Source organism: Oncorhynchus mykiss, chromosome 8, assembly GCF_013265735.2.
Source record: "Oncorhynchus mykiss isolate Arlee chromosome 8, USDA_OmykA_1.1, whole genome shotgun sequence".
NCBI classification, from domain to species: domain Eukaryota; kingdom Metazoa; phylum Chordata; class Actinopteri; order Salmoniformes; family Salmonidae; genus Oncorhynchus; species Oncorhynchus mykiss.
Genome location: NC_048572.1, coordinates 24,503,530 through 24,738,181, shown reverse-complemented (window position 1 = coordinate 24,738,181; position 234,652 = coordinate 24,503,530). Strand labels below are relative to the sequence as shown.

General features: G+C 44.1%; 3 protein-coding genes across 10 annotated transcripts; all 3 read right to left on the bottom strand.

The window, feature by feature from the left end:
- Nucleotides 1-105,931: 105,931 nt before the first annotated feature.
- Nucleotides 105,932-112,142, bottom strand: LOC110529661 (leucine-rich repeat-containing protein 15-like). 5 transcript variants are annotated; one of them, XM_021612073.2, is made up of 4 exons: nucleotides 111,935-112,142; nucleotides 108,010-108,198; nucleotides 107,134-107,832; nucleotides 105,932-106,951 (listed from the first exon to the last, which is right to left on the bottom strand). In XM_021612073.2, exons 1-4 carry the CDS (start codon nucleotides 112,002-112,004, stop codon nucleotides 106,761-106,763), a joined length of 1,149 nt encoding a protein of 382 aa, XP_021467748.2. In that variant the 5' UTR covers nucleotides 112,005-112,142; the 3' UTR covers nucleotides 105,932-106,760. The 5 variants fall into 5 exon arrangements, with proteins under 5 accessions (XP_021467748.2, XP_021467749.2, XP_036841002.1 ...); XM_021612074.2 differs by having other exon boundaries at nucleotides 108,010-108,195; XM_036985107.1 differs by having other exon boundaries at nucleotides 108,010-108,147.
- A 2,173-nt stretch (nucleotides 112,143-114,315) lies between these two features.
- Nucleotides 114,316-126,875, bottom strand: lbr (lamin B receptor). 4 transcript variants are annotated; one of them, XM_021612067.2, is made up of 14 exons: nucleotides 126,592-126,875; nucleotides 123,003-123,177; nucleotides 122,534-122,719; nucleotides 122,150-122,227; nucleotides 119,628-119,799; nucleotides 119,050-119,243; nucleotides 118,402-118,456; nucleotides 117,980-118,174; nucleotides 117,582-117,685; nucleotides 117,024-117,149; nucleotides 116,768-116,936; nucleotides 116,557-116,637; nucleotides 116,303-116,425; nucleotides 114,316-116,113 (listed from the first exon to the last, which is right to left on the bottom strand). In XM_021612067.2, exons 2-14 carry the CDS (start codon nucleotides 123,165-123,167, stop codon nucleotides 115,953-115,955), a joined length of 1,809 nt encoding a protein of 602 aa, XP_021467742.2. In that variant the 5' UTR covers nucleotides 123,168-123,177; nucleotides 126,592-126,875; the 3' UTR covers nucleotides 114,316-115,952. The 4 variants fall into 4 exon arrangements, with proteins under 4 accessions (XP_021467742.2, XP_021467747.2, XP_021467741.2 ...); XM_021612072.2 differs by lacking the exon at nucleotides 126,592-126,875 and adding an exon at nucleotides 125,302-125,470 and having other exon boundaries at nucleotides 119,628-119,796; XM_021612066.2 differs by lacking the exon at nucleotides 126,592-126,875 and adding an exon at nucleotides 125,302-125,469.
- Nucleotides 126,876-127,618: 743 nt separating this feature from the next.
- On the bottom strand, nucleotides 127,619-234,367 carry LOC110529212 (protein enabled homolog). The gene is given in 15 exon segments (XM_036985106.1): nucleotides 127,619-130,611; nucleotides 130,840-130,897; nucleotides 131,324-131,402; nucleotides 137,983-138,049; nucleotides 138,281-138,338; nucleotides 138,646-138,694; nucleotides 138,983-139,140; nucleotides 139,288-139,557; nucleotides 139,559-139,599; nucleotides 142,943-143,683; nucleotides 146,388-146,848; nucleotides 170,905-170,977; nucleotides 201,923-202,100; nucleotides 212,243-212,408; nucleotides 234,339-234,367. Coding segments are annotated over 15 exon segments (2,451 nt in total). The 5' UTR covers nucleotides 234,353-234,367; the 3' UTR covers nucleotides 127,619-130,573.
- Between the last annotated feature and the right edge of the window lie 285 nt (nucleotides 234,368-234,652).

Here is a 234,652-nt window from a genome sequence, read left to right as displayed (position 1 = left end):
GGTGACTGAGATGTTAATATGTCATGTCTTGCTACGCTGTAACGTCTCACCTCCTCCCTAAAAGTGAGTGACAGATTCCCGATCCCAGCTTTCTACCTACAGAGCCAGTCTGACCTGAAAATACCCCCTACGTCTAAAGCCACCTGCCTGTTCCTGCCTGTTCCTTCCACTCCCTCTAACCCTGGATCTGAACACATATGACACCCTGTGCTGTATCTCCCGTCATAACTCACCCCCGGTCCAGATCAGAGTCTGTCTCGTACTGTCCACTCCACTGGCTTTGGTTTACATGGGATACCAGACACAGTAGATGGGAGTCTGAAACAGTGTTATAAGTTATAACACTATGTATTTTTCAGAAGGAGTTTAAATAGATAAATAATTGAAATGCTAAAATAACTCTTGGCCTCAGCTGTAGATCAAAACGCAAATCTGAATGTGACATTAAAAGGGCATATAGAGTGCATTCGGAAAGTATTCAGACCCTTGACTTTTTCCATTTTGTTACATTACAGCCTCATTACAGACCCTTTTTTCATCATCAATCTACACACAATAACCCATAATGACGAAGCACGAATGACGAAGCAAAAACAGATTTTTTGTAAATGTTCCAGGTTTATTACAACAACAAAAAAAAGAAATATCACAAAAATATTCAGACCCTTTACTCGGTACTTTGTTGAAGCACCTTTGGCATCTATTACAGCCTTGAGTCTTCTTGGGTATGACGCTACAAACTTGGCACACCTCAAGCTCTGTCAGGTTGGATGGGGAGCGTCGCTGCACAGCTATTTTCAGGTCTCCTGTTTGTGTTGGTTGTTTGCTTCGGGTCGTTGTCCTGTTGGAAGGTGAACCTTCACCCCAGTCTGAGGTCCTGAGAGCTCTGGAGCAGGTTTTCACCTTTACTCAGTACTTTGTTGAAGAACCTTTGGCAGCGATTACAGCCTCGAGTCTTCTTGGGTATGACACTACAAGCTTGGCACACATGTATTTGGGGAGTTTCTCCCATTCTTTTCTGTAGATTCTCTCAAGCTCTGTCAGGTTGGATGGGGAGCATTGCTGCACAGCTATTTTCAGGTCACTCCCAAGATGTTAGATCGGGTTCAAGTCCAGGCTCTGGCTGGGCCACTCAAGGACATTCCGAGACTTGTCCAGAAGCCACTCCTGCGTTCTCTTCATTGTGTGCTTTGGGTCGTTGTCCTGTTGGAAGGTGAACCTTCACCCCAGTCTGAGGTCCTGAGCGTGCTGAAGAAGGTTTTCATCAATGATCTCTCTGTACTTTGCTCCGTTCATCTTTGCTTCGATCCTGACTAGTCTCCCAGTCCCTGCCGCTGAAAAACATCCCCACAGCAGGATGATGACACCACCATGCTTCACCCTAGGGATGGTGTCAGGTTTCCTCCAGACTTGACACTTGGCATTCAGGTCAAAGAGTTCAATCTTGGTTTCATCAGACCAGAGAATCTTGTTTTTCATGGTCTGAGAGTCTTTAGGTGCCTTTTGGCAAACTCCAAGCAGGATGTCATGTGCCTTTCACTGAGGAGTGGCTTCCGTCTGGCCACTCTACCATAAAGGCCTGATTGGTGGAGTGCTGCAGAGATGGTTGTCCTTCTGGAAGATTCTCCCATCTCCACAGAGGAACTCTGGAGCTCTGTCAGAGTGACCATCTGGTTCTTGGTCACCTCCCTGACCAAGGCCCATCTCCCCCGATTGCTCAGTTTGGCCTGGCGTCCAGCTCTAGGAAGAGTCTTGGTGGTTCCAAACTTTTAAGAATGATTGAGGCCAAGATTGATCAAATACAAATTGTTCTTGGGGACCTTCAATGCTGCAGACATTTTTTGGAACCCTTCCCCAGATCTGTGCCTCAACACAATCCTGTCTCGGAGCTCTACGGACAATTCCTTCGACCTCATGGCTTGGTTTTTGCTCTGACATGCACTGTCAACTGTGGGACCTTATATAGACAGGTATGTGCCTTTCCAAATCATGTCCAATCAATTGAATTTACCACAGGTGGACTACAATCAAGTTGTAGAAACATCTCAAGTATGATCAATGGAAACAGGATGCACCTGAACTCAATTTCGAGTCTCATAGCAAAGGGTCTGAATACTTATGTAAATAAGGTATTTCTGTTTTTTTATGTTTTATACATTTTCAAAAATGTCTAAACCTGATTTGCCTTGTCATTGTGGGGTATTGTGTGTAGATTGATGAGGAAAAACAATTATTTAATCAATTTTAGAATAAGGCTGTAAAGTAACAAAATGTGGAAAAAGTCAAGGGGTCTGAATGCTTTCCGAATGCACTGTAAATCAGCAGTAACCAGACATACAGTATACAGTATTTGCTATTTGGATAAACTTGACATTTTCAAGAAAGTTTCAGAAATTGTCTTGTCAGAGGTTATACAGTAAAGTGATTGTTAGTTTTAGGGAGGACTGTAAAAATCACATATAAAACCTGTCAGATTACAGAATCATCCCATAATAACAAGTAATTGTTTCGTTGCCTCTTTAAATGATCCTCATCACACCAAAGATTATATTCATATCCAGCTAAGACTCCTGATGCTTCAAATCAACCTCTGAATGTTCTGAGAGTTAGCATTCTAGTAACATCTTATTGCCTTCAGGTAAAATAGCCTACAGAGTTGGGATGCAGAGACAAAAAAACTGGATTAATAAAGAAATAATGAGAGACTTATCATTAATCACTTTACAACACTATCTGGCTCAGTGTTCAGGATTAGCTAAATGGCCAAAATGTTTTTCGCTCCTTGACTGAGATCTCTCTTTAGACAGTAGTTTCTGCCAGCATTAATGATGAAGTCAACTAGGTCAAGTTAAAGTACAGTCTCTCTTTTCAGTAATTAGCAGAGTGAGTGTTTGCCCGTGACACCCTGCAGGCCTGTCTCTAAGGGGTTTCCTGAAGCACACAGTGATGTATGGCTCATTAGTCAGTGGTGAAGTAAGCAGACTCTTAAAAATACTACTTGAAGGTACCTGACTGCTCCAGGCTTTCACTGTTGGGTTTGTCGGAGATACAAACACAGAGGTCATTAATATACTGTACGTTGAACCACATTAGTGCCTTTACTGTGTGTAGGTTGAGCATTTCATGAACCCAAAAAGGAGACACCTCTAGAATAATTATTGTTCTAATGGCGCTAGGCTAGACCTATATTAGAGTCATGGTCAGACAGTTAGACAGTTCGCTAAAGCCCATCCAGACAGATCTGGAACCAGGATAAGAGGGCAGTGAGTTTGGTTTCCTTCCACTGTGGATTGACTGGTGTGAATCAGATCCAGTCCACAGCCCACCAGGCCCAGTAAACGCACAGTGCAGAGAGCAGAGATCCTATTCAATGAATATGTAATTCTATGTCGCTGAGAGACAAACACGATGGCATCAGATTAAATACACAGCCTATGACTCTGTCTGCACCAAATATCTCCCCATTTACTTCCCACCACCTACATAGAACAAACTGCTGTCTAGAATATCCCACTGCCTTTCCCATTGTGCTCAGTGTGCTCAGTCATTGGCTGCTACGCTAACCTAACTAGAATAGATGACCCACTCCCTTTTGTCGGCCCGCGAATCAAAATCGTAGTCTCAATTTATTGTTGAGAGTTAGACTAGTAGAATACAGTTTTTCTCTTGTTATGTCAGTCACTCAATTAGCCCATATCAGCTAACATATAATTTTTGGGGTAAGTTAGTCTAGCGGCCAGCTTTCTAAACTTATAGTAATCATGGTTGAATTACCAACCGGGGGGCACCCACTCAGATATTTATGTTAAAAACAGAACATTTTTCTCTCCACCCCATGGCAAAATGTGTAAAATTGCATGAAATGAGTTATATAATTGCAAAATCTTCTCTCTGCCCCATGGCAAATGTGTAGAATGTCAGAAAACTTGCTTTAAAACTGCAACATGTTCTCTACGCCCATATGGCTCACCGCAGTCGAGAGAGGGCCCGTTCAAATAGGGTGCTCGCAAAAAGCACACCACTGATATCACACATCACACTCTCTCTCTGTCTCACACACACACACACACACACACACACACACACACACACACACACACAAGAAGATGCCAATTCTCATTGTTCCTGACCTTTCCTGATAACCTGTTCTGCTGAGGATCCTAATAACATATGAATTCTTCTAAAGAAAGCAGCAGCTCTAAAACAAGACACGGGCTCATAACTGTGGACCTCTGTCGGGTTGTTCTCGGCTTGTATTCAGATTGACTACAGCATGATACCACTTGTTCATTGTCTGCGGCATGGCTCACCATGTCTGTGTTCACTTGCTTTTCTATGTCCTTATCTCCCACCTGTTCTAACTCATGCTCTCTCTCTGTGTATGTGTGTGTGTGTGTGGGTATGGATGTGAGTACGCAGTCACTGCGGCTCCTCATGATGATTTCAAAGTTGCCCTTCCCTGATCTAGACAAAAGGTCAGAAGACAGGCAAGCTATGCCATAAACACACACACAGACAGACACAAACACACACAGACACACACACACGCAGAGGTGGGCTGTTTTTAGGAAAGACTAGATTCGTGACTGTCTGATGATTGCTGTATAGAACTATCTATAATCATTGGATATACTGGATATACTAATTTTAACAGAACTACTTTTAAATGTTCTGCTCTTCGCCAGAGCAGATATCCTCTATTGATCCTTATCATAGCAAGCTTTGGGCCGTGGATGATCAACACTATGTGATATTGCTGCTGATGTTTGATATAGATCTGAGTGGATATGCTGAAAAATAAGTTGTGGGAAAGGCACTTTCTTGCTCCTTACGCCTTTTGACTTCAATGGAAATTAGTGATGGTAACTGAGATGTTTGTATGGCCAGCAGAAGTCTAGATTTGCATCCATCAGAGCAGAGGCATATCTTGGTGACACGTAGGCTGATTCAGTGTGTGCGTGTGTGTGCGTCTGTGCGTGCCAGGGTGCTCGTGCGTGCGTGGGTGTGTGTCCACGTGTGTGTGTGTGTGCGTGTGTGTGCGCGTGCCAGTGTGCGCGTGCGTGCGTGGGTGCGCGTGTGTGTGTGTGTGTGTGTGTGTGTCCTGCGGCTTGCTGAGACACAGATGCTGGGCTCTCAGTCAGAGTGCTAATTAGCACCGATCTGTTTCTCCTCGGCACTGAAATGACCTTCATCACTGTTCCCTCAATCAGTGCTACTGTATACACTGGAGTTTACACAAACACACACACACACAAACACCATAATGCTGTGCATAGAAAGCACACCGCTAATATCACACTCACACACACACACACACACACACACACACACACACACACACACACACACACACACACACACACACACACACACACAGAGCTTCTCTCAGCAGGAGCACAGTGGGTCATACGCCACTCCTTTCCAAGAAGATGCCAATTCTCATTGTTCCTGACCTTTCCTGATAACCTGTTCTGGATCCTAATAAAATACTAAAACTTCTAAGAAAAGCAGCACCTCTGAAATAAGACACTGGCTCATAACTGTGGACCTCTGTCGGGTTGTTCTCGGCTTGTATTCATATTAACCACAGCATGATACCATTTGTTCACCGTCTGTGGAATGGCTCACCATGTCCGTGTTCGCTTGCTTTTCTATATCCTTATCTCCCACCTGTTCTAACTCATGCTCTCTCTCTCTCCCCCTCTCTCTCTCTCTCTTTCTATCTCTCGCTCTCTATCTCACACACACAATGTACTACTCAGCCCTACAAGTCCATGGACACAGAAATGTATGTTAGTGGTCTTTCCACACGCACCACGGCTCTCCGGTGTTATGTCATAACATGTATCAGTATCTCTACGTGGCCTATATGTGGGGTTCCCACAGTGATGATGAATGTGATAGCTGTCGTGTATCAGGCTGTATTTCTGTGGAACGGGGCTAGCCTGTGTCTGGTAGCCCATGGCTGTCCCTCTACATCAGGTATGTCAGCATGCCCACAGCCTGGACCCTACCAATGCCACTGAAGGCTGGCCAACACAGGGCTCCAGCACAGCCATGGAGCTACACACACATAGAGTAGAGAGGCACACACCCACATACACACCCACATACTGCACACATACTCGGCCCCCCTGATGTTAACCATACAATAACCTCACTCACACATACACACACACACACACACACATGTATCTGTTAAACACACACAAACACACTCAGACACCGTATACACATACTCAGTCTCTCATGTGTCACACACACACACACACACATACACTCACCATACAGAGAAACTAACACACACTTTCTGCACGCAACACACTCAAACACACCACACACTGTGTACTGGGGGAGCCAATGCGAGGGGGCTGTGTTTACTCGTAAACAAATCTATTAACAAAGAAGCCGCGGGCTGCCTCAGACGGAGGACCTCCTAAAATAGCCGAGCTCCTGTGTGACTACTGGGATGACTCCAGCTACTGCCTGCCTTCTGCATGCTACAGCTAGCTAGCTACATCCGGCCCACCGTCTGCAAATGGAGTGTGTTCAAATACTCATGGGAGTCCTGCTGTGGTCCTGAGAGAGGAGAGGAGAGGAGAGGAGAGGAGAGGAGAGGAGAGGAGAGGAGAGGAGAGGAGAGGAGAGGAGAGGAGAGGAGAGGAGAGGAGAGGAGAGGAGAGGAGAGTGGTATTCTCTCACAGGCTGTTGGTTTAACATTCTGGCAGCAGTTTGACTTATTTTTACATGTCTACAGATAGGAGCTGTTTAAATGTTGTTGCTATTTATATACAGTAGTTCTGTACTGTACAGTATGTCCCCCGTTCTTGCTTTGTGCTCTTTGGAAATGGAGGAACAAATAGGCAGTGACAGGGTATCTAACGTAACATAAGGTTATAGGCAGTGACAGGGTATCAAATGTAAAGATAAGGCTATAGGCAGGGACATGGTATATAATGTAAACATAAGGGTATAGGCAGCGACAGGTCGTTCAAATTTTATATTTTTTTATTTTTTATTTCACCTTTATTTAACCAGGTAGGCAAGTTGAGAACAAGTTCTCATTTACAATTGTGACCTGGCCAAGATAAAGCAAAGCAGTTCGACAGATACAACGACACAGAGTTACACATGGAGTAAAACAAACATACAGTCAATAATACAGTAGAAAAATAAGTCTATATACGATGTGAGCAAATGAGGTGAGATAAGAGAGGTAAAGGTAAAAAAAAAAGGCCATGGTGGCGAAGTAAATACAATATAGCAAGTAAAACACTGGAATGGTAGATTTGCAGTGAAGAATGTGCAAAGTAGAAATAAAAATAATGGGGTGCAAAGGAGCAAAATAAATAAATACAGTAGGGAAAGAGGTAGTTGTTTTGGCTAAATTATAGATGGGCTATGTACAGGTGCAGTAATCTGTGAGCTGCCCTGACAGTTGGTGCTTAAAGCTAGTGAGGGAGATAAGTGTTTCCAGTTTCAGAGATTTTTGTAGTTCGTTCCAGTCATTGGCAGCAGAGAACTGGAAGGAGAGGCGGCCAAAGGAAGAATTGGTTTTGGGGTGACCAGAGAGAACCTGCTGGTGCGCGTGCTACAGGTGGGTGCTGCTATGGTGTTCAGCGAGCTGAGATAAGGGGGGACTTTACCTAGCAGGGTCTTGTAGATGACCTGGAGCCAGTGGGTTGGGCGACGAGTATGAAGCGAGGGCCAGCCAACGAGAGTGTACAGGTCACAGTGGTGGGTGGTATGTGGGGCTTTGGTGACAAAACGGATGGCACTGTGAAAGACTGCATCCAATTTATTGAGTAGGGTATTGGAGGCTATTTTGCAAATGACATCGCCGAAGTCGAGGATCGGTAGGATGGCCAGTTTTACGAGGGTATGTTTGGCAGCATGAGTGAAGGATGCTTTGTTGCGAAATAGGAAGCCAATTCTAGATTTAACTTTGGATTGGAGATGTTTGATGTGAGTCTGGAAGGAGAGTTTACAGTCTAACCAGACACCTAGGTATTTGTAGTTGTCCACGTATTCTAAGTCAGAGCCGTCCAGAGTAGTGATGCTGGACGGGCGGGCAGGTGCAGGCAGCGATCGGTTGAAGAGCGTGCATTTGGTTTTACTTGCATTTAAGAGCAGTTGGAGGCCACGGAATGAGAGTTGTATGGCTTTGAAGCTCGTCTGGAGGGTTGTTAACACAGTGTCCAAAGAAGGGCCAAAAGTATACAGAATGGTGTCGTCTGCGTAGATGTGGATCAGAGACTCACCAGCAGCAAGAGCGACATCACTGATGTATACAGAGAAGAGAATCGGCCCAAGAATTGAACCCTGTGGCACCCCCATAGAGACTGCCAGAGGCCCGGACAACAGGCCCTCCGATTTGACACACTGAACTCTATCAGAGAAGTAGTTGGTGAACCAGGCGAGGCAATCATTTGAGAAACCAAGGCTATCGAGTCTACCGATGAGGATTTGGTGATTGACAGAGTCGAAAGCCTTGGCCAGGTCAATGAATAGGGCTGCACAGTATTGTTTCTTATCGATGGCGGTTAAGATATCATTTAGGACCTTGAGCGTGGCTGAGGTGCACCCATGACCAGCTCTGAAACCAGATTGCATAGTGGTGGGATTTGAAATGGTCGGTAATCTGTTTGTTGACTTGGCTTTCGAAGACCTTAGAAAGGCAGATATAGGTCTGTAGCAGTTTGGGTCAAGAGTGTCCCCCCCTTTGAAGAGGGGGATGACCGCAGCTGCTTTCCAATCTTTGGGAATCTCAGACGACACGAAGGAGAGGTTGAACAGGCTAGTAATAGGGGTTGCAACAATTTCTGCAGATAATTTTAGAAATAAAGGGTACAGATTGTCTAGCCCGGCTGATTTGTAGAGTTCCAGATTTTGCAGCTCCTTCAGAACATCAGCTGACTGGATTTGGGAGAAGGAGAAATGGGGAAGGCTTGGGCAAGTTGCTGTGGGGGGTACAGTGCTGTTGACCGGGGTAGGGGTAGCCAGGTGGAAAGTATGGCCAGCTGTAGAAAAATGCTTATTGAAAGTGACAGAGTTTCCTAACCTAACAATACAATCATAAGGACAGTCATGCAGGTATAATAGGGCATTCTGGACTAGGTTTGAACCCAGAAACATGATTTGGCTTATGACAGTGCTAATATTGCTCTCAAACACATAAAATGACACCCCATTCCCCTCTCTCATTATCCCCCCCATTGGCTGTTTCGTACCATGTTAACCTCTGCAGGACATGTCTGTTTACTGAGGCATAAAGCCACTAAAACAAAGAAAGATGGAGCCTGTAAAACCCTACAGCAGCTGTCGGCAACAGGCAACCCACGGGCCAAAACAGGGAATCAGAAAAAAAAAATTGTATTCCCACAAATAAGAAAAAAGACATACAGTGCATTCGGAAAGTATTCAGACTCCTTGACTTTTTCCACAGTTTGTTACATTACAGCCTTATTCTAAAATGTATAAAATTGTAGAACTCCGAGACAGGATGGTGTCGAGCACAGATCTGGGGAAGGGTACCAAAAGAATTCTGCATCATTGAAGGTCCCCAAGAACACAGTGGCATCATTCTTACATGGAAGAAGTTTGGAACCACCAAGAGCCTTCCTAGAACTGGCCGCCCGGCCAAACTGAGCAATCGGGGGAGAAGGGCCTTGGTCAGGGAGGTGACCAAGAATCCGATGGTCACTCTGACAGAGCTCCAGAGTTCCTCTGTGGAGATGGGAGAATATTCCCGAAGGACAACCATCTCTGCAGCATTTCACAAATCAGACCGTTATGGTAGAGTGGCCAGACGGAAGCCACATCTCAGTAAAAGGCACATGACATCCTGCTTGGAGTTTGCCAAAAGGCACCTAAAGACTCTCAAACCATAATAAACAATATTCTCTGGTCTGATGAAACCAAGATTGATCTATTTGGCCTGAATACCAAGTGTCACGTCTGGAGGAAACCTGGCACCATCCCTAGGGTGAATCATGGTGATGGCAGCAACATGCTGTGGGGATGTTTTTAAGCAGCAGAGACTGGGAGACTAGTCAGGAACGAGGGAATGATGAACGGAGCAAAGTACTGAGAGACCCATGATGAAAACATGCTCCAGAGCGCTCAGGACCTTTGACTGGGGTGAAGGTTCACCTTCCAATAGGACAACAACCCTAAGTATACAGCCAAGACAATGCAGGAGTGACAAGTCTTTAAATGTTCTGGAGTGGCCCAGCTAGAGCCCGGACTTGAACCCAATCGAACATCTCTGGAAACACCTGAAAATAGCTGTGCTGCGACGCTCCCCATCCAACCTGACAGAGCTTGAGAAGATCTGCAGAGAAGAATGGGAAAAACTCCCCAAATACAGTTGTGCCAAGCTTGTAGCATCATACTCAAGAAGCCTCGAGGCTGTAATCGCTGCCATAGGTGCTTCAACAAAGTGCTGAGTAAATGGTCTGAATAATTTTATTTTTTATTTTGCAAAGATGTATAAAAATCTGTTTTTGTTTTGTTATTATGGGATATTGTGTGTAGATTGATGAGGGAAGAACCTATTTAATCCATTTTCGAATAACAAAATGTGGAAAACGTCCAGGGGTCTGAAAACTTTCCGAATGCACAGTATGTTATCGTGTGATGTAATCAAGGAATGTCATCTTTCTGGACTTAATTGTGTTCAATTTGCAGTACACAAATTATTATAATTATGTTCTGTTATTATAAATGTGTCTGTGCGTCTGTATGTGTGTGCGTGCATGCCTGTGTGTGTGTAATGAGTCAATGGCAGTCAGAGACTGGCTCCTGCCTCTTTCCTTTCCGTGTTTCTATGTCTGAAGGGATTAAAGCCACAATATTTCCACAAGCACTCCTTATTCTCCAGCCTGTTTGCTGCACAACATCCAGCAGGAAGGAAGGGCTTAGCTTTCAATTAGGTCAAATGGTCTTCATGCAAACAATGGAAGACTTATGCACCAAGATGTTCACTTCACTGTCACTTTTTTACATTCAGAATTTTTCATGAATTCTGTTTTATGTGTTACTCCATTGACTAGAGACACTTTTTCCTAGATTCCTCAAATAGCTTCAATATGTGAAGGTCTTAATGCAGTTGAGCTGAATGCTGAATGTGTGTGTGTGTGTGTGTGTGTGTGTGTGTGTGTGTGTGTGTGTGTGTGTGTGTGTGTGTGTGTGTGTGTGTGTGTGTGTGTGTGTGTGTGTGTGTGTGTGTTGTCCTAGACTTCACACTTGACAGAGTGAGTGTAAAATGCAGCCTCTGGGGAGGCTAAAATAGCCTGGGTGAGAAGAGAACACAGGCTCTGCAGCCAGCTCAGCACTGATGCTGACTGCTTATGCATGGGGTTGTTTATTCTCCTTTATTCTTTATTCTCCCCATCCTCCCTCTGTCCTCCCTCGCTTCATCCTCTCTCCATCCTCCCTCCTTTCATCCTCCATCCTTTCATCCTCCCTCCTTTCATCCTCCCTCCCTCCAACCTTCCCTCTTTCCTCCATCCTCCCTTTATATTCCATCCTCCCTCCATCCTCTATCCTTCTCAGTCTGTTCCATCTTCCTCAGCATATCTGTCCACGGTGGAGGAAAAAGGAGTTCCCAAACCCCCACATCAGGAACTATAAATGGCTTCTTAGACCAAATGTGACCTACAGGCTCGATTCGGTTTTCTGTAGCAAAATTTGACATTTGTTTTTTACATTTGATAAAAGTAGAGACTCAGAGCTAGAAAATAGTATGATAGGCTACAACTAGCAATTACTACACCTAATGTTAGCTAGCGAGACAGACAGCTAACGTTAGCTAGCTAGCTAACAGTACACTTTAACTTGAAATGAAAAACGACTTTGTGACAAAATTAGAAACTTATAATATCTGAAAATGTGGACGGACACTTCCCCCTCTCTGTCACAGATGCCATGGTTGCCCTTAGTTTGAAAATGTAATCTGGAGACAGGTGTTTTATACAACAGCCTTCTGTGTGTTCTCTTTTCAACTCTGCATATATGCAATCAAACGCCAGAGATTTCTCCATCTCCTTAGCTATCATACTCTAATTCACGGAGCATTACACTGATTTCAAAACTCGGTCCTCCAGAAAGTGCAGAGCAACACTTTTTCAGTTCTGCTAAGTGATATCTTTCAAAACAGCAGCGTTATAAAGGATTATCTACACATACTGAACAGCTCATGTTATAGACAGAAGCATGCAGACCAATCCAAACTCATCTCTTGGCATGTCCAACCCATCCATTATCTCAGCCAATCGTGGTTAGCGGGAAGGTTCCTGTCTTTTTCCACGTCTAAACCAACTAGGCTCATAATTTAACAATTTTATTCGTATTTACAGATGGCATACAAATTTGTTATTGAGGCACATGAAAGTGCAAATGTTCCAGAAAGCATTTCTGCAAAAAAAAGCATTTTGATTTTTAAAAAGTTTACGTTTAAATGCCTCTCCTGTGATGTAGTGACACATGACATACGCCAAGTTTCCTGACAAATGTTATGACAGGGTGGAGAGGCATTACTGTAGTGATTCTAGTTCTTGAAAAGTATCTCAATTGGTCACCCTGGAGCCCTTTTCTTTGCTTGGTCCCCTAAAGGGAGAGGCGGTTTGAGCGTGGAGTTTTTACAGACAATAGCTGCTGACCTTGCATGGCCTATTGTTCTGAACCACGGCACTCTGAGAGCCAAAGCCTGTATTTTCACCGTGCTTTCTCATTCATGTATGCACCAAACAGCATTGCTGATGTGATGTTTGACTCTCCTGTTGAGCGTATAATGAGAGTGCTCTGTAGTCCTGTTATTACCTGTGACACCCACTGTAGTGGAAATAAAAAGCTGTCAGGGCTCAGTAGAAAGAGAATCCAGATGTCAACGCTCACAGAACCTTCTGATTCCCACCACAGGTCCTGTCTCATTAGATATCATCCAAAAGTTTTAGCATATCTGTCTGTATGGAATGTGTTCATTCTCATAGTCGGATTCTACTCTCTGTCAAGGCTCAGGAGAAGACACAGATGCAGACAGTTTTGAAGTAACAAAAGATCATTACAAAAACAGGGGGAAGGCAATGACAGGTCAAGGGCAGGCAGAGGTGAGTAGACCAGAGCAGTAATCCAGGGTGATGTGACAAGGTACAGAACGACAGGCAGGTTCAGGATCAGGGCAGACAGAATGGTAAAAAGCGGGAAAGCTAGAAAACAGGAATTAGAGACAAAGGAGCATGGGGAAAAATGCTGGTAGTCTTGATGAAACAAAACGAACTGGCAACAGACAAACAGAGAACACGGGTATAAATACACTGGGGATAATGAGGAAGATGGGCGACACCTGGAGGGGGGTGGAGACAAGAACAAAGACAGGTGAAACAGATCAGGACAGTATCCCCTCTAGGGGCACCACCTGGTGTCCTATCTGGGCGCATGTCTGGTTTACCGGGGTGCTCGCGTTGGAACTCAGCGAGTTCGGGGGAAAAGTTTGCGGGACTCCACCCGGGGGGGCAGGTCTCAAATGGACAGCCATAACCTCTGCCCGAGGCGTTACCGGGGTTCAAGGACGGTCTGCTTGTCATCAATACCTGCAGGTAGTCTTGAGAAGAGCCATCCGGGCTCTCTTCCAGGTACGGTGACAGAGGTGGACAAACATCTGGGCCGAGGGTATGCCGACCTCTTCCTCTTGCTCCAGGAAGAGTGGAGACTAATAACCCAGGGAACACTCGAAAGGTGAGAGCCCAGTGGCAGAGCAGGGGAGGGTTTTGCGGGCGTATTCTTGATTTGCTCGCTCTGACTGGCTGTTGGACTGAGGGTGGAACCCAGAGGACAGGCTGGCTGACGACCCAATGAGCGTGCAGAACGCCTTCCAGAACTGGGACAAGAACTGAGGACGCAGGTCGGGAGACCATGCCCACCGGGAGTCCATGGATCCGGAAGATGTGCTGCACCATGAACTGGGCCGTCTCTTTGGCAGAGGGTTGCTTGGGGAGGTGAATGATCTGGGCGGCTTTGGAAAACTGGTCCACTACTATCAGGATGGCGGTGTTGCCATCAGACAGAGGAAGACCTGTGACCAAGTCCAGGGATATGTGAAACCAGGAACGGTGAGGGGCAGGCAGTGGTTGAAGGAGACCAGCGGAGCTTGCCAAGGAGTCTTGTTTTGCGCACAGACCGTGCAGGCGGCAACAAACGTGGAGACATCCGGTACCATGGCCTGCCACCAAAAGCATTGCGACACAAAGGCCACGGTGCAGGGACGTAACTTGAGGTCCAGGGCAGAACGCTGGGACAGGACAGCCCCCACTCAGACATCCGAAGCATTAGCCTCCACCACGAACTGACGGAACGGGTCAGGTTGAACCAATATGGGAGCTCTGGTGAAGCGGTGCTTGAGGTTCCAGAAGCCCGGTCAGCAGCTGGGGATGATGTGAATGGAACCATGGGAGAGGTGTCCTGACAGTCCTGACAGGGGGAGCCAGGGTGCTCTATCCCCGGATAAAGCAGCGATAAAAGTTGGCAAATCTCAGGAAACGTTACAGCTGCACTCTGGACGTAGGCTGGGGCCAATCCACCACCACTCTCACCTTCCCGGGATTCATCTGTACATTCCCTGCAGCAATGCTGTAACCAAGGAAGGAGATGGTGGAGCGATGGAATATGCATTTCTCAGATTTCACAAAAAGCTGGTTCTTCAGGAGGAGCTGGAGAACCTGTCAGATGTGGAGCATGTGTTCTTGGGCTGAGTGGGAGAAAACAAGGATGTTGTTGAGGTAGACGAAGACGAACCAGTTCAACATATCGCAGAGAACGCCATTGACCAGGGCCTGGAGCATTGCTGGGCGTTGGTAAGGCCAAATGGCATGACCAGTTATTTGTAGTGACCGCTGGCCCGTGTTGAAGGCAGTCTTCCACTTGTCCCCCTCCCTTATCCGCACCAGGTGGTACGCATTCCACAGGTCCAACTTGGAGAAATGGTGGCCCCCTGGAGCGGATCGAAGGCCGAGGCGATGAGTGGTAGTGGGTAGCTGTTCTTCACCATGATGTTATTGAGGCCCCGGTAGTCGATGCACGGGAGCAGGGTTTTGTGCTTCTTCTCCACAAGGAAGGCGGGGGAGGCAGAAGGACTGATACACCCTGCAGCTAGGGAGTCCTCGATGTAGGTCTCCATAGCCTTGGGCTCCGGACCCAAGGCTACAGTCGTCCCAGGGGCGGTGTGGTGCTTGAGAGAATGTTGATCACGCTGTCATAGGGTCGGTGCGTATGAAGTGAAGTTGCCCAGGCCTTACTGAAAATGTCCCGGAGGTACTGGTACTCCGCGGGAATGGAGGATAGGTCCGGGGCAACTTCTGAGCCCACCGGAAGACATCCCGGGGAAGGCTGCACTGACTTCAGGCAATAGGCTTGGTAGGTCGGGCTCCAGCCCATGATGGCACCAGCAGTCCAGTCAATGAGGGCATTGTGTCGCTGGAGCCAAGAGAATCCGAATACTACGGGAACGGGAGGAGACTTAATTATCATGAATTGGATAGGTTCCCTGACACTGGTAGGTTGATGGGAGTGGTAGTGTGGGTGACCCGGCCTATAGAGTGCCCATCCAGCTCTCTAACGTCCACGGGAATGGATAGGGGCTGAGTGGGCATGCCCAGCTCAGACACCAGGTAGTGTCCATAAAACTCTCATCGGTCCAGAGTCGATGAGTAGCCGGAGAGATTTTGACAGATTCCCCCACAGCAGAATGGCATGGAAAGGGGTGTGAGTAAGGGGAGAGGAAAAGTTCTGCGTATTGCCACCAGAGTTCTTGCCCCTACTATTGAGCCTGGTCTTTTAGTGGACAGGAGTACACAAAATGACCAGTAGTCCCACAATACAGACAGCTCTTCGTGTGAAGCCGGTGTAGACGTTCGGCTGGGGACAGCTTAGCTCTCCCTAGTTGCATCAACTGAGGAAGAGGGCATTTCTTAATTGAATTGAGGAAAATAAGAACAATCCAAAATGTATTTTTGATACTGTTGCAAAGCTAACTAAAAAGCAGCATTCCACAAATGAGGATGGCTTTCACTTCAGCAATAATAAATTCATGAACTTCTTTGAGGAAAAGATCATGATCATTAGAAAGCAAATTACGGACTCCTCTTTAAATCTGCGTATTCCTCCAAAGCTCAGTTGTTCTGAGTCTGCACAACTCTGCCAGGACCTAGGATCAAGAGAGACACTCAAGTGTTTTAGTACTATATATCTTGACACAATGATGAAAATAATCATGGCCTCTAAACCTTCAAGCTACATACTGGACCCTATTCCAACTGAACTACTGAAAGAGCTGCTTCCTGTGCTTGGCCCTCCTATGTTGAACATAATAAACGGCTCTCTATCCACCGGATGTGAACCAAACTCACTAAAAGTGGCAGTAATAAAGCCTCTTGAAAAAGCTAAACCTTGACCCAGACAATATAAAAAAATATCGGCCTATATCGAATCTTCCATTCCTCTCAAAAAGTTTAGAAAAAGCTGTTGTGCAGCAACTCACTGCCTTCCTGAAGACAAGCAGTGTATACAAAATGCTTCAGTCTGGTTTTAGACCCCATAATAGCACTGAGACTGCACTTGTGAAGGTGGTAAATTACCTTTTAATGGTGTCAGACCGAGGCTCTGCATCTGTCCTCGTGCTCCTAGACCTTAGTGCTGCTTTTGATACCATCGATCACCACATTCTTTTGGAGAGATTGGAAACCCAAATTGGTCTACACGGACAAGTTCTGGCCTGGTTTAGATCTTATCTGTCGGAAAGATATCAGTTTGTCTCTGTGAATGGTTTGTCCTCTGACAAATCAACTGTAAATTTCGGTGTTCCTCAAGGTTCCGTTTTAGTACCACTATTGTTTTCACTATATATTTTACCTCTTGGGGATGTCATTCGAAAACATAATGTTAACTTTCACTGCTATGCGGATGACACACAGCTGTACATTTCAATGAAACATGGTGAAGCCCCAAAAATTGCCCTCGCTAGAAGCCTGTGTTTCAGACATAAGGAAGTGGATGGCTGCAAACTTTCTACTTTTAAACTCGGACAAAACAGAGATGCTTGTTTTTGTTACGGTGCGTGAATGAGGACCCAAAAGCGAATCAACTTAAACAGAGCTTCTTTAATTACCAAACATAGGTAGGCTCAGATGGACCGGCAGATTCCGACAGGACAGGACAAGGTTACAGCAAACATGACGGCAGTCTGGTTCAGGCATGAATGACACAAACAAACAAGAATCCGACAAGGACAGGAGCAGAAACAGAGAGAGATATAGGGACCTAATCAGAGGGAAAAAGGGAACAGGTGGGGAACGGGGTGAATGGGTAGTTAGAGGAGACAAGGGACAGCTGGGGGAAAGCGGGGGAGAAAAGGTAACCTAACACGACCAGCAGAGGGAGACAGGGTGAAGGGAAAGGACAGAGACAAGACAACATGACAGTACATGACAGTACCCCCCCACTCACCGAGCGCCTCCTGGCGCACTCGAGGAGGAAACCTGGCGGCAACGGAGGAAATCATCAATCAGCGCACGGTCCAGCACGTCCCGAGAGGGAACCCAACTCCTCTCCTCAGGACCGTACCCCTCCCAGTCAACTAGGTACTGATGACCACGGCCCCGAGGACGCATGTCCAAGATTTTACGGACCCTGTAGATAGGTGCGCCCTCGACAAGGATGGGGGGGGGGGGGGGGAAGACGAGCGGGGGCGCGAAGAACGGGCTTAACACAGGAGACATGGAAGACCGGGTGGACGCGACGAAGATATCGCGGAAGAAGAAGTCGCACTGCGACAGGATTAATGACCTGAGAGATACGGAATGGACCAATGAACCGCGGGGTCAACTTGCGAGAAGCCGTCTTAAGGGGAAGGTTCTGAGTGGAGAGCCAAACTCTCTGACCGCGACAATATCTAGGGCTCTTCGTTCTACGCTTATTAGCAGCTCTCACAGTCTGCGCCCTATAACGGCAAAGTGCAGACCTGACCCTCTTCCAGGTGCGCTCGCAACGTTGGACAAAAGCCTGAGCGGAGGGGACGCTGGACTCGGCGAACTGAGATGAGAACAACGGAGGCTGGTACCCGAGGCTACTCTGAAAAGGAGATAGCCCGGTCGCAGACGAAGGAAGCGAGTTGTGGGCGTATTCTGCCCAGGGGAGCTGTTCTGACCAAGACGCAGGGTTGCGAAAAGAAAGACTGCGTAAGATGCGACCAATAGTCTGATTGGCCCGTTCTGCTTGACCGTTAGACTGGGGGTGAAAGCCGGAAGAGAGACTGACGGAAGCCCCAATCAAACGGCAAAACTCCCTCCAAAATTGAGACGTGAATTGCGGACCTCTGTCCGAAACGACGTCTGACGGAAGGCCATGAATTCTGAAAACATTCTCGATGATGATTTGTGCCGTCTCTTTAGCAGAAGGAAGCTTAGCAAGGGGAATGAAATGAGCCGCCTTAGAGAACCTATCGACAACCGTAAGAATAACAGTCTTCCCCGCTGACGAAGGCAGTCCGGTGACAAAATCTAAGGCGATGTGAGACCACGGTCGAGAGGGAATAGGAAGCGGCCTGAGACGGCCGGCAGGAGGAGAGTTACCGGACTTAGTCTGCGCGCAGACCGAACAAGCAGCCACGAAACGACGCGTGTCATGCTCCCGGGTGGGCCACCAGAAACGCTGGCGAATGGAAGCAAGCGTACCCCGAACGCCAGGGTGGCCGGCTAACTTGGCAGAGTGAGCCCACTGAAGAACGGCCAGACGAGTAGGAACGGGAACGAAAAGAAGGTTCCTAGGACAAGCGCGCGGCGACGGAGTTTGAGTGAGTGCTTGCTTTACCTGCCTCTCAATTCCCCAGACAGTCAACCCGACAACACGCCCCTCAGGGAGAATCCCCTCGGGGTCAGTGGAGGCTACTGAAGAACTGAAGAGACGAGACAAAGCATCAGGCTTGGTGTTCTTAGAGCCCGGACGATAAGAAATCACGAACTCGAAACGAGCGAAAAACAGCGCCCAACGCGCCTGACGCGCATTAAGTCGTTTGGCAGAACGGATGTACTCAAGGTTCCTATGGTCAGTCCAAACGACAAAAGGAACGGTCGCCCCCTCCAACCACTGTCGCCATTCGCCTAGGGCTAACCGGATGGCGAGCAGTTCGCGGTTACCCACATCATAGTTACGTTCCGACGGCGACAGGCGATGAGAAAAATACGCGCATGGGTGGACCTTGTCGTCAGAGAGGGAGCGCTGAGAAAGGATGGCTCCCACTCCCACCTCTGACGCGTCAACCTCGACAACGAACTGTCTAGAGACGTCAGGTGTAATAAGGATAGGAGCGGATGTAAAACGATTCTTGAGGAGATCAAAAGCTCCCTGGGCGGAAACGGACCACTTAAAGCACGTCTTGACAGAAGTAAGGGCTGTGAGAGGAGCTGCCACCTGACCGAAATTACGGATGAAACGACGATAGAAGTTCGCGAAGCCGAGAAAGCGCTGCAGCTCGACGCGTGACTTAGGGACGGGCCAATCAATGACAGCGTGGACCTTAGCGGGATCCATCTTAATGCCTTCAGCGGAAATAACAGAACCGAGAAATGTGACGGAGGAGGCATGAAAAGTGCACTTCTCAGCCTTCACAAAAAGACAATTCTCTAAAAGGCGCTGGAGGACACGTCGAACGTGCTGAACATGAATCTGGAGTGACGGTGAAAAAATCAGGATATCGTCAAGGTAAACGAAAACAAAGATGTTCAGCATGTCTCTCAGGACATCATTGACTAATGCCTGAAAGACAGCTGGAGCGTTAGCGAGGCCGAAAGGAAGAACCCGGTATTCAAAGTGCCCTAACGGAGTGTTAAACGCCGTCTTCCACTCGTCCCCCTCCCTGATGCGCACGAGATGGTAAGCGTTACGAAGGTCCAACTTAGTGAAAAACCTGGCTCCCTGCAGGATCTCGAAGGCTGAAGACATAAGAGGAAGCGGATAACGATTCTTCACTGTTATGTCATTCAGCCCTCGATAATCTATGCAGGGGCGCAGAGACCCGTCCTTCTTCTTGACAAAAAAAACCCCCGCTCCGGCGGGAGAGGAGGAGGGGACTATGGTACCGGCGTCAAGAGCTACAGACAAATAATCTTCGAGAGCCTTACGTTCGGGAGCCGACAGAGAGTATAGTCTACCCCGGGGGGGGGTGGTTCCCGGAAGGAGATCAATACTACAATCATACGACCGGTGTGGAGGAAGAGAGGTGGCCCTGGACCGACTGAACACCGTGCGCAGATCGTGATATTCCTCCGGCACCCCTGTCAAATCACCAGGCTCCTCCTGTGAAGAAGAGACAGAGGAAACAGGAGGGATAGCAGACATTAAACATTTCACATGACAAGAGACGTTCCAGGAGAGGATAGAATTACTAGACCAATTAATGGAAGGATTATGACAAACTAGCCAGGGATGGCCCAAAACAACAGGTGTAAAAGGTGAACGAAAAATTAAAAAAGAAATGGTTTCACTATGATTACCAGAAACAGTGAGGGTTAAAGGTAGCGTCTCACGCTGAATCCTGGGGAGAGGACTACCATCCAGGGCGAACAAGGCCGTGGGCTCCTTTAACTGTCTGAGAGGAATGTCATGTTCCCGAGCCCAGGTCTCATCCATAAAACAGCCCTCCGCCCCAGAGTCTATTAAGGCACTGCAGGAAGCTGACGAACCGGTCCAGCGTAGATGGACCGACAAGGTAGTGCAGGATCTTGAAGGAGAGACAGGAGTAGTAGCGCTCACCAGTAGCCCTCCGCTTACTGACGAGCTCTGGCCTTTTACTGGACATGAAGTGACAAAATGACCAGCGGAACCGCAATAGAGACAGAGGCGGTTGGTGATTCTCCGTTCCCTCTCCTTAGTCGAGATGCGGATACCTCCCAGCTGCATGGGCTCAGCACCCGAGCCGGCAGAGGAAGATGGTAGTGATGCGGAGAGGGAGGCGACGGAGAGCGCGAGCTCCTTTCCACGAGCTCGGTGACGAAGATCAACCCGTCGCTCAATGCGAATAGCGAGTTCAATCAAGGAATCCACGCTGGAAGGAACCTCCCGGGAGAGAATCTCATCCTTTACCTCTGCGCGGAAACCCTCCAGAAGACGAGCGAGCAAGGCCGGCTCGTTCCAGCCACTGGAGACAGCAAGAGTGCGAAACTCAATAGAGTAGTCTGTTATGGATCGATTGCCTTGACATAGGGAAGACAGGGCCCTGGAAGCCTCCTCCCCAAAAACAGATCGATCAAAAACCCGTATCATCTCCTCCTTAAAGTCTTGATACTGGTTAGTACACTCAGCCCTTGCCTCCCAGATTGCCGTGCCCCACTCACGAGCCCGTCCAATAAGGAGAGATATGACGTAGGCGACACGAGCAGTGCTCCTGGAGTAAGTGTTGGGCTGGAGAGAAAACACAATATCACACTGGGTGAGGAACGAGCGGCATTCAGTGGGCTCCCCAGAGTAACACGGCGGGTTATTGATTCTGGGCTCCGGAGATTCGAAAGCCCTGGAAGTGGCCGGTGGATCGAGGCGGAGATGGTGAACCTGTTCTGTGAGGTTGGAGACTTGGGTGGCCAGGGTCTCAACGGCATGTCGAGCAGCAGACAATTCCTGCTTGTGTCTGCCTAGCATCGCTCCCTGGATCTCGACGGCTGAGTGGAGAGGATCCGAAGTCGCTGGGTCCATTCTTGGTCGGATTCTTCTGTTACGGTGCGTGAATGAGGACCCAAAAGCGAATCAACTTAAACAGAGCTTCTTTAATTACCAAACATAGGTAGGCTCAGATGGACCGGCAGATTCCGACAGGACAGGACAAGGTTACAGCAAACATGACGGCAGTCTGGTTCAGGCATGAATGACACAAACAAACAAGAATCCGACAAGGACAGGAGCAGAAACAGAGAGAGATATAGGGACCTAATCAGAGGGAAAAAGGGAACAGGTGGGGAACGGGGTGAATGGGTAGTTAGAGGAGACAAGGGACAGCTGGGGGAAAGCGGGGGAGAAAAGGTAACCTAACACGACCAGCAGAGGGAGACAGGGTGAAGGGAAAGGACAGAGACAAGACAACATGACAGTACATGACAGTTTTAGGTCCCAAGAAACAAAGAGATCTTCTCTTGAATCTGACAATTAGTCTTGATGTTGAACAGTTGTCAACTGTTCACAAAACTGTGAAGGACCTCGACGTTACTCTGGACCCTAATCTCTCTTTTGACGAACATATCAAGACTGTTTCAAGGACAGCTTTTTTCCATCTACGTAACATTGCAAAAATCAGAAACTTTCTGTCCAAAAATGATGCAGAAAAATGAATCCATGCTTTTGTTACTTCTAGGTTAGACTACTGCAATGCTTTACTTTCCGGCTACCCGGATAAAGCACTAAATAAACTTCAGTTAGTGCTAAATACGCCTGCTAGAATCCTGACTAGAACCAAAAGATTTGATCATATTACTCCAGTGCTAGCCTCCCTACACTGGCTTCCTGTTAAGGCAAGGGCTGATTTCAAGGTTTTACTGCTAACCTACAAAGCATTACATGGGCTTGCTCCTACCTATCTCTCTGATTTGGTCCTGCCGTACATACCTACACGTACGCTACGGTCACAAGACGCAGGCCTCCTAATTGTCCCTAGAATTTCTAAGCAAACAGCTGGAGGCAGGGCTTTCTCCTATAGAGCTCAATTTTTATGGAATGGTCTGCCTACCCATGTGAGAGACGCAGACTCGGTCTCAACCTTTAAGTCTTTACTGAAGACTCATCTCTTCAGTGGGTCCTATGATTGAGTGTAGTCTGGCCCAGGAGTGTGAAGGTGAACGGAAAGGCTCTGGAGCAATGAACCGCCCTTGCTGTCTCTGCCTGGCCGGTTCCCCTCTCTCCACTGGGATTCTCTGCCTCTAACCCTATTACAGGGGCTTAGTCACTGGCTTACGGGTGCTGTTTCATGCCGTCCCTAAGAGGGGTGCGTCACTTGAGTGTGTTGAGTCACTGACATGATCTTCCTGTCTGGGTTGGCGCCCCCCCTTGGGTTGTGACGTGGCGGAGATCTTTGTGGGCTATACTCGGCCTTGTCCCAGGATGGTAAGTTGGTGGTTGAAGATATCCCTCTAGTGGTGTGGGGGCTGTGCTTTGGCAAAGTGGGTGGGGTTATATTCTTCCTGTTTGGCCCTGTCCGGGGTTATTATCAGATGGGGCCACAGTGTCTCCTGACCCCTCCTGTCTCAGCCTCCAGTATTTATGCTGCAGTTTTTTATGTGTCGGGGGGCTATGGTCAGTTTGTTATATCTGGAGTACTTCTCCTGTCTTATCCGGTGTCCTGTGTGAATTTAAGTATGCTCTCTCTAATTCTCTCTTTCTCTCTTTCTTTCTCTCGGTGGACCTGAGCCCTAGGACCATGCCTCAGGACTACCTGGCATGACGACTCCTTGCTGTCCCTAGTCCACCTGGCTGTGCTGCTGCTCCAGTTTCAACTGTTCTGCCTGCGACTATGGAACCCTGACCTGTTCACCGAACGTGCTACCTGTCCCAGACCTGCTGTTTTCAACTCTCTAGAGACAGCAGGAGCGGTAGAGATACTCTTAATGATCGGCTATGAAAAGCCAACTGACATTTACTCCTGAGGTGCTGACTTGTTGCACCCTCAACAACTACTGTGATTATTATTATTTGACCATGCTGGTCATTTATGAACATTTGAACATCTTGGCCATGTTCTGTTATAATCTCCACCCGGCACAGCCAGAAGAGGACTGGCCACCCCTCATAGCCTGGTTCCTCTCTAGGTTTCTTCCTAGGTTTTGGCCTTTCTAGGGAGTTTTTCCTAGCCACCGTGCTTCTACACCTGCATTGCTTGCTGTTTGGGGTTTTAGGCTGGGTTTCTGTACAGCACTTTGAGATATCAGCTGATGTAAGAAGGGCTATATAAATCAATTTGATTTGATTTGATTTGATTTCGGAGACTCTCGGGGAAGCCTCAGAGGCAAATCAAATCGAATCAAATCAAATTGTATTTGTCACATACACATGGTTAGCAGATGTTAATGCGAGTGTAGCGAAATGCTTGTGCTTCTAGTTCCGACAATGCAGTAATAACCAACAAGTAATCTAACTAACAATTCCAAAACTACTGTCTTGTACACAGTGTGAGGGGATAAAGAATATGTACAGAAGGATATATGAATGAGTGATGGTACAGAGCAGCATAGGCAAGATACAGTAGATGGTATCGAGTACATTATATACATATGAGATGAGTATGTAAACAAAGTGGCATAGTTAAAGTGGCTAGTGATACATGTATTACATAAGGATACAGTCGATGATATAGAGTACAGTATATACGTATGCATATGAGATGAATAATGTAGGGTAAGTAACATTATATAAGGTAGCATTGTTTAAAGTGGCTAGTGATATATTTACATCATTTCCCATCAATTCCCATTATTAAAGTGGCTGGAGTTGAGTCAGTGTCAGTGTGTTGGCAGCAGCCACTCAATGTTAGTGGTGGCTGGTTAACAGTCTGATGGCCTTGAGATAGAAGCTGTTTTTCAGTCTCTCGGTCCCAGCTTTGATGCACCTGTACTGACCTCGCCTTCTGGATGATAGCGGGGTGAACAGGCAGTGGCTCGGGTGGTTGATGTCCTTGATGATCTTTATGGCCTTCCTGTGACATCGGGTGGTGTAGGTGTCCTGGAGGGCAGGTAGTTTGCCCCCGGTGATGCGTTGTGCAGACCTCACTACCCTCTGGAGAGCCTTACGGTTGAGGGCGGAGCAGTTGCCGTACCAGGCGGTGATACAGCCCGCCAGGATGCTCTCGATTGTGCATCTGTAGAAGTTTGTGAGTGCTTTTGGTGACAAGCCGAATTTCTTCAGCCTCCTGAGGTTGAAGAGGCGCTGCTGCGCCTTCTTCACAATGCTGTCTGTGTGAGTGGACCAATTCAGTTTGTCTGTGATGTGTATGCCGAGGAACTTAAAACTTGCTACCCTCTCCACTACTGTTCCATCGATGTGGATAGGAGGGTGTTCCCTCTGCTGTTTCCTGAAGTCCACAATCATCTCCTTAGTTTTGTTGACGTTGAGTGTGAGGTTATTTTCCTGACACCACACTCCGAGGGCCCTCACCTCCTCCCTGTAGGCCGTCTCGTCGTTGTTGGTAATCAAGCCTACCACTGTTGTGTCGTCCGCAAACTTGATGATTGAGTTGGAGGCGTGCGTGGCCACGCAGTCGTGGGTGAACAGGGAGTACAGGAGAGGGCTCAGAACGCACCCTTGTGGGGCCCCAGTGTTGAGGATCAGCGGGGAGGAGATGTTGTTGCCTACCCTCACCACCTGGGGGCGGCCCGTCAGGAAGTCCAGTACCCAGTTGCACAGGGCGGGGTCGAGACCCAGGGTCTCGAGCTTGATGACGAGCTTGGAGGGTACTATGGTGTTGAATGCCGAGCTGTAGTCGATGAACAGCATTCTCACATAGGTATTCCTCTTGTCCAGATGGGTTAGGGCAGTTTGCAGTGTGGTTGAGATTGCATCGTCTGTGGACCTATTTGGGCGGTAAGCAAATTGGAGTGGGTCTAGGGTGTCAGGTAGGGTGGAGGTGATATGGTCCTTGACTAGTCTTTCAAAGCACTTCATGATGACGGAAGTGAGTGCTACGGGGCGGTAGTCGTTTAGCTCAGTTACCTTAGCTTTCTTGGGAACAGGAACAATGGTGGCCCTCTTGAAGCATGTGGGAACATGTTTAAATGTCTTACTCACCTCGGCTGCAGTGAAGGAGAGACCGCAAGTTTTCGTTGCAGGCCGTGTCAGTGGCACTGTATTGTCCTCAAAGCGGTCAAAAAAGTTATTTAGTCTGCCTGGGAGCAGGACATCCTGGTCCGTGACTGGGCTGGATTTCTTCCTGTAGTCCGTGATTGACTGTAGACCCTGCCACATGCCTCTTGTGTCTGAGCCCGTTGAATTGAGATTCTACTTTGTCTCTGTACTGACGCTTAGCTTGTTTGATAGCCTTGCGGAGGGAATAGCTGCACTGTTTGTATGCGGTCATGTTACCAGACACCTTGCCCTGATTAAAAGCAGTGGTTTGCGCTTTCAGTTTCACGCGAATGCTGCCATTAATCCACGGTTTCTGGTTAGGGAATGTTTTAATCGTTGCTATCGGAACGACATCTTCAACACACGTTCTAATGAACTCGCACACCGAATCAGCGTATTCGTCAATGTTGTTGTCTGACGCAATACGAAACATGTCCCAGTCCACGTGATGGAAGCAGTCTTGGAGTGTGGAGTCAGCTTGGTCGGACCAGCGTTGGACAGACCTCAGCGTGGGAGCCTCTTGTTTTAGTTTCTGTCTGTAGGCAGGGATCAACAAAATGGAGTCGTGGTCAGCTTTTCCGAAAGGGGGGCGGGGCAGGGCCTTATATGCGTCGCGGAAGTTAGAGTAACAATGATCCAAGGTCTTTCCACCCCTGGTTGCGCAATCGATATGCTGATAAAATTTGGGGAGTCTTGTTTTCAGATTAGCCTTGTTAAAATCCCCAGCTACAATGAATGCAGCCTCCGGATAAATGGTTTCCAGTTTGCAAAGAGTCAAATAAAGTTCATTCAGAGCCAACGATGTGTCTGCTTGGGGGGGGATATATACGGCCGTGATTATAATCGAAGAGAATTCTCTTGGTAGATAATGCGGTCTACATTTGATTGTGAGGAATTCTAAATCAGGTGAACAGAAGGATTTGAGTTCCTGTATGTTTCTTTCATCACACCATGTCACGTTAGTCATAAGGCATACGCCCCTGCCCCTCTTCTTACCAGAAAGATGTTTGTTTCTGTCTGCGCGATGCGTGGAGAAACCTGTTGGCTGCACCGCCTCGGATAGCGTCTCTCCAGTAAGCCACGTTTCCGTGAAGCAAAGAACGTTAGGTGGAATCTTTGCGTTGGCGAGTGGAATTGTACCCCCTCTCCTTCCTGCGTTCCCTTAGCCACCCATCGATCCGGATGGTCAAGGCAATGAGCGAGTCGAGATCCGTCAGTAGTTCCCGGGCTGCTAGTTCATCCTTTACCTCCTCCGATACTCCATGCAGAAACATGTTGAACAGCGATTCCAGGTTCCAGGCACTCTTGCGGAAATCCACCGTATAGTCTGCCAAAGCTGGAGTAACTTCCAGCTTCGGCCTCTCGCTGACTATTGTTCTGACACGGCCGTAGCTCAGCCGAAAGCCCTCCCGGACATCAGCGTGATGAGGTACGCTATTTTCAAGCGGTCCGAGGGGAAAGAGAAGGGCTGCAGCTGGATGATGAGAGAACACTGCGTGAGAAACACCCGACAGGTTCCCAACTCTCCAGCGAAGCAACTTCTAAATGCTTTATAATATGTTGTTGTTTTTAGGTGTCATTAGGGGTTAATTGGGAATTCAGAGGTGACTGAGCCCTATTTGGAGGGACTATGGTTAAGCCAGAGTTGAACATAGAGTAAGGCTAGGGTTAGGGTTATGGCTATGATTAGGGTTGAGTCGGGTTGCGGAAATGAAGCTAGGGTTATGCCAAGATCAGGGTAAGGGTTAGGATTAGGGTTACCATAGAGAGCAATAGTAATGGCGTCTTTTCGTAGGTCCTAACAGATGCTAACTCCGCTATGGCTCGCTGGCCAAAGTCTACGGGGAACACTTCACTGTCAGTTGTTTGTATGTTTACATTCAGATTTCTTTTATCAATTCTGTTTTACGTGTTACTCTATCGACTAGAGACACTTTTTCCTAGATTCCTCAAATAACCTCAATTTGTGAATGTCTTAATGCAGTTGTGGGCTTGCATGTGTATGTGTGTGTCTCTGTGTGTGTTTGTGTGTGTGTGTGTGTGTGTGTGTGTGTGTGTGTGTGTGTGTGTGTGTTGTCCTGGACTTCACGCCTGACAGAGCTCCAGCGGGACTGGAGTGTAAAATGCTGCCTCTGGGGAGGCTAAAATAGCCTGGGTGAGAAGAGAACACAGGCTCTTCAGCCAGCTCAGCACTGATGCTTAATGCTTATGCATGGGAGTGTTTAATCTCCCTCCATTCCTCCCTCTCTCCTCCTTCCTTCTATCCTCCCTCTATCCTCCATCCTTCTTCCCTCCATCTTCCCTTCTTCCTCGCTCACTGTGCTTTCTCATTCATGTATGCACCAAACAGCATTGCTGATGTGATGTTTGACTCTCCTGTTGAGTGTATAATGAGAGGGCTCTGTTGTCCTGTTATTACCTGTGACACCCACTGTAGTGAAAGTATAAAGCTGTCAGGGCTCAGTAGAAAGATAATCCAGACGTCAAAACACACAGAACCTTTTGATTCCCACCACAGGTCCTGTCTCATTGGATATCAAATAAAAGTTTTAACATATCTGTCTGTATTTCCCTTCTCATAATCTGGTTATGCTCTCTGAATTATGTGAAATCTTTAAGGTAAAACTTCCAAATGCTTTTAATATGTTGGGTTCTTTAGGTGTCATTAGGGGTTAAATTGGGAATTCAGAGGTGGCTGAGCCCTATTTGGATGGGTTAAGGTGAGAGTTAAGCCAGGGTTGAACTAGGGCTAAGGTTAGGGTTATGCCAAGATTAGGGTTAGGGTTATGGTTAGGTTGAGCCGGGTTAGGTTGAGCCGGGGTGTGGACATGAAGCTAGGGTTATGCGAAGATCAGGGTAAGGGTTAGGGTTACCATAGAGAGCAACAGTAATGGCGTCTTTTCGTAGGCACTAATGGCTCGTTGGCCAAAGCCTATGGGGAAATGAATGTTTTTTTAAAGGGGTCTGTGATAAAAACAGGCTTAGGAGATATTATACATTTTGTTGTATAATAAAATATAATCTCATCAGCTAACATCAGTTTTTGTGAATTATGAAGCATTTATGTGATCAAATCAAGTAAAAAGCTAACTATGTGCTAACAATTAAAAAATTCAACTACAGCTCAGTTTGCATGCCTTTAAGTCTAGCTAACATGCTTAGCTTAGTTGGGGAACCGACAAAACGAGAACCTACCAGCAGGAGAGATATGGTTGCAGCCTGGAGCAAAACAATATACAATCCTTGCGTTTTTGTTCGAGCTGGTACGAAGAAAGCTAACCACAGTAACTAGCTTTTTGGCGGACTGTAGCTCAGACTAGTTTGCGTAGTTGGCGTAGTGACAAACATTTTTGCAACTGATGTTGTCATTCTCTGACCGTTAGCGACTGGTTAGCAACTGACATATTTTGAACACATAAAGGCTTCATAATTCATAAAGGTTATGTTAACTGACTGATATTATCTCACAGAACAAAACTAATAAAATCTCCTAAACCTGTGTTAACCTCAGAACTTATTTTCAGCATATCCCTAAACTCCATTCTTGCCCGGCCCCCATAAGAATGCCCAACAAACCAGAGGTAGAAAATGATAACTCATTTCATTTTTTTAGGACTACAAGCTGGCGAGCTCTATTACAGCGGTAGGTGCATTGTATTAATTTGTTATGGACTTGGTATTTTACCAAATAGGGCTATCTTCTGTATACCACCCCTACCTTGTCACAACACAACTGATTGGCTCAAACGCATTAAGAAGGAAAGAAATTCCACAAATTAACTTTTAACAAGGCACACCCGTTAATTGATATGCATTCCAGGTGACTACCTCATGAAGTTGGTTGAGCGAATGCCAAGAGTGTGCAAAGCTGTCATCAAGGCAAAGGGTGGCTACTTTGAAGAATCTCAAGTGTAAAATCTATTTGGATTTTTAAACTATTTTTTATGGTTACTACATTATTCCATATGTGTTATTTCATAGTTTTGATGTCTTCACTATTCTATACATTATTCTACAATGTAGAAAATGGTAAAAATAAAGAAAATCTCTGGAATTAGTAGGTGTGTCCAAACTTTTAACTGGTACTGTATATACAGTACAACTATCCTATATAGGCTACCTGAACCTGAGCTGTCCTTGCGCTCTCTCCCAGCTTGGGTAGAAAGTTGTGCTTAAAACCAGTCTATTAATGCCAAGTAATACAGTCAGTCCACCCTCAAAATATTAGATTACTAAGGATTGTTTCATTATGCAGTGTACTATCGATAGCTATATAACGTACTTAGCTGCTATTTATAAGCATTTTATAAAAATGTCCTCATTTTTTGTGTGCAAATGCACCACTGCCTGTAGGTCCAGGTTTCGGGTCAGACTGTTTTCTATACTGAGTATTGCCAAACCAGACATTGTGAATTATACTGCATGTCCATCACACTGCACACAATTTAAACGTAGACTTGAATGATTCATTCCAAGATATACCAGAGATAAGGGTCTATTGATATTGCAGCCACACAACTCAAATGCCGATTCACTAGTATGAACAAAATTGCAAAACAGCTTTTTTTGTTCAAGCCCTCAAGAAGTGTTTTCTGCTAAATATGATAATCTGTTTGCATCTGCCAATATCCAAACAACTTGTCCTCAGAGCTTCCTTTACAGTTTACACTGTCTACTTGACTTCCCAGAGTTGCTTTTTATGTGTTGTGAACATCCATTCCACAGATTTTACAGGTGAGTGGCTGTCTGAACTACACCGTTGCCTTGTCTGGTCAGTGCTGCTGCAGCCCAGTGGGCGGTGTACCAACCATGTTCACTGAGACACATACACTGGGCCAACCTCTTACTGTGCCCAGAGACAAACTACTGCGCTGTACCACTGACCTAACAACACCTGTTTCATGAAGCACAGTGTACACTGTTTATCCACAGAGAGTACACACACACACACCAAATCCAAAGTTAGTTTGGAAGAGGATGTACAGAGAGCACTACAGATAACGGACTCACCACAGGTGATTTTTGGAAGCAGTGGATATGGAGTTGGTTGGTTTTCCCAAAACTCTTTCCTTCCTCAAACTTTGCATGTCTGCTTGTACCCACAAGGCTTGTATCTACATGCCCTCAAACTGGGCATTGTAGAGCTAAAGCAGCCGCTACTAAAGTATTCCTGGCTTCTATTTCAAATGGTGCCTAAACCAGAGTCACCACATTCCTTCAGCTCTATTGTGCAGCATGGGACCGTTGCATGCTGAAACTGGCAGAGCATGCACACTAGTGCGAAGGTTCTCTCTCTATCGTTTTCTCTCTATCTCTCTATCTGCCTGGCTGTCTCACATATGCTCACTGTCTGCTGCTTCACTTCAATTATCAGGCAGCAGCAGGGAGAATGGAGCATGTGGCAACAGAGTTTTTTTCTCCTTCACTTCTCCCGCTCTTCTCCCCTCTTGTTTTCTTGGGCTGCTAATACAAGGGAGCCAGTAACAATGTCACGTCAAAGAATGTTCTGGATTGATTTTGTGGCATGCGTTATTGAATTGTGTCTTTCTGTTAGGCTAATGCCTCACTGTGAGGGTGCCATCTTCTCCCAGTCAGGGTTGAAAGGGTGTCAACAGCAATCTTTAGCATCCTCTTTCGACCTAACACGACAGACAATCCACATGAAAAAGTACTATAGTATACTATGATATGTATTTACTGTAGTATTTACAGTTAACTATAGTATAAATACTGTAGTAAAAGAACCCTTGACCTTTTCCACATTTTGTTACGTTACAGCTTTATTCTAAAATTGATTAAATTGTTTTTTTTCTTCCCCTCCTCAATCTACACACAATACCCCATAATGACAAAGCAAAAACAGGTTTTAATTGAAATATCTGAAAATATCACATTTTCAAAAGTATTCAGACCCTTTACTCAGCACCTTTGGCAGTAATTACAGCCTTGAGTCTTCTTGGGTATGCGCTACAAGCTTGGCATACCTATATTTGGGAAGTTTCTCCCATTGCTATCTGCAGATCCTCTCAAGCTCTGTCAGGTTGGACGGGGAGCGTTGCTGCACAGCTATTTTGAGGTCTGTCCAAAGATATTTGATCGGGTTCAAGTCCGGGCTCTGGCTTGGCCACTCAAGGACATTCAGAGACTTGTCCCGAAGCCACTCCTGCATTGTCTTGGCTGTGTGCTTAGGGTCCTTGTCCTGTTGGAAGGTGAACCTTCACCCCAGTCTGAGGTCCTGAGCATTCTGGAGTATGTTTTCATCAAGGGTCTCTCTGTACTTTGCTCTGTTCATCTTTCCCTCGATCCTGACTAGTCTCCCGGTCCCTGCAGCTGAAAAACAACCCTAAAGCATGATGCTGCCACCACCATGCTCCACCGTAGGGATGGTGCCAGGTTTCCTCCAGACATGACGCTTGGCATTCAGGCCAAAGAGTTCAATATTGGTTTCATCAGACCTGAGGATCTTGTTTCTCATGGTCTGAGAGTCCTTTTGGTGCCTTTTGGCAAACTCCAGCGAACTGTCATGTGCCTTTTACTGAGGAGTGGCTTCCGTTTGGCCACTCCCATAAAGGCCTGATTGGTGGAGTGCTGCAGAGATGGTTGTTCTTCTAGAAGGTTCTCCCAACTCCATAGAGTAACTGTGGAGCTCTGTCAGAGTGACCATCGGGTTCTTGGTCACCTCCCTGACCAAAGCCATTTCCCCCCGATGGCCAGCTCTAGAAAGAGTCTTGGTGGTTCCAAACTTCTTCCATTTAAGAATGATGGAAGCCACTTTGTTCTTTGTGACCTTCAGATCTGTGCCTCGACACAATCCTGTCTCAGAGCCCTACGGACAATTCCTTCAACCTCATGGCTTGGTTTTTGGTCTGACATGCACTGTCACCTGTGGGACCTTATATAGACAGGTGTGTGCCTTTTTTTGCTTTTCCCTTTTTCACTTTTCCATTGTGTGTAAATGGATGAAGAACATTTTTTATTTAATATATTTTAGAATAAGACTTATTTTAGAATAAGCACTACACAATCAAGGGATATTACAGTGTGCAGTATAGTATTCTACTGTATACTATAGTTTACTACAGAATTTGATAGTAAGTACTATAATATTCTATAGTAAACTTTAGTATATTTTCAAATGGGATGTTCACATTTTATACATCACAATAATAATGGGGGTCTTGCACACACTCAGATTAAGCTGACTCTTGGACTGTGAAGCTGTTTAAATGGAAGTACTCCAATCCACCCTAATGTGTTATTCTGTTATTCACAAAACGTGTCATTTCATTAGTCTTTCAGTATGGACACAATCATGAAGGTCCTTTGTTTACAAAGCCAAATATCACACGTGGATAGGATCTGTGAATCAATTTTGCATTTACGAAGTAGCAGAAATGCATCAGAGAAATTGCAGTCAGCTGAGTAAAGATAACACTAACAACACAATGATTCAGTAACATAAGTGTGCTCCTTCTGTTCCAGAGCTCCCAGCGAGCTTCAAAGGGGTTCACACACATAGCTTGTCAGATGATATGGAGGAGTTTCTAAGGCCCTTCTCGAGCTGAAAACAGGCTTCAACTCTCCTCAGAGCTGCTTGCTGGAAAATCTGTTTTCAACTCTACACATGAAGAAATCTCTCTAACTCGTTTAATAAATTACTCATAGCTCACTCCAGTCTGTTAATGACTCACAGAAGACCTATGTATCTGGTTGAAACACACAGTGCTGGGTTTTCTGAGCTGAGACAGTCTAACAGTGTCAATAACTCCATTCCTACTCATACTGTCTGTTTTTCTGCACTGCAGCTGCTGATGGCGGAATGGAGAATACTGTGCTGTCATGCAGTTCAAACAGACCTATTCTGTCAGATTCATCCATCATACCGAAGTTAAATATCTACAGCGCTGTGGTGGCTCTATTGATCCTCTTGTCGTGTGTCACATGCTGTGGGTCCTACAGGAGGGTTGGTTGCAGGCATTTTCAGTGACTTCATATACTGTAGAAGCACTATGCACACAATGAGAATGAGTGCAAAGATCCATATTGCTAGTAAAAGAAATTAGAACGTAGATTCACCAGCTTGAGTGTTTTTCAACTCCCGGTTCGAGGACCGGCACTAGTCCCTGGGATGTTGCTGACTAGTCCCTCAGATGGGCTAATGTGCTTAAAGTCTGGGTTGCAAGGAGATTGCCGATCAATGGTAGAAATGGACAAATCACAAATTACACCCTATTCCCAATGTGGGTCTGGTCAAAGTAGTGCACTATAAATGGAACAGGGTGTAATTTCAGACACAATTGAGAGACACTGCATGAGAAATGTATCATTCATCATTCACCCCAAATCATCATTATTAAGCCATCCTCCATGTTATCATTAAAATGTTGTTGCGATGGTGGAAGATTTAGTTTGACCAATCGAGAGTCTACGCACACAGTCTGTGTCTGTACAATCAAATGAGGGTTTCCAATGTTATACTATTGCAGGCATTTCAGCTTAATAATTGCATGCACTCCAGTGGCTATTAAAGTAAAGATGATTTTATGGAAAAAATACCCACTATTACATAATTGAGATGTACTGTGATAAAAACGAATAGATTTAGAAACAGACAAACAACTTATGCAATGGTAGACTTATTTCTGTCGTCTCCCTGTTTTTTGTGTGTTTTTTTGCATGATCTGCATTATGAGCTGTGGGGATGACTAGGAGAGATATAATCCAGTTAAGAGATGGAGATTAAGCTAGTGTAGCTCAATTCTCTGGCTGATATCCTGCTAATAGAATGTAATGCTGACACACATAAAGTGAGAGGAAATTTAACCAAACAATTTATTATCGCTCGTTTGTAGGTAGAAATTATTGTAGCAATATGGGTTTTTTTGTGTTGAAATGCCTATTTGCATTTGCCCCCTTATGGGGGCACCATAAGCCACTTTGGGTTCATCCTCTGGTCATCTACCTCCGGTGCTGTCTCCCAGATGCCAGGAAGATTAGGAATACTGAGGCCTTTGTTCTGTTCCTCCAGGCTATCTCTATCTCGGTGACACCTACCACATCTTATCTATGGAATGCCAGCTGTAGGTTTTTACCTAGCCATCACTTAATCAGTTGCCAGCCCCAGCTTCAAAAAAACTCCTCTTCGTTCACTCAGAATGAAGGAAAGAAATGTCTTACTACAGTATTAGTTAAGTCAATAATAACTAACTATTAATCTCAAACAAATAAGGTGAATACATCATTTTCCCCTCACAATAGTCCGTAGAACATCTGCAGATGGATTCTCCAAATAAAGTGTTGCCGTGTATTTTTGTACCTTTAGGCAAGAATATCTTGCCAACACCATCATTTGTGGGAACATTCATACAAGTACACAATGTTTTAATATTGAATAATAATACCTACCTTTGTGTGCCATCAGGAGATAACACATACTGACAGTCAGCTATGGGAATCGTTATGGTAAGATTGTCATGCTGCGTTTCAGCTGTGTGACTATCATGGGCCTCCTTACAATTTTCAGTTGACATCCTCATTTGCCTGTTTCAATAGTAAGCCTACTATTAGCCTGCTTGCACAGTACAGCTTGGGTAGGCCTGACGGTGAAAGACCAATGCAGGATTTATAATTTTAGGCCATTTAGGCCAACAGTATGTCACTGTTTCTCATATAATTTTTCACACAGGGTGCCTTATACAGCCACTTTTCCATTTACCACAACACCACCGAGTGTTTAATCTAGAAATACATGTTTCATATTGCAATACATGTTCATATGAAGTGATTGCCATTCACAATGCAATTCTCACATTACTTTTGATGCGATGCTCTTATTTATTTATTTTATAAGATGTTTTTACTATTACATAATCCGAATGATCTTCATTGATTGTCGCTTAAACGTTTGGTGAACCTAAAGATTTTACATGTGAACTGACATGTGAAACGGTATGACTGCAAATTAGAAACACAAAAAGTACGATAACATATAGTCAAATGTACTACGGTGATGATGATATTGACAAGATCAGGGATGTACTGTATGTGACATATCAAATCAACGTTTATTGGTCGCATACACAGATTAGAAAATGTTACAGCAGGTGCAGCGAAATGATTGTGTTTCAAACTCATACAGTGCAGAAATACAATATCAATACCATACCAATACGCAAATAATCCAAAACAAGAATGAAATGCATCCCCTATACAGTAAACATCCTAAATAAAGTTGCTGAGGTAGGCTTTACTACTGTTACTGTTTAACACTCACATGTACAGGGTTGCAGGTGTGATTGCAGGGTACAGTGAACATCTTAGGCTTCGAGCTCCAACACGCAGGACTAAGTGAGAAACAAAATATGAAAACGTTATAAAGACAACAATAGAAATAGAAATGGTGTTAAATGCGGAAGACACATTTCAGTTGAATGCATTCAGTTGTACAACTGACTAGGTATCCCCCTTTCCCTTCCCTTTCCTTTATATACATAATAACAACTGTGGCAGTGATGAATAAATATATGCCCTTCTAATACGTTGCATGGACTCACTCTGTGTGCAATAATAGCGTTTAACATGATTTTTAATGACTACCTCATCTCTGTACCCCACACATAAAATTATCTGTAAGGTCCCTCAGTCAAGCAGTGCATTTTAAACACAGATTCAACCACAAAGACCAGGGAGGTTTTTCAATGCCTTGCAAAGAAGAGCACCTATTGGTAGATATTTTTTTTTTTAAAGCAGACATTTGAGCATGGTGAAGTTATTAATTAAAGCTATTAAACTTTGGATGGTGTATCAATACACCAAGTAACTACAAAGATACATGCGTTCTCCCTAACTAAGTTCCGGCAGAGAAGGGAAACCGCTCAGGGATTTTACCATGAGGCCAATGGTGACTTTCAAACAGTTACAGCGATTAATGGCTTTGATAGGAGAAAACGGATAACCAACATTGTAAACTCAGCAAAAAAAGAAACGTCCTCTCACTGTCAACTGCGTTTATTTTCAGCAAACTTAACATGTGTAAATATTTATATGAACATGACAAGATTCAACAACTGAGAAATAAACTGAACAAAAATCAAACGTTTCTGTCAGTATCTGGTGTGACCACCAGCTGCATTAAGAACTGCAGTGCATCTCCTCCTCATGGACTGCACCACATTTGCCAGATCTTGCTGTGAGGTGTTAACCCACTCTTCCACCAAGGCACCTGCAAGATCCCAACATTTCTGGGGGGAATGGTCTTAGCCCTAACCCTCCGATCCAACATGTCCCAGATGTGCTCAATGGGATTGAGATCCGGGCTATTCGCGAATGAGCAGTATGGCTGGTGGCATTGTCATGCTGGAGGGTCATGTCAGGATGAGCCTGCAGGAAGGGTACCACATGAGGGAGGAGGATGTCTTCTCTGTAATGCACAGCGTTGAGATTGCATGCAATGATAACAAGCTCAGTCCGATGATGCTGTGACACACCGCCCCAGACCATGACGGACCCTCCACCTGGTGTAACTCGGGCAGTTGTTGTTGCCATCCTGTACCTGTCCCGCAGGTGTGATGTTCGGATGTACCGATCCTGTGCAGGTGTTGTTACATGTGGTCTGCCACTGCGAGGACCATCAGCTGTCCATCCTGTCTCCCTGTAGAACTGTCTTAGGCGTCTTACAGTACAGACATTGCAATTTATTGCCCTGGCCACATCTGCAGTCCTCATGCTTCCTTGCAGCATACCTAAGGCACGTTCAAGCAGATGAGCAGAGACCCTGGGCATCTTTCTTTAGGTGTTTTTCAGAGTCCGTAGAAAGGCCTCCTTAGTGTCCTAAATTTTCATAACTGTGACCTTAATTGCTTACCGTCTGTAAGCTGTTAGTGTCTTAACAACCGTTCCACGGGTGCATGTTCATTAATTGTTTATGGTTCATAGAACAAGCATGGGAAACAGTGTTTAAACCCTTAAACAATGAAGGGTTTAAACACTGAAGATCTGTGAAGTTATTTTGATTTTTACAAATTATCTTTGAAAGACAGGGTCCTGAAAAAAGGTGAATTTAGTTACTCCACAATACTAACATAATTGGCAGAGTGAAAAGAGAGAACCCTGTACCAAATACAAATATTCCAAAACATACATCCTGTTTGCAACAAGGCACTGAAGTAATACTGCAAAAAATGTGACAAAGCAATTCACTTTTTGTCCTGAATACAAGTGTTATGTTTGGGGAAAATCCAATACAGCACATTACTGTGTACCACTCTCCATATTTTCAAGCATAGTGGTGGCTGGATCATGTTATGGGTATGCTTGTATTTGTTAAGGACTCTTAAGAACTTAAGTTTTTCAGGATAAAAGATTAGTCATGTCACACCTACTCCTGCTCCCTCCCTCCAGTGCTCGACGTCAGCAGTCTACTAACCACCGGTCCTGGCAACCCACAATGTACACACCTGCCAAAAATCATTGCACACACCTGCTCCCCATCGTTAAGCACACCTGAACTTCATCACCACCCTGATTACTCTCCCTTCATTTAGCCCTCAGCAGCCTCAGTAATCAGGCAGTATTGTTTTCTCTCACTTCAGTATGCTTCTCATGTTTGTTCTTCTGTACCGTTTCATTATTAAACTCACCTTCTGCACCTGCTTCCTGACTCCCTGCGTATACTTTACAACTCATTGTATTTCACAGTAAACGTATATTTTGGACCAATGCTTGTATGGTGAATGATGTCTACAAGCAAAATGATAGGTTTTGAATGGCTGTGTTAAAAGTGTTATCAGTTTGGAGTTTTGTGCTGAGTTTAGAAAATTCACATATCAAAGTGATTTAAAGAAATACTGTAAATGGAAGGTCTACCATACGAATAACACCACACGGAACACATCTACACCCTCTCCCTGCTTCCTGTGTGTGCATGTTCAATTGCGCATGTGTGTGCATGAATCAGTGTTTGTAAATGTGCATGTTTATATGTCTCCTGGAGGGTCCCCGCCATCAGAGCTCTCAGAGGGGTGTACTTCATGTAGGGTTCATGACCTTATCATTGCCTTGAAGCCAAACCCTCAGGAGCCAACCATTCAATATTAATGATTGGGCCATGCCAGTGACCCAGCACTCCGCACAAGGTTGTGACTGACTACTTCATGAATACAGATACCTTTAAAAACAGTCTGTAAAATGATCTGAATTATTTGATCATTTTCCTTCTACACTGAAAGTAAACACATACGTACTGCATGTGAAATTATGCTTATTCAAGGCTTTTTCGGGAGGGCCGTGTGTAGGAATGTGTGAGAGGGCAGGGCCAAAGGCAGGGATGGTCAACTTTGATGGGGGAAGGGGCCGCAAATCTGAACTCATCATGAGGGGCCGCAGTTGCTCGCGGGTCTGCGTACCTGAGGGTGAATGGGCAAGACAAAACATTTAAGTGCCTTTGAATGGGGTATGGTAGTAGATACAGCGGTTGTGTCAAGAACTGCAACGCTGCTGGGATTTTCATGCTCAACAGTTTCCTTTGTGTCAAGAATGGTCCACCACCCAAAGGACATCCAACCAACTTAACACAACTGTGGGAAGCATTGCGTCAACATGGGCCAGAATCGCTGTGTAATGCTTTCGACACTTTGTAGAGTCCATGCCCTGACAAAAGAGGTTGTTCTGAGGGAAAAAAGGGAGGGGAGGTGGGGTGCAACTTAATATTAAGAAGGTGTTCTTAATGTTTAGTACACTCAATGTATATGTACAGTGCCTTGCAAAAGTAGTCATCCCCCTTGGCGTTTTTCCTATTTTGTTGCATTATAACCTGTAATTTAAATAGATTTTTATTTGGATTTCATGTAATGGACATACACAAAATAGTCCAAATTGGTGAAATAAAAAACGGAAAAGGGGTGTGTGCATAAGTATTCACCCCCTTTGCTATGAAGCCCCTCAATAACATCTGGTGCAACCAATTACCTTCAGAAGTCACATAATTAGTTAAATAAAGTCCACATGTGTGCAATCTAAGTGTCACATGATTTGTCACATGATCTCAGTATATATACACCTGTTCTGAAAGGCTCCAGAGTCTGCAAGCAAGTGGCAACATGAAGACCAAGGAGCTCTCCAAACAGGTCAGGGACAAAGTTGTGGAGAAGTGCAGATCAGGGTTGGGTTATAAAAAAATATCAGAAACTTTGAACATCCCACGGAACATCATTAAATACGTTCTTAAAAAATTGAAAGAATATGGCACCACAATAAACCTGCCAAGAGAGGGCCGCCCACCAAAACTCACAGACCAGGCAATGAGGACACTAATCAGAGAGGCAACAAAGAGACCAAAGATAACACTGAAGGAGCTGTAAAGCTCCACAGCGGAGATTGGAGTATCTGTCTATAGGACCACTTTAAGCCGTGTGGTACATTCCACAGAACTGGGCTTTATGGAAGAGTGGACAGAAAAAAAGCCATTGCTTAACCTCTCTGGTATAGTGTCCCACCTCGACAACAGCCAGTGAAATTGCAGGGCGCCAAATTCAAAACAACAGAAATCCCATAATTAAAATTCCTCAAACATACAAGTATTATCTGCCATTTTAAAGATAATCGTATTGTAAATCCAACCACAGTGTCCGATTTCAAAAAGGCTTTACTGTGAAAGCACACAATGTGATTATGTTAGGTCAGCACCTAGTCACAGAAAACCATACAGCCATTTTTCACGCCAAAGAGAGGAGATCAAATTAATCACTAACCTTTGATGATCTTCATCAGATGGCACTCATAAGACTTTATGTTACACAATACATGTATGTTTTGTTCGATAAAGTTCATATTTACAAAAATCGCAGTTTTCACTGGCACGTTATGGTCAGAAATGCATTGTCTCAAACAAACATCCGGTGAAAGTGCAGAGAGCCACATCAAATTACAGAAATACACATCATAAACATTGATAACCGATACAAGTGTTAAATATACGAATAAAGATAAACTTCTCCTTAATGCAACCGCTGTGTCAGATTTCAAAAAGGTTTTACGGAGAAAGCACACTTTGCGATTATGTTAGGTCTGCACCTAGCCAGAGAAACCCATACAGCCATTTTCCAGCCAAGGAGAGTGTGATAGAAGACAGAAATAGCATTAAAATTCATCACTTACCGTTGATGATCTTCATCTGGTGGCACTCCCAGGTCTCCATGTTAGACAATAAATGTTAACTTTGTTCGATAATGTCCCCTCTTTATGACCAAATACCTCATTTTTGTTCGCGCGTTTTGTCCAGTAATCCGAATGCTTAAGGCGCGTGCACTAATAAGTCCAGACAAAAAGTTTTTAAAAAGTACAATAAAAGTTAGTAGAAACATGTCAAACAATGTTTAAAATCAATCCTACGGTTGTTTTTGTCATAATCAATAATATTTCAACTGGACAAAAGCTTTGTCAATAGGAAAGGAGAAACAAGAAAGGCGCATTCCCGATTGGGAGCATGGCTGATGAATGGAAATTTCCACTGGCCACTGATTGAAAGTGATGTATCTCCCTCATTTTTCAGAGTAAAAGCCTGAAACAATGCCTAAAGACTGGCCACATGTAGAGGAAGTCACAGAGCTCGTGAACTGGGTCCTAAGTCTTTGTATGGTGGATAGGCTTTCAATAGAAAAACAACCTTTAAAAGTAATACTACTTCCTGGTTGGATTTTCCTCGGGCTTTCGCCTGCCATATCAGTTCTGTTATACCCACAGACATTATTTTAACAGTTTTGAAAACGTTATAGTGTTTTCTATCCAAATGTACTAATTACTGTAAATGCACATCCTATCTTCTGGGCCTGAGTAGCAGGCAGTTTAATTTGGGCACGCTTTTCATCCAAAACTCCGAATGCTGCCCCTACCCTAGTGAAGTTAAAGAAAATAATAAGCAAACATGTTTGGTGTTCGCCAAAAGTCATGTGGGAGACTCCTCAAACATATGGAAGAAGGTACTCTGGTCAGATGAGACTCAAAATTTGCTTTTTGGCGATCAAGGAAAATGTAATGTCTGGTGCAAACCCAACACCTCTCAATACCCTGAGAACACCATTCCCACAGTGAAGCATGGTGTTGTCAGTATCATGCTGTGGGGAAGTTTTTCATCAGCAGGGACTGGGAAACTGGTCAGAATTGAAGGAATAATGGATGACGCTAAATACAGGGAGATTCTTGAGGGAAACCTGTTTCAGTCTTCCTGAGATTTGAGACTGGGACAGAGGTTTACCTTCCAGCAGGACAATGACCCTAAGCATATTGCTAAAGCAACAGTTGAGTGGTTTAAGGGGAAACATTTAAATGTCTAGGAATGGCCTTGTCAAAGCCCAGACCTCAATCCAATTGAGAATCTGTGGTATGACTTAAGGATTGCTGGTCACGAGCGGAACCCATCCAACTTGAAGGAGCTGGAGCAGGTTTACCTTGAATAATGGGCAAAAATCCAAGTGGCTAGATGTGCCAAGCTTATAGAAACATACCCCAAGAGACTTCCAGCTGTAATTGCTGCAAAATGTGGCTCTACAAAGTTTTGACTTTGGGGGGTGAGTGCACGCTCAAGTTTTTTTGTCTTATTTCTTGTTTGTTTCACAAGACAAAATATTTTGCATCTTCCAAGAGGTAGGCATGTTGTGTACATCAAATGATACAAACCCCCCCCAAAAAATAAATTTTAATTCCAGGATGTAAGGCAACAAAATAGGAAAAATGCCAAAGGGGGTGAATACTTTCGCATATATTCAGTGGGGAGAACAAGTATTTGATACACTGCCGACTTTGCAGGTTTTCCTACTTACAAAGCATGTAGAGGTCTGTATTTTTATCATAGGTACACTTCAACTGTGAGAGACGGAATCTAAAACAAAAATGCAGAAAATCACATTGTATGATTTTTAAGTAATTGATTTGCATTTTATTGCATGTATTTGGTCACCTACCAACCAGTAAGAATCTCCGGCTCTCACAGACCTGTTAGTTTTTCTTTAAGAAGCCCTCCTGTTCTCCACTCATTACCTGTATTAACTGCACTTGTTTGAACTCGTTACCTGTATAAAAGACACCTGTCCACACACTCGATCAAACAGACTCCAACCTCTCCACAATGGCCAAGACCAGAGAGCTGTGTAAGTACATCAGGGATAGAATTGTAGACCTGCACAAGACTGGGATGGGCTACAGGACAATAGGCAAGCAGCTTGGTGAGAAGGCAACAACTGTTGGCGCAATTATTAGAAAATTGAAGAAGTTCAAGATGACGGTCAATCACCCTCAGTCTGGGGCTCCATGCAAGATCTCACCTCGTGGGGCATCAATGATCATGAGGAAGGTGAGGGATCAGCCCAGAACTACACGGCAGGACCTGGTCAATGACCTGAAGAGAGCTGGGACCACAGTCTCAAAGAAAACCATTAGCAACACACTACGCCGTCATGGATTAAAATCCTGCAGCGCATGCAAGGTCCCCCTGCCCAAGCCAGCGCATGTCCAGGCCCGTCTGAAGTTTGCCAATGACGATCTGGATGATCCAGAAGAGGAATGGGAGAAGGTCATGTGGTCTGATGAGACAAAAATAGAGATTTTTGGTCTTAACTCCACTCACCGTGTTTGGAGGAAGAAGAAGGATGAGTACAACCCCAAGAACACCATCCCAACCGTGAAACATGGAGGTGGAAACATCATTCTTTGGGGATGCTTTCCTGCAAAGGGGACAGGACGACTGCATCGTATTGAGGGGAGGATGGATGGGGCCATGTATCGCAAGATCTTGGCCAACAACCTCCTTCCCTCAGTAAGAGCATTGAAGATGGGTCGTGCCTGGGTCTTCCAGCATGACAACGACCCGAAACACACAGCCAGGGCAACTAAGGAGTGACTCCGTTAGAAGCATCTCAAGGTCCTGGAGTGGCCTAGCCAGTCTTCAGACCTGAACCCAATAGAAAATCTTTGGAGGGAGCTGAAAGTCCGTATTGCCCAGCGACAGCCCCAAAACCTGAAGGATCTGGAGATGGTCTGTATGGAGGAGTTGGCCAAAATCCCTGCTGCAGTGTGTGCAAACCTGGTCAAGAACTACAGCATACGTATGATCTCTGTAATTGCAAACAGATTGCTTGATCTGTAGAGCTGTTGGGGCGCTTTGCAAACTGAAGTGGGTCTAGGGTGGCCGGGTAAGGTGTTGGCGATATGGTCCTTGACTAGTCTCTCAAAACACTTTATGATGACAGAAGTAAGTGTCATTTCGTTCAGTTATCTTTGCCTTCTTGGGTACAGGAACAATGGTAGTCATCTTGAAGCATGTGTGGACAACAGACTGGGATAGGGAGTCAATTGAATATGTCTGTAAACACACCAGCCAGCTGGTCTGCGCATGCTCTGAGGACATGGCTAGGGATGCCGTCTGGGCCAGCAGTCTTGCGAGAGTTAACAAGTTTAAATGTTTTACTCACATCAGCCACGGAGAAGGAGATGGGGGGACGCAGTCCTTATTAGCGAGCTGCAATGGTGGCACTGTACTATCCTCAAAGCGGGCAAAGAAGGTGTTTAGTCGGTGTCCGTGATGTGACTGTTTTTGTTTTTGTAGTCCGTGATTTCCTGTAGACCCTGCCACATACGTTTGTGTCTGAGCCGTTGAATTGCGACTCCACCTTGTCCACCTTGTACCGGAATTTTGCTTGTATGATTGCCTTGCGGAGGGAATAACTACAATGTTTAAATTCAGCGAATGCCGCCATCCATCCACGGTTTCTGGTTAGGGTAGGTTTTAATAGTAACAGTGAGTACAACATCTACAATGCACTTCTTAATAAACACACTCACCGAGTCAGTGTATAGGTCAATGTTGTTTTCAGAGGCTGACCGGAACATATTCCAGTCCGCATGATCAAAACAATCTTGAAGCATGGCTTCTGATTGGTCTGACCAGCATTGAATGGTTCTCATCACTGGAACATCCTGTTTGAGTTTCTGCCTATAAGACAGAACAAGCAAGATGGCGTCGTGGTCGGATTGGCTGAAGGGAGGGCGGGAGAGAGCTGCATCAGGAAGTTAGAGTAGCAGTGATCGAGAGTATTAGCCCTGTGAGTCGTGCAAACAATATGCTGATAGAATTTAGGAAGCCTTGTTCTCAAATTTGCTTTGTTAAAATCCCCAGCTACAACAAATGCAGCCTCTGGATATATGGTTTCCAGTTTACATAGTCCAGTGAAGTTCCATTAGGGCCTTATTGGTGTTCGCTTGAGGGGGAATGTACACAGCTGTGACTGTAACTGACGAGAATTCCCTTGGTCGGTAAAATGGCCGGCATTTGATTGTAAGGAATTCTAGGTCGGGTGAGCAGAAGGACAAGAGTTCCTGTATGTTGTTATGATTGCCCTATGAGTCGTTAATCATAAAGCATAGACCCCTGCCCTTCCTCTTCCCAGAGAGGTGCTTATCTCTGTTGGCGCGATGCATGGAGAAGCCCGGTGGCTGAACCGATTCCGACAACATATCCAGAGAGAGCCATGTTTCCATGGAACAGAGAATGTTGCAATCTCTAATGTCTCTCTGGAAGGCAACCCTTGCTCGAATTGTGTCTACCTTGTTGTCAAGAGACTGGAAAAGATTGTTGGAAAATAATTCCTCATGAAGTTGGTTGAGAGAAGCCAAAGAGTGTGCAAAGCTGTCATCAAGGCAAATGGTGGCTACTTTGAAGAAAATACGTTTTGATTCATTTAACACTTTTTTGGTTACTACATTATTCCATATGTGTTATTTCATAGTTGTGATGTCATCACTATTATTCTACAATGTAGAAAACAGTAAAAATAAAGAAAAACCCTTGAATGAGTAGGTTTGGCCAAACCTTTGACTGGTATTTTGTATACACTACACTACCGTCCAAAAGTTTGGGGTCACTTAGAAATGTCCTTGTTTTTGAAAAAAAAGCACTTTTTCCGTTAAAATAACAGAACATTCATCAGAAATACAGTGTAGACATTGATAATGTTGTAAATGATGCAGAGCTGCACCAGAATAAAAACATGTTTTACCTTTTTGCAGTTAATTCATTCAACGTGAAACATCCTAACTAGGCATCTATTATCCTCAACTAGTATTGATAAAGTTAATCCATTCTTCTATAACTAATTAAAAAATTGCTCTCCCTATCTTCTGAATCACGCTTGTAAAGTCAGTACAATAGCCAATGCTTCAGAGGGGGGAGTGGCAAGTAGCCTAACCACGCACACACACTGGCAAAGATTTTCAGACACTGGAATCCATTTCTGAGTGACAGAGTGAGGGCTTTGCAAAGGCTCTGTGTTGTGTTTTTTCGTGAGACTAGAAAATTACCTGGAAAGTAAAATACCGCTATGAACCGGTTCCCATGCTTTAAAATCAAGGTTCTGTTCAGAACATTACGGGTCACTTTCGTTCCCGGTTTTCAGTTCTGTTCCCTGGACCGGTTCCAACCCCTGTTTTGCCCTTAGAACAGCCTCAATTCGTTGGGGCATGGACTCTACAAGGTGTCGAAAGCGTTCCACCGGGATGCTGGCCCATGTTGACTCTAATGCTTCCAACAGTTGTGTCAAGTTGGCTAGATGTCCTTTGGGTGGTGGACCATGCACACAGGAAACCGCTGAGTGTGAAAAACCCTGCAGCATTGCACTTCATGACACAAACCAGTGCGCTTAGCACCTACTACCATACCCCATTCAAAGGCACTTCAATCTTTTGTCTTGCCCATTCACCCTCTGAATGGCACACATACACAATCCATGTCTCAATTGTTTCAAGGCTTACGAATCCTTCTTTAACCTGTCTCTTCCTCGTCATCTACACAGGTTGAAGAGGATTTAACAGCTGACATCAAAAAGGGATCATAGCTTTCACCTGGATTGACCTGGTCAGTCTATGTCATGGAAAGAGCAGGAGTTCTTCAAGTTTTGTACACTCAGTGTATGTTCTTTACTATACTCATTGATAGAAAGAATGAAGCATAGCATAAGGTAACCAGTCCATCCAGTATGCATAGTAATACAGTCCGCAATCAAAGGTGATCACCAGAATAAGTTTAATTATATAGGCTAGACCAATTATGTACCAAAGACACCTTAAATCAATTTTTCTGCCATGCATAATATGCAGTAGGTTATGTATTGTATAATGGCATAATCATTATTTTAATTCAGGTAATTTTTTCGAGCTTGGGCTCATATATAGGCCTATGAGTATGCATAAGCATATGGGTGTTTTGAATTAATCATCACCTTAGAAAGTGCTCTCCATTTCGTGGTGTTAGGCTCTGAAACAACAACCATGTTTTCCACTCAGATTCAACGTGTATTCTGAACTTTCTTCAAATTTATCAATCACCGTGAGGTGAGTTTTAAAAGCACAAATTGTTTTGATGATAAGTGTTTGATGTGATTTTTGATTGTATTTGCATTGCTGCCATAGTGGTTAGAGGGACAATAGAGCCCTGAGTACCAAGCCATTAGAACCTGATGGAGGTACAATAGAGCCCTGAGTACCAGGCCATTAGGTCCGATGGTCATTAGCAAGTTGGGTATTACGAAAGCATCGGAAGTTTACATACGCTTAGGTTGGAGTCATTAAAACTAGTTTTTCAACCACTCCACAAATTTGTTGGTAACAAACTATAGTTTTGGCAAGTCGGTTAGGACATCTACTTTGTGCTCAATACATCTCAATACATCAGTCAGGAAGTTAAAGCTTGGTCACAAATGGGTCTTCCAAATGGACAATGACCCCAAGCATACTTCCAAAGTTGTGGCAAAGTGGCTTAAGGACAACAATGTCAAGGAATTGGAGTGGCCAGCACAAAGCCCTGCCCTCAATCCTATAGAAAATACTGAAAAAGTGTGTGCGAGCAAGGAGGCCTAAAACCTGACTCAGTTACACCAGCGCTGTCAGGAGGAATGGGCCAAAATTCACCCAACTTATTGTGGGAAGCTTGTGGAAGGCTGCCCGAAACGTTTGACCCAAGTTAAACAATTTAAAGGCCATGCTACCAAGTACTAATTGAGTGTATGTAAACTACTGACCCACTGGGAATGTGATGAAAGAAATAAAAGCTGAACTAAATCATTCTCTCTACTATTATTCTGAAATTTCACATTCTTAAAATAAAGTGGTGATCCTAACTGACCTCAGACAGGGATTTTTTACTATGATTAAATGTCAGGAACTGTGAAAAACTGAGTTTAAATGTATTTGGCTAAGGTGTATGTAAACTTACGACTTCAACTGTACGTAGGGCAGCAGTCTCTAAGGTGCAGGGTAGAGTACTGGGGGGTAGCCGTCTAGTAACAGTGACTAAGGTTTAGGAAAGGGGACTGGGCAAAGGCCAGCTAAGGGTCACTATTTAACAGTCTGATGGCCTGGAGATAGAAGCTGTTTTTCAGTTTCTTCATCGCAGCTTTGATGCACCTGTCTCTCTCCGCCTTCTAGATTGTTGCGGGGTTGAGGTCCTTGATGATCTTCTTGGCCTTCCAGTGACACCGGGTTCTGTAGATGTCCTGGAGGGCAGGCAGCGTGACCCTGTGATGCGTGAGGCTGACCGCACCACCCTCTGGAGAGCCCTGTGATTGTGGACGGTGCAATTGCCATATCAGGCGATGATATAGCCCGACAGGATGCTCTCAATGGTGCATCTGTAGAAGTTTGTGAAGATATTAGTGGCCAAGCCAAATTTCTTCATCCTACTGAGGTTAAAGAGGCGCTATTGCGCCTTCTTCACCGCACTGTCTGTGTGAATGTACCATTTCAAGTCCTCAAGGATGTGCACGCTGAGGAACTTGAAGCTCTCTCCAAGCCTTGTGAATAACACAGCCGCAGTGTCCTTATCTGACTAGGAGAAGTGGGAATTGCTTCTGAAATTAATCACAACTCAGTGAGGTGAGAAATTCGAATGAATCAAAATAGGATGCAGTTTAATCATCTTTAAAATATGCATTTGAATATTTCATGTTTATAATCTGGAATGGCATCTGCTTCTCTCTAAAGGAAAATGTATTAGGTGGTAGCCATTGAAATACTGTTCTATTCTATAGCAACGCACATTGATACTTTCCTGTTGTACAATAATAACAACTATTGCAAAAACCTTTGGCTAAAAGAGAAAACTTAGCAAATGAAATGTCACATTGTTTCGTCAACATCAAAGGTATTTTCCTCTTCCCCTGCCAAGAATGAATTCCATTACTCAAGGACTTGTCTCTATTTTGGAGACCATTACACAGTAACTGTGTCTATGTCTACCCCTACAGCTACTGTAAGAGGTTAATGAACATTCATTTGCATCGAGCAGTTGGTTTAATGATCTTATTCCTAATGATAATGACTGTTGTTATGATCCATTATTTCACCATCCTACAGTAACTGTTGTCATTTGGCAACAAAGTCATGATGGGATTCAGCAAAGAGGACAAATCAGACAAAATCACTGTTCTCAACATAGACAATGCTGTGGTTGTATTTAGTGATACTAAAAATTATGTTTGATGATGTGGTGATTGTGTGGGGTGTCTCGCTTTGCAGTGGGGTAGTGATGTTTTAGGATGCTCTTTTCCGCAAGACTAGGGAGGTTGGGGAAGCTGTGTGTGCTTGTGCATGCTTGCGTTTGTCTCGTTCTCCCCAAGACTGTGAGTGTGTGAGTCACAGGTCTAATGGCAGTCTATTCAGGCAGAGTCTAACAGTCAAAGAGGATAGCCTCTCTCTGTCCTTTATATACACCGGGAGAGGTGTATATATTTTAGAATTAGAAATAAGATCATGTATTACTCTAACATATTACTGAGACTGGAGTATAGCCCCAAAGCACTTACTAAGCTGGCATAAGGAAATTGTATTTTTATGCACTTCATTTGTTTCCTATGAACGTCTCGTATCTTCTTCAACAAATCACATGTTCATACACATGTTCATACACATGTTCATACACACTAGGCCAAGCAGTCAGTAGCGCCTGTAACAGGAACACCGTGGACAGAAAAAAAAACTGCAAATGTTTTCCTTCAAGCATGACACATTCATCTGACATCTCCCCATGAAAGAAACTGCTAATACAGTTGCTATGTACCCCCCCTCACCCACCTTGCCCTAATTTCATAGACAACACAGAAAACAGAAAAAGATACCTCTTCACGGTTTGCGTCTAAATGAGAGGCAATGTTTTAACATTTATCCACAGACTAAAGGAGACCTTTTTATCTGTGCAGCCGACCGTGTTCAATCCAGAGGATATATTTTTTGTGTATTTAAAATGGCTGGGATTATTGAAGCATAATGCCACTGCCTAGTCAAGGGTAGCAACATGACAGCATAACTCACAAGGCATGAATGACTGAGTTAGTAACACAGGGGGCATCATGTACTATACAGCTGTTTAAAGCACTGAGCGCAGCTGAAATGGTGTAGAAACAATGTGTAGAAATCAGTCCAGAGTGACGCAATCTGCTCTTCTATACTAGTAATACTCCATTGACTCAGGGTGTGATACTGTAGTAATTGTCTGCTGTGCTGCAGGGAATTAAACAAGGTCTGAATAGCACGGACCCTCTTTTGAATTTCATAAAGTTATCGCAGACTTAATTAACGGGTGCTGAGAGTTTAACAAGGAACCATGGCGGTGGTATGATTCATAGAGACAATGATAGACGTCGGACAAATGTGGCGTATCTTTGAGACAGACCCTGGTGTGGTGGAGCCGGTGTGGGGTTTTTGCTGTGGAGGTATAGGCTTACAGCATAGTAACCAGGGGCGTCATGCACCTATTATTTTAGAAGGGGGCACAAAGACATGAGGATAGGGGGGGGGGGGGGGGGGGGAGAATTTTGCCTTTTACATTTTTCAAACACCTGAATCAAGAAATCTAGAGCCATAACCATTATGGCTACTGTCAAGACTATGTATATTTTACTGCATAGGATATCTAAGCATACTGCTTTACCTGTTCAATTGTACATTTAATGAGGGTGTCATCCTGACTGTTGGAAATTACACATCTCAATATAATGCACTAACATGCCTGGGATATTACATCCAAATTACAACACGGCACATGGGATCATAACACACATCACTGGTGTACCGGACACCACCGCAGGCCCCACAAGGCAGGGGGGGGCCCACTAGATCTGGGAGCCCATGCGCCTGTCATCGAAGTCTATTTTTTTGTATTTAATAAATCATTTTGACAGTAACCCTCCAAAAATGTATTCATAAACCTTTTTAATTTCCATATGCACTAGGAAGCTAAGTGTTTGTTTCTTGTGGTTCAGGAATGTGACAGAAAAAGTGAAAAAGAAAAAAGAAACTGATTGAAAGTATGAGGGATATCAGTGAACAAATGTTGTGGTCAAGGCTATGACGGCGCAAATGCAATGAGTGACGCTTACTCAGGTGTTCAAAAGAAGCGACAGTTATAGGGATGGTAAAAACAGCTTGATTGCCGTAGCAACATCAGGGAAACTGGGTATAAGGGAGTGCTGCTTCAAATGCAGCAGTTCTATAACATCTTTAATTGAGCCTCTCCTCCTTGGTTGCCTGGCTCAACACGTTATGGAAAGAGAGAGACTGTATAGGAAGCTCTGGGGACAGGTCGTCTGGATACTGGACAGCTAATATATTGGCAGATTCAAACAGATTAGCATCTTTAGCAGACAACAGTTCTTTAGGGCTTGAACAAGAAAAGCTGTTTGTGATTTTGTTCATACTGGTGAACCGGCATTTGAGTTGTGTTGTTGCAATATCAACAGACCCTTATCTCTGGTATATCTTGACATGCATCATTCAAGAGTAAGTTTAAATTGTGTGCAGCACAATGGACATACACTATATACTCAAAAGTATGCTGACAGGTGTATAAAATTGAGCGCACAGCCATGCAATCTTCATAGACAAACATTGGCAGTAGAATGTCCTTATTGAAGAGTTCAGTGACTTTCAACGTGGCACTGTCATAGAATGCTACCTTTCTATCAAGTCAGTTTGTTGAATTTTCTGTTATTGTGAAGTGGAAATGTATAGGAGCAATAACGGCTCAGCCGCGAAGTGGTAGGCCGCACAGAACGAGACCACCGAGTGCTGAAGCATATAGTGTGTAAACATCGTCTGTTCTCGGTTGCAACATTCACTACCGAGTTCCAAACTGCCTTTGGAAGCAACATCAGCACAATAACTGTTCGTCGACAGACTCATGAAATGGGTTTCCATGGATCACCATGCGCAATGCCAAGTGTCGGCTGGAGTGGTGTAATGCTCGCCGCCATTGGACTCTGGAGCAGAGGAAACATGTTCTCTGGAGTGATGAATCACGCTTCACCATCTGGTAGTCCGACAGATGAATCTGGGTTGGTGGAGAAAGCATAGCGCCAAATGTACATTTTGGTGGAGGAGGAATAGATGTCTGGGGCTGTTTTTCATGGTCCGAGCTAAAACCGTTAGTTCCAGTGAAGGGAAATCTTAACGTTACAATATATAATGACATTCTCGATGATTGTAGGCTACTGTCAGCTACTGTTATTTGTCACTGTCGTTTTTACTGTTGTTTTCATTTCTTTACTTATCTATTGTTCACCTTATACCTTTTTTTTACTTAAAAATTGCCCTGTTGGTTAAAGCATGTAAGTAAGCATTTCACTGTAAGGTTGTTGTATTAGGCGCATGTGACAAATAAATGTTGATTTGATTTGATTTTGTGCTTTCAACTTTGTGGCAACAATTTGGGGAAGGCCCTTTTCTCTTTCAGTATAACAATTCCTCTGTGCACAAAGCGAGGTCCATACAGAAATGGTTTGTCGAGATCAGTGTGGAAGAACTTGACAGGCCTGCACAGAGCCCTGACCTCAACCCCATCGAACACCTTTGGGATGAATTAGAATGCCGAATGCGAGCCAGGCCTAATCGCCCAACATTAGTGCTTTGTTTGTTTGCGCATGCTGTATACACTTCATCTGCCTCTCATTCACAATTTGACAAGCACTTGATAATGCCTCAAATTTCCTGGCTGCATTCCCCTTGTGTGGCAGTAATGCCCCCTAAAAGAAAGTCATGCCTTTTACGGCCAGTGGCTATTGTGCCCTTGGGCTGAATATAATAATTTTAATTCCCTTCTCTTGCTGCTTACTCCGAAGCACCTCTCACTGACATGGCTCTCTTAGATATCTAGCCTATCAGGCACTAGCCTGTCAATCAACTATCCCCTAGGGTACAAAAGTTGACTTATTCTATTGGTCAACTTGTCCTTCTGTGCAAGAAATAAATATTCCAAACATAGTCTGGGACAGTTGTGGGATGCGATAGATCCCCCCCAAAAAAATGTAAAAGTAATGAGGCTAATTCAACAGATCAGAACATTTAGCTTAAAATTTGATAAACTATTAGGCAATTTTTTCACATTATAAGCATAGAAATACGGACATGGTAGTAGGTTATAAGAGAGAATGTTCCAAAATGCAATCAATTAGCTGGAAAACACCATTCTCAAAAGTAACCGCAAATGAGATTATGAATGTAATTCTTTATTATAAAGGTGCATTTTTATGGTGAAAATTATCTTCCCCTTATTCTAACTCACGCACTGCCTATGTATGCCAGTTAGGCTCTACACCGGTTGTAAAGCGGTTTAATGTGCTTAATTTTAAGAAATGATTTGGTCACTTTTATACAAACCTTATCAAGACATATAGGCCTATGGGCTAGGCGACTATGATTTGAAAAAGTTGCAAAAAAAAGGTTGCCTTACTGCACACAAGCTGGGCATCTAACAAGTGATAATATATAATTCACAAGTGATAATATACTCACCCATCAGACTATTCTTAATTTAATGTTGTCTTTACATATACTAAATAATATATGTGTGAAATTTGCAAATCGAGACAAGGCCCAAATCCTGTCATCAGCGTGAAGAAAAGACAGAGAAAAAGGGAGAGGAGGGCGGGGTGCCTTGTAAGAATTTGCCGACGAGTAAGTAAACCACCACTACCCTCTGTATTATTGGCCAAGGTGCAATCATTGGAAAACAAACTGGACAATCTACGATTAAGGCTATTCTACCAAAGGTACATTAACAACTGTAATATCTTATGTTTCACCGAGACTTGGCTGAACGACGACACGGATAATATAGTGCTGGCTGGCTTCTCCGTGTTTTGGCAGGACAGAGTGTGTGTCTATTTGTCAATAACTGCTGGTGTGCGATGTCTAATATTAAGTAAGTCTCAAGGTTTTGCTCGCCTGAGGTAGAATACCTCATGATAAGCTGTAGACCACACTATCTACCAAGAGAGTTCTCATCTATATTATTCGTAGCCGTCTATTTATCACCACACGCCGATGCTGGTACTAAGACTGCACTCAATGAGCTGTATAAGGCCATAAGCAAACAAAAAAATGCTCATCCAGAAGCGGCACTCCTAGTGGCCGGGGACATTAATGCAGGCAAACTTAAATCCATTTTACCTAATTTCTACCAGCATGTCACATGTGCAACCAAAGGAAAACAAACTCTAGACCACCATCTACTCCACACACAGAGACAAAGCTCTCCCTGACCCTCCATTTGTCAAATCTGACCATAATTCTATCCCACTGATTCCTGCTTACAAGCAAAAACAAAAGCAGGAAGTACCAGTGACTTGCTCAACAGGGAAGTGGTCAGATGACACGGATGCTACACTTAAGGACTGTTTTGCTAGCACAGACTGGAATATGTTCTGGGATTCATTCAATGGCATTGAGGAGTATACCACCTCAGTCACCGGCTAACCTTCTAGGCCTAGGCGTCCCGCTAGCGGGACAACTTCCAGTGAAACTGGAGGGTGCGCAATTCTAAATGAATAATCCTAAAAATTATGGATATTAACATTTAGGTACATATCAGTGTCTTATACTGAAAGCTTAAATTCTTGTTAATCTAACTGCTCTGTCCGATTTACTGTAGCTATTTCAGCGAAAGCATGCCATTCGATTGTTTAGCGATTAAATATTCACTTACTTTTTAAAAATCCTCCTCTGATTTGCAATCCAAAGGGTCCCAGCTATAACATCTAGTGTTGTTTTTTTAGATAAAATATTTTTTTATATCCCAAAAAGTCAGTTTAGTTGGCGCCATCGATTTGAGTAATCCACTCATTCTACATGCAGATAAAGGAATCTGAAAATCTACCCCTAAACTTTGTTTCAACAAGTTAAAATAGGTTTCTATTTACTCCTCAGAAACAAAATGTAAACAAACTATAATATCTTACGTAAATAAGTATGTTCAATAGGAAACCGATTTTAGCAAGTGCATCCTTTCTTCATGGAGCGCGCAAACACGAATTTCCAAGACTGTGTCCCTGTACTAAAACTGATATTTCTTATTCGTTTTGGAAGTTATCAGCCTGAAACCTTGAACATAGACTGTTGACACCCTGTAGAAGCCTTAGGAATTGCATCCTGGGAGGTCATTTTCAGAATGCCCTTATACCTCCCATTGTAAAAATTCTGGTTGTTTTTTCTCCTACCACCTCAGTCACCGGCTTCATAACAAATTGCATCGACGACGTCGTCCCCACAGTTACCGTACGTACATTTCCCAACCAGAATTCATGGATTACAGACAACAGCTATAGACTAGAGCTGCCGCTTTCAAGGAGAGGGACACTGGAGAAATAAGAAATCCCGCTATGCCCTCAGACGAACCATCAAACAGGCAAAGCGTCAATACAGGACTAAGATTGAATACTACTACACTGGCTCGTCGGATGTGGCAGGGCTTGAAAACTACTACGGACTACAAAGGGAAACCCAGCCATGAGCTGCCCAGAGACATGAGCCTACCAGACGAGCTAAATGCAATTTTATGCTCGCTTCGAGGAAAGCAACACTGAAGCATACATGAGAGCACCAGTTGTTCCGGACGACTGTGTGATCTCGCTCTCCGTAGCCGATGTAAGCAAAACCTTTAAACAGGTCAACGTTCACAAAGTTGCAGGGCCAGACGGATTACCAGGACATGTATTCAAAGAATACACGGACCAACTGGCAAGTGTCTTCACTGACGTTTTTCAACCTCTCCCTGGACGAGTCTGTAATATCTCAAATGTTTCAAACAGACCACCATAGGTAACCTGTCGAAGGTAACCTGACAAAATTATTACCGCCCTGTAGCACTCACGTTGGTAGCCATGAAGTGATTTGAAAGGCAGGTCATGTCTTTTTTTAAACAAATCTTTTTCATTTCATTTCACCAATTTGGACTACTTTGGGTATGTCCATTACATGAAATCCAAATAAAAATCCATTTAAATAACAGGTTGTAATGCAACAAAATAGGAAAAACGACAAGGGGGATGAATATTTTTGCAAGGCGCTGTTGAAGCAACATGAGCTCATGGGCTCTCATTAAGCGCCGGACAGGAGGGAGGATCCGGCAGTGCTGGAGAGGAGGAAGGTTCCGGTAACGCTGGACAGGCGGGAGACTCCGGCAGCGCTGGAGAGGAGGGAGACTCCGGCAGCGCTGGACAGGTGGGAGACTCCGGCAGCGCTGGACAGGTGGGAGTCTCAGGCAGCGCTGGACAGGTGGGAGACTCCGACAGCGCTGGACAGGCGAGGCGCACTGTAGGCCTGGTGCGTGGTGCCGGCACTGGTGGTACTGGGCCGAGGACACGCACCTCAGGGCGAGTGCGGGGAGCTGCCACTGGAGGGCTGATGCGTGGAGGTGGTACCGGATAGACCGGACCGTGCAGGCGCACTGGAGCTCTTGAGCACAGAGCCTGCCCAACCTTACCTGGTTGAATGCTCCCGGTCACCCTGACAGTGCGGCGAGGTGGAATAGCCCGCACTGGGCTATGCAGGTGAACCGGGGACACCGTGCGCAAGGCTGGTGCCATGTAAGCCGGCCCAAGGAGACGCACTGGAGACCAGATGCGTAGAGCCGGCTTCATGGCACTTGGCTCGATGCTCACTCTAGCCCAGCCGATACGCGGAGTATGTACCGCACCGTTCCCACCCCCCAAGACATTTTTGGGGCTGCCTCTCTGGCTTCCTTGCCAGCCGTGTTCCCTCATATCGCCGGCTCCTCTCTCCGGCTGCCTCTGCTCTCCTAGCAGCCTCCACCTGTTCCCATGGAAGGCGATCCTTTCCCGCCAGGATCTCCTCCCATGTGTAGCAACCCTTGCCGTCCAATACATCATCCCATGTCCATTCCTCCTTGCGCTGCTCCTGCTTCCGCTGCATGTCACCACGCCGCTTGGTCCTGTTGTGGTGGGTGATTCTGTCACGGCTTTCTTCTGTTGAAGGAGAGGCGGACCAAAACGCAGCGTGGTTATTTTGATACATCTTTAATAAAGATGAAAATAGAACAATATACAACAACAAGTTACGTGAAAAACTGAAAACAGCCCTATCTGGTGTAACAAACACAAAGACAGGAACAATCACCCACAAAACCCAACCCAAAACAGGCTACCTAAATATGGCTCCCAATCAGAGACAATGACTAACACCTGGCTCTGATTGAGAACCATATCAGGCCCAAACACAGAAACAGACAAACAAGACATCCAACATAGAATGCCCACTCAGATCACACCCTGACCAAACAAAACATAGAACATACAAAGCAAACTATGGTCAGGGTGTGACATACGCAGTATGGGATGAGCTACGCAAAAATTTTGGAAATATCAGTGCTGCTTCATATCCACAGTCAGTTATGTCACAATCGATGACAGTCCATTTTAAATCCTTCTACCAGACCAAAGACATCAGAGTTACCCTAGACTGTCCTTATAGAAGGTAGATAATACACTCATCTATCACTGCTCTAGTAGCCTCAACACCTACAGTCATTGCTCTAGTCCAGTCTACACCGAGACAGCTGAATTTTTAATATCCCTCACCTCTAACAATGACTAATAACCCCACTCAGGCACAGGTAGCTCTCTCACAGAGTGAGTCTCACCAGGGGTCCATAGCCTTTAAAAACAAACCAGAGCTTTCCCGCACATTGATTAGCCCTTTTATTCTGGGGTCACCAGTGACACCGTGATCCCCAGGCACCCTCTGACCATCTCTTTTCAAAAAGGACCTTTCTTCTAAGTGGCCATCGATTGTAGAAGAGGCTTGGTTCTTGTTTAAGAGTAGTCCCCTGGGTACAGGGAAACACAATCGCAGTAGAATGCCTTCCTCCTCACTTCATTTGTTCTCTCTCAGTCAATGCTCAGGAAATCTCCATAGAGCCTCTCACTCACTCACTCTCTCACTCAACCCTGGTTTAAATGTCATTAGTGTGATCTGTTTGGAGAGAGGGTGGTGGGATTGGTTATGTAAAGGTAGGGTCATTAATTTGTGTCTAGAAGTGAATTGAGAGAGAGATGACTGGTGGATGTTGGAATGCTTTAATGGGGAGGGAATGTATGAGGTGGATCGATATAGAAGACACCACAAACCTTTTTTCCACACCATTTATCATTGTTGAACAGTCTCACTGTGCACAGAGAAATGGAGGGAAAGTCGAAGAACACATGGCAATTGAGGTCAATTAATGTCCTGAATACAAATTGTGTTTAAAGCCTGCATAATCACAGTTTCACCAGCGAGCCCCCCCCCCCTCACCACTCCTCTCAGACTGACAACCTTCCACGGGGACATTGGCGCATCGTGCCTCCACCTCCCTCTTGAATAGCTGTCAAACTCACTATGCAACCGGAAGACTTTGGAAAGTTCAGAGGGGTGGAGTAGAAGGGGGAGGGAGGGGGACAAGGATTTAAGTTTAATGCAAAGTTTGATCACAGACGTCTCGTCGTCGTGGTTATCTGTGGGGATGAATTGTGACGGTAGCTGAGCCTCAGGGTTTTCAAGTCGGTCCAGTAACTCCCTCCATTTTCTTTTTGACTTCACACCCCTTAGGCACGAAGCAGCAGCTGTAGAATTGTTAGGATTCATTAGCAGACTCTCTCTTGTTAGCTCCCTCTCGAACCCTTCTGTCTTCACAAGTAGCATTAGTTCTTTATTAGGCAGAATATTTTTATGAGGAGAGGATGAGGGATTAAGTCCAAGGCAAGCAGCTGGTCTGGTCAGGCCTGTTTGTGGTGTCAATCTCCCTCAACTCTGGATGTGTACAGAATGTAGCTTTATGTATTATTAGGTTAAGAAAGATAAGTCCTCCCTGTGTTATTTATCTCACAGGTTTGAGGCCAAATAATGGAAGCAATTATGGGGTATTTGTTCCACTTTCTACGCAAGAAGTGTGAAAATGGGTGTGAGTAATACATACCTGAGAGTAGATGTGATGTTAAAGCTAAGATACTTAATGACTTGGATTCATTGATGTCATGGATGAGTAAGAAATTCAACAACAACAGTACATGCGCTACCCACCTGTGGAATATGAATGATTTTGATGATGATGCTCGTCAAACAGCCAAAAGTGCCTCCTCTAAAATATCTATACATCTATACCACAACAGCTGTATTCATCTCAGCAAGCTGAATGTGTGTGTGTGTGTGTGTGTGTGTGTGTGTGTGTGTGTGTGTGTGTGTGTGTGTGTGTGTGTGTGTGTGTGTGCGTGTGTGTGTGTGTGTGTGTGTTCTGTTTTGTGTCTCTGCAGCTGTATTTCCTTGGCTACATCTTGTCTTTGTCATGCTACAATAGACTGAGCATGTAGCTTGCAGCCCTTCCCCTTCCTCCCTGTGTTGTGCATGCATGCTTTGTGGGCTGTTAGGGCAAACACTCTGCAGCTGGCCAGACCTTTGACAGAAGTGACAAGTTAAAGTAAGTGAGCTTGCAAAACAAACAAAGATCCCAGGTGCTATTTTTGCCATAAGAAATTCTGTCTTTGCTTGGGTTATGATAGTGTAATGCAATCGTCAGCATGTGTGGGTGTATGGAGCAGTCATGTCAAAAGGGGTTTGATTTACGACAGTTCATAACTGCATGTTATGTTTGTTGACAGATATGTTGGGATTGTTCGCTCGTGTCATGGACCAAAACTATTCTAGTTTCTTTGATGGCTAGATATAATGCACTTAGCAGAGATTTTTATACAAACGTATGTTCAGTGAAGGAATGAAACCCACCCCACTGGGCAAAAGTTGGTTGAATCAACCTTGTTTCAACGTTATTTCAACAAAGTAAGTAAATGTGATGGTGTTGAATCAATGGGGAGCAAATGTCTTTTTTTTCCTAAATCCAATGACATGGTGATTTTTTGTTGTTGATTTTTACATTGAATTCCCTTTAGTTGACAAGTCATCCAAATGCTTTTAAAAAATAGACGTTGAGGCGGCATCTGTGTCCAATGGGACATCCCTGGTGTTGCCAGCACCTTAACCAAACCTACATTAGTGGTGTTGCCAAGACCATGATCAAACCCCCTGAGCCATCAGATAACTTGCTGAATTGCATTCTGGCTGCTTGTTGTTCCAACACTGCTGAGAGATTTACTTAGCCTAGAGAGTCAGGGCCCTGCTGACTGTGTAGAGAGTTTGACCTATCAAAATGGCGTACTGGTCTGCAGGGGGTGTCTCTATACCCTCGCTCTGAGGTGGTCTACCTACCTGTTAACTCACACGTACTGGAAAATACAAGTCCTATTCAAATGTTTACCTGGAGCTAACTCTGCAAATAGCACTGCTGGGTGAATTAAATAGTCATAGTCAATTGATTAATAATATAACAATATGTTTATCTTTAATTTACAATATGTAGAATCTATGAGAATAGAAAGGTTCAGAACGTTAAGGAAACATCACAGTACATTTGAAAAATAAATGGCAAATAGAAATCAAAACTGGATGGTGTTCAGAGCTAGATAGGAGGGGTTGAGTGGAGCTGAAGGATGGGACTAAAAACAAACAAAGATAACTACTGTAAACTATACGTGTCCGTAAAATTTATATAGCACGTATAATCTGGAAGTAGAAGCCTAAGAGTTGTTATCCATTAGTTACTCCAATTATGGGAGGGATGGTAGGGTTAGGGGAAAATAATAAAGGAAAACATATTAAAATATATATATATACATATAATATATATATATATATATATATATATATATATATATATATATATATATACAGTGCCTACGGACAATATTCAGACCCCTTGACTTTTTCCACATATTGTTCCGTTACAGCCTTATTCTAAAATGGATGAAAAAATAGAAAACAATAATCAAAATTCAATACTCCATAATGACAAAGCAAAAACAGGTATTATGGAAATTAAAAACAGAAATACTTTATTTACGTAAGTATTCAGACCCTTTGCTATGAGACTCGAAATTGAGCTCAGTTGCATCCTGTTTATGTTGATCATCCTTGAGATGTTTCTCAAAACTTAATTGGTGTCCACCTGTGGTAAATGTAATTGATTGGACATGATTTGGAAAGGCACAGACCTGTCTATAAAAGGTCAGAACAAAAACCAAGCCATGAGGTCAAAGTGATTGTCCGTAGAGCTCCGAGACAGGATTGTGTCACGGCACAGATCTGGGGAAGGGTAACAAAACAGTTCTGCAGCACTGAAGGTCCCTAAGAACACAGTGGCCTCCATCATTCTTAAATGGAAACAGTTTGGAACCACCAAGAGTCTTCCTAGAGCTGGCCGCCTGGCCAAACTGAGCAATCAGAGGAGAAGGGCCTTGTTCAGGGAGGTGACCAAGAACCCGATGGTAACTCTGACAGAGCTCTAGAGTTCCTCTGTGGAGATGTGTTGGGAAAGTTATGATTAAATGACTGAACAAATCATTTTAAATGGAACTGTAACTAAGTAAACTTATACTCTGTTTTATTATATCTGATTAACAATATGAGTTCATACGATGGGATTGTGTGACACAGACAAGGAGTAATTAAAGTTAATGAACACCATTCCAACTAGGAAGAAACGAATGGGTTGTGGACTGTGTAAACAGATAAGGTAGTTAACCTATGGTTGAACCTACGGAACTGAGCTCTGGGGTTTTTAGATAAGACAGTGAGTGCATTCCAAAGTTTTCTGTTAATTAGAACTGTCAGCTCAGGGGTGATCGATAATGTTGAGGGGTCAAAAGTTACCTGGGAGTGTGTTAGTAAGTTAGAATGAACTTTTCACCTCACTTTGTCCCGGTCGAGAGGAGGGGATTCTGTTAAAACAATGAAATGACGTCACGATTTGTATATAAACTGTTGCTCGTGGTGAAGTGGCAGCGCGCTCCGAGAATAAATTCTGTTACCTATTATTGAAAAGACTGGTCTCCGTCTATTTTATGCAAACAAGAATCTTACAAATTCTCATAAAATAGATTAAGGGTTTTCAATTAATGAAAACACATTGGCATCATTAAATTACAGTAACAAGATGGGATAACCTTCCAGAAGGACAACCATCTCTGCAGCACTCCACCAATCAGGCCTTTATGGTAGTGGCCAGACGGAAGCTACTCCTCAGTAAAAGGCACATGACAGCCCACTTGGAGTTTGCCAAAAGGCACCTAAAGACTCTCAGACCATGAGAAACAAGATTCTCTGGTCTGATGAAAACAAGATTGAACTCTTTTACCTGAATGCCAAGCGTCACTTCTGGAAGAAACCTGACACCATCCCTACGGTGAAGCATGCTGGTGGCAGCATCATGCTCTGAGGATGTTTTTCAGCGGCAGGGACAGGGAGACTAGTCACGATCGAGGCAAAGATGAACGGAGCAAAGTACAGAGAGATCCTTGATGAAAACCTTCTTCAGCACGCTCAGGACCTCAGACTGGGGTGACGGTTTACCTTCCAACAGGACAACGATCCTAAGCACACAACCAAGACAACGCAGGAGTGGCTTCTGGACAAGTCTCGGAATGTCATTGAGTGGCCCAGCCAGAGCCCGGACTTGAACCCGATCTAACGTCTCTGGAGTGACCTGAAAATGGCTGTGCAGCAATGCTCCCCATCCAACCTGACAGAGCTTAAGATAATCTACAGAAAAGAATGGGAGAAACTCCCCAAATACATGTGCCAAGCTTGTGTCATACCCAAGAAGTCTTGAGGCTGTAATCGCTGCCAAAGGTTCTTCAACAAATCACCGAGTAAAGGGTCTGAATACTTATGTAAATGTGATATTTCATTTGTTTATTATTGAACTATTGACTGCGCCGATTGCTTTGGCCTCTTTGAGATGCTTTATCCAGCATGGTAACTAACCTTTTACTGCAGTGAGCTAAATCAGAGAGTTTCTTGGTAGTCTTGAAACCAAAGTATACAGCTCACACACATTGTTATGGGCTTAAACAAATAACTCACCTGTAGCATTTAATAAGAGATAGAGTTGACATGTATTACATTTTGAGTTTGCATCCCAATGTTACACTTGATATACATCACAAAAGACTGAAATATAACTAAACTGTTTAACATAGAAGCACCTGATTTTCTGTGGTTAAAAAAAGAAGTGTATTAATTATGAAATTATGAAAAATATGAATAGCATTCCACCCGAGGCCACTAGGTCATTTGACTGAGGGAAAGGGCTACGAAAGCTGTGATTAACTGAGATGTAATCTCACTAATTGACCCACTATCTCCATATGTAATATGCATAATTTATAATCCAGACATGAAGGCATTAACCTTATCAGTCCCAGGAAATCCCACAGTGAAAAAAACTGAAATTCATTCATCTGCTTGCTCTGCCCTCATATTTAGCCTCACATGGAGGTGTTTTACCAATTTATTTTCAGGACAAGTAGAACACAAAACAACTTGACATAAGCAACTGCATTCATGAGTTTTATTGACAAATGTCAATAGGAAAACGAGATCCACCAAACAAAAAAACGTGGGGAAAAATGCATTTATAAGAATCCTGTCAGTACAGAAATTGTTTGCTAATTGGGAAAGTAATATCCAACTAGTCAGTGACAACTGTGTAGAGTTTGGAGTTTGTGTCGGTAACTATGTGAGCTTATTACAGTACTATAGACACTATGGACATTTTCACAAATGGAATTCAGTATCCTGGTTCGGTTTCCTGGAGCGATTGTGAGAATTCTACAGAAAGGTTTTGCTTACACAAGACCTGAATATAACCCTTTCAGGGTACAATTAGCAAGATGCACATTCTATTTGATGTTAGCGAGCTAGCTTGTTTACAACAGGCAATAAAGTGCAATGCCGCGTCTCAACCTGGTACACTGGTCCTACTCACACGGGTCCAGGATTAGTTTCAGCTAGGGTTAGTTTGCGTTTCACACATATAGCGCAGATCAGGGTACCAAATGCTCCAGGATCCAGATCATAAGGGGATATGTGAAAGCACCCTATGTCCTGGTTTCTCTATGATCTTCTACAGTGCATTCGTAAAGTATTCAGACCCCTTCAATTTTTCCACATTTTGTTATGTTACAGCCTTATTCTAAAATGGATTCAATAAAATGTTTTCCTCGTCAATCTACTCACAATACCCCATAATGACAAAGCAAAAACAGGTTTGTAGAATTTTTTTAATTTACATAAGTATTCAGACCCTTTGATAGAGTGCCTTCGGAAAGTATTCAGACCCTTTGATAGAGTGCCTTCGGAAAGTATTCAGACCCTTTGGTAGAGTGCCTTCGGAAAGTATTCAGACCCTTTGGTAGAGTGCCTTCGGAAAGTATTCAGACCCTTTGATAGAGTGCCTTCGGAAAGTATTCAGACCCTTTGATAGAGTGCCTTCGGAAAGTATTCAGACCCTTTGATAGAGTGCCTTCGGAAAGTATTCAGACCCTTTGGTAGAGTGCCTTCGGAAAGTATTCAGACCCTTTGGTAGAGTGCCTTCGGAAAGTATTCAGACCCTTTGATAGAGTGCCTTCGGAAAGTATTCAGACCCTTTGATAGAGTGCCTTCGGAAAGTATTCAGACCCTTTGATAGAGTGCCTTCGGAAAGTATTCAGACCCTTTGATAGAGTGCCTTCGGAAAGTATTCAGACCCTTTGATAGAGTGCCTTCGGAAAGTATTCAGACCCTTTGACTTTTCACACATTTTATTCTAAAATGGATTAAATAAATGAAAATCCTCTGCAACACCAACCTCTGCAACTGGATCCTGAACTTCCTGATGGGCCGCCCCCAGGTGGTAAGGGTAGGTGTTAATAACCAACTAAAATTAATCACTCTGTCAAGTCATAAGGGGTTGTAAGACCCTTATTAGTATAAAATGGACAGAGACCAGCGTTTGAAATCAACCAGCTGCGTTTATTCTCGAGAGTACTGCTCATTACACATTTTACCACAGGTTATAAACTGAAAATGACGTCAGCGTTTTCTAAATGTTCCGTCTCTTCTTGACACTGGTAGAAAGGCTCTATAGTTCTCAAGCCTTCCCACCTCGCCTAGAGCCAAGGTCAGCCTGTGTAGATAAGCATTCTAGCCAGTCTGGCGATATAGTTCATTCATTTCTACCAAGGAACAGACAGTCATTGTTCTAATTCTTGATTATATTTACACACATTATATTCAGTACTAGGATTAAAAAGAAAATTCATACATACATAATAGTATTCTGATTAGTACATATACAGTAACTTAATAGTATTCTTAATAGTATTCTGATTAGTCAGTCCTGATTGAAATGTATACTTAATTAGTCATCATTGATAAAAAATTCCCTTAACAGTAGGTAACAACACATCCGACACGCTGATCCTCAACACGAGGGCCCCTCAGGGGGGCGTTCTCAGTCCCCTCCTGCACTCCCTGTTCACTCATGACTGCATGGCCAGGCACAACTCCAACACCATCATTATGTTTGCTGATGAAACAACAGTGGTAAGCCTGATCACGACAACGATGAGACAGGGAGGAGGTCAGAGACCTGACCGTGTGGTGGAAGGAAAACAACCTCTCCCTCAACGTGATCAAGACAAAAGAGATGATTGTGGACTACAGTAAAAGGAGGAACGAGCAAGCCCCCATTCTCATCGACGGGGCTGTAGTGGAGCAGATTGAGAGCTTCAAGTTCCTTGGCATTCACATCACCAACAAACTAACATGGTCCAAGCACACCAAGACAGTTGTGAAGAGGGCTCAACAAAACATATTCCCCCTCAGGAGACTGAAAAGATTTGGCATGGGTCATCAGATCCTAAAAAGGTTTTACAGCTGCACCATTGAGAGCATCCTGGTATGGCAACTGCTCAGCTTCCGACCGCAAGGCACTACAGAGTGTAGTGCGTATGGCCCAGTACATCACCTGGGCCAAGCTTCATGCCATCCAGGACCTCTATACCAGGCAGTGTCAGAGGAAGGCCACCCTAGTCATAGACTGTTCTCTCTGCTGCCACACGGCAAGCGGTACCGGAGCGCCAAGTCTAGGTCCAAGAGGCTTCTAAACAGCATCCACCCCAAGACATAACAGCTAATCAAATGGCCACCCAGACTATTTGCATTTCCCCCCTCTTTTACACTGCTGCTGCTGCTATTATCTATGCATAGCCACTTTAATAACTCTACCTGCATGTATATAATTACCTCAATAGCGACTCGAGGCTGCAATCGCTGCCAAAGATGCTTCAACAAAGTACTGAGTAAAATGTCTGAATACTTATGTAAATGTGATATTTCAGTTTTTTCATTTTAAACATTTATAAAAGCCTGTTTTTGCTTTGTTATTATGGGGTACTGTGTGTTGATTGATGAGGGGAAAAAACAATTGAATCCTTTTTAGAATAAGGCTGTAACGTAACAACATTTAGAAAAATTCAAGGGGTCTGAATATTTTCCGAAGGCACTGTATATAAACATCTATGGGTGATAGACGTACTGGATGATTACATCATGCCATTCTTTGGAACTCGGTTAAAGTAGAGACTATACTGTAGGAGTAAAATCAAAAGTGCCATTTAAAATGGTTAAGATCTTGTACAATGTGTATCAGAATTATTACTTTATTATGCACTGAAATGCATGTCATTTAATGTACAGTAATTGTAATGTGTTCCATAACTGCACAATGTATTTCCTCATAACCCTGGTCATATAGGCACAAGACAGATCAGGTCACAACAAAGTTCAACTCAGTCAAGCATGGCAAACCAAAAGGTTGTCCATAGACTAGATATCAGCTTTAACCACATCTCTTTTTCACAAACAGGATTGGATGAATACTACAGTACAATGCTTTAATGACACTATAGGAAGTAACAGCACGAGTTCATGTGTACTATAGTGTAATAATAGGCGTTCCCGATTTGGTGACTCAGATGTACTGTACAGATGTACAGATCTTAATTGAGCCAGTTTGCTACAACAGCAACAGGAAATGTGAATTATTATCTGGATTATAATTCATGGATATATTTGTAGGGGTTGATACCATATTCGTAAGGGAAAATCAAGTCTGAAATTTCTAAGTGGAAATTGGGGGGTGCTTATATTACTCCAGAAGGCTTTTTAAACCTCAAATATGCTACAAGCTTAAAATGTCCTGCATTTCAGGAAAGTTCTCCTGCAACAGGGTGATCAAATTAAGATCTGTACGTGTTAGTTCTCAGAGGAATGCAGATGGTACTGAGGAAGAGGTCAGTCACACTCTGTCGTTGTTAGCTGTTAACTAAGTGCTCACACAGGAACACAGACCCACTCCTTCCTCAGAATGTGTTGCTAATAATCCATTTTATCTTCTCTCTCTGCCACAGCCAGAGCAAATTATTAAAAGTGGAGATATGGCTTCGTTTCAAATTTGTGTGAATACCACTGGTGATATGATCTGATCTGATTGCACTCTAACCCAGGAAGTCACAGAAGTCAAAAGTGTATTAGCAGGAATACTAATTAGTGGAAAGATATTTGTCAATGTCCCTGTCTACAGAATAAATTATTGTACCTATTCAGACAAATGTTAAAAAACAAACAAACAAAAAAAATCACTAACGTTTGGCTCAGTTGCTGGTGCATGGCACATACAATGCCAGGGTTGTGGGCTCAATTCCCACTGGGGACCAGTATGAAAATATATACACTCACTACTGTAAATTGATCTGGACAAGTACATCTGCTAAACAACTTTTTTTTTAAATTATTAATGAATGAGTTGCTCCTGAATTCCCTAAGAAAAGGATCCTTTCATTTCTGGCAGGTAACTGGGAGCACCTCTGGGAGCACTTCAAGCCCCAGAATGTTTCAAACTTCAGAAATGAAATAAATGTTTTTGAATTATACTGAAATCAACCAGCAGTGGGGCTTAAACCACAGACGGAGTGATGAAACAATCATGGGAATGTCCTGTTTTTTTGTGATAACAGAATTTTGCAGCCCAAACCCATCAGAAAGAAGCCCCTTAATCCAAAGAAGAGTTTTCAGCCCCCTAAAAAACAGATTGCTGTGCATCCATTATCCCAGTCACCTGGAATTACAGGGATGGCTTGGAGGAGGCTGCTGACATTGGATTGAAAGTTTCATTTAAGGAGGATTTCGAGCTTTCTGCAATCTCTTGGTTTTATGATCAGTTGAAGGTACAAAAATGAGCACAAACCCTAACCCTGACCCTAACCCTATGTCTAAACCTAAGCCCAAGCCTAAACCTAAACCCAAGCCTAACACAAATCAAATCACATGTTATTCGTCACATACACAGTTTACAGCAGCTATAAGGTGTAGTGAAATTAAATACAACAATGCAGTACATTAGTAATTAGTAAAATAGTCACTAACTCCCAAATTACAAAACTGCTTTTATGCAGGTGTAAGCAATGTGGTAAAAATTCCACCTATCAGAAGACAAGATGGAGCTGTTGCCATACTGCTATTTCCAGAATGTTAACCTACTGTACATGTATGTAATCCTCTCAGATCTACACCAGTGTCTAGAGGGGTCCCCTGTTTTTAACAGTTAACTGGTCCAGGTACCAACCACTGACCTTCAGCAGATCAAAGAATGGTCAAATATCTATTTTATCAGGAAATCAATCAAAGTCTTTCATGCTGCAGCTATACGCCCTCTTTGCTTTCCCAAGTCAACTCCATGTGCTTAAAGGTAATTCAGTTTACATTCAACCACAAAGATCAGGGACGTTTTTGTCAACAGTGTGCACAACTGGTGAACTGAAGTCAGGTGTAGGAGAGCAGAGATGAGTGAACAGGCACACTTTATTTGGCAGAAGGAAAACAGTCGGACACAACTGTATAACGACACTCCCGCCAAAGGCAAAAGCGAATAGCGCACTTGTCACAAATAGTGTACAGCATACAATACCACGGGTTCCAAACAAGACCCGGCGAAAAACCAGCATGACGCGTCACACATGACACGTAACAAACAATTACACACACAGACATGGTGGGAACAGAGGATAATATACACGTAGAGTGATGAGGGGATGTAAAACAGGTGTGTGGAAAAACAAGACAAAACAAATGGAAAATGAAAGGTGGAGCGGCTATGGCTAGAAGACCGGTGACGTCGACCGCCGAGCGCCGCCCGAACAAGGAGAGGAGCCGACTTCGGCGGGAGTCGTGACAGTTTTCCAATACCTCGCAAAGAAGGGCACCTACTGTATTGGTTTAAGCAGACATTGAATATCCCTTAGAGTATGGTGAAGTTATTACTTAAGCTTAAGCTTAAGCTTAATTAAGCCAGTCACTACAAATATACAGATCCTTCTTAATTCAGTTGCCGGAGAGGAAGGAAACCGCTCAGGGATTTCGCCATTAGGCCAACGGTGACTTTAAAACAGTTACAGAGTTTAATGGCTGTGATAGGAGAAAACTGAGGATGGCTCAACAGCATTGTAGTTTCTCCAAACTACTAACATAATTGCCAAAGTGAAAAGAAGGAAGCCTGTACAGACACGAATGCTGTTTGCAACAAGGCACTAAAGTAATACTGAAAAAAATGTGGCAAAGCCATTAACTTTTTGTCTTAAATAGAAAGTGTTATGTTTGGGGCAAATCCAATACAACACATTACTGAGTACCACTCTCCATAATTTGAAGCATAGTGGTGGCTCCATTGTGTTATGGATATGCTTGTAATCATCAAAAACTGTTTGTCAGGAGAAAAAAGAAGCGGAATGGAGCTAAGCATAGGCTGCTTTCCACCGAACACTGGGAGATTAATTCACCTTTCAGCAGGACAATAACCTAAAACACAAGGCCAAATCTACACTGGACTTGCTTATCAAGAAGGCAGTGAATGTTCCTGAGTGGCTGAGTTACAGTATTGACTTAAATCTGCTTGAAAATCTATGGCAAGACCTGAAAATGGTTGTCTTGCAATGATCAACAACCAATTAAACAGAGCTGGAAGAATTTTTTAAAAGAATAATGGGCAAATTACGCACAATCCAGGTGTGGAAAGCTCTTAGAGACATACCCAGACTCACAGCTGTAACTCAGACAGCTGTAATCGCTGCCAAAGGTGATTCTAACATGTATTGACTCAGGGGGTTGAATACTTATCTAATCAAGATATATTAGTATGTTATTCTTTATGACATTTTTGACATTTATGACACTTTGACATTGCAGAGAATTTTGTGTAGATCGAATAGGTGGGAATACCCAGAGTACCTCGGAATATACCAGAAATTAGTAGAATTGTGACCCCATGAAGTCTAAACAGTCTCTGGGGTGTTCCCCTGCTTCCTCTCTAACACATAGTTACATATGTGGCTCTCTCCACCCTGGACAAACAGGACATCTGTCAATTACATATGAATAGAGTTACTATAGGTTCTCCAGTTGCTCAATATCAGATATTCATCAATATTCAGAGATAGAAAAACATATATCATCTGACAATGTTCCAGAATCTGTCCTTTGTGAGAGCGAGGATCATTATGAGTTAGTTATACGGGGAAACAATTGGTGTCAGTGTTGGACAGGGATTATCTAACACTGAGATATGACTCCTTCACTACTGTTTTTGGGAAACAGGAACAGGAAGAGCCCCCATCCAGATCCATATCTCCATCCCACTGCCACTCATGTCAACACTTACTCGCTAACAATACCACAAAACTGATGACTCTAGCTCCGTGGCCAGCAGTTTCACTGAGCTTTGTGTTTCAATTTTTAGCTATAAGGGATAGATTTTGCTTGCTTGATGCAGATAGATAGTGAGCTATAATTCCTCCCATTTTAGTCCAATGCTGTATCAATCTTTTATATATAATTAGGGTATTCAGGTCTGCTGTCCTAAGGGACAGAAACAGAATCTTGCCCCATAGATACGGGCAAACAGCTGGCGGCTGTGTAATTGAGATTTAGAGAGGTCTCCCTGACTCTATGGGAATCTGCAAATGGGAACATCTTCAAAGGGTGGAAAACAACATTTAACTGAGAAAATGGAACGGGAAAAACACATTTATTTATTTAAGAAAATGTGGATTGCTTCAGGGTACTGGATCATAAGACTCATACCAATCAAAGTTGTCGAAACTATTATTACCACTGTAAATGATGAGTAAAACAAGAAGAGGCAGCATTACAGAAAACAGTTGTGCCAATAAATAGATGGCTGACCCTTTAGCCTGGTATGGTCATGGTCCTGAAAAGACCATGACTATACCGGGCTCCCAGAGGCCTTCGGAAAATGAGTGACCAAACTGGTGGCACTGCATGGTGTGTTTGTGTGTTGGACGGGAGCTTGGACAGAGCTGGGAGGCTGTTGGAGTGACATAGAGTGGTGTATGGAAGCAGGAAGCACCTCAGCAGACAGGATCACAATCTGACAGCAGCACATCAGGAGCTCAGACTCAGCTAGCTAGAGGAGATCTGCTGGTACGCTACACACACACACACACACACACACACACACACACACACACACACACACACACACACACACACACACACACACACACACACACACACACACACACACACACACACACACACACACACACACACACACACACACACACACACAGATAGAGAGAAAGGCATACAGAAATGTGTGAGCATTACACACCTCACACCCAGAGACACACTTTGATATACCTAGGTCATAGCATGATAATAACCAATAATATTGCAGCATATTTATTATTGGGGAAAAAAAGTAGATCATTTTTTCTGTCAATTATTATCTATTGATATCATATTTATTTTGTCCCCAAAATGTAAACAATCATTTTAAATGTGAGTTGTCTTTATTAGTTAGGAGCTGAGTAACATGGCCAGCCGCTGTGCCCTGGTAGAAGAGGGGAGCAGAACCCTGAGTATAATCCTCATCCAGAACCCTGAGTATAATCCTCATCCAGAACCCTCAGTATAATCCTCATCCAGAACCCTGAGTATAATCCTCATCCAGAACACTGAGTATAATCCTCATCCAGAACCCTGAGTATAATCCTCATCCAGAACCCTGAGTATAATCCTCATCCAGAACCCTGAGTATAATCCTCATCCAGAACCATGAGTATAATCCTCATCCAGAACCCTGAGTATAATCCTCATCCAGAACACTGAGTATAATCCTCATCCAGAACCCTGAGTATAATCCTCATCCAGAATTCAAAAAGAGCATATATAAGCCCCCAGCTGGGTCTTAGACAGAGAGGGAGAGATAGAGATTTAGGGGGGGAGAGGCTGAGAGAGAGCAGGAGAGAGATGTTTAGAAATGGAAATGCAGAGAGAGAGAGAGAGAGAGAGAGAGAGAGAGAGAGAGAGAAGCAGAGAGAGAGAAGCAGAGAGAGAAAGCAAGAGTCGCAGAGTGAAATTCAGAGAAGAGGAGAGGGAGAGGGAAATTTGAAAAAAGAGGAGGGTGGTGATGATGGAAGACAGATCAGGCAGACAAAGAAGGGAGCGGATGAGGAAAACAGTTAATTGAGGGGGACATTCCCCAGTCATTCCTTGTCCTTGTGTGAAATTCGATTATTGTCGTTGACCAACTGGGCAGTGATTGACAGGCGTGACAGTACCTTTGAAGGGAACAAAACAGGCAGAGGCAGGAAAGACAACAGCATCACAGCAATTTATGATCTGAAACTTACAGACAAACATGATAACATTACATGTGTTTGTGTTTGAGTTTGAGTTTACAGTATGGTTTGTATGCCAGAGGATTTGATGAACCATCGCCTTCCCCCCTTATATCCTCCGGCACACTCAGTCATTTACATCTATAGAGTGAGAGGACAGAGGAAGAGTATCGTATGGGTAGAGTGGATGTGAACACCATATAATTAGATGTGCAGTATGCTTCAAGGGCACACATAAGGGTATAGGCTCTGTGGCAGTGAAACACAATACAACTCCACAGCTCCACAGCAGAATCAGGCTCCTTTTGAAGTGTTTGATATCAGCCCCCTCAAAGACATGGCCACAGGGTTGAGCCAGAGCTCTCTGTGAGAGGAGAAATGAGCAGAGGAGGGAAACACAGAGGGAGTAAAAAGGGAAGCAGAGAAAAAAAGAGGGAAGAACAGCTCTATCTGGGACACAAAAATAGGTGGGATGTATGTACCTGAGTAGTATGTGCTTGTGTGTGTGTGTGTGCGTGTGCGTGTGCGTGTATGTGTATGTGTGCGTGTGCGTGTGTGTATATGTATGTGTGTGTGTGCGTGTGTGTATGTGTATGTGTATGTGTGCGTGTGCGTGTGTGTATGTGTATGTGTGCGTGTGCGTATGTGTGTGTGTTTGTGTGTGTATGTGTGTGTGTTTGTGTGCGTGTGTGTATGTGTGTGTGTATGTGTGTGTGGATGTGTGCGTGTGCGTGTGCGTGTGTGTACGTGTGCATGTGTGTACATGTGTGTGTTTGTGTGCGTGTGTGTATGTGTGTGTGTATGTGTGCGTGTGCGTATGTGTGTGTATGAGCTTGTGAATGTTAACTGATGTGTGTCCGCTGCCTCCATTCTTCTGCTAGCACATAAAGCCACAGGGTTCTGATTGATCTAAAGGCTAAGAAACACAAATCTGTTAGTATCAACAGAGACACAACTTTGCTTGCCATATTCAATGAATATCTTCAAGTTCCTTAGGTAACATGAATGACTATAACAAGAAGGTTATTGCTATGTAAAGCTTATGTTCGTCATGAATGATAAATATGTACTGAATCCAAAGTACATGAATACACCATCATTCCAGCATCATAAAATACATTCACTTTTATCTAGTCAACAGCGGTATGGTATAATCAAAAAAAGATACCCCATCAATCCAACTGTACATATAGTACAGCCATACAGTACAGCATGGTTCTGGTGTCACCTCAGCGACGTGCAATCCTTCTGTGTCAGCTGGCTTATCTACACATTCATACCTTGTCTGTGTTCAGACTGGGAGCTTTGCACCCAACCGCCAGCCATCCAGCTAGTCAGACAACCAGCTAGCTAAACAACCAGCCAGCCAGCCAGACAACCAGCCAGACAGACAGACAGCCGCCAGACATCCAGCCGGCCAGACAACCGGACAGAGAGCCAGCCAGACAACCAGACAGACAGACAACTATTACCCATTATCCAGGCTTGCTGTACTGTCTGTGAAGCACCTGGAGGGGCACAGTGTGATAACCGTGTCAATAATTTAGGGGTCACACATTGTCAACGCCTTAGTGGCAGACACCGTCCCCTGATAACTGCTTTGACATCCACGTTCATGTGACACTGGCCACACTGCAAGAGAGATTAAACAAAAACCACAGAGTTAAAGCCTTCATGTCCTCTTAAGGAGATAACGGCTGCTACGATTGTGATATAACACCGGTGTAAGACTTAAGTCATTCAGCCATCTATCATTCTACAGTCCCCCCCCCCCAATTTAATAAAACAGATCAGACTTTCTTTCTCTCTCCTCTCTCTTTATTGCTCTCTCTCTTTCTCTCTTCCCCTCTCCCCTACATTTTCTGTCTCTCCTGATTTCTCTCTCTCCTTCTCTCTCTCTCTCTGTCCCTCGCTCTCTCTCCTTCTCTCTCTTTCTCACCCCTGATTTCCCCATCTCTTATCTCTACTGTCATGCTCAGTCCACAAAGGCTGCTGTTCATGCTTCTGTGAGGAAATTCATAAGACCTCGCAAAAATAGAAATGGTTGTCAAGATGTCAAACTTTGGAGAGGAAATCGCACACAAAAACAAGCCCCTTATTTTTACACATGCCATGGTCTGTACGACTGTGCATATTCCCTGTGGCTATTGAAAAAACCTACCCATTCATTTAATGAGGCTCTGGCATCACTGTATTATATATACCCCATTCATTTAGTATACCCTTACCGCCAAATACCACTCAAATGTCATTATCTTCACTTTACTCTAGGTCAACTCGCCAATATGACAGTGTGTGTGTGGGATGCACACATCTATAAGGCAAACCATGTTATTAGAGGCAGATCTCTGGTAACCCTTCATTCTACAGCCAAGGTAGTAACTAGGTAAATACCTAGTAACAAAAAATTACTATTTGGTCCCAAACATACTTACTACGATTCAAGCAAATAAGTATTAAATACTTAGTACTAAATACTTAGTAAATACAAAGTAACACCATATAGTAAGTAGCCTTTAGTCCCAAAGGTTGTAATTAAGGACATATAAGTAAATACCTAGTCAGAACATTCATGTGTTCTTTTATTTACTTATCACTACGTATTTACCATATAAATTCCTTGAAGTCAATCATCCTAACGTTGGTATTATCTCACGTTGTTTCTATGTACTTTGCCTTAAGTTACCAAATATGTTTGTTTTTAAAGGGCTGTAAAATGGGGCTCCTTCTGTAAATGGATTAGGGACGGTTGAGCTAACATTCGCTAATGTGATTAGCATGAGGTTGTAAGTAACAAGAACATTTCTCAGGACATATACATATCTGATATGGGCAGAAAGCTTAAATTCTTGTTAATCTAGCTGCACTGTCCAATTTACACTAGCTATTACAGTGAAATAATACCATGCTATTGTTTGAGGAGAGTGCACAGTTATGAACTTGAAAATGTATTAATAAACCAATTAGGCACATTTGGGCAGACTTGAACAGAAATGCAATGGTTCATTGGATCAATCTAAAACGTTGCACACACACTGCTGCCATCTAGTGGCCAAATTCTAATTGCGCATAAACTGGAATAATACATTGTGGCCTTCTCTTGCATTTCAAAGATGATGGAAACAAATGTTTTTTAAATATGCATGTTTTTTTCTTTGTATTATCTTTTACCAGATCTAATGTGTTATATTCTACTACATTCCTTTCACATTTCCATAAACTTTAAAGTGTTTCCTTTCAAATGGTATAAAGAATATGCATATCCTTGCTTCAGGTCCTGAGCTACAGGCAGTTAGATTTGGGTATGTCATTTTAGGCAAAAATTGAAAAAAAGGGTCCAATCCTTAAGAGTGGATTAAGATTTTATATATCGACCCCACTGCAGAAGTTGCCACTAACAACTTGATTTCACAACCTTTTTCAGGGCACGAGACAAGGTTGTCCAGCCAGTCCAGGACTCTTTCTTTTAGCGAGAGAACCATTTGCCATTGCAGTAAGGGCCCACCAGTGAGTTAGTGGAATTAAAACATACGATTTTGAACATTGAGTGGCCATTTATGCTGATGATACCCTCTTATTCCTAACAGATCAAAATAATTCTATCTATTCACTCTCCAATTTAATTAATAACTTTGGTCAATTTTCTGGGTTTAATGTTAATGAAACCAAATCTTCCATCCTTTCCCTCAACAAGCAAGAGAGACTGAATCCAGTAGTACAGCATCCATTTGTGAATGCAGAACATTAATTTATCTTGGTATTAAAATCACACCAGAAATGAGTTCCTTTAGTTGAACAAATTATGAACCCATAATAATGAATGTGACAGAATCCATCAACAGATGGACATCATTGCCTATATCGATTATTGGTTGAATACATGCCATTAAGATGAATATTCTGCCCAAATGTATTTATCTTTTTCAATCAATACCTCTGGCTCCACCATATTTATTATTCCCAAAGATCAGAAAGATACTCTCAAATGTTATCTGCATCAACAGAAAACCAAGGCTTAGATTTTGTCTTGTTTATTTGCCCTAAGACAGAGAAGGGTTACAACTTCCAAACCTACTATTGCTGGGCTAGTATTACTGGGCTGCACAACTGTCATGACGTTGGCCTGAGAGGGGGAGGTTTATGACCCCCATAAATACCTTTCCCTTTTTTTCTCTCTCTACTCTACCGATGTGACTATTGAAAATCCCTTTGTTAACATTGAGAGAGAGTCTGGTGACGTCAAAAGATGGGAACGGAACCATATTTCGGTAATCCAACCAGCTGAAAATATGCTTTGGTACTAAATGAATATGATGCCAGATCAGTTGGCATCTGAGACATTATTACTGATGATAGGATGACATAAACTGTATCTTGGAAAGTCTACACATTGTAGTTATCAGATTCACATGGAATTGTTGTGCAATTTAAATGTTTAAATATGAAACTATTTGTGAAAAGATTAAATGTAATTTTAGCTTCCAAATGAGAGAATTGGGTTGTCATGAGTGAACTATGCTCAACTCAGTGGCCCTGCCCATGTGAACAGACATTGGTTATAAACTATGAAACACGCCCTTCTCTTCCCTCCTATATAAGCCCCTTGACGAAAATGTAACGTTCTGTTCTGAGGACGTTAGGCCGACAGTCCTACGTTAAAAGGGCTCAGATAATAACCTGTTCCAAGGACGTGTGGACTTGAGGTCCTCACGTTTAAAGGACACAGACCACCTACAGAACTAAGCCAACCTCAGCAAGAATCTAACAAAATTAGCATTGAATTTCAATGTGAAGATGACGGTTAACACCCTCGAAAGGTTGAATTTCGACTATACCAGCCCGAATATAGCATGAGCTTAAAAGTATGGCAACTTGGTATGAACTCTTATTCACTAAAGAAGTGCTACCCCCTCTTCCCACTAAACGTGGGCTAGGAGAGGACGGACAGAGTATCCATTCTCCCACGCTCCAGTGCACCACTAGACAGTCTTCAGAAGACCAGAGATCCATAATGGACAACCCGGACTACCATCTACGACCAATCTACCGAAGCGCAGCTCAGAGAAAATATTTATTGCATTTTCCTTTTTCAAATGGGCGGTTATTTAGAATGCATAAGATTCTGTATTTACGATAGCATAGCTTCTCCCTTTGTTACTCAGTCTTCCCGCTCTTTCACTCAAGCACAACCCCCTCTCTTTGTGTAACCAGCTGTGATATCTGTTCCATCCGCTAAGGACGTTTTCCTTTATGACAAAGTTGTAGTCAATGTATGATACATTCTGTGTATATGTAATTCTGTGTGATTATTTAGGTATTTAGTAAATAAATAATGAAACCAAATGTTGCTTTGTTGATTCAACTTGTTAGCCAGGGTTTGTGAAGATAACCAAGAATTTACAACTTTCAGATGAGACTAAACAAGGTGACGATTAAATATTGACTGCTACTGACGTAAAAGATTACCACGTCTTTAAGAGTTTATTCGGGACGATAACAGCTCTACAAACATTATTTTGTGGTGCCACGACTTTCTAGTTAATTGTTTACCTGATTAGCTTAATCAGGTAATATTAAATACAGAGAAATGGTTTTATAGAATAGCATGTCATATCACTTAATCCGGCAGAGCCAAAGACACGACACAACTGGGGGCTGCAATGTTTTGGATTCTCCAAGGAACCATACTACCCTGACTGCAGACTGAAATGTCCACAAAAGACTTCACTTTGGATGGATATTTGTACTCTGCTCCCTTAAAGAAACTAAAGAAGAATACTACTAATTATTTTGTTAAAAACACCCTAACTATATCGGCATCATCCAGTTTTACACCAATTTGGGCAATGACAATTTCACACCTGGTGAAAATGACATGGGGTTTAAAGAATGGCCAAGAAAATATATTGTTAGTCTAATAGACTTATACAACGAAAAAGGGCTCATATTGTTTGAAGAACTAAAGGGCAAATTTAACTTACCACAAAAGCATTTTTTCAAATACTTATAATTTTTCTATACGAAAACAATCTGCCCTACCACCTCCTTTGACCACTTTAGAAACTCTCTCTGTTAATATGTGTTATGGGAGAGGTCACATGACGTTACTACGTATATGGGAAAATGGTAGCTACTGTACTCTTAAAGACAACTCCAATAGCAAAAGACTTCAGTGGATACAAGATATGCAGGAAGATATTTCAGAAGAGGACTGGGGTATGATATGTTCTAGAGCTCACACACAGACAATAAACACCCGCCTGAGATGGTTGCAATACAATTGTATAATGAGAACATACCGTATATCACCCCTGTTAAGTGTAGTATTATCTAAAATAAGGACGCACAACAACGAGGTTCTAGCTCCAGCATGTTTATTAACCTAACCCTCGCATGTCATACCTAGGTACGGATACCCCCAAGGGGCATCCTACTACATCTTCCCCTCTCCCATGAACAAGAACTCAACATGCATAACCACTGAAGCATAACTGAAATGCAATTTGGAAACCAGTATTATTCTCTAACCTGCTACTTCACATCCTGAAACAGTATGAAAGCATTAAATTGCACAGTATGAACATTAACTTAGGTACAGTCTCTTTTTGCTGGGTATGGTCCCCAACAGTATGTTTTCTCTTCCCGTAACATAGTCTTTCAGCCACTCTGGTGGCTTCACATCCCTTTTTGGGTGTGCTTGTGGCTCTGTGAGCATTCTCTTTCCTTCACCCTCTTTTTGTGCATTTTCTGTGGCCTCAGTCTGTGTGGCTGGTAGACCTGGAAGAGCTCTGAGGTGTGTTTTATTCCTTCGTACCTCTTCTGAGCTTGTGTCCACCACATAGGAGCGCGAGGCATCCGCTTTCCTAAGCACTATTGCTAGTGTCTTTGAGTTTGTAATTCACACACTTTGACCTTCTGTCAGCTCTGGCCTTTCCGTAGCACTGTGACACCGATTAAAGTCTCCAGTTTGCGTTTGTTTCAGCCGTTTGTCCCTGTCAGCGAAGGCCTTCCTGTTAGGCCATCGGGGTTTAAGCTGAGCCGGCAAGACAGGCAATGGGGTACACAGCCTCCTGCCCATCAGGAGCTCGGCAGGCGACGGCCCATGATACAGAGCCCTGTATGGATCCTTGTTCTTTTTCAGCAGTCCCTTGACTGTTTTCACAGCTCTCTCTGCCTCACCATTACTCTGTGCATGGTAGGGGCTACTGGTCACATGTGTGAAGTCATATTCTGCGGCAAAAGCAGAAAAGGAGCTTGCAGAGAACTGGGGACTTAGAACACTAAACAAGTTTTTTAAAAAGAAAACCTAGAACATTAAACAGAAAATTATGTCTACTAGGCCAATTCTCGGGGTGCTATGCGTCTCTTGTCATGAACCCAATGACAAAAGCATCAAGGAAGTTTTGGGTGAGGCCCCTGAATGTTTTAAAGGAGTTTTGGATACGAGTGATCGACATATGTCTTACATATTCCAACCTGAGGATTCTATGGTTAAGATATTCACAGACAGCGGTCCCAAACCCATTTGTCATGCAAAACCCGGGAGTTTTTCTCCTGCGCTGCAGATGAGAGAATGGCTTAAGATATGGCTAGCGCTCTGTCAAATTGAACAGGCCCTGAGTGGTACAACCCTGCCAGGATATGCAATGGAAGAACTGGTCTGCGGCCGCAGTGATCTGAAGGCCTTAAGAATCGCTTCAATGGCGTATAGCCCCGACTCCAAAGTGACAATTTTAGCACGTGAACATTTTGATAGTTCAAATGCGACGAAGTCTGTCAGTTCATGTGTTTTTTCCAAAGCCTGCAAGGATGTAAACTTTTTTATGCCCGTGTTTAACTTTAAATGGATTGATTATCCCATATTCATAACCCTGATGAATAAGCTGGACAGTCTTTTCCAAGATCGTGAACAATTACGGTGCTGGCAGCGTCTATCCTTAAGACATACCCAGGATCTACATGCCAGACGTTTGATCTATCCCTGGAGTGAAAACTTATCGAGCCTTGATGGGTGTTTTGGAGATGGATGCCGGTCAGGGCTAACCAGGCCCCTTTATCTATAATAAAGGAATAGTAAAAAAATAAAAAATAATTATAGCATGTTTTCAAAGGTCTGTACTAAAGATTTAGAATTAAATGGTGTTAATGATATATGTTGCAAATACTTGTTCTCCCCACTGTATTTCTTATTCCCACTACAATCTGATACCGGATCAGCTCTTCCCTGAGCTCGCCAAACTGACAAGGTTCTGCTAGTTTGTGAACAGCTGTGATAAAACTGTCGGTGGTTTCACCCTGCTCTTGTTTGCGCATATTAAACCTAGCTCTCTCAAATATAATGTTGTGTCTCCTTACAAAATGCGTTTCAAAACCGTCTTTAACGGCACTGTAGTTAAGTTTCTCTTCCTCAGTCAACGTTGAAGCATTGAATATATCCTCGGCTTCATCACCAATAGAGTAGATCAGTGTATTAACTTGAAATGCCTCCTTTTTTCACGTTTAAGCTTGATGCTACCCTGTACCTTTACATTGAAAATTCTCGGAGAGACTAATGCGAAATTTGTCAGTACTAGCCACTGGCCTGTCCGTGTTGCGCCAGAGCCAGTTGAACTGTAAAATGAAACCAGCTCTCTCAGTAACTGTACCAAACGGTTGGGAAGGAGAGGTGCATCATGGGAAACCTACCAGGGTTTATGTTCTCTGTAATCACCTCCCACTGGATTCATTATGGGAGACAATTTTGAGACAGCCTCTCTTTCTTCTGCTGCTACATCAGCACCCATTCTCTTCCTGGAAATATTATCTGCACCTGCTGGGGAAAAAAAGCTGACTGACATATTTTAGTAATGGCTTTTCAATGTGAAAAATCCCACTGGTGTGCCACACTGTAATGTAGCTAAACCCCAGCAACAAGGATAACAGGCCAATAACATATTTTTAATACCATGCACATATCCCTCACAGCACAAAGTGATTCTGCTGTGATTTCAAGAGAATAAGTGCTACCAGACCAGAGCAGAGAAGAATCCCTCTCCACAATCTCTCCATCAATCAATCTTCTACAATCTCTCTATCCCATTCTGGGCAGTGAGGAGCTCACCATGAACTGAGATGACCCCTAGGCTAAATCATAAAAATAAGAAGGTTATTATGTTGAGGTGGACTAGCCTAATGGGCAGGAATGGCTCTGTTATATAAGACACTAACTTCCTTTACCTCCTCCTCCCTGTGTTTTGGCCCAGTCCTTTCATCTGTACATGTCCTCCCTCGATCGCCTCCTGATTCCATTAATTACTACTGAGTAGTAGAGGGAGATAAGAAAAAATTGCTGACACATGCAGATATAGTTGGCTAAGAGACCAAAAGAATCTCTAGTTCATTATTATTCTGCTCCAGGTTTCTCAGAAAGTCTGGTTTCTGAAATAATTTTCTAAATTAAATATCCGCTCATGATACAGGCAATACACGGAAGAGATGTGTGATGTTGTTACAGGTGGGGCAAAGCAGGTATTATTGATCTAAGTCTGTATGAATATTAATCAAGACCAATAACAGACATCATCATCATCATGCAAAATGTATCTTGGGAGTAATGATACTGTCATTAATCATTTATGGTGACAGTCATGATTGGTATGAATCAATTCCTTCATCGCTGATGAATATTTAATAGAATTGTAAGAAGCTAATATGCTGTTCCAACAGAGGTTATCTAACTGTATCGAATCACTCTAAATGAATTGAATCCATGTCAATCATCGGTGAATGTACGGATGCATCTATAAATGTATTAGTAGCGTGGCTAACATTGAACATTTTACCTTTTCGTTTGTGTTCAAAAGGTGCAATTCTCATACTTTAGAGACGGTAATTATACTCCATCCAGAAAAAACTTGGCCTCAGAACTGGAGCTCAGTGTATTGACTGGAGAATTGGTCCAACTACATCGAAAGCCAGATTAAATAATCTGAGATGCTGTGATCTAGATACCCTGACCCAGTGGCTTTTGGAGAGGAGCCACACTATTAATGGGAATTCAAGCAAATTGGACAAACATTCAGGGGTTGAACAAACTGCAAACCCAAACTGGCTTTGTCATTTTGTTGTATCCTTGGTGCCACACTGAGCCTTTTGCTGGGAGAGAACTGAAATGTAGCTAAACGTGTTTTCTAAAATAACTGGACTCCCTAGAATATATGACATTTCTTGTTGTTTTGTGTCTGCTCTTCTACAATCTCTCACAACATGGTGAGATGCCCTGGTCACAAGTGTATCCCTGTTGTGGGTTTTTCATCCTCCATCAGAGAGATGTAGATATACTGTAACTTTAACATTCAGATAGGATCTTAATTTGAGCCAGTTTGCTACAGCAGGATAATTATCCTGCAGCAACAGGAATTTATTATGTGGATTATAATGAATGACTGTTTTGTAGGGGTTGATACATTTTACTTTAGGGCAAATCAAGTCTGACATTTCAAAGTGGAAATTACAAACTTTAGAATAGTTTTTTAATCTCAAATATACTACAAGTTAGCATTTCCTGCTGGGCATGAAAGTTCTCAGCAACAAAAGTGTGATCAAATCCTGCATCTATAATCTGGCGTTCAGGGCAATATCTCCGCAATTTGTCAACTTTTACTGTGTTTTCCTAAACCCTTCTATCACGCATTAAAGTCAAGGAAGATCAGACCCCCAAAATATTCATGGTAAAAGTGATTTTAGTGGAAGGACAAACTTGTTTAATAATGCACATTTTCAAGACACCATTGCGTTATTAGTTATATTTTATGCGTGGCCATGAAGACTTCCTAAATACTGTGCTTCCCAGTCCTGAGCCTCCTTAGTTTAACTGTTGCGTTCTACTGCATTATGTAGTCGTGTTAAATCAGTAATAAGCCTGTTAGATTAATGTGATGCTGCATGTTCCAAATCAATATGACAAGCTCAGTGTTTGGGCTGAGGTTTTGGCACTATAAGAACTAGAGGAACTCTCAACATCCTTTAAGCTCATGCGTCTCTCAAATTTGCAGACCTAAATGAATTACTAAAAAGTTGCATTCTTACTCTCTTAAATTGAAGCAGAAGTGTAGCGAGGCTTACTGACTTACCACTGAACTGTATGTGGTAAAATTCAACTATAGGGTCTATCAGTATGTTCTGAATCCGTGGAAGAAATGAAGTGTGATCCAGAATACTACTCCATAGGAGTTCATTCTAGCACAAATTGACCAAATATACAATGAAGGAAGTGTCCTGGCACACCCTTGAACAATCAGAGAGCGCTTTCCGGGTAGTTAAACACACTCTGTGCCAGTCGACACTTTATCATCAAGCTCATTAAATGCCATTTATTCAGCTTTTTTATGTTTCTATCATTAAAATGAACTATCCAGGGGAACATTTCAAAGAATTAATGCAGATTTTTACTGAAATTAAAGACAACAATGTATGAAAGGAAGTTGTAGGTGGTGGGAGATACAAAAGTAAGATTTCTAGAAATATCTAACATTTTAATCATACTGACAGGATCATGATGGTATCATTACCGCCTGGTAACCTCGCTTGAGGCAAGATGAGCTGTCATCTTGGTATATGGGAATATTCCACCTATCTAACTAGCAACCGTAAGCAGTACGAACCGAGCCATCCTGGAGACACACCGTTGGTTGAGTAATCATCTGGTGGGTCTCCATTAAAATATCTCCTTATCTAAGAAGCAACCATGAGGCATTGTACTGGCATGTACATTCATCGCTGTTTAGAAGTCTGCTTCCCCACTAAGGTATAACACAGTAAAACCCGATAATGCATTAGTAGGCTAAATAAGATAAGTACTTATTAATCCCCCAAAGGGGAAATTGATTGCACCAGCCATTACATCCATCACAATAAATACACAATAAAAGCACACAAGGACACACAGACACTAAAAGCAGCACATTCTCAATGAATGTATAAACTCAGTGTTCATGTTGAAAACCACATAGCATGTGGGTAAAGGATCTGAGAAAACATTTGTTTTGCACCTGGGTAAAATGAATGTGTCTGCCATCATACTGTGATGTTCCAAGCCATTGCAGGCATCACAATTGAAAGGGTATGTCACTACTTCTGCCGAAGTTGGTTCCTATCCTTGTTCGGGCAGTGTTCGGTGGTCGACGTCACCGGTCTTCTAGCAATCACCGATCCATTTTTCATGTTCCATTTGTTTTGTCTTGTTTTCACACTCACCTGGTTTCAATTCCCTAATTACATGTTGTATATTTTCCCTCTGTTTCCCCATGTCCTTGTCAGGAAATGTTTATTGTAAATTCTTGTGCTATGCGTTACTGGTGCGCTATGGGTTTTGTACCAATGTGTTTGTTGTTTTATATGCTGTTAGTTTTATATATTAAACTGCTCCGGCTATTTACCAAGTTCTGCTCTCCTGCGTTTGACTTCCCTGACACCAGTTACGCACCCCTTACAGGGTAGCTAGTGTTGGCCTCTATGTCACCACAACTTAACCGTGAGCTCTTGGCTATAGCAATAATAGTAGCCATGCCATAACGACTGTTTTAAAAATATACATATTTCACCTTTATTTAACCAGGTAGGCCAGTTGAGAACAAGTTCTCATTTACAACTGCGACCTGGCCAAGATAAAGCAAAACAGTGTGACAAAAACATCAACACAGAGTTACACATGGGATAAACAAACGTGTAGTCAATAACACAATAGAAAATCTGTATACAGTGTGTGCAAATTAAGTAAGGAGGTAAGGCAATAAATAGGCCATAGTGGCAAAGTAATTACAATTTAGCAATTAACACTGGAGTGATAGATGTGCAGATGAGGATGTGCAAGTATGAATACTGGTGTTCAAAAGAGCATAAAAAAACTAAAACAAATATGGGGATGAGGTAGGTAGTTGGTTGGATTGGCTATTTACAGATGGGCTGTGTACAGCTGCTCTGACAGCCGATGCTTGATGCTAGTGAGGGAGATATAAGTCTCCAACTTCAGTGATTTTTGCAAATCGTTCCAGTCATTGGCAGCAGAAAACTGTAAGGAAAGGCGGACAAAGTAGGTGTTGGCTTTGGGGATGACCAGTGAAATATACCTGCTGGAGCCCGTGCTACGGGTGGGTGCTGCTATGGTGACCAGTGAGCTGCAATAAGGTGGGGCTTTACCTAGCAAAGACTTATAGATGACCTGGAGCCAGTGGGTTTGGCGATGAATATGTAGCGAGGACCAGCCAACGAGAGCATACAGGTCGTAATGGTGGGTAGTATATGGGGCTTTGGTGACAAAATGGATGGCACTGTGATGGACTGCATTCAATTTGCTGAGCAGAGTGTTGGAGGCTATTTTGTAAATGACATCGTCGAAGTCAAGGATCGGCAGGATAGTCAGTTTTACGAGGGTATGTTTGGCAGCATGATTGAAGGAGCTTTGTTGCGAAATAGGAAGCCGATTCTAGATTTAACTTTGGATTTGAGATGCTTAACTTGAGTCTGGAAGGAGAGTTTAGAGTCTAGCCAAATGCCTAGGTATTTAAAGTTGTCCACATATTAAGTCAGAACTGTCCAGAGTAGTGATGCTGGGCGGGCGGGTGGGTGCGGGCAGCGATCGGTTGAAGAGCATGAATTTAGTTTTACTTGCGTTTAAGAGCAGTTGGAGGCAATGGAAGGAGTATTGAAGGTCGTTTGGAGGTTTGTTAACACAGTGTCCAAAGAAGGGCCAGATGTATACAGAATGGTGTCGTCTGCGTAGAGGAGGAAACCCACAGCAAGAGCAATATCATTGATGTATACAGAGAAGAGAGACGGCCCGAGAATTGAAACCTCTGGCACCCCCATAGAGACTGCCAGAGGTCGGGACAACAGGCCCTCCAATTTGACACACTGAACTCTATCTGATAAGTAGTTAGCGAGCCAGGCAAGGCAGTCATTTGAGAAACCAAGGCTGTTGAGTCTGCCAATAAGAATACGATGATTGACAGATTCGAAAGCCTTGGCCAGGTCGATGAAGACGGCTGCACAGTACTTTTATCGATGGTAGTTATGATATCGTTTAGGACCTTGAGCGTGGCTAAGGTGCACCCGTGACCAGCTCGGAAACCGGATTGCATAGCAGAGAAGGTACGGTGGGATTCGAGATGGTCGATTATCTGTTTATTCACTTGGCTTTCAAATACTTTTGAAAGGCAGGGCAGGATGGATATAGGTCTGTAACCGGGGCCAATCTTTAGGAATCTCAGACGATACGAAAGATAGGTTGAACAGACTATCTTTCGTATCGGGGGGGGGGGGGGCGGGCTCGGTCCAGTAGCTGCGGGGGGGTGCAGAGCTGTTGGCCGGGGTTGGGGTAGCCAGGTGGAAAGCGTTGCCAGCTATAGAGAAATGCTTATTGAAATTCTCTATTATCATGGAGATATCGGTGGTGACAGTGTTTCCTAGCCTCAGTGCAGTGGACAGCTGAGAGAAAGAAGGTGCTCTTATTCTCCATGGACTTTACAGTGTCCCAAAACTTTTTGGAGTTAGTGCTGCAGGCTTTCCTAACTGACTGTGTATATTGGTTCCTGACTTCCCTGAAAAGTTGCATGCTCATTTAAGATGGTGAGGAAGGCACTTTTGAAGAACAACCAGGCATCCTCTACTGACGGGATGAGGTCAATATCCTTCCAGGATACCTAGGCCAGGTAGATTAGAAAGGCCTGCTCGCTGAAGTGTTTTAGGGAGCGTTTGACAGTGATAAGGGGCAATGACGCAGGCAATGAGGCAGTGATCGCTGAGATCCTGGTTGAAAACAGCTGAGGTGTATTTAGAGGGCAAGTTCGTCAGGATGATATCTATGAGGGTGCCCATGTTTACGAATTTGGGATGTTTGTTAGGTCCGTCAATCGCAGCGTGGAATGTGTTCATGATTTTTTAATACTGAACTCCAACAAAACAACAATATACAAGACCGAACGTAAAGCTCTGCAGGGCTAGACAGCAACTATGCAAAAACAAGATCCCACAATCTAAGGTGGGAAAAAGGGCTGCCTAAGTATGATCCCCAATCAGAGACAACGATAGACAGCTGCCTCTGATTGGGAACCATGCCCGGCCAACAAAGAAATGCAAAAACTAGAATGCCCACCCAAATCACACCCCGACCTAACCAAATAGAGAAATAAAAAGGCTCTCTAAGGTCAGGGCGTGACAGTACCCCCCCCTCCCCTCCCCCCAAAGATGTGGACTCCGGCTGCAAAACCTGACTCCATGGGGGAGGGTCCGGGTGGGCATCTAGCCTCGGTGGCAGCTCCGGTTCGCTCGCTGATCCCTCCGCTTCCGTGGAACCGGACCGTGGATCGTCGCCGGAGGAACCGGACCGTGGATCGTCGCGGACTCCGGACCGTAGATAGTCGTCGCGGGCTCCGGACTGTGGACCATCGCTGGAGGCTCTGGACCGTGGACCGTCGATGGAGGCTCCGCACCGTGGACCATCGCTGGAGGCTCCGGACTGGGAACCCTCGCAGTCGGCTCTGCACTGGGAACCCCCTGTTGAACGCTCTAGGCTGCAGACTGTCACTGAAGGCTCCGGACCGCAGACCGTCGCTGGAGGCTCTGGACCGCAGACCGTCGCTGGAGGTTCTGGACTGCCGACCGTCGCTGGAGGCTCTGGACCGCCGAACGTTGCTGGAGACTCCGGACCTTGGCTCATCGCTGGAGGCTTCGGGCCATGGATCATCACTGGAGGCTTCGGGCCATGGATCATCACTGGAGGCTTCGTGCCATTTGTGGTGGGATCTTCTGTTACGTCCATCGTTAGAGGAATGAGACCAAAGCGCAGCGTGGAAAGTGTTTATGATTTTTAATACTGAACTCCGACAAAACAACAAAATACAAAACCGAACGTAAAGTTCTGCAGGGCTAGACAGCAACTATGCAAAAACAAGATCCCACAATCTAAGGTGGGAAAAATGGCTGCCTAAGTATGATCCCCAATCAGAGACAACGATAGACAGCTGCCTCTGATTGGGAACAATACCCGGCCAACAAAGAAATAGAAAAACTAGAATGCCCACCCAAATCACACCCTGACCTAACCAATTAGAGAAATAAAAAGGCTCTCTAAGGTCAGGGCGTGACAATGATACATTGCAGATGATACAGGACATAACAGCCAATGCATGAATTAGCACAAGCATTCACCGCTGCAATGTAATGGATACAGAGCCTAAATATCCACATGCTCCCACAAATGCAATAACGGCAGACATGCCTTTATACAATACTGTGTGAAGACAATGAAGCAAAGAATATCAGCTAAAACCTGAATGTGCTAATATTGACTAGAGCAGGTATTCCCAAACGGGGATGTGCGTGCACCAGGGGTACGCCAAATAAAAACAGGATTCACATTAAAAAAATAACAAATTTGAATGTTTTCTTCACATTTTCAAACAGTACATTTAGATTTTCCAGCACGGCTATACAGTTGGGTGAGGTTTTTTTCTCGCCTAAGTAGCCTCGTTTCACTGCCCCCCCAAAAATGTGCCATCTAGTGTTCAGCAAGATGACAACACATTATTAAAATACAGGTAGCCTAGTCAAATAATGAACATCTATTCACGTTAACCGTTACTCTCTCACGGGAATTTCACTAATGGTCCGTATGTAGCCAAACGTAGCTGCTGCTCATTCCATTTGCTCAAAAATATATTCATGGTTAATTAAAAAAAGAAAAGTCTGCATCCATGAAGACACATACCAGCTCTACTGGTAGTACTGCTACTACCAGCAGTACTACACCTGCACCTGTCGGCGACACAAGTTGTTCCGCTACCACAAGCACATCCAATGCTAGCATCAGTAATTCTACATTTGTTGTTAACCCAGCTAGCATGGACACTGAGAGTTGTGAATCTGATGCAGACGAAGAACTACTGCCCCCTTACACGGGAAAGCACCGAACAACAGACAGGGAAGTTGGACCATTGAAGAGGCGCAAATATGATAATCTACATTGATTTGGGGTTCACTTATAATGGGAGTAGTGCCTTTCCTCAGCCACTGTCATATGTGCAAAAGTACTATCTCACAACTCAACTATCTCTTCACTCTTACGCAGATATTTAGAAAAAAAACATGCCCGTTTGAAAAATAAGCCACAGGAGTTTTTTGAGCGAGAATTAAGATTACTTTTGAGTAGTAAGACATGTATAAAAGCAACAGATACCATTAATAGGAAGGTGCTAGAAGCGTCTTACATGGTGAGCTACCGAGTGACCAGGACAGGCAAGCCCCATACTATTGTGTAGGACTTCCTGCTACCGCAGAAGCATACAAGCCAGTGAATGAGTCAACAGACATGGAGGGCCTGGCACAGCTCCTGGTATATGCCCGTTATGCTTATTGGGGGTCAATTGAGGAAGACATCCTATTCTGCAAACCACTGGAAACCAGGACAGCAGGAGAGGATATTTTTAGAGTACTGGACAGCTTTGTGACATCAAATGATCTTTGGTGGTCAAGATGTGTTGGTATCTGTACTGATGGTGGAAAATTCATGACAGGGAGACATCGTGAAGTGGTAACGAGCGTGCAAGCAGTTGCTGCCGATGCTACTTGGGTACACTGCAGAATCCACCGAGAGGCTCTTGCTGCCAAGGGAATGCCTGACATCTTGAAAGACGTTTCGGACACTACAGTGAAAATGGTTAACTTTGTTAAAGCAAGGACCCTGAACTCTCATGTATTTTCTGCATTATGAAATGATATAGGCAGCGACCATGTAACACTTTTACAACATACAGAAGTGCGCTGGTTATCAAGGGGCAAAGTATTGACAAGGTTTTTTTTTTAATTGAGAGACGAGCTTAAAGTTTTCTTTACTGACCATAATTTTCACTTGTCTGACCTCTTGCATTATGACGAGTTTCTCACACGACTGGCCTATCTGGGTGATGTTTTTTCTCGTTTGAATGATCTGAATCTAGGATTACAGGGACTCTCCAACTACATTCAATGTGCGGGACAAAATTGAGGCTATGATTAAGAAGTTGGAGCTCTTCTCTGTTTGCATTAACAATGACAACACACGTCTTTCCATCATTGTATGATTTTTTTGTGTGCAAATTAGCTCAAGCTTATGGACAATGTCAAATGTGTTATAGCGAAGCACCTAAGTGAGTTGGGTGTGCAATTACGCAGGTACTTTCCTGAAACGGATGACACAAACAACTGGATTCGTTATCCCTTTTATGCCCTGCCTCCAGTCCACTTAACGATATCTGAACAAGAGAGCCTCATTAAAATTGCAACAAGCGGTTCTGTGAAAATTTAATCAGAAGCCGCTGCCAGATTTCTGGATAGGGCTGCGCTCAGAATATCCTGCCTTGGCAAATCACGCCGTTAAGACACTGATGCCCTTTGCAACCACGTACCTATGTGAGAGTGGATTCTCGGCCCTCACTAGCATGAACTAAATACAGGCATAGACTGTGTGTGAAAAAATATTTGAGACTCTCTCCAATACAACCCAACATTGCAGATTTATGTGCATCCTTTCAAGCATACCCTTCTCATTAACCTGTGGTGAGTTATTCACAATCTTTGATGAACAAATAAGGTTTTATATGTAAGATGGCTAAATAAAGAGCAAAATTATTGATTATATTATATTATTATTTGTGCCTTGGTCCGATAAGAGCTCTTTGTCACTTCCCATGGGCCGGGTTATGACAAAAACTCACACTCATTGTTACGTTTAATAAATGTGTCGTATAGTGTGTGTGTGTGGCAGGATTACAATGATGGCAAAAAACTCAATTTGAGAGTGTGCTGTCCCTGGTGCTAGAGGGAGTACACAGCTGGAGGTTGAATGTTTGAAGGGGTACAGGACTATACAATTTTGGGAACCACTGGACTACAGCATTAAGAATTGCAGCCTAATGATATATTTAGTATCTAAGATATGAAGATATCAAAATGAAAGCAGAAGGTGAATAAATAATAGTACACACCACTCAACTTTTTCCACATTTTGTTATGTTACAAGGTGGGATAAAAAATTGATTTAATTGTCATTTTTGGTCAATGACTGTATTGTCAAAGTGGAAGAAAAATTCAAACATTTATAAAAAAAATGTATATAAAATAAAACACATTCATTTTCCACATTTTGTTACGTTACAGTCTTATTCTAAAATTGATTAAATAAATACAAATCCTCAGCATTATACACGCAATACCCCATAATGATAAAGCAGAAACAGGTTGAGAAATTTGCAAATATAATAAAACTAAATAACAGAAATAGCTTATTTAAAAAAGTATTCAGAGCTATGAGACTCGAAATTGAGCTCAGGTGCATCCTGTTTCCATTGATCATCCTTGAGATGTTTATATAACTTGATTGGAGTTCACCTGTGGTAAATTAAATTTATTAGACATGATTTGGAAAGGCACACCTGTCTATATAAGGTCCCACAGTTGACAGTGCACGTCAGAGCAAAAACCAAGCCATTAGTTCAAGGGAATTGTCCGTAGAGCTCTGAGACAGGATTGTTTAGCAAAACATTTCTGCAGCATTGAAGGTCCCCAAGAACACAGTGGCCTCCATCATTCTTAAATGGAAGAAGTTTGGAACCACCAAGACTCTTTCTAGAGCTCGCCACCTGGCCAAACTGAGCCATCGGGGGAGAAGGGCCTTGGTCAGGGAGGTGACCAAGAACCTGATGGTCTCTCTGACAGAGCTCTAGAGTTCCTCTGTGGAGATGAGATGAAGATGAGTCCACCAATCAGGCCTTTATGGTAGAGTGGAAAGATGGAAGCCACTCCTCAGTAAAAGGCACATGACAGCCCGTTTAGAGTTTGCCAAAAGGCACCTAAAGACTCTCAGACCATGAGAAACAAGATTCCCTGAATGCCAAGCATCATGTCTGGAGGAGATCTGGTACCATGCCTACGGTGAAGCATGGTGGTGGCACCATCATGCTGTGGCGATGTTTTTCAGCAGCAGGGACTGGGAGTCTAGTCAAAAATAGTCCAAAGAGATCCTTGATGAAAACCTGCTCCAGAACGCTCAGGACCTCAGACTGGGGTGAAGGTTCATCTTCCAACAGGACAATGACCCTAATCACAAAGCCAAGACAACACAGGAGTGGCTTTGAGACAATTCTCTGAAGGTGCTTGAGTGGCCAGGCCAGAGCCCGGACTTGAACCCGATCTAACTTCTCTGGAGAGACCTGAAAATAGCTGTGCTGCAACACTCCTCATCCAACCTGACAGAGCTTGAGAGGATCTATAGAGAAGAATGGGATAAACTCCCCAAATACATGTGTGCCAAGCTTGTAGCGTCATACCCAAGAAGATTTGATGCTGTAATCGCTGCCAAAGGTGCTTCAACAAAGTACTGAGTAGGGTCTGAATACTTATGTAAATGTGATATTTCCGTGGGGCGTTTTCTTCTAAAAACCTGTTTTTGCTTTGTCATTAGTAGATTGATGAGGTATTCACCCCCCTGAAACAGTACACGTTAGAAACACATTTGGCAGTGATTACAGCTGTGTGTCTTTTTGGGTAAATCTATAAGAGCTTTGCACACCTGGAATGTACAATATTTGCACCATATTCTGTTGAAATTCTTCCAGCTCTGTTAAATTAGTTGTTGATCATTGCTAGACAGCCATTTTCAGGTCTTGCCATAGATTTTCAAGCAGATGTAAGTCAAAACTGTAACTAGGCAACTCAGGAACATTCAATGTCATCTTGGTAAGCAACTCCAGTGTAGATTTAGCCTTGTGTTTTAAGTTATTGTCCTGCTGAAAGGTGAATTTGTCTCCCAGTGTCTGTTGGAAAGCAGACTAAACCAGGTTTTCCTCTAGGATTTGCCTGTGCTTAGCTCTGTTCCATTTATTTTTATCCAAAGAAATCTCCCTAGTCCTTGCTGATGACAAGTATACCCATAACATGATGCAGCCACCGCCATGATGGAAAATATAAAGAGTGGTACTCAGGGATGTGTTGTGTTGGATTTGCCCCAAACATAACGCTTCGTATTCAGGACAAGTTCATTTCTTTGCCACATTTTTTGCAGATTTACTTTAGTCCCTTATTGCAAACAGGAAGCATGTTTTGATTTGTATTCTGTACAGGCTTCCTTCTTGTAACTCATGTAGGTTAGTATTAGTATTGTGGAATAGCTACATGTTGTTGATCCATCCTCAGTCTTCTCCTATCACAGCCATTAATTAAACTGTGTAACTGTTTGAAAATCATTAGTGACCTCATGGTGAAATCCGTGAGCGGTTTCCTTCCTCTCCGGCAACTGAGTTAGGAAAAATGCCTGTATCTTAATAACTTCATCATGCTCAAAGGGATATTCAATGTCTACTTTAAAAAAAATTATACCTAACTATCAATAGGTGCCCTTCTTTGCAAGGCATTGGAAAACCTCCCTGGTCTTTGTGGCTGAATCTGTGTTTGAAATCCACAGCTCGACTGAGGGACCAGATAATACAGATAATTGTATGTGTGGGGTACAGAGATGAGGTAGTCATAAAAAAATCCTGGTAACCTTTACTGCAGTGTGCTAAATCAGGGTCACACAGAGTGTTTCTTGGTACACTCTAAAAAAATATGGGTTCAACAAGGGTTCTTCTAAGATCCTCAAAGTTCTTTTGGAGAACCTTAATACCTCTTTGGGCTGCAATCCCGTTAACGGGATGATATGACAACAGCCAGTGAAAGTGCAGGGTGCCAAATTCAAAACAACAGAAATCTCATAATTAAAATTCCTCAAACATACATGTATCTTATACCGTTTTAAAGGTATTCTGGTTGTTAATCCCACCACAGTGTCCGATTTCAAATAGGATTTACGGCGAAAGCACCACAAACGATTATGTTAGGTCAGCACCTAGTCACAGAAAAACACAGCCATTTTTCCAGCCAAAGAGAGGAGTCACAAAAAACACAAATAGAGATAAAATGAATCACTAACCTTTGATGATCTTCATCAGATGACACTCATAGGACTTCATGTTACACAATACATGTATGTTTTGTTTGATAAAGTTCATATTTCTATAAAGAAATCTGAGTTTACATTGACGCGTTACATTCACTAGTTCCAAAAACATCCAGTGATTTTGCATAGCCACATCGATTCAACAGAAATACTCATCATAAATGTAGATGATAATACAAGTTATACACATGGAATTATAGATATACCTGTCCTAAATGCAACCGCTGTGTCAGATTCCAAAAAAACTTTACGGTAAAAGCAAACCATGCAATAATCTGAGATGGCGCTCAGAACAATCAAGTCAAAATAGCCGCCATAAATTACATGCTAAATATTCCCTTACCTTTGATGATCTTCATCAGAATGCACTCCAAGGAATCCCAGGTCCACAATAAATGCTTGTTTTGTTCGATAATGTCCGTTATTTATGTCCAATTAGCTACTTTTGTTAGCGCTTTTGGTATACATATCCAAACGCTCGTTCTGGTCAGCGTTACGTCAGACAAAAACTTCAAAAAGTTACATTACAGGTCGAAGAAACATTTCAAACTAAGTACAGGATCAATCATTAGGATGTTTTTAACATTAATCTTCAATAAAGTTCCAACCGGAGTATTCCTTTGTGTCTTCAGGAGCCATGGAACGCAGGTCGCTGTCATGTGCAATGCGCATGTTTTATAATGACCTCATATTTGGATTTTGAAATTCTGCATTGCCACTAAAATCATAATAAACATTGAGAACAAAAATATTGTGTATTGTTGTCATTGTTATGCATATCATTATCATTACTAGTAGTTCAAAATGAACCCCACAAGGTCTTCAAAGGGTTATTCCAGGATCCATTAAAAGGGGTATTTTGAAGAACCTTTTTAAAGGGTTCTTCTAAGAACTTATAGGGGTTCCCCCTGTCACGCCCTGATCTGTTTCACCTGTTCCTGTGATTGTCTCCATCCCCCCCAGGTGTTGCTTATTTTCCCCAATGTATTTATCCCTGTGTTTCCTGTCTCTCTGTGCCAGTTCGTCTTGTATGTTAGTCAAGTCAAACAGTGTGTTTTTCCCGTACTCCTTTTGCTATTCTCCTTTGATAGTCTTCCTGGTTTTGACCCCTGCCTGACTCTGGACTACTTTCCAGCCTGCCTGATCATCCTGCCTGCCCTGACCTTTATTCTGCCTGCCCTTCGGTACCTTTTGGATTCTGAACTGGTTTTGACCTTTTTGCCTGTCCACAACCATTCTCTTGTCTTACCCTATTGGATTAATAAATATTGTAAGACCTCATCCATCTGCCTCCTATGTCTGCATCTGTGTCTTGCCTTGTGCCATGATACCCCCACCGTTTCAACTTGAAGAACCCCTAAAGAATACTCCAGGAACCTTTTCTTTTTAGAGTGTAGTCTGAAACAAATCTATTTTGAAACAAAAGTATTCACCTCACACACATGGTTATGGGCTTACAAAAATGACACCTGTACCATGTCAGATATAGAGCTGAAATGTATTCCATTTTGAGTTTGCGTCCCAATATTACAATAATATCACAGAAGACTGAAATATAACAAAACCGTTTGACACAGAAACACAGGATTTTCAGCAGTTTAAAAAAATATTTGTTTCTTAATTATATTATTAACATCCACCCATGAGGCCACTAGGTCATCTGACTGCAGGAAAGGGCTACACACTATTATTGCACACAGAGTGAGTCCATGCAACTTATTATGTGGCTTCTTAAGCACATTGTTACTCATGAACTTATTTAGGCTTGACATAACAAAGGAGTTGAATACTTATTGACTAAAGACATTTCAGTTTCTCATTTGTAAAAATGTCTAAACGTAATTCCACTTTGACATTATGGGCTATTGTGTGTAAATTTCTCAATTTAATCAATTTTAAATTCAGGCTGTAACACAACAAAATGTGGAAAAAGTCCAGGCGTGTGAACACTTTCCGAAGGCACTGTAATTGTGTGTGTGGGGTCCAGAGATGGGGGTAGTCATTCAAAAATCATGTTCACCATTATTGATGAACACCGAATGAGTCCATGCAAGTTATTAAGTGATTTGTTAACCACATTTTGACTCCTGAACCTATTTAGGCTTGCCATAACAAAGGCGTTGAATCATTTTTGACTCAAGACATTTCACCTTTTCCTTTTGTATTCATTTCTACAATTCCACTTTGACATTATGGGGTATTGTGTCTAGGCCAGTGACACACATTCTCAATTTAATCCATTTTAAATTCAGGCTGTAACACAACAAAAAGTGTAAAAAGTAAAGGGGATATGAATACTTTCTGAAGGCACTGTACTTCATGACTAGAATGAAGCGATCACTACAATTAGCACACAATACTACTAGAACGCAAAGACGGACTGACAGGGAGGAACTACATATGTAAAATGCATGACATATGATTAGAACATGGATAATAAATCAGCCTTAACCTACTGCTGCATGTAAGGATGATGACCTGCAGACAAATGTCCTGAAGGAGTATGCACTAATAAGACAGCAGATACTCTGACTTGCTCAGAGCAGAAAGCACCAGATTTGTATCTATACAAGCACACTAATCCAGACCAGTCTGCAAATTAAGTTAAATATGTTTCTAGCTTAAACCTTGTAAAGGAATAAGGTTCCAAAGAATAGTCAGAAATCATTTGTACAACATTTAAAGTGTGACTGCTGCACTGATGGTGTGCCTTGCAGCGGTCTCCGGAGCTGCTCGACAAACAGTGATAGCTACTATCGATATTGATGCTGCACTAAACAAATGAACAGCCGCATAGAGACAGAAATACTGTCGAATCACTGTGCTAAGCAACATCTCCTGCTCATGATCAGAAAACATTGCTACTCACTCACTGTCTATCGACACATAGGCCTGTATAGCTAGCTTAGCATAGGCTACTTCCTCCTCGTATGGTCAAGAGATTATTCTCCATGATGGAGTGAGCGCACAGACTCTGCCCGAAAGCTGGCATTGGGAACAAACAAAGTATACTCCGACACTAATTCTACTTAGCTAGTTGTAGCCGGCTATTGCCTGACAACAGTAGAGCAGCAACATGGCTCAATCTATAGCTAGAGGATATATCTCCAGGAGTGATTAGTAAAATGTTTGTCTTAATCTGATGTTGGCTATTTTGAGTACTGTCTGTCTTCTCAGTAGCCTACTTGGTGTGTGATTTTCTGACTGCTCATAACTTGCAACTGATTGTTGACACATCAACCAGTATTAAGGGGCAGAGAAATTTGTGACTGTTGTTGTTTGGCAATCAGTAGCTGTATTGGAAGGGAGTGGTTTCTTCTCTACTAGGCAATCAGCAATTAGTACCAGGAGGTGTGCCCTTCAGCTCTGCTAGGCAATTAGCAATTCATGTTAGTACTTCAGCATCCCCTGTTTTCTCAATGGCAGCTGTAAGCGGCGGTCTCGTCGCCAAAACAAAGACGGTTCTGCCGAGTTGTTCTAGGAAGGAAATGGAGAAGGCGGCACTCTCTCACTTGAGTATTTTACCTAGTTATTTTCAGATTCTCATTTTGTTCTTTTGTATTTTTGTTAACTACAGTATGTGTGTGTTTTCTATACCTGTTAGCTCCTCTTTTTGTAGGAAATGAATGTGGACTACGAGACAAGGAAGACCGAGCACACCCCCATTCTCATCAACGGGGCTGTAGTGGAGCAGGTTGAGAGCTTCAAGTTCGTTGGTGTCCACATCAACAACAAACTAACATGGTCCAAGCACACCAAGACAGTCGTGAAGAGGGCACAACAAAACCTAATCCCCTCAGGAGATTTGGCATGGGTCCTCGGATCCTCAAAGTCCTACAGCTGCACCATGGTTGCATGGTGCCTTGCTCGGCCTCTGACTGCAAGGCACTACAGAGGGAATTGTGTGTACATCACTGGGGCCAAGCTTCCTGCCATCGAGGACCTCTATACCAGGCTGTCAGAGGAAGGCCCACAAAATTGTCAGACTCCAGCCACCCTAGTCACAGACTGTTCTCTCTGCTAAGGCAGGGCAAGCGGTACCGGAGCACCAAGTCCAGGTCCTAGATGCTTCTAAACAGCTTCTACCCCCAAGCCATAAGACTCCTGAACACCTAATAAAATGGCTACCCAGACTCTTTGCATTACATTTTTTTTTTTTACTCTTGCTCCTTTATTTATTATAGTTTTTTTTTTAACTGCGTTGTTGGTCAAGGGCTTGTAAGCATTGATGTATTTGGTGCCTGTGACAAATACAATTTGATTTACAGATGCTCAAACCCTTCTATTTTAGTGTACCCTGCGCACACAACCCATGTGGAATTCCTGGTCTTCGATCTGTGGTCAAGAATGGCGAGTTCATCTCAGCCTATGCTTGACTTTTTGGCCGTGACGGAGACAAGGATCACCCCAGAAAAACACTGCCACTCTCCATCGGAATACATGTTCTCTGATTGTCCGAGCATCTGGTCATCACGGTGGTGGCACAGGGCTACTCACATCTCCAAAGTGGAGATTTTCTCACTCACTCACCTGTCAATCTCCTCATTTGAATGTCATGATGTCACTTGTGCTGTTGGAGTTCCTTAATGAGCTTGACACCTTGATAAGCACATTTCCTGACGAAGGCTCTTCATACTGGGCAATGTCTTCCTCCCAACGTCTGCCTTTCATAAATCTTCATTCTTTGCCCCTTTTTAGACCTCACCCTTTCCCAGTCCCCTCCTACTCACAACGCAGGCAATAGGTTTGACCTCATCTTTACTAGAGGCTGTTCGCCTACTAATCTCACTGCCCCCCCCCCCCCCCCCCCCTCCCCTCCAGGTCTCTGATCACTAATTTCTTTATTCTTCTCTCCATCTCTCCAACAACCCTACCCACTCAGCCCCTACCCAGATGGTCATGAGCCTTTGCAAACTTTGCATTTCCTCTCCCACTATTCTCTCCTATGCTATCAACTCCCCCTTCTGCTAAATACTTCTCTCTCCTGTCTACTGATTCTGCCTCTTCGACCCTACTCTCCTCCCTTTTCGCATCTTATGACTCGCACTGTCCCCTTTCCTCCCAACCGGCTCAGCCCTCCCCTCCTGCTCCGTGGTTGAGTGATTTTATTGCGAGCTTACAAAACAGGGCTGTGGGCAGCTGAGCAAAAATACAGAACTAAACATCCGGAGGATCTCTTCTCCTTTAACTCCCCCCTCTGTACCGTATCTTCCTCTGTATCTGCTGCTAAAACAACTTTCTACAGTGCCTTGCAAAAGTTTTCATCCCCCTTGGCGTTTTTCCTATTTTGTTGCATTACAACCTGTAATTGAAATTGATTTTTATTTGGATTTGGGAAAAAAAAAGGAAAAGTGGTGTGTGCATATTCACCCCTTTGCTAAGAAGTCCCTAAATAAGATCACACAGGTGGACTTGATTATAGTGTCACATGATCTGTGTGTGTGTCTGTGTGTGTATGTATGTATGTATGTATATATATATATATATATATATATATATATATATATATATATATATATATATATATGTGTGTGTGTGTGTGTGTGTGTATATATATACCTGTTCTGAAAGGCCTCAGAGTCTGCAACACCATTAAGCAAGGGGCACCACCAAGCAAGCGGCACCATGAAGACCAAGGAGCTCTCCAAACAGGTCAGGGACAAAGTTGTGGAGAAGTACAGATCAGGGTTGGGTTATAAAAAAATATAGAAAACTTTGAACATCCAACAGAGCACCATTAAACCATTATTTAAAAAATGGAAAGAATATGGCACCACAACAAACCTGCCAAGAGAGGGCCACCCACCAAAACTCACAGACCAGGCAAGGAGGTCATTAATCAGAGAGGCAACAAAGAGGCCAAAGATAACCCTGAAGGAGCTGCAAAGCTCCACAGCGGAGATTGGAGTATCTGTCATAGGAGCCGTACAATCCACAGAGCGGGGATTTACAGAAGAGTGTAAATAAATAGGCAAACAAGTTTTGTGTTTGCCTACAGGCATGTGGAAGACTCCCCAAACATATGGAAGAAGGTACTCTGGTCAGATGAGAATAAAATTAGCTTTTTGGCCATCAAGAAAAACGCTATGTCTGGCGCAAACACAACACCTCTCATCACCCCGAGAACACCATCCCCACAGTGAAGCATGCTGTGGGGATGTTTTTCATTGGCAGGGACTGGGAAACTGGTCAGAATTGAAGAAATTATGGATGGCCCTAAGCATACTCTAAGCATACTGCTAAAGCAACACTCTAGTGGTTTAAGGGGAAACATTTAAATGTATTGGAATGGCCTAGTTAAAGCCCAGACCTCAATCCAATTGAGAATCTGTAGAATGACTTAAAGATTGCTGTACATCAGCGGAACACATCCAACTTGAAGGAGCTAGAGCAGTTTTGCCTTGAAGAATGGGCAACAATCCCAGTGGCTAGATGTGCCAAGCTTATAGAATCATAACCCAAGAGACTTGCAGCTGTAGTTGCTGCAAAAGGGGGCTCTACAAAGTATTGACTTTCTGGGGGTGAATAGTTATTCACGCTCAAGTTTTCCGTTTTTTTTGTTTTATTTCTTGTTTGTTTCACAATAAGCAATATTTTGCATCTTCAAAGTGGTAGGCATGTTGTGTAAATCAAATGCTACAAACCCCTCAAAAAAATCTATTTTAATTCCAGGTTGTAAGGCAACACAATTGGAAAAATGCCAAGGGCAGTGAGTACTTTGGCAAGCCACTGTATCACTCTTACAGCCCTAGGAAACAATTTTCCACCTCTTTAATCCTCCACCCCCTCACCCTCCCTCCTCCCTCTCTGTGGACAACTTTGTCAACCACTTTGAAAAGAAGGTTGATGACATTCGCTCCTCATTCAGCCTTTTTGAGTCTTTTGTTCCCACTCACACACAACTACCCTACGCCTTGACCTCTTTCTCCTCTCTTTCCAGATGACATCCTGCGGCTAGTGAGGTCCAGCCACGCAACAACCTGCCCACTCGACCCCATCCCCTCCTCCCTCCTCCAGACCATCTCTGTAGACTTTTTCCCATTCCTCACTTCCCTTATCAACTCATGCCTGACCACAGGCGGAATCCCCTCTGACTTCAAAATGGCCAGAGACTCTCTTCTCCACAAGAAACACTCGACCTCTCTGACGCTCAACTATTTTTGACACCCAGTGTCATCTCTGCCTGCCCGCTTGGTTGTCAGCCCACCACCTCAAGCTCAACCTTGACAAGATAGAGATGCTCTTCCTCTGGGGGAAGGCCTGCCTTCTCCAAGACCTCCCCATCATGATTGACAACTCCATGGTGTCACCCTCCCAGAGTGCAAAGAACCTTGGTGTGTTCTTTGCAAACATCAAAGCAGTGACTCGCTCCTGCAGGCACATGCTCCACAAAAATATGTTGTATTGTCACATACAGCAGATACGTGCAATGAAATGTGTTGTTTTACAGGGTCACCCATAGTAGTACAGCGCCCCTGGAGCAAAGTAGGATTACCTCACACAGGAAGCGGCGCAGGTCCTAATCCAGGCACTTGTAATCTCCCGTCTAGACTACTGTAATCTGCTATTGGCTGGGCTCCCTGCTTGTGCCATCAAACCCCTGCAACTTATCCAGAAGTTCTCCCATGTCACCCCGAACACTCTACTGGCTTCCAGTCAAAGCTCACATCCACTACAAGACCATGGTACTTTCCTACAGAACAGCAAGAGGAACCGCCCCTCCCTACCTTCAGGCTCAAACTCTACATCGCAACTCGGGTACTGCATTCTGCCACCTCTTGTGTCTTGGTCCTCCCACTGCCCTCCCACAGGACAGCTCCTGCTCAGCCTAGTCAAAGCTCTTCTCTGTCCTGGCACCCCAATGGTGGAAAGAGCTTCCCCCTGAAGCTAGGTCAGTCCTTGCTCATCTCTCAAAAACATCTGAAACTCTACCTCTTCTTTAATAATCCCACAGCACCACCCCCCACCCCCCACGTATAAGAGCGTCTGCAAAATGACTAAAATGTCACATGTAATGCTTGACGCTCGCAAACAATGACATCCCCACAGCAGCCAAACATTGTAACATGAGCATATTAAACGACGCGGGCGAGGTTCAAACACAGCTAGCAAGCATTCGCAAAGAACATTTCATATCAGAAAACATCAGCATAGCGAGTACAGGTAGTTACAGCAGCGGCAAAATAAGCAAATGCCTACTAGCGGCAGGGTGTGTGAGCAGAACCAGTCATCTTAAATAGACCGCCAAACAAGGTAGGTACTAGAAACTAGCATTTAATTGTTGCAACCTCAGTTGATACGTCAGCTGAGGTGGGCACTCAGGTTACCATTGTCAACTGGCTTCACTCTATTTGTCAACCATGTCTTTCTACAGCTATCCCCTTTCGGGGACCGGTTTTCCCATTTAGCTTGCCACACAATTTAGAATTACAACGGCTGATTCAATTTGCAACCTCCACACATCAACCCAATTGAATTAACTTGTTTATCTCACTTTCTGAGTTTTGAGTCGCCTCCCCAACCCTGTCAGCTGTCCCTGGCCTGATACATCATGATGTGTGTGGGAATGTAAGAGTGGGTTGTGAAGTCTCAGACAACCGATATTACAACATAGACCATGGGCTGTTGTCTGCAGCCCAATTCTATTTACAGTAGAGGGGGCCTCTATGCAATGTTGCATCACATACTGTTTGTACTATAATTTCAAACCTTTATCACACTGTTTTGATGTCAAACGTTTCCTCAATTGAATTGACAGATTTCTTTGACTTAATTTCGTAATAGCGTTGTATTTCCCATCCCTTCAACAACGATTTCCCAATGCATGTTTACATTTATGGGAGGTAATTGAAGGAAGACAGCCAGCTTGCTATGCGGGAGACGCATAAAGAAGCAAACTAACCATGAGTCTTGCGACCATAAAAAGGTGGGGCCTGTGGTTTGGATTGTGCTGGTAAGGTGAGTGAGTGTCATCAGACAGCTTCTGGCTCCAGACTAGTGGGCTTTTCCAACTGTCCATTCAAACACCATCTGATGGTTCACTCTATCAGCACTGTGAGATCATGGCGAACCAGGATTCAGACATTTTTGGAGCTAATTGATGACATTTATTCTTTCTTCTATATGTTGTGTGTCACTGACCATAATTGATTTGTTTTGAAGAGTAATTTTCTATACCAATACAGGTGATCCAAAAATACTTTGATGTACAATATAATTCATTGATTTAGAGCTGTAGAAAGCTAGTTACATAATAGCCTATTTTCACCGCATACTATAGGCCTGCCATAACTATACCCCCTACCTTATGTTGTTGCTGCTACAATGGAAAGCCAGCCATGTGAAAGGTAAGACAGGTTAGCATTTGCGACAGAACTGTGCCATGGTGGAAGTCCTGCCTAGATGCTCAGGTCTGCCTCAGCAGCCTGTCTGACTGGCTCTGGAATGTGGAGGTGTAACGATGACTTCTATGGAAGCTTACTCAGCTGTAACAATCTGATGAGGGATTCCTTATTCCTTCTCAGGTGGTGATGGGGGTTTACTGTCACTTTGCAAGTAAAAAGGATGCTTTAACCTACTTTCCCTCTTTGAAGCAGCACTTCTCTACACAAAAATGGCTGGAGCAGAAAATAGCTGCATTTTCTGAACTTATGAATCATTTTGCAGTTGGTATTAAGGCTTGAATAACTCTTGACGTGATGAAGTCATGTGTATGAACAAGATCTACTGAACCTCAGTAACTGTGAGAGATGACATGCTGTTCATTGCACAATGGCCTTTATTTCAAAATGTATGTACAGTATGAAATCAATTAGCCTACAGACTTAGTAAATGCTGTTTTAGGATTGTACAAGTACAATGGCAGCACATATTTTTCACTCAATGGAAACAATAAGATATATTCATTGTGCTTTAGATTAGGAGATTCACTCATTACAACCTACAGAGACAAGCTCGGAAGCATAGCCAAATCCTCAAAGATATCAAACTAATAAGCATGGAATGATTCCATATCTGTGAAAATAATACAATTGCCCTATATACATATTGAGTTATGAAAAAAAGCTCATGTTAAGATGATAGGTTTATCAGCATAGGATATCACTGTAAAGAAGTGCTAGAAATTAATTTCAGTTAATATAAAATATGCAAGAATAAAAAATAAAGCAGGAGCAGTATTAGTGAGGGTTTTACAGTAGCATGTTTCTCAGCGCACTTCGGGAATAGCAGGTTTAACGAACGTGTAAATTGTGTGTTTGGGGTTGATGGAAAGTATAATATTTCAATGACAGAAAGCTCAGGGCAAGCTATTACATATCCCCTTCAGCTCTTCTTTCTCTTTGGCTTGTACAGCTAAACGCAGCAACAAAAAAAAAGAAACATCCCTATTTCAAGTCCCTGTCTTTCAAAGATAATTCATAAAAATCCAAATACCTTCACAGATCTTCATTGTAAAGGGTTTAAACACCGTTTCCCATGCTTGTTCAATGAACCATAAACAATTAATTAAACATGCACCTGTGGAACGGTCGTTAAGACACTAACAGCAGACCACGTGTAACAACACCTGCACAGGATCAGTACATCCGAACATCACACCTGCAGGACAGGTACAGGATGGCAACAACAACTGCCCGAGTTACACCAGGAACGCACAATCCCTCCATCAGTGCTCAGACTGTCCACAATAGGCTGAGAGAGGCTGGACTGAGGGATTGTAGGCCTGTTGTAAGGCAGATCCTCACCAGACATCCCTGGCAACAACGTCGCCTATGGGCACAAACCCACCGTTGCTGGACCAGACAGGACTGGCAGAAAGTGCTCTTCACTGACGAGTTGTGGTTTTGTCTCACCAGGGGTGATGGTCGGATTTGCGTTTATTTGTCAAAGGAATGAGCCTTACACCGAGGCCTGTACTCTGGAGCGGGATTGAATTGGAAGTAGAGGGTCCGTCATGGTCTGGGGCGGTATGTCACAGCATCACCGGACTGAGCTTGTTGTCATTGCAGGCAATCTCAACGCTGTGTGTTACAGGGAAGACACCCTCCTCCCTCATGTGGTACCCTTCCTGCAGGCTCATCCTGACATGGCCCTCCAGCATGACAATGCCACCAGCCATGCTGCCTGTTCTGTGCGTGATTTCCTGCAATACAGGAATGGCAGTGTTCTGCCATGGCCAGCGAAGAGCCCGGATCTCAATCCCATTGAGCACGTCTGGGACCTGTTGGATCGGAGGGTGAGGCCTAGGGTCATTACCCACAGAAATGTTTGCGAACTTGCAGGTGTCTTGGTGGAAGAGTAGGGTAACATCTCACAGCAAGAACTGGCAAATCTGGTGCAGTCCATGAGGAGGAGAAGCACTGCAGTCCTTAATGCAGCTGGTGGCCACACCAGATACTGACTGTTACTTTTGATTTTGACCCCCCCCCTTTGTTCAGTGACACATTATTCAATTTCTGTTAGTCACATGTCTGTGGAACTTGTTCAGTTTATGTCTCAGTTGTTAAATCTTGTTATGTTCATACAAATATTTACACGTTACGTTTGCTGAAAATAAACAGGACATTTATTGCGGAGTTTATACTAACTTTCGCTTATGGTTGTACAGTAAAAGCTAATTGTACAGTTGTCTGTTATCGGGCCATGGCTGCCTAGATGTTGCACAATGGCATGTCATTCTGTGGCTGGACCTAGGCTAGGGTTGCAAAATAATGGGTAACTGTGCTGTCGTTGGACCATAGCTAAGTATTAAGTGTTGTATAACAGGTTACTCTGTAGCAGGAACGTATGCAAATGCACTCACTACTGTAAATCGCTCTGGATTAGAGTATCTGCAAAATATGTAAAATGTAAAAATGTAACGTGGCTGATGCAGGATGCTGGTGTGGAGGAAAGATTGGTGTGGCTTTAGTCTAGGTCTGGTAGCACAGAGTAAAGGTTGGTTTGGCTCTAGTCTAGGCCCGACAGCGTAGGTTCTGGTCTTTGAGGCTGCTGAGGGATTTGTTGCGGTACTCTGTCGGGGAAACACACCTCAGGGACTCCAGAGGGGAAAGGTTGGCCTTTGTCTGGGACACCCAGCGCACCAGGCCATTGATGTTGCAGTCACATGTCCAGGGGTTGTCATGGAGATACACCTCCCTCAGGCCTGGAGGGAGGTAGAGGACAATCAGATTATGCTCATTGTGACACTTTTTTTTAATAAAAGAAATGTATATGATTTTTTATGAACAAATGGTCAAACATGAAGTACACATATGACACATATAGTCCACAAATGCATTTGAAAAAACACCTAGAAAAGATTGCTGTACATTATTCATCTCTTACCAGACAGCTGGGTGAAAATGTTTCCATCCATGTTTTTAAAACGGTTTCCACTGAGGGCCAGCTGGGAGAGCTTGGGTGTATGTCTAAACAGGTCCTGGGGCAGCCTCTCCAGCTCGTTGTTCCTCAGGTAGAGCTCCTGGAGGTTGGACAGGCCCTCCAGAGTGGCTGAGGTCAAAGTGGACAGCAGGTTGTTATCCAGCACCAGCATCTCCAGGGAGGCCAGAGGCTTGAAAGCACCAGCCGAGATGCTCTTCAGACTGTTGTTGTCCAGGTTGAGGAACAGCAGCTCTGTTAAGCCCAGAAAGCCTTTGGGGGAGATCCTCTCGATGCGGTTGAGGGCCAGGTCCAGGACCTTTAGGGCGATCAGAGGCTTGAAGGCGTTGGAAGGAAGGGCAATTAGAGAGTTGAGGGGCAGGTCCAGGTCTGAAAGGTTCCTCATGCCTGTGAACATGTCTGGTTTGACACTGGAGATCTGGTTCTGGCCCAGCATGAGGAAGCGGAGGTTGATGAGATCCTGGAAGCCTTTCACAGGGAGTTTGTTGATCTGATTCCCATACAGGTTGAGCAGCATCAGCCTCTGGGCTCCAGAGAAGGCCTGGGGGTGTATTGATTTGATGGCATTGCGTTCCAAGTTGATGCTTTCGATCTTGGGGATGGGTTTCAGGACGTTTGCTGGGAGGTCGACTATTCCGTTCTCGCCTGGGACAAGGACCACAGAAACAGCATGAGAAATCAATACCATTGGAAGATGGTAACACTAGCCTCTTTCTTGTGGTTATGTCAATAAAATAACATATTGATTTGGAGCCAAATAGCTGGCACATACTAAAGTAAGACGGTGGTTTTCCCACAATTGCAAACAGTAAGTGGACTCACCCATCTTTAGGATCCAGGAATCAGGGGGCAGGTTGGAGGGAAATGTCCTTATCCCCTTCTTGTGGCAGTTGACCTCTGACCTTTCAGGGCTGGTTTTCTTGGTGCATTTACAGACATCAGGACAGGTCTCTACAGCTTCTGCCACCCAGAACACCAGCACTGCTAAACAGGCTACCAGCTGCATGCCTACTACAGAAAAGTATTCAGCGCTTGCAGACTGATTAAGTTTGACAATTTAGTTTGTGTTGGAAGGACGATTAGAAATTCAATTTAAGATAATCCTATTTAAATTATATGAGCGTATTAAGAATGAACATTTTGCAGACATGCTCCAAAAAAATATAGACAAGTGCAGGGTGAAAGGCTGCAGAGCTACAGTTTATGCTATTAGACTGATCAATATTTTCTTATCAGCATTTACCTGAACATTTGGTGAGACTTGTCGTCGCATAAACCTCTTCTTTAAACTGTCTACTTTGTTTTGCCTCTCAAAGCGAGGGAGTCAGATTTTCTTAAGCTGCCTGTTCTGCTGTCGTGTAACTTCCTGTTAGTCAGAGTGAATTAGCCCAGCCGTCTGCCCAGCAGCTACAGCAGCCAGCCTGCAAAACTACCAGCACAGCACCACTGCAATGTCACAGTCCCTGGAGAAAAATGCCATCCTCAGATTATGGATCAAAGCCACCTCACAGAAACGGAGAAACCTCTGCCAAGTTAACTCCTCCATGCCCTAGAGTGCATGGGGGTGTGTGAGAAATAAGACAACTCAGTCAGTATGTGCCAGTATGTGTGTGTGTGTGTGTATTTGTGTGTTTGTGCCAGGAGAAGTGATATACAAACTACGCACAGATTGATGTCATGGAGTCTCAAAGACAGAGAGAGAGGATGGTGGGCACCTCAGAAGGCATGGCTCCCAGCCACCCTGACAGCCAACGTCATTGAGATTATACTGAGGTTCTGTGACTCGCGAGGAGCCCAGCCGCACACAGACGGCCCGAAAGGAAGTCACGCTCGCAACTGTAATTCCTTATGAGGGGAAAGGAACAATCACACGTCACTCTCTGTTACACAGGGCCAAGTACTGAGAAAGGGAGGGGGAGAGTAGAGAGAGCGAGAGAGAGCAAGCAAGAGCGCGAGAGAGATACGGAAAGGCCAAGCTCCCCAGTAGTGATAAGGGATTACAGAAACACATGTTGAGAATAGCTGCAGATTGACACGTCTGCTGAGTGAGACAATTTTATTGTATGCTAAAGATTAAAAGCTATTTTCAAGCCTAGCCAACAGCAAGACAATATGCAAGCCATCTGGAGCAGCGTAATTATGGTGTTCTGACTGAAGGCTCAGAGGAGCAGCCACACCAGTCAGCTCCTCTTCACTGGAGGGGAGAGAGAAGCCCAGCTAACACACACTGAGTTTTGAGGAACACACAAGAACTTCTACAGCAATATGATATCATTCACAAACTCTACTCAACTCAATGTGGTGGGCTGGGCATTCACTTGGCATGGCTTGGCTGAAATCATTCCAATATTATTGCCAATTTACAGCCAATTGATCAAATGCTGTTTCTATCGAGTGGCCCGCCTCAGTTTCTAGTGCATACTGACAGGAGGAAGATCATAAAAGCCATGTGTAAGGTCTTGTAAAAGAATAGATGTGAGAAGTCTCTATTTAACACGAGAGCTAGCTGTCTTTACATCCAATCGATTGAGTGGCATTGATTTATCTCCAATTTCTACAGTATGTTACTCTTCAGTTAGCTCCATCATAAAGTACCCTGACTGTCTTTCTACTGCACTGCACAGCTGTAGGCTCTAATGCACACCTAATGATGCCTTCCATTTGGATACACCTACACTTCAAACATCTCCGAAAATGATTGTTCTTCAATCATTTTCACAATATCAAAGCTGGCCATTCTTACAGCATTCTTCTTTGTCATCTTGCTTCTGACCTTGTCACAGTGGCCTAAAGGTTCTGTCCAGTTTTACTTTGTAAAATAAGGATTTATGTTTTATTATAGATTGCACAAACCCCCCTTTGCATCTCCAAGGTAACACCATCCTTCACACTAGTTTTGACAGATGTACTCTGCTCTCTTACAAACTACAGTGAAAAGCAATTTGTCACACAATGCATTCCATAATAAAGAACATTGTCTCAGCAACATGCTCCAAACCCCTCCTCACTGTCAAACGCTTCATTTTATTTCACCTGACAAAGGAGTCTGACAAAGACTATGAGGCCATTGGACTGTTATTCTCACTATTTGCATGAAATATGTATTTCATCTACATCCTGCAGATGCAAAACTGAGGTGTGATAGATTTGAATTGTTTAATGTCATAGTCTTTCCATTGATGCTAAAAAGCCAAGAAGTTTTCCCGGTTTTCCGACTAAAAGAGAGATGTGAGATTACTTTCCTAATGACAGCTCTTTGGGTTTCTATAAGACAGCAGTTGTGTCTAATGATGCTCACTTAAGCATGGCAGCCCAAGCACCTATTTCCTATGTAGAACATTTAGACGGCTGAGTCAACCACTGTCTAATTAACAGAGAAATCAAGCACTGCTATCACCAATGGATCTTCCTCATGGTCTTCATTACTACGCTCTATCTCCAGTTCAGGAGATAGTTCTCTTGCTCTGCAATTTGAGTCCCCTGGATCTGATGTAGGACCCTCAAAGGAACACAATTACCATGGCACTAGAACCATCTGCAGCTCAGGAGTGATTGTGGCTCACTTGCAGCATCTGGTGTTCAAGTCCATTATCACTGTAGCATTACTGTACATTTCACAGTCACATCAGAACCGTCCTATACCCTATAATTTCCCTCCTACGGAGCTGGATCTTGACCGTGTTTGGATGAAGTTTCCTGCTGCTAACAGATACACAGCTGGTTGTTTCAACATTTCTGACCCCCTCCAGGTGTCTGGAGTGAATTTAGAGGACTCAGCTTGTAGTCGAATAAAAAGGGGTTTTAACTGGATTCTTAAACTGCCTCCTTTCTTTCTCTCTCTCTCTCGCTCTCTCTCGTTCTTCCTCTCATCTAACATCATCTATGCTTTTGTAAGACTTCCTTAAGACAGGCCACTACCAAACATTTGACTAGGTCTGGAGTAATGGAACACTCCATTGTCAATTATTTAGATAGGGATAGGTGGTCTAGCTGAGTTGAAACCTGATTTGGGTGACTGGAAACAAACGAAGAGATATCAGCCACTAAAGCCTGTTTCAACACTTCAATCTATCATGAATATTCTATTTGCATTATTTAGTGCTGTTAGCACCACATATCACACCACATGTATAGCTGTCAAAGGGAAATGGTGATAGGCACATGTTCCATTCCATCTTTAGTATGAATGAGACAAAGATAGAGAGAAATATTGCCTTTGGCACCTGTCAGAATAGCAGAATCCCAGTCACACATGCACATAGTCAGACACAGATTCCACCATGACAGGCCCAGCGTACATGCATGCTTCAATCCATGCCTGACATGAGCTATGGAGAACAATCAGAAGTTTAGAAGGAAATGCATTTCAAAGTCTACTGGAAAGTTTAAACAATGCCGTAAGTGTACAGAATTCACAACTCACCATCCATTTCATAAAATAAACTCAAATAGAGTCAGCTATTTCTCAACTGTCAGCAATCAAGGATTGTGAACATACTGTTTTTCCTCAAGAGTTTTCAAATATAGTATACAAATATTACAGTAACTCCAATCACTTTTATAACATGATGTTTTACTCTTTATTATCACTAGTGAGGGCTCTGGCTCTGCTGAAAATGAATAGCAGCCAGGAAAGAAAGACTATTAGCTTTATGTAAGGGAAGAACAAACAGCAAAGGAGGAAAAAAAATCACAGTGTTTTATGAGTCACTATTTCTCACTTCAAAGACATCTTAGAATCAATTACCCTTGTCAAAACAGCAGCCGCTGTGTTCTAGAGTTTCTCTCTCCTGTATTCCACAAACCATGGCCTCCATGTTGTGATGCTGAGTAAACACAGCTGAATGCAAAGCAATGCTGCTTTACTTTGATGTTATAAAATACACTGCTAAAAAAAATGAAGGGAACACTTAAACAACACAATGTAACTCCAAGTCAATCACACTTCTGTGAAATCAAACTGTCCACTTAGGAAGCAACACTGATTGACAATAAATTTCACATGCTGTTGTGCAAATGGAATAGACAACAGGTGGAAATGATAGGCAATTAGCAAGACACCCCCAATAAAGGAGTGGTTCTGCAGATGGGGACCACAGACCACTTCTTAGTTCCTATGCTTCCTGGCTGATGTTTTGGTCACTTTTGAATGCTGGCGGTGCGTTCACTCTAGTGGTAGCATGAGACGGAGTCTACAACCCACACAAGTGGCTCAGGTAGTGCAGCTCATCCAGGATGGCACATCAATGCGAGCTGTGGCAAGAAGGTTTGCTGTGTCTGTCAGCGTAGTGTCCAGAGCATGGAGGCGCTACCAGGAGACAGGCCAATACATCAGGAGATGTGGAGGAGGCCATAGGAGGGCAAAACCCAGCAGCAGGACCGCTACCTCCGCCTTTGTGCAAGGAGGAGCAGGAGGAGCACTGCCAGAGCCCTGCAAAATGACCTCCAGCAGGCCACAAATGTGCATGTGTCTGCTCAAACGGTCAGAAACAGACTCCATGAGGGTGGTATGATGGCCTGACGTCCACAGGTGGGGTTTGTGCTTACAGCCCAACACCGTGCAGGACGTTTTTCATTTGCCAGAGAACACCAAGATTGGCAAATTCGCCACTGGCGCCCTGTGCTCTTCACAGATGAAAGCAGGTTCACACTGAGCACGTGACAGACGTGACAGTCTGGAGACGCCGTGGAGAACGTTCTGCTGCCTGCAACATCCTCCAGCATGTCCAGTTTGGTGGTGGGTCAGTCATGGTGTGGGGTGGCATTTCTTTGGGGGGCCGCACAGCCCTCCATGTGCTCGCCAGAGGTAGCCTGACTGCCATTACGTACCGAGATGAGATCCTCAGACCCCTTGTGAGACCATATGCTGGTGCGGTTGGCCCTGGGTTCCTCCTAACGCAAGACAATGCTAGACCTCATGTGGCTGGAGTGTGTCAGCAATTCCTGCAAGAGGAAGGCATTGATGCTATGGACTGGCCCGCCCGTTCCCCAGACCTGAATCCAATTGAGCACATCTGGGACATAATGCCTCGCTCCATCCACCAACGTCACGTTGCACCACAGTCTGTCCAGGAGTTGGCGGATGCTTTAGTCCAGGTCTGGGAGATCCCTCAGGAGACCATCCGCCACCTCATCAGGAGCATGCCCAGGTGTTGTAGGGAGGTCATACAGGCACGTGGAGGCCACACACTACTGAGCCTCATTTTGACTTGTTTTAAGGACATTACATCAGTTGGATCAGCCTGTAGTGTGGTTTTCCACTTTAATTTTGTGTGACTCCAAATCCAGACCTCCATGGGTTGATAAATTTGATTTCCATTGATCATTTTTGTGTGATTTTGTTGTCAGCACATTCAACTATGTAAAGAAAAAAGTATTTAATAATATTTCATTCATTCAGATCTAGGATGTGTTATTTTAGTGTTCCCCTTATGTTTTTGAGCAGTGTATTTATAGTGTAGTTGAAAAGTTGCTTATTAGCTAAAGCTGTCTGTGATAAGATTCGAACTTGCAACCTTTGGGTTGCTAGACGTTCGTGTTACATGCCCGACCAACCTCCTTTCATTTTTGCCTTATGTAACCATACCATATCATTCTAAATGGAGTGTCTCAGATTTAAGTACGGAATAATACCAAATGCTCAGAGACTAGGTTGAAACTCGTCACTCCTGGTCATGCCAAACAATGTTTGGTTTAACAATGAAGAATGGAGCTGGCAAGAGCACAATCAGACCTTGGACCAGGCTACGAAACACCTGCAGAGATGACTTACATCACTGTGGTGTCGTGCTGAGAGAAAAACAAACACTAAACTGTCCCTCTAGATCAATTTGGGGATTTACTGCTCTTCACACCAGTCAGTGTGATGGATCACAAGATTTAGACAGCTCTAATTGATTCCCAGAGGGTCTGCAGCAGGGGCCATGGGGATAGTCTCTGGTCCTGTCCAGATCTACACCTCAGCAGGCAGTTAGCCCCATTCCTGACTTAGAGGACAGCCCATCACCTCTATCTCAGTTGTGTTGAAATGCTTACTTTCCCAGTTACCTCCGATTGTTCGGTTTCACTTTGACTATTCACACAGTGCATTATCTGTTGAATTGTTTGACACCTCTGAATAACATGGGGTAATGTAAGTGGAAATCTTTATTTTTTTGCCAAAATGTTTGTACAATGCAAGCTTTCCAGCCACTGTCACAGGTTTGATCTGTCTCCACCAGAATTGAATGATTCAAAAACCTTGGGTCTTCTTCCAAATTCTTAGTTACTTCCAACTTTTAGCTTTGACAAACTACCTGCTGACCAAAACAGGATATTATTACCAGTCCCATCCGCCACAAACACAGGGGTTGGGTACAGAACGTGGCTCAATGAGAAATAGTTCATGATAAATGACTCAAATCACAAGTAATCTTCTCAGATGACTGAGTCAGTAATAACGGCAGATCTAGCTGTAAACAAAAATGGCTACAATGGTAATTCAGGCAATTAACTTAAAAACAAAAGTTAAAATCAAATGTAACTTTAAATATCTACTTGTGGAACATAATATCGATGATTACTACCATTAACATGAATATTTTTTTTGACTTAAAAAACAAATTTAGAATATGTACAATGCATTCAGTCACATAAAATGCCACATATTCTAGTTGACATATTGCTGCGATGCTGTTCATCTACAGCTGGGTCCAAAAATACTTGTTTGGGTTTGAGAATGCACAGGATAAAATACCAATGTTGCCAGATGGCCACCACACTACACAGCATTGTGCAGAATGTCACAGTATAAACTTGGTGAAAATCCTCAAATAAAAATAATAAAAAGGAATATAAAAAAAAAATAATGTCATTATTGACACCTTTTTTTAAAAGTACGGTCTTGAATAACTTAAGGTTTGTGGTGCTTGAATGGATACTGTCTAAGCACCCTTGCAAATTTTAATGGTTTTAAATAAGATTGTGTGTATGTAGAATTGATAATAGATGGGTAGTCTTCCCTCTAAAACAGTGACTATCACAGGAGCACTAAGCAACACCACCATCCAGAGGACTGGGGGGGTATTTGACAGAACCTGAGGTAGCAAAGACAAATAATAGACTTTGGTTATAAAACGCAATCTCGCATAATGCATTTAAAACCACTTTTTTTTTAACACTCAGTTAACACTAGGCTACATATCTCTATATAAAAAAATATATAAATTAAAACCTAAATGCAATTTTGTGACAACGTCGTGATCCCGAGGGAGAACGTTAATCCTATGTCAACTGTACAGTGGAAAAAAATAGCATTTAAATCCCATCATTCACAATATACACAAGTAATGTATACCAAAGATATCATTACAAAATACTTCAAAATAAAAGCCAAGAAAATATTGTATACTTCGAATATGGGAGCAAAGAACAGTTTAACACAGACCAAATATGCAATGTTGTTAGGTATCTTTCAGTTAAAACATTTTATATGTACAAAAATATATACACATTACTTCACTAGATTATGAGGCTTATTTTTTCAAATGTATCTCTAAACAAAGGCATAAACCAAATTCAGCCGGCCAATGAGTGTTTACCTTCCTAAAACCATGTAACTTCATAAGAAAGCTGCTCTTGTGGTACTTCCAAGAATCAAGTGTCCCCCTTTCCAAAATTAAAATGTCCTCAAACAACTTGTTTTTTCTCAGTGAACTCATGCAGCCGTGTGATGAGTCGTAAGCATGCAGAATTGAAGGGTGTGGTGTGGGGGCAGGGCATAGGCCTCAGTAGACTCTGGGGATGATGCGGTAGCGGACTTCTCGGCAGTAGTCATCCCACGCCGAACCGTACTTCCTCCTGCACTGGGCCTCGTCTCGGGCCTCCCGGTGAACCAGTAGGATGGATAGGTAGATCACATAGAAGTATGGCAGGATGTGGGTGAACCCTACAGGACGACCACAGACAACACAAAAGGTCAACATACACTACAGCGTCTCATCTTCACACTATACACCCATCAAAACACATCTAGCTTTACTGGGCTGTTTCTGATGCCTCGTCAGTACAACTCAGAAAAAAATACATACAAAAAACAAATACCTGGTAACTAACTAGCTGATTAGACATCACTCACCACAGGGTAGGGACCATGCCAGAGCCATGATGAGGTCACCCAGGTAGTTGGGGTGACGGACTAGCCCCCACAGACCAGATACCAGGAGACTCTTCCCAGTGGCAGTAGGGATAGTTTTCAGATCTGGAAAACAGAGAGATACAGTGAGTCCAACAACATGATGGGGACTAACTCCATCCCTTTATCAAGGCAGAGAGCCTGCAAAATGGATAATGTTTATACATGAATAAGATGCACTGGGACTGAGGACTTACGGGATAATGTGGGGTCTGATGGATTTCTTCTGAAGGCGTTTTTCTGTGAGTTTGCTTTACGGAAGATGCTAAATCCAATGACTAACAAATGACAAAGAAAATGTCACTGTTGGTCATACAACAAAAATAATATCACAGATGACATGTAGAACTAATATGAACATAAGCCAATACTAAAGGTCTGAGTACGGAGTCAGTACTACCGACTAACCATTGAGAGTGACGATGCCTACGATCCAGGGCAGAGAGAGGTGATTGGGGTGGTGAACCAGGTAGTAGGCCTGGAGACTGAAGGTGAAGGGGACCCACATTAAGTCTCCAAATGCCAGCATGAAGCCAAACCCATCATGGGTAATATCCATATAGCTCAGGACGCCCTCCTGGGGAGCAACAATCCACCATTAGATTACAACCAAATAAATGGACTAAATACCTAATCGGGCAGAAAGAAAAATCAGGTTTTGTACCTCATGCCAGAAGGCATCAAGCACATAGAGCAGGTGGAAGCAGTTGACCAGGATCATGGCTGGTGAGGGGTAGTCCAGGTGGTGGAGTTGCATCTCGGCCAGAGCCATGGCAGCGTTAATCACCAGCTGGACAGAACAGAGATGTCAAAATCTAATCAAATTGCATTGGTCACATACACATATTTAGCAGATGTTACTGCAGGCGTAAAGAAATGCTTGTGTTCCGAGCTCCAACAGTGCAGTAGTGTCTAACAATTCACAAATCTAAAAGTAAAGTAATGGAATTAAGATCACAGCTCTGAATAAACACTCTCCTTGAACAGACAGTTAAACAAACTGGCTCCAAAATGTACAGTAGTATCATTTTAGGATTTACTCAAAGCAGTTTACATTTTACCACTAGAGGGAGTAATGAACACAATGGGAAACTGAACAGAGTTTATTTTGTTTTCGCAGTTGTTTGGGGAAATAAACAGCTTAATCTACACTAAATGTCTCTAACATAAAGCTGAAAAGTACTTTAATGGAAATATTTCAGTACACTGCAGTGAAACTTACCCAACCAATCAATCCTGGGCGCAGCTCACAGAAGTATTTGAGATCAAAGCCTTTGATCCGGGGGTTAAGTTCACTTCCCATGAAGAAGTCATAAATAACACTCCCTGGGGAGGTGAGAAGAACAAATTAATCATATTATGTTGACCATTTGTGAGGCATCATCATTCAAATGGGTAGTACAGAAATACAGCTTTCACCTTGAGGATTGGAATCTATTCTTAAATCAGAATCAATGGAACATTTGATGAAAAAGATGGTGGATACTTTACCTAATTCTATTGCTCTTAACCGTATGCTGGTCCATGTCATAATAGAGCCATTTCATGGAATCATATCACACCCAGATTGTAGAAGTATATTTACCAGTGACAACTACACACAACCACCCACCCACTCACCAGAGTTTCCTCCAGGGGCCAGCAGGTCCTGGGTTGCCCAGCGAGAGCGGACATACAGGTAGACACTAAGTAGGACAGAGCAGAACAGGGAAGACACAGCCAGCTGGAGGAAGTGGCTGTGGATGTAGCTGAGGTCTATCTTGTGGTGCACTGCAGCCCCCAGGGCAGCCACCGTCAGCACAAAGGCATAGAGGGCTGGTGGTGGATGAGAGGGAGACATACAGGGTTAATACACAGGAAGTACCTCAACCAAAAGGTATTTCCTAGTTTCCTTTTACGACTTACATGTTAATGAAATACATTGGCATAGTGCTTTACTACAGCTATCAAAAGTGCTGGGGGTAACAGACTAGTTCATCTCATTTCATTCCTTTGAAATGAAAAAAAAAAGAGGAGACAAAAAGACCAAAAGAATGCCTCACTGTTCATTCTGTACTTCAGCCTCCCTCCATTCTTCAGGGGCATTCCTTCCACAACCTGGGGACGACAAAAGCACACAGGTTGGACATTCATTCAACCTTACAGGAAATGCATTATCTGAGAGGGTAAATGTAGATAGGACAGGTGACTTTTTGTACAACATCCCTTTTACTAATGTCTCCCAGACCTAGAGAACATGTGATTTCCTGGGAGCCATATGGTGAAAGTTTCATACATTCTGAAAAAGACACGTGCTTCAACAGTTTTCAGAAGGAAGATCAGGAGATTATGAAAATAAGAACAAAATGCCCCATTCTCTCCTGTAGAGTTCCAGTGTGGATCGTAGCCTACTCCCGCTGACTAACCTAATTTTTCTCCTCTGCTCCGGGTAATGAGCAGAAGTGAGCGCCGGTCATGTGCTCTGTTCAGGTTACAGATGGGAGTCATGTGTACTGCCTGCACTCTCAGGGGTGGTTAGTGTGTATTTGCCAGTGTGTGTACAGTCTTCAGAGGGGTGGGAGTAGAAATTCTAAGAATGCAGTCATCTACGGTTCAGTTCTTTTTTTCTCTCCACAATGACTAGAACAGAATTAGGTGATTCTGATTCTACATGTGTGCCAACAAAGCAGTGAGGTGGGCGATCATGGTACCTTTCCAACAGGCAGCATGTAGAGCAGGGCCTGGAAGAGCAACCAGAGGACCACCATGCCAAACACCTGTAGGTCCCACAGGGAGTCAAGGGCAGGCAGGGGGGGGGCACTCATCAGGCTAGCATCCTCCTGACTGCAAACCACCATCAGGCCCAACACCGTCGCAGGCAGGAGCAGAGTCATGCAGAACACTCCTGCAAATACAGTGGGAAAGGCACTGAGTGACTGGAGCCAAGGGAAGTCAGCCTGGTCCTTCTCCAACTGTCTAACTTAGGTTTACCCTGTTACCGGCCCCTCAAGAAATACATTGTCAAAGGATTTACAGACTTGGTCTGGGTACCAGTTTGTTTAGCTATCATTCCACTCCTTGCTACGCTAAACATCTTTGACATACGACACGGAGCGCAAGGAGTGGAATGTTATCTAAACAGAAGGTACCCAGGCTAGTGCAGACAAGCACCCTAGTGCAATTTGATTGGCAAAACATTGTGTAGACTAGCACCATTGTTTTTCCCCCTCACTTTATCCAGAACATGACAAGATGGGATAGGCACAGCAACCACATTTCTGTTTCTCACCTAGCCTCCCTCCAAACTCCAGCTCAGTGGTGATGGGGGCTGTGGCTACTGCAGGCTTCTGCTCAACCTCCTCCGTATGCTCGGCTGGCTTGGCATCACCGTCATCCTTCCTGCGTCTCAAGTTGTAGCGGCTCTCTACTACTTTCTTCTCTGGCTCCACCTCTGCAGGCTTCTGGAAGTAGACACACAAGGGACAGGCTGACTGGTATTTATTTACACAGACATGAACATGTCTAACCAACTGTGACTTGCGCTTATGGGGGAGGTTATCGTAGAATAGACAACGTTTGGTCTAGAGGTTGACCGATTAATCGGAATGGATTAGTGCCAATATCAAGTGTTCATAACAAACCGGAATTTTTGGACACCGATTTTTTTCTCTTTTTTTAATACACATTTATTTAATCTTTATTTAACTAGGCAAGTCAGTTAAGAACACATTCTTATTTTCAATGATGGCCTAGGAACGGTGGGTTAACTGCCTCGTTCAGGGGCAGCCTAGTGGTTAGAGCGTTGCAAGTTCGAACCCCCCGAGCCGACAAGGTACAAACCTGTCGTTCTGCCCCTGAACAGGCAGTTAACCCACTGTTCCTTTAAAAAAAAAAAAATTAATGACAGATTTTCACCTTGTCAGCTCAGGGGAGCCAATCTTGCAACCTTACAGTTAACTAGTCCTTGTGCACTCCACAAGGAGATTGCCTGTTACCCTGGCTTACTGTATTTGCGTAAGTTGCTAGCTAGCATTAAACGTATCTTATTAAAAAAAATCAATCGTAATCACTAGTTAACTACACATGGTTGATGATATTACTAGATATTATCTAGCGTGTCCTGCGTTGCATATAATCTGAATGAACATACAAGGCGCATAAACATTCATTCAAACAGCACATTCATGCATTTTGCCAGCAGCTCTTCGTTGTGCGTCAAGCCTTGCGCTGTTTATGACTTCAAGCCTATCAACTCCCGAGATGAGGCTCGTGTAACCGAAGTGAAAAGGCTAGCTAGTTAGCGCGCCAAATAGAGTTTCAAACACCACTTGCTCTGCATGGGTAACGTTGCTTCGAGGGTGGCTGTTGTCGTTGTGTTCCTTGTTCGAGCCCAGGGAGGAGAGGGACGGAAGCAAAACTGTTACACTGGCAATACTAAAGTGCCTATAAGAACATCCAATAGTCAAAGGTTAATGAAATAGAAATGGAATAGAGAGAAATAGTCCTATAATAACTACAACCTAAAACTTCTTACCTGGGAATATTGAAGACTCATGTTAAAATGAACCACCAGCTTTCATATGTTCTCATGTTCTGAGCAAGGAAGTTAAACATTAGCTTTCTTACATGGCAAATCTTCTCCAACACTTTGTTTTTGAATTATTTAAACCAAATTGAACATGTTCATTTATTTTTTTGAGACTAAATTGATTTTATTGGTGTATTATATTAAGTTAAAATAAGTGTTCATTCAGTATTGTTGTAATTGTCATTATTACAAATAAATCAACAAAAAAATATATATTATTAAAAAAAACATCCGATTAATCGGTATCGGCTTTTTTGGCCCTCCAATAATCGGTACTGAAAAATCATAATCGGTCGACCTCTAGTTTGGTCTCACACAGCTGGTGAGATGGGGGGGTACAGTGTAATTCAGAGTCTACAGACACCAAAGACTGGCGTCTCGTTGTGACACATAGCCCGAACACGCACCTCCCCAATATTAAACAACCAACATAGCCTACGCCTCCTTTATTCATTTGAATGTGTTGACGGTTGGAGAAATTTCTTGAGCCGTGCTCAGAATTTAGAAAGTACGAAAGCCAGCGGTGAAATATTCTACAACACTGCTGCGTATACACGTCCATGTTTTGGTTGATAGCCGCTTAAGAGGGCAGGGGACAGGCACAGCATGAATGCCTGAGTCTAAAGTAAGGGGCAATGGAGCTCGTGAATTTGATGTAGCCTACAGGCCTTGCAGTTACACAGGTCAGACAAATATGGGGAAAATACGACAGCAAAATAAACAGTACGACTTTAATAAAAGGTGCAATGTCTCACTATACAGGCCCAAATCTATGATGCAAAGCCAGTGAATTCAGTGACAGGCAGACACTGAGCGTTCCTGTCATGCCCATCCATTCTACTTGCCAAACAAATTAGCTTTAGATGTGCATCTGCTATTAAAGGGAAAAGTGAACACTTATCTTGTTATAGCAGGAAATACCATAAACCATTGTTTGGTTTTACTACTAAGTTGGCAGTGTTACATGGCCACGGGCATACTGATAGCCAAAGTCTTGGTATTTGTTTAACATAAACTAGTCCTCATAACGTGCAATGACAGCCTCTAAGGAGAGCAGAGAAAACAGGCAGCACATGTTCCAACAGCATGTTGGGGCGGCAGGGTAGCCTAGTGGTTAGAGCGTTGGACTAGTAACGGAAAGGTTGCAAGTTCAAATCCCCGAGCTGACATGGTACAAATCTGTCGTTCTGGTGAGAGTGAAAAAAATATTCCTGAAGTCTCACCTCGTTGACTTTGTTAGCAGTATCATTCTCCTCTGTCATTTCATGCTTATTGTTGATATTGTTCTCAATTGGCTTTGCCTGTGGTAAATTAAAACGGAGTGAAGGAAGCAAAAACATCAACATGCAGAAAAGGGAATGTGATGACCAACATCGCATGTCTAATGACTCCACTGAATTAACACTAAGTGGTTATTTCACACTACACAAAAAAAAAGAGGGTTAATTACACCATTGTTTGCTAATGCTTGATCTATTAAATATCGCCATCTCTTTACAGTACATCCTGAATACACAAACTCAGGCAGCAAACAAACATCAGTAGAGCAATATTTCTAAACAAAAAGCCATTCTAAATCCCTGCAGTGAGTGAGGAACGAGTCTGACCTCCAGCACTTCTTTCAGTTTGGGCTCCTTGCGTGAGTTGTGGGTCTCCGCGATGAAGGTGCCGCTGACAGTGCGTGACGAGGAGCGCCTGGTGGTCCTGGCTGGGCTACGGGAGCGACTGCGCCGCCGCGACGGGGAGCGTGAACGAGAACGAGAGCGACGGCTTGGTTTGAACCCAGTGGGATTCTGGAATAACATAAGTTACAGCATTTAGCAAGGTTACAACTTGTTATTACATAGCTATTACATAAGTGAATTGTAAAAGACAATGGAGCAATCAACTTATTATAAAAGGCTCATAACATTTGATTATGTACTATATAATAATAATATAAGCTCAAAATATCTTAACATTCTCAAAACACCATCAAAAAGAGAAGTCACATAATGTGACATTTATATTCATTCATATTCATCTGGGTCACGTCTTCAGTGACATGGTTGCCATGGAGATAGATTGTGCTACTACCTTCATGTCAGCCTCTCTGAGCTCCAGTTCGGTGCCGTCCTTGTAGATAACAGTGTAGAGCTGATTCTTGGCATCGTAGCTCAGTACCTTGACCTCGTAGAACAGGCTGCTGCCGGGCCAGCGGCCCATTACTGTGTCCCCACTCTGAAACTTGATACTCGGCATCCTCGTTTACCTGACAGAGAGCGAGAGAGAACAAGTAAAAAAAACGGGAAATACAAGAGGATTCTGAACCTTTGAACTAAGACCGAAAATATTATTTCAGTGTTAAGACATGCTGCTTCTGTTCTCTTTCACTTTACCCCGACAAATTCAACAAAGGTGGCAAATTATAAGTAGGCCTATCACGTTAGATAAACTTTTTCAAATGAATCAGGTGTGCATACCAAAACCCATCTACGATGGGGGACAAACGCTCTTTCCCCAGGATTAGGCTAGATGAGACATTTACAGTGCGCATTAAGAAAATGTAAAGGGTGACAGACGCGTGTAACGCTCGACACAATGGAGCAGTGAGGTCAGCGGTATGGAAGGGGCTGCGGAGCTCACAGAAGTGCTGACGTGCACATCCCAACTAGGTTTAACCCCTTTGTCACTCTTTCAATAGCCTTTGTACACTGGATTTGAGTAACGGTCAGGTAACATCAAAAAATGCATTTTAGAAGTTTGACAGACATCGGAAGTTGTGCTTCTATCAAACTGTCAATACACATTACACACACACACTTTGAAAACCTAGATCCTCATCAAAGCAGATATTATTTAAATAGAGGGAAACAGAGGTGAAATGCCTGACATATATTCCCAACTACTACCCAAGCTCACTGGAATTCCACAGCTCTTGTCCTTGTAATGACCACAATCAACTACTCAGCACTGGCCTGGGTCATATTTGTCATCTAGTATAAGTCAAAACGGGACACCACAGCTGCTGAAATGTTTTAGAAAAATAATAAATACGTTAAAAAGTATCCTTTTCCTAATGGCCCACACAGATTATAAATAGAAGCAGTGAGCCAGCCCACTAATGTAGTAAAGCACATTCCATAACATCTCCATTAATGAATACCAACACTGACACACCAATCGCCTCTGTGATGGTGTCCTGGCGTCCCTGCTGAATTCCATATGGTTAAAGGTATAGCTAAACGACGCGGACAGTGTTCCCTACTCCAGGAATGATGAAAGTATGCGCGGTATGATGTGGGTGGAGCTTTGAAAGTTAGCCCATACCTTGTGTGTCATACCTCGGGCACACAGCCTTTTAAATACAACACCCAAAAGTAAAATAGTTTCAATGAATAGATCAAAATACTCTAAATGGGAGTCTGTAATTGGTTTTATAGAAAGTAAATTCACCCAGCCCCTGCTAGTTCATTAACCAGCTAGCTAGTTTCCTTGATGTGACTGAATGATGGATGTTACGCGCAAGTCTGTGTTGAACATATTCCCATAGAATTAGACGTTTAAAGTTACTTTAGAAATATATATATATTTTAATATCTGGAAAAAATGTAGACATCTGTGGATGTTTGGTCGGAAATATATTTAGCCATCTATAGCTAGCTAACTTAGTTGGTCAGAAAAACAAAGCGAGCAACAAAAAACTAACGTTATCGACAAAAAAAAGGTAGGCTAGCTAGCAACCTTAGCTAGTCATTAGATTGAATTGGAAGAGCAATCAGAACTGTGTAGTGAAGCTAACTTTGGCGGTAAGCCAACGTCAACTATCAAAATGGGAAACCCAAAATATGATTCAATGTGCAAAAGGTAACCTTAGATTCGTGGAAAAGATTGTTCGAATGTATCTGCTCCTTTAATGACCATAGCTCCAAGTGACAGCGGGATGGAGGGAAAACGTCATGAATTCAAACCTTTGTTAGTAATTGTTGACCTAGCTAGCTAGTAGCAGGCGAGCTAAACTCGGCAACCAAGTACATCACTGATGTCGTCAACGGTCGGTCATTGGAATAGGTCAACTAACATAGATACCTATGTTCCAGGGAATGTTTACGTTTTTGCAACTGTAAACACTGCACCGACGCATAAATAAGTGTAAAATAGTTGAATGAGTAGAGGCAAAACTAAGAGTTAGCCACTAATAAAAAGTTGTTCGCTAGATAACTAAATATGCTCAGCTGTAGTGGTTACTGTAGCTAACTTTAGCTAGCTGACCCCACGCAACCCCCAAACACACTCAAGAAAACCCGTTAGCTAGCGGCCAAGTTCTCAACAAAGACATTTAAAACGTTACCACATTTATGCACAATAAATGGTAAATATGCATCAACGCTATTACCTTTAGATAACACGTACGAATCCAATTAGGAAAATAAGATATGTATCCTGCTAAAAACGTGGAACAAAAATATAGCTAGCTATATTTGTAAAAATCCGTAGCTGAATGTAGAGCGCGTTCTCCCTCCCTCTATCCGCGATGCCCACCAGTCTATGATGGCGCGAAGCTCGCTGATTGGCTACATTGCTTTTCTTTTAAAATTATAAAATGTTCTGATTGGTCGATAGAGGATTTTAACAGAGTGCGGATTGGTTGTAACCGGTTTGTCCTTACCACTTTTGTTGACGGTGTCAGATTTCTAGCCTTGCCAGTTACTTCAGTGATTCCAACTCGGTGTACTTGGTGTCATGTGCCATAAGATTTCTACAAGCGTCAGACAAAATGGAGGAAATATTTTTTGTAATTGTATGGAAGATAATCTTTGTTTTAGTAAAAATGGAAGTTAATGTTTAAACGGATTATTAATTACATCAGCATTATTGATGCATGGAAAATGCTATATCATACAAACCCTTTCTTGATTTATGTAGTAAATTGTAGAGCATTTACAACAATTTGTTAATAAACAAAGTAAACTGATTAGTTGGTCATAAAAGGTTATTTAAAATTGTATTAAACTTAAAACGAAACTATCAACAATTGAAATCCAGAAATCTGTAAATAAATGCGCATCATGTATTAACTTATTACTGCCCGTTAATTACACTAATGGAAAAAACGGTTAGACAGCACAGTTCAACACATTTTTCCACTTTCAAAAGTGCTCATGCATTCTAGACGTCATTAGATATTGAATCTAATTGTGAATTAATCTGACTGAAGCTGAAAACAGTGCAGAACCAGTGACACTATCTACCAAATGTCAGGTATATATTAGATGTTCACAACATCTTGTTGCAGGAGTTGCTTTCAACATTACAAACCAGCTGTAACATGGTGCTATGCCATCCCCTCTATGAAGCTCTGATTTATCTTCAACACATTGGGCTAACTGACCTCACATTGAATTGCAATGTAGGATGTTGCTTTATAGGCTTAGAGATATATTACAAAACTACATTCAAGGAGTCTGAGAAATTGCGAAGAAATAATCAAAACATAGGATTATGAAAGATGATTATCATGAAACATATCTTCTCTCAGCAGTCAGTTATAACTGTGCATGTAAAGTCAAAACAGATGTCACAATTCAAAGTTCACACACAGTCATTTCAGGACTACGGAAGGAAACCAAAAAATATTTTGAAAATTCAAACAAACTCTACAGTCCAATTACAGCGTTTTCTCCACCTGCTCTCTCTGAGGTCATGAAGCCAAACACCCGCTTAGTCGATCTTCCTGTCTTACAGCAGTTTCCGTCCCTGCAGAGCCTTCTCTCTACTCCGGTACAGATGAACTGCAAATGGACTGGCATTCTTCTCAGACCCTCCTCCAGGAAACATCTTTCTACTGTTCATTATGTTGCAAACAACTGCACACAGTAGATGACTCCCACTGTGAGATCTTGTCACCCCTGTAAAAAGAAGCTGCAAGACCAGAAGCAGATGATTGGCCTCATTTTGCAATGGACATAGGCTTGGGTTCAGACAGCAACTGTGTGGGGGGGTTAAAAATAGCTTGGGCAACAGTCGAGAGATTTCTCTGCCTCATTTTCAGTTAGTCCTGCCTCTTCCTGTTCGCCTCAGCTAACCTGTGTCTGTAGAAGAGCACAAAACCCGAGGCGCCGATACATTCACTGCTAATGGGGTGTGAAATAGGGGGTAATGTAACACAATGTGATTGGTCTGCTACTAAGAATAGGCCTGCAGGGAATTCCCTAGACCTACTTAAGGAACAAGTGGCTGAGGCAGTGACTTGACTTGTGAGGGGACAGTTCTAAAGCAAGTACAGTCTTATGACCTCTTTATACCAAACATCTGTAAAGTATTCAACACAGATAGAGTAAAACACAAGGCTTATAATCACCATGAGACAAGTCCAAGATTTTCACCTAAGCTCAATTTCAGTGTTTCTGCTGAATTATTGTTTTCAAGCTTTTGAATATTTGATGAATGCCCTGCATGTAAAATGGTATGATCTCCCACGCATTCGCTTTGTTGCAGATAAACAAGTTATATTCAAAGGCTGAGAAGAGCTCTGTGAGAGAAACTGCTGATGCAGCACAAGTCCATGTATGGCTTCGTGACTCGTCAGAACAGTCTGAGCTCCTGTGGATCACATTTTGTCCCACAGCAGGAGAGAAATATCCAGATTAAAAAGTTAAGAATGAGTTACTGAAACTATGTCAACTGAACACCACAAAAAAGTTACTTTTTAATCATTTATTGCAATTTTTTTTATTTAATTTGCTCAAACAATGTTAGCATGTAAGAAAATTCTAATTAACATGAGAACGGTATGGTACAATGTAAATGATAAAAGAATAAAGGAAACTGATAAATTCCTTTCAGAGACATTCAATTGAATTTCTCAATATGTCCACCAGCTTCGGTTCCCTCAGTAGATGGAAAAATCTGATTTTGGGGACAAAAATGTAACTGTAGAGCACAGGAGGTTGGTGGCACCTTAATTGGGGAGGATGGGCTTGTGGTAATAACTGGAGCGGAATTGATGGAATGGTATCAAATACACCAAACACATGGTTTGATGCCATTCCAGTCGCTCTGTTTCAGACATGAGCCGTCCTCCCCTCAGCAGCCTCCACTGCTGTAGAGGATATATACATTTTCAGATTTCCCAAGCGCTAAGAACCTAAACTATGTAACAAACTGCTCTGTAACATACAAATGGCATGAGGAAAATACACCACTTCTTGTGTTCAATTGTACTTTGTAACATAACTTCATTCTCCCATTAAAATAACTATTCCAGGACGCAAAAAAAAACAATGATCATGTGTGAGATCATGACAGTTCCTAGAATTATTACTAGTCTTTTTAAATCTTTGACATATTAAATGTAAATTCAGAACAAGGCACAAACCATGAAGATCACAAACAGAATTATCCATGTAGATATGAATGATCCTTAATTAGAATGTTTCACTCCCCAATCCTAAGGACTCGATATATAGATATCTCCCTTTCTCTTAACAATGATAAAACAAAAGGCGACTCAGTAAAGTGTGACGTGTGTGTAAGAGGAGATTGTAGCTGAAACCTTTGGTGTGATAGCCACACTATTGGCGGTGGCTGCATCTTGTAAAGCAGGTTCATCATAGTATCATGAATTTCTATGGGTTTATAAAGTGCAATCGATGCTGTAAACACTCTTCTGTACAAACTTCCAATGCTTTGATTTGGAGATGAGAATGAAATAGATTTGTGTTTGAGCAAAACACTCACAAGGGGAGTGTTGTGAAGATAGCTCAGTCACCACGACCCCCTCAGCTGTTGCCACGACAGAACCCTGATCAAAGTCGATCCCCTTACCAGCAGGTCAATAGAATAGAAGCTAGAGTTTTACATTGAAGACAGCTCTGTTTTACACGAGTCTCAGGTTGACCTCAGTTTGACCTTCTCTCAGTTGATTGTACATCGAGATTTTTAGGAAATCAAAAATGTTTTGTTTTGAAAAGGAAACATTTTCAATTAAAAGTAGCCATTCCCATATGAACAAAGTCAATCAAAGGGCGAAAGAAGTATGCCATTATCAGAACTTCATCTTATAAGGAGAGGAAACAAAGGCAAACAAAAATGCTACAAATAATTATTAAGCACAAGTAAAACACTGAATGGCACCAGCATGGATGCGGATATGTCATGCCGACAAACTCATTTATGGGGTGTCCCTTATGTCTTTTTCATGACAATTTTTTGTATTTTTTTCCTGCAAAAAACCATGAGTACCATGAATTGATGGAAAATGGCGTACCTCAGTAAATTAAGTACATTATGGCTATAAACAGAGGGGGTCTGTCCATCTCATCTATTCTCTACCCATTTCTTTCAGAACACTTTAGAATCTATTAGGTGGATGTCCAGTCGTGAACAGAAGGAGGTACAGAATCACATCCTCAACAGGGCGCTGGAGTGGAGTTAAATGAACAGGAACATTTCAAGGAAAACATGTGGGGGAAATTCAACCCAGATGCTACACTTATTGCTTATAAACTGACAGACAATAACGCAACTTCTTGGCAGTCTCACCGTACATGCACCAAACACTTGACAGAAAATGAGAGGGAGGGAAAAAAAAGGTTTAGTTCATAATAACAGTACAGAGATTTCAAATAGCTCCATCTCCAGATCTGGTCATGGTGATTTTAGCAGTATTAACCGTCACTAATTGACAGAGGTTGTTTGGTAAAGAGCTACACAGATTGACTGTAGAAAGGCATGTACCCTTTGTGACCGTCTCATCAGCCTGCAACACACCGAAACAGTGAGAAGAAATGCAGTACAGTAGCTTGTTACAGCGATCATTTTGATAGAAAAAAAGAAGATCATGATATTCGGATATTAAGCCAAACAGACCAAAAGACCATCTTGAAAATATTTGATTAAGCTACTTGATATGGCCATGGTTTACATTAAAACAGACAATTGATAGACTTGTAGATATCATTTTTTCTTCTTTTGTACATATTCAGGTTAAAATAGTATTTGAGGAAGACAAGCATTACAGAGTCCTGCAGCAGTAGACAATACCAAGTCCACCAGTCAGTCCCTCATTCACATCAAGAGGCTCCCTCCTATGGCCCTATGGGAAACTGAGTCCTACTTCCCTTTCCCTCCCCTCCTGCCTCCAAACTTAACACTCGCCCACTAAACGTGCCTTTTTGCTTTGAAATCACAAGTGCGCACCAACCGTTCCAAATCTTAGTGTGACCACTGTCTGACTTCTCACACTTCAATGGTTAATACAGTATACAGTTCAATATAGTTAGTTTTTTGTTGATTTTCCTTGTTTTCTTGTGTTATCGACAAAGAGAGAAATCTTTGCATAATGACAGTCAATTCTCTTCATGACTGTGTCCTGTCCTCCAGGTGAGGCTGCGGGAAAATGGCAGCAACGGCCAGGCTTCACAAGATGGACGCCAGCAGTGCTTCCATGCTACACGCCTCCCGCACTCCCTCGTCCCCAGTTGTGTGCCTGACGCTGCTCCGCCCACAAACTCTGCCTGCTGTATTAATTCAGTTATTGTCATCATCAGCGCCACCTTTTTAAACTTTTTTTACCTTGTTTGTTGCTTTATAATATTGTCATATCTGAAGTTGACCTGTCTCAGTTGTCCGGTAATAGGTGTAATTTACAGGGAGGTGAGATCCTTCTACACAGTGTTCGACTTGCCCAGCTCCTCTCTGATGGCTGTGGACAGACAAACAACATGTCAGTTATATTGTGTTTTGTGCTGTCTTTGCTGTGATATGATCTTAGCAGCGGCTTGAATGGTTTGATGCTAATTCTCTGATGACAAAGGTACAGCAGGCCTCGTAAGCGTAAGGACTTCCTCCCTGTGCTTTGAGGAACTTGTTTCACACCCTGTCACATACTACAGAGCAGTATGTGCATAAGGTTAATCAAGCAATCAGTTACCATCAATGAGTTCCTCTTTCAGTTTTGATAACTCCTTCCTCATCTCGTCCAGAATGTCCTGAAAATACAAGGTTGGAAGGTGAAGATTAGAGACAAAAAAAACTGTGGAAAAACAAATAACTTGTATCAACCTTCAGGTTCTTTGGACATGTGAGATGGGGGAAAACAGACAGCATAGCATCAATGAGCAATACTGTCCCAGAGAGCTGAATGAGTTTTAGTAAGCCCATAGTGTCACTCCTCTGTGTTACTGCTCTGAATGAGGCTGCTGCTGTGTGCACAGATAGGGAGGGTATATGAAAAATCTACACTTATCTAACAGGCTCCTTCATAGGGGAGAAGGGAGGGATTGCCGCAGCACAGGACACCGTCATTGGGCACACCCTCTCAGTGCTCTTTAGTATGCTGTGTAAAATACTACAGCTCCAGTGTACTGCCAGTAAACAGCAAATCAGGTCATTTTTTACTTGTCTCCTCTGAATACCTGTTTCAATCTGTCATAGTCGAGACCTTCTGTTGGTACCCCGTTGGCACTTAGGGATCCAGTCGGTGTGGATTTTGGTCTGTAGACGAGAAACAGAAAAGTTAGAGTAGTATACCTAAACTGGGGCTATTGTCAAGGGGGCCTTCAGAAGTCCCTCTTGGAGGAAAACAAGACAGCTAAGTGCCGACTGTGGCTAGATCATTCTCCTCCGCATTCAGTCCTCAGACACTTCAATCACTCTTTTAAAAAATGTGCAACTATAACATAAACAAGTTGAAAGAAAGCGCATTGAAACACCAAAGGAGGACATCTGAGATTTCAAATTGACGGTTTGATATCAAAACACAACAGGAAACCTAGGAAGTTACAGACTTAAACAAACAAAACAAACTGTCATCATATACCAACATTATTGTTTTAAATTCAGAATTTGGAAACTGATACACAAATATGGCAATGTAGCGCATAAGAGTACCACAATTATTTTCAGGCCATTTCACATCAATTTGTCAGCATTGATACGACACTAGTGGTAAACAACTGAGCCTATTTGACAGGGTACCTAACAATTTGGCTGCCTACATACAGTATGAGGCTCCTTCATGAACTTAGTTAGTTCAAGCATCATTATGCTCAGAGCAAACTGAATCTAGATTTAGGCAAAGCGAACCAGTAAATTAAATGGAAACGGTAGAGTCCTATGACTGGAATCACAAATAGAATAGCTTAATTCCTTAGGTCAGGGATGAGCAACTTTGATGGGGTGGGGCCACAAAAAGTCTGAACTCATCACGAGGGGCTGTAATTAAATGTAAAATAATTATGTTAGCTGAAATGGGCTAATTGACTGACTATCAATAACTGACATAAGGGAATTGATCGGAGGGCCTTTAAATGTGGGGCCGCCAGTTGCCCTTCCCTGCCTTAGGTAAAGCCAGCCCAATGCACATGCTACACACACCAACCATTAGAGTTCACACACCAACTAATAGGAAGGAAACACACAACGGACATTGGGTAGTTTAGCCCGATTTAAACACAATCAAGTAAACTTTGGGAGCCAGAGTTCAGAGACAGGCCGCTGTAGTTGCAGTATGCACACACAATTCAGCAGTCACACACAGCCATGCTTCTCTGCCATTGGATCAGCTGGGACAGGAACACCGTTGCCAACAAGGTAATCACCATGGTCTACAACTACAGGAATGATTCAAGGGAACTGAGGAAACTGAGTGTGAAATCAGTGAAGAAATTAACTCTTGTCAGAGAGGAAGTGGAAGCCAAGAGGGGAAGTGTAACAATTCTCAATAGTTGTCTTCTGCGTGTTTGGTTATTTGCTCTCGTGGTCTCTCTGGCCTCCTCTATAGGTCAAATACTAAGGCCAGTTTATGTGAGAGAAATGTAGGATGCCAATGCAGGGCTGTGTGGCTTTATCTATTGGGTGCGTCTGGGTCAGAATTGGCAAGGAAGTGAATATTAACAGCACTGGGCGGGGTGATGTCTCCTCTAGCTTCCTCACTATACAGTAGCACACAGCCACAGAGTGTGTTGAGTATGTGTGTACATGTGAGTAGGGGGCACTTTGTGATGTGTAAGAGGGATTCCCTTTAACAGGAATTTAGCAAAGTAGGCACTGTAGGAGAGATGGACAGTAAAACAAAGTTTGTAAAGCAACTGAAAACATAACATGACATAGACCTGTAGATTGCTTATTTTAAAACAAGAATAAACCAATGTATATATGTGGAATTCATTAGCAGTCTGGTGATGACTTTGCTGGCAAAACAGAGATACAGTATGTGGGAATTACAAGGCACTAACCCAAGCCCCCAAAAATATCACTTCTACTTCAATCACAGCAAATGACACAAAATGAGTAAAAAGAGAGAATTATCACTCTACAGGCCTGTATCCCTGTTTACGAGATCAGAACCCATCAGATTTCTCCACGGTGAGTCAAGTCCGTGAGAGAGAGACGACAGCTCTTAAAAGGCCTGTCCTGCAGCCCCAGGTCCCCTCCCTAAACCAACCCAAACTAAACCTACAGGCTACAGAGAAAACACGGAGTATAGCCGTATTGATGATATATTGACTTTGCTTTAAGTTAACTTTACAATGATAAAGCATTGTAATAGGAATTTTCTAGGGATCTGTTAATTGTCTGAAACTTTTCACATTAATACGCTAAAATGCAACACCAACCGACTTTAAAGAAAGTTCTAAAAAAACATCTCACATTCTCAGCGAAATAAAACAAAAGATGACTTGTGGTGGAGGCAGTCAGCATTCTGTTTTGCACATGGAAGCTGGAGGTGCATTTCCAGGAACACGTTCTCACCGACAAATTTAGAGCCCTGGAATTAGAACCTGGAATTTGGGGCTTTCATTGACACATCTCAGGAACACTAATTTTTCATGTATATTCTTCGTAGTGGTCTATTTACCACTACAAACCGATGCTGACACTAAGACCATACTCAACGAGCTGTATACGGCGCTCCTAGTGGCCGGGGACTTGAATACACTTAAATCAGTTTTACCTAATTTTTACCAGCATGCTAAATGTGCAACCAGAGGGAAAAATATATAAAAAACTTTACTCCACACACAGAGATGCGTACAAAGCTCTCCCTCACCCTCCATTTGGCAAATCTGGCCATAATTCTATCCTCCTGATTCCTGCTTACAAGCAAAAATTAATGCAGGAAGCACCAGTGACTCGGTCAATAAAAAAAGTGATCAGATGAAGCAGATGCTAAACTACAGGACTGTTTTGCTAGCACAGACTGGAATTTGTTCCGGGATTCTTCCGATGGCATTGAGGAGTACACCACATCAGTTACTGGCTTTATCAATAAGTGCATCGATGACATCGTCCCCACAGTGACTGTACATACATACCCCAACCAGAAGCCATGGATTACAGGCAACATCCGCACTGAGCTAAAGGGTAGAGCTGCCGCTTTCAAGGAGTGGCACTCTAACCTGGAAGCTGATAAGAAATCCCACTATGCCCTCCGATGAACCATCAAACAGATAAAGCGTCAATACAGGACTAAGATTGAATAGTACTACATTGGCTCCGATACTCGTCGGATGTGGCAGGGCTTGCAAACCATTACAGACTACAAAGGGAAGCACAGCCGCGAGCTAACCCAGTGACACGAGCCTATCAGACAAGCTAAATTACTTCTATGCACACGTCGAGGCAAGAAACACTGAAGCATGCATGAGAGGATCAGCTGTTCCGGACGACGGTGTGATCACGCTCGCCGTAGCCGATGAGAGTAAGACCTTTAAACAGGTCAACATTCACAAAGCCGCAGGGCCAGACAGATTACCAGGACGTATACTCTGAGCATGTGCTGACCAACTGGCAAGTGTCTTCACTGACATCTTCAACCTCTCCCTGTACGAGTCTGTAATACCAAAATGTTTCAAGCAGACCATCATAGTCCCTGTGCCCATGAACACTAAGGTAAACTGCCTAAATGACACCGACCCATAGCACTCGTGTCTGGTCATGGCTCAACACCATTATCCCAGAAACCCTACACCCGCTCCAATTTGCATACCGCCCCAACCTATCCACAGATGATGCAATCTCTATTGTACTCCACACTGCACTTTCAGACCTGGACAAAAATAACTCTTACGTGAGAATGCTACTCATTGACTACAGCTCAGCGTTCAACACCATCAAAGCTCATAACTAACCTAAGGACCCTGTGACTCAACGCCTCCCTCTGCAACTGGATCCTGGACTTCCTGATGGGCCGCCCCCAGTTGGTAAGGGTAGGTAACAACACATTTGCCACGCTTATCCTCAACACGGGGGCCCCTCAGGGGTGCGTGCTCAGTCCCCTCCTGTAGTCCGTTCACTCATGACTGCATAGCCAGGCACGACTCCAACACCATCATTAAGTTTGCTGATTTTTATTTATTTCACCTTTATTTAACCAGGTAGGCAAGTTGAGAACAAGTTCTCATTTGCAATTGCGACCTGGCCAAGATAAAGCAAAGCAGTTCGACACATACAACGACACAGAGTTACACATGGAGTAAAACAAACAGTCAATAATACAGTATAAACAAGTCTATATACGATGTGAGCAAATGAGGTGAGATAAGGGAGGTAAAGGCAAAAAAAAAGGCCATGGTGGCAAAGTAAATACAAAAAGCAAGTAAAACACTGGAATGGTAGATGTGCAATGGAAGAATGTGCAAAGTAGAAATAAAAATAATGGGGTGCAAAGGAGCAAAATAAATAAATAAATTAAATACAGTAGAGAAAGAGGTAGTTGTTTGGGCTAAATTATAGGTGGGCTATGTACAGGTGCAGTAATCTGTGAGCTGCTCTGACAGTTGGTGCTTAAAGCTAGTGAGGGAGATAAGTGTTTCCAGTTTCAGAGATTTTTGTAGTTCGTTCCAGTCATTGGCAGCAGAGAACTGGAAGGAGAGGCGGCCAAAGAAAGAATTGGTTTTGGGGGTGACTAGAGAGATATACCTGCGTGTGCTACAGGTGGGAGATGCTATGGTGACCAGCGAGCTGAGATAAGGGGGGACTTTACCTAGCAGGGTCTTGTAGATGACATGGAGCCAGTGGGTTTGGCGACGAGTATGAAGCGAGGGCCAGCCAACGAGAGCGTACAGGTCGCAATGGTGGGTAGAATATGGGGCTTTGGTGACAAAACGGATTGCACTGTGATAGACTGCATCCAATTTGTTGAGTAGGGTATTGGAGGCTATTTTGTAAATGACATCGCCAAAGTCGAGGATTGGTAGGATGGTCAGTTTTACAAGGGTATGTTTGGCAGCATGAGTGAAGGATGCTTTGTTGCGAAATAGGAAGCCAATTCTAGATTTAACTTTGGATTGGAGATGTTTGATATGGGTCTGGAAGGAGAGTTTACAAGTCTAACCAGACACCTAAGTATTTGTAGTTGTCCACGTATTCTAAGTCAGAGCCGTCCAGAGTAGTGATGTTGGACAGGCGGGCAGGTGCAGGTAGCGATCGGTTGAAGAGCATGCATTTAGTTTTACTTGTATTTAAGAGGAAGGAGAGTTGTATGGCATTGAAGCTTGCCTGGAGGGTTGTTAACACAGTGACCAAATAAGGGCCAGAAGTATACAGAATGGTGTCGTCTGCGTAGAGGTGGATCAGAGACTCACCAGCAGCAAGAGCGACCTCATTGATGTATACAGAGAAGAGAGTCGGTCCAAGAATTGAACCCTGTGGCACCCCCATAGAGACTGCCAGAGGTCCGGACAGCAGACCCTCCGATTTGACACACTGAACTCTATCAGAGAAGTAGTTGGTGAACCAGGCGAGGCAATCATTTGAGAAACTAAGGCTGTCGAGTCTGCCGATGAGGATGTGGTGATTGACAGAGCCGAAAGCCTTGGCCAGATCAATGAATACGGCTGCACAGTAATGTTTCTTATCGATGGCGGTTAAGATATCATTTAGGACCTTGAGCGTGGCTGAGGTGCACCCATGACCAGCTCTGAAACCAGATTGCATAGCAGAGAAGGTATGGTGAGATTCGAAATGGTCGGTAATCTGTAAGTTTGCTGATGACAACCGTGGTAGGCCAGATCACCGACAACGACGAGAACACCTATAGGGAGGTCAGAGACCTGGCCGTGTGGTGCAAAGACAACCTCTCCCTCAACGGGAGAGGTTTGGCATGGGTCCTCAGATCCTCAAAAGGTTCTCCAGCAGCACAATCGAGAGCATGGTTGCATCACTGCCTGGTAGGGCAACTGCTCGGCCTCCGACCGCAAGGCACTACAGAGGGTAGTGTGTACGGCCCAGTACATCACGGGGGCCAAGCTTCCTGCCATCCAGGACCTCTATACCAAGCAGCGTCAGAGGAAGAACCTAAAAACCTGTTCTCCTGCCACCCTAGTCATAGACTGTTCTCTCTGCTACCACATGGCAAGATGTACCGGAGCGCCAAGTCTAGGTCTAAGAGGCTTCTAAACAGCTACCCCCAAGCCATAAGACTCCTGAACATCTAATCAATGGCTACCCAGACTATTTGCATTGCCCCCCCCCCCCCCGCCCCCCTTCACGCTGCTGCTTACTCTGTTTATTATCTATGCGTAGTGACTTTAATAACTCTACCTACATTTACATATTACCTCAACTAACTGGTGCCCCCGCACATTGACTCAGTACCGGTACCCCCTGTATATAGCCTCACTATTGTTATTTTACTGCTGCTCTTTAATTATTTGTTACTTTTATTTCTTAATTTTGGGGGTATTTTTCTTAAAACTGCATTGTTGGTTAACGGCTTATCAGCAAGCATTTCACTGTAAGGTACCTGCAACAATTACAATTTGATTTGATACAGATAGCCTTGCTAGCAGTAGCCTAGTGGTAAGCAGCAGCCCTGTGTTTTAGTCACGTTATTAACCAGTCATGAACCAGCAAGCCCAGGGGTCGGACCCCAGCAGTGAGCCATGCTCTGCTACCCCCTGTGCTCCTTCTCTCCAGTTACATGATAATGAGCAGCAATGCAGAGGCAGTCAATGATTCAGACAGGTAGTGGATATTTTGACTCCGTTGTACTTGACCCAATAATGTGTTTAGAGACTCAGAGACTAACAATGTATTACCGTTTGTACATTTATGGAATGCTGGTACTTACCTTCCAATGACTGGGGATTTGCTACCATTCATAGTGTTACTCCTCTCCCATGGTTTCCTGGGCATGTCTGCGGAGGAGAGAAACACAAAAGCATTAGAGATAATTTCACTGATATAACTGAACCACTTCATCAGAAGACAAAAAAATACTGACTGAAAAAATCTGCCAAATTACATTAACTGCTGGCCAACACGGACTAGGATCCTGGTGGTCTGAATGTGGAAGTTGCATGTTTCTGTTCTGGTCCTGTGTATCTCTGACCACTACAGTCCTGTACTGTATCCTGTACCCCACTCACCTGGTGTGCTACAGGCAGACACTTTAGGAGTCGTGGTGCCCTCGCTGCCACCGTCGTCCTATTAGAGAGTAGCACAGTGAGTTCAGAAGGTCAGAAGTTTTAGGTCAGGCAGCTTCAGATGATCAGAAATGTGACCAGGCATTTAGTTAATAATCCACTGAGGGAGATCCATTGATCCTCTTTAATGCCACCAATGACCCTCAAAGAGAAACATATGAAGCTCCAAAGACATCCAGAAGGGATGGATAGAGAATACAAACACCAGGCTGCTGAATTATAGACAGACGGGTAGACTAGATAGGTACTGTCAAGCAGGATATACAGAGATTAACTTTCCCTGTTCTCTGTCTATCTGTCATACTCACAGCTCTCTGCTCCGGCTCAGGCGATGATCCCTTCTCTGCAATTCTTCTCCTGAAAAACACCACAAAATATAAAAGTTATAACATGTTATATTGTATGTCAAAACAAAAATTCTCTCACACCAAATTACTTTGAAATAATGTTAGGCTGACCGCGACAGCTACTGTACATGATCTGCAATGATATGGCACTCAATGAAAATATCTATATTGACAAGAAACATTTGGGCCTCAAGCCTTCCTCAATATTGCCCCCCCCCCCCCCACTCCCTGAAGCCACCCAAACATGCTGTATCCCTCCTCTCTCCATGTTTCAAATGGGAATGTAGTGTAATGTCACCTCCTGGCCAGGAGGGCGCTCATTTCCTCCATCAACCCCCCTCCTCCAGGTGCTCCTCCCAGAGGGCCGTTTCCTCCAGGTTTGGCCCCTGTAGCGCCAGCCAAGCCCCCCGCCATGGCTGCAGCCAGAGCAGCTGCCGCATCACCACCACTATCACTCTGAAGGATAGAGAGAAAGGTCAGAGTCAGAGAAGTAGTGGTAGACTATATTACGAAATAATGACATTACAATGATTTGAGCATTTTAATGGAAATTCCAAAGGCCAAAATGTGGACCTGTCTGTTCTGTGCGTGTCGGCCTCTCACCCTTGGCACTTTACGCAGCTTGGCTCCAGCGAGGGCAGCGGCCAGCCCGGACAGGGGGCGGTCCTCCGAGGGGGAGAAGAGACCGGGCGGCAGGGGAGGGGCTGGTGGAGGAGGAGGGTGGGCCTGGCCACCGAGGGAAGGTGGCGGACCGGGTGGGGGAGGGGGGCCGCCGCTTGTAGGGGTGAGTGTGGGGGGTAAGGGGGGAGGGGGAGGAGGGCCTGGTTGGGCAGAGGCTGTGGGGGTCACAGTGGAGCCGGGAGGGAGGGGGGGGAGGGGGAGGGGGGGTGGGCAGCACCGGCGTCAACACTGTGTCTGTATGGGGGGGAGAGAGAAGAGTAAACAGTCAGTATCAAAATTTAGGACTCACAGAAAGAGCAGGGGTCACGAGTTCTCTCCTATTTACTTTATCCTCACACAAAAAAAACTCAGGCTTCCTTAAGCACCCATACTATATCCAGCATCAATACTAACATTATCAGGCTTGACCAACCTTAGACTTTAAAACTTGTGTGTGAAGACACGGCATGAAGTCGCTAACATCCTCTTGCTGTTTGTCATACAACATGCACATCAGTGAGTTGTGGCAATGGCCTAAATGTATCCATTTGAATGAAGCAAATGGAGACATCCAACACAAAAACAAGACAGAAAATGCATTGGACACAGGAACTCTAGCAGCCTTAGTTAGGTCAATAGCGGCATATGCCTGCAAGAGCAGCCCTAAACCATGGAACCACAGAGATGTATTAACTGTAATAATTAGCTTGTAGAAAATCATTGTGATTCCTCAACCCAGACAGATGATTTGATCAATAAGCCATGATGGAATGTGCCCATATTGAGCTCCTGTTAATGAGGGCGTGACCTATAGAATTAGGAATTTGAATACTAATTATTAGAATAGTCATTTAAATGGATCTCTATAGTGTGACCAGTTTCCTTTCAGCCAAATGAGAGGAGACTTGAGGGCAGAGGTCACTAACACGGGTGGGTCAGTCCAAGTGAAAGAAATAGTCGTACTGAATCATCTACATCTACAGCGCATTCAGAAAGTATTCAGACCCCTTGACTTTTCACACTTTGTTACGTTACAGCCTTACACTAACATTGATTCGTTTCTCCCTCAAATCTACACACAATACCCCATAATGACAAAGCAAAAGAACATGTTTTAGACATTTTTGCAAATGTATTAAAACCTGAAATATCACATTTGCAAAAGGTATTCAAACCCTTTACTCAGTACTTTGTTAAAGCACCTTTGGCAGCGATTACAGCCTCGAATCTTCCTGGGTATGATGCTACAACCTTGGCACACCTGTATTTGGGGAGTTTCTCGCATTCTCCTCTGCAGATCCTCTCAAGCTCTGTCAGGTTGGATGGGGAGCGTCGCTGCACAGCTATTTTCAGGTCTCCCCAGAGACGTTTGATCAAGTTGATGTCTGGGCTCTGGCTGGGCCACTCATGAACATTACGACCTGAAACCACTCCTGCGTTGTCTTGGCTGTGTGTTTAGGGTCGTTGTCCTGTTAGAAAGGGAACCATTTCCCCAGTCTGATGTCCTGAGCGCTCTGGAGCAGGTTTTCATCAAGGATCTCTGTACTTTGCTCTGTTCATCTTCGCCTCGATCCTGACTAGGCCCCCAGTCCCTGCCACTGAAAAACATCCCCACAGCATGATGCTACCACCACCATGCTTCACTGTAGGGATGGTGCTAGGTTTCCTCCAGGCATGACGATTGGCATTCAGGCCAAAGAGTTCCATCAGACCAGATAATCTTGTTTCTCATTGTCTGAGAGTCCTTTAGGTGCCTTTTGGCAAACTCTAAGCGGGCTGTCATGTGCCCCTTACTGAGGAGTGGCTTCCACCTGACCACTACCATAAAGGCCTGATTGGTGGAGTGCTGCTGAGATGGTTGTCCTTGTGGAAGGTTCTCCCATCCCCACAGAGGAACTCTGGAGCTCTGCCAGAGTGACCATCGGGTTCTTGGTCACCTCCTTGACCAAGGCCCTTCTTCCCCGATTGCGCAGTTTGTCTGGGCGGCCAGCTCTAGGAAGACTCTTGGTAGTTCCAAACTTCTTCTATTCAAGAATGATGGAGGCCACTGTGTTCTTGGGGACCTTCAATACTGCAGAAATGTTTTTGTACCCTTCCCCAGATCTGTGCCGACACAATCCTGTCTCGGAGTTCTATAGACAATTCCTTTGCCCTCACGGCTTGGTTTTTGCGGTGTGCCTTTCCAAATCATGTCCAGTCAATTGAATTTACCACAGATGGACTCAAATCAAGTTATAGAAACATCAAGGATGATCAATGGAAACAGGATGCACCTGAACTCAATTGAGTCTGAATACTTTAGTAAATAAATGTTTTATATTTTTAAAACACTTGGGAAAATGTAGAAAAACCTCTTTTCGTTTCATCATTATGGGTATTGTGTGTAGATAGATGACATTATTTAGAATAAAGGCTGTGACGTAACAAATGTGGAAAACGTTATACTTTCCGAATGCACTGTAAATGCTACTGACGAGTTACTCAAAGGGCAGTTTTAATACACCACAATTGAAAACTCTATTATGTTACAAAATAGTCTCATTAATGCTTCTGGAGTGTTTGAATTATGTCAAATCTGAACTTTTGAAACTGCAATGGTTTTCAGAAAGATTTCAAAATGTTGAATTAAAATGTTATTCCTCATAAAGTTAAGAAGGTAATCAGATGTGGTGGCCGGTTAAGGAAGTATAATAAAAAGCTTGTCCTCATTTGACATGGTTGTTAGAGGTTATTCATTTATTTGGATCCCCAAATCCAGAGGGGACAGACGTGTATGCTAACTATTCAATTTAGGAGAGGGAAAAAATGATCTTAATATTTTTGATTCCAGCTGCTGGATAGCTTCCGACAGTGACAATCCCTCTAAAGACTGCCCCAGAGTTCAGTCAGTCATTTCCTAATCAAAATACATCTAATATCCATGTTAATTCCTCCCATTCCCTTGAAACGTACAGTAGTGTCATGACAAGAAGCCTAAGTGAACAAGGACAGAGCAGAAATTAGTCTCCATCAGTCCCTTTTGTATCACGTATACAAGCCTACGGTCACCAGGTCCAGTAGGCTTGATGAACACAACACTGACATGACAAGTGAGAATGAAAAGTCATGGTAACATACTAAGGTCATCACAATGGTGAATTGCAGAAAAATAATAGTTTGAGGTGATAAAAAAAACAAAAAAAAAACAAGAAGCAAAGGAGAAACAAAGAGACATTGATCCCTCCAGACATAGCTTCAGCGATCTATAGCTAGATGCAGCAGAGCCCCCTGTCTGTGAGTGCACACTTGCACACATACATGCCATGCCATGCCATGCCCAATGACCAGACACCATTCAAACCAGTTCACCAGGCAACTCAAGACCACGAGCAATAGCATGGACATACATGGCGAGAGTATGCTGACAGAGGCCAGACAGACACCTGACCAACACAGATTAACCTAGCAGACCTAGAGCCACAGCCGTACTAGCCACCGATGCAGCCAGCATTGGCACCCAGAGCTGGGCCGAGCTGGTTAGGGCAGGCCCGCTACACCCTGGCCCCCGTTAGTGGGTGAGTGGAGGTAGAGAGCGAGGCTGAGAGAGGTGAGGCCTTACCCTGCTGGGCCAGAGGGTCTGCAGGCTGAAAGGCCTCTGGAGCCGAGGAGCCGGAGTCTCCCAGCTCAGAGAGGTTTACAGAGAGGTCAGCAGAGGCAGGGGGAGCTGTGGAAGGAGAAGGGACAACAGCAGGCTGGGATGAGGGAGAGGACACAAGGGGAGCGATGGGGGAGACAACAGGCGACTGCTGGCAGGACAGGGACAGGGAGAGGGGGGGCAGCGGTGGAGGGGGCGGCGGGGTGGGAGGGGGCGGCGGGGTGGGGTTGCTGCTGTTGCCAATGGTGACCGGTGAAGGGGCAGGGAACATAGGAGGCCCATTGGGGGAGGGGGGTTTCTGTGACAAGGGGCTGGGGACTGGGATGGCAATGACAGGGCGAGGGCCTGTTGCCTTGCCCGGGGGGCTACTGATCATGACGGGGGGCGATGGGGGCAGAGGGCTGAAGTTTGTTGCTGACCACACCAAAGACTTGGAGGGGGTTGCTGGGGCAGGGGTGGGGGGCATGGGAGGGACAGGCTGTCGCCTGGGGACTGTGGCGTAGTGGGGCAAGACGGGGTGGAAGGCGGAGCCTAGTGAGGTGGCAAAACGGGAGGCAGAGTGACGTAGAGGCGGGGTGGGGGGTGTTGCAGAGGAGGGTGACGGGGTGGGCGGAGGGTAGTTGGGGGTGGTGGGAGACACAGACGTAGAGGAGGTCTTGGAGGAGTACTCTGGAGGCGGAGGGGTGTAGAGGGTACTTTCAAACGCTGAACAGGACAGGAGAGAAGCAGCCACCGTGCAGCCATACAAGGGGGGAAAGAACACAGGAGAGGAGAGAGAGAAAGGGGGAGAAACAGAAAGAACAGAGAGAAGGGGGCAAATGAAGCAGGAAAAACCAGCACAGACCTAAATCTCCTTTTTCTATACTTGGTCCTTTCTCTGACAGAAAGGATGCTACTATTAGTACACAAGGTTAGCAGTTGAGACAGATCCTGAGGCACACTCTGTAAACAATGCGTCAATGTGAACACATGGATAGAGAGGCAGCAGAAAAACAGAGACCATCGTACATTCAGTCGGGAGCGCTTGGCCTGGCCGCTCAATGAATGAAGCCTAATCAAGTGATGCCCACTTCAAACACTTTATTAGCCTCTGGTGAAACTCTCAGGATCAACACACACCAGACACAGCACTGGTCAGTCACTCACTCTATCCATGCTGCATCCTGCGGCTCCATTCCAGGACTGGGCAAGCAGAACATGTGTATTCTATACATTTAGAAGTCAAAGAACCACAATTGAGACATGTAACCAATTTGGACATGTTTTGTTCATTGTTCTTACAATAAGCAAATGGTGCACAGACAATCTAAACGAACTAAATCAATAAAATGCTTCAATATTTGGGTGACTCCAGTTTAAATCAAACACCATTACCTAGTTCCTATCGGAACGATTTCAAGTCAGAATCTCCTCTTTCAAATGACAAGGAGTTCACAGAAAGTCTTACAAAACAAATAAAAAAATACCATCACAAAGTCTGTCTCATCAACACACACATCAGTAGTATCTTCTCATCTCTCATGTAAAGTACAGAATTAGTGAGGTCAGCCATTGCGGGGGTAGTCTCGCTGGGTGGTCACACTGCCAGAGCCTGACTGCATGCTCTGAATTATCCATGCTCTGTTTTGTTGTGGCCCCAGCCAGCGTAGCCCCAGAGTTAGCCCAGAGCGGAGGCCTCTCATGCCATATGTTGAATGAGGGGCGATGCTGCTAATCCTTTGTGCCAGCCTCATTCTACTCCACTGACCCTCAGTGGCAGCCACACACACACCAACCAGAAGTGTTACTCTTGTCCAAATGTTTGTCTCTTCTTTCCCGATTCCCCCAACTGTCTCCCCCTCCCTCCGGCTGGTAAGTGGGCAGAGGCAGGCCCTAGCTTTGCTCTGTGATCCCAGAGTAATAACACACACACACCTCACTAACCCCAAAATGGACATACACTCCATCTCCTCCATACACAATAACTAAATGTTGCCTAGTGTGTAGCCTAGTGTGTTCCCTAGGAGAGTGGCCTACAGAAGAAGAGGACCAGTATAGGGCGGGCCGGTCTACAACCATCACATCAGTAGTAGGAATGGCTGGATTAAAGAGGTTGACATTCACACAAGGAAGCCCTTGTTCTTTTGAACGCGATAAAGGGGCATAGCTAATATGAGACAGACGCCACAGTGTGCTGGACACGTCAAGAAGCTCATCTCAGATAGTCCATGGAGCTGCGGATGCCTTATTAGCAGACCTCTCCTCAGGTTTTCAGTTAGAAGTTGAGGTATGGTTACACACAGGATCAGCATGGCCTCCATTACACTGACAACATCCAATGGAAAACTAAACATACTATGAATGAAATTGGAAATCCAACCAAAAGCTATTGCAAGGCTATGTACATTAGGCCAACAGCGCACATGTTTGTCTTTCCTGCAGGAAAGACAACTAGAAGCGTATTAAAAGTGCATATTCACACCTCAAACCCAAAAGCGGCCCAAATGTTACAGCAACATGCAGTGCAACATTGTTTCTAGTGTTGGTCTTGTCATGTTCAGTGTGAATTGGGTCATTATGTATTGTATAAATGTCCTGGGGAAAAAAAAGTGAACGCTATACCATGATATGTTAGTTATGTTGTTGTGCTCCTGCGGGGCAGGCAGCATGTTAGCTTTGATGGTTCCTTTTTCTCCTACTAACAGAGAATCTGGCCCAGCTAATGTAATGATTGCGGCACTGAACCATGCCAACACTGGCTCCCCCACTGACCCAATATGTAGCAGCAATGCCCATCTCCCATCCTTGATCCTCCCCTAACCAAACCCAGAGCCTGAGTCCTGCACCTGCCTATGCTTTGCTGGGCAGGCTGGCTGGGGTTCCCCCTAACATCCACCAACACATAGTCAAAGCCATCCCTGGTCAAAACAGGACCCAACAGGAGTAGGCAGAGAGAGCTGAGTGTGTGTCAGTGTGTGTGAGTTCTTGCCTGCTCGCTGAGAGAAGCACCTAAACACTCCCCCTATGCCCTAGCGCCACTCAAGCTGTTCCACGAGCCCGTCCAACACACAGGCAGATGGGCAGAGAGAGATGGGAGAGGAGCCTCGCTATAAGTCACACTAACTAATGAGCGGCCAGGGATGGCTGAGTAGAGTCAGCGTCTCCGCTTCAGACTCCAGCTAAATGTCAAGCTGGGATTTTACACCCAAGACGGCTCTTTGGAAGTACTACTGCTAAATGAAGTGAGACCTAAACCCACTCACCTGTTGGTAACTATTCTGTCCTTTTGTTCTGTCCTGTGTCGTCAGTGTGTACTGTACTACCTTGTCCTGTCCTAGACATCAGATGTGTGCATATGCGTGTTGGTGTGTGTATGTGTATGCATGTGGGCGAGTGTGTAAGAGGTAAGGAAAAAGGCTTGGCTGCTCACCGGCGTTGGAGATGCGTCTCCCTCTCTCCCAGTCCATCTGTTCTCTGTCCAACTGCTGCTCCTGGTGAGTCTCTCGCTCCATCCTCTCCCTCTCCTGCTTCTCGCTCTCCATCAGCTCCCACTCTCTCTCCGCCCGCTCTCTCTCCAACTGCTCTCTCTCCGCCACCTCTCTCTCCAATTGCTCTCTCTCCAACTGCTCTCTCTCCAACTGCTCTCTCTCCAACTGCTCCTGACGCTCACGCTCCAGGCGATCCCGTTCAACACGCTCCACATGCTGCCTCTCGGCGCGCTCCCTCTCCCTCTCGGCGCGCTCCCGCTCTCGCTCCTGACGCTCACGGTCTTGACGTTCCCGTTCACGCTCCCTCTCCAGCATCTCACGCTCCAGCCGTTCCCTCTCCTGGCGCTCGTGCTCCAGCCGCTCGCGCTCCATCTCCTTCTGCCTCTGAAGCTCCTGCAGCTGCCTGCCATGGGGAGAGAGGAGAGAAGAGGTTAGAGAGAGGAAGAGAAAGGGGGTTGATGAGGAGAGACGAGAGAGGAGACACCAGACGAGGAGAACTAAGACAGGAGAGACCATACAGTCAAGAGAGGAAACCATAGAAGAAAAAGGAGAGACCATACAGGATAGTGGAGAAAGCAGAGAGGAGAAAGAATAGAGGGAGGGGAGTGGAGAAGATGGGGTAGTCTAGCGGTTAAGAGCATAGGGCCAGGTAACTGAAAGGTCGCTGTTTCGAAACCCAGAGCCAACTAGGTGAAAAATGTATCAATGTACCCTTGAGCAAGGCACTTAACCCTAATCACTCCTGTAAAATGTCAATGAAGAGATGAGACCTCGTTTCACACGCTGGCCTAAACCACCACGCAGACCCACAGTCAGTGCTGTCACTTGGAAAATGCCCTTTTTAAAATCATTATATAAGCTTGTTGTCATTATGTAATTACGGTTCTGTGCAAGACAAACCGTTACGCAACCACAGCTAGCTCTGCACATTTGTTATTAAACACAACAATGTCTTCTTCTGGCTACAGCCTCCCATTCTGTAGTGATAAGGACAGAACCTGTCTGTTATTCAGCTTCTACTGGCATTTACCTCATAACATTCACCAAATACCAAAACGCATCAGCTTGTTCATTCCAACTAGGTCTGCTGAGTTCGGATAGGAGCTTCCCAGGTTGGGAATGACTTATTCCTGCAGCGAGAAATCTCATCACTAGAGGGCAGCATGCTGTAATAAGAGGTGAGGCAGGCTGCCTCCTGGGGTAGCCTGCTGTAGATCACTTGTGACTGGCTGGTTGGCTGCAGCTCCAAGCCATTTCACAGACTCTTCTCGCTCTCCCCACATCACTACCATGGAGGCTGTGACTGGTACCCACCCGCCCATTCTGTTTGGCTTCATCAGTCTCAACCAGGCTTGCTGACAATTATTACCCAGACTGTCATAATAACAAATTGTCACAAAAACCAAATTAACCTGTGGTGCTGCACTTGTATAGGGACAAGCTGCGAGCCCTTTTCACTCAGTCACTCCTTCACCCTCCTGTTCAGGTTGAATCATCAACATCAGTCATCAGTTTCAAATGCTATCTGGTGTCACACCTCCCCCTCGCTCCATCTGGCCAGGAGCTAGCTACACACACCTGTTCCACAATGATGTCACAGCCAGACACCCCCCTCCAGGTTCACCCCCTGAATATTCCACCCCACCATTCACCAACCAACTTCCCATTGAACCCCTCCTACTTCCCTGCCCCTGCATCCCCTGGTGGGGAAACATCAAGTCTCCACACACCCTTCAGAGAGGAACATGATGGGAATCAAACGGTTTCCTGCCCCAAAACAGGCCTGGAGGAGTATGATGTCCTATCACATGTGGTGTAAACGACTTACAATGCACCTGTTTATGAATAACAGCACTTCCGCTCCCCTTTTCCTATAAGTGCACTGTGTGTGTCTATTCTACAATATGTGCTCTAAGAGAAGCAGTGATAAGTCAAAGTGGAAACCGGACACGAATAAACCCTCAATGTGCCAAGTCAGTGGATTACAGGTTCAATCAATCCATGTTATTCACCCAGAATGACTTCATGGATTCTAGTGAACTAAGACTAATGATTTACTGGAAGGCAAACCGTCACTCTTCTCTTTTTGATGGAGCTCAAAAAAGCCTTGAAATAATCCATCATTAACATATATAGCTTAAGAATGACATGAAAATGATTTCAATGTTACTTAAGACTGTAAAGCTTCAGCTAGTAATAGAACTAGAAACAGTATTATGGGCCCAGGCAGCAATCCACTCTGTAGGCTAGAGTAGCCAGAGGAAGGGCTGAGAGAGAGTTAACAGATTTAGTTGGTGGAGATCCTCTCTCTCCCAGAACCAGAGTGGAAGCGGCTGAGGAGGCTTTCACTAGCTGTTGCCTCAGCCAGGCTTTCCCCAGTAACACTGACCCCATTATCCATATTCACCAGTCTCTCTACAAGGTGTCCCCATAACACACTGTGCTGTTTTCGAAATGTAGCTGTGCCCAGCAGGCTCCCATGAGGATGGCTATTCTCCCCGCCACTGGTGCACTTCATAATGACACTGCCTTGTTACAGCAAGACGGGGAGCACAGAACAGAGCACTCCTGTCCTAACTTCACTAAAGCCCCAGTGCAGCCCTCATCTACCTCTTCTCCATCCTCACACACCTCCCCCTCCACCTCTTCCCCACCTCCCTCGCAGAGTTAATTAAAGAGCAGGAGTGTTGTACTGCTCATTAGGCGCTGGGCCACTAGAGGTCTGGAGGCAAGGTATCTGGCTCGAAAGACCACTCCCAGGGGTTTCGCTATAGGATAACATCCCCTTATCTCCATGCTGATATAGTTACAGTAGGGAGTACTGCATAGAGTCTACTATATAAGGTAGTGTATATCAGCGCTAAGATAAGAGGCATTACAGTGATTAGCATATACTCCACCCCAGGGGCAGTCTGCAAAGGGTGGGGGCAGCAGTTACTCCACAGAGAGTATCAAACTGCGACAGGAGTGCCGACAGTGCCGGAGACTGCTGCACAAGCAGGAGCCTCTAAAATATCACAATTAAAATGTAGAATATTATCAGTATGCCCGAGGTTAAATGTAGGCGGGATGGTGTTGAGAGCAGCAGGAAGGGTTGATTATGCACACCACTAGAACGAACAACAAGGTTAGAGAAGGTCAGTGGTGGATGATGCAATGTCAATGACACCTATATGGGGAGTGGTTACACCGTACATAACAGAGTGAAACTGTATACAGGATTGGTTAGTAACGGATTACATGTAACAAGGATGACATAAACCAATCAGCTCGGATTATGAGAAAAAAAATATATAATTGTGCTTGGTTCATAGAACCGGGCTTACGTCAGTAACCTGCGGAAGCCACTAGATGTGGTTTGTGTTTTCTTCCTGCAAATGTTGCTCTATCCTTTGAACGGTTTAAACTACATAATATTATGACCCCATGCCTGAAAGATAAGACTCCCTCTACAATGCCCACAAGCAATAACAGAGTGGACAAGACTAGGAACTAAATCAGACTGGGGGGAAAAGAACTGATGATGATGTTATATTCTACCTTGAAGAGGTAAATAGAGGTTAGAGGTTATATTCTACCTTGAAGAGGTAAATAGAGGTTAGAGGTTATATTCTACCTTGAAGAGGTAAATAGAGGTTAGAGGTTATATTCTACCTTGCTAAAAAAAAATATTGCCTGGTGAGCTTCTGAACTTCAATACCTTTCTGATGAATTTCAGTCACTCTTAACCATACTACCTTCAGCTTGAAATACTGTCAAAACTGTCAGACTGATTTGTAATAAACTGTCATAGCTACAATTAAAACAGTCAACATTGTCCGTCGATTACATTACAGTTTTTACATGGTGGGGTTTGGCGAAAAAACATCGAAATGGGCTCAGGGACCAAAACGTTTGGGAACCCCTGTTCTATACGGAACAAGGCTTCACCAAAAAGGGAATATGTTTTACAACGTAGACCTTTGGTTAACTTTGGTAATGGTGACATGACATTACATACCTGTCCACAGCAGTAGTTCAGACTATTTCCATCTAGTGTATTTATTGTACATGTAAACACTATCTGACACACACTGAATTCCCTGGCATACGAGACCATAACATTCCTACACAACACAGAGGAGAACAGCTATAATAAGCACTAGGCCTCACCATGTCTGTTAGACGAGATGGCGTGGCGAGAGGTGGTGGTGGAGAGGAGGAGCTGGAGGGGAGTCATAGGACAGAGTCTGCTTGCCATTTGTCAAGGGGATAGCAATTTGCTTACATCCAGTTTAACTTTCAAGGAAGGGATGTCATGTTAAAGTAATGTTATCCTTGAGATGAACATGGATATACAGTTTCAGTCAAAAGTTGACACACCTGCTCATTCAAGGGTTTTTATTTGCACTATTTTCTACATTGTAGAACAATAGTGAAGACGTCAAAACTATGAAATAACACATATGGAATCATGTAGGAAGCAAAAAAAAGTGTTTCACAAATCAAATTAGATTTTATATTTGAGATTTTTCAAAGTAGCCACCCTTCACCTTGATGACAGATTTGCACACTCTTGGCATTCTCTCAACCAGCATCACCTGGTTTTTCCAACAATCTTGAAGGAGTTCCCACATATGCTGGGCACTTGTTGGCTGCTTTTCCTTCACTCTGCAGTCCAACTCATCCCAAACCACCTCAATTGGTTTGAGGTCAGGTGATTGTGGAGGGCAGGTCATCTGACGCAGTACTCAATCACTCATCTTCTTTTTCAAATAGCCCTTACACAACCTGGAAGTGTGTTGGGTCATTGTCCTGTTGAAAAACAAATGATATCCCATCTGGTTTGGGCTTAGTGCGGCTGACGTATCGCTGCAGAATGCTGTGGTAGACATGCTGGTTAAGAGTGTATTGAATTCTAAATAAATCACTGACAGTGTCACCAGCAAAGCACCACCACACCTCCTCCTCCATGCTTCACGGTGGGAATCACACGTGAAGATCATCCGTTCACCTACTCCGCGTCTCACAAAGACACGGTGGTTGGAACCAAAAATGTCACATTTGGACCAAAAGGACAGATTTCCACCGGTCTAATGTCCATTGCTCGTGTTTCTTGGCCCAAGCAAGTCTCTTCTTCTTATTGGTGTCCTGTAGTAGTGGTTTCCTTACAGCAATTCAACCACGAGGGCAGATGTGTCTGTTACTTGAACTCTGTGAAGCATTTCGTTGGGCTGCAATTTCTGAGACTGGTAACTCTAATGAACTCATCCTCTGCAGCAGAGGTAACTCTGGGTCTTCCTTTCCTGTGGCGGTCCTCATGAGAGCTAGTTTCAGAGCTTTTTGAATGCACTTGAAGAAACTGTCAAAGTTCTTGAAATGTTCTGCATTGACTGACATTCATTACTTAAAAAAAAAAAAACATTTTGGTTACTACATGATTCCATGTGTGTTATTTCATAGTTTTGATGTCTTCACTATTATTCCACAAAGTAGAAAATAGTAAAAAGAAAAGAAAAACCCTGGAATGAGTCGGTGTGTCCAAACTTATTACTGGAACTGTATCTGAAGCAATAAGGGATAATAAATAAAACTACACTGAACAAAAATAAAAGCAACACGCAACAATTTCAAAGATTTTACAGAGTTACAGTTCATATAAGAAAATCAGTCAATTGTAATACATTCATTAGGACTTAACCTATGGATTTCACATGACTGGGAATACAGATATGCATATGTTGGTCACAGACACCTTTAAAAAAGGTAGGGGCGTCGATCAGAAAACCAGTCAGTCTCTGGAGTGACCACCATTAGCCTTATGCAGTGTGACACATCTCTTTTGCATAGAGTTGATCAGGCTGTTGATTGTGACCTGTGGAAAGTGGTCCCACTCCTCTTCAATGGCTGTGCGAAGTTGCTGGTATTGGCGGGAACTGGAACACACTGTCGTACACATTGATACAGATCATCCCAAACATGCTCAATGGGTGACATTTTCAGCTTTCATGAATTGTGTATAGATCCTTGCGACATGGGGCCATGCATTATCATGCTGAAACACACTTCTCCAGCGTGCCAGTGGCCATCGAAGGTGAGCATATCCTCTGAAGTCGATTACGACGACAAAGTGCAGTCAGGTCAAGACCCTGGTGAGGATAAGCATGCAGATGAGCTTCCCTGAGACTCTTTCTGGCAGTTTGTGCAGAAATGTTTGGGTTTTGCAAACCACAGTTTCATCACCTGGCTGGTCTCAGACGATCACACAAGTGATGTGGAGATCCTGGGCTGGCGTGGTTACACGTGGTCAGCGGTTGTGAGGCCAGTTGGACGTAATTCTCTAAGGAGAACAAACATTGAATTCTCTGGCAACAGCTCTGGTTGCTGCAGTCAGCGTGCCAATTCCACACTCCATCAAAATTTGAGACATCTGTGGCATTGTGTTGTGGGATAAAACTGTACATTTAGAGTGGCCTTTTACTGTTCCCAGCACAAGCTGCACCTGTGTAATGATCAAGCTGTTTAATCAGCTTATTGATGCCACATCTGTAAGTGGATGGATTATCTTGTCAAAAGAGAAATGCTCACAAACAGGGACGTAAAGAAATGTGTGCACAAAATCTGAGAGAAATACGCTTTTTGTGCCTATGGAAAATGTCTGGGATATTTTATTTCAGCTCACGTAACATGGGACCAACACTTTACATGTTGCGTTTATATTTTTGTTCAGTGTATTTAGGGATGTCAGTTTTGAGTACTAGTGTATACTGCACCCATAGCAGAACTTTCATTACATTCCAATATATAACCTTTTTGGGATATGACAACTATAAAAAACTCTCATACAGTCTAACAATACAATGTATCATCACTATTAGGGTGAGCCAAGCTGGAGCATTAACAATACATATCTGTCTCGCTGAAAGAGGGGAAGGCAGCTCCTTGCAGGTCGTACGGAACAGAACAATGGGACCAGATCAGAAAGGATCAAAGGATTCCTCAGCGCATGTCGACACACAAACACAGAATTTCCCTCACTTTCTCAGGAGCCCTACATGCACACCGAGCCGGGTGGGAAAAGGTTGATATGTACATGACTTCCTCTCTCAGATTTAAGGTATTGAAGGCTTCAAAGATGTGAAAAACCTTGGTGATCCATTTACTAGAGTCTCAGTTCCTGACATGCGTTGCCTGGGGAACGGTTGCTAAGGGAGTGTAGGCAGCACACGGCCTGAATCCGAACGTCTTTCAACAACTTACTACTACCACGGACTCAACACAAAAAAGCTTTGTCAGTATTTTTCAAGAAAACGAGAATCGCTTGAATGTGCTGTGTTTGACAAATTAATTATTTAGACAGTAGGAAACCAGTGCGGAGGAGGAGGACATTACAGTATGAAAGTGTCAGAACGAGGGCAGACTATTAATACAGACAAAATTAGAACCTAGGTTGGGGTAGGAGCTAGGGCTGGGCGATATAGCCAAAATATATTACAATATTTTTCAAATTTCTGACGGCATGGCGGTATTTTATGTTTCTGAATAAAAGTTCTAAATATGTTTTATGAGTAGTGCATAACCCTTGAATGTCAACATATGAATTTGGAGTGCTTTTAATGAGTTTTCTCCATTCTGATGGTTTTATACTTAACCAAACTAGTACAAAATTGACGAAGTAGTACAATTTGTACAACTTTTCATTTTATTTAGCACTCTATCATAAAATCGTTATAGACAGTATTGCAAAAATCCATAATGGTATATGTTGATCCACACAGGTATACAGGTATTCATAATATAGTCGCCCGCCCAGGAGCAGATGTTAGACAACATGGTCTACATCCAATGAAATTGCCAAAATACAATTCCACACTGAAGAGTGAGCATCTTTGGAGTGGTCTTGAGAACTAACTGCACACAGTCCGAGCATTAGGGTGTAGCAAGTGTGATGCTTCTCAGCGGTCCTTGATTCTGACAGCCAAGGGAAGCAGAGCCGCACAATCACAAAGCCTGGCAAGCCCCCAGTCCAGTTGGTCAGAGAAGCTTTCCTCATTGGCCTGGCCTGAACAGTTCTGTATCAGTGGACTGAAGCCCAGTTAATCCATATGGAGCTACACTATAAATGACTCTGTCCAACTCTACAGCTCACAGTTACTTCCACGTGTCCCCTAACCAAGCGCAGCAAGTCAAACCAGGGGCCTCATTTATAACCATTGTATAAATTTCACACTATACATGTGCGTGCGCCATTAGAAAAAAAATATATATATATGCATGTCTAAAAATAGAGATTTATAAACTTGGCGCACACCATACGCACGTTTCCCGTTATAAATCTGACACGTCCTTAAACTGTGCACGTGAACTAGCATTATAACTCCGCCTGGAAAACACCCTGCATTCACCTTTTATGGTCACTTAATGCCATTTATTTGCTGTATAACTTGGAACTTTTTGAATTAGGCCATGTCAGTTTCTAATAAACTCAGCAAAAAAAGAAACATCCGTATTTCAAGTCCCTGTCTTTCAAAGATAATTTGTAAAAATCCAAATACCTTCACAGATCTTCATTGTAAAGGGTTTAAACACCTTTTCCCATGCTTGTTCAATGAACCATAAACAATTAATTAACATGCACCTGTGGGATGGTCGTTAAGACACTAACAGCTTACAGACGGTAGGCAAGGTCACAGTTATGAAAAAGTAGGACACTAAAGAGGCCTTTCTACCGACTCTGAGAAACACCAAAAGAAAGATGCCCAGGGTCCCTGCTCATCTGCGTGAACGTGCCTTAGGCATGCTGCAAGGACGCATGAGGACTGCAGATGTGGCCAGGGCAATAAATTGAAATGTCCGTACTTTGAGACGCCTAAGACAGCGCTACAGGGAGACAGGGCAGACAGCTGATTGTCCTCGTAGTGGCAGACCACGTGTAACAACACCTTCACAGGATCGATACATCCGAACATCACACCTGTGTGACAGGTACAGGATGGCAACAACAACTGCCGAGTTACACCAGGAACGCACAATCTCTCCATCAGTGCTCAGACTGTCCACAATAGGCTGAGAGGCTGGACTGAGGGCTTGTAGGCCTGTTGTAAGGCAGATCCTCACCAGACTTCACCGGCAACAACGGCGCCTATGGCCACAAACCACCATCACTGGACCAGACCGAAAAGCAAAAAAATGCTCTTCACTGATGAGTCGCGGTTTTGTCTCACCAGGGGTGATGGTTGGATTCGCATTTAACGTAGAAGGAATGAGCATTACATCGATTTGGAGGCGAAGTGTCTGTCATAGTCTGGGGTGGTGTTTCACAGCATCATCGGACTGAGCATGTTGTCATTGCAGGCAATCTCAAAGCTGTGCATTACAGGGAAGACATCCTCCTCCCTCATGTGGTACCCTTCCTGCAGGCTCATCCTGACATGACCCTCCAGCATGACAATGCCACCAGCCATACTGCTCATTCTGTGTGTGATTTCCTGCAAGACAGGAATGTCAGTGTTCTGCCATGGCCAGCGAAGAGCCCAGATCTCAATCCCATTGAGCACATCTGGGACCTGTTGGATCGGAGGGTGAGGGCTAGTGCCTTCCCCGCATAAATATCCCGGACCTTGCAGGTGCCTTGGTGGAAGAGTGGGGTAACATCTCACAGCAATAACTGGCAAATCTGGTGCAGTTCATTGAGGAGGAGATGCGTTGCAGTACTTAATGCAGCTGGTGGCCACACCAGATACTGACTGTTACTTTTGACACACACACACACACACACCCCACCCCCCCCCCCCCCCCCCCCCCCCCCCCCCCCCCTTTGTTCAGGGACACATTATTCCATTTATGTTAGTCGCATGTCTGTGGAACTTGTTCAGTTTATGTCTCATTTGTTGAATCTTATGTTCATACAAATATTTACACATGTTAAGTTTGCTGAAAATAAACACAGTTGACAGTAAGAGGACATTTCTTTTTTTTGCTGAGTTTACAAAAGAGCAATGACAAATTTGATCAAATATTTTTGGAGGTGTTGGCAGAATGTTATCTTTTGCAGGAACTTAGGCTGTATTTGGAAAAGGACTGACAGTTTCTGAAAGACAATAAAATGGCACATTATTGTGGACATGTCAGCTCTTCTCACTAACAGCAAATGGCTGCATTTTTTAAAATTATGTTAAAAAATTAACAAATAATATTCATATCACCCATTTGCACAAAATACTTACTTACCAACCACTAGAAAATGTGCGTGCGCATGGTCTAAACTTGTGTCGAAGTAATGACATTCTCACACCAAGTTCAGTTTTTATAAATAGTAACCTTTGGGAGAAAATTGGTACATGGTTGTTTTGAGATATATGTTGTATTTCATCACGAGGCCCCAGAACACTAGTCAAGCCAAGAAGAGGAATTGGTTTTGTCCAACAGCAGCCAGCCCTGTGTGTTAGACAATAACAGAACACAAGCACTATATATGTAGTCACACATACCGTGTGATCAATGTCAAGCAGCAGATAAATGCTCCTCATTAGCAGCTTGTCTCTAAATGATTCTGTCAATCGGGTACAGAGCACCACATCAATTCCAATCTCCCTGCATCAGTATGGAGAATATCTTCCTTTTGTCTCACCACCTGACAGATGCTAGAAGCAGGCACAGTGCTACAGTCAAACTGCTATAGTCTCACACCAGAAACTTATACATCCCATTAGACTCTTTTAATCTAATGGTAGGTTAATACTGGGTATCTCTGGGACTTTAAAGAGGCACCTAAAAGTCTTGGCTGTTGTGTGTTATGTCGTCAGAAGGACTGGGATTTGCGTTTGGAAGAGGGATTTCGGGGTAGGGAGAAAAACATCCAAATCCACACATTTGCTTATGTAATCTTCTGGAAACCACAGCCAGCGATCTTCTGACAGAGGACAGTGATCTAAATATTTATTTATAGCGTGGTTCAAAGTATAACACTGAGAAATAGTCAGAGTAGATATAGTTATGCGTGACGAAGCACGGAATGTATTTAAGAGATGGATATATAAACAGCCAAGGCTCAATTCATGTGGTCATTCAAGAATTTGGTATGCCATTGTTGGACTGGATTGCTGCAAGCCTTAAAACAGGATTTCCACATTATGTGTATGAATGGCTTGCATTTCCCCCTCAAACACACACGTACATAGGATTTGTGACACACAGTCACACACACTGATCCCTGGGATGCCAGGCTGCTCTGAGGCCATAGCTGAGTAGCTAGAGCGGTTTTGGCTGGGGCCGCGCCTCTAGTCTCTCCAGCTGGAGCTATGAATGCTGACAACGTTTAGCTAGCTCGCCTGGGCAGGTTGCTGTTAGCTAGCACATGGACAAGCAGTACTACAGTAGTCATACATGACACAAATTACCACCATAGCTGGATCCTTCGTTCTGTTTTGCACTACAGAATAAAGTTTGAGAACAGTCAGCCCTCAAATGCTGGTTACCTAACGTTAGCTAGCAAATCCGAGTTGAAACAAGCTAGCTAGCTAACGTGAGCAAGCAGGAATTTTAGCTGGCCAGGTAGGATTTGCTTGGTTAGCTAGCTAGCTATGCTATGGCAAGCAAGGTAGAAATTAAGTCAGCTAGCTAGACTGTTATGCTAACAATGATGCTAACCTTTTAGCTAGCTAGCTAACGCCAGCAAGCTAAATACATGGCTCTGAGTCTAGCTGGCACTGGCAGGAGTATGGGGTCACGTTAGTTACAGCATGGCGAAGGGGAATTGATTTCTTCAACATCTTGCTAGCTAGCTAGCTAGCAAAATTAGCAAAGCCAGCTGTAGTCACATATCGGCAACCTGACATAATTTCTGGAGGCAGTGGAAACAATTTGAGCTAGCCCACCAAGGCCAGCCCAACCTGGATTGACTTCAAAGTGCCAATGGAAACTGGGCTCAAGTCAGCTGGGCCTCTTGCTTTCTCTCCCCATCCCTCTAATTTTAATTTGACTTCTGCTCCCTTGATCCTTAGTATTTTATGAAGATATTCCAAATAGAGAGGAAGCAGCAAGGTCTCTCCCCTATCTGACAGAAATAACTTGTATGTATATGGAAATTGATATGCATGTACGCAAGCATGACAATGATAGATGTGACTGGATGTAGGCCTTTAGTATAGGAATCTGTTGTTTTCTCAGTGTTTTGTCAGTACAGGACCATTATCATTTATTTATTCTAATTTTAAATGAATGTAGTTCTGTCCTTGAGCTGTTCTTGTCCCTTACGAATAAAGATTGCAGTCGGAGTGCAGTATGACTTCTGTACAGTGCAGTAACTGCAGTATGCTGTAAATACTGCATCCAAATTAACTTTTTTTTAACGACAGTAATGTTGCAGTGTAACTGCAGTTACAGTGTAGTATAACTGTGGTGCTAGGCTAATTATTCTGAAATTACTGTGTCCAAAATACCACCGTCGACTGCAGTTACTACACTTTGAGGTTCTTTTTACATTTTTTTTCTCCCCAATTTCGATCTTGTTGTTCTCCGAAACATGACCCACCAAACCGCCATTCTTAACACAGTGTTTCCTCTGTGCTGAACTGACGACTGAGGAAGGCCTGCAGGCGCCCGGCCTGCCACAAAGAGTTGCTAGAGCACGATGAGCCAAGTAAACCCTCCCCGGCCAAACCCACCACAAACCCAGACGACACTGGGCCAATTGTGCGTCGCCCTATGGGGGATCACAGCCAGTTGTGATACAGCTCAGGATCGAACCTGGGTCTGTAATGACACCTCTATCACTGCGACGCAGTGCCACTCAAGAGGCCCACCACTCGTTTATTTGGAGGACATTTACACTTAGGTTGGAGTCATTAAAACTCGTTTTTCAACCACTCCACAAATTTCTTGTTAACAAATTATAGTTTTGGCAAGTCGGTTAGGACATCTACTTTGTGTATGACAAGTCATTTTTCCAACAATTCTTTACAGACAGATTATTTCACTTGTAATTCACTGTGTCACAATTACAGTGGGTTAGAAGTTTACATACACTAAGTTGACTGTGCCTTTAAACAGCTTGGTAAATTCCAGAAAATTATGTGATGGCTTTAGAAGCTTCTGAGAGGCTAATTGTCATCATATGAGTCAATTGGAGGTGTACCTGTGGAGGTATTTCAAGGCCTACCTTCAAACTCAGTGCGCCTCTTTGCTTGACATCATGGGAAAATCAAAATAAATCAGCCAAGACCTCAGAAAAAAAGTGTAGACCTCCACAAGTCTGGTTCATCCTTGGGAGCAATTTCCAAATGACTGAAGTTAACACGTTCATCTGTACAAACACCATGGGACCACGCAGCAGTCATACCACTCAGGAAGAAGATGCGTTCTGTCTCATAGAGATGAACGTACTTTGGTGCGAAAAGTGCAAATCAATCCCAGAACAGCAGCAAAGGACCATGTGAATGTAACAGTATAACTTTAGACCATCCCCTCGCCCATACCCGGGCGCGAACCAGGGACCCTCTGCACACATCAACAACAGTCACCCACGAAGCATCGTTACCCATCGCTCCACAAAAGCCGCGGCCCTTGCAGAGCAAGGGAAACCACTACTTCAAGGTCTCAGAGCAAGTGACGTCACCGATTGAAACGTGATTTAGCGCGCACCACCGCTAACTTGCTAGCCGTTTCACATCCGTTACATGAAGATGCTGGAGGAAACAGGTGCAAAAGTATCTATATCCACAGTAAAACGAGTCCTATATCGACATAACCTGAAAGGCCACTCAGCAAGGAAGAAGCCACTGCTCCAAAACCACCATAAAAAAGCCAGACTACGGTTTGCAACTGCACATGGGGACAAATATCATATTATTTGGAGAAATGTCCGATGGTCTGATGAAACAAAAATAGAACTGTTTGGCCATAATGACCATCGTTGTGTTTGTCGGAAAAATGGGGAGGCTTACAAGCCGAAGAACACCATCCCAACCGTGAAGCACGGGGGTGGCAGCATCATGTTGTGCGGGTGCTTTGCTGCTGGAGGGACTGGTGCACTTAACAAAATAGATGGCATGATGAGGAAAGGAAAATTGAGGAAAGGAAAATTATGTGGATATATTGAAGCAACATCTCAAGGCATCAGTTAAAGCTTGGTTGCAAATGGGTCTTCCAAATGGACAATGACCCCAAGCACACTTCCAAAGTTGTGGCAAAATGGCTTAAGGACAACAAAGTCAAGGTATTGGAGTGGCCATCACAAAGCCCTGGCCTCAATCCTATAGAACATTTGTGGGCAGAACTGAAAAGGCGTGTGCGAGCAAGTAGGCCTATAAACCGGACTCAGTTACACCATCTCTGTCAGGAGGAATGGGCCAAAATTCACCTAACTTATTGTGGGAAGCTTTTGGAAGGCTACCTGAAACGTTTGACCCAAGTTAAACAAAAAGGCAATGCTACCAAATACTAATTGAGTGCATGTAAACTTCTGACCCACTGGGAATGTGATGAAAGAAAGAAATCTCTACTATGATTCTGACATTTCTTAAAATAAAGTGGTGATCCTAACTGACCTAAGACAGGGAATTTTTACTATGATTAAATGTCAGGAACTGTGAAAAACGGAGTTTAAATATATTTGGCTATGGTGTATGTAAACTTCCGACTTCAACTGTATTATGTCATGTTTCATGTGGACCCCAGGAAGAGTAGCTGCTGCATTTGCAATATAATTTTTTTTTTTACCTTTATTTAACTAGGCAAGTCAGTTAAGAACAAATTCTTATCTTCAATGACGGCCTAGGAACAGTGGGTTAACTGCCTGTTCAGGGGCAGAACGACAGATTTGTACCTTGTCAGCTCGGGGATTTGAACTTGCAACCTTCCGGTTACTAGCCCAATGCTCTAACCACTAGGCTACCCTGCCGGGGGATCCTAATCAAATAAAAACTGTACTCCGCATCCATTACACAGTCTATTTCACTCACCAACACAACATGGGGCATGAGAGTAGAGACCAAGGGCCTCATTTATAAACGTTGCCTAGGCACAAAAGAAGGCGTGCGCCACTTTCTAAGCAAACTTTGGGATTTGTAAAAAACAAACTTGACGGGAGAATGTGCAGTCCTCCACGGAGACTGACCAATACGTACGTACGGACATTGTTCTGTTTAAACTGATGCCGTTTTCAATGCCTCAGTTAGGCAGATATGAGTGCACAGTTTCATTAATTGTTATCACATGTTCGTTGCGCAGAACTGTCAATGTGATAATGGCCCTGTCAATGTCAGTTACAATCAGGGTAATTACCACACCTGAAGGTGTTACGCAATTAGGTAGCTTCGACAATCAAACGGGTGGGTATAAAAAGGCATGCAATTACAATGGCTGGTTTGGCACTGTTGGAAGATTTGGCGAATGGAAGAATTCCGAGATTGCGAATTTTCAGAGACCAGCAAGATTTACTGGCCAATGATAATAAGCGGCTTATGAGCCGGTTCCGATTACCAAGAGCTGTTCTCTTGGATCTCTGTGCTGTAGTGGGCTGTAGAGAAGCACCCGCAGAAACCAAGCCATGCCTGTCCCACTTCAACTCCTTGGCAACCTAGTTAATGGTGTTGATGGTGTCTCTTTGCGTTTGCAGGACTGCATCTGTGAGGACACGGCCGCTGGAGGGTTGTGACGCACAAGGTGCAGTGGAGACACTGGGGCTGGGCACACTCAGCTCCTGCTCAGCTGCAGCACCACCGACCCAGTGGAACACTCAGCTCCTGCTCAGCTGCAGCACCACCGACCCAGTGGAACACTTAGCTCCTGCTCAGCTGCAGCACCACCGACCCAGTGGAACACTCAGCTCCTGCTCAGCTGCAGCACCACCGACCCAGTGGAACACTCAGCTCCTGCTCAGCTGCAGCACCACCGACCCAGTGGAACACTCAGCTCCTGCTCAGCTGCAGCACCACCGACCCAGTGGAACACTCAGCTCCTGCTCAGCTGCAGCACCACCGACCACCAACACAACTTGAATGCATTTGGTTTACTCTTTTCAAACGAGGGAATACTAATTACATACCTGGATCATCCGGTGCGTCTTGCATGTCTTGTCACCCTCCTTGAGCTCCAGTGTCCCCTTTCCCTGCCAGTGGCACAAACACTTTGTCTGTGTAAGGCTATGCGCCTTTTGGCCACTTTTATGTCGTACCACTTTTTTATTTCTGAAAGGGTCCGACCGTCTGAGCCAGCAGCATTCACAGCATCCACCACATGCCGCCACTAACTCCTTTTTGACATTTATAATGCCCACAATGCCCACACTGTGTCCACCAAATATTATTTTGGGGATTCAACCTCCCCACAAGAACTTCCATTTCACACTTGGTGAAATTTCTATTAAAAGGGTGGGTGTTAAAAGGGTGGGACTAAACGCCACCTTTTGACGTGAATCCTCCGTTTTATAAAGTAGGCCCCAGCTCTGGAACACGGATACACTGGACCTCTGCATTACTGACCACAGAACAGTTCTTAACCCTGGGTGTGAAAATAGACTAGTGGTGCTAGGCTATTTCACTACAAGGCTCGATGATGGAGGGTGTAATAGGAAACTACTATAACCAAAAGTGTCAGTCATTTCATCATTGGCGTTATTTATAAAAAGGGAAGAAAACAACCGTGACCTTTAAAATATATCCATCTCCATTCTGACACTAAAGACTAGAATGTGAGGTCATGGTAAAGTATGCCTAACCTTCAGGCTAAATCTATGGTGGAATTATAGACCTTGAAACAAACTGACTGAAAGTTCTAAGCTGTCTCCTGATAGTAGAGTGTGTGCATGTTCGTGATTGCGTACATGCATCCATGTGTGGAGGTGTTTCTGCACCTGTGTGTTTAAAAAAATTTTTTTTAGAGAGTGCAGATGAGTGTGAGCCTGTGAGAATGTGTAGCCTACTCCATCTCTCCAGGGTGCGCCAGGCAGGATTGTAGTGAGTTTGCATCACAGGGATGACACCAGGCATTAAGCACCCAGCCAGTTCCATTGACTGCAACAGCTAAATATGGACGAAGGCTGGAACAGAACAGAAGAGTCAGAGTGAGGGGGAAGCTCAGGGCCAGATCCATTTCACACACACTAGTATAAGTCCTTTGAACACATCCAGGCCTTTTGTGTTAATGACAGAGCCACACAGATCGGGTCAGATATCCTTAAAAGGAGCCATCCTAAAGGAATGCTTACTCTACTAATACATTACAGAGCTATGTTGGACAGACATGTTGCTATGTCAGGTACGTCTTTGTATGAGGTGGTCCACCAGCCAAGGAACATTTGGAACGGTCCATGGACATTCTTCACAGCGAGGCCTATGTCTGAATGTATACAGAAAGTGTTTTAGACTAGGCAATCACTCAACAAGCTTGAGACCAGGCCACCCACTTCTCAAATCAATCAAATCAAATCTTATTTGTCACATTACACATGGTTAGCAGATGTTAATGCGAGTGTAGCGAAATGCTTGTGCTTCTAGTTCTGACAATGCAGTAATAACCAACAAGTAATCTAACTAACAATTCCAAAACTACTGTCTTATACACAGTGTAAGGGGATAAAGAATATGTACATAAAGATATATGGATGAGTGATGGTACAGAGCAGCATAGGCAAGATACAGTAGATGGTATCGAGTACAGTATATACATATGAGATGAGTATGTAAACAAAGTGGCATAGTTAAAGTGGCTAGTGATACATGTATTACATAAGGATGCAGTAGATGATTTGAGTACAGTATATACGTATACATATGAGATTAATAATGTAGGGTATGTAAACATTATATTAGGTAGCATTGTTTAAAGTGGCTAGTGATATATTTTACATCCTTTCCCATCAATTCCCATTATTAAAGTGGCTTGAGTTGAGTCAGTGTGTTGGCAGCAGCCACTCAATGTTAATGGTGGCTGTTTAACAGTCTGATGGCCTTGAGATAGAAGCTGTACTGTACCTGTACTGACCTCGCCTTCTGGATGATAGCGGGGTGAACAGGCAGTGGCTCGGGTGGTTGTTGTCCTTGATGATCTTTATGGCCTTCCTGTAACGTCGGGCGGTGTAGGTGTCCTGGAGGGCAGGTAGTTTGCCCCCGGCGATGCGTTGTGCAGACCTCACTACCCTCTGGAGAGCCTTACGGTTGTGGGCGGAGCAGTTGCCGTACCAGGCGGTGATACAGCCCGCCAGGCTGCTCTCGATTGTGCATCTGTAGAAGTTTGTGAGTGCTTTTGGTGACAAGCCGAATTTCTTCAGCCTCCTGAGGTTGAAGAGGCGTGTGAGTGGACCAATTCAGTTTGTCTGTGATGTGTATGCCGAGGAACTTAACTTACTACCCTCTCCACTACTGTTCCATCGATGTGGATAGGGGGGTGTTCCCTCTGCTGTTTCCTGAAGTCCACAATCATCTCCTTAGTTTTGTTGACGTTGAGTGTGAGGTTATTTTCCTGACACCACACTCCGAGGGCCTTCACCTCCTCCCTGTAGGCCGCCTCGTCGTTGTTGGTAATCAAGCCTACCACTGTTGTGTCGGCCGCAAACTTGATGATTGAGTTGGAGGCGTGCGTGGCCACGCAGTCGTGGGTGAACAGGGAGTACAGGAGAGGGCTCAGAACGCACCCTTGTGGGGCCCCAGTGTTGAGGATGTTGTTGCCTACCCTCACCACCTGGGGGCGGCCCGTCAGGAAGTCCAGTACCCAGTTGCACAGGGCGGGGTCGAGACCCAGGGTCTCGAGCTTGATGACGAGCTTGGAGGGTACTATGGTGTTGAATGCTGAGCTGTAGTCGAGCTGTAGTCGATGAACAGCATTCTCACATGGGTATTCCTCTTGTCCAGATGGGTTAGGGCAGTGTGCAGTGTGGTTGAGATTGCATCGTCTGTGGACCTATTTGGGCGGTAAGCAAATTGGAGTGGGTCTAGGGTGTCAGGTAGGGTGGAGGTGACATGGTCCTTGACTAGTCTCTCAAAGCACTTCATGATGACGGAAGTGAGTGCTACGGGGCGGTAGTCGTTTAGCTCAGTTACCTTAGCTTTCTTGGGAACAGGAACAATGGTGGCCCTCTTGAAGCATGTGGGAACAGCAGACTGGTATAGGGATTGATTGAATATGTCCGTAAACACACCGGCCAGCTGGTCTGCGCATTCTCAAACTACCCTCCATGTGTGTGTGCCCCATGTTAGCGTGGAGCAATAAACCAGTTTGTTAATGATGGGGTTAATATCAAATCCATGTCAGGATTCAATTTTATGACTTTCAGATGGGAGAATGTGGGTTGACTTTACAAGGCAGCAAAACCACACACATGCGCCTGTGTAAATCAACACTTATAACTGCTCTAGTGCAGGATAAGAATCAGATAGGGCTTGCCCCGACAAAAAAATATATATATTTGGGGCAATCGATTGGTAGAAATATATATTTTTAAACATATATTTTTCAATATATAGACGGTTTTAATCAAATCAACTATATATATATACACATTGAACTTCTCTGATGCTTTAAGCTCCCTATTTGATGAAATAAGACAAATTACTAAAAAGGGAGATAACCAGAAAAAAACCTGTCCCAACCATCCTCCTCCTGTTCCTACTGGCTTTCAAAGATTCTACCGTTACTCTCCAGAATTTGATATACGAGGAGTCAGCTAAATGTATCATGTGGAATACCAATTTATCTTACCATTTCTACCGATCTGCCAGTTATGGTTTTCATATGCACATTTTTGTGGAACAGTTTAATTTCAATTATAATAACGTCTTCATATCTCAAAATCATGGCTATGTGGTTAGTCAAAACGCTATCCAAATATAAAAATGATAAACCTAAAAACGATGTAAAAATAGCCTAGAAAGCCAACAAATTAAAACATTGCAGCCTGCAGGCAGAACATTTCCTGATAAAAAATTAATATCCTATAAATCGCATTTGCTATGCATGGCCTGTCTGCAACCAACTTGAAACATTGCATCAACTATTAACTTGGGTCCGGCCCGAAGCTCCTTGCAACATTGTATAAAATATTCTGGGCCCTCAGAGTTTCCCGCCCCAGTGAGCTCAGGACAGACACAGCTGTAGGCTATTTGCGCAAGGGACAAGAAGTAATCAGGCAGGCCTATTTTATGACGTTTCCTCTGGATCAGAGCATGACATTATTCCCTTTCACGCTGAGTGGATATTGAAAGAGAGCTGGAAAGGTTTTTCAAATACGTTTGTTGTCATTCTCAATGAATGTAAAAACAGACTTTGTTTGCTTGCTGTTTGAGGTGAAGAAACATTACTTTGAGAATTCCACTCATTAGTGGTGGTGCATTAAGCCAATCAGAAATACTATCAGATACCGAAATGGGCAAATTTATATGCCTGCATTTGCGCGCAGGCCAGGTAGCCTATAGGCCTACTTCTATGCATAATCAGGTGAGCGTCCTTACTCAACATTAACAGGAGCGCTCCAAACAAAAGACATGGACTAAATTGACAAAACTCGTAAATGGAATAAAATAAACCAGAACTTGTTTCTCACTAGTGTAGCATAGGTTGTGCGCTCTGCAAACAACATGTCCACTCCGACAATGAGAACGGTAAAAGACTGGAAAAATAATATATTGAATGCATTAACAGACATGAAGTAACCAAACAGACATTGTAGATTAGAAATTATAGGATAAACGGTAAATGTACTACTGATAATATAAGTATTGGGGAATTGATAAACACTAACAATCAAATGCAAACAATTCACACAATGAAGTTATGAAACAACGAATGTGCACAAATTGGCAGCAGAGAGCGCATTCTGGAGACAGAAGTGGACTGCACAGCCACACTCCCCTTCTTGGACTTTGCCATTCCCGTGGCCTCCACAATGGATTAGTCTCGGCCTCCAGATGGATTAGTTCACTGAGATGGGCGCAAACAAGACAGGTGTCTCGTTTGCAAATAAATAAATAAATAAATAAATAAATAAATATGCTACTGCTCAACTAAAAATAATCTCGGTCCACCAACATCCTTTCGACCAGTCAAATAATTGGGGTCAGCCGTAGAATCAGAGATGCCATATACCCTGTGGAACACCTCATCTGAGACTAACAGGTATGGGTATGAATGATATGACAAGTCCATCTCACGTACAATATACTACAATGACATCCCCAAGGCAGTCGCTGCCAATAAACTGCTGCTAACCAAATTGCCAAGTGGCCTTACAGCAGGCCTTGGGGTCTCAGTGAGCCTGCTGAAACAAGAGGATTCATTTAATGAAAAGTGTCATTGTGTTTGCTGAGTCACCATACATCATGGGACGACAGGAAGGGACCGCAAAGACACAAATAGGCCAGATACACACCTATTGGACGGACACACGAACACAGAATCGTCAAACTCTTTCTTACTCACAATCTTCAGAGTTAATTCTCCGTAACGACTAGTGGGTACTAAAGCAAGCAAATCTAGGCCGATTAACAAATAACGTCATGGATGAGTTCTCCTTCGACTGTAAAGTTAAATTCAAAATCCCATGGGCAAAATCCCATGGGCAGGTCTGGGATTGAAATGACCCTGACTCACATACAAACAGTTATCATGATAAAGCTCAACATAGAGCCAAGTCTCTCCATCTTAAGCTTACTTCTATTGCAGCTCCTTTATGGTCAGACACATACAACATATACTGCTGCCATACCAGGAGTCTGTTCATCATTCATATCACAACACCCTGACCACCAGCAGCCGCCTACTCTGCAGGCATCACACACACACTCTCCCGCCATACTACCTGTCAGTCAGCCAGGACAACTAAATCCACAGCACATTACTCTGTAAATCGGCTGCAGTCAAGAGGACAAGGAGAGAGGGCCAGGGGCAATCCAAACTCCAGATGCTCTCTACCAAACTACCGATGTTCTCTGCTGCTGTGACGCAGGATATGGCACTGAGGGAGGAGGGGGTCATATCGTCATGATGCCATGTCTGTGTACATGGGGACAGGACAGGTGGCAGTCCCTGTGTGGTCCTGTGAGATCAGGCTGCAGGCTAATTCAATAACGTTTTATAGGTTTCTAGGAGTAGGCAATAAAATAGCTGACAGACAGCAGCTGGCTCCGATTAATACTGCTGCTACAGTGATACGCTGGACTGCACTGTCCTGTGGTGCCCCACTGAAGAATGGGGGGCCCTGTACCACACAGAAACTCAGCGTTAGCTGCACATTATTACCACCTAAGGGGGAATAGGTTCATTGCCATTTAAGGAGAAGGAAAAGGTACAGTACTCCCTCTAAGAGCTCGCTTGAGTCTGAGCCGCAAAACAGAAGTGATTGCACTAGAAAACCCTCTTAACAAAATGTGTGTTAGCCTAGGTAAACGCATTTGAATATGAACACGGACGGATCTCATGCCAAGCGTTATTGAGTGTGTGTGCAGCAGGAGAGAGAGACTCAAAGGATTTAGAACAGTGTGTTTTCAGAATGGGAGAGAAAGCCAAAGTCCCCTGAGAGTGATAGGGGTTCACTGTAGAATAGCTTTTCATTAAGAAAGCCTCTATCAGTCCATTTCTTCTTTTGAAGTCTCCAAACACACACAACATGTCTGCCTCTCTCACTCTCTGATGCACACCAAGTCAGATATGCGTTCTCATACGCACACACTTCTCATGCCTGTGTGTGTGTGTGTGTGTGTGTGTGTGTGTGTGTGTGTGTGTGTGTGAGAAAGAGAAAGCCAGCTCCTAACCTCAGGCTGTGAGTGTACCATTGCACTCAGCAGTGTTTTGTGATTCCACCTGAAACACTGATGTGGTGCCTGTATACTACAGCCTGCCACAAGCGCTATCATTCTCTCACCCAGCCCTGCTCTACTCCAGGGGTGTCTGAACACAAACTGGCAGCCATCAGCCTCACTCTGTGCCAGGATGTGGAAGAACACCACCTGCAGGCAGGCAAACACTCCACCTGCCTAGTTAATATGGGAGTGGAAGTGGTGAGGGCTGGAGAGGTAACAACCTTTTGGAGCATAAGTCCAAAGCCGGTTGAATCCATTCAAAAGTACAGCATATAGTCAAAAGTATGTGGACATCCTTTCAAATGAGTGGATTTGGCTATTTCAGCCACACCCTTTGCTGACGGGTGTATAAAATTGAGCACACAGCCATGCAATCTCCGTAGACAAACATTGGCAGTAGAAAGGCCTTACTAAAGAGCTCAGTTACTTTCAATGTGGCAATGTCACCTTTCCAACAAGACGGTTCGTCAAATTTCAGCACTGCCACAGCTACCCCGCTCAATTGTAAGTGCTGTTATTGTGAAGTGGAAACTTCTAGGAGCAAAAAAGGCTCAGACGCGAAGTGGTAGTCCAGACAAGCTCACAGAACTGGACTGGCGATTGCTGAAGTGTGTAGAAAATGTCTGCCCTCGGCTGCATCATTCACTACAGAGTTCCTAACTGCCTCATGAAGCAACGTCAGCACAAGAACTGTTCGTCTGGAGCTTCATTAAATGGGATTCTACGGCCGAGCAGCCGCTCCCGAGCGATTCAGGTCTAAGGCACTGCATCTCAGTACTAGAGGCATCACTACAGAACCTGGTTCAATCCCGGGCTGTATCACAACCGGCTGTGATTGGAAGTCTCATAGCGGCGGCGCACAATTGGCCATTGGACTCTGGAGCAGTGGAAACGCGTTTTCTGGAGTGATAAATCACGCTTCACCATTTGGCAATCCATCAGACAAATCTGGGATGCCAGGAGAACGCTACCTGCCCCAATGCATAGTGCCAACTGCAAAGTTTGGTGTTGGAGGAATAATGATCTGGGGCTGATTTTCATGGGTTGAGCTAGGCCCCTTAGTTCCAGTTAAGGGAGATCTTAACGCTACAGCATACAATGACATTCTAGACCATTCTGTGCTTCCAACTTTGTGCCAAACAGTTTGTGGAAGGCCCTTTCCTGTTTTAGAATGACAATGACCCCATGCATAAAGCGAGGTCCATACAGAAATGGTTTGACAAGATCGGTGTGGAAGAAATTGGCTGGCCTCCACAGAGCCCTGACCTCAACCCCATCAAACACCTTTGGGATGAATAGCAACGCCGACTGCGAGCCAGGCCTAATCTCCCAAAATCAGTTCCCGACCTCGCTAAGGTCCCAGCAGCAATGTTCCAGCATCCAGTGGAAAGCCTTCCCAGAAGGGTGGAGGCTGTTACAGCAGCAAAGAGGGGAACAACTCTATATTAATGCTAATGATTTTGGAATGAGATGTTTGATGAGCAGATGTCCACATACTTTAGATCATGTAGTGTACTTGGATCAATATATTTAGGCAAGCAGGTAGTGTTAAGCAGGTAACTGACTGATTGGCTCATATTTGATTGAAACACTGAACTCTGTATCTACGAGATGGATTGGGGTCTGAGTAACAGTATTATATTTAGTGCTGTCGTGCTGTGTTAAGGGCTGTTGTAGGCTCAGATCTTACTTTCTCTGCATCTCCAGGTCCTCTGGCGTAGGTCCATTCTGAACCTGGGGGCTCTGTCTTGGCAACGTCGGGCCTGGAAGGAGAAACACACAGAGATGGTCAGAAATCCGCTCTGAAGGAAACGGCCTCTGGACTCATCGCTTTTTACTCAAATCTCAATGCCTAAATATTTAGTGTAGTCTCATTTATTGAGGGAATGCAACACCTACCCAGTAATTTTTCTCAGCATTTCATTCAAAGTTTCAGTCTTAAATTTGTTTCAAAATCAGAATCAAATCCAATTCACAAACTACACTGTCTCCTTCCCAACTATTTCTTCTTTCAGGCCAGACCGATCCTTTAAGCGTAATTCCTTGTCGGCCGGCTAGGTTGTGACCTAACGTCTGTCATTCTGATCCATTCCCAGAGCTGTCTATTAGCCTGCTCTCACAACTACTCCAACCAATCAGCCATCATATCCACTGACAGCACTGGACCACTGCCAAACAGCCACAGAGTTACAAAACAATCCATTATCTGGTAGTTGTAGAGACGACAAGACCATCGAAAGAAAATCAACACAAAACAAACATACTAATTTGATTGTAAGAGAGCTCCACGTTTGGCCAGGGATCAAAGACGAGTCAAAAGTTTGGACACACCTACTCATTGCAGAGTTTTTCTTTATTTTTACGATTTTCTACGCTGTAGAATAATAGTGAAGACATCAAAACTATGAAATAACACATATAGAATCATGTAGTAATCCCCCCCCCCAAAAAAGAAGAGTTAAACAAATCTAAATATATTTTATATTTGAGATTGTTCAAAGTAGCCACCTTTTGCCTTGATGACTGCTTTGCACACTCTTGGCATTTTCTCAACCAGCTTCATGAGGTAGTCACCTGGAATGCATTTCAATTAACTGGTGTGCCTTGGTAAAATTTCATTTCTGAAATGTATTTCTTTCTTAATGCGTTTGAGCCAATCAGTTGTGTTGTGACAAGGTTGGGGGCTATACAGAATATTTGGTAAAATACCAAGTTCATATTATGACAAGAACAGCTTAAATAAGCAAAGAGAAAACGACAGTCCATTTATTTAACACATGAAGGTCAGTCAATTCCGGAAAATGTCAAGAACTTTGAAAGTTTCAAGTGCAGTTACAAAAACCATAAAACACCATCACGAAACTGACTCATGACACCACCACAGTAAAGGGAGACCCAGAGTTACCTCTGCTACAGAGGATAAGTTAATTGGGGCGGCAGGGTAGCCTAGTGGTTGGAGCGTTGGACTAGTATCCAAAAGGTTGCAAGTTCAAATCCCCCAGCTGACAAGGTACAAATATGTCGTTCTGCCCCTGAACAGGCAGTTAACCCACTGTTCCATGGCCGTCATTGAAAATAAGAATATGTTTTTAACTGACTTGCCTAGTTAAATAAAAGGTAAAATAAAAAATGACAGTCACCAGCCTCAGAAATTGCAGCCCAAATAACTGCTTCACAGAGTTCAAGTAACACACATCTCAACATCAACTGTTCAGAGGAGACTGTGTGAATCAGGCCTTCATGGTTGAATTGCTGCAAAGAAACCACTACTAAAGGACACCAATAAGAAGAAACATGAGTAATGGACATTAGACCAGTGGAAATCTGAACCTTTGGTCTGATGAGTCTAGATGGGGTTTTTTGTGTGACGCAGAGTAGGTGAACGGGCGATCTCCGCATGTGTGGTTCCCACGTGAAGCATGGAGGTGATTTATTTAGAATTGGCACACTTAACCAGCATGGCTACCACAGCATTCTGCAGAGATACACCATCCCATCTGGTTTGCGCTTAGGGGGACTATCATTTGTTTTTCAACAGGACAATGACCCAACACACCTCCAGGCTGTGTAAGGGCTATTTGTCCAAGAAGGAGAGTGATTGAGTGCTGTATCATATGACCTGGCCTCCACAATCACCTGACCTCAACCCAATTGAGATGGTTTGGGATGAGTTGGACTGCAGAGTGAAGGAACAGCAGCCAACAAGCATTTGTGGGAACTCCTTCAAGACAGTTGGAAAAACATCCCATATGAAGCTGGTTGAGAGAATGCAAAGCTGTCATCAAGGCAAAGGGTGGCTACTTTGAAGAACCTAAAATATTAATTATATTTTGATTTAACACTTTTTTTGTTCATGGTACCATATGTGTTATTGCATAGTTTTGATTCTACAATGTAGAAAATAGTAAAAATAAAGAAAAACCCTGGAATGAGTAGATGTGTCTAAACTTTTGACTGGTACTGTTTGTTGATCAAATGTATACACGTTAAAGTGGTTTTAAGTGATTCACTGAAGTCTACGTCCGATAGGTGAAAAGCCAATGCGGTTATGGCCAGACACAAAGTCCAGTGTAGACGGACGTTGGAGGGCTTGGATCTGACCAAAAGAGACGAGTCTTCTCTATGCTATCAGTATTCAGGCTGGCTAGTGTCTGTGTAGAGCAGTGATACATTGATCTGCTATTCCAGACAGATGGAGAGAGCTCTAAATCTGAGGGAAGAATAAGGCTTTTATCTATAAAGGTTTGGCAGCAGTGACTCATATATAACCTTCTGTTCCTACACCAGACCTGCTAGTGACAGTTCACCACAACCACAGCCCTCTCCACACTCCTCATCAACAGCAGTATCTGCTGAACAAGCTTTTGATATCACAAACGTTTATTAGAAAAGCTCCATAACCATTACCCACGACGAAAGAGGATTGATAATACAAAACTGTTGTAACTAAAGGTATTATTGACTTGCACCTCAGCCCAGGGCAAGTCCAGTCAGAACAAGTAGTAGCAGGGCCAGGTCTCTTAATAGCAGAGGCATCAAACTCATTTCCCCCCCGGGGGCCACATTCGGTCTTTAACAATGTCCAGCGGGCCGCACTGAATTGGTTACATATTTCCCCACAGCAAAAAATGTGCAAAAAATAGTCCTCTATCCATAGTTTTTGGAATGCTAGATGCTAGCTGTCTAGCTTTCATTTGGGTGATTTTTAGCGACCTGGACAATGTCAAGTAACTGTATAAATGTAGGTCCATTATAATTTCAACACAGTTTTGATTTGAGTAATTTTAAAGTATTTTGAGTTTCTTTATATACAGTGGCTTTGGAAACTATTCAGACTCCTTGACTTTCCACATTTTGTTACTTTACAGCCTTAGTCATGTTCTCCTCAATCTACACACAATACCCCATAATGACAATACAAAAACAGGTGTTTAGAAAGGTTTGCTAATTTATAAATAAATAAAACACGAAATATGACATTTACATGAGTATTCAGAACCTTCACTGAGTACTTTGTTATAGCACCTTTGGCAGTGATTAGTCTTGAGTCGTCTTAAGTATGACGCTACAACCTTGGCACACCTGCATTTGGGGAGTTTCTCCCATTTGTCTCTGTAGATCCTCTCAAGCTCTGTCTGGTTGAATGGGGAGTGTTGCTGCAAAGCTATTTTTCAGGTCTCTTCAGAGACGTTTGATCAGGTTCAAGTCCAAGCTCTGGCTGGGCCACTCAAGGACATTCAGAGACTTGTCCTGAAGCCACTCCTGCGTTGTCTTGGCTGTGTGCTTAGGGTCATTGTCTTGTTGGAAGGTGAAACTTTGCCCCAGTCTGAGGTCCTGAGTGTTCTTGAGCAGGTTTTTATGTACTGTGCCTCGATCCCGACTTGTCTCCCAGTCCCTACCGCTGAAAAACATCCCCACAGCATGATGCTGCACCACGCTTCACCATAGGGATGGTGCCAGGTTTCATCCAGACGTGACGCTTGGCATTCAGGCCAAAGTGTTCAATCTTGGTTTCGTCAGACCAGATAATCTTGTTTCTCATCGTCTGAGAGTCTTTATGTGCCTTTTGGCAAACTCGGGAGGCCAGCTCTAGGAAGTGTCTTGGTGGTTCCAAACTTCATCCATTTAAGAATGATGGAGGCCACTGTGTTCTTGGGGCCCTTCAATGCTGCATAACTTTTTTGGTACCCTTCCCCAGATCTGTGCCTCGATATAATCCAGACAATTCATTCGACCTCATAGCTTGGTTTTTGCTCTGACATGCACTGTCAACTGTGGGACCTTATATAGACAGGTGTGTGTCTTTCCAAATCATGTCCAATCTATTGAATTTACCACAGGGGGACTATAATCAAGTTGTGGAAACATCAAGGATGATCAATGTAAACAGGATGTACCTGAGCTCAATTTCGTGTCTCATAGCAAAGGGTCTGAATACTTTCCGAAGGTATTGTATATATACACAGTACCGGTCAAAAGTTTGGACACACCTACTCATTCATGGTGTTTACTTTATTTTTTACTATTTTCTACATTGTAGAATATAGTTAAGACATGAAGACTTAAATAACATATCGAATCATGTAATAACATTTTATATTGGAGACTCTTCAAAGTAGCCAGCTTTTGCCTTGATGGCAGCTTTGAACAGCTAGCATTCAACCAGCATCACCTGGAATGCTTTTTCAACAGTCTAGAAGAGGTTCCCACATATGCTGAGCACTTGTTCACTCTGCAGTCCAAATCATCCCATACCATCTCAAATTGGGTTGCACTCAGGTGATTTTGAAGGCCAGATCATCTGATGCAGCACTCCATCACTCTCTTGGTCAAATAGCCCTTACACAGCCTTTCGAAAAACAAATGATAGTCCCACTAAGCCCAAAACAGATGGGATGGCGTATCGCTGCAGAATGCTGTGGTAGCCATGCTGGTGAAGTATGCCTTGAATTCTAAATCACTGACAGTGTCACAAGCAAAGCACACCCACACCTCATTCATGCTTCACGGTGGGAACCATACATGCGGAGATCATACGTTCATCTACTCTGCGTCTCACAAAGACAAAGACCAAAAATCTCAAATTTGGAGTCATCAGGCCAAAAGGACAGATTTCCACCATCTCTTCTTATTGGTCATTTACTAGTGATTTCTTTGCAGCAATTCGACAATGAAGGCCTGATTCACGCAGTCTCCTCTGAGCGGTTGATGTTGTGATGTGTCTATTACTTGAACTCTGTGAAGCACTTATTTGGGCTGCAATCTGGGGGGCAGTTAAATCTAATGAGCTTATCCTCTGCAGCAGAGGTAACTCTGGGTCTTTCTTTCCTGTGGTCGGTCCTCATGAGAGCCAGTTTCATCATAGCACTTGATGGTTTTTGTGACTGCACTTGAAGAAACTTTCAAAGTTGGACATTTTCTGGATTGACTGACCTTAATGTCTTAAAGTAATGGACTGTCGTTTCTCTTTTCTTAATTGAGCTGTTCTTGACATAACATGGACTTGGTCTTTTACCAATGTTGTGGAAGGACTTAAAACGAGAAGTTCATGCTTGAAAAACCAAATGTCGCTGAGTTACAGCAGTTCTGACACTGATCAACAACTACAGGAAGCATTTCATTGGAGTCATTGCAGCTAAAGGTGGCACAACCAGTTGAGTCTAAGGGGGCAATTACTTTTTACACAGGGGCATTGGGTGTCGCTTAACTTTGTTTATGAAATAAGTTCAGTACCAGTCAAAAGTTTGGACACACCTACTCCTCATTCAAGAGTTTTTAGTTCGTACTATTTTCTAAATTTTAGAATAATAGTGCAGACATCAACACTATGAAATAACACATATGGAATCATGTAGTAATCAAAAATGTGTTAAACATATCCAAATATATTTTATATTTGAGATTCTTCAAAGTAACCACCCTTTGCCTTGATGACAGCTTGGCACACTCTTGGCATGCACTCAACCAGCTTCATGAGGTAGTCACCTAGAATGCATTTCAATTAACAGGTGTGCCTTAACTTAATTTGTGGAATTTCTTTCCTTCTTAATGCGTTTGAGCCAATCAGTTGTGTTGTGACAAGGTAGGGGTGGTATATAGAAGATAGCACTATTTGGTATTAGGTCTGGCATTTGACTAGGCCATTCCAAAACTTCTAATTTGTTGCTTTTTTTCATGTAGACTTGATTGTGTGTTTTGGATCATTGTCTTGCTGCAAGACCCTGCTCTCAGACAGATGGCCTGACATTCTCCAGTAGAATTCTCTGATACAGAGCATAATTCATGGTTCCTTCTATTAAGGCAAGCCATCCAGGTCCCGAGGCAGCAAAGCATCCCCAAACCATCACACTACCACCACCATGCTGACCCCAAACCATCACACTACCACCACCATGCTGACCCCAAACCATCACACTACCACCACCATGCTGACCCCAAACCATCACACTACCACCACCATGCTGACCCCAAACCATCACACTACCACCACCATGCTTGACCATTGGTATGAGGTTCTTACTGTGGAATGCAGTGTTTGGTTTTTTCCATGCATAATAGGGCCCATGTCATCCAAAAAGTTATACTTTAGAATCTGTCCATAGAACATTCTAACAAGAGACTTGATCATCCTCCAGGTGCTTTTTGGCAAACTGATCCCAGGCCTGTTATAAGGAGAGGGGAAATTGCATGTGTGACAGTCTCAGTGCTGTGGTCACGCTTACCAAACAGCACACAGCTGAGTCGTAAACTCAGCAGAAACGTTCTCCGTGGCCAATTACCTTGTCCCGGCACTGATTATAAAAGTAGCATTTAATAGATCAGTGTAAACACTAGTCACCCAGAACATGACTCGCAGCAGGCCTGAGACGGGGTGTCTGTCTGGACAATAACAGCGTTGTAGAAGGGCCACTCCCCTTGCAGACAGTTAGAAATTGAGGTAAATAAAATGTTCCGACATGAGACTAGGTAGCAATGCATTTAGATGATCTCATTATGTAAATGAGAAACAATAAGTACAGGGGGAATGGTTTATTTTTGTTTCATTTTATACTGTACACCAGCACTGAACAGTAAAGAAACTAGCTCTTTCTAGAAGGCCTAGATTTATGTTCTGTAAACTAATCACAAAACCTAATAAAATCCATAAGTATTAGAGATTAGGACCTAGACATTTTTTTTCTCATGGTTGTCATGTGCCGTAAAGGCAGCATAACTTAAATGACACTTTTTACATCATGTTTCTGATCAAATCGTCTAACCGGCACCCAATCAAATAAAAATGTCCTTCAATGTGAGTATGAATTAGGATGTTAACACATCATATCCTAAAAACAGGTCAAAGTAAAATGGACAGTAGCCCACAGAATGAAATCAGACTACGCACGGCTGCTGTCTGGGAGTTTCACTCAGTGGGCTAAATTATCATTATAAATCAGCCATTTCAAGGTCTGTAGGCCTATGTGTCCATTTCTGAGCTGATCATGGCGAAGAAGGAAAATGCAGTTCTTATTTTCAAGGTAACACGAGTGAGTTGAATTTGGAGAAGCTAAGAATTGATCCTCCCATTTCTACCGATCTGCGTGCGGGTTAGGATTTTCATATTCACATTTTCGTGGAACAGCTTCAATTCAATAACTTTTTAAAAATTGTCAACATTATTGTCACCTGGTTAATACAAATCTGAATTACAATTTTTTAAAATCTAAAATTCAACTAACGTGAGAGCACCAGCCTCTGCCATATGGACACATTGATAGGCCTAAACCGTGAGCCATTGGCTAAAGAAATTAGTGCATGGAACTCAGATGGCCTATAGGCCTAATTGGCCAATGCAGCAGCAGACTTAACACTACCATTGTCAACTTGTCAACTAAGTAAAAATAAATAAAGCCAACACAAATAAAAACAGTAGATGAACATTCAGGTTCTTCCAATCACATTCATATCTACGCCCATATCTATCTGCCTCCCTTTCTATCCTTCTGGACTTCTGCTCTCTCTAGTGAAGTGCAACATTGATTTTATACAATAAATTGGAATCTGTCCTCAAGCCTTCGCAAGCGAACTTTTAACATTGTATTAACTAGCCTATTCCGGGGGCCCTCAGTGTTCTGCGCCAGTGAGCTCGAGACAGCTGTTTTTACGCAAGGCCAGGGAAAAGTGTTCAGGTATTTTATGACGTTTCCACTGGATATATGGGAACATCAGAGCATGACATTTTGCTCTTTCACACGGCCTGGCGATTACCGAGGGGGAGAATGTTGGAAAGGTTTTTCCACTACTGTGAGGAACTATTAGCCTATCATTCGCAATGGATGTAAAAAAAAAAAAACTGACTTCATTGACTTAATGTGTGAGGTGAAGAAAAATAATTACTGAGAAGCTCAGCTTATGGTGGTGGTCAGAAATCAGAGATCCCCATATTGGGCACTTTCCTACATTTGTGCGCAGCAGGCCAGGTAGCCTAGGCCTACTTTATGTAGGTGTGCACACTCCGTCAACATTAATAGGACATAGAAACAAGAAAGAGTCCAGACACATGCTAATTTGCTCACATGGAGCGCTCCAAAAATCTAATTTAATTAAAACTCGTAGGGCCTAAATGGTATGAAATAACTTGTTTCTCACAAGTGTAGCAGGTTGTGAACTCTGCAAAGAACGTTGCCACTCCGAGAATGAGAAAATAAACGACAGTGAATCGGTGCCACCCCCCTCCGTGGGTCGGTTGAGCTAACATAGGCTAATGTGATTAGCCAGTAACAAGAACATTTCCCAGGACATAGACATATCTAATCTAACAGCACTGTCCAATATACATAAGCTATTACAGTGAAAGAATACCACGCCATTGTTTGTGGAGAGTGCACTGATATGAACTCGAAAATGTATTAATAAACCAATTAGGCACATTTGGACAGTCTTCATTCAACATTTTGAACAGAAATGCAACGGTTCTTTGGATCTGCCCAAAATTTTGCACATACACTGCCGCCATCTAGCGGCCAAATCTAAATTGCGCCTTTTTCCTTTGTATTATCTTTTACCAGATCTAATGTGTTATATTCTCCTACATTCATTTCCACAAACTTCAAAGTGTTTCCTTTCAAATGGTATCAAGAATATGCATATCATTGCTTCAGTTCCTGAGCTATAGGCAGTTAGATTTGGGTATGTCATTTTAGGCGAAAATTTGAAAAGGGTCCCATCCTTAAGAGGTTTTAATACACACATGAAAATAAATGAATGTAGGCCTAATCAAATGACATGGATTAAGTATTTAAGTCTTTTTACACCACTACACCCCAGTAAGCACGGAAGTATTTTATTTACAATCAGCACAAGCAGTAATCCAGTCTCTTCTGACAGCAGATATACTGCCACAGTGCATCATCGGGCAGTCATTAGGTGCTCCAACCACAGCCCATGACAAGGTCCCAACCATAGTCATAGACCCAGTACCAACTAAAACCCCAGATCCAGCCATCATGGCTCCACAAGGCTCATATCCTGGGAACTCAGCGCTCCATGCCCCTCTATCACATGCTAACACACACAGTGCCCCGAGCTGCTACCTACCCACACACCACGCCTGGAGCCAGGGCTATGCTACACAGGCAGGGAGGTGTCTACGGGATGTGGTCCCACGCTCGGGTCAGTCCGCAAGTCGTGTAAAGCCTTGTCCTGATCAATTATTCATGGATGAGTGGGCAAGGCATCCTCCCACCTCCCCCGTCACATCACACCGCACGTGTGTCAATTCGAGACAAACCAACTCAAAAACCCAGAGGGAAGACAAAAAAAGAGAAAAAGAAAGTGAAAAGGAAACAGTGGCACAGAAAATAAGAAGAGTGATGAATACTAGAAAAAGAGGTACAAACAAGAAATCTGATCACACTGCATTGGTCCCTTTGTGCGTTTCCTCACCAGCCCATAAAAGTATTGTACAAACACAGCATGATGCGTTTCCTCTTCTAATCTATTCTTTGCTAATTAACTACATGTTTCTTTCCTCCCAGATCTACGGAGGAGATGAAAGGAGGGGAGGAAGAAATGAGGGTAGTCTTGGGGGGTTTTCCTCTCTGTGATTCTGTGAAACAGTCCTGTTGTGTTTCAGCCCCATACAGCCCCTGTAGTGCATCTATTCCCCAGGTCCAGCCTATCCTGTCTTATTTCACTTTTCCTGGGTCAGGAAGACATGAATCACTCCCTGGCCCGCTGACCTGCAATCTGACCTGGAACCTGTGAGTTTGCTGGTCTTTGGGGATGAGTCATCATGTTAAAGAGGACCAGGCAGAGCTCATACATACTGCTGAAGTCAGAACCATGGCATCCAGTGAAAGTACTTCACACACAGTGATATAACTAATAAAGAGTAAACATAGGTTTGAGAATCCTGAGAGAGGAATGGAAACACTTAAATACATCTCTTAGCTTAGATGTACTTCCTAATCAAAATGGCGATTTACATTTACAGCTGGTTGGCGTTCTAAATCCTAGTGTTTCCATTCCCCTTTAAACTTTCATATTAGCATTCATTATGATGTCACACAAGAGGTCAAATTCAAGGCTCTAATTAATTGGTATTCAAACAACTCCAAGCAGGCTGCCATGTTCCTTTTACGGAGGTGTGGCTTACATCTGGCCACTCTACCATAACGGCCTGATTGGTGGAGTGCTGCAGAGAGTTGTTCTTCTGGAAGGTTTTCCCATCTCAACAGAGGAACTCTAGAGCTCTGTCAGAGTGACCATCGGATTCTTGGTCACCTCCCTGACCAAGGCCCTTCTCCCCCAATTGCTCAGTTTGGCCGGGCAGCCAGCTCTAGGAAGTCTTGGTGGTTCCAAACTCTGTGTTCTTGGGGAACTTCAATGCCGCAGACATTTTTTGGTACCCTTCCCCAGATCTGTGCTGCGACACAATCCTGTCACGGAGCTCTACGGACAATTCCTTCGACCTTGTGGCTTGGTTTTTGCTCTGACATGCACTGTCAACTGTGGGACTGTCCAATTAATTATTTTATAGATTTTTTTTATTGCCGACCCCACTGCAGTTCCCCCGCGGTTGCGACCCAACTTTCAATAGCACTGCCATAATGTATGAAATGGTTCATTCATTTTTCCTAGCCACCGTGCTTCTACACCTGCATTGCATGCTGTTTGGGGTTTTAGACTGGGTTTCTGTACAGCACTTTGAGATATCAGCTGATGTACGAAGGGCTATATAAATAAATTTGATTTGATTGAAATTATTTGGACATTTCTATTTATTTCACCTTTATTTAACCAGGTTGGCTAGTTACGAACAAGTTCTCAAGATATAGCCAAGCAGTTCGACACAAACAACAGAGCTACACATGGAATAAACAAACATACAATCAATAATACAGTATAAAAGTCTATATACAGCATGTGCAAATGAGGTAGGATAAGAGAGGTAAGGCAATACATAGGTCATGGTGGCAAAGTAATTACAAAATAGCAATTAAACACTGGAATGGTAGGATGTGCAGAATGTGCAAGTTGAGATACTGGGGTGCAAAGGAGCAAGATAAAGATAAAGCAAGATAAATAAATAAATATATACAATATGGGGATGAGGTAGCTCATCTGTAAATAGCCCATCCAATCTATGTACAGGTGCAGTGACCTGCTCTGACAGCTGGTGCTTAAAGCTAGTGAGGGAGGTAAGAGTCTCCAACTGATTTTTGCAGTTGGTTCCAGTCATTGGCAGCAGAGAACTGGAAGGAGAGGGGGTGACCAGTGAGATATACCTGCTGGAGCGCATGTTACGGGTGGGTGCTGCTATGGTGACCAGTGAGCTGAGATAAGGCAAGGCTTTACCTAGCAGAGACTTGTAGATGACCTGGAGCCAGTGTGTTTGGCGACGAATATGAAGCGAGGGCCAGCCAACGAGAACATACAGGTCGCAGTGGTGGGTAGTATATGGGGCTTTGGTGACAAAACGGATGGCACTGTGATAGACTGCATCCAATTTGTTGAGTAGAATGTTGGAGGCTAGTTTGTAAATGACATCGCCAAAGTCGAGGATCTAGTGAGGGAGGTGTCATTTGATTTTTAAAAAAATGATTTAACGTGACTTTTTTTCTCCAGTTAACGTTACAACCGTGGAAACGTTAGTGACCTGTCAAACACACCCCGTTAATGGCTGAAATGTGCTCAGTAGAATACAAATGAATACAAAACACCAACGATTGGCTGAGGATTTAACCCACCGTCTCGACACATCACAAGAAAAACACTAATTTGGCGTGTGTAGATTTTTTTGGCAATTAAAAAAAGTCATTTTAATACAGTAATGTGCTGAAATGAAAGCAATTTCCCAAAAAGGAACACTGGGATAATAGTGATATTATGTCTGATCTCGCAAACAATGTTCAGTATTTATAGATAGGTGTAATCTGATTTTAAATTGCGTGGGTATCCTTCTCTTTACACACTTGTAGAATTATGGTAACAGAACGTGACAACTGTAATGGACCATTAATGAGGAAGTCTAGACAGCACAGTTTATGATTAGAGATAGTTTGTGGTTTCACCTGTTTCAACCCTTTATATAAATGTATTCATGTATGCAAATACACCCAGTCTATATCCAAATAAAATTGTGGTTATCTTTTTTTTTTTTTTAAATACCTGATAGTGCGTTAAGAAAAAAAGTGACATATTACAATAATTTGAATTATCACCAAAAAGCCTGAAGTCCATTATTTGTCCATGCCAGTACAGTCTTAATGTGCTATAATTTAGTCAGTATATGATGGATTTAAACAATTCTAAAAGTTCAGAGTATCTTCATCTATTGTCCAGTGGTTGTATTCATCAGCATTGTATTTAAACTACACTGCTCAAAAAAATAAAGGGAACACTTAAACAACACAATGTAACTCCAAGTCAATCACACTTCTGTGAAATCAAACTGTCCACTTAGGAAGCAACACTGATTGACAATACATTTCACATGCTGTTGTGCAAATGGAATAGACAAATTATAGGCAATTAGCAAGACACCCCCAATAAAGGAGTGGTTCTGCAGGTGGTGACCACAGACCACCTCTCAGTTCCTATGCTTTCTGGCTGATGTTTTGGTCACTTTTGAATGCTGGCGGTGCTTTCACTCTAGTGGTAGCATGAGACGGAGTCTACAACCCATACAAGTGGCTCAGGTAGTGCAGCTGATCCAGGATGGCACATCAATGCGAGCTGTGGCAAGAAGGTTTGCTGTGTCTGTCAGCGTAGTGTCCAGAGCATGGAGGAGCTACCAGGAGATAGGCCAGTACATCAGGAGACGTGGAGGAGGCCGTAGGAGGGCAACAACCCAGCAGCAGGACCGCTACCTCCGCCTTTGTGCAAGGAGGAGCAGGAGGAGCACTGCCAGAGCCCTGCAAAATTAGCTCCAGCAGGCCACAAATGTGCATGTGTCTGCTCAAACGGTCAGAAACAGACTCCATGAGGGTGGTATGAGAGCCCGACGTCCACAGGTGGGGGTTGCGCTTACAGCCCAACACCGTGCAGGGCGTTTGGCATTTGCCAGAGAACACCAAGATTGGCAAATTCGCCACTGGCGCCCTGTGCTCTTCACAGATGAAAGCAGGTTCACACTGAGCACGTGACAGACGTGACAGTCTGGAGACGCCGTGGAGAACGTTCTGCTGCCTGCAACATTCTCCAGCATGTCCAGTTTGGTGGTGGGTCAGTCATGGTGTGGGGTGGCATTTCTTTGGGGGGCCGCACAGCCCTCCATGTGCTCGCCAGAGGTAGCCTGACTGCCATTACGTACCGAGATGAGATCCTCAGACCCCTTGTGAGAACATATGCTGGTGCGGTTGGCCCTGGGTTCCTCCTAACGCAAGACAATGCTAGACCTCATGTGGCTGGAGTGTGTCAGCAGTTCCTGCAAGAGGAAGGCATTGATGCTATGGACTGGCCCGCCCGTTCCCCAGACCTGAATCCAATTGAGCACATCTGGGACATCATGTCTCGCTCCATCCACCAACACCACGTTGCACCACAGTCTGTCCAGGAGTTGGCGGATGCTTTAGTCCAGGTCTGGGAGATCCCTCAGGAGACCATCCGCCACCTCATCAGGAGCATGCCCAGGTGTTGTAGGGAGGTCATACAGGCACGTGGAGGCCACACACTACTGAGCCTCATTTTGACTTGTTTTAAGGACATTACATCAGTTGGATCAGCCTGTAGTGTGGTTTTCCACTTTAATTTTGAGTGTGACTCCAAATCCAGACCTCCATGGGTTGATACATTTGATTTCCATTGATAATTTTTGTGTGATTTTGTTGTCAGCACATTCAACTATGTAAAGAAAAAAGTATTTAAGAAGAATTTATCATTCATTCAGATCTAGGATGTGTTATTTTAGTGTTTTGAGCAGTGTATTTAACAACTTTGATACCCATTGCTACTTTATCTGGGCTCCATACAGAGAGAAACCTTCCTCAACCATCAGCAAGGTCATCCATTCACTTGGGCTGGGGCAAGAGGAGGAAGAGGCCCTGTGACCAACTTAAGGAAGTAAACATTGTAATACCATAAGTTATTTTTAACTGACAGATTTTCCTTTGAATTCTTAGCCATAAGATTAGAAATTACCAACATGTGAAGCTCAATAATCAAATATATCCTGTAGGTCATGTGGAGATGTTTATTAGCTATCTATTTTGGTTCACCGAAAGAGGGGAAGTAAGTTGGAGAGGAAATTATGACTGATGTACTGTACTTGAGGGGAGCCAAAATTACTTTTTGGGAGGCCATCTCAGGTAATGGTTATTGATCAATCATGTTGAGAGAGACGGGAGGCCAGAGTATTACCCACAGTCTCTCTACATTTTGCTAACAGGGACAAGCGAGGAGACAGTTACACATGAGTTGGCACATCTGCCAATTATCATTCCACTGCACATGCATTTTCAGGTCAAATAGACAAACTGTACTGTCAACATTGTTTACTGTTCAGGACTTTGGTATCAGAAAAGCAAAAACACAGTGAAGCAATAGCCATGTTCTATAGCAATCAGTAGTAAGTAATTGAAAACTGTGCTCATTTCCAATGAATCAAATCTCATGAGAATTGTCACCCAATTCCACCAATCAGGAATCAAAGCAACCACAAGAGGGCCAAAACAAGTCTCGATCTCCACCAAAACATCAGCTTGTTCTCTCGGTCTCAAAATACAGATGGGCGATACAAAATTATGTGTGGCAATAGACATAATACGTCGTCAAGTGTTCCATCATTAGCATTGCTGCAGTAACACCATCCGTCTCATTCCAACCCCAACACCGCTGCAGTAACACCGCCCGTCTCATTACAACACCAACACCAATGCAGTAACACCGCCCGTCTCATCACAACACCAACACCAATGCAGTAACACCGCCCGTCTCATTACAACCAACACCGCCCGTCTCATTACAACCCCAACACTACTGCTGTAACACCACCCGTCTCATTACAACACCAACACCACTGCTGTAACACCACCCGTCTCATTACAACACCAACACCGCTGCTGTAACACCACCCGTCTCATTACAACCCCAACACCGCTGCTGTAACACCGCCCGTCTCATTACAACCCCAACACAGCTGCTGTAACATCGCCAGTCTCATTACAACACCAACACTGCTGCTGTAACACCGCCCGTCTCATTATAACCCCAACACAGCTGCTGTAACACCGCCCGTCTCATTACAACACCAACACAGCTGCTGTAACACCGCCAGTCTCATTACAACACCCACACTGCTGCAGTAACACCGCCCGTCTCATTACAACCCCAACACAGCTGCTGTAACACCGCCCGTCTCATTACAACCCCAACACAGCTGCTGTAACACCGCCAGTCTCATTACAACACCCACACTGCTGCAGTAACACCGCCCGTCTCATTACAACCCCAACACAGCTGCTGTAACACCGCCCGTCTCATTACAACACCAACACTGCTGCTGTAACACCGTCGTCTCAGTAGAACCCCAACAGCGCTGCAGTAACACCGCCCGTCTCATTACAACAACAACACCGCTGAAGTAACACCGCCCGTCTCATTACAACACCAACACTGCTGCTGTAACACCGTCGTCTCAGTAGAACCCCAACAGCGCTGCAGTAACACCGTCCGTCTCATTACAACACCGCTGCTGTAACACCGCCTGTCTCATTACAACCCAACACCGCTGAAGTAACACCGTCCGTCTCATTACAACCCCAACACTGCTGCTGTAACACCGTCCGTCTCATTACAACCCCAACACCGCTGCTGTAACACCGCTCGTCTCATTACAACACCAACACTGCTGCTGTAACACCGCCCGTCTCATTACAACACCAACACTGCTGCTGTAACACCGCCCGTCTCATTACAACCCCAACACCGCTGCTGTAACACCGCTCGTCTCATTACAACACCAACACTGCTGCTGTAACACCGCTCGTCTCATTACAACACCAACACTGCTGCTGTAACACCGCCCGTCTCATTACAACCCCAACACCGCTGCTGTAACACCGCTCGTCTCATTACAACACCAACACTGCTGCTGTAACACCGCCCGTCTCATTACAACACCAACACTGCTGCTGTAACACCGCCCGTCTCATTACAACACCAACACTGCTGCTGTAACACTGCCCATCTCATTACAACACCAACACCGCTGCTGTAACACCGTCCGTCTCATTACAACACCAACACCGCTGCAGTAACACCGCCAGTCTCATTACAACACCAACACTGCTGCTGTAACACCGCCCGTCTCATTACAACACCAACACAGCTGCAGTAACACCGCCAGTCTCATTACAACACCAACACTGCTGCTGTAACACCGCCCGTCTCATTACAACACCAACACCGCTGCAGTAACACCGTCCGTCTCATTACAACACCAACACTGCTGTTGTAACAACATCGTCTCAGTAGAACCCCAACGCCACTGCAGTAACACCGCCCGTCTCATTAAAACACCAACACTGCGGTTGTTAAACCGTCATCTCAGTAGAACCCCAACACTGCTGCAGTAACACTGCCCGTCTCATTACAACCCAACACTGCTGCTGTAACACTGCCCGTCTCATTACAACACCAACACCGCTGCTGTAACACCGCCCGTCTCATTACAACACCAACACCGCTGCAGTAACACCACCCGTCTCATTACAACCCAACGCTGCTGCTGTAACACCGTCCGTCTCATTACAACACCAACACTGCTGTTGTAACAACATCGTCTCAGTAGAACCCCAACACCACTGCAGTAACACCGCCCGTCTCATTACAACACCCACACTGCTGTTGTAACACCGTCATCTCAGTAGAACCCCAACACTGCTGCAGTAACACCGCCCGTCTCATTACAACACCAACACTGCTGCTGTAACACCGCCCGTCTCATTACAACCCAACACTGCTGCTGTAACACCGCCCGTCTCATTACAACCCAACACTGCTGCTGTAACACCGCCCGTCTCATTACAACCCAACACTGCTGCTGTAACACCGCCCGTCTCATTACAACCCATCACTGCTGCTGTAACACCGTCCGTCTCATTACAACCCCAGCACTGCTGCTGTAACACCGTCCGTCTCATTACAACCCCAGCACTGCTGCAGTAACACCGCCCGTCTCATTACAACACCAACACTGCTGCTGTAACACCGTCCGTCTCATTACAACCCCAGCACTGCTGCTGTAACACCGCCCGTCTCATTACAACACCAACACAGCTGCTGTAACACCGCCAGTCTCATTACAACACCCACACTGCTGCAGTAACACCGCCCGTCTCATTACAACCCCAGCACTGCTGCTGTAACACCGCCAGTCTCATTACAACACCCACACTGCTGCTGTAACACCGCCCGTCTCATTACAACCCCAGCACTGCTGCTGTAACACCGCCCGTCTCATTACAACCCCAGCACTGCTGCTGTAACACCGCCCGTCTCATTACAACCCAACACTGCTGCAGTAACACCGCCCGTCTCATTACAACCCCAGCACTGCTGCTGTAACACCGCCCGTCTCATTACAACCCAGCACTGCTGCTGTAACACCGCCAGTCTCATTACAACACCAACACTGCTGCTGTAACACCGCCCGTCTCATTACAACACCAATACCGCTGCTGTAACACCGCCAGTCTCATTACAACACCAACACTGCTGCTGTAACACCGTCCGTCTCATTACAACACCAATACCGCTGCTGTAACACCGCCAGTCTCATTACAACACCAACACTGCTGCTGTAACACCGCCCGTCTCATTACAACACCAATACCGCTGCTGTAACACTGCCCGTCTCATGACAACCCCAACACCGTTGCAGTAACACTGCTTGCAACCCGCAAATGAGCCCCCCCCAAAAAGCAGAGGAGTCCGTAGTCTCTCAGCATAACACTCACAAATATGCAGTGTCTAAACAATAGGCCTGTGAATATACCAGTATCGCAATATTTTTTCAAAGGCAAAAAAGAAAACATGAAGCAGACCAAAAACTATTTGGTCCTTTAAAAACATGTGGTATGTAAAATATTTTAGTGACATAGCTTGCAAAACAAACAAATGTGACTGGATGACAACATAATTAGGTTTGTTTCCAAGTACCACGATACTGGTATCGTCACAGCCCTATTAAACAATGGCTAACCCCATTTTGTGAAATTGAGTGCTGCCACTGAACAGGCCAACAGATGTGAGGATGAAGTGTCAGAGCGCAGATGATTGGTCCCCCCGACTCCGCAGGCTCTCTACGCCTGGATAGGATTGGCTACAAACTTCAAACTGTTTCACTGCAGTTTGGGGGGCCAATCAGGTTGAGCAGTTGTCACAGGTCAGTTCACCGTCCGTGGCAACAGGACTGGGGGTGTGGTGATGGATGATGGTAGGTGTTGCATGTCAGAACATTAAGCCTACTTCCTTTACGGTTACAAAAACAGCTTTCGGGGAGTCACAGACAGCCTGTGATACATTATTCATGGCTGCTGCAGTGCAACCATCTCCCATAGGAAGACAGGCATAGACAAACGGGAAGACGTGTAGACAAATGTAATGACAGGGCAGGCTGTATACAGTACCCCCAAAACCTCAATCCCTTTCACCTCAACCCTCTTTTCCAAGGTGGGGTCTTATTCTGGGGCAGAGGGAGAGGCTGGGGGTCTAGGTGTCACTAGGAAAGTGCCCCCTCCCCCACCCTGTCCTTAGCAGGGCTGTCAGTAGCACAGCTAGCCTTATCCATTTCCACAGGCAAGGCCACTGACACTGAGACCCAGCACCTGACACCAGGCCAGCTCAGAGACCGGATGCTTCAGCTCAGGTCTGATGTAAAGTTACCAAATAAAAGCTGCCCTTCTCGAAAACAGTATGCCCATAAGCAGACGCAGTGCAGGCCAGGCCCCCTTCATCCATAGGAGAAGGTAAACATGTTATTTCTGGCCCAGCCACCGTGTTAGGGGAGGGGCCTGGGCTATACAACCCCAGATCCTGCCAACCAGCACCTGTGGATGAGTTCATAATGGAGCTCTGCCAACACCTCAGAAGTAGCTGCCCCCACGGAGCATTCAGGAAACTAGCCCCAAAGACACAGCACCCAGGAAACTAGCCCCAAAGACACAGCACCCAGGAAACTAGTCCCAAAGACACAGCACCCAGGAAACTAGCCCCAAAGACACAGCACCCAGGAAACTAGCCCCAAAGACACAGCACCCAGGAAACTAGCCCCAAAGACACAGCACCCAGGAAACTAGCCCCAAAGACACAGCACCCAGGAAACTAGCCCCAAAGACACAGCACCCAGGAAACTAGCCCCAAAGACACAGCACCCAGGAAACTAGCCCCAAAGACACAGCACCCAGGAAACTAGCCCCAAAGACACAGCATCCAAGTGCTAGACCCAAATGCAACTGTTTTGCATTGTTAGGACATGTGTGTCCCAATTTCATTAGCAGCCATGCCTTTAGCACCTGATAGTCAGCAGGATTGTTGCCTAAACACACAGCCTATTTTAATGAGAAAGCCCTGGTGTTCTGCTGCTGATCCCAACAGCACTATAGGAATCATCAGTTTTGCGAAACAAGCAGCGTGCAACAAAGACATATCCTCATGACCCTAATGCTGGCACAACCGAGAGAGGAGAGACCGGGCTTTCCACAGGGATCGCCTCCAACCGAAAACAGAGCTAGCTGAACGAAGCCAACTGAACACTGGTGTTGAGGGCATGAGAATGGAGCAGAATTCAGAACTATGCCTTTTCTCTCCTCTCCCTCGAGGGTTGAATTATTTGTGTGGACTGAACAGAGCCTGTGTTTCTGACTCCGTAGCTAGGAGACTCAGGAACACTTTTAAGTGATTTTATTATCTTTCAAAGATCGTCAAAGCACAGAAACAGAGGTCAAGGCTGCCCTCCATCTCCTTGCCCTTTTTCTTTCAGCCAGGGGCTTCTTAGACTGATGCTACAGAGCACCAAAGTATTGAACACAGCTTAGCCAATCAGAAGAAAGAGTAACTGATCTCTGACCAATCATAAGAGGACTCCATCTTCCTTCCAGATGAACTGTGTCCATCGCCTATCGGGACAGTCTATAACATATAGCAGGTTACACTACAGGCAACCAACACTTCAATTTCCCTGACATCTCGAATAGAGCATAAAACATTCATATTTTACAAGTTACATAAGGACTTGTTATCACTAGTTGTGTTAGTAAGAGAGGAACTCAGTCAGTCGTGCTTCCTGTTCAACTAACGCTCTGTAACATGCAATCAGTGGTGTAGTCATCTGCTCCCTCCCACTCCTGCACCACCCTTTCTTCCCATCAGCTGTCTCACTACACCCCCCCAAATCCTCCTCCAAATCAAAACCCCTACCAACCCCCTCCAGTCCAGCTCTACTCACTGCTGAGGATGATCTGAGCGCGACTGATAGTCTGCTGCAGTTGGAAGCGGCTCACTCTGGGAGCAGGCATGTCTGTGGACGCCTGGAGGGCCTTCCTCTGTCTCTACAGTGCCAGCACCAAACAGCAGCAGCAGCAGCAGTCTCTCCCCCTCACAGAGGAGCAGAAGACGGCTGAAAGAGAGATCTGAGGCAGCAGGGTGTGGAGCACCAAACAGAACAGCACCACCCTGGGCTGGGACACAAGTCTAAAACAGCAGGCCCTGGTCCGTCTCTGGATCACGCTGCTCTCACCGTCTGGTTTCTCCCTCTCTGGTCGCCTTCCCTGATAAGTACAGTGTTGTAGTCTCTGGTAGGCACAGTGCTGGGGTTTCACTCGCTGGGCCATGCAGGGCAGCTGTTCTGTCAGTGTTAGTAGCAGCAGGCTGGCTAGCTGGTGAACCTCTCAGCAGCGTGGGTTATTATGGCAGTATGGTGCAAAAGAGCATGAGCTCATCAACAAAAAGTGAGGCAGGCAGTCGGGACTCACGTCACACCAACCTCCATCTCGACTGGCCCAGTGACGCAAATGGGGTTCACATGGTGGCATGACGTAAGAAAGCAACACACCCTGAGACACGGTGGAGGGTGTCAGTGTCCAACCCCCCTACTCTGTCTGCACCCATTTAAAAAAGGCAGGGACTTTAGCTGCAAAAACAAACTTATTTTGGCTCAGGGATGTTTCTATGACGGGCAACGGTGGGCCAAACAGAACCACAGTCAACCCAGCTCCCGCGTTGTTCTCACACTGAGGAAGTCATGGTAACAGACACACTCGCCCTGTATTCTGCTCTGGCAACAGGCCATCACAACACAGTATTTATACCCCCAAAAAGGTGCCCATCAATAAATCTACCCCTGGTCCCTCACACCATGCTGCCAGGCTGGGCTGTGTTGCTAGGGTGTAGTGGGCAGAATGGGGGCTGCACAGGGCAGTGGGTGGAGGTTTTAGGGGCCAGGGGACACCCCCAAAGAGAGGGACCCCACTGTGCAGAGTCCGACTGTGTTCAGCTGTTTGTCCCGGGGCTCAGATGGCCGTCTGACAACATGAAGACCCAAACAGAAGCTGTGGAGTATTATGCTACAGGACCACGTCTGAAAAACACTTTCCCTCTACCTTTCAACTTGGTGCTTTGTAGCCTTACATGGACCTTACCCGCACACTGCCTCATTTATCTTATGTCTCTCTTTTTCCTCTCTCTCCATATCAATCTGTCTCCAGCCAGATGAAAAGGAGGGTATTACAGCCAGACCAGAACACTGACCGGCGTTCAGCGGCCTGACCAGAACACTGACCGGCGTTCAGCGGCCTGACCAGACCTTCAGTCCAGTCCTTTTTTACCCATTTTAGGAGAGCAGAGAGAGGGAGGTAGACTGAGGACATCTGTCTGTATGGGCCTCTATGGGTTACAGGACATGACTGACAGAGTGAGCCCAGGTCAAAGCCCAGAACTAACGTCACTACTGCCCAAAACATTTAGCACCACACTACAGCTCTTTGACTTGGGGTTCAATGAGGTTGGACCTAGACATGGGGAGAACAGTTGCTTTGGTGTGACCCGAGGAGGGTCACAGACAGGCTCCACCAGACTCGACCCCTCAGTCATCTGACTGACGTGTATTACCAGAAACACTCAACCTTCCAAACGTCACACGACCTCACCAGGCCACAAACACTGCCTCGTCTCTGACGGTAACCGATCGCTCCTTTGTCTTGGCGTGCACACACACACACCTTCTCAGTAAAGAGGACGAGAAAAACACTCCCAGTGCTGTTATGACAACAGTTCATATTACAGCACCTGGGACTCGGTGCTCAACACAGAAAAGGTACAGTTTGTTTTGGTCCAGACGGTTTCTGTGTAAACCAAATTTCACATTACACATTTCCATACAGACAATCCGATAGCTCATTGTTAGAGTATGTACTCATCTGTCTGCGGACTACAACACCTCATCACAGGGCCTAAACAGAGCAAACATGAACTCTGAACCCATTACGTCCCTGACCCTGATCTCCAGGGGTCCGCTCTGCCCTTTGTCCTGTGGCTCAGTCACTTCCGTCATTTAGTGTTCTGACTGGGAAGGAATGTGACAACAGCCATTTCTTTGAGAAAAGCCCACATGCCACACAGTCTCAGGCAATAGCAGCACGGTAAGCGGAGACAGCTCCGGTGTCAGTGTCAGCCTAGCTCCGACTGCCTGCCATGTGATTCCCAACCACACATTTCACTCTGCTAAAATTAGACCAGATACTATAGAGACCGTAGAAACTCCAGGGATATAGGGAGAGAGGAGGGCTTTCTGGAAGTACAGTAGGAGACACCCATGCGCACATATAAAGCACACACACTCATTCATTCAAGAGAGAGAGCTACACACTTACACCAAAGACAGTAAAATCCTGCACTGCCAGCAAAAGACAGAAACATCACCCTGCGTTTTTCTTATCTCCTCCTCCCAAGCAGCAGCATCAGTTTTCCAGTGGAGGAACAATGGAGAGAGAGGCAGGACTAATCACAGTGCAGAGTATGCAACAGAACACACAGCAGCTTGATCTACATACAGCACAGACCACAGGCAGAACAGGCCTCAGTAAATCATGTCAACACTGGATTTAGCTAGCGGTGAAATAAATAGCAAGTATTATAAAAAGATAGACTAGCGTGACTCCGTTCCTCTCTTGTCCGGTGATAAATCCCAGTCCGGGAGTGAATGATGTTGAGCCTTGTGTCATGGAAGGCTTATCATGTCTAAAAGGGACACCTAATAGAACAGGAGTGTCATCACATTGGATGATAAGAATAACCCTGGAGTGCCTCTGTGCGCAGTTCTATGTACGACCAACAGGAGGCAGAGAAGAGCAGAAAATCAGATCCATATCTTAACTACAGTTCTCAAAGTGCCTCTCAAACAGGGTTGCTGTACCTCAGCTGTAGCCTGGGTGGACTCAACCGAACCTGTGTAAGTGCTGAGCTCCTCTCTGCACACCCCTGACGAGAACTACTGCACACAATACGTTTCCATCTCAGTTAAGGACAAGTATAGGAGAAAGCTTGGCTGCACTGGGCCCTCCAGTGGCGGGCCTTCAGTGGCGGGCCAGCCTGTTCCAGCCCTCTATGGTCGCTGAAACCCCATCAAGGCAGGCCTATCCAGCCCCATCAGGCCCCATTACTATGCTGGATTGTGCTGCTGTAAACAGCTTACTGAACACAAATGGGTCTCTGACTGAGGCTGGGCCAATTAGTGTCCCATCGTACCTCGCCTCCCCTTTTCCCTCTGTCAGCCTGGCAGGGCTTTGGCAGGGCCAGGCTAACACTCTCTGCATTATAAAGCCTGTGGCGCTCCAGCTCCCAGCCTCCACCCCAGTCTAGCCCATATGCAGCCTCGGCTACAGAGCAGATCCCCTGCCCTGATAACGAGCCTCAGCCTCTAGCACCAAGTCTAAGCCCCCAACCAAACACAGGGGAATTCTGCAAACTCAGCACTGGAAGAGTTCAGCAAAAAGAATAACAGCTAACAAACCCCCCCCCCCCCCCCCCCCCTTCTCTAACGAGGGGAGAAAGAAAAACAAAGGAGAACAGCAGAGCGAGAGATAAGGAGGATAGAGAAGGGAAGGAAGGAGAGAGGAAGAGGGCGTCAGAGAAAAGTCCTTGGTTATGTCGTTATTAAGACAGCTCACACTACAAACGTTGTTGCAAACAGACAGGGGAATTGGAGAGGACTGAAACATCCTCACTCACTCCCTCCCTCTCGCTCTCACACACATACATGCACACTGAGGATATCCTTAGACTCCTTCAAAGTGCAAGCAGACCCCAGGGTCTCCTCCTGTCAGAGGCAGGCTGCAACAGGCAGGCTTTGATAGTGTGAGAACACCCACACCGCTGGAGAATGTCATCACCATTCCCATAATCAGGCTCATCACTATCGGGTAATTAATACAGGCTAGAAAAGTTCAGTGAGAACCAAGCATTCAGCCTCAGGGAGAGATGAGGGCTAGAGGTCACTGGGGGAAACAGACCCAGATACACTAGTCAGGCGATAGGCTACTCGGGAACAAAGAGCTGATGGACAGGGGGAGAGTCAGGGCGGGAGACGGGGGCAGAGTCAGGGCGGGAGACGGGGGGCAGAGTCAGGGCGGGAGACGGGGGCAGAGTCAGGGCGGGAGACGGGGGCAGAGTCAGGGCGGGAGACGGGGGCAGAGTCAGGGCGGGAGACGGGGGCAGAGTCAGGGCGGGAGACGGGGGCAGAGTCAGGGCGGGAGACGGGGGCAGAGTCAGGGCGGGAGACGGGGGCAGAGTCAGGGCGGGAGACGGGGGCAGAGTCAGGGCGGGAGACGGGGGCAGAGTCAGGGAGGGAGACAGGGGCAGAGTCAGGGAGGGAGACAGGGGCAGAGTCAGGGAGGGAGACAGGGGCAGAGTCAGGGAGGGAGACAGGGGCAGAGTCAGGGAGGGAGACAGGGGCAGAGTCAGGGAGGGAGACAGGGGCAGAGTCAGGGAGGGAGACAGGGGCAGAGTCAGGGAGGGAGACAGGGGCAGAGTCAGGGAGGGAGACAGGGGCAGAGTCAGGGAGGGAGACAGGGGCAGAGTCAGGGAGGGAGACAGGGGCAGAGTCAGGGAGGGAGACAGGGGCAGAGTCAGGGAGGGAGACAGGGGCAGAGTCAGGGAGGGAGACAGGGGCAGAGTCAGGGAGGGAGACAGGGGCAGAGTCAGGGAGGGAGACAGGGGCAGAGTCAGGGAGGGAGACAGGGGCAGAGTCAGGGAGGGAGACAGGGGCAGAGTCAGGGAGGGAGACAGGGGCAGAGTCAGGGAGGGAGACAGGGGCAGAGTCAGGGAGGGAGACAGGGGCAGAGTCAGGGAGGGAGACAGGGGCAGAGTCAGGGAGGGAGACAGGGGCAGAGTCAGGGAGGGAGACAGGGGCAGAGTCAGGGAGGGAGACAGGGGCAGAGTCAGGGAGGGAGACAGGGGCAGAGTCAGGGAGGGAGACAGGGGCAGAGTCAGGGAGGGAGACAGGGGCAGAGTCAGGGAGGGAGACAGGGGCAGAGTCAGGGAGGGAGACAGGGGCAGAGTCAGGGAGGGAGACAGGGGCAGAGTCAGGGAGGGAGACAGGGGCAGAGTCAGGGAGGGAGACAGGGGCAGAGTCAGGGAGGGAGACAGGGGCAGAGTCAGGAAGGAAACAGGGGCAGAGTCAGGAAGGAGACAGGGGCAGAGTCAGGGAGGAGTCAGGGGCAGAGTCAGGGAGGAGACAATGCAGATAGCCCGATTAGCCAATGTGCGGGAGGACTGGTTGGTCGAGCCAATTGAGGTAGTATGTACAGTATAGTTGAAGTGTACCTATGATGAAAATTACAGGCCTCTTTCATGTTTTTAAGTGGGAGAACTTGCACAATTGGTGGCTAAATACTTTTTTGCCCCACTGTACATGAATGTATAGTTAAAGTGACTGTGTATATTTGATAAACAGAGAGTAGCAGCAGCATAAAAGAGGGGCTTGGAGGGGGGGCACACAATACAAATAGTCCAGGTAGCCATTTGATTACCTGTTCATGAGTCTTATGGCTTAGGGGTAGAAACTGTTGAGAATAATTTTTGTGCTAGACTTGGCACTCCGGTACTGCTTGCCATGCAGTAGTAGAGAACAGTCTATGACTGGGGTGGCTGGGGTCTTTGACAACTTTTAGGGCCTTCCTCTGGCACTGCCTGGTTTAGAGGTCCTGAATGGCAGGCAGCTTAGCCCCAGTGATGTACTGGGCCGTACACACTAGCCGAGAAATTCCCGTACCAGGCAGTGATGCAACCAATGTTCTCGATGTTGCAGCTGTAGAACCTTTTGAGGATCTCAGGACCCATAGGCCACGTCGTGCCCTCTTCACGACTGTCTTGGTGTGTTTGGCCCATTCTAGTTTGTTGGTGATGTGGACAGCAAGGAACTTGAAGCTCTCAACCTGCTCCACTACAGCCCCGTCGATGAGAATGGGGGCGTACTCGGTCCTCCTTTTCCTGTAGTCCACAATCATCTCCTTTGTCTTGGTTACGTTGAGGGATAGGTTGTTATTTTGGCACCACACGGCCAGGTCTCTGACCTCCTCCCTATAGGCCATCTCGTCGTTGTCGGTGATCAGGCCTACCACTGTGGCCCGTCAGGAAGTCCAGGATCCAGTTGCAGTGAGAGGTGTTTAGTCCCAGGATCCTTAGCTTAGTGATGAGCTTTGAGGGTACTATGGTGTTGAACGCTGAGCTGTAGTCAATGAATAGCATTCTCACATAGGTGTTCCTTTTGTCCAGGTGGGAAAGGGCAGTGAGGAGTGCAATAGAATTTGCATCATCTGTGGATCTGTTGGGTCTAGGGTTTCTGGGATAATGGTGTTGATGTGAGCCATTACCAGCCTTTCAAAGCACTTCATGGCTACGGACGTGAGTGCTACGGGCCTGTAGTCATTTAGGCAGGTTGCCTTTGTGTTCTTGGGCACGGGACTATGGTGGTCTGCTTGAAACATGTTGATTATACAGACTCAATCAGGGATATGTTGAAAATGTCAGTGAAGACACCTGCCAGTTGGTCAGCACATGCCTGGAGCACACGTCCTGGTAATCCGTCTGGCCCCTCAGCCTTGTGCATGTTGACCTGTTTAAAGGTCTTACGTCGGCTACGGAGAACGTGATCACACAGTCATCCAGAACAGCTGATGCTCTCATGCATGCCTCAGTGTTGCTTGCCTCGAAGCGAGCATAGACGTGATTTAGCTCGTCTGGTAGGCTTGTGTCACTTGGCAGCTCGCGGCTATGCTTCCCTTTGTAGTCCGTAATAGTTTGCAAGCCCTGCCACATTAGACGAGCGTCGGAGCGGTGTAGTATGATTCAATCTTAGCCCTGTATTGACGCTTTACCTGTATGATGGTTCGTCGCAGACAAGATAAAGCGTGCCTATCTATATAATGAATAGGGTGGGTTGAGATTATTAAATATAAAAGCACTAAACCCCTCTGAAAGCTTCACTCATTCAAAAGTGTTATTTGAACCCTAAATGCTTCAAGTAGATCACTAAGAAAAGCTCATCCATTGCTTAAAAATGCATTTTTGCCTTTGTGCAGATGCCATGTCTCATTTTCGATTAATTGAAAATGATGCTCTTTTTCAAATAAGCACTGCAGAGCTGACTACAATTTCAATTTCATCCCCCTGAAAAGATACAACAAATATTATGGCTGAAATAACTGTATTTATGGGAAAGATATTTGAAAACGGTATATTGTTTTTAAATTATATTGTAAATTGGAATGGTAGATTTGTCTTTCATGGAGTTTTCTGAATTGCATGGAAACTCAATCCAAGATTACAACCAATTGATTACAGCTTTACCCCAAAAAATGGAGGAGACCGGTGGCAGTGGGAGGAGGTAGGGAACTGGTCTGTGTGCCCATTATAAAGGATCAAAACTGGCAGAGGAATAAAAACAGCATAAATAGGAAACTATACCAGTTTCATTTGAGGACCAGGATGTTGACAGCTGTGCCAAACAGATTGCAAAATAGTTCAGAAGAGATTTATGATGTACCGATTCCACGGTACAGGGTGTATGAGTTGATACATAAAATAAAGCAAGAATCGAAACTTTTCAGCTAAAATTATTATAAGAAATTTTTGCCACCAACAAAATGTTGAATATTTGGGCCACACTATCATCGAAGCTCTGCAGATTTTGTTGTGAGGATACAGAATCAAGATCATTTCTTTTGGTGTTGCCCTCAGGTAGTATGTTTCTCGTCTCAGGTTCAGGAATGGCTGAAAATGCATAACATTTATCAAAAATTGACCCTAGAAATAGTACTGTTGAGCGACTGGGTCAGTCAGTTACTAAAACTCTTAGTAAAAGTATTTATCTAATCAAATAGAATCCATGGATTGCATGTATTTTAAACATCACAGCATAGTGGAAAGATATATGGTGTATAGAAATCCACATGTGGAATTGGAGACAGGTGGGAGTAGAGTTGCTGGACGGGGGATAGAATGACGGTCAAAGATAAAAAGTTTTAAAAAATAAAGTCAAAATAAAACATAACAAAAAGTAAGTTTGAATGACACTGAGGGGCAGTGTTGTTACAGTTAATGCCGGATTGCCTGAGGCTGATGAGGTGCAGGTGTTTGTACACATGCAATATACACACACGCTCTCATTCAAATGCACACATACACAGACACACATGTAAATAGTGCCATACATGCACAGAAACATATTCAGTTGGCCTTGCTGTTATGATTTTTGTTGTATTTGATGTCTTCTGTTTTTTGCTTTGTTGTTTTCTGTTTCTCCTTTGTCTTTTTTATATTTTGTTGGTTGTTGGTGTATTGGGGGGGGGGTGGAATTATTGCATTTATTATTCTTTTCTTGGGGGGGGGCTTATAGCTACCTCAATTACCTCGTACCTCTGCACATCAACTCAGTAATGGTACTCCCTGTGTATACAGTGGGGTAAAAAAAGTATTTAGTCAGCCACCAATTGTGCAAGTTCTCCCACTTAAAAAGTTGAGGCCTGTAATTTTCATCATAGGTATACTTCAACTATGACAGACAAAATGAGAAAAAAAAATCCAGAAAACCACTGTAGCTACAATATCTTCTACTCCCTATTAAACAATGTTATTTTTACGCATTATTTGTATTATTTATTCACTGTGTATTTATTCCAAGTGTCACTATTTAATTTGATACTTTTTTTAAATCTCTCATCATCAACTCTGCATTGTCAGAGAATGACCAGTAAGAAGGCACTGTTAAGCTACACCTGTTGTCTACGAAGCATGTGACAAATACAAGTGTATTTGCTTTGAAACCTGGATTCATTCATACAGACCTGGTTAAATTGACTGAAGTTCAGAAGCTGTCTTATTCCAAACAGTGGCAAGGAGACTATAAAACAATAACTTTCCCCTCAGGGAAGAGATTGGGTGCAGTGTGCAATTGGAAAACAACAACAACCGTCAGATCTCTCAAAATGACTGATGATCCGCTCTGCAATCATATTACCAACAACCAAACACACCTCTCTCTGTCCCAGGCAGCCAGCCCTCATTGAGAAAATATCACCAGAGCTACAGTGTGTATATTACTCAGGCGTGGTGGTGGAGATTACAGGAAAGCTATTCACATTAGACGCAGTGGCTCATCGCATCCGTCAACAAATTAAGCGAAGGCAGCGCAGGCAACCAGCATAATCACAGTCTGTTCCAAGGCCACTCCATCTGAGGTAACTGTGGGCTGGGCTCAGCAGACTGCTGCTTGGAGAGAATACAAATACATTGTAGCTATCCCCCCAGAACACTGCCAGGCCAGCCGCTAGCTAGCCTTTCCAGAGATTAAGCATATCTGGAAAACAGAAATGGCCGCCACTGAAAACAATGCATCATTTGTTAGCAATAAGTAAACAGTTTGACTAAAAGGCCCGGTGAGAGATACTAGGCTCAATGTGACTGCTGTTGTGTGGAACCCCTGAGGGCCTAGTCAGTCACAAGTTGTTGCAGCCACAGAGGGAGGGGGTCAGGAACAGGGCCTTGATTGAGCCCCTCACTATGCCCCTGCGCCAGACCCAGAGTTCCCCAAACACACACACACACACACAACCTCCCAAGACACACATCAGAACGTCTAATTGCATCCAATTTTACGAGAGCAGGTCCTCAGTAAACATTTGATCTCACTCTGAGGACAAGAGAGTCATTCTGCCAAACCAATATAAACAGCGGATCAAAACGAATTAGACGCAAATCATTTCTTTGTATTTATTTATTTTTTCCCTTCACCCAACCATATTCAGCTTAGTGAAGCAAAAAATTCTGCAAAGTGAGGCAAAACATTGATGAGTCATCTGTGTGGACTGTAAACACAAGTACGAGTACTGTAGTTTTAATGTGACGCTCAACTGTGATGACATTTATAGAGGGTTTCGCTCTACCTCTTGGGTCCTGCTTAAATCTACCAATACCTAGTCAGATGAACCAGTGTGTCTGAGAACAGCACTCCAAGGCTAACCCTTACCCAGCTTCTACATCAGCTAAGAGTTGTGCATCCTTGCCCACTAAACATGCAGGACACCTCTCACTACGACTACTTGCAATGGGTGAAGCAACAGAACTGCAACAGGCAAGACCACCTCGCATTTGTCAAAACACCAAAGAGACCCGGATATCTCAGGTCATTACAGCAGATATTCTTCCTGTCGGTCAGCAGAGCTCACCCTCACCTGAGTCCTGAGAGTTGAGCACCTCCAGGGCATGCATCATGGCACTGGCGAATACGTTGGCATCCTCTTTGCTGCCAAAGTTGAGTCCGTAGACCTGCCTGGCATCTCGCCACTGGTGGAAGGTCTGTGTGGCCTGGTTGTACTTGAGCCCCTTGGGAATGGCACAGTTTATTACCACCTGGAGAAGGATAGAAAGGGGGAGAGAGAGGGGATCGAGAGAGATGGGGGGGAGATCGAGAGAGAGGGATGGTTTTTGAGATGGTTTTGATAGCTAATTTCAATTCCTTTGAGGACTACTTGTGATGCTCAAAACAATTATCAAATTGTATTTGTCACGTGTCGAATACAACAGGTGAAATGAAATGATTAATTACAAGCCCTTAACTCTATTGTTGGTTAAGAAAATATTTACAAAATAAACTAAAGCAAAAAATGTAATACAAAGTAACAAAATAGTCCAGGTCATTTGTACATGAAGTTAGGGGTAAAGTGACTATGCATAGATAATACACAGCGAGTAGCAGCAGTGTAAAAAAAAAAGGGTCTGTGTCAATGCAAATAGTCCGGGAGGCCACTTGATTCATTATTCAGCAGTCTTATGGCTTGGGGGTAGAACCTGTTAATAAGGAGCCTTTTGGATGTAGACTTGGTAGCAGAGAGAACAGTCTATGACTTGGTTGACTGGAGTCTGATAGTTTTTTGGGCCTTCCTCTGACACCGCCTAGTATATAGGTCCTGGCAAGAAGCCAGGAAGCTTTGCCCCAGTGATATACTGGGACGTACTCACTCCAGTCTGTAGCGGCGTACGGTTGGATGCCGAGGAGTTTCCATACCAGACAGTGATGCAACCGGTCAAGATGCACTCGATGGTGCAGCTGTAGAACTTTGAGGATCTGGGGAACCATGCCAAGTCTTTTCAGTCTCCTGAGGGGGGAAAGGCATTGTCGTGCCCTCTTCACGACTGTCTTGGTGTGTTTGAACCATGACAGTTTGTTGGTGATATGAACACCATGGAACTTGAAACTCTCAACCCACTCCACTACAGCCCTGTCGATGTTACCGGGTGTGTGTTCAGCCCGCCTTTTCCTGTAGTCCATGATCAGCTCCTTTGTCTTGCTCACGTTGAGGGAGAGGTTGTTGTCCTGGCACCACACTGCCAGGTCTCTGACCTCCCTGTAGTCTGTCTTATCGTTGTCGGTGATCAGGCCTACCACCGTCGTGTTGTCAGCAAACTTGATGGTGTTGGAGTCGTTTGGCCATGTAGTTGTGGGTGAACAGGGAGTACAGGAGGGGACTAAGCACACATCCCTGAGGGGCACCAGTGTTGAGGATCAGCATGGCAGGTAAGGGTTGCCTACCTTCACCACCTGTGCTTTCTTGGCACAGGGACTATGGTGCACTTCTAGGGAGAAGGATAGGGAGAGCGAGTGAGATGGTTTGGATAGCTATTCTGAAGTACTGCGAGGACTACTTGGGTTGTGCCGTGGCGGAGATCATTGTGGTCTATCCTGCTTTGTCTCAGGATGGTAAGTTGGTGGTTGAAGATATCCCTCTAGTGGTGTGGGTGCTGTGCTTTGGCAAAATGGGTGGGGTTATATCCTATCTGGTCCGGGGGTATCGTCGGACAGGGCCACAGTGTCTCCCAACCCCTCCTGTCTCAGCCTCCAGTACCTATGCTGCAGTAGTTTGTGTGTCGGGGGGCTGGCCATGCTGCTGCTCCAGTTTCAACTGTTCTGCCTGCGGCCTTGGAACTCCTGACCTGTTCACCAGACGTGCTACCTGTCCCAGACCTGCTGTTTTCAACTCTCTAGAGACAGCAGGAGCGGTAGAGATACTCTCAATGATCGGCTATGAAAAGCCAACTGACATTTACTCTTGAGGTGCTGACTTGCTGCACCCTCGACAACTACTGTGATTATTATTATTTGACCTTGCTGGTCATCTATGAACATTTGAACATCTTGGCCATGTTCTGTTATAATCTCCACCCGGCACAGTCAGAAGAGGACTGGCCACCCCTCATAGCCTGGTTCTGGTTCTGACCCTGCTGGTCCTAGGTGTTGGCCTTTCTAGGGAGTTTTTCCTAGCCACCGTGCTTCTACACCTGCATTACTTGCCGTTTGGGGTTTTAGGCTGGGTTTCTGTACAGCACTTTGTGACATCAGCTGATGTAAGAAGGGCTTTATAAATACATTTGATTGACTATTTGTGTTGCTCAAAACAAGTGTATCGTGATTACAGGTAAGGAAATTATGTTTTTAGAGTTCATAAGAGTCATACATTACAGCTAATACAATCTCAGTCAGTCAGTCTACTACCAATGTTCCCTCAGAGCTGTGTGAATGCGCACAGCTCCCCTCAGACTGCCGTGCAGAAGAATAATGAGCCCGCTACAGTTTCCCCCCATTAGTTAACACTCAACGTTTCGCTCTACTGCCGGAATTGTGTTCGAATCAACACAATATTAGCCACTTTCAGTATAATATACCGAAACAAAACAAACAGGCAATATTTAGTATGCAAAACTTACTGTGCAAGATATTTTCTTGTAGGCAGAGGGCATTGGAGTAGGATTCTATTGCATTGACAGACTCAGGCCCGTACTCTACACAGACCGGAGCGCCATAACCAATCATAGCTGAAGTAGGCCTATATGGAAATCGCCATATCACTTTGAACTGGACTGCGTTTAGTCTATAGTATGAACGGTCGGGAGTAAATGTGCTTGTTTTGAGATCAAAGTGAGAGCTGCATGTAGCCACGTGAGCACATTTGTTCATACTCTTTGGTAGTGAGTTATTAGCCCAGTTAACTCATTTATAGTCAACAATGGGATAGCGGTTTCTTCCAACGAGAGCAGAAAATGTGTGTATTTCTAGCCATCTTTGAACAGGGAGTCAGGTAAAGAGACTTTTATGTCTTAAAGGGAAAGTGTTGTATTTTGAGACGGTCTTGAATAAGCTAAGTAGCCAATAGGCAGAGAATGGGAATAATAATTATTTATTTTGTAAAGTGGTTTCTTGCCTCAAATATGTTCAGTCACCTTGTCTGAAGGACAAGTGGATAAACAGCTTCATGTCAAGCTCTGCATGTTTTTTTGTCTCATGGAATGTAGGCATTGAACACCACACATTGGCTGCTACTGTAGGCTAAATGATAGAACAGCTATTTCCATGTTAAAATGTTATGGGATGTGTTATCTCCATTTTTTTGATGGTAGGCCACTTTGGTAGTCCTACATTATAGTTAAATAGCCACAGTAGCCTACTTGGCCACTGTTAAAACTAACTTAAAGGGGAGTACCTAGTCAGTTGAACAAACTGAATGCCTTCAACTGAAATGTGTCATCAGCATTTAACCCAACCCCTCAATCAGAGAGGTGCGGAGGCTGCATTAATCGACTTCCATGTCTCGGGCGCCTGGGGAACAGTGGGTTAACTGCCTTGCTCAAGGGCAGAACAACAGATTTTTACTTTGTCAGCTCGGGGATTCGATCCAGCAACCTTTTGGTTACTGGCCCAATGCTCTAACAACTAGGCTACCTGCGAAGCGGGTACAGCCTCAATGTTCACAGTAAACGTGCGACGGAAGTTACACAGAATTTTCACAACATTCAAGATCGCGCTCAGCAGACCGGAAATTTGTTCAGTGCCAAAATCTTGGGGAGAGGGGTTGTACTGGCGCAGTGGTTAAGGGCGCTGTACTGCAGCGGCAGCTGTGCCATCAGAGTCCCTGGGTTCGCGCCCAGGCTCTGTCGTAACCGGCCGCGACCGGGAGGTCCGTGGGGCGACGCACAATTGGCCTAGCGTCGCCCGGGTTAGGGAGGGCTTGGTCGGTAGGGGTGTCCTTGTCTCATCGCGCACCAGCGACTCCTGTGGCGGGCCGGGCGCAGTGTACGCTAACCAAGGTGGCCAGATGTTTCCTCTGACACATTGGTGCGGCTGGCTTCCGGGTTGGATGTGCGCTGTGTTAAGAAGCAGTGCGGCTTGGTTGGGTTGTGTATCGGAGGACGCATGACTTTCAACCTTTGTCTCTCCCGAGCCCGTACGGGAGTTGTAGCGATGAGACAAGATAGTAGCTACTACAACAAGTGGATACCACGAAATTGGGGAGAAAAAGGGGTAAAATTCAAAAAAATATATATTTTTTTTTTGGGGGGGAGGGAACATTGACCACTTGACCTTGAATGATAAATGTGGTTATTTAACAGCTTTGGCAAAGGACTAAAGAGCAACCCTGTGTCTATAGTCTTCAGGTCAGAGAAACATTAGCACACCTCTCATAAACAAATGGAGGGTATCGAATGAGCTGCGTTCAGCTCACAAGCAATCATTCAGAGCCTGAGGTAGTTCTTCACTTCTAGAATGCTAAGGTTTGCGAAAAGCTGTAGGGAAAAAATAGCTAGAATATCTGCACCAAGTTCATTTCAAAAATCTATAATTGAATTAGAACATTCCTTTGGCTCTTGAAAGTGAAGATGTGAAGGTTTCTCACTTTTTTTCCCTCTAGGCAGCCAGGCCAGAGATTTATATAATCTGTTCTATAATTTATTGTTGATGAGCTCACTGAGGCACACAGAAGAGCAGAGAAAACGAAACGGTGTCGGTTCGACTCCAGCCAGAGAAACACAGCACACAAATAGTTAAACTAGCCCCTATCAGAAATCAGCTGTACTGTATCCTGGCCGAGAATCACTCTGGACCCCTATTAGACTTTAAACGAGTCAGGCTCGGAGAGGCATTCAAGGCCTAGCTATAGATTTCACTGCTGTTGTCACCAATTGAAAGAGTCATTGCAAAGGGAAAAGTAGCCCATAGATGCTGCAATTGAATGTGCTGGTTCTTGGTCATGTTTTTGTTGGGTTCATATTGCATTCTTAAAATAGAAAGGTTCTCTGAGGGGCCAACGCCACAACCAGACAGATAGTCTTTCTCTTAACGATTCCCTTAAAGATTCCCTTAACGATTCCCTCCACTAAACAGATTCAGACAGGTAGCAGTCAGTCGGATAATAATAAGAGCTATTAAATCGACACATTTTGCATTTATCCTGTCTGAAATTTGAGATAGAAGTCAATAATCACATCAATCCTAAATCACACAGTGCGTGTACTTTTGAACTTCTCTGCTCATTATGAGAAACCAGAAATCCATCGAAGAGCCTAATTAATACGCTACAGGATTATGTAGATTCAAGTCTGTCAGTGTATGAAGTCTGACCGAGTTATGATGCAATATAGAAACAGGTCCCTGTATTATCAACTTACTGACTTACTAAAGCAGAGTATGAACAGAACATTTGTGACGACATAAATCCTATTGCAGGTCGATGTTCCATGTCATGCAGTTTAGAGTTAACTCTTGGGTTTGGGTTATACTTAGGGCCGGGATGATACCAATATTGTGATACTCGTTAGTATTGTGGCAAGGAAACCAAACTTACTGAGGAAAACGGACCTAATGTTAGAAACAAACTCACCCAGACTCACATGTATATATTTTCCAAGCTATAGCATGCAATGTTTTACATACAGCAGGTTTCTAAAAGGACAAGAGAGTTCATTTTTACCAACAGAAAAATATTACAATACTGGTATCTGGCGCACAATTGGCCCAGCGTCATCCAGGTTACGGTATGGCCGTGGTAGGCCGTCATTGTAAATAAGAATTTGTTCAACTGACTAGTTAAATAAAGGTTCAATAAACAATTAATATTTTTTTATTTTTTTTTAATCGTCCCGGGTCTAGTCATCCTTAGATGGTACATAACGACTTATGAAAGTCTAACAAATGCTTCACGAATATCTTATCTAGTCCTTGTGCTACTACAATGTAACCAGTTAGCTGCGACAGACGCAGAACGCAGACACAGAACACTGTCAACATGGGCTTACACTGTGTCTAATTATCATGTGAACCCAGTTCTAAGAAGACTCTAGTTCCTCCTACATGTGAAAGATAAATCCTCAGGTTCAGATGGAGATGTGAATGGAGCCTGGCTGGTGTGGGTGGTGTGTAAGCAGTATCTACGAGTCGTGTGTGCACGTTATGTGTCTACAGTGATGGTGTCTATGTGAGAAGGGGTTTTTTTCCCCCATTGTGTTGACATGAACAGCAGCAGGATTAAAATGACAGGCCCACAGGACGGGAGATGTCAGGGAGAAGACAGAGAGGGTTCTGGGATTGCTGATAAAGCACATGGTGACCGGCACCGCTTCCACCGAAACCTGTGTGTTGGATGGATTGGTCACACCTCCTCGTCATACACAGCGTCACTGGGTAAACAGCCTCCCATGACGCTGTTCACACACACGGTCACACACGCGCAGTGTCTTCACACACACACACTCCTGGGGTCTGTCTGCTGTGCTCATCCATCACAAGGCATGGCTGGGCCTTGAGGGTATAGATTCTGCATCGCTCAGCAGCTGTGGAGACAACAGCAAGACCTCGCTACACTGGAGACTGTACTATGAAAACCTTCGTCATCACAGGCGAGAGACTACTGGATCAGTATTTAGAAACTGAAGTGTGTTTTTAGTATACGCAATATACATCAACTGTAAGGACAAAAGTGCCTGTGACAGAAGCTCTTTATTGCATTGGTAAAATGAAACAAGATCATAGAGGCTTTTCCACTGCGTTAAATACCTCTGCTCTACAGCAAGTAGCCTAGTAGGCAGGAGGACCGGGGTCAGGCACTCCAGAAACAAGACCTTTACAAGGTGAATGGGGGGAAGGAACTAGGTCAGGGCTTATTGCTTCAGGGGAAACAAAAATAAGTGGTTTTTCATAAAGTCTTTAAAGAAGAAAAAAATCCAATAGTGAAATAGTAGGATTGCACTCAAATCGGTCATTGTCACCCCCTGCATCAGGGCTGGCTTTGGTATCATCTTTAACTGGCCTCCGTGGAATCAGTTCTCTGAGGGGAGCGAGGCACCGCGCTGAGAGTCCAAACTTCCTGGATTTACTCAACCTTATTATGGCAGGAAACTGTGAATCAGGAAGCCACTGTGGCTTATGTGCTTATGTCTGACCCCCTCCCCCCAATACCACACCTCTCTGTCTGAATCACTGGCTGCATGATACTCACCAGAAACATGTCACAGAGAGAATAAAAGCCTGTCAACTGAGTCCAGTAAGTTTAACTATTAAGCTTCTGGGAGAGTTGACCATTCCAATAAAGAGGGATACTAGACTTAGAACTAAAATACACTTTTAGAGTTTGTAACCAGCCAACTGACATGATAATGATATGCATACTTTAGCTAGAAATGCAGTGCCTCTTTCCTCCAATCGTCTGACCAGTCCTCCGCTCCTCCATCCTGCTCTCCCCCCATGGGCCTCTCCTGAGGCCGCTACAGTATGTAACAGGATCTACCACCGCAGCAAAAGGCCCTGTCCTCTCCTCTGTGCCTCTGGATCAGAGACGGCCAACTTTGATGGGGGTGGGGGCCACAGAAAAATCTGAACTCATGAGGGGCACAGTGGCTCGTAGGTTTGTGATCAAACATCCATTCCATTTTTGTGGCCCCCCCTCTTGATGATTTTTTGTACGTTTTGGAGTTAATTTCATGCAATTATACTAACTTTGCTATGGGGTGGAGAGGAAAATGAGCTGTTTAACAGCTTATTTCCTACAATTTTACACATTTTACTATTTGTTTATAGGATGTGTGTGTGAGTGACGGTGACTAACAAAAATAAAAAATGGGGCCCCCCAGCCGGTAATTCGACCATGAAAGTAATTTAGCAATATATTATTTTTTTGTGTGCAGACTTGTTAATTGACTGACATAAGCAAAAAACTGCTGACGCACAACCACATTTTGAAGTTGCACCTTGTGTATTCTACTATTCTCACAATAGTAAATTGAGACCGACTCCGTTACTAAAAAATACACACTGAACATAAATAAACGCAACGTGTTGGTCCCATGTTTCATGAGCTGAAATAAAAGATCCCAGACATTTTCCCATAGGCACAAAAAGCTTATTTCTCTAAAATGTTGTGCACAAATGTTTACATCCCTGTAAGTCAGCATTTCTCCATTGCCAAGATATTCCATACACCTGACAGGCGTTGCATATCAAGAAGCTGATTAAACAGCATGATCATTACACAGGTGCACCTTCTGTTGTGAACAAGGCCACTAAAATGTGCCACACAACACAACGCCACAGATGGGGTTGAGGGAGCATACAATTGGCATGTTGACTTCAGGAATGTCTACCAGAGCTGTTGCCAGAGAACTGAATGTTCCTTTCTCTACCATAAGCTGCCTCAAACGTCATTTTAGAGAATTTGGCAGTACGTCCAACCGGCCTCACAACCACATACCATGTGTATGGCATCGTGTGGGAGAGCGGTTTACTGATGTCAACGTTGTGAACAGAGTGCTCCATGGTGGCTGTGGGGCTATGGTATGGGCAGGCATAAGCTACGGACAATGAACACAATTGCATTTTATCGATGGCAATTTTAATGCACAGAGACACCGTGAAGGGATCCTGAGGCCCCTCATGTTTCAGAATAATAATGTAGCAAGGATCTGTACACAATTCATGGAAGCTGAACATTTCCATGTTATTTCATGGCCTGCATAGTCACCAGATATATCACCAATTGAGCATGTTTGGGATGCTCTGGATCGACGTGTATGACAACGTGTTCCAGTTGCCGCCAATATCCAGCAACTTCGCACAGCCATCAAAGAGAAGTAGGTCAACATTCCACAGGCCACAATCAACAGCCTGATTAATTCTATGCGAAGGGGATGTGTCACGCTGCATGAGGCAAATGGTGGTCACACCAGATACTGACTGGTTCTGATCCACGCCCCTACTTTTTTTTATTTTTTAAAGGTATCAGTGACCAACAGATACACATCTGTATTCACAGTCATGTGAAATCCATAGATTAGGGCCTTGTGAATTTATTTAAATTGACCGATTTCCTTATATGATCTTTGAAATGATTACATGTTGCGTCAGTTGCCCATCCCTGGATGTACACAATGCCTCAGTGGACTACACTAGTACTGCACTCAGCCCTCTACACAAACACTCTTCCTGCATGCCAATGAGGCCCTGGGATCCTATATCAACAAAGGAACAGCACTAGATGGTGTGAAAGTATATCCACTGACGAACACCATTACAGTGAAATCAACTAAATCACAACAGTCTGATGCACTGAGGGAGTTGCTCCCAGACAGGTAGAGGAAACTCTTTTAGGACAAATGCAGGATCAAGTCAGACCAAGCTAACCATCTGTTCAGTCCCAACCATGGCAGGATAATAAACCTCAGCTCAAACTAAAAACAATTCACTCTTAAAGCTGAAAACAGTCCATCATGGCTTCCTTCAAGTCTATTTCAGGGGATCAATTTTCAGGGGAAAGAGAGAGAGAGTTGCAGATAGGAGGCTCACGAACCAGTTTGTTTGTAATGAGAATAACGGAGTTTGTCAGTTCCTGCTGACATAACTGAATTGAGGGGTGGGGGGTTCTGCTAAAAACCCAGGAGCCGGTTTCGGGCCGAGGTCATCAGTAGTGTGTACACTAGAAATACACAGAGGGCTACAAAACAGACAATCAGCTCAGACACTAATCCGCCAATCAGAGCGGTGTAGTCTGGTGCCGTGGAAACGATTCAGCATCACCTGGTGTTGCGTTTCTCGAAATAGGTCTTCTATTTTTCCTGAGAACAGGCCATCCTCTAATTTTTCACTAAAATGTTCCCTTCATTAAATACAGATGTGTATCACTGGCTGTCTGGTCGATCAGATCATATGGAGTAAGACAGTAAGCCAGAGTCAGTGGAGAGGAATGCAGGAGACGTACGTTTCCTCTCTGGCATGGAGCTACATTGTTGCCCCCCTCTGTTGACTCTATAGCTAACCATGGGCTTCACTCTTGGACCAGGGACAAAGACAGATTGATTGATGTTTTTGAGACCTTGGCTCTGCCAGTCCAGACATGGCTGTCTTGTGCTAGTGACTGGTGGAGCAGGAAAGCTCTCAGACCTGTTTTCAATTACAGCGCTGGTCATTCCTGAGAGACACTGGGTCGTCCTGAGAGACACAGAGAGGCAAGATGGCTGCCAGACTGCTTTCCTACTGACACAGGTCAGACGGAATAAAGTATAAAGAAGTCTAGAGTCATCAGATCAGCGCAGTTTCAAGTCACATGTGAAATCCCAGTACCACTTTAAACTAACCACAACTTTTAAAAGCTTTATATACTGTAGCATTTATATTCATATACCGTAAGCACTACTATGCTTCACACATCATCTAGGCCTAGGTCCCAGTGAGTCACCTGATGGTCCTGTATTTTGCGTCCCACCACCCGGAAGGCGTTGTTGCCCGTGTGGTGGTATATGTGCACTCTGCTGAAGCCCGTGGAGCCGCCGGCTGGAACCCATTTCTTATTGGCATCGTCATACACCATGACAGCGGCCCGCGCCTGACAGATACTCTGTTCACTGCAGAGAGAAGGAGAAGGAGAGAGAGAAAGCGAGACACATTAACAAGCAGCAGTACACAGGGGGACATTGGTTTTTACCTTAAGCAGAGCAGTAAGAATGAACTACCCCTCCAGATGATCAGAGTTAATCAAGCCTGGCCATCCCAGCAACATTCTTGGTCTCCTGAAAGTCAGGAAGTGATACAGTGGCTGTCTGGGCGGGAAATGGTATTGGAGAAGTCGTTTATGTAATGACATTGGACATGATTAAAAGGAGAAGAGTCTAAGGGAGTCAAATATCCATAAAGATATTTCAGAGTGAGTGAGTGTGAATATACATGATAGGCAGTCCACCTGCAGAGGGGAAACCATATAGCCTAGGTCTAGTATTTAACAGTCACCCACCAGACTTCTGTCTGTCCACAGTGAGAACTGACAGGTCCATCTCACCACACAGGGCTCTGTTCAAAACGAATGCACTACACACCAAGTGTAAAAAACATTAAGGACACCTGGTATTTCCATGGCAGACAAAGCTATGATCCCTTATTGATGTCACTTGTTAAATCCACTTCAAAATCAGCATAGATGAAGGCTTAAAGAATGATTTGTAAGCCTTGAAACAATTGAGACATGGATTGTGCATGTGTGCCATTCAGAGGATGAATGGGAAAGACAAAATATTTAAGTGCCTTTGAACAGGGTATGGTAGTAGGTGCCAGGCGCACCGGTTTGTGTCAAACCACAACACTCAACAGTTTCCCATGTTTATCAATAATAGTCCACCACCCAAAGGACATCCAGCCAATTCCACAACTGTGGGAAGCATTGGAGTCAACATGGGGCGGTGCAACAAAAAAATAGGAAGGTGTACTTACACTCAATGTATAGGCTATAGAAATGGGTGTCATTTGAGACTTGTCCAATGACAGTTGTGTAGGGTGATCCCTGACAACTGTTACCGACTAGCGGGACAAAACAAGTAGGCCAAGGCCCTGCCAGGCAGCAGAGTGAATGATTCACCAACGTGCTTCACCCAGCCTCCCACTCCATAGCAACTACTCCAACGGGAGGAGACAGAGGAGCAGAATGTGAGAAGAGGAAAAGAGAAAGGAAAAAAGTAAGAGAATGAGGAGAGAAAGCCAGGGGGACAAGGTACAGGATAGCAAAGGAGAGCCAGGGGACAGTGAGAGGAGAGAGAGAGAGAGAGAGAGAGAGAGAGAGAGAGAGAGAGAGAGAACCTCCCCACACAAACTCTCCCCATGTGAGTGTCAGCAGGGGAGAAGGCAGTGTTGTTCAACAACAACAAACCATGCAGGGGAAACGCCCGCGTTTTCCACTTTCTTCTTTGAAAGAGGCTTGAAACATCTCTTCTCCACAGCTCTGCTTGATAAATCAGAATCCATTTCATCTGGCGGTTGTTACAAATCGTATTGGTCACATGCGCAGAATAAAACAGGTGTAGACATTTACCATGAAATGCTTACTTACGAGCTCTTTCCCAACAGTAAAAAAGTACAAAAATTAAGAAATGGTAACAAAATAACAAAACTATATACAAGGAGTACCGGTTCCGAATCAATGTGCAGGGGTACGAGGTAGTTGAGGTAATATGTACATGTAATTAAATAATAAACAGAATAGTAACAGTGTGTGTGAAAGAGTGTGTGTAGCGACAATATGCATGTGTGTGTGTTGGAGTGTCAGTGTAGTTAGCATGTGTGAGTGCGCGGGTAGAGTCCAGTGAGTGCGCGGGTAGAGTCCAGTGAGTGCGCGGGTAGAGTCCAGTGAGTGCGCGGGTAGAGTCCAGTGAGTGCGCGGGTAGAGTCCAGTGAGTGCGCGGGTAGAGTCCAGTGAGTGCGCGGGTAGAGTCCAGTGAGTGCGCAGGTAGAGTCCAGTGAGTGCGCATAGAGCCAGTGCAATAATGGAGTCAAAACAAATAGCCATTTGATTAACAGTTCAGCTGTCTTATGGACTGGGGGATGGAGTTGTTTAGGAGCCTTTTGGTCCCAGACTTGGCACTCTGGTACCGTTTTCTGTACGGCAGCAGAGACAACAGTCTTGGGTGGCTGAACACATTTAAAATGTTTAGGACCTTCCACTGACACTGCCAGATATAGAGGTCCTGGATGTAGAGCTGGGCGGTATCCCATATTTTACTATATACCGGTATTGATGCAGGGACAGGTTTGGGTTTTTACTTTACCTTCTATAAGGACATTTGAATGTTTGGATAGTTAAATGTGACACCCTGTATGTAGTGTCCAATTATATAGTTTACATTGCTACTTGAGTCATCTCTCTATGCTCCCTTTCTCTCCATGTCACTTTCCACATAGACCTAGCACTGCCCATCACTCAAGGAGCGAATGTTGTTCCTCGACCACGAGACACTTGCTTTTTTATGGTCAACGCAGCACATGCAGCAATGTTGATGACAACGATGCTGTTTTCACTTCACTTCTTAATATAAATCCACTAGCATTCTAGAATTACACTATTAGTTTGTGTTTGTTACATCTGCAAATAGATAGTTTGTATTTTCTTAGCAAGTTGGGCCTAAATCTTGATAGCAGCTAATGCTAATCGCTAGGGGGCGGCAGGGTAGCCTAGTGGGTAGAGCGTTGGACTAGTAACTGGAAGGTTGCAAGTTCAAACCCCCGAGCTGACAAGGTACAAATCTGTCGTTCTGCCCCTGAACAGGCAGTTAACCCACTGTTCCTAGGCCGTCATTGAAAATAAGAATTTGTTCTTAACTGACTTGCCTAGTTAAATAAAGGTAAAATAAATAAAAAAAATAGTTAGCTGGCTCGCTAGCTAATACATTTACTGAGTCAGAGCAACTGTAATTAGCTATACAGCCTGATAATAACAGTGATGGTGTAGACCTGAATCAGCATGTTGTTTATGCAACAGTATCTTCTAAATCAAAGACGAATATGAGAAGCATGAATATTTTCGCTACATGAAGTAGCTAAGAGAAAACATTCAAATGTAGCCAAAGACTATAATTTCCCCTAGGAAACACTTTTGGTTCCTAACCGGTCACAATAACTCCTCCCTGGCATTTTAACTCTATGTCCTGTCAAACTACACTGTATTCAAAGTACCCACTATTATATTCTATAGAATAATCATTATATTTCCATGATTCCAACAGGTCACCCAAGTGTTTTGCTCGAAATTTCAATTTCAATATTTGGTTAAACATAAGGCCTACATTGTTTGCCCATATCATGCTGCCCTGCGTGGCAGTGTCGAAATGACCTCAACTGAGTACAGAATATGTAGAAATGTAAGAAAATGCTGCATTTTGGGGGCTATCCTCTGTAGCGCCTTGCGGTCAGATGCCGAGCAGTGATGCAGCCAGTCAAGATGTTCTCAATGGTGCAGCTGTAGAACTTTGAGGATCTGAGGGCCCATGCCAAATCTTTTCAGCCTTCTGAGGGGGAAGAGGCGTTGTCGTGGTCTTTACGCGACTGAGGAAACCAACGGGTGGAACAATGATTATTGATCTCTAGTCAGACCGGAGCTGGCCGAGAGACCGAGAGCAATTCCACAAAAGCCTCAAAGGGAGAAAACAAGATAAGAACATAACTGCAAGGCTGGCTAAACACTGACAGGCCCTAGGCCAGACTTGATGTGGGAAGTGGAAGCTTTGGAAGGGAGGAACAGGGGAGGGCCTCTTACTCAGCAGTACCGTCCTCATCTCACTCAACCCACGCCTCACTCTCAGCACCCATCAGCATACAGAACTAAAAATAAACTAAGCCCAGCCAAACAGACAGAGTCATGAAGGTCACCAGCCTCACTCTACAAAGGAAAACAACCAATAAGCAACCTCATGCTCACAGACAAGCCTCACTCCATCTTTGATATGATGACTCATGAGAACAGGGTAGGCACCGTTCAGCCATAATAACCGCTATGCTTACTGGCTGTACATTAGAAGGTAATTGGAACATCAAATTGCTTTGTCAATAACACAGTACGAGTCTATTTTTAAGTTACTCTTAAAAAAACACTGAAATATTTCAAAATCGAAACAGTATTGTGGCGTAGCCAGAAGGTGATCTATCCTCTTTCATCAGAGGAAATCATTCCATTTTTGCATTCTATTAGCTACTGTGACTATCTTTAGAACTGAATTGCTTTAGCCGGGCAGAGACAGTTCTATATCTGCCTGCCTGCTATAGTCTGTTTGTAGTGACAGTTCTATATCTGCCTGCCTGCTATAGTCTGTCTAGTGACAGTTCTATGTCTGCCTGCCTGCTATAGTCTGTCTAGTGACAGTTCTATATCTGCCTGCCTGCTGTAGCCTGTCTGTAGTGACAGTTCTATATCTGCCTGCCTGCTATAGCCTGTCTGTAGTGACAGTTCTATATCTGCCTGCCTGCTGTAGCCTGTCTGTAGTGACAGTTCTATATCTGCCTGCCTGCTGTAACCTGTCTGTAGTGACAGTTCTATATCTGCCTGCCTGCTATAGCCTGTCTATAGTGACAGTTCTATATCTGCCTGCCTGCTATAGCCTGTCTGTAGTGACAGTTCTATATCTGCCTGCCTGCTATAGCCTGTCTGTAGTGACAGTTCTATATCTGCCTGCCTGCTATAGCCTGTCTGTAGTGACAGTTCTCTATCTGCCTGCCTGCTATAGCCTGTCTGTAGTGACAGTTCTCTCTGCCTGCCTGCTATAGCCTGTCTGTAGTGACAGTTCTATGTCTGTCTGTAGTGACAGTTCTATATCTGCCTGCCTGCTGTAGCCTGTCTGTAGTGACAGTTCTATATCTGCCTGCTTGCTATAGCCTGTCTGTAGTGACAGTTCTATATCTGCCTGCCTGCTATAGCCTGTCTGTAGTGACAGTTCTATATCTGCCTGCCTGCTATAGCCTGTCTGTAGTGACAGCTCTATATCTGCCTGCGTGCTTTAGCCTGTCTGTAGTGACAGTTCTATATCTGCCTGCTATAGTCTGTCTGTAGTGACAGCTCTATATCTGCCTGCCTGCTATAGCCTGTCTGTAGTGACAGTTCTCTCTCTGCCTGCCTGCTATAGCCTGTCTATAGTGACAGTTCTATCTCTGCCTGCTATAGCCTGTCTGTAGTTACAGTTCTATATCTGCCTGCCTGCTTTAGCCTGTCTGTAGTGACAGTTCTATATCTGCCTGCCTGCTATAGCCTGTCTGTAGTGACAGTTCTATATCTGCCTGCCTGCTATAGCCTGTCTGTAGTGACAGTTCTATATCTGCCTGCCTGCTATAGCCTGTCTGTAGTGACAGTTCTATATCTGCCTGCCTGCTATAGCCTGTCTGTAGTGACAGTTCTATATCTGCCTGCCTGCTATAGCCTGTCTGTAGTTACAGTTCTATATCTGCCTGCCTGCTGTAGCCTGTCTGTAGTGACAGTTCTATATCTGCCTGTAGTGACAGTTCTATAACTGCCTACCTGCTGTAGCCTGTCTGTAGTGACAGTTCTATATCTGCCTGCCTGCTATAGTCTGTAGTGAAAGAGTGCTAATAACCTGCCAAGAGAGACTTGAACCCACGAATCCCAGTAGACACAGTAAGTTTCCTAGTCCTAACACACACACCTCCACTAGACACAGTCCTGTTCCCAGTGTAAACACACACGCGACAGCAATAAACCCCACAGTCGTCGGTAGAAAGGAAACACTGCATAACACAGAATGGAAGTATTGCGCAACAGTCAATCCTACTGCTTAGATAAAGAGATGACGCGGAATAGGAAAGGATGTGGTCAAAAACAGTTATATGTGGACCCTGAACTAGGGCATAATATCCAATGCTAATATATGGAGAAGAACAATGGAAATGGAGTGAGCTGTACATTTATTCACAGACTACTGCTCTACTCCGTATTCAAATGCATTCTACAACGAAGCTCCTAGTTTCACATTCCCACTGGTTTCCTTGTATCAGACGAGTCATGAAGGAGACGAGTCATGAAGTACAGTATGGTGCTCTAGTCTAAACCACCAGAGAGAATCTGAAACATAACGCAGGCCTTTGGTAGCTGATCCGCCACCACTTTCCAACCACAGGCAACTGGAACCCAGAGGAATCCAACCCCAGACTAAGTGTCCAGGGCAGGGGAACATGTGTTAGTGGAGCCACACACCCCTCTCAGTGGGATTGAGGTAGCAACGTGGCATTGGTGGTGGCAGGGCTGCCCTTCCCCATAAACATCAGCGAGGGCGTTCATTACCCCTTCACTTTATTAAAATCTGCACAGTCATCTAAGCAATGGTATAGGCTGACCACCAAACACATAACGGTTGAGTAATGTGTGTGTGTGTACCATAGCTTACTGTTGTCATAACACAGACACTGACCCAGAAAGGCTCTTCGCATCACTGAAGCTAAGGGAAATCAGAAGAATTGACAAAGCGAAACAATGAAGGTACTGTAAGTAGCTAGCTTCCCAGTGAAGGTTGTTGTGGAGCCCTGACTAATAGATGTGTAGTGAGGAGTGTAGGAAAACAAAGCTAAGGACACTGGCTTCTCTCTCGTTGCAGATTGTAGTATTTCAAGTCTGGCCTTAATGCTTTGTTAAGTAGACCCAGACAGACACACACCCTCTCATTATAGTCCTGATTCCATTCAGAGTCTCCTTATCTCCCCATTAGGCCCTCTCAGTACACCTACACAGCTGGCTCTACATGGGCTCTGTTCAGCCTCTCTGAAGGACAGGGTAGAGTACTCCTCTGAGTATCACCACCCCCTTAGAGACATATCAGAAGGGGTCATATAGCGTGAACTCTATAGTAAACACAAACACAGTACACACAATGCTGTAGCGTTTGAGCTAGGTGGAATTGGAACACGAATAGGGGAGCGTTTTCCTTCTTTCCCTTCATTAATGTTAATGTCTCTATACCAAAATATAACATCAAAGGGCCTGGATGTGAGAGATGAGGGAGAGCAAGCTAGCGGTGGTGACGTCAGAAAAGCACTCCAGGGACTAGCTAGACCTGCCTGCTTACGCAATACAGCGCCTGCCTTCTATATCCCTACCAAAGAATACATGGCAACATATTACCGCTCTGTTTCTTACTGCTAAGAACAGGAATGCAAATTCTTTTGGAAGGAACACTCCATTATTTAGGTGTGGAAACGGGTCCAAATCATTATTTTCATCAACACAGTCGAATGAACAGACCCCATGTGGAGGTTTGTTTGACTGTCCAAGTCTTACAAATAAACTGCAGAGAACAGTTTTTCTGGATTTCCTTCAGACTCCTCAGTCAATCAGTCAGTCAGTCTTCCCTGGGGAAGACCGACGGCACTTCCTCTGCCCCCTGTAGGCGCTACACCACAGGGAGGCCTCTGTCGATGGTTGTGTGGTTTCTGATTGTCCACATTGCCACAGAGAGAGCAGAGCAACCCTGAGCCTTAAATGGTGCGCTCGCATGCAGTGGTTAGGGCTAAACAAACAGGAATGTTGGCCTAGGAATCAGTCCGCAGTTTTAATGCCATGTTTGCTTTAACAAGCGGCTGAACTATGCTCTATACTCCAAACTAAATCCGAGGACGAACCCTGTAAATCTAAACAAAACAAAAGTATGACAAAAGAAACACAAAGGACAATGTTTTTTCCCCACAACTCATGTTCTGAGCCTCTGTGTAGATCTAGATAGAACTTGTTTTTTTTGGACTTAGCTCTGAATTTCCATGGCCAGCATTGTCTGCTCTGTGTGGCTGGATGAGAGGGTCAGGGGCCAGGGAAGAGGGCAGGGTTGAGGGATGGGTTGCTGTTCATGGAGCAGTGAAGGGAGACAGGCGCCCACAACTGCAGCATCCAACGGACACTCAACACTGGGGCTGCCCAATGCAGACAGAGCTAAAGGGGGAAGAGGCATCCAGGTATGGACACAGGAAGGCTGTACAACTCAATTAGCCACTAACTGCTAACTAGAACCAGTCAGTTTAAGCAGTCAAAATGCCACGCTAAGGGAAATGTGCAGGGAATGAGAAGGATATAGTAGTACTAAAACCACGTCTAATTGTTTGTTTGAAAATGGAAAACAAAAAAACATGAGTAGCCACGGTTACCAGACAAATCGTGAATAGAATGTCAGCCACTGTGACAGAAACCACCTCCACTGAAGGTGTCTGCTAAATTACTGATATGTAAATGTAACGAGGGCTCATTTACCTGGAGAGTCTAATGAAAAATATAAATATGGATCTCTCCACAATCAACCAAAGCAATATCGATCTCTCCACAGTCAACCAAAGCAATATTGATTTGTCAGTTCAGCATTCTGCCTGACGTGATCACACGTAACCACGTGTCAGTGAGGGGAAACAAAATAATTCTTCCAGTCCATCTGGAAGGCATTAGGGGAGGGGATGGATGGGAGGTCCACAGGCAGTGGTATATAAAGTGTGTTGAGGGACTGGTGTGGGTCAAGGATATGGTTCAAGACTTCAACTGGACCCAGAGTCCTGTAGAGCCAGAGTGAAGACTCCTAAGGGACACACCCCACTGGGGCTAGCCTAGAACACTTTGATCCACCATTGGCTGAAAAACACACACACACAGACAGCTGGATAGTGCAGCAGCACACTTCCCTACATGGGCCTCCCGTGCATCAGAGTGAACATACCAGTACTAGCCTCCACTGCCTGAAACCCAGAACCTGGCCCCTACTCAGGTGGCTACTGGCTTGTAGTGTCCCTCACACAATGAATGAAGAGGAGCAGAATCTCAGGGCTAACCTAGCCTGACACCATAGAACTGCTGGCTAGAGATGGGATGCAACGGTACCCTTAACTCAACATGTGACCAGAGAGTGGACTGTTCTGTTCCTAGAATGCTTCCTTCAGAGCACAACACGTGATATGCTTTAATTTGCTCAGCAAACAGCTCACAGAGGTAGTTTAAACACTCCTACGTTTTAACACTTTCTCCACAGCTCCAGAGGGCTACAGACCTATAGCAGACAGAAATAATACTGTGGATTCCTCTCAGCTATGGTAGAAGAGCAGAAGGGGAGGCGTGAGAAATGTCACTGCTGTAAACTCACTGATGGTGGTGCCAGAAGCCTGCTGTTGTTCAGACTGTTAGAGGCCCAGTGTAGATAGAGGTGTTGGACTGTGACCACCAGACCCCTGCTGAGAAATGAATGGAGGTCCAGTATCAAGGCTAACGCTAGCAGGCTAAATCAGGCTAACGCTAGTATGCTAATCACTGAAAGACCTCAACCTCCCACTCCTCTTCCGCTTGTATTCAATTTTTAAAAAAGACACCCGACTGATTACAGAGGTAAGATCTTAATTTGATCACCCTGTTGCACGAGAAGGTGTAGTGTATTAGAGACTTGATTTTTCCTTACGAAAAATGTATCTATCAACCCCTACAAAAATGTCCATTAATTATAATCCACATTCCCTGTTGCTGCAGGATCATTTTCCTACTGTAGCAAACCGGCTCAAATTAAGATCCTACATCTGTATGTCATCAATAAGGAATTCATATGACTCATAGATGGTTTGGTGATAGTCTGGACCATCTGTATAGCTTTGGCGAACATGTCTGGCATGACAACAATAGTCAGAGGCAGATCGTTATAAGAGTTGGCTAGATAACAAAGCGCTCTGTAACCAGGATCGTTTCCAGCAGAAGCATTGGAACACTTTGTGGTCTTGTTATCCTTGAATGCACTTTAAATATCAGTGTAAGAATGAAATACCATGAACACACTACATTTTTCTGAACAGACTAAATCATGTAGTAGAGATGGAAAGAGAAAGCCTTGATTGTCAGGAGTAGTGCTACATGAACACTGAACAGTACAGTCAGTCATTTCCAAGTTCAAGCTGTTCTCTTAAACGGCTGACAGTTGTACTGATGTCCCTAAAAAGACAAGGTGTGTGTGTGTGTCGCTCTCAACCCCCTCCACAGCATGTCACAGTGCAGAAGGAACATTCTCAGTGGAAAGAGTGCCGAAAATGGATTCCTTTTCATTCCCATGAAATCTCCCTCAGACCTTTCACACCATGTGAAACTAGTAATACGCAAGACTGGTTGAAGGGGGGCGTGTTGTGGAAATGTGCAGTGAGCCCCCTCCCTCACTAGACACAATCCTTCATTGGCGCTTCAAATTTTCTCCAAACTACAGCCATCGCCTTAGCAACACTGTGTAGGTGGGTGGGTTTTGATCTGGATCCCTGACTGCTTCCGCATAGCTGGGAAAGAGCGAGACACCCAGACTAAACCATTCATCGCTCTCACTGTTTCACACAGTCACACACATGCTCGGAGAGCATCAGATACGAGGGATTGACCTATTGCCTTGGTGTGTGTGTGTGTGTGTGTGTGTGTTATGTCACTATGCTTGCATGTCCACGGGTGGGGAGGGAGTGAGAATGTAAGATCACAACTGTTGTACTCTGTCATTACATCCTGCAGTCTGATTATCCTCCTTTCTCACACACACACTCACCAGCAGCTGTTTTCCTGGTCCTGCCATACGTACCGCCAACAACTCAACACCCTACCTCTTACCTCCACTCTGACGCCAGCCATACAGAGGGAGCCCCCTCCTCACCACCAACCAAACAAACATAGTATAGCACAGAGGGAGCAGACCAACAGCTTAAAAATACACACCACTCACTGCCATGAGTCATGCATAACAGAAGCAGATTTGGTGGGATAGACAGCGAGAGCAGGGATAGGGAGAGAGAGAGCGAGAGAGACAATGTTCATTCATGCTGCTTGATAGGCAGGACAATGTGAGGCATCACTGTAAAAACATTCAGGCGGGCCAGCTGCTGAGGTGACATCTCTGAGCTGGCTGAGGCTAAACTATATGGGCTGTATTTACGAGGCAGGGGAGGCCTGCCCTCAGCCACTGGCACACAGACTGGAACACTCTAAAATGGGACAGTTGGGAGGCGACTGACTGACCATTAATACCTTCATAATTTTATCTAACCTTTATTTAACCAGGAAGGGCTCATTGAGATTAAGACAACATGATTGAGATTGAGACAACATGAAAAACTACAAGTACTCTAGTAAAAACCATTGTATTCACAAGAGTATAACATTTAAAAAACAGCAAATTAAAAACATTGACAGGTCAGGGAATCAGCCTCAAAATCCTTCATCAGTGATTTAAAAACACCAATCGGGACAAGTTCTTCCACTTTAAAAGTATTTTGTAAGGTGTTCCAAGACGATGGCGCAGAGTACATAAAAGCCCTTTTACCAAATTCAGTTTGGACATTTGGAACAGTTAGCAGGATAAAGTCCAGCGAACGAAGAGAGTACCCACCACATTTCTGAACAATATAAATGCCCAAATAAAAAGGTAGTAAACCCAAAATGGCTTTGTAAACAAAAGTATACCAGTGACTGAGCCTACGAGTGACTAGAGAAGGCCAGCCAACCCTGGTATACAAAGTGCAGTGGTGCGTAAGGGTTTGTAGTTTAAAATAAATCTCAAAGTGCCATGGTAAAGAGTGTCAATTGATCTCAAACACTGAGCGGAAGCATTCATATATAAAATATCCCCATAGTCTAGTAAAGGCATAAATGTAGCTGATACGAGCCCCCTTCTGGCTTCAAAAGAAAAAACAGGCCTTATTCCTAAAATAAAATCCCAATTTCAGCTTCAATTTTTTTGTAAGTTGTTGAATATGCAATTTAAAAGAGAGGCCATTATCAATTAAAATTCCAAGATATTTATGAGGTTACAACCTCAATCTCCTTGCCCTGACAGGTAGTAATAGGTGAAAGGTTCAGAGGTCTATTTCTTTCATTAGAAAACACCATTAGTTTAGTTGTCAGTATTGAGGATAAGCTTCAATTGACACAAGGTATGTTGAACAGTATAAAAAGCAGTTTGCATGTTCTGGAAAGCTTTTGTAAGAGACGAGGCACAACAGTAAATAACAGTATCATCAGCATAAAAATGAAGTTGAGCATTTTGGACATTTTTGTCTAAATCATTTATATAAATAGTGAATAAGAGAGGACCAAGTACAGAGCCTTGGGGCACACCATTCAAGACAGACAATTTAACAGACTTAAGCCCATCAAATTGAGTGCACTGAGTTCTATCAGACAGATAGTTAGCAAACCATGCAACTGCATGCTCCGAAAGACCTACACTCGACAATCTCTGCCTTAGTATAGCATGATCAACTGTATCAAAAGCCCTAGAGAGATCAATAAAAAGTGAGACAGTGCTGTTTTTTTGTCAATGGCTTCAGTGATATCATTTAAAACCTGTAAGTGTAACATGTAAGTGGTTCAGCTATGAAATCAGCTGCCAGATTTAAAAAGCAGGGATCCAAAAGATCAGGACCTGCAGGCTTTCTTTGATCTAAGGATTTCAGGGCTTTATGTGCCACCTGCACTGAGAATGGCAAAAAGCTAAAAGTTTGACCAGCTCTCACTGGTTCATCCGCACAGGGTTGTACAGGGACATAGGACACTGAATCAAACAGCCTACAAGATGATACAAAGTGCTCAGTGAAACAATTCAGCATTTCAGTTGTGTCATATATAGCAACAGAGTCCTTCAAAACACATGACGGTAATTCATTAACATTACTGTTACCAGACATAGACTTAATAGCCTTCCAAAACTTTAGGGTCATTCAGGTTATCAGCGGTAACAGACATAAAATATTCAGACTTGGCCTTCCTGAGAAGAACACTAGTTTCGTAACTGCCTAAAAATAAGCCAATCAGCATCAGAACGTGATTTCCTTGCTTTAGCCCAGGCTAGATTACGGTCGTGAATAATACAAGACAGCTCAGAAGAAAACCATGGATTATCCCGCCCTTTAACCCTGAACCTGCGGAATGGGGCATGTTTGTTTACTATTTTGGAAAAACCATCATGAAAGACTTTCCAGGCAGTTTCCACATCAGGGATAAGCTCAATCTTGCTCCAGTCAAAATAAAACAAATCATGAAAGAACGCCTGCTCATTAAAACACTTCAAATTTCTCGTACGAATAAAACGTGGGTTTGTCTTTGGAACCTTAGTATTTCTAACAGCAACAACAGCACAATGGTCACTTACATTATTACAAAAAACACCAACCGCAGAATATTTATGTGGAACATTTGTCAATATCAACTCAATCAGGGTATATTTATCTGGGCATTTAAGATTTGGGCAAGTGGGTCAGTTAATCAACTGGGTAAGATTCATAGAATTACAATGATGACTTTGTGAGCTGTTCACACTGGGGCTCACTGAGGCAATCACAAAGCACAATTCAAATCTGAAAAATAGCTCAACTGGAAAACAGGAGGCCTTCACTTGCTTTCAAGAGATAAGTAGAAATTGGGCATAACTTTATTACCTTCTGTGAAGCCACATTCTGAACGTGTGATATTTTCAGTACATGTGATGCAATCTTCCGGTCAGATGACAAGGGGCAGTACCAGCTCTCGTTCATCGGAGCAAGCGTGTTAACTGGTACATTCATGATCAACACGTTCAACACAGAGCCACACAGGACTCAAGTGACATGGAGTAAGGTCCAAGTAAGCAAGTCAAATTCTAAAAATGTACCTTTCCCGGGAAAAAACTTCATTAATATTGTACTGTAGTAGCAGTTGTGAAGAACACAGACCATCCCTGTGGATTCAAATCCACCCCAATGAAGTCATTACCCATAGGACACAGAGGACCCATGGGACCACTAGATGACTGGGTCCTTCACTGGCGTGAGCAACACACCAGCCTCTGATTGGCTGTAATTGGGCTGACCTTTGACAGTACCATGGTAACCAGCTCCAGAAAGAATCCCTGGGGAGTGGCAGAATAAACCTTGTGCAGGTCTGTTCACCCACGACTTTAACACCAGTTTGCCGACGACACGGAAGTGGTAGGCCTCATCACCGACGACAATGACACAGCCTATAGGGAGGAGGTCAGTGGTGGTGCCAGGACAACAACCTCCCCCTCAACGTCAGCAAGATTTTTAAAAAGGTGCTGATCGTGGACTACCGGATTAGGAGGGCAGAGCACGCACCCATTCACATTGGAGGAAAGCCCTAAAAATGTGGTTTTCTTGGGTATGACCCTACAAACTTGGCACACCTGAATTTCTTCTCTGCAGATGCTCTCAAGCTCTGTCAGGTTTGATGGGGATCGCCGCTGCACCGCTATTTTCAGGTCTCTGCAGAGATGTTCGATCAGGTTCAAGAATTTGGGAGGCGCATGGCGTGAGTGGCTCTGGCTGGGCCACTCAAGGACATTGAGACTTGTCCCGAAACCACTCCTGCACTGACATGCACTGTCAACTGTGGGACCTTATATAGACAGGTGTGTACCTTTCCAAATCATGTCCAATCAATCGAATTGACCACAGGTGGACTCCAATTAAGTTGTAGAAACATCTCAAGGATGATCAATGGAAACAGGATGCACCTGAGCTCAATTTCAACTCAAATGGCAAAGGGTCTGATTAATTATGTAAATATATATATAACTGGTTTCTCTTTTTCCATTATGGGGTAGTGTGTATATATTGATGAGCATTTTTTTCATCCATTTTAGAATAAGGCTGTAATGTAACAAAATGTGGAAAAAGTTGAGGATGAATACTTTCCGAATGCATTGTGTGTGTATACACACACACACACACACACACACACACACACTTGCGCCCATCTCAGTGAACTAATCCATTGAGGAGGACTAAAAGCCAATTCATGCTTGATCCGAAAAAGGTGGTCGGAGGCTCCATGTGGAGGGTGTGACAATTGTGGGGCCTACAGAGGCCAAATTGAACTCAGTACTAGAGGTCGATCGATTAAATCGGAATGGCCGATTAATTAGGGCCGATTTCAAGTTTCCATAACAATCGGAAATCGGTATGTTTGGACACCGATTTTGCCAATGTTTTTTTATTTTTTTACACCTTTATTTAACCTTTATTTAACTAGGCAAGTCAGTTAAGAACACATTCTTATTTTCAATGACGGCCTAGGAACGGTGGGTTAACTGCCTTGTTCAGTGGCAGAACAACAGATTTTCACGTTGTCAGCTCGGGGATCCAATCTTGCAACCTTACAGTTAACTAGTCCAACGCAATAACGACCTGCCTCTCTCTCGTTGCACTCCACAAGGAGACTGCCTGTTACGCAAATGCAGTAAGCCAAGGTAAGTTGCTAGCTAGCATTAAACTTGTAAAAAAACAATCAATCATAATCACTAGTTAACTACACATGGTTGATGATATTACTAGATATTATCTAGCGTGTCCTGCGTTGCATATAATATGACTGAGCATACAAGTATCTAAGTATCTGACTGAGCGGAGGTAGGCAGAAGCAGGCGCGTAAAAATTCATTCAAACAGCACTTTCGTGTGTTTTGCCAGCAGCTCTTCGTTGTGCGTCAAGCATTGCGCTGTTAATGACTTCAAGCCTATCAACTCCCGAGAGGAGGCTGGTGTAACCGTAGTGAAATGGCTAGCTAGTTAGCGCGCGTTAATAGCGTTTCAAACGTCACTCGCTCTGAGCCTTGGAGTGGTCGTTTCCCTTGCCCTGCATGGATAACGCTGCTTCTAGGGTGGCTGTTGTCGATGTGTTCCCGGTTCGAGCCCAGGGAGGAGCGAGGAGAGGGACGGAAGCTACACTGTTGTTACACTGGCAATACTAAAGTGCCTATAAGAACAAAGGTTAATGAAATACAAATGGTATAGAGGGAAATAGTCCTATAATTCCGATAATAGCTACAGCCTAAAACTTCTTACCTGGGAATATTGAAGACTCATGTTAAAAGGAACCACCAGCTTTCATATGTTCTCATGTTCTGAGCAAGGAACTGAAACGTTAGCTTTCTTACATAGCACATATTGCACTTTTACTTTCTTCTCCGACACTTTGTTTTTGCATTATTTAAACGAAATTGAACATGTTTCATTATTTACTTGAGGCTAAATTTATTGATGTATTATATTAGGTTAAAATAAGTGTTCATTCAGTATTGTTGTAATTGTCATTATTACAAATAAATCAAAACATACATTTTTTATTTATTTTAAAAATCGGTCAATTAAATCGGGATCGGCTTTTTTGGTCCTCCAATAATCGGTATCGGTATCGAAAAATCATAATCGGTCGACCTCTACTCAGTACCGCATCGCCATGCGCCTCCCAAATTCTGTAACAACGTGGAGGGCTCCATTGACATGATTGGTTGACGGTAGGTGGGGCAGTATATCATGTATAAACAAACTCACTTCATTGACAACAGCTTTTCACTGCGCCACCCTAAATTCTGCTGAGGCCATATTACCATAAATGCAGCATGGCCAATGCAGACATCGGCTTGACCATGCGCCCAGGTGCACAAAACACTTCTGTCCAGAATTCGCTCTCTCCACCAATTTGTGCACATTCATTGTTTCATAACTTTGTGTGAATTGTTTGTGTTTGATTGTTAGTGTAAATCAATTCCTTCATTACATTCTGTACATCACCAGAAGTACATGTACCATTCATTCCTATAACTTGTAATATACAACGTTTATTACTTTGGTTATGGTAAGGTAGCCTAGCGGTTAGAGCGTTGGACTCGTAACTGAAAGGTTGCAAGATCGAATCCCCAAGCTGACAAGGTAGAAATCTGTCGTTCTGCCCTTGAACAGGCAGTTGACCCACTGTTCCTAGGCAGTCATTGAAAATAAGAATTTGTTAACTGACTTGCCTAGTTAAATAAAGGCATTCAATATTATTTTTCCAGTCTTTTGAGAATTTTATAGTCTACACTTGTGAGAAATACGTTTGGTTTTATTTCATTCCATCAACTGAGTCTTTGTTTGGAGCACTCCTGTTCATGTTCAGTAACAACGTGCATGCATAGAAGTAGGCCTTTAGGCTACCTGGCCTGAACACAAATAAAGGTATAGAAATGTGCCCATTTGGGGATCTGATAGTATTTCTGATTGGCTTAAAGCACCACCACTAATGACCGACCTGTGGATCTTCAAAGTAATGTTTCCTTCACCTCAAAACAGCAAGCAAACAAAGTCTGTTTTAACATCCATTGAGAATGACAATAGTACCTCAAATGTACTTAAAATCGTTCCAGCTCTCTCCCTTTCGATAACCACTCAGTGTGAAATGGAAAAATGTCATGCTCTGATCCAGTGGAAACATCATAAAATCGGCCTACCTGATTACTCATTTTGGGTGCTGGTGCTGTTTATATTTTAGGTACAGGAGCACCACAATACTTTTTAACTAATATTCTACAAGAGGAACAGGAGCTCAAGCAGTAGAAAACTGGGAGGTGACGGTACTCAGCACCGGTGAGCTCCTGCCCAAGTCCTGCTGCTTATCTCTTGAGCAAATAGCCTACATCTGTGTCTGTCCTGAGCTCACTGGTTAGGAAACTGAGGGCCCAGAATATTTTATACAATGCTGCAAGTTTGCTAGCACAAGTCTCTGAGCCAGACCCAAGTTAATAGTTGATACGTTTCAAGTTTGTTGCAGACAAGCCATGTGTAGCCAATGTGATTTATTGGATTTTTATTTATAATTATTTTTTGTTGAAAATCAGGATATTTTCTACCTGCAGGCTACAATGTTTTTAGTTGTTGGCTTTATGTAGGCTGTTTTTACATAGTTGGCAATAGAAGTTACTTTAGGTTTTTGTATCATTTAGCTGTGGATAGAATTTTGATTAAAAACGTGACAATGATTGAGATAAAGATATTATTATAAATGAAATGCAACCATCATGAACATGTGCATACAAAAACCATACTTGGCACGCAGATCGGTTTAAGTGGTAAGAAATTGGCATTCCACATGAAAAACATTGCAGACTCCTCGTGTAGCCCATTACCGGCAACTTCGGGAGAGTAATGGCAGAATCTGCGAAAGCCAGCAGGAGAATAGTTAAAATGTTTTATGTTTATCCAGATCTCTGGCACCCTCGAGGCATTTGTCTTATTTCATCATACTGTAGGCTTAAAGAGTCAGACAAGCTGATTTGTTTTTTTAAAACACATAGGGTGTGTATGGAAAAATACAAGTTAAAAACGTTCAACCAAACAGATTGGTCGAAAGTAGATTACTTTCAGTCGACTAAGATTCATTTTTTGGAGGTCGGGGACAGCCTTACAACTCTTCACATAAACTGCTGCTATTATCAATCCTGATTGCCAAGTCACTTTTACCCCTACCCACATGTACATATTAGCATAATTACCTCTACCTCGTACACTTGCACATTGACTCGGTACCAGTACTACCAAACAGGTTCCACATACTGTAGTAACAGACCATTTCCTTTTTTATTCTTAGCAAATTTGCCTTCCTTTTTAACTTCGCATTGTTGATAAAGGGCTCGTAAGTAAGCATTTCACAGTCAAGTCTACACCTGCTGTATTTTGGCAAATGTGACAAATAAAATTGTATTTGAGGTCTGTCTGGGGTTCTAACTGCAAGAGGTTGTAGTAGAGAGAGGTGTGGGAGAGACATTGTAATACAGTGTTGTCATACCAACACTGCACCATGTGTTCTCCTTCTGAAACTGCCAGGTGTGAAGGATCATAACTCAATCAAAAAGCAGAAACAAACCAAACAGGTGCCACATAAACGGAATGAGACTGCAAAACGATGACATGGCAACTGAAAGAAAAACGTGTCATACAGAATGTGTTTGAGGAGAAAATCAGTTTGCGTGCAGCCTCAACCCTCCAGAGGCTCCAACTTGTGAACACACTGCTAGCTTATGTGTGAGTGACAGCAGCAGCACTGTGTTTGTGAACAAGCCAACCTCATCAGGCGTTTGAAGGGTGGCTAGCGGGACGGTGTGAAAGTGGCAGGTTAGTGCTAACTTGGACCAGTTCCTCCTCTGGAGGCGTTTTACCCTACTGGGCACTGTGGGCTGCCATTCAGCCAGTCACCGAGAGGATTTCATATGTAACACAGCCATCAATCTACCACCATCCCTTTGGCTAACAGAACAGGCCCTGTTGGGCGGCATTGGAACTGGCTGGACACCACTGGTTTTTGTCTCATGGTTGACTGGCCACATTGTGTTGTTACTCAACATCCATGCTTCGCGGTGGGAAATACACATGCAGAGATCATCCGTTCACCAACTCTGCGTCTCACAAAAGGAACCCAAAAGGACAGATCTCCACCAGTCTAATGTCCATTGCTCGTGTTTCTTAGCCCAAGCAAGTCTCTTCTTATTGGTGTCCTTTAGTAGAGGTTTCTTAGCAGCAATTCGACCATGAAGTCCTGATTCATACAGTCTCCTCTGAACAGTTGATGTTGAGATGTGTCTTAACCCAATTCATTTGGACTGCAATTTAATTTGAGGCTGGAAACTCTATTGAACTCATCCTCTGCAACAGAGGTAACTCCGGGTCTTCCTTTCCTCTGGCAGTCCTCATGAGAGCCAGTTTCATCATAGTGCTTGATGGTTTTTGCAACTGCCCTTGAAGAAACATTCAAAGTTCTTGACATTTTCCAGATTGACTGACCTACAGGTCTTAAATTAATGATGGACTGGACACTTCCGCACAGAGGGGAGGGGGGACTGATGTGGGGGTTTTGTGACACCTCACGCCCGGACGTAAATTGTATGCAGCAAAGGACTCTTTTCACCAGTTAGTATTGGTGATTGGAATGTGACTTTGTAACAGAATACTCTTTTTCTACAACCAAAAATTCTTAAGTCCACAATTTGTTATTTAACTAGGCAAGTCAGTTAAGAACAAATTCTTATTTACAATGACGGCCAACACCGCCCAAACCCAGACAATGCTGGGCTAATTGCACGCCGCCCAATGGGACTCCCAATCCTGGCCGGACACTGGAACAATATTCCTGACATCTGAATGTGGGGAATGATGAGAGATGGTCTATGGAAAACTAATATCTATTTTGTGATGTCATGAAACATTTATTTCAACATTATAACAAAAATATTGTTCCTTGAACACTATACACACTGCATGTCAGGTTTTCATCCTCAAAGACAATGAGAGTGTTTTTGTTAAGATAGGAATGTGATTAGTTTTCTAACGAGATCATAGTTTTGATACTTTGCCTTAGTAAGTAGCCACACCGAGGGAGCTCAGAGAGTGTGTCAGCATGACAGAACGCCCCCTTTTACCAGAATATAAAGGATGAGTTGAGAATTAACATATCAGACCAGAAGGACTCTAGCTGCAGCATCGGTCTCCATTGGTTACAACCCTGAAAATCAACACGAGGTGAAGACGACAAAGTAGCCTCTCTAACAATCAATGTTACAGCTGAGTAGCTGTTATAAGTACTGTATCTAAGAAAGTGATTTTAAGTAGGACCATCCTGTTATTCTCTTCAACCCGATGTCTACTACACTGCTCGTATCACCCCACTGGGGATCATCGACACGGCTGATTAGCTGTCTTCAGAGGACCACTCTTCCAGAACGAGTGAAAGTAAACACCATCCTGTTAGTTCTGCTTCAGACTACAGGACAAGGTATTGAAGCCACAGACAACTAAGGAGGACATTGTGACCTCTTGTAGATAAATCAGAGCCTTACACTTAAGAGCTGGGGAGAAGGCATAACAGAACCCTTTACACAAAGGCCTGGGTCCAACAGAGATAAACAACAAAGGAAGACAGTCAAAACACAAATACATTCATTATCTCTTACTCCAAACAGGCGGCGGTTCAGGGGTAAAGTATTATGATTACTTTGAGCATAGCTTCAAGTGTTTAAGTGTTCCGTTTCTCCATTTCCCCCCCTCCACTTCACCCCCTTTTGATAAACAAGCAGTCATGCTGTTAGTCCACTAGGAACCTGTTTTGATCGTATTAAGTTTCTAATCAATAACCTATACAGTGTATGTATGTATGTATGTATGTATGTATGTATGTATGTATGTATGTATGTATGTATGTATCCTGTGTTATCATTTAGTTAGTAAATAATTAAATCAATGTGTGTGGTACGGAATGATCAGTAAAGCTTGGGTTTGAGCAGATGCAATGAGTATGCTAATTATGAAACCAATATGAGGTAATGATTAATACTTATCAATATATCTCTAGAGTTTAATTTGGGAGATGGTAACTCGTTAAACAACTTCCGTGGTGCCGCAAATCCTAATGAGTTGTTATATAATTTAATTGAGTAAAAACGAAACCTAGTTAGTTGATTTGATACATAACATTCATTAGATTAATGTCACGTCATGTGTTATTTCATAGTTTTGAGGTCTTCACTATTATTCTACAATGTAGAAAACAATTTTAAAAAAAGAAAGAAAACCCCTGGAATGAGTAGGTGTCCAAACTTGTGGCTGGAAGTGTATATGCCGTTTGAAATTATGATTTTGCTTCAGCCCCCAGTAGGCAGGGGCTAAATACGCTCAGTGCACATAGAGCAGATATGTGAAGGAACTGATATTAATATTTGATGAAGATTCTCCTTTGCTTAACTTGATGTTTATGGCTTGCTTAATGTTCCGGCAGCCAGACTAAGTAGTGTACATGTCTACTGCTCGTTGGGGAGCTAGGCAGGAGAACGATACAATGAGCATAGAAACAGCAGCATCTGACAACTACTTCTAGTAACATCAACATCCGCGTCAGGAAAAACAATAATATAATATATATATATATATATATATGTCATACCAGAGGAATAATGGAACACTTTAGATATTAATGGACCAAACTCTTCACCTATTTCATAGAATAAGGCTTCATTTGAAACCGTTCCTGTCCAACCCTTCAAGCTGTGTTTAAGATGCCACAAGCCTGGAGACTCTGCTTGAAAAATATGCAACAGTTTATTTGATGAGGAAGACACGACTGCAGGGCACATTCTGTACTGAGAGAAAAACCCCAAAAAGATTATCCAACGTAGAGAGAGGAGGAATCTAGTACTATATTAGACTATACAGTACAGAAGGTAGGCAGGATACAGTACGTACCGGTAGATGTCCATTTTGGAAGACAAGCAGCATGATCTTTCATTATGGATGAAGCTGGAAGCCTTGCGGTGTGTGGAGGTATGGAGCTGCATGGCTCTCCCCCAGCACCCCACCCCCCTCCTCCTCGACGCTCCCCTTGACTCAGCTCAGCGCCCAATGCTCGCCGTTACTGCTGCCAGAGTCAGGGCGGTGCAGTCCGTCCCACCGTCCACCTTCCTCTCTACCACCCTCTCGGATTCATGTTGCCCCCTTCTTAAAAAGTCAGTGAATCTTGATGAAGTGCTGGATGGGTGCTGCAAGTCAGCGATTCTGCT

What these genes read in the sequence shown, in the direction of transcription:
- lbr (XM_021612067.2), bottom strand. Translation starts at nt 123,167, where the DNA reads ATGCCGAGTATCAAGTTTCAGAGTGGGGACACAGTAATGGGCCGCTGG. An exon ending in GCCCAGGATTGATTGGTTGG is followed by an intron (nt 117,150 to 117,581) that starts GTAAGTTTCACT and finishes TGTTCTGTCCAG; the next exon opens with CTGGTGATTAACGCTGCCAT. An exon ending in ATCAGACCCCACATTATCCC is followed by an intron (nt 116,426 to 116,556) that starts GTAAGTCCTCAG and finishes TCTGTTTTCCAG; the next exon opens with ATCTGAAAACTATCCCTACT.
- LOC110529661 (XM_021612073.2), bottom strand. Translation starts at nt 112,004, where the DNA reads ATGGAGGCCATGGTTTGTGGAATACAGGAGAGAGAAACTCTAGAACAC. An exon ending in TTCCTGGATCCTAAAGATGG is followed by an intron (nt 107,833 to 108,009) that starts GTGAGTCCACTT and finishes TCCTTGTCCCAG; the next exon opens with GCGAGAACGGAATAGTCGAC. An exon ending in CATTTTCACCCAGCTGTCTG is followed by an intron (nt 106,952 to 107,133) that starts GTAAGAGATGAA and finishes ACCTCCCTCCAG; the next exon opens with GCCTGAGGGAGGTGTATCTC.